General features: G+C 45.5%; 1 protein-coding gene across 4 annotated transcripts; it reads left to right on the forward strand.

Moving 5' to 3' along the window:
* The first annotated feature begins 66,767 nt into the window (after window positions 1-66,767).
* On the forward strand, window positions 66,768-190,156 carry UBE2H (ubiquitin conjugating enzyme E2 H). Of its 4 annotated transcripts, XM_033193632.1 has the most exons (7): window positions 66,770-67,262; window positions 137,996-138,072; window positions 139,315-139,389; window positions 160,318-160,357; window positions 161,721-161,773; window positions 181,521-181,649; window positions 185,822-190,156. In XM_033193632.1, exons 1-7 carry the CDS (start codon window positions 67,210-67,212, stop codon window positions 185,944-185,946), a joined length of 552 nt encoding a protein of 183 aa, XP_033049523.1. In that variant the 5' UTR covers window positions 66,770-67,209; the 3' UTR covers window positions 185,947-190,156. The 4 variants fall into 4 exon arrangements, with proteins under 4 accessions (XP_033049524.1, XP_033049523.1, XP_033049525.1 ...); XM_033193634.1 differs by lacking the exon at window positions 137,996-138,072 and having other exon boundaries at window positions 66,801-66,869; XM_033193633.1 differs by lacking the exons at window positions 160,318-160,357; window positions 161,721-161,773 and having other exon boundaries at window positions 66,768-67,262.
* Window positions 190,157-239,864: the final 49,708 nt, after the last annotated feature.

Genomic DNA, 239,864 nt, shown 5'->3' on the forward strand with positions numbered 1-239,864 from the left:
GATCACGAGGTCAGGAGATCGAGACCATCCTGGCTAACACGGTGAAACCCCGTCTCTACTAAAAATACAAAAAAACTAGCCGGGCGAGGTGAGGCTGAGGCAGGAGAATGGCATAAACCCGGGAGGCATAGCTTGCAGTGAGCTGAGATCCGGCCACTGCACTCTAGCCCGGGCAACAGAGCAAGACTCCGTCTCAAAAAAAAAAAAAAAAAAAAAGTTCAGGTATGAGGCCAGGCGTGGTGGCTTACGCCTGTAATCCCAGCACTTTAGAGGCCAGTGCAGGCAGATCATTTGAGCCCAGGAGTTCAAGACCAGAGTAGATAACATAGGGAAACCCCGTCTCTACCAAAAAAAAAAAATTAGCCAGGTGTGGTGTTGTCCCAGCTACTCAGGAGGCTGAGGTGGGAGGATCACTTAAGCCTGGGAAGTCAAGGCTGCAGTGAGCTGTGATCACACCAGTGCTCTCCAGCCTGGGCGACAGAGCAAGACCCTGTCTCAGGAAAAAAAAAAAAAAGTTCAAGAATGTGACCTCAGTGCCAGGCAGGAATGCTAGCAGTATCCATCAGGACCACTAGATGGCCCCCGTGTTCCACATCTGGCTTACCTCGATGGACTTGCCAACACAAGACATCATCATTCTTACTTTGTCCTTATTTTGTTACAGGGTCTCTCCGCTAACCCCACTTAAGCTCTACCAAGTGCAGTGATGGAAACAGAAAGAGACTGAAAGCATTGAGACAGTCAGCAGAGAGAGAGAGAAATGAGAATGGGTATTTATTGAGGAGACAGACAAGGAAAAAGTCCTCTAAATTTAAGGTCAGAGTTGAGGCCTTGCATCCAGGAATAGTGGCTCGAGTAACAAGAATAAGAATCAGATTGAACGGGAAGTCAACCGAAAGGGAAATCCAGGGGACTGTGAGCCATTGGCAGCCACACTGGGACACACGCAGCCCTCCCCAGGTGTCATCCTTTGGCTGATCTCAGCACCCGCACTCAGGGCTGGGCCACCCCAGGGCCAACCTGCACAGTTAGGCAAGCCACTAATGAAGCATGATGATGCACTCACAGGGGCATGAGCGATGTCTCATCACAGCCAGGGCGCCGCCCAGACACACCAGATGACCCTTTTCTTGCGAGGATTCCCAAGTCTGTGACTAACGCTAATTAACCCTGACTCACCGTAGCACTGAGCACACAGAGGTCATTATCTCCACTGGAAGGAGTGGGGAAACTGAGGTGTGGAGTGGGGAAGCAGCTTTGCTCCATCAGTGTCACCAGGTCAGGAGTTGATCCCTGCCCTTCTCAAAAGCCCGTGAGGCTGTCCTTGGTAATCAGGAGTAGATACTTCCGGTGGGGCTAAGGGTGGAGGGGATAGGGCCTTTCCCCACTGCTGTTTCCACGTGAGTCAGAGTCACAGAACTGGAAGCAGAGGTGCAGACTACTTAGTCTAATCCCTGAGGAATCTGAAAGCCAGAGTGGGGAGTGAAGGCTAAGATCACACAGCAGGTTGTGGCTGCGCCATGCCTAGAATCCTGAGGCTTCTTGCTGAGTCCCCTTGCACTACAGTCATGACAACAGAGCAGGAGAGAGGGAGTACCCTGTGAGAGTCAGGAGCACCAGCTCACTAGCCAGGAGTGGTGGCACGTGCCTATAGTCCCATTATACTAGGGAGGCTGAAGTGGGAGGATCGCTTGAGCCCAGGAGTTCCAGACTGCAGTGAGCTATGATTGCACCACTGCACTCCAGTCTGGGTGACAGAGCAAGACACCTTGTTTATAAAAAAGAAAATTAAAGGGGGAAAAAAAAAAGCACCAGCTCTAGGTCAGATAGCTTGGCAGGTGGATCTAGCAGGCTCTAGGTTCGATAGCCTGAGTTCAGATCCTGGATTCACTGGTCACCAGCTGTGTGTTTCTGAGCCTGTGACACCCTCAGCTTCCTCATCTGTGAAATAGGGATAATACTAGTAGCTGTGTCACAGGAATGTTTTGAGAATTCATTGACATATGTGAAGTGCTTAGAGCGGTGCCTGGCACATGAGAAGTGCTCAGGAAACATTAGCTGTCTGTTTAAGCTGGCTGTTTGTTAAGCCCAGTCACCTCTCTGGCCGAGTGTCTCCAGTTTAGCTGGTCTTTTGGAACTCCTGAAGGAAGGGAGCACCAAAACTATAGGTGTTGGGATCACGAGAAAGACACATACCAGTATCTCCTCACCAGATTGTCTGTGGTCTCAGTAGGGCTCTTTCAGCCCAGCGGCCTCCATGCCGCCATCAGACAGCACAGATGCTGGTGGATCAGCTCCAAGCCCAGCTTTAGAGGCATCGGGAAGCACCTAGGCAACAAGACATAAACCAAGATAACCACATTCCTGCCAGTCTCCACGGGCCCTGACTCTGGGCCTGGCGAGGTCACCCTCAGGAAGTGGTGGTACAATGATGACAGGAAAACTAATGACAGGCATCACCGTGCTGGGCTGAGAATGCTGGCTTGTTTGTCCAGCACAGCTTACCTGAGTCACCCATTGTGGAGCCTGCAGCCACCTGGGCCTGGAGTTGGCCAGCAGGCTGCTTGGAGTCTGGAACACCTTCTGCAGGCTGAATCTGGCTAGGGCCGGCACTTTCTGCCTGTCCCCTCCTCAGAAAGCAGGTCGAGGCAGTTTAGCTCCATAGATCTGGCTCCAAACAGTGAAGAGCCTGGCGGGGGCTGACAACAGTCCAGAGACATAGAGCCCCCTCCGTGGGGAACAGGATGTGAACTGAGGCCTTAGAGTGTTTGGAAAATCAGCTCCATGAATCAGAGATGGACTGGGCAGCAGCTTCCCCTTCTCCTCCATCCCACGCCACACCCGTAGCCACTCTCTGTACCCCACTGGTCCTCAGGGCGCCCTGCGCCCTCAAGTCCCAGCACTGCCCAGGCCCATGCAGCCAGTCAACAGTGACTGGGCTCAACTCCCACTAACTCAACTGGGGGTTTTCCAAAGTGAAATGAGGAACAAAATAGGTGCTATGTTTCACAGTACCAAGTTTTAAAATACTAATAAAATTAGAAAATACTTTTTCAGGCTGGGTGCAGTGGCTCATGCCTGTAATCCTAGCACTTTGGGAGGCCGGGGTGAGTGGATCACATGAGTTCAAGAGTTTGAGACCAGTCTGGCCAACATAGTAAAACCCTGTTTCTACTAAAAATACAAAAATTAGCCGGGCGTGGTGGCGGGCGCCTGTAATCCCAGCTACTTGGGAGGCTGAGGCAGGAGAATAGCTTGAACCCAGGAGGCAGAGGTTGTAGTGAGCTGAGATTGCACCACTGCACTCTGTCCTGGGTGACAAGGTGAGACTCCATCTCATAAAAAACACAAAAGAAAATACTTTTTCGGCCGGGTGCAGTGGCTCAAGCCTGTAATCCCAGCACTTTGGGAGGCCGAGACGGGCGGATCACAAGGTCAGGAGATCGAGACCATCCTGGCGAACACAGTGAAACCCCGTCTCTACTAAAAATACAAAAAACTAGCCGGGCGAGGTGGCGGGCGCCTGTAGTCCCAGCTACTCGGGAGGCTGAGGCAGGAGAATGGCGGGAACCCGGGAGGCGGAGCTTGCAGTGAGCTGAGATCCGGCCACTGCACTCCAGCCTGGGCGACAGAGCAAGACTCCGCCTCAAAAAAAAAAAAAAAGAAAATACTTTTTCAAAAGGTATAAAAAATGAGAATGAAAGTCCCCTGCCCCTTCTGGCCCTTGAGGGGCTTTCTACTGGAGGGACCGTTTGTGGCATAGTTGGCAAGGACACCCTAGAAGGCCAGAAGGGGATGCCTGTGGGTAGGGACAGGAGGCACAGGAAGCAGTGTTTTAAGGTAGTGATCCCACAGGCCTAAGAAGGTGGCTGTGTTCCTCCAAGAAGGAGTACTAAAGAGCCGTCATAAAACAGTACTGACCAGGTGCGGTGGCTCACACCTGTAATCCTGGGAGGCCAAGGCAGGTGGATCACTTGAGGTTAGGAGTTTGAGACCAGCCTGGCCAACACAGTGAAACCCCGTCTCTACTAAAATTTAAAAAATTAGCCAGGCATGGTGGCATGCACCTGTAATCCTAGCTGCTTGGGAGGCTGAGGCAGGAGAATCGCCTGAACCTGGGAGGCGAAGGTTGCAGTGAGGTGAAATCGCACCGCTGCACTCCAGCCTAAGCAACAGAGTGAGATTCCGTCTCAAAGAAAAAAAAAAAAAAAAAGAAGAAGAAGACTGTCCTAGGGACTTGAGATATGCAAGCTATGTGTGCTTTGTGCTCAGTGCTTAACACAAGGTGGTGAACCTGGCGTTGGGGAGCCCAAGCTGGAATAGGGAGCCTGGCTATCTGGGTGCCCCACCCTGGTAACTGACCTTGGGCAAGTCAGTTTCCATTTCAGTCCCTTTATCTTTATATTTGTTTTTTTTTTTTTTTGTAGAGACAAGGTCTCACCACGTTGTCCAGGCTGGTCTCAAACTCCTGTGCTCAATGATCCGCCCACCTCACCCTCCCAAAGTGCTGGGATTACAGGCACGAGTCACTGCACCCAGCCTTCAGTCTCTTTATCTGTCCAGTGGGTTAGTAACAAGTATCTAATGTTCGGAACAACATTAAGACGTTCAGAACATGTCAAAGAAGCTTTGGAAGACATTTGAAACTCTCTCACACACCTCCCACATGAGGTGTAACTTGGTTTGGGCATGGGGGGTGCTCCCCCAGGTGGGAACAGCGGCTGGCACCTGAGTTGAGAACAGGGTAAGAGCAGAAGACAGAGGTAGCATGGAGAGCCGAGGACCACAGAAGAATGCTGTGAGAATCAGGCTGCCAGGCACCTGGGCTGTGGGTTGGAAGCAAGAGGGTCATCGGCTGGCGACAGGCAGAGGAAGTCCTTTCTCTCAGCTGCTGCCATCTTGCCTTCTGCAATCCTGTGGGCCCACCTGGCCTGCCACCCGAGGAGCAGGAGGTTTAGGCTCTGGCTGTGCCCCATGGCTGAGCCAGAAGTGAGCAGCAGAGCCTGCAAACTGTGCAGGACGGGTCACTGAATCCTAGGCAAGGGAGACAAGGCTTTGAGAAAGAAGCCTGACGCTTGCCCCCTTGACTGCCAGAGAGGGAATTTAGTGCCATCCAGGGTCCCCAGATCTTCACCTGTGTCCAAAAGCCAGTCTGTCGTGGACAGTCACCATGGTCACCTTATATCAGATTCTCTGTCTCTGGCTTTGGCTCCTACTAGCTGACCTCACCTACCTCAAAGTCACTTGAGAGAGCCAAAGCTGCTATGTATCTGGGTGCCCCAAGAAGCTGAGTTCCCTGTCTATGTGGGGATGATAACCCCCCCAATTCAGTGCCCAACCTCATCTGTGCACCCCAAAGCTGCAGTGCACTGTCCAAGTCTCCAAACCAGTTGTGAATAGTCAGGTTAGCTTCCGACCCTCACCCCCAAGCCCCGGGGACTGAATGGAGACGGAGGATCTACAGGGGAGGGGACACTTTCCTGGTCAGCCATCCTTCCCTCCACCAAGGCTGTCCCTCTGCCCTTTCCCTTGGCTCCTTAAGGCAGTTTTAGCTCCTTGGAGCCAGGACATATCCAACATCCCCATTTCAGAAGAAGCTGTTTCTTTTTGTTTGCTCATCTGCAATATCGATTTCATTGTGTTTTCCTGAAATGAGGGAACTGGGTATCCTAAAGGTATACATGGAAGCTTTACATGGGGACAGAATTCTGGTGAGAAGTTGGATTTGATGTTCCCTTTGGTCTCATCAAAAATCTTAGGACTCGGCCAGGCGCGGTGGCTCACGCTTGTAATCCCAGCACTTTGGGAGGCCGAGGCTGGCAGATCACGAGGTCAAGAGATCGAGACTATCCTGGGTAACAAGGTGAAACCCCGTCTCTACTAAAAATACAAAAAATTAGCTGGCGGGGTGGCGAGTGCCTGTAGTCCCAGCTACTCGGGAGGCTGAGGCAGGAGAATGGAGTGAACCTGGAAGGCGGAGCTTGCAGTGAGCAGAGACTGCGCCACTGCACTCCAGCCTGGGCGACAGAGTGAGACTCCGTCTCAAAAAAAAAAAAAAACTTAGGACTGAGTTTCTACATATCACATTACGTAAGAGTAGGAGAAATAAGACACCCGGCCGGACGTGGTGGCTCACACCTGTAATCCCAGCACTTTGGGAGGCCAAGGGGGACAGATCACAAGGTCAGGAGATTAAGACCATCCTGGCCAACATGGTGAAACCCCGTTTCTACTAAAAATACAAAAAAATGTAGCTGGGCATTGTGGTATATGCCTGTAGTCCCAGCTACTTGGGAGGCTGAGACAGGAGAATCACTTGAACCCAGGAGGTGGAGGTTGCAGTGAGCCAAGATCACACCACTGCACTCCAGCCTGGCAACAGAGCGAGACTCTATCTCAAAACCTATCGGAACTTCTCAACCACTCCTCTCCCCTCCACCATATGACTTTCCCATGATGGCAGCCCTGGCATTCAGCAGGTGCCTGGCACTCAGCAGGTGCCTGGCACAGAGAAGGTGCTCAGGAAATATTTGTTACCTAAATGAACAAATACATGTTTATCACCAATGTAGGAGTTTGGAGGCGGAGCTAACTTTGCCTTGAAACCTTGGCCTGGGGACGAGGACTTCCATTCTGGTCCCTTGAAGAACCTACTTTGACAGGGGTCTGGAAGACATGACTGGTCTCCTCTTGATAACAAGAAGGCAGACCAGCGTAGGCAGTGGAAGGGGAAAGCAGCTGGAGATTGAAAAGAGGAAATTTAGGGCTATGTTTAGGCTAAGAAACGAAGAGCAGGACTGTGTGCCCCAGCAAGCATGTGGCCTGATGATAGCATTAGGAAAATTTTGGGCCAGGTGTGGTGGCTCACACTGGTAATCCCAACACTTTGGGAGGCCAAGGCAGGAGGATCACTTGAGTGTAGTTCAAGACCAACCTGAGCAACATAGTGAGACCCCATCTCTATAAAAAATTTAAAAATTAGCCACTGCACTCCAGTCTGGGTGACAAGAGACCATGTCTCAAAAAAAAAAAAAAAAAACCAACACATTTTCATATAACATACCCTTCTATAGCTCCTCTCCATCTCATCTGATGTTCTCAACATGGGAGAGCAAAAGAGAGAACTTACGTGGAAACCCTTGGGGTTTTTTTTATATCTTGTTTGAGACAGAGTTTCAAAAAAATATAAAAGCCTTGTCCAAAGACTACAAACTTGTCACCCAGGCTGGGGTGCAGTGGCGTGATCCTGGCTCACTGCACAACCTCCACCTTCCAAGTTCAAGTGATTCTCCTGCCTCAGCCTCCCGAGTAGCTGGGATTACAGGTGCACACCACCATGCCTTGATAATTTTGCTTTTTTGTTTGTTTTTTGAGACAGAGTTTCACTTGTTGCCCAGGCTGGAGTGCAATGGCATGATCTCGGCTCACCACAACCTCCGCCTCCCAGGTTCAAGTGATTCTCCTGCCTCAGCCTCCCCAATAGCTGGGATTACAGGCATATGCCACCACGCGTGGCTAATTTTTTGTATTTTTAGTAGAGATGGGGTTTCTCCACATTGGTCAGACTGGTCTCGAACTCCCAACCTCAAGTGATTTGCCCGCCTCAGTCTCCCAAAGTGGTGGAATTATAGGCGTGAGACACCACACCCAGCCTAATTTTGTATTTTTAGTAGAGATGGGATTTCACCATGTTGGTCAGGTCTCGAACTCCTGACCTCAGGTGATCTGCACGCCTCAGCCTCCCAGAGTGCTCGGATTACAGGTATGAGTCACCGCACCCAGCCCCCTTGGGTTTTTTTAATTATTAAAATAAGGATAGCTAACCTTGTTTGAAGCCTTATAATTCACAAAACCTATATACAAGCATTGTCTCATTTGATCCTATGATACCTCTACAGAATTAGGTCAACAGACATTATTCTCAACTTTCTTTTGCAGATGAGAAAATTTTGAACTGCAGAGTCAGTAAACCAAGTAAGGTCTCTAACCCAGGTGTATCCAACTCAGGGCTCTGTATTCTTTCTGCTATAGTTTACCTTTTATTGATTGCATTAACACTATTACAACTCTACAACCAGTAATTAAATAAAAAGGTACAGGGTTTTTTGTTTGTTTGTTTGTTTTGGAGGGCTTTGTTTTTCTGGAGACAGGGTCTTACTCTGGTGCTCAAGCTGGACTGCACTGGTGCAATCATAGCTCACTGCAGCCTCAAACTCCTGGGCTCAAGTGATCCTCCTGCTTCAGCCTCCCGGGTAGCTGGGACTATAGGACCACAAGCACATACCACCACGCCTGGCAGAAAAAGATAGTTTGAAAAGTATCTTGTAAAACATAAGGCTTTGGTCAGGCACGGAGGCTCACACCTGTAATCCCAGCACTTTGGGAGGCTGAGGCGGGTGATCACCTGAGGTCAGGAGTTTGAGACCAGCCTAGCCAACATGGTGAAACCCCCACCTCTACTAAAAATGCAAAAATTGGCCGGGCGCAGTGGCTCAAGCCTGTAATCCCAGCACTTTGGGAGGCCGAGACGGGTGGATCACGAGGTCAGGAGATCGAGACCATCCTGGCCTACACGGTGAAACCCCGTCTCTACTAAAAAATACAAAAAACTAGCCGGGCGAGATGGCGGGCGCCTGTAGTCCCAGCTACTCGGGAGGCTGAGGCAGGAGAATGGCATAAACCCGGGAGGCGGAGCTTGCAGTGAGCCGAGATTGCGCCAGTGCACTCCAGCCTGGGCGACAGAGCGAGACTCCGTCTCAAAAAAAAAATTAAAAAATTAAAAATAAAAAAAAATAAAAATAAAAAATAAAAATGCAAAAATTAGCTGGGTGTGGTGGCATGCACCTTTAACCCCAGCTACTCAGGAGGCTGAGGCAGGAGAATCACTTGAACCTGGGAGGCAGAGGTTGCAGTGAGCAGAGATCATGCCATTACACTAGCCAGAGTGACAGAGAAAGACTCCATCTCAAAAAAATAAAGAAATAAAAATAAATAAATAAATAAATAAATAAATAAATAAAAATACTAGCGAGGTGTGGTGACAGGTGTCTGTAGTCGCAGCTACTTGGGAGGCTGAGGCAGGAGGACCGCTTGACCCCTGAGATTGAGACTGCAGTGAGCTATGATTGTGCCCCTGCACTCCAACCTGGGTGACAGCAAAAAAAATTGTTTAAATTGAGATACAGCATACAGCCAAAGCTACTTCTGGTCCATATGGAATCTGTCTAGCAGAGCAGGGACTGTTTGTATGGTGAGCAACCTGCCCAACTGTACGCACGTGGTGAATTATTGGGGGTGAGGTGGGAAGGCAGCATAAGATTTGAAATCACAGAATCTGAAGCTTAGCTCCAGTTCTGCCTCTATTATTAGCTTTGTTGCGTTAAGCAAGTCATTTTGCCTCCCGGCATCTGTTTCCATGTCTATGTATCTCAGACGTTAATTATACTGTTCCCTTCATCAGAGTATTTTGAGACTTAAGTGAGGTAAGATGCTGGATGAATGCTGTTGTTTTACAGATGAGGAAAGACTTGCCCAAAGTCACGCAGCCAGTGAATGACAGAGCTAGGACTCACATCCAGCTCTCCTGGCTGTAGGTCAGCTCTCTTTCTACCACGTTTGCATTTCATACATCTAGTTGGTGGTCTACAAACTAAATTTTTGGGGAAGCGTATTATTCTTTTTTTTTTCTTTCTTTTTTTGAGATGCAGTCTTGCTGTTGTCGCCCAGGCTGACATACAGTGGCGTGATCTTGGCTCACTGCAACCTTCGCCGGGGAGGCCTATTATTATTATTATTATTTTTTTTTTTTGAGACAGAGTCTTGCTCTGTCACCCAGGCTGCAGCGCAATAGCACTATCTCAGCGCACTGCAACATCTGCCTCACAGGTTCAAGAGATTCTCCTGTCTCAGCCTCCTGAATAGCTGAGATTACAGGCAAGCACCACCACACTTGGCTCATTTTTATATTTCTAGTAGAGACGGGGTGTTTACCATGTTGGCCAGGCTGGTCTCGAACTCTTGACCTAAGGAGTTCCGCCAACCTTGGCCTCCCAAAGTGCTGGGATTACAGGCATGAGCCACCGCGCTCAGCCTATTATTCTTAATTGTTTTGTTTTGTTTTTGGTGGGGATGGATATGAGTTGTGGGTAAGTACTTCAGAGAAGGAGTTACTGGTGATCAGGCATTTCCCTTAGATTTCTAGTACAGCTCATCATCTGTCCAACACCCGTGCTCCTTTATTCCTTCCCAAAATGACTGGGATAGGCTTGTTTTTGTTGTTTTTGAGATAGAGTCTCGCTCTGTCACACAGGCTGGAGTGCAATGGCACGATCTTGGCTCACTGCAACCTCTGCCTCATGGGTTCAGGCGATTCTCCCGTCTCAGCCTCCCAAGTAGCTGGAATTACAGGCACATGCCGCCACACCTGGCTAATTTTTTGTATTTTAGTAGAGACGGCGTTTCACCTTGTTGCCCAGGCTGGTCTCGAACTCCTGAGCTCAAGTAATCCACCTGTCTCAGCCTCCCAAAGTGCTAGGATTACAGGCCTGAGCCACTGCACCTGGCCAGCGGTTGGCTTGTTTACACACTCCCCTGCATTGGCAGGTAAGGGACATTCAGCATCATATCTATTGATATGATACGCATATCTACTGTATTTACCCTATGGGCAGAGGTAAATGTGCAGCCCTCACCTGGCTTCAGGGCTGGAATTTTGCAGAGTGGATATCAAAGGACCTGCATGGTCCTCTTCATTCACCCTTGTTCACCAAAGGGTGACTGGGCGCCAGTTCACAGAGAGGAGGAAGATATGAGAAAGAGCATACCTGAGGAAGAGTCAAGTGTTTCAAATGAGGGCCGGGTGTGGTGGCTCAGGCCTGTAATCCCAGCATTTTGGGAGGCCAAGCTGGGTGGATCACTTGAGGTCAGGAGTTCGAGACCAGCCTGGCCAACATGGTGAAACCCCATCTCTACTAAAAATACAAAAATTAGCCAGGCATAGTGGTACATACCTGTAATCCCAGCTACTCAGGAGGCTGAAGCAGGATAATTGCTTGAACCCAGGAGGCAGAGGCTGCTCAGTGAACAGAGATCACACCACTGCACTCCAGCCTGGGCAACAGAAAGAGACTCTGTCTCAAAAAAAAAGTTTCAATTGGATCATAGTTAACTCTGAGATATTCATTAGAAATTCATGGCTGGGCACAGTGGCTCATGCTTTAATGCTAGCACTTTGGGAGGCCGAGGCGGGTAGATCACCTGAGGATCAGAGTTTGAGACCAGCCTGGCCAACATGGTGAAACCCTGTCTCTACTAAAAATACAAAAATTAGCTGGGCGTGGTGGAGGGTGCCTGTAATCCCAGCTACTCGGGAGGCTGAGGCAGGAGAATCACTTGAATCTGGGAGGCAGAAGTTGCAGGGAGCCAAGATCGCGCCACTGCACTTCAGCCTGACTTTGGCAAGACTCCGTCTCAAACAAACAAAAAAGAAATTCAAGGCAAGATATTAAGAAAGCACTCAATGCCATGGGGTTCATCATTCTGTTATCTTTACTTTTGCATATATTTAAATGTTTCCATAATACAAATTAAAATTTTAAAAAGAAAGCAGTTCAGCATATGAGTGTGCGGCTTTAGGAAGAAGATGCATTAGAGATGGAAACTTGGAGATCTCTGAGTACACTTGTTATTAAAGTCATGGCCTGAGGATGTCACCTACAAGAATTAAGGGACCAAGCCCAGGGACTCCTGACATTACAGATTCAAAAGATAGACCAGGTAGCCGGGCGCGGTGGCTCACCCCTGTAATCCCAGTGCTTTGGGAGGCCGAGGCAAGCGATCACTTGAGGTCAGAAGTTCAATACCAGCCAGGCCAAGATGGCAAAACCCCATATTTAAAAATAAAATAAAATAAAATAAGTACAAAAGTTAGCCGGGCGTGGTGGTGGGTGGTGCCTGCAGTCCCAGCTGCTCAGGAGGCTGAGGCAGAAGAATCGCTTGAACACAGGAAGCAGAGGTTGCAGTGAGACAAAATCGCTCCATTGTGCTCTAGCCTGGGCAACAGAGTGAAATCCTGTTTAAAAAAAAAAAAAGAGGAAGTAGCCCGTGGATAGTTTTTTGGGGTTTTTTGGGGTTTTTTTCTTTTCCAGACACAGTCTCGCTCTTGTCCCCCAGGCTGGAATGCAGTGGCGTGATCTCAGTTCACTGCAACCTCCGCCTTCCGAGTTCAAGCGATTCTCCTACCTCAGCTTCCCGAGTAGCTGGGACTACAGGTGCACACCACCATGCCTGGTTAATTTTTTGTATTTTAGTAGAGACGGGCTTCACCATGTTGGCCAGGCTGGTCTCAAACTCCTGACCTCGTGATCCATCCAGCTCAGTCTCCCAAAGTGTTGGGATTATAGGCGTGAGCCACTGCACCCGGTCAATAGTTTTGAGACTACAGAAATATCCCATCCCTCATCAAACCTCCCTCCCTGATTTAGCTTTCACTGACCATTCTTCCTTCAGTCATTTTTTAGTATGATGGGCTTTTTTTTTCTTACTTGTAGCCCAAAGCATAACCAACATATCTGATTAAATGTTTAGAATAAGGCTGGCTGTGGTGGCTCACACCTGTAATCCCAGTACTTTGGATCACGTGAGGTCAGGAGTTCGAGACCAGACTGACCAACATGGTGAAACCCTGCCTCTACTAAAAATACAAAATTAGCCAGGGCCAGGTGCAGTGGCTCATGCCTGTAATCTCAGCACTTTGGGAGGCTGAGGCAGGCAGATCACAAGGTCAGGAGTTTGAGACCAACCTGACCAACATGGAGAAACTCCATCTCTACCAAAAATACAAAATTAGCCGGGCATGGTGACACGTGCCTGTAATCCCAGCTACTTGGGAGGCTGAGGCAGGAGAATCGCTTGAACCTGGGAGGCAGAGGTTGTGGTGAGCCAATATCGCGCCACTGCACTCCAGCCTGAGCAACAAGAGTGAAACTCCGTCTCAAAAAAAAAGAAAAAAGAAAAAAGAAGAGCCAGGTGTGGTGGCACATGCCTATAATCCCAGCAACTTGGGAGGCTGAGACAGGAGAACTGTTTAAACCCAGGAGGAGGAGGTTGCAGTGAGCTGAGATTGCGCCACTGTACTCCAGCCTGGGTGACAGAGTGAGACTGTCTCAAGAAAAAAAAAAATAAGTTAGCCAGGTATGGTGTTGAACACCCATATACCAGCCACTTGGAGGCCGAGGATAGAGGATTGCTTGAGCCCAGGAGAGCAAGGCTCCAGTGAGCCATGATTGTACCACTACACTTCAGCCTAGGTGACAGACTGAGACCCAGCTCAAAAAAACAAAAAAAAAGTACAGCCTGGTCCTTTCAAGCTAAAAGGAAATGCATTCTAAATGGGACTAGGGAGGAGTCAGCCTTCCATCAGGGTGGCAGAATAAGAGTGTCAGTTTCTGTCTAGCTGAAGGCCTAGGACCTTCTGGCAGGTAAGGCCTGAGAGCTTTGGAGGTACAAGTGGGGACTCAGGGTGCTACCCTCTGAGCTCTTTTCTTTATAAGATTTCTTCTCATTTTTCTTTGTCTCTCATCTCCACACCTACGTTTCTAACCACCTCCTAGATGTTTCCATCTGGATGCCCTGTTGTCACCTCGAGCTCAATATGACCAGAAGCTACCTCCTGTTCCTGTCAGTGTTTTTTTTTTTTTTTTTTGAGGCGGAGTCTCGCTCTGTTGCCCGGACTGGAGTGCAGTGGCCAGATCTCAGCTCACTGCAAGCTCCGCCTCCCGGGTTTCCGCCATTCTCCTGCCTCAGCCTCCCGAGTAGCTGGGACTACAGGCGCCCGCCACCACGCCCGGCTAGTTTTTGTATTTTTAGTAGAGACGGGGTTTCACCGTATTAGCCAGGATGGTCTCGATGTCCTGACCTCGTGATCCGCCCGTCTCGGCCTCCCAAAGTGCTGGGATTACAGGCTTGAGCCACCGCGCCCGGCCCTGTTTTTGTTTTGAGACGGAGTCACTCTGTCACCCAGGCTGGATGGAGTACAGTGATGTGATCTCAGCTCACTGCAATCTCCACCTTCCTGGTTTCAAGCAATTCTCCTGCCTCAGCCTCGCAAGTAGCTGGGATTACAGGTGCCCACAACCACACCTGGCTAATTTTTGTTATTTTTAGTAGAGATGGAGTCTCAACATGTTGGCCAGGCTGGTTTCGAACTCCTGACCTCAAGTGATCTGCCTGCCTCAGTCTCCTAAAATGCTGGGATTATAGGCATGAACCACTGCCCCCATCTAGTGTTTTGTCTTTTTTTTTTTTTTTTTTGAGACAGAGTCTCACTCTGTTGTCCAGGCTGGAGTGCAGTGGAGCCATCACAGTTCACTGCAGCATTGGTTCACTGCAGCCTCCAAGTTCGTGTGATCCTCCCACCTCAGCCTCCTGAGTAGCTGGGACCACAGGCGTACACCACCACGCCCAGCTAATTTTTGTATCTTTTGTAGGGACAGGGTCTCACTATATTGCCCAGGCTTGTCTCAAACACCTGGGCTCAAGTGATCCTCCCACATCAGCCTCCCAAAGTGCTGGAATTATAGGCGTGAACCACCGCTCCCAGCCAGGTGTTGTTATAATTATACCAATCACTCAAGCCGGAAATCTCAGAGTCATCTTTGATATTTGATGTCTCCCTCTCCCTCACCTCCAGCCATCAGTCTCCAAACTGGTCGCGTCATCCCTCCTGCATCCCTTCCATCCTCAAGTGTCTCCTTCCCATTTGTCTTGCTCTCCCCGAGACCAGGTCCTCACGGCATCGTGTCTAGACTGCTCTCTGGGACAGATCTGCCTCCAGGCTTTACCCTGTCTAACCCATCTTGCACACAGTCCTGCCAGATGAATTGCTTCAAAACGCCGCTTTTACCAAGCCAATGACATTCGCAAAAGACATTCGCAAAATCCTTCAACGACTCCTCATTCCTAGGGAATTGGGGCTTTTCCAGTCTGATTTCAACAACCTGCCTGGCGTGGTGGCTCATGCCTGAAATTCCCGCACTTTGGGAGGCCAAGGCGGGCAGATCACCTGAGGTCAGCAGTTTGGGACCAGCCTGGGCAACACAGCAAAACCCTGTCTCTACTAAAAAAATACAAAAATTAGCCGGGTCTGGTGGCACACGCCTGTAATCCCAGCTACTCAGGAGGCTGAGACACGAGAATCACTTGAACCCCGGAGGCAGAAGTTGCAGTGAGCTGAGATCGAGCCACTGCACTCCAGCCTGGGCAATAAAGTGAGACTCTGTCTCAAAAAATAAAATAAAAAATAAAAATAAAAACAACCGGCAGGGCGCGGTGGCTTACGCCTGTAATCCCAGCACTTTGGGAGGCTGAGGTGTGCAGATCAGGAGGTCAGAAGATCGACACCATTCTGGCCAACATGGTGAAACCACGTCTCTACTAAAAATACAAAAATTAGCTGGTCGTGGAGGCCCGTGCCTGTAGTCCCAGCTACTCAGGAGGCTGAGGCAGGAGAATCACTTGAACCCGGGAGGCGGAGGTTGCAATGAGCAGAGATAGCACCCCCGCACTCCAGCTTGGCGACAAAGCTTGACTCTGTCTCAAAAAAATAAAAATAAATAATAAATAATAAAAAACAACCTTTGCCAACTTTAATTCTGTGAGAAGAGTCTTTCTCTAGGCAGCTGGTGTACGTATATACTTCCTGAACAAACTGCTTAGCGTGCTCACCGTTCCCACGCGTTTCTCCCAGACTTTCAATGCCTTTCCTTGTGTCTCTCTCCCTATCTCAACTGTATTTACCCTTCAAGACTCTGCGCTAACCCCATCTTCACACCAGCTCACAGTTCATTGCTCAGAACTATAGAATTGTCTGTAACATACACATTTATTTCATATATGTGTGTGTGTGTGTATGTGTGTGTATACGCATACATATATGTATGTTTTGGGGTTTTTTTCTAGAGATGGGGTCTCGCTATGTTGCCCAGGTTGGTCTCAAACTCCTGGCCTTGCACAAGGCCTCCCGAGTATCCCAGTGTGCTGGAATTACAGCCATGAACTGCTGCACCTGACCTTTTTTTTTTCTTTCTTTCTTTTTGGAGGCAGGGTCTCACTCTGTCGCCCAGGCTAAGTGCAGTGGCACAATCATGGCTCACCGCAGCCTCAACCTCCTGGGCTCAAGTGATCCTACCACCTAAACCTCCTGAGTAGCTGGGACTACAGGCACACACCACCATGTCCAGCCAATTTTTTAATTTTTGTAAACGTGGGGCCTCACTATGCTCACTATGTTGCCCAGGCTGGTCTTGAATTCCTGGACCCCAGCCTTGGCCTCCCAAAGAGCTGGGATTACAGGTGTGAGCCACAATACCTAGCCTGTTTCTTTTCTATTTTTCTTGCAAACACCAACTCAAATTAGTACACATATATTTCTTGCTCACATATCATCTTACAACATTTCTGTTTTTTTTTTTTTTTAGACGGAGTCTTGCTCTGTCCCCCAGGCTGGAGTGCAGTGGCGCAATCTCAGCTTACTACAACCTCCACCTCCAGGGTTCAAGCAATTCTCCTGCCTCAGCCTCTCGAGTAGCTGGGATTACCGGCATGCACACCAGGCCCAGCTAATTTTTGTATTTTTGTAGAGACAGGGTTTCACCATGTTGGCCAGGCTAGTCTTGAACTCCTGACCTCAGGTGATCCGCCTGCCTTGGCATCCCAAAGTGCTAGGATTAGAGGTGTGAGCCACCACGCCCAGCCATCTCTGCTTTACCATAGTGATAAGAATGCAGGCACTGGAGAATAAAAAGGGAAAAAAGAAGGTGAACTCTGGAATCAGATTCCCTGAGGTCAAATCCCAGCTTTGCCACTTATTCACTGCGTGACCTTGAGTAAGTCACCTAATTTCTCTATGCCTCATCCATAAGATGAGGATACTCATATTATTTACCTTATAGAGTTTAATGTGATGATTAAATGATTTAATACACAAAGTACTTATAAACATACAATTACCATGTGATCCAGGAATTCTGCTTCTATGTATGTACCCAAAAGAAATGAAAGCAGGCTGGGCGCGGTGGCTCATGCCTGTAATCCCAACACTTTGGAAGGCAGAGGTGGGTGGATCACTTGAGGTCAGGAGTTCGAGACCAGCCTGGCCAACATGGTGAGACCCCCATCTCTACTAAAAATACAAAAAAAATTAGCTGGGCCTGGTGGCACACACCTGTAATCCCAGCTACTAGGAGGCTAAGGCAGGAGAATCACTTGAACCTGGGAGGTGGAGGTTGCAGTGAGCCCAGATTGTGCCACTGCACTCCAGCCTGGTCGACAAAGAGAGACACCATCTCAAAAAAAAAAAAAAAAAAGGAAAAAAGGAAAAAAAATAACTGAAAGCAAAAATTCAAACAGATGTGAATATACTAATAATCACAGCAGCATTATTCACAAAAACCAAAGGTGGGAACAACCCAAATGTCTATCAGCTGATGAATGGATGAACAGAATGAGGTGTGTACTTACAATAGAATACTATTTAGCCTTGAAAAGGAATGAAATTCTGATGCATGCTATCACACATAAGAAACCTGAACACAGGGCCGGGCGCCGTGGCTTACGCCTATAATCCCAGTACTTTGGGAGGCCGAGGCGGACGGATCACGAGGTCAGGAGATCGAGACCATCCTGGCTAACACAGTGAAACCCCGTCTCTGCTAAAAATACAAAAACTTAGCTGGGTGTAGTGGCGGGCGCGTGTAGTCCCAGCTACTCGGGAGGCTGAGACAGGAGAATGGCGTGAACCCGGGAGGGGGAGCTTGCAGTGAGCCGAGATCACGCCACTGCACTCCAGCCTGGGTGATGAGCAAGACTCCATCTCAAAAAAAAAAAAAAAAAAGAAACTTGAACACAGTATGCTACATGAAATAAGTCAGATGCAAAGTACAAGTATTGTTTGATTCCACTTACATGAGGTACCTAGAATAGGTAAATTCATAGAAACAGAAAGTAGAATAGAGGCAACCAGGGGGTGGGGGAAAGTGGAAATGAGGAATTACGGTTTTAATGGGTATAGAATTTCTGTCTGGAATGGTGAAAAAGTTCTGGATAGTGGTGATGGTTATACAGCATTACAAATGTACTTAGTGCCACCGAATTATACACTTAAAATGGTTAACTGACATATTTTATGTTACGTATATTTCACCAAAGTTTAATAACACCCCCAAAGATGCTCAGAACAATACCTGGCATATGGTAGGTGTTGTTAACTATTTTTTATCATCTCTCACATTACCGTTGTTGGCAAAGCTTAACAGATGTCAAAAGGAGAAGGTACCAGTATTCTGGGAGTCATGTTGATCTGAGGCCGTGTCCACACAGATCCAGAAGCATGACATTGTCAGTGGATTTAGAGTTGATCAGCCTCAGAAGGCTCAACTCAAATCAAATTCCCTGGAAACTGATCAACTAGATCTCGAAATGCACATGCTCTGTTGTCCAAAGGTTCCTTAGAGATGGTCAGAAAGGTGATTAAAGTTAAATACCACACACACACACAACACACACACACACATATATATATATATATATATATATATATATATATATATATCCCTTAAAGAGTATCAGAGACCAGGGTCAGGGAATTTTAACCCCTGGTGGCATAAGGGACTGATAGCTTAGGGTTTCCTTACCCTCTGCAGACATAGCTTTTGCTGCCAGGCATACGCTCAGGGCTCCCTCTCCCTGTGGATCTGCCACTGGGAATACTGACTAGTTTTTGCTCTTCAGTTTCCTTTTTTCCACATTGTAAGGAGATTCCCCCACTTTCACATCCTGACAGTACATTCTTTCTTTAGCTGAGTTACAAACCCAGTAATTCACTACAAGCCCTCTTAGTTCTAGATCTGACTGCACACCTTTCAGTGATCTTGAGCATTTCCCCAGGCTTTATCAGCAACAAACTGACAAACCTATTTCAAGGGGGAATAGCTTTGCATCTGGCTGAATGTGTTCATTTTCATCTCCCTGGGGAGGTGACCATCCGAGTTCTGAGATATGCCACAGGTATCCTCTGTCTATAGTCTTTCTTTTGAGACAGAGTCTCTCTCTGTTGCCCAGGCTGGAATGCAATGGCACAATCTCGTCTCACTGCAACTTCTGCCTCCCGAGTTCAAGCGATTCTCCTGCCTCAGCTGCCCTCGTGAGTAGCTGGGATTACAGGCATGCACCACCATGCCCAGCTAATTTTGTATTTTTAGTAGAGACAGGGTTTCCCCATGTTGGTCAGGTTGGTCTTGGTCTCGATCTCCTGACCTCGGGTGATCCACCTCCCTCGCTCAGCCTCCCAAAGTGCTAGGATTATAGGCTTGAGCTACTGCACCTGGCTACAATCTTTTTTTTTTTTTTTTGGAGATGGCATGTCAGTCTGTCACCCACCCAGGCTGGAGTGCAGTGGCGTAATCTCAGCTCATTGCAACCTCCACCTCCCAGGTTGAAGCAATTCTCCTGCCTCAGCCTCCAGACTACAGGCGCGCACCACCACACCCAGCTAATTTTTGTATTTTTAGTGGAGATGGGGTTTCACCATGTTGGTCAGGCTGGTCCCAAACTCCTGACCTCAGGTGATCCATTTGCCTCAGACTCCCAAATTGCTGGGATTACAGACGTGAGCCACGGCATCCAGCCTACAGTCTTTCATTACTTGTTTTAGTATTATTACTTAGTGTTATCATATTATCCATTCATTCAACAAGTTTTTGGGGTTTTTTCCTGAGACATGGTCTCTCTTTGTCACCCAGGCTGGAATGCAGTGATGCCATCATGGCTCACTATAGCCTCAACCTCCTGGCTCAAGTGATCCTCCAGTCTTAGCCTCCCAAGTAGCTGGGACTACAGGTGTATGCCACCATGCCCACCTAATTTTTTAAATTTTTAAAAATAGAAATAGGGTTTACTATGTCGCCCAGATAGGTCTCAAACTCCTGGGTTCAAGCAATCCTCCTCCCTCAGCTTCCCAAAATGTTGGGATTACAGGTATGAGCCACTGTGCCTGGCCCATAGAAACGGAGTCTTGCTCTGTGGCCCAGGCTGGAGTGCAGTGGCCGGATCTCAGCTCACTGCAAGCTCCGCCTCCTGGGTTTACGCCATTCTCCTGCCTCAACCTCCCGAGTAGCTGGGACTACAGGTGCCCGCCACCTCGCCCGGCTAGTTTTTTGTATTTTTCAGTAGAGACAGGGTTTCACCGTGTTAGCCAGGATGGTCTCTATCTCCTGACCTTGTGATCCGCCCGTCTCGGCCTCCCAAAGTGCTGGGATTACAGGCTTGAGCCACCACGCCCGGCTGCCTGGCCCATTTCTTAAGTATCTACTCTGGGTCAGCCATTGTGATAGGTGCTGGGGATTCAACAGTGGGGAAAATGGATACCAGCCTACCTGGTATACATAGAAAGCATACAACCTAGTGTATAGAAGATGACCATAGGCTGAGGACAGTGGGTCCTGCCTATAATCCCAGCTACTCAAGAGGATGAGGCCAGAGGATCATTTGAACCCAGGAGTTTGAGGCTACACTGAGCTATGATCATGTCATTGTTCTCCAGCCTGGGTGACAGAGCAAAAAACCCTGTCTCTTAAAGAAGACCATAAGGCAGAGAAATTCATTTTTCTTTTTTTTTCTTTTTTTTGAGACGGAGTCTCGCTCTGTCGCCCAGGCTGGAGTGTGGTGGCGCGATCTCCACTCACTGCAAGCTCCGCCTCCCGGGTTCACGCCATTCTCCTGCCTCAGCCTCCCATGTAGCTGGGACTACAGGTGCCCACCACCACGCCCGGCTAATTTTTTTTGTACTTTTAGTAGAGACGGGGTTTCACCGTGTTAGTCAGGATGGTCTCGATCTCCTGACCTCATGATCCGCCTGTCTCGGCCTCCCAAAGTGCTGGGATTACAGGCGTGAGCCACCGCGCCCGGCCTTTTTTTTTTTTTTTTCAGACGGAGTCTCGCTCTGTTGCCCAGGCTGGAGTACAGTGGCCCGTGTCGGCTCACGGCAACCTCCATCTCCTGGGTTCAAACAATTCTCCTGCCTCAGCCTCCCGAGTAGCTGGGATTACAGGCGCCCACCACCGTGCCCAGCTAGTTTTTATATTTTCAGTAGAGACGGGGTTTCACCATATTGGCTAGGCTGGTCTCAAACTCCTGACCTCAGGTGATCCACCTGCCTCGGCCTCCCAAAGGGCTGGGATTACAGGAGTGAGCCAGCATGCCTAGCCGAGAAATTCATTTTTCTTTCTTTTCTTTTCTTTCTTTTTTTTTTTTTTTGAGACAGAGTTTTGCTCTTTTTGCCCAGGCTGGAGTGCAATGGCACAATCTCAGCTCACTGCAACCTCCGCCTCCCGGGTTCAAGCAATTCTCTTGCCTCAGCCTCCCAAGTAGCTGGGATTACAGGCAGGCACCACCACACCCGGCTAATTTTTTGTATTTTTAGTAGAGACAAGGTTTCACCATGTTGGCCAGGATGGTCTCGATCTCTTGACCTCATGATCCGCCTGCCTCGACCTCCCAATGCGCTCACAGGCATGAGCCACCAAGCCCAGCTGAGAAATTCATTTTTCTTTTTTTTTTTTTTTGAGACGGAGTCTCGCACTGTCGCCCAGGCTGAAGTGCAGTGGCCGGATCTCAGCTCACTGCAAGCTCCGCCTCCCGGGTTTACACCGTTCTCCTGGCTCAGTCTCCTGAGTAGCTGGGACTACAGGCGCCTGCCACCTCGCCCAGCTAGTTTTTTGTATTTTTTAGTAGAGACGGGGTTTCACCGTGTTAGCCAGGATGGTCTCGATCTCCTGACCTCGTGATCCGCCCATCTCGGCCTCCCAAAGTGCTGGGATTACAGGCTTGAGCTATCGCGCCCGGCCAAGAAACTCATTTTTCTTTTTTTTTTTTTTTTTTTTTTTTTTGAGACGGAGTCTTGCTCTGCCACCCAGGCTGGAGTGCAGTGGCCGGCTCTCAGCTCACTGCAAGCTCCGCCTCCCGGGTTCACGCCATTCTCCTGTCTCAGCCTCCCGAGTAGCTGGGACTACAGGCGCCTGCCACCTCGCCCGGCTCGTTTTTTGTATTTTTAGTAGAGACGGGGTTTCACCGTGTTAGCCAGGAGGGTCTCGATCTCCTGACCTTGTGATCCGCCCATCTCGGCCTCCCAAAGTGCTGGGATTACAGGCTTGAGCCACCGCGCCCGGCCAGAAACTCATTTTTCTAACAAACACGCAGGATCGAACTATCCAAAGAGATATTCTCCTCCCAAAGTTGTGACTTTGAGAGGGTGATACCCCGTACACACACTTCTAACAAGGGTTTTGCTTGTGCTTGTTTTGTTTTGTAGCTTTTCTCATGCAATAGCTTTGAGAGCCTCTGGCACATTCTTTTAAATAACCTCAGTGATGGCAAGGCCTTAAGTTGTTTACAGCAGCTCTGACTTTCAGAAATAGCTAAAAGGCATTCAGAGTTAAGTCTGGCAAATAATTCTCCTGATAAAGCTAGGTAATAACACTGCAGTTAAATAAATATATAAATAAGACTCTCAGGAGACTGATTCTTGTCTTGCTCAAGAAATGTCTCTGGAAGCAATTCCAAAACTGGAGAGCCAAGAACGCTGGAGGCACAGCAGCATCACTGTTGAGGTTCTGAGGGTGAAAAGGGCAGCAATTATCTGCCTGTGACTGGGAAACTCCATCTCTACTAAAATACAAAAATTAGCCCAGTGTGGTGGCGGGCACTTGTAATCTCACTTACTTGGGAGGCTGAGGCAGGAGAATTGCTTGAACCAGGAAGGTGGAGATTTCAATAAGCCAACATTGCACCACTGCACTCCAGCCTCGTCGACACAGCGAGACTCCCTCTTGAAAAAAAAAATTATTCCGGAATAAAGCCCACATCCTCCAACATCCCCAGGAGCTCTGTATCCTGGTACTCACGTCTGCTTAGACACCAGCTCCTTGCCTTCCTCTTGGGAACTTTTACTGTGATCATGTCTCCCCTTGTGCTTTGGTTCCCCACGGTACAAGACTCAGAGGCAGTTCCCTTTCTGGCAGGCAGGCAGCAGCAGGATGTGAGAAGTCAGCTGAGCAAGAGGCAGGGTGGGCACAGGAAACACAGGGCCCTCCGTCTTAAGTTCTCACTTCAGCTGTTTCATGGGGACCATATTCTCATGATTTAAAATAGAGCCCTCCTGGTGGCCAGGGCAAGCTCGCAAGGCACACCGCGGCCTGGCTGGTTCCATGTGGCAGTGGGACTGACTTTCACAGCCTGCCTGCCTGCCTGGTTGGCTGCTCTGAAGAGGAGTGGCTTTGTTTTGGGGTCAGGTGCTGGCTGCTGGACACTGCAGGAGCTGCGAGGAGCAGTGCTGGAGAGAAGGCTGTGGTTCCCTGGAGCACCAACTCCTCAGAGGCCTCTCCATCACTGGGGAGACCTCAGGATCCCCAGCCAGCTGGCTTCTCGCTGGCTTGGTTCTAGTTTTAGACACTGTGGTAGGTTGGATGATCTCCAGTCCTGAACATGCTCCCAAGGCACCAGCAGAATTTTCAGCAACTCAGGGATATGTTTGTCTCTTCCCCAGACCTGACCAAAGAGCAGAAAACCAAAAGGTTACAGTAACGGGCAGAAGGTCAATGTTCAACTGCCTCTCACAAGGGCAGGTCTTGGCCAGAGGTGAATGCTGGCTTTTCATGGATGATCTGGTCCAAACCCAGCCTGCTGTGCCTAAAAAGAGATGTGATCACAGTCCTCCCAAGCCTTCTGCCCCTCCAGGGCCCAGTTCAAGGCCTCTCATAGTCTCACAGCCCTTGGATTATTATTTTTTATTATTATTATTTTGTATTTATTTTATTTTTTTAGACGGAGTCTCACTCTGTCACTCAGGCTGGAATGCAGTGGTGTGATCTTGGCTCACTGCAACCTCCGCCTCCCGGGTTCAAGCAATTCTCCTGCCTCAGCCTCCTGAGTAGCTGGGATTACAGGCACGTGCCACCATGCCTGGCTAATTTTTTGTATTTTTAGTGGACATGGGGTTTCACCACGCTAGCCAGGCTGGTCTTGAACTCTTGACCTCGTGATCTACCCGCCTCGGCCTCCCAAAATGCTGGGATTACAGGCATGAGCCACTGCACCTGGCTGGATTTTTTTCTTTTTTTTTTTTAAGAGATGGAGGTAGGGGTAGGCCTGGCGCAGTTGCTTACGCCTGTAATCCCAGCACTTTGGGAGGCCGAGGCGGGTGGATGACGAGGTCAGGAGATTGAGACCATCCTGGCTAACACAGTGAAACCCCGTCTCTACTAAAAATACAAAAAATTAGCCGGGTGCGGTGGTGGGTGCCTGTAGTCCCAGCTACTCAGGAGGCTGAGGCAGGAGAATGGAGTGAACCTGGGAGGTGGAGCTTGCGGTGAGCCGAGATCACGCCACTGTACTCTGCAACCTGAGCAACAAAGCAAAACTCTGACTCAAAAAAAATAAATAAATAAAGAGATGGAGGTGGGGAGTGTAGGGGCACTTGTCTCAATCTCCTGGGCTCAAGTGATCCTCCAGCCTGTCTCCCAAGTAGCTGGGACTATAGATGTACGCCAACATGCCCAGAGTCTTAGGATTCATCACAGCTGAATGTTTCCCTTTCCAGCCTTCCTCAGACTCCTGCAGCAGGTCCTCAACACGCAAGTGGGCATCAATGTCACCTGCGTGGCTTGTTACAAACAGATGCCTGGGCCCCACTATAAACTCGTTAAATCAGAGTCCGTAGGGTGGAGCCAGGAGTCTGAATCCTTTAACAAGGCTCAGGGTGATTCTGATTCACACCAAGCTCTGAGAGTCAAAGCCCTAATCAGTCATGTTCTCTTTGATCTTCACTTCCTTGATTGAGACTAGAAACCCCTGAGGCTCGGATCAAAGCCAACATCATTGCTGCCTCTCTAAAAAATAGTTTCTGTTGAAATTATGCAGATACCAGATCTCCAAAATGAAGGAGTTTCTATTTGCCTGGGGATTGGCATTTCCCATACATCAGATTCTGCTTTTTAAATATAAAATGTGGGCCGGGCACTGTGGCTCATGCCTGTAACCTAGTACTTTGGGAGGCCGAGGCAGGCGGATCACTTGAGGTCAAGAGTTCGAGACCAGCCTGGCCAACATGGTGAAACCCCGTCTCTACTAAAAATACAAAAAATTAGCTGGGTGTGGTGGCACGCGCCTGTAGCCCTAGCTACTAGGGAGGCTGAAGCATGAGAATCACTTGAATCCAGGAGGCTGAGGGCAGTGAACTGAGATTGCGCCACTGCACTCCAGCCTGGGCAACACAGTCAGACTCTGTCACACACAAAAAATATACATATATATACATATATTTTTATATATATGGAATGAAGGGTCACTGGCCAGGTGCAATGGATCATGCCTGTAGTCCCAGCACTTTGGGAGGCTGAGGCAGGTAGATTGCTTGAGCTCAGGGGTTCAAGACCAGCCTGGGCAACATGGTAAAACTCTATCTCTACAAAAAAATACGAAAACCTGCTGGGTGTGGTGGTAGGTGCCTGTAGTCCTAGCTACTTGGGGGGCTGAGATGGGAGGATCACTTGAGCCTGGGGTTTGAGATTGCACCACTGCACCACTGCACTCCAGCCTCGACATCAGAGTGAGGCCCTGTCTCTAAAAAAAAAAAAGGCCAGGTGTGTTGGCTAATGACTGTAATCCTAGCACTTGGGAAGGCCGAGGTGAGAGGATTGCTTAAGCACAGGAGTTCGAGACCAGCCTGGGCACTATAGCAAGACCCCCATCTCTAATTTTTTTAAATTTATTATTATTTTTTGAGATGGAATCTCACTCTGTCGCCCAGGCTGGAGTGCAATGGCGCAATCTCTGCTCACTGCAACCTCCACCTCAGGGGTTCAAGCGATTCTCCCCCGTCAGCCTCCTGAGTAGCTGGGATTATAGACACCCGCCACCACGCCCGGCTAATTTTTGTATTTTTGTAGGGACAAGCTTTCACCATGTTGGCCAGGCTGGTCTCGAGCTCCCAACCTCAGGTGATCCGCCCACCTCAGCCTCCCAAAGTGCTGGGATTACAGGCATGAGCCACCACGCCCGGCCTTTTTTTAGTTTTAAAATAAGAAAGAGTAGATTAAGACACAGATGAAGAGGGAAGACCACGTGAAGACACACAGAGAAGATGCCATCTCCAAGCCAAGAAGAGAGGCCTCAGAAGAAGCCAACCCCTTGATCTCAGACTTCTAGCCTCCAGAATCGTGAAAAAATAAATATATGTTGTTTAAGCCATCCAGTCTGTGGTACTCTGTCACGGTAGCAAAACCCATACAATCACCAATAAGAACCCCTGAAGCAGACAGCTCTGGCTTGATTAATTCGGGGACTCAATGGCTTCATTACAGACCCTGCCCTTCACTCTTCTGCTCTGTTGTCTGCCAGCGCCCCACGTGGTGGTTGTAGCTGGCTCTTAAAGGCACCACATTCAGACAGGATGACACTCCCTGGAAACCAAGGGGGTCTGATTCATGCCATGCATCCCCCCCCCCTTTTTTTTTTTTTGAGACGGAGTCTTGCTCTGTCGCCCAGGCTGGAGTGCAGTGGCGCGATCTCGGCTCACTGCAAGCTCCGCCTCCCGGGTTCACGCCATTCTCCTGCCTCAGCCTCTCTGAGTAGCTGTGACTACAGGCGCCCGAAAACACGCCCGGCTAATTTTTTAAAAATTTTTTAATTTTTAGTAGAGACGGGGTTTCACCGTGTTGGCCAGGATGGTCTCGATCTCCTGACCTCGTGATCCGCCCGCCTCGGCCTCCCAAAGTGCTGGGATTACAGGCGTGAGCCACCGTGCCCGGCCTATGCATCCCCTTTTCACAAAAATAAAAGTATTTCCAGAAGCCCCCAGTAGAGTCAAAATATTGGCCCTAATGTCCTCCCACGCCCAATCCCAAACCAAGCACTGGCAAAGCGGTTGGAAGCATCATAATTGGCTGAGGCTAATTAGGATTTACTCCCGAGGTGAGTGGGGCTAGGAAGAGTCACCCGAACAAAATCAGAGTTCTCCCCGCGAGGAGGAAGGCCAACGGCTGCTGGGAAGGCCGCCAACAGCATCTGCTCTGAGGTGCTGCAGGAGTAAGACAGGCGGATGTGAGAAAGAGGGGTAGGTTGAAGGACAGTGAATGGGGGTGGGGGAAGGCCTCTCTGAGAATGTGACGTTTCAGCTGATGCCTGATTCAAGGGAAGAAGCCAGCAAGCAAAAATTGAGGATCAAAGCATTCCAGGCAGTAGAACTGCAAAGGTTGGAGCAAGCTTGTGGCATGCCAGCATCAGAAAGAAGTGGAGCTGGCAGGGCATGGTGGCTCACGCCATGGTAATCCCACCACTTTGGGAGGCTGAGCTGGGTGGATCACCTGAGGTCAGGAGTTCAAGACCAGCCTGTTCAACATGGGGAAACTGCATCTCTACTAAAAATACAAAAATTAGTTGGGTGTGGTGGCAGGTGCCTGTAATCAAAGGTACTCAGAGGCTGAGGCAGAATTGCTTGAACCCTGGAGGCAGAGATTGCAGTGAGCAGAGATCGTGTCACTGCATTCCAGGCTGGGTGACAGAGCGAGACTCTGTCTCAAAAAAAAAAAAAAAGAAAAGAAAATCCTATATAAACTGCATGATTTTTATTTATTTTTTTTCAACAGAGTTTCGCTCTTGTTGCCCAGACTGGAATATAGTGATGCAATCTCGGCTCACTGCAACTTCTGCCTCCTGGGTTCAGGTGATTCTCCTGCCTCAGCCTCCCGAGCTGGAACTACAGGCATGCACCACCGCGCCCAGCTCATTTTGTATTTTTAGTAGAGACAGAATTTCACCATGTTGGTCAGGCTGGTCTCAAACTCCTGACCTGAAGTGATCCACCTACCTTGGCTTCGCAAAGTGCTGGGATTATAGGTGTGAGCCACTGCGCCCAGCCATAAACTGCACGCTTTTTGCAAGTGGTTCTTCTGTCCAGCCCTTTGACCCTGAACTCTCTTCCATGTATGTAGCCCCCAGTAAAACCCCATGTCTCCTTTGGCCTCTTGAACCTGGTGCCTTTCCCATGGGAGTCAATAGGGGTTTGACAGAACACCATCACCTCAAACATTTACCATTTCTTCATTTTGGGTATGTTCAAAATCTACGCTTCTAGTTGTTTAAAAATATGCAATAGGTATGGCGGGGCGCGGTGGCTCACATCTGTAATCCCAGCACTTTGGGAGGCCAAGGCAGGTGGATCACAAGGTCAGGAGATCCAGACCATCCCGGCTAACATGGTGAAACCCTGTCTCTACTAAAAATACAAAAAAAAAAAAAAATTAGCCGGGCTAATTTTTTGTGGTGGTGGGTGCCTGTAGCCCCAGCTACTCGGGAGGCTGAGGCAAGAGAATGGAGTGAACCCGGGAGGCGGAGCTTGCAGTGAGCCAAGATGGTACCACTGCACTCCAACTTGGGCAAGAGTGTTAGACTCCATCTCAAACAAAAAAAAAAAAAAAAAAAGAAAATATACAATAGGTTAGGCATGATGGTTCTTGCCTGTAATACCAGAACATTGGTAGGCCAAAGCGGGAAGATCACTTGAGCCCAGGAAATGAAGGCTGCAGTGAGCCATGATGGCGTTACTATACTGCAGCCTGGGCAACAGAGCAAGACCCCGTCTCAGAAAAAAAAAAAAAAGAAAACATACAATAAATTGGTGTTAGGCCAGGCGCAGTGACTCACACCTGTAATCTCAGCACTTTGGGTGGCCGAGGCGGGTGGATCACCTGAACTCAGGAGTTCGAGACCAGCCTGGCCAACATGGTGAAACCCCATCTCTACTAAGAATACAAAAATTAGCTGGGCATTGTGGTAGGCACCCATCATCCCAACTACTTGGGAGGCTGAGGCAGGAGAATTGTTTGAACCTGGGAGGTGAAGGGTGCAGTGGGCCAAGATTGTGCCATTGCACTACAGCCTGGGCAACAAGAGCAAAACTCCGTCTCAAAAAATAAAAAAAAATTGGTGTTAAATACAGTCACCCAACAGTGCTATAGAACACTAGAAGTTCTTCCTCCTAACTAACGGTGCTTTCGTATCTGTTAACAAACCCTGGGCTAACCCTCCTCCCAAACTATTCTACTCTGTACTTCTAGAGAGAATCAACTTTTTTAGTTCCCACAAGTGAGAACATGCAAGATTTATCTTTTTGTGCCTGACTTATTTCACTTAACATCATGTCCTCCAAGCTCATTCATGTTGCCACAAATGGCAGAATTCTTTTTTTTTTTTTTTGAGACGGAGTCTCACTCTCTCGCCCAGACTGGAGTGCAGTGGTGCAATCTCGGCTCACTGAAAGCTCTGCCTCCCGGGTTCATGCCATTCTCTTGCCTCAGCCTCCCGATCAGCTGGGACTACAGGCACCCATCACCACACCTCGCTAATTTTTTGTATTTTTAGTAGAGATGGGGTTTCACCGTGTTAGCCAGGATGGTCTTGATCTCCTAACCTCGTGATCCACCCATTTCGGCCTCCCAAAGTGCTGGGATTATAGGCGTGAGCCACCGCGCCCGGCCAAATTGTTTTCTTTTTAATTGCTAAATAGCATTCCATCATGTGTATACATAGGCCATATTTTCTTTATCCACTGATGGACACTAAGGCTGATTTTATATCTTGGCTATTATGAACAGTACTACAGTAAATGTGGGGATTCAGATATCTCTTTGACATGCTGATTTCCTTTAGTTTGGATATATAACTGGTAGTGGGATTGCTAGATCATATGGTAGTTCTATTTTGAGAAATCTCCATACTGTTTTCTAGTATGGATGTACTGATTTACATTCCTACCAATAATATATAAGAGTTCCCCTTTCTCTGCATCCTCACCAGCATTTGTTATTTTTTTTGCCTTTTTGATAATGGCCATTCTAACTAGGACAAAATGGTATCTCAGCCAGGCGCAGTGGCTCACACCTGTAATCCCAACACTTTGGGAGGCTGAAGCGGGTGGATCACCTGAGGTCAGGAGTTTGAGACCAGCCTGGCCAACATGGCAAAAATTCATCTCTACTAAAAATACAAAAATTAGCCAGGCGTAGTGGCAGGAGCCTGTAATCCCAGCTACTCCAGAGGCTGAAGCAGGAGAATTTCTTGAACCCGGGAGGTGGAGGTTGCAGGGAGCCGAGATTGTGCCACTGTACTCCAGCCTGGGTGACACAGAAAGACTCCATCTCAAAAAAAAAAAAAAAAAAGGCTGGGCGCGGTGGCTCAAGCCTGTAATCCCAGCACTTTGGGAGGCCGAGACGGGCGGATCACGAGGTCAGGAGATCGAGACCATCCTGGCTAACACGGTGAAACCCCGTCTCTACTAAAAATACAAAAAGTAGCCGGGCGAGGTGGCGGGCGCCTGTAGTCCCAGCTACTCGGGAGGCTGAGGCAAGAAGGAGAATGGCGTAAACCCGGGAGGCGGAGCTTGCAGTGAGCTGAGATCTGGCCACTGCACTCCAGTCCGGGCCACAGAGCGAGACACTGCCTCAAAAAAAAAAAAAAAAAAAAAAAGATACCTCATCGTGATTTTGATTCACATTTCCCTGAATATTAATGATCATGATTTTTTCAAATACCTGTTGGCCATTTGTGTGTCTTCTTTTGAGAGATGTCTATTTAGCTAATTTTCCATTTTCTTTTCTTTTTTAAAAATAGAGACAGGAAGGCTGGGTGCAGTGGCTCACGCATATAATCCCAACACTTTGGGAGGCCAAGGTAGGTGGATCACCTGAGGTCAGGAGTTCAAGACCAGCCTGACCAACATGGTGAAACCCCCATCTCTACTGAAAATACAAAATTAGCCAGGTGCGGTGGTGCATGCCTGTAATCCCAACTACTCAGGAGGCTGAGGCAGGAAAATCTCTTGAACCCAGGAGGCAGAGGTTGCAGTGAGCCGAGATCGCGCCACTGCACTCCAGCCTGAGCAACAAGAGCAAAACTCCGTCTCAAAACAAACAAACAAACAAACAAACAAACAAAAAATAGAGAGGAAAGGATCTTGCCACATTGCCCAGGCTGGTCTCAAGCTCCTGGGCTCATGTGATCCTCCTGCCTTGGTCTCCTAATGTCCTGAGATTACAGGTGTGAATCACCATGCTCAGCCCTATTCTGGATGTTAATCCATTGTTGGATGAGTAGTTTACAAATATTTTCTCTCATTCTGCAGGTTGTCTCTTTACTCTGTTATTTCCTTTGCTATACAGAAGTTTTTTGTTTTGATATAATCTGTCTATTAAATATATGCATTTATATTTTCATTTTGAAAGTAGTAAAAAAAAATAGGGCAAAAAAGGTAAATTTCACTGGTAAACAGGTATAATCACTTCTAAAAAATAACTTTACCTAGTCAACTTGAACATGTTTATATCCTGGAATCCAGCAATTCCAGTCCTAGGTATACATCCAGAGAAACTAATATACACTCGCACCAGATGATGTATATAGGAACAGTCATGATCACATTGTTCCTAGGAGCAAAAAATTGGCAATGATCCAAATTCCATCCAAAACAATACTGGCCAGGCATGGTGACTCACACCTGTAATCCCAGCACTTTGGGAGGCCGAGGTGGACGGATCACCTGAGGTCAGGAGTTCGAAATCAGTTTGACCAACATGGTGAAACCCCATCTCTACTAAAAATAAAAAAATTAGCTGGGCATGTTGGTGCATGCCTGTAGTCCCAGCTACTCAGGAGGCTGAGGTGGAAGAATCGCTTAAACCCAGGAGGTGGAGGTTGCAGTGATCCGAGATTGTGCCACTGCACTTCAGTCTGGGAGACAAAAGCAAAACTTCGTCTCAAAAAAAAAAAAGAAAGAAAAAGAAAAATCTCCAAACACAATATGCTCAGCACCTCATCCCACATTTTCCGTTCAAGGCTGCTCCTTCTCCACTGTGTCCCCTGTTCGTGTTCACAGCATCTCACCCTCCCACTCACCCAGGTTGGAAGCCTCTTCCCTCTGCCTCACCCCAATCAATTATCAAGTACCACAGATTCCACCTGGAGAATGTCTTGCAAGACTCTCTCCTGCCAGCGTGATTCAGATTGTCTTTACCTCTTGCCTGAATCTCATCTGTGACAGCAGCTAACTGACACTTTTTCCTCCAAGCTCCCCTCTGATCTAAACTTTACCCTACTACCAAGCTTGTGATCTTTCTAGATATGGGGTTTGGAGATTTCTAACAGACAGTTTGAAATGCGGACCTAGAGCTCAAGAGAGAAGTCTTTTCCTTCATCCTCTGCTCTACTTTAGTCTCTCAAACATGTTCAGTAAAGACGCTATAACTTTTACTGTTTTCTTAGACGGGGTCTCACTCTGTCACCCAGGCTGGAGTGCAGTGGCACCGTCTCAGCTGACAGCAACCTCTACCTCCTAAGCTCAAGTAATCCTCCCACTCAGCCTCCCAAGTAGCTGGGACTATAGGTGCATGCCACCACACCAAGCTAATTTTTGTACTTTTTTTAGAGACAGGGTTTTGCCATGTTGGTCACACTGGTCTCGAACCCCTGGATCAAGTGATCCACCTGCCTTAGCCTCCCAAAGTGTTGGGATTACAGACGTGAGCCACCGTGCCCAGCCAAGATGCTGTAACCCAATTACCCTCTCAGTGTAACCAGGACTGGCTGCCTTGATGCCTTCTGGTGTTGTACCCCACTTTAGGCTGATATCTGGACCTAGAACTGTGGTCTCTGCCCAGGTGGGATCATGATCCGGTATCCTTTTTTTTTTTTTTCAATATCTACCCCAATATGGCCGGGCACAGTGCCTCATGCCTGTAATCCCAGCATGTTGGGATGCCCCGAGGCAAGTGGATCACCTGAGGTCGGGAGTTCAAGACCAGCCTGACCAACCTGGTGAAATCCCATCTCTACTAAAAATACAAAAATTAGCTGGGGATGGTGGCACATGCCTGTGATCCCAGCTACTTGGGAGGCTGAGGCAGGAGAATCACTTGAACCAGGAAGGCGGAAGTTGCAGTGAACAGCAACTCCGTCTCAAAAAAAAAAAAAAAAAATTAGCAGGTATGGTAACTTACCTGTAGTTCTACCTACTCGGAGGCTGAGGCAAGAGTATCACTTGAGCCCAGGAGTTTGAAGCTGCAGTGAGCCACTGCACTCCAGCCTAGGCAACGAGCAATACCCTGAATCAAAAAATAATAAAAATAAAAATGAATGGCTGGGCATAGTGGCTCAAGCCTATAATTCCAGCACTTTGGGAGGCCGAGGCGGGTGGATCACAAGGTCAGGAGTTCGAGACCAGCCTGACTAACATGGTGAAACTCCGTCTCTACTAAAAATACAAAAATTATCTGGGCATGGTGGCACATGCCTGTGATCCCAACTACTCGGGAGGCTGAGGCAGAAGAATTGCTTGAACCTGGGAGGCAGAGGTTGCAGTGAGCCAAGATGGCACCATCGCACTTCAGCCTGGGTGACAAGGGTGAAACTCCGTCTCAAAAAAAAAAAAAAAAAAAAAAAAAAGCCAGGTATGATGATGTGCACCTGTAGTCCCAGCTGCTCAGGAGGCTGAGGCAGAAGAAGAGCTTGAACCCGGGAGGCGGAGGTTATAGTGAACGGAGATGGTGCCATTGCACTCCAGCCTGGGCAACAAGAGCAAGACTCCATTTCAAAAAAAAAAATCTCTCCCCATCTTTGAGTCTTCTCTGCTCAATCAATTTGTGGTACTTACTCATATCATCCCAAATTACCTGAGTGACTCGTCTTTCTGTGACCATTTCATTTCCGTCAGTAAGATTCCTCAACCCAAAGTAAGGAGCTCTTCCTTTTGCCCAGTAAATCTCTCTCAGCCCTCCAGAGAAAGGAAAATAAAGGAGCAGGTGTAGAAGATAGATGTGGGGGTGGCTGGGACTCTAATTTACACTTCCCCCAGCTGCTCTTGAAACGTGCAGGTGGCTCCTTCTTGCCTCTCTGAAATCCGCCATGAAGATGTCTCTCCTTGGGCAGAAGTTCCACCGTGACAGACTTTATTCTCCCACCTCCTCTGCCCCGTGGAATCCTCGCTCTCTCACACACACACCTGGACCTGAAAGGAGGCTCTAGCAGCTTTTAAATCAGGTTCTCCAGACAAGCTGGGAGACAGAAAGGAGCATTGCTCCACCCTCATGCCAAGCCAGCTGTTTAGTCCTAGGGCATCTGCTGCTCCCACCTTCGTGCCTCCCTGTGGAAGAGGTATCCTCCTGATCTCCCTCTCCTCCCCTCTGATGTCTTCTCTGAGCTCCTTCCAGGCCAGGTGTGGTGACTCACACCTGTAATCCCAAAACTTTGGGAGGCCAAGGTGGTAGGATCACTTGGGGCCAGGAGTTCAAGACCAGCCTGGGTAACATAGCAGGACCTTGTCTCTACAAAAAAAAAAATTAAAAATTAGCCAGGTGTGGTCCAGGCATGGTGACTCATACCTGTAATCCCAGCACTTTGGGAGGCCGAGGTGGGTGGATCACCTGAGCTCAGGAGTTCAAGAGCAGCCTGGCCAACATGGTGAAACCTCATCTCTACTAAAAATATAAAAATTATCCAGGTGTGGTGGCACATGCCTGTGATCCCAACTACTCGGGAGGTTGAGGCAGGAGAACTGCATGAACCTTGGAGGTGGAGGTTGCAGTGAGCAAAGATCGCACCATTGCACTTCAGCCTGGGTGACAAGAGTGAAACTCCGTCTCAAAAAAAAAAAAAAAATTAGCCAGGTGTGATGATGTGCACCTGTAGTCTCAGCTGCTCAGGAGGCTAAGCTGGAAAGATTGCTTAAAGCTGGCTGCAGTGAGCCGTGATCACACCACCGTACTTCAGCCTGGGCAATAGAGGGAGACCCTGTCTCAAAACTTAAAATCAAATAAAGAAATAAAGCTCCTTCCATCCTTACAGTTCCATCTTTCTTTCTTTTTTTTTTTTTTCTTTTTTTCAAGACAGAGTCTTGCTCTGTCACCCAGGCTGGAGTATAGTGGCACGATCTTGGCTTACGGCAACCTTCACCTCCCGGGTTCAAGTGATTCTCCTACCTCAGCCTCCGGAGTAGCTGGGATTACAGGTGCATGTCTACCACTCCCAGCTAATTTTTGTATTTTCAGTAGAGACAGGGTTTTACCACGTTGGCCAGGCTGGTCTCAAAGTCCTGACCTCAAGTGATCAGCCTACCTCGGCCTCCCAGAGTGCTGGGATTACAGGCATGAGCCACCACGCCCAGCCACAGCTCCATCTCACACAACTGATTCTAAGACTCAAGCTCTTAGATTGAGCATGGGAGGAGAACAAGGTTGCAAGTATTTCCACTTTAATATTTTTGATCCTGTCACATTCCATTTCAGAGTTTTATGTTATATCTGTGTATGTTTCTTTTTTTTGTTTTTTTTTGTTTTTTTTTTTTCTTTTTTTGAGACGGAGTCTCGCTCTGTCGCCCAGGCTGGAGTACAGTGGCTGGATCTCAGCTCACTGCAAGCTCCGCCTCCCGGGTTTACGCCATTCTCCTGCCTCAGCCTCCCGAGTAGCTGGGACTACAGGCGCCCGCCACCTCGCCCGGCTAGTTTTTTGTAGTTTTTAGTAGAGACGGGGTTTCACCGTGTTAGCCAGGATGGTCTCGATCTCCTGACCTCGTGATCCGCCCATCTCGGCCTCCCAAAGTGCTGGGATTACAGGCGTGAGCCACCGCGCCCGGCCCTGTGTATGTTTCTAAAACCATATATTGACCTGCTTTTGTTTTTCCATTACTTGACTAAAAACTCCTTGAGCACAGGTAATGTTTCTAAATTAAATTAAATTTAAAAATACATTTCTTTTTTTCTTTTTCTTTTTTTTGAGACGGTGTCTTGCACTGTTGCCCAGGCTGGAATGCAGTGGCACTATCTCGGCTCACTGCAAGCTCTGCCTCCCAGGTTCACGCCATTCTCCTGCCTCAGCCTCCCGAGTAGCTGGGACTACAGGCACCTGCCACCACGCCCGGCTATTTTTTGTATTGTTAGTAGAGACGGGGTTTCACCGTGTTAGCCAGGATGGTCTCGATTTCCTGACCTCGTGATCTGCCCGCCTTGGCCTCCCAAAGTGCTGGGATTACAGGCGTGAGCCACCGCGCCCGGCCAAAAAATACATTTCAAGAGCTGAGTACATAGTTATTTTAACGGGAATCTTGGCATCAGTCGAATGGAGGCCTGGATCATGACCTTGTTCACCCTTGCTGTGTTAGGGGTGGCTTGATGGGGGCAGCCTGAAGTGAAAAGATGTAAGCTCAGTCCCTAATTGACTGTGTCAGTCACAGTATGTGGTGGGCAATTCACTTTCTCTCTCATCTAAAATATTACAATTGGTAACACCTGTTCTGCCTTTTCCACAGGATTCCTATGAAAATTAAATATGGAAACCTTTGTAAAAGTCCCTTGTAGGCCAGGCACGGTGGCTCATGCCTATAATCCCAGCTACTCGGGAGGCTGAGGCAGGAGAATCACTTGAACCCAGGAGGCAGAGGTTGCGGTGAGCTGAGCTGAGATTGCGCCACTGCTCACCAGCCTGGGTGACGAGTGAAACTCTGTCTCAAAAGACAAAACAAAAAAAGCCCTTTGCAAAGTGTGTAAAATCCTGTACAAAGGTGAAATACTATGATCATCATCTAGGGCGCCAGCACTGGGAGATGGGGCTTCTACTGTTTCATATTTGTGTAGGATACCATGGCCCTATGTGACTTAGCTGCCTGACTAGGACCAGAGAGTGTCTCCTTGCCACCACGCCCAGCTAATTTTTGTGTTTTTAGTAGAGACGGGGGTGTTACTATGTTTTGTTCTTGTTGCCCAGGCTTGTTGGCCAGACTGGTCTCAAACTCAAGTGACCTCAAGTGATCTGCCTGCCTCAGCCACACACAGCCATCGTTGCCTATTTTCTCAGCTTGCTAATGACCCGAAGTAGTACCAGCTTGGCTGGTGTTTGACGAGAGAGAGAGAGAGAATGAATAGAGATAAATAAATACGCAGACTTTGGTTTTAGGATTGGGATTTTGCAGGGTGGGTGTCAGAGGACTTGTATGACTGTCAGGGGTTTGGTCTGAGCCCATGGAGAAAGGAGAGAAGGAAGATGAGAGAGGAGCATATTTGAGGGGGTGTCTACAGTTTTAATTTGACCACAGTTAAGTTTGAAATACTCATTGCAGCCGGGTGCGGTGGCTTATACCTGTAATCCCAGCACTTTGGGAGGCCGAGGCGGGTGGATCACGAGGTCAGGAGATTGAGACCATCCTGGCTAACATGGTGAAACCCTGTCTCTACTAAAAATACAAAAAATTGGCCGGGTGTGGTGGCGGGCTCCTGTAGTCCCAGCTACTCGGGAGGCCAAGACAGGAGAGTGGCGTGAACCCAGGAGATGGAGCTTGCAGTGAGCCAAGATGGCGCCACTGCACTCCAGCCTGGGCGACAGAGCGAGACTGTCTCAAAAAAAAAAAAAAATACTCATTAGAAATGCATGGGAAAGGCCGGGCGCGGTGGCTCAAGCCCGTAATCCCAGCACTTTGGGAGGCCGAGACAGGCAGATCACGAGGTCAGGAGATCGAGACCATCCTGGCTAATACGGTGAAACCCCGTCTCTACTAAAAAAATACAAAAAACTAGCCGGGCGAGGTGGCAGGCGCCTGTAGTCCCAGCTACTGGGGAGGCTGAGGCAGGAGAATGGCGTGAACCCGGGAGGCAGAGCTTGCAGTGAGCTGAGATCCGGCCACTGCACTCCAGCCCGGGCAACAGAGCGAGACTCCGTCTCAAAAAAAAAAAAAAAAAGAGTCAGGGCCAGGTGCAGTGGCTCACTTCTGTAATCCCAGCACTTTGGGAGGCTGAGGTGGGCAGATCACTTGAGGTCAGGAGTTTGAGACCAGCCTGACCAACATGGAGAAACCCTGTCTCTACTAAAAATACAAAAAATTAGCCGGGCGTGGTGGCACATGCCTGTGATCCCAGCTACTCTGGAGGCTGAGGCAGGAGAATTTCCTGAACCCAGGAGGCAGAGGTTGCAGTGAGCCGAGATCGTACTATTGCACTCCAGCCTGGGCAACAAGAGCAAAACTCTGTCTCAAAAAACAAACAAAACAAAGTTTAAAAAAAAAAAGAAAGTCAGGAAGAGTTGGGCATGGTGGCCCACACCTGTAATCCCAGCACTCTGGGAGGCCAAGGCGGGCGGATCACTTGAGGTCAGGAGTTGGAGACCAGCCTGGCCAACATGGTGAAACCCCATCTCTGCTAAAAATACAAAAATCAGTAGGGTACGGTGGTGGGCACCTGTAATCCTAGCTCTTCAGGAGGCTGAGGCAGGAGAATCGCTTGAACCCAGGAGGTGAAGGTTGCAGTGAGCCAAGATCAGACCACTGCAGTCCAGCCTGGGCAACAGAGCAAGACTCCGTCTCAAAAAAAAAAAAAAAAAGTCCCCTGTGCACCACCTATGTATCTTTCCCTTTCCCAACCCTAGACAGTCACTGATCTTAAAAATTAAAATTAAAAAAAAAAAAGAATATAGAGTGGAAGGTCTCAGAGGTCATGAACTTCCTTACTCTGGGGGAGAGACAGAAGGACTCTCGGCCATCCTCACCGTCAGTTGAGCTGAGGGAAACTCCTCCCTCCGCTGGTTTCTTTCCCAAGTGGCCCCTATGGTGGTTGACCTAGTTCTAGAGTCACATGCAGACTCAAAAACATTTCGAAGAGCAAGAGGCACTATTTCTTTCAATGCGTCTATTTTCTTGTGTTTTTTGTTTGTTTGCTTGTTTTGTTTTGTTTTGTTTTAAGACATAGTCTCGCTCTGTTGCCCAAGTTGGAGTGCAGTGGTGTAAGTGCAGCGCTCACTGCAGCCTCCACCTCCTGGGCTCAAGCAATCCTCTGGCCTCAGTCTCCGCAGTAGCAGGGACTACAGGTATGCACCACCACGCCCAGCTAATTTTTATTTCTATTTATTTATTTATTTTTATTCTTTTGAGATGGAGTCTTGCTGTGTTGCCTAGGCTGGAGTGCCGTGGCACAATCTCGGCTCACTGCAACCTCCTCCCTGGTTCAAGCGATTCTCGTGCCTCAGCCTCTTGAATAGCTGGGATTACAGGTATACGCCACCATGCCCAGCTACCTTTTGTATTTTAGTAGAGACAGCGTTTCACCATGTTGGCCAGGCTAGTCTTGAACTCCCGACCTCAAGTGATCTGCCCGCCTCAGCCTCCAAAAGTGCTGGGATTACAGGCTTGAGCCACTGCATCCAGCCCTAGCTAATTTTATATTTTTAACAGAGATAGGGTCTCGCCATGTTGGCCAAGCTGGTCTCAAACTCCTCAGCTCAGGCAATCTGCCCAAAGTGCTGGGAATACTGATGTGAGCCAGTATTCCCTCACCAGTGTCTGTTTTTAAGAGTAGAGAAATCGGCCAGGCGCAGTGGCTCATGCCTGTAATCCCAGCGCTTTGGGAGTCTGAGGCAGGTGGATCACGAGGTCAGGAGATGGAGACCATCCTGGCTAACACGGTGAAACCCCGTCTCTACTGAAAATTCAAAAATTAGCCGGGTGTGGCAGCATGCGCCTGTAGTCCCAGCTGCTGGGGAGGCTGAGACAGGAAAATAGCATGAACCCAGGAGGCAGAGCTTGCAGTGAGCCATCTCAGAATAATAATAATAATAATAACAACAATAATGTTCTTGGCTGTAATTAGAACCACCTCAAGCCTACTCACCTGGATTGGAGGGAGGCCCAATATCAACTATTCCAAGGATGGGTTCCACTCCCTTGGATCATCACTAACCCTGGGCGCCTAGACAGGATCCCATGGACTCCCAGTCTTTCAGCACTTAGAGGCCCTGGTTGGCTCTCCTGTGGCTGTTCTGCCAACCAGAGCTGCTGCTTCAAATGCTGGTCCCCACCATCTCTCTGGCCATGGATGTTCCAGAGGATCCTGCAGCCTCCTAGCCCAGCTCCCTGCTCAGAGCGTAAGGATTTCTTCCACTTCAGTGTCTCCACCCCTCCCCTAGGCCCCAAGGCCTTTACCAACCTAGTTCTTCTTCCCCGTCCTTGAGACGCTCCTAGGGTCTGGCTGCTTTCTCATTTCCAACCCCTGAACATCCTACAGCTGTCTGAGACGATAAAAGCTAATCTTGCTGGTAGATTATACAAATGACTCCTCACCTCCTATGATCACCTTCTAGAGGAAAAGGTTTCCCAGAAATCAGAATAAAGCCCTGTGTACCACACTGGGAGGGGAAAAATACCTTTCATTCCTCCTAAGGCATCCACAGCAGCAAAAACAAACACGAGCTGATTCTCAGTAGATTATTCTGCTACATATATCATGTATGCATTTACATCTCATCCTAACAAACAAAAAAGAAATGAAAGAGAGGTTTCACCTGTGCTGTAATTATGCATGTTTCAGTCTTCCTGATAGCCTTAGAAATAATTTAAGGGGCCAGGTGCGGTGGCTCATGCCTGTAATCCCAGCACTTTGGGAGGTTGAGGCAGGCAGATCACCTGAAGTCAGGAGTTCAAGACCAGCCTGGCTAACATGGTGAAACCCTGTCTCTACTGAAATACAAAAATTAGCTGGGCGTGGTGGGGGGCGCCTATAATTCCAGCTACTCAGGAGGCTGAAGGAGGCGAATTGCTTGAACCTGGGAGGCAGAGGTTGCAGTGAGCCAAGATCACACCACTGCACTCCAACCTGGACGACAGAGTGAGACTCCCTCTAAAAAAAAAAAAAAAAGAAAGAATTTAAGGACAGGTACTCCATATTACCAATCTTTGTATTCTCAAGGTGGGTACTTAATAAATATTGGATGAATGAATGAATTGCCTGTCTAATTTAGAACCCTCAGTACAATAGTGTATTTACTGGCCACTTTAGGAGGCTTAACTGCCAATGACTGGTGTTCTATTACCAACAGAGAACTGCTGATTGTCAGAGCATGATAGCAGCTCATCCTCCTAGACATAGGGCAAGTTTGCATCAGGTGAATGTTTGTACTGGAATTTTCTATCGTATGCGTCCAAATCTCTACTACTTGTAAAGATCAGTTCCATGATTAGTCAATAGACTTGACGTTCCTGATTCCAGAAAGTTAATAGCCACAGTGTCAATTATTTAGCAAATGCAGACTTAGCTGAGAATTTTTTTTTTTTTAATAGGGTCTTACTCTGTTGCCCAGGCTGGAGCACAGTGGCATGATCACAGCTCACTGCAGCCTCAACCTCCCAGGCTCAAGCAATCCTCCCACCTCAGCCTCCTGAGTAGCACCACCATGTCCAGCTAATTTTTGTATTTTTTGTAAAGATAGGGTTTCACCATGTTGCCCAGGTTGGTCTCAAACCCCTAGGCTCAAGCAGTGCTGTGATCTCGGCTCACTGCAACGTCTGCCTCTTGGGTTCAAGCAATTCTCCTGCCTCAGCCTCCTGAGTAGCTGGGATTACAGGTGCCCGCTACAATGCTCAGCTAATTTTTGTATTTTTAGTAGAGACAGGGTTTCACCATGTTGGCCAGGCTGGTCTCGAACTCCTGACCTCAGGTGATCCGCCCACCTCGGCCTCCCACAGTGCTAGGATTCCAGGCATGAGCCACTGCACTACAGAGGGTAGGTTTTTTGTTTGTTCATTTACTTGTTTGTGTGTGTTGGGGTAGAGGGATTGTTTTTGTTTTGCTTTGTTTTGTGGTTTGCTCCATCAAAACCCTGGCTTCAGGATGTTAAAATCGACCAAATAATAAGCAGCTGAATCAACACTGATCTTGAGACAGAGGTGCCATGAGATGAAATGTTTCCACCTGTGCTGAAAATAAACATTGTTAGCACAACTGAGCACACTGCAACTGGGGTTATTCCATTCCAGGGCACAGGGCCAAGGAGGTCTCCTTAGCACAATCTTCTTAGCCCTTGTGACTCAAGATCTCCTCTTTATCCAGAAAGAGAAGTAGCTTGGAAACATGCTCAGTTATCTCAGTAACAAACAAATTGCTATCCCTCAGTGAGAAAATTTAATTCCAGTGATTTGTGTGTGAGCTCAAGAGACACCAATCAAAACCCCGAAGGGTTTAAGAAAAAGATCTAACAACCAACACTCATTTCTAGAAAACAAGGTGTACCACACAAATTTATAGATTTTTTTTCTCTATTTAATTACTGATCTTGTAAGTAGCTGGAATGCAGTGGGAAGCAAACCCTTGGACTATAATAAAAAATATTCCGGGCCGGGCACGGTGGCTCAAGCCTGTAATCCCAGCACTTTGGGAGGCCGAGACGGGTGGATCACGAGGTCAGGAGATCGAGACCATCCTGGCTAACACGGTGAAACCCCGTCTCTACTAAAAAAAATACAAAAAACTAGCCAGGCGAGGTGGCGGGCGCCTGTAGTCCCAGCTACTCCGGAGGCTGAGGCAGGAGAATGGCGTAAACCCGGGAGGCGGAGCTTGCAGTGAGCTGAGATCCGGCCACTGCGCTCCAGCCTGGGCCACAGAGTGAGACTCCGTCTCAAAAAAAAAAAAAAAAAAAAATTCCGGCCAGGCATGGTGGCTCATGCTGTAATTCCAGCACTTTGGAAGCTGAAGCAGGTGGATCACGAGGTCAGGAGATGGAGACCATCCTGGCTAACACTGTGAAACCCTGTCTCTACTAAAAATACAAAAAATTAGCTGGACATGGTGGCAGGCGCCTGTAGTCCCAGCTATTTGGGAGACTCAGGCAGGAGAATCGCTTGAACCTGGGAGGTGGAGGTTATAGTGAGCCGAGATTGCATCACTGCACTCCAGCCTGGGGTACAGAGTGTGACTCTGTCTCAAAAGCAAAAATGAAACAATAGAAAAGCAGGTGAGGCACCCTATCTAAGTACTGATTACATCTTTACTGAGCACTTGACTGTACACTCCAGTAACTCTGCTGGGCCTTAGGAATACATCGTAAGAGAGATCTGGTTTTCACACTTGTGGAGCTCCCAGTACCATCAGAGACATTAATCAACTAATTACACAAAGATAACAGTGAACTTTAACACTCGTTTTTTTTTTTTTTTTTTTTTTTCAAGAGACAGGGTCGCGGCTGGGAGTGGTGGCAGTGAGCCTGAGATAGTGCCGCTGCACTCCGGCCTGGCAACAGAGTGAGACTCCGTCTCAAAAAAAAAAGAGACAGGGTCTCACTCTGTCACTCACGCTGGGTGGCAGTGGTGTGACCATAGCTCACTGCAGCCTCAAACTCCTAAGCTCAAGCCATCCTCCGACCTCAGCCTCCCAAGTATCTGAAACTACAGGTGTGCACCACCACGCCCCACTAATTTTTCATTTTTTATAAGACAGGGTTTCGCTATGTTGCCCATGCTGGTCTTGAACTCCTGGGCTCAAGCCATCCTCCCACCTTGGTCTACCAAAGTGCTGGGATTACAGGCATGAGCCACCATGCCCAGCCTAACATTCCACAAATATTCTAGTCTCCTGGCTTTGGCCAGCGCTTTGCCTTGGCCACACTCTGATTGTGCTCTAGCTGCAGCCAAAGATAGATTTTGCCCTAACACAACATTATGGACACATCAGGAGATTTTTCCTTTCCTCTCTTAATAGCCCAGTAAGACAATCTTTTGCTAATGAACAAAATTAAGCTAATTTTTTTTTAGGTGTGGGTGGGTCAATTATCTATTTCAAAATGTCTTCGGAGGCAGGGCGCGGTGGCTCACGCCTATAATCCCAGCACTTGGGAGGCCGACATGGGCAGATCACCTGAGGTCAGGAGTTCGAAACCAGCCTGGCCAACATGGTGAAACTCCATCTCTACTAAAAATACAAAAATTAGGCAGGCATGGTGGCATGTACCTGTAGCCCCAGCTTCTTGGGAGACTGAGGCAGGAGGATTGCTTGAACCCGGGAGGTGAAGGTTGCAATGAGCTGAGATCACACCACTGCACTCCAGCCTGGGTGACAGAGTAAGACTCCATCTCAAAAAAAAAAAAAAAAAAGAAAGAAAGAGAGAAAGAAAGAAAGAAAAGAGATGCAAAAAGTTTCCATCAATTGACCAACAATTAAATACATCATGGTACCTCCATATGATGGAATACTTTGCAACAGCTAAAACAATGATGGGGTAGGGGCAGGTGCTAATGATATAGTAAGTGAAAAAAGGTGATACAAACATATATATGCAACATAATTCAACTCTGCTAAAATATGTGAACATAAAAATAAACATATGCCAAATATTAGGGAAGTTTTCTCTGGGAGGTGGGATTATGATTTTTTTTTCTTTTATTTTTCTTTCTTTTGTCCTTTTTTTTTTGAGACAGAGTTGTTTCTGTTGCCCAGGCTGGAGTGCAATGGTGCAATCTTGGCTTACTGCAACCTCCACCACGCAGATTCAAGTGATCCTCATGCCTCGGACTCCTGGGTACCTGGGATTACAGGCGTGTGCCACCACACCTGGCTAATTTTTGTATTTTTAGTGGAGGCAGGGTTTTGTCATGTTGGCCAAGCTGGTCTCAAACTCCTGACCTCGTGATCTGCCCACCTCGGCCTCCCAAAGTGCTGAGATTAGAGGTGTGAGCCACCATGCCCAACCTTTTTTTCTTTCATTTTTAAGAAACAGGATCTTGCTCTCCTAGGCTGGAGTGTCATGAGGTACAATCATAGGTCACTGCAGCCTCGACGTCCTGGACTCAAGTCATTCTTCTGCCTCAGCCTCCTAGTAGCTGGGACCACAGACTTGCACCACCACACCCAGTTAATTGGGAGGTGGGATTACAGATAGCTGTTATTTTATTTTCTTTTTCCTTTTTTTTTTTTTTCTTAACTTGTCACTGATGAAGCTCCAAGACTGTTCTTTTCTTTTTCTTTTTGAGATGGAGTCTCGCTCTGTCGCCCAGGCTGGAGTGGAGTGGCGCGATCTAGGCTCACTGCAAGCTCTGCCTCCTGGGTTCACCCCGTTCTCCTGCCTCAACCTCCCGAGTAGCTGGGACTACAGGCACCCTGCCACCATGACCGGCTAATTTATTATATTTTTAGTGGAGTAGAGGTTTCACCGTGTTAGCCAGGATGGTCTCCATCTCCTGACCTAGTGATCCACCCGCCTCAGCCTCCCAAAGTGTCGGGATTATAGGTGTGAGCCACCCGCGCCCGGCCTCAAGACCATTATTTTCTTTACATGTTCCAAGTTTTCTCCACTAGGAACATATTACTTTTTTTTTTTTTTTTTTGAGATGGAGTCTTGTTCTGTTGCCTAGGCTGGAGCACAGTGGCATGATCTCGGGTCACTGTAACCTCTGCCTCCCGGGTTCAAGCAATTCTCCTGCCTCAGCCTCCCAAATAACTGGGATGACAGGAGTGCACCACCATGCCCAGCTAATTTTTGTAGTTTTAGTAGAGAGGGGGTTTCACCATGTGGCCCAGGCTGGTCTCGAACTCCTGACCTCAAGTGATCCACCCACCTTGGCCTCCCAAAGTGCTGGGAGCCAGGAACAAATTAGTTTTCAAATCAGAAAGGAGGCTGGGCGCGGGAGCTCACGCCTGTAATCCCAGCACTTTGGGTGGATCACCTGAGGTCAGCAGTTCAGGACCAGCCTGACCAACATGGTGAAACCCCGTCTCTACCAAAAATATAAAAATTAACTGGTTGTGGTGGTGGGCACCTGTAATCCCAGCTGCTCAGGAGGCTGAGGTAGGAGAATCACTTGAACTCAGGAGGCGGAGGTTGCAGTGAGCCGAGATAGCGCCACTGTACTCTAGCGTGGGCAACAGAGTGACACTTTGTTTCAAAAACAAAATTTTTTAAAAATTAAATCAGGAAGGATACTAAAAGTGAAAAATACTTTCAGGTCTACAAGCCGCTGTGGTTATTCTATTTGAATTCTAAATGTTCCCTCAGTTTTCCTGCCCGTCTTACTCTTTGTTTCCTTTTGAGGAACTAATGGCTTGTAAGGTAGGGGTGAGCAGTTGGATTTGTAAGTGTGGAGAAGCATCCTGGCACCTCTCTGAGAGTTTCCTCCCAAACCTCCCCAGCCTTGGCTGCCCTTCGAGGGAGTGGCCTGCATGCAGGTGAACTTCACACTCCGCAGTGTCCGGGCAGAGGGCCTTCCATTCCATTGGCTTCTGGAGGAAGCCAGCAGCTCTGAGCCCAGTTGCCAGTGGGGGAGGGAAACCGAGACAGGGAACTCACTGCAGAGAGGACTCCAGGGACTCTCTTACACCTTCCCTGCCCTAAAGACAAGCATTTCCCAAAGCTACTGCACCCCTTCTTCTCCCCTTCAGGGTTGGGGAGAGAGATTTGAGAATTGAGGGTAACCCTGGCCAGGCATGGTGGCTCATGCCTGTAATCCCAGCACTTTGGGAGGTCGAGGTGGGAGGATCATGAGGTCAGGAAATCGAGACCATCCTGGCTAATACGGTGAAACTCCATCTCTACTAAAAATACAAAAATTAGCTTTTTTTTTTTGTGAGGAAAAGACAGGAAGCCCATTTTGATGAAGACACCAACCAAAATTTTTTTTTTTTGAGACGGAGTTTCGCTCTTGTCACACAGGCTGGAGTGCAGTGGTGCGATCTCGGTTCACTGCAACCTCTGCCTCCCAGGTTCAAGTCATTCTCCTGCCTCAGCCTCCCGAGTAGGTGGGATTACAGGCACCCGCCACCACGCCCAGCATGGCGTGAATCCAGGAGGTGGAGCTTGCAGTGAGCCAAGATCGCGCCACTGCACTCCAGCCTGGGCGGCAGAGTGAAACTCCATTTCAAAAAAAAAAAAAAAAAGATTGAGGATAACCCAGAAGTCAGGAGTTTAACAAGAGAAAATACCAGGCATGACAGACAAGTCCTGGCTAGGTCTTGGCTGAATGGAAGCAGGGAAGCTAGCTGGTTATTGCTGGTGGCCGGGACCAGCCTTGTGAGTAACCAAGAGGCCAGGCCAGTGGTTCTGATACCCTGAGTGTGCTTCAGAAGCTCTCAGATAAAGAATGTGGGAGGTTTACCCCTTCTTTGTGCACTGGTTAAAAATCCCAGGCAAGGAGGTAGCTTAGATAATGTAGCATACACTGAAATTCTTCTGTGCTGAGACACTTATTTCCTGTCTTTATTCAATGCCAGTGAATACCAGAAAGTTTCCTTTTCGGGAGTTCAAACTTCAGGCATCAGAGAGGTGAACAGAGCCGCAAACAAAGACACACACACGCGTGTGAATCACACAAGCACTAAAAGCCACCATGGAGGGGAGGAGGGGAAGGTGAGGCCTGGGTGGGGCCTTCTGCAAGAAAACAAGGAATAGCTGTTTAGGGGTGGGGGTGGGGAGAGAAGGAAAATAGCCTCAGGGGACCAGAAAGTCATAACACTGACTTTAGGAAAAGCAGTGTCTGCACAAACGTTCCTTCTGAGGCAAGAAGATACAGGTAATGGCCAAGCTCCGTGGCTCACATCTGTAATCCCAGCACTTTGAGAGGCCGAGGCGGGCAGATCACCTAAGGTCAGGAGTTCGAGACCAGCCTGACCAACATGGAGAAACCCCGTCTCTACTAAAAATACAAAAATTAGCTGGGCGTGGTGGTGGGTGCCTGTAATCGCAGCTATTGGGAGGCTGAGGCAGGAGAATGACTTGAACCCGGGAGGCAGAGGTTGCAGTGAGCTGAGATCGCATCACTGCACTCCAGCCTGTGTGACAAGAGTGAAACTCTGTCTGAAAAAAAAAAAAAAATTGTTTGGTGTCTACATCAAAATGGGCTTCCTATCTTTCCCTCACAGAATTCAACTTACTTTCCCCCAACCCCAGTCTTAGACAACACTACTGGCTACATGCAGGACAGTCACCCCCTTTCTTCCTGCCAAGGGCTGGTGCTCACCCCTTGGAGTACTGGAGGTTGGAAGAAGGGATAGAGTTATTTTTCTAGTACCATTCTCTCCCAGAGAGGAGAGAAGTTTCTACTCAAGGGTGCAAAGTAGAAAAGCAGGAGGGTTTGTAAAGCTCCTGCCCTCAAGTAAATGCATAGTTTGCCTGTCCTGACGTGACTTCCTAGAAAACAGAGTTGGAGGCAAAGCCCGAAGGTTAATGTTTTTTTTGTTTTGTTTTGTTTTGTTTTTTGAGACGGAGTCTCGCTCTGTCGCCCAGGCTGGAGTGCAGTGGCCGGATCTCAGCTCACTGCAAGCTCCGCCTCCCGGGTTCACACCATTCTCCTGCCTCAGCCTCCCAAGTAGCTGGGACTACAGGCGCCCACCACCTCGCCCGGCTAGTTTTTTTGTATTTTTTAGTAGAGACGGGTTTTCACCGTGTTAGCCAGGATGGTCTCGATCTCCTGACCTCGTGATCCACCCGTCTCGGCCTCCCAAAGTGCTGGGATTACAGGCTTGAGCCACCGCGCCCGGCCCGGAAGGTTAATGTTTCACTGGGGAGGGCTGCAAGCCCAGGGCAGCGAGAGTGAGGAAGAGGGGAAGCTAGGCAGTGGAGGAAGGAATGTGTTCTCGTTATGGATGAGAGGTCGTCGTGTTTTCATTCATTGGGGGCCTCCAAGTGTTGGAAGAATCACATGCGGACAAAGCAGCAGCAGAATGAGCCACTGCGGGCTCCTTCCAGCCTCCTCTTTCTTTTCGGTCAAAGTCCACCCCAAGGTGTTAACTCCCCTTCATGTGCGGATTGTGTTACTGGGCCCCTCTCAGCAACTACTGGGGAGCCAGAAGGTCCTGGACTCCAGTTCAGTGCTGGAGCTGCTGCACCTTGGCCCTCACTCCTAGGGGAGGTTGAGGCAGTGGCTGCGTGAGGAAAGAGGCCATGGCAGTGACAGCTGTGCCTGGAGGGCCACAGAAGGATGCAGCAGGCACTGCTCCTGCTACACCGGAAGCACAGCAAGACTGAGAGACCCAGGCAGGACCAAGGCCTGGGAAGGAGTGGGGCTTAGCAAATCTAAGGAGGTATATAAACTGGGTCCAGAACATTGACTTAGGGAAAAACTGTTTGGATTCTAAATTTGATGTTCTGAGCAGCCAGATGTATTGTGACTGCAACTTCTGTAAGCACTGGTTTTCATTTAAAAAGCATGTGAATTGAAAGATTTCTTGTGCTCTCTCCTCATGACAAAATGATGCAACTATTTTGTCCTGGCGTGGTGGCTCACACCTGTAATCCCAGCACTTTGGGAGGACGAGGCAGATGGATCACTTGAGGTCAGGAGTTTGCGACCAGCCTGGCCAACATGGTAAAACCCATCTCTACTAAAAACACAAAAATTAGCTGGGTGTGGTGGTGCATGCCTGTAGTCCCAGCTACTTGGGAGGCTGAGGCAGGAGAATGACTTGAACCCAGGAGGCAGAGGTTGCAGTGAGCCAAGATCGCACCATTACACTCCAGCCTGGGCGACAGAGCGAGACTTCGTCTTAAAAGAAAACAACGAAAAACAACAACAACAAAAAAAACGAAGTAAGTGTCTGCAAGGCCTAGAGACCTTCCAAATTTGCGCTGGGCTTGAAACTATGCAGAAGGCCTAGATCACTGGCCCAACCACTGTCCAGGTAACCAAAAATATGGTATTGGAACAGCTTCATTTACTATTATTATTATTTTTTTGAGACAGAGTTTCACTCTTATTGCCCAGGCTAGAGTGCAATGGTGCAATCTCAGCTCACTGCAACCTCTGCCTCCCAGGTTCAAGCGATTCTCCTGCCTCAGCCTCCCGATAGCTGGGATTACAGGCACGCACCACCACACCCAGCTAATTGCTAATTTTGTATTTTTCACAGAGATGGGGTTTCTCCATGTTGGTCAGCCTGGTCTCAAACTCCTGACCTCAGGTGATCCACCTACCTCGGCCTCCCAAAGTGCCGGGATTGCAGGCATGAGCCAATGTGCCCGGCCTGGAACAGCATCTGTTTTTTTTTTGAGACAGAGTCTCACCCTGTCGCCAGGCTGGAGTGCAAAGGCATGATCTCGGTTCACTGCAACCTCTGCCTCCCGAGTTCAAGCGATTCTCCTGCCTCAGCCTCCCAAGTAGCTGGTACTATAGGCACACACCACCACGCCCAGCTAATTTTTGCATTTTTAGTAGAGACAGGGTTTCACCATATTGGCCAGGCTGGTCTCGAACTCCTGACCTCATGATCCACTCGCCTTGGTCTCACAAAGTGCTGGGATTATAGGCGTGAGCCACCGTGCCCGGCCTAGAACAGCTTCATTTTTAGCCAAACAGAATGTGATAGGAATCAAGCCAAACATCATACAGTTTGGTAAAAATTATCCTTCACCCCTTCCCCTGCTTGACGATACAGAGCTGTCAGCTGAAGGCATGATGGATCCTTTGCCGTGTGACCTCTGGAGGAAGGCCAAAGGCATTTACAGGCCAAGCAACCAGAGCACCCTGGAGAAACTAAAGAGGCTTTAGAAACAGCAGGAGAGGCCGGGCGCGGTGGCTCAAGCCTGTAATCCCAGCACTTTGGGAGGCCGAGACGGGCGGATCACAAGATCAGGAGATCGAGACCATCCTGGCTAACACGGTGAAACCCCGTCTCTACTAAAAATACAAAAACTAGCCGGGCGAGATGGCGGGCGCCTGTAGTCCCAGCTACTTGGGAGGCTGAGGCAGGAGAATGGCGTAAACCCGGGAGGCGGAGCTTGCAGTGAGCTGAGATCTGGCCACTGCACTCCAGTCCCGGCGACAGAGCGAGACTCCGCCTCAAAAAAAAAAAATAAAAGAAAAAGAAACAGCAGGAGAAAGTAAGAATGAGAGAAACTGAGGGAGGGAAAGAAATCAGAGTCCTACTTTCCCACTTTAGCTTTCTTTTCCTTTAGTCAACTAAGCAAATTTATCTTTTTTTTTTTTTTTTTTGCGACGGAGTCTCACTCTGTCGCCCAAACTAGAGTGCAGTGGCTGGATCTCAGCTCACTGCAAGCTCTGCCTTTCGGATTCACGCCATTCTCCTGCCTCAGCCTCCCAAGTAGCTGGGACTATAGGCGCCTGCCACCTCACCCGGCTAGTTTTTTGTATTTTTTAGTAGAGATGGGGTTTCACCGGGTTAGCCAGGATGGTCTCGATCTCCTGACCTTGTGATCCGCCCGTCTCGGCCTCCCAAAGTGCTGGGATTACAGGCTTGAGCCACTGCGCCCGGCCCAACCTAAGCAAATTTATACATCTCACTTTCCTCTAATGCAACCTCACTTCTCCAGCAAAATTAGCAGAGGAGTCCTGGCTTGCATTGTTGGGAATAAGAAAACTTTGGAGGCAGGGTGCGGTGGCTCACTCCTGTAATCCCAGCACTCTGGGAGGCCAAGGTGGGCAGATCACCAGAGGCCAGGAGTTCAAGACCAGCCCGGCCAACATGGTGAAACCCCATCTCTACCAAAAATACAAAAATTAGCCAGGTGTGGTGGCACACGCCTGTAGTCCCAGCTACTAAGGAGGCTGAGGCAGGAGAAACGCTTGAACCCAGGAGGTAGAAGTTGAAGTGAGCTGAGATCACACGAAACAAAACAAAACAAAACAAAACAAATTTGGTTAAGTTTTGCCAGACTTAACTTTTTCTTTTTTTTTGAGACAGGGTCTCACTCTGTCACCCAGGCTAGAATATAGTGGCGTGAACATAGCTCACTGAAGCCTCAACCAGCCATGCTCAAGCGATCCTCCCACCTCAGCCTCCTGAGTAGCTGGCACCACAGGCACATGCTACCGTGTTCAGCTAATTTAAAGATTCTTTTTGTAGAAATGGGGTCTCCTTGTTGCCCAGGCTGCTCTTGAACTCCTGGGCTTAAGTCATGCTTTCACCCTGGCTTCCCAAAGTGCTAGGACTACAGGCATGAGCTACCATGCCAGGCCATACTTAACCTTTTTTTTTTTTTTTTGGAGACAGAATCTTGCTCTGTCGCCCATGCCTTAGTGCTGTGCCATAATCTCAGCTCACTGCAATGTTTGCCTCCCAGGTTTAAGCGACTCTCCTGCCTCAGCCTCCTGAGTAGCTAGGATTACAGGCGCCACCACCATGCCCGGCTAATTTTTGTATTTTAGCAGAGACAGGGTTTCACCTTGTTGGCCAGGCTGGTCTCGAACTCCTGACCTCAAGTGATCCACCTGCCTCGGCCTCCCAAAGTGCTGGGATTACAGGTGCCCACCACCATGCCTGGCTAATATTTGTATTTTTAGTAGAGACAGTGTTTAAACATCTCTGTCTCATAACAAAAAATGATGAACATGTGAGGTGATGAGTATGTTAAGTAGCTAGATTTAACCGTTTCATCATGTATACATATGTCAAATATTATGTTATAATATTATACCATACAATACACAATTTTGGCCTGGCGCGGTGGCTCACACCTGTAATCTCAACACTTTGGGAGGCTGAGGCGGGAGGCTGACAGAGCGAGACCCCGTCTCAAAAAAAAAAAAACAGCACACACACACAATTTTTTTTTTTTTTTTTTGAGACGGAGTCTCGCTCTGTCACCCAGGCTGGAGTGCTGTGGCCAGATCTCAGCTCACTGCAAGCTCCGCCTCCCGGGTTCACACCATTCTCCTGCCTCAGCCTCCCGGGTGGCTGGGACTACAGGCACCGCCACGTCACCCGGCTAGTTTTTTGTAGTTTTTGGTAGAGACGGGGTTTCACCGTGTTAGCCAGGATGGCCTCCATCTCCTGACCTCGTGATCTGCCCGTCTCCGCCTCCCAAAGTGCTGGGATTACAGGCTTGAGCCACCGCGCCCGGCCCACACACAATTTTTATTTGTCAATTATACCTTAATAAAAAGAAATAGCTAATAGCAGAACCATATATATTATTACCGTGTGTACATACATGTATATGCATATACATACACATAGATACATATAAATACTGAAATTTACTTGTGTTTTAAATAAATACATATTCAAACTTAAAACATCTTAGGCCAGGCACGGTGGCTCATGCCTGTAATCTCAGCACTTTGGGAGGCTGAGGCCAGTGGATCACCTGAGGTCTGGAGTTCGAGACCAGCCTGACCAACATGGAGAAACCCTGTCTCTACTAAAAACACAACATTAGCCGGGCATGGTAGCACATGCCTGTAATCCCAGCTACTCTGGAGGCTGAGGCAGGAGAATCGCTTGAACCCGGGGCACAGATGTTGCAGTGAGCCGAGATCACGCCACTGCACTCCAGCCTGGCAGCCAGGGCAACAAGAGCAAAACTCTGTCTCAAAAATAAATAGATAGATAGATAGATAGATAGAGATAGATAAAAAGGCCGGGTGTGGTGGCTCACGCCTATAATCCCAGCACTTCGGGAGGCCAAGACAGGTGGATTACCTGAGGTCAGGAGCTCAAGGCCAGCTTGGCCAACATGGTGAAACCCTGTCTCTACCAAAAAAACAAAAATTAGATGGGCATGGTGCCAAGCATCTGTAATCCCAGCTATTGGGAGGCTGAGGCAGGAGAATTGCTTGAACCTGGGAGGCGGAGGTTTCGGTGAGCTGAGATCGCATCACTGCACTCCAGTCTGGACAACAACAGTGAAACTCTGTCTCAAAAAAAAAAAGAAAAGAAAAGAAAAGAAAAAGAAACGTCTCGGTGGCTCCTGGGTGAGGAATAGACTGTAGGGTGAGGGGAGAAGTCACTATAGGTAAACAGCAGGAGCAGAGAGGCCAGTTAGAATGGATCGCACAGAGGATGGTGTCTCACTTTAGGTGTGGGACACAGGGAGAAGGGCTCAGGTTTGGCAAATATGTTCGGGGGGGGATCTTGTGGAATTTGCTGATAGACTGGGTATGGGGATGATAAAGAAAAAAACAGTAGGCCGGGTGCGGTGGCTCACACCTGTAATCCCAGCACTTTGGGAAGCCGAGGCAGGTGAATCACGAGGTCAGGAGTTCAAGACCAGCCTGGCTAACATGGTGAAACCATGTCTCTACTAAAAATACAAAAATTAGCCAGGCACAGTGGCAGGCACCTGTAATCCCAGCTACTCGGGAGGCTGAGGCAGGAGAATCGCTTGAGCCCGGGGTGGGGGGCAGAGGTTGCAGTGAGCCAAGATCATGCCTCTGCACTCCAGCCTGGGTGACAGAGCAAGACTCTGTCTAAAAAAAGAAAAAAGAAAAAAAAAAGAAAACAGTCAAGGGAGACTCCAAGGGCTTAGTCTGGGCAGCTGATTGAATGATGGTGTCATTTGCAGGCTGGAGTGCAGTGGCCGGATCTCAGCTCACTGCAAGCTCCGCCTCCCAGGTTCACGCCATTCTCCTGCCTCAGCCTCCGGAGTAGCTGGGACTACAGGCGCCCGCCACCTCGCCCGGCTAGTTTTTTTGTATTTTTTAGTAGAGACGGGGTTTCACCATGTTAGCCAGGATGGTCTCGATCTCCTGACCTCGTGATCCGCCCGTCTCGGCCTCCCAAAGTGCTGGGATTACAGGCTTGAGCCACCGCGCCCGGCCAGACCATTTCTTTTCAGAGGAACATTAATGTGGTTTAGAATGGCCTAGATCCTGAGCAATGAAATTATCTGTATACTACACCCTCTGTGACATGCAGTTTGCCTATATAACAAACCTATACCTGTATCTCTGCAACTAAAATAAAAGTTAAAAAAAAAAAAAATGAGTGGCCTAGTTGACTTCTGGTCATGAAGGAAGTAAAATTAAGTTTCCCAACACCTACAAATTACACTGACTGAATTAACAAGGGGCACGGCAGATTGCAAGTGGCATGTGCTTTGACACTGGGGACTTGGATTTGAATCCTGATGCTTCCATTTACTGACTCTGTGACCTTGGGCAGCTTACATGACTTCTTTGAACCGAAGGTTCTTCAGCTGTGCAATGAGCAGAATAACACCTGTCCTGCCAGGTTGTTTGGTTGTAAGTAATGCACCTTGCTACAGTTCCTGGTTCAGAGTAGGTGCTCAGGATGTGAGGTTTCCTGCCACTCTATACAGACCGTTAGGAAGAATTAACTTTGTGAGCTTCTAAGGAGCTGCTTTCAGCTGTTAATTCTGTGTTACCTTTTCAGCTGGTCTTCCTTCTTCATTTCATTCATTCACTATTTGAACACTTACTATGTACCACATACTACTCTAGACATTGGATATATAACAGTGAATTAGACAAAGGTCCCTCTCTTCATGCAGCTTACATCCTGAATTAAATACATTATTTGAGTAAAATACAGTATATGAGATGGTAGTAAGGAAAAACAAAAGAAAAAGGAAGAGGATGTACTGGGATAGAATTGGTACTGCAATTTAAACTGGGCGCAGTGGTTTGTGCCTATTATTCCAGATACTCAGGAGGGTGAGACGGGAGGATCGCTTGAGCTCAGGAATCTGAGGCCAGCCTGGGCAAAATAGTGAGAACCTGTCTCTAAAAAATAAATAAATGGCTGGGCGTGGTGGCTCACGGCTGCAATCCTAGCACTTTGGGAGGCCAAGGTAGGCGGCCTGAGGTCAGTAGTTCAATACCAGCCTGGCCAATATGGTGAAACCCCGCCTCTACTAAAAACTACAAAAATTAGCCGGGCGTGGTGGCATGAGCCTGTAGTCCCAGCTACTCGGGAAGCTAAGGCAGAAGAATCACTTGAACCCGGGAGGTGGGGGTTGCAGTGAGCGGCAATCACGTCACTACACTTCAGCCTGGGCAACAGGGCGAGACTCCATCTCAAAAAAAAATAATAATAATAAAATTAATAAGTAAATAGGCTGGTCGAAGTGGCTCGCGCCTGTAATCCCAGCACTTTGGGAGGCCAAGGCGAATGGATCACCTGAGGTCAGGAGTTCATAGACCAGCCTGGCCAACATGATAAAACCCCGTCTCTACTGAAAATACAAAAATTAGCCAGGCATGGTGGCAGGTGCCTGTAATCCCAGCTATTCAGAAGGGTGAGACATGAGAATCACTTGAACCTGGGAGACTGAGGTTGCAGTGAGTCAAGATTGTGCCACTGCACTCCATCCTGGTTGACAATGTGAGACTCTGTCTCAAAAATAAGTAAATAAATAAGTTGGGTGCAACGGCTCATGTCTATAATTCCAGCACTTTGGGAGTCTGAGGTAGGAGGATCACCTGAGCCAAGGAGTTCAAGACCAGCCTGGGCAATATAGCGAGACCCTATGTCTACCAAAAAAAAAAAAAAAAAGTCAGCCAGGTATGGTGGCACACATCTGTAGTCCCAGCTACTTGGGGGCCTGAGGTGGGACGATCACTTGAGCCTGGGAGGTTGAGACTGGCTGAGGCATAATCACACCATAGCACTCCAGCCTGGACGACAGAGCAAGGCTCTATCTCTAAATAATTAAAAACTAAGGTGCTCAGGGAAGGCTCTACTGAGAAGGTGACATTTCAGCAAAGACCCAAAGGACATTAGGGAGTAGGCCATATGCTCATCTGGGGGAAGAATATTTTAGGCTGAGAAAGTAGAAAAGTGCAAAGGCCCTGAGGCCGGGGCATGCTTGGTGTATCTGAGGAACAGCAAGAAACCCAGTGTGGGCTGGTCTGAGTGCAGTGTTTACCACTATTGATTATAGATTTCTCTGTTGCTTCTCCACCCCCACTGCTTCACTTGACTAGTCTTAAAATACATATACATGTGAAGGCTGGGCACAGTGGCTCACACCTGTAATCCTGGCACTCTGGGAGGCCGAGGTAGGTGGATCACGAGGTCAGGAGATCGAGACCATCCTGGCTAACACAGTGAAACCCCATCTCCACTAAAAAATACAAAAAAATTAGCCAGGTGTGGTGGTGGGCACCTGTAGTCCCAGCTACTTAGGAGGCTGAGGCAGGAGAATGGCATGAACCCAGAAGGCGGAACTCGCAGTGAGCCGAGACTGCACCACTGCACTCCAATCTGGGCGACAGAGCGAGACTCCATCTCAAAAATAATAATAATAGGCCGGGCGCGGTGGCTCAAGCCTGTAATCCCAGCACTTTGGGAGGCCGAGATGGGTGGATCATGAGGTCAGGAGATCGAGACCATCCTGGCTAACACAGTGAAACCCCTTCTCTACTAAAAAATACAAAAAATCAGCTGGGCGAGGTGGCTGGCGCCTGTAGTCCCAGCTACTCGGGAGGCTGAGGCAGGAGAATGGCGAAAGCCCAGGAGGCGGAGCTTGCAGTGAGCTGAGATCTGGTCCCTGCACTCCAGCCTGGGCGACAGAGCCAGACTCCGTCTCAAAAAAAAAAAAATAAATATAATAATAATAATAAATAAAATAAATAAATATACATACATGTGAAGAAAGAGAAAAAGAAAAAGACCAGTGTGGGTAGAAAGGAGTGAGAGTGACAGAATCGTACAGAATCGGACAGGACCCTCCTGTAGGGCCTTGAATCCTGTGATGGCTTTGGCTTTTACGTCATGTGAACTGGGAAGCACTTGGAGGGTTTTGAACAGTAGGGAGACAAGATTTGCTTTATAGTCAGGCTCACTGGCTTCTGAGTTGAGTACAGGGGTTGATGAAGTGAGGCCAACTGGGAAGTGATTATAGCAATCTGTGTAAGAGATGATAGTTTGATAGAGAAGGCGAGGAAAAGATTCTGGATATATTTTGATGGTAGGGCCAACAGGATTTCCTGATAACTGGATGAAGGGGCTAGAGAATGAGAAGGGTTGGGGACTATAATTCAAGGTCCTTGGCCTGAGCAGCTAGAAGAATGTATTAGGTTGAACCAAATGAAATTACCAATATTTGATAGTTCTTAACCTTAAAAAGCAATTTCATATATTTCAACTTGATAGTTTTCATTGACTGAGATGGGGAAAAGTAAGTGAGGAAGAGGTGAGGAGGTGGTATCAGAAATTTATTTTTGGACATGAGATGTCGCACAGGCAGCTATGTATATGCCTCTGAGTTCAGGGGTGTCTTAGTCTTTTTTCTGTTGCTATAACAGAATAACACAGAGCACTCACAACCTAATCACCTCTTAAAAAAGAAAAGAGAGCTGGGTGCGGTGGCTCACGTCTGTAATCCCACCACTCTGGGAGGCTGAGGCAGGTGGATCACCTCAGGTGGGGAGTTTGAGACCAGTCTGACCAACATGGAGAAACCCTGCCTCTACTAAAAATACAGAATTAGCTGGGCATGGTGGCGTATGCCTGTCATCTCAGCTATTCGGGAGGCTGAGGCAGGAGAATTGCTTGAACTCAGGAGGCAGAGGTTTCTGTGATCTGAGATTGAGATCGTGTCACTGCATTCCAGCCTGGGCAATAAAAGCAAAATTCTGTCCCAATAAATAAATAAATAGTTGCCGGGTGTGGTGGTTCACGCCTGTAATCCCAGCAGTTTGGGAGGCTGAGGCAGGTGGATCCCCTGAGGTCGGGAGTTCGAGACCAGCCTGACCAACATGGAAAAAACCCATCTCTACTAAAAATACAAAATTAGCCGGGTGTGGTGGCACATTCCTATAATCCCAGCTACTCGGGAGGCTGAGGCAGGAGAATCGCTTGAACCTGGGAAGCAGAGGTTGCGGTGAGCCGAGATTGCACCATTGCACTCTAGCCTGGGCAACAAAAGTGAAAATCTGTCTCAAAAAGAAAGGAAGGAAGGAAGGAAGGAAGGAAGGAAGGAAGGAAGGAAGGAAGGAAGGAAAGAAAGAAAGAAAGAAAGAAAGAAAGAAAGAAAGAAAGAAGAAAGAAAGAAAGAAAGAAAGAAAGAAGAAGGAAGGAAGGAAGGAAAGAAAGAAAAGAAAGAAAGAAAGAAAGAAAGAAAGAAAGAAAGAAAGAAAGAAAGAAAGAAGAAAGAAAGAAAAGAAAAGAAAGAAAGAAAGAAAGAAAGAAAGAAAGAAAGAAAGAAAGAAAGAAAGAAAGAAAGGAAGGAAGGAGGGAGGGAGGGAAGCCAGGCACGGTGGTTCACGCCTGCAATCCCAGCACTTTAGGAGGCCAAGGTGGGTGCATCACCTGAGGTCAGGAGTTTCAGACCAGCCTGGCCAACATGGTAAAACCTCGTCTCTACTAAAAATACACACAAAAAAATTAGCCAGATATGGTGGCGAGTGTCTGTAATCCTAGCTACTCGGGAGGTTGAGGCAGGAGAATCACTTTAATCTGGGAGGTGGAGGTTGCAGTGAGCCGAGATGGCGCCATTGCACTCCAGCTTGGGCAACAAGAGCTAAACTCCCTCTCAAAAAAAAAAAAAAAAGAATAAAAGAGGTGAAACCTTTAAGATTCCGGATGTCACTCTGTCACCCAGGCTAGAGTGCAGTGACTCGCTCGATCATAGCTCGCTGCAGCCTCCAATTCCTGGGCTCAGGTGATCCTCCCACCTCAGCCTACCGAATAGCTGAGACTACTGGCATGCACCACCATGCCTGGCAAATTTTTAAAACATTTTTATAGAGACAAGAGTCTCACTATGTTGCCCAGTCTGGACTCAAACGATCCTTCTGCTTGGCCTCTCAAAGCATTGGGATTACACGCATGAGCCACTTCACCCAGCCAATGTTCCACCTCTAAATATCATCACATTGGCAAATTTCAACATGAGTTTTGGAGGGGACATTCAAACAATAATATGGGGCAAAGGCCCAAATCAGGAATATACATTAGGGAATCAAAGTATGGATGGCATTTAAAGCTTTGAAGTTGGGTAAAGTCACTTAGAGTATTACCTGTAGATAAAGAAGAGTAGATAGAGACCTGAGAATTGAGTCTGGGGCTTCCACCATTTCCAGATCAATGAGACGAGAAAGCAGTGAAGGAAAGACAGGAGGCTGCAACTGACAACATATGGGCTCTGAACAGAGGAGCTGGCCCAAATGAGAGCTCTTTCAATGTAGGTATGAATAATTTTCAGCCTTGCTTCCTCCTTGAAGCTTGGCATTGGGGAGTGTGTGTATGTGTACAGGGGACCGGATAATACTTCATAGATGACTAGCACATCAGAGGTTGCATCATCTCCTATTTGATCCTATTTGACCTAGGCAAAGGAAGTACAGTTGCTATCATCCTGTTTTGTTTTTTTTTTTTTTTTTTGAGACGGAGTCTCGCTCTGTCGCCCAAGCTGGAGTGCAGTGGCCGGATCTCAGCTCACTGCAAGCTCCGCCTTCCAGGTTCACGCCATTCTCCTGCCTCAACCTCCCAAGTAGCTGGGACTACAGGCGCCCGCAACCTCGCCCGGCTAGTTTTTTTTGTATTTTTTAGTAGAGACGGGGTTTCACTGTGTTAGCCAGGATGGTCTCGATCTCCTGACCTCGTGATCCGCCCGTCTTGGCCTCCCAAAGTGCTGGGATTACAGGCTTGAGCCACCGTGCCCAGCCTCATCCTGTTTTATAGATGAGGAAACTGAGTTATAAAGGTTCAGTTACTTGCCTAAGTTATATATCAGTAACAGGTAAATCCTAAGCTGGAAGGGGTCTTCTGTCTCTAAGTTCCGTGGGCTAACTGAATCGTGCTGCATGCTCCTGAACTCTTGACTACTTCTCTGGGGACAAACTGTTACAAACTTACATGCAGATAACTTGAAATGGGTTTTAAGCTTTCATTTCCACAGCAGCAAAGAAACTACTGACCCGATTACCTTCTAGAAGGGCCTGGACCTATGATCCCAAACGCCAAGAATGCCAGCTCAAAATGAACGACTTTCCCACTGAGAAGCAGTGAAATGGAACTGGGGCGCTTTCTACAGGGATTTTCACACTTGGTGGGGACAGGGATCAATTCACTTTGGTTCCAGAGCTGTTGGAGTTAACAGGTAACTTCAGAGACAGAGCAGCTTCTGGCCTGGGCTCTGCTACTCATTCCACCAAATAACCGGTTTCATCTTACTCTGTCTGAGTGTCTTGCTGAAAGCATTAGATTCTCTCCAAACTTGTTTTCTTGCCCTGGAGAAGCTGCTCCTGAGATCGGAGGCTTCGTGGCTCAAGCTTGGCCCTGCCCTGGGCAGAGATAAACAGGCCCTGAATACATTTCCCAGATTGCAACACTGGTGAGTCAGCCAGGGTCGGACAGCTGTTCCTCACAGGCACCCCCTGGCTGTACCTGATAAGGAAGACCGTCGCTCATTCCAGCACAGGGTGGCTGTGTGTGCACCACATATAAACAGACACTCCCAGCCGCAGTGTTGTCTTAGAGGAAACGACAGACATTCTGAATGGCAGAAAATATTGGTGAGCTTAGCAAACTCATCTCTGCTCAAGGAGGGCTCCAGTTTCATAAGCCAAAATAAGTAAAACCAGGGCTATCATTTGGCTCTGCTTTGGGACTGCTTTTTGAACCTACCTGGTCAAGGGTGGGCTCAGCTCTGGAAAGGAAAAGGAAGGATTAAAGTGGAGGGATGAGGAGGAGGTCAGAAGAGGGGAGGTGGGTTTATGAAGGAACAAATGGCAAAATGCCCAGAGAGAAAGAGTGTCTCATAAAAACGTGAACATACCAAAGAGAGGGAGGGAATCAGTGCCATGGCCTCTTCAAAAACAGGAAAAATGGCCAGCACAGTGGCTCATGCCAATAATCCCAACATTTTGGGAGGCAGAGGTGGGAGGATCACTTGCTTAAGCCCAGGAATTTAAGAGCAGTCTGGGCAACACAGTGAGACTCTGTCTCTACAAAAAATTAAAAATAAAAAAGCAGCCAGGTGTGGTGGCATAGCACATGTAGTACCAGCTATGTATAGAGGCTGGAACAGGAGGATCACTTGAGTCTGGGAGGTTGAGGCTGCAGCGAGCTATGATTGCACTACTGCATTCCAGCCTGGGCAACAGAGTGAGACCTTGTCTCAAAAGAAAAAAAAAAAAAAAAGAAGACGAGAGAGGCCGGGTGCGGTGGCTCACGCCTGTAATCCCAGCACTTTGGGAGGCTGAGGCAGGCGGATCACCTGATGTCAGGAGTTTGAGAGCAGCCTGGCCAACATGGTGAAACCCTGTCTCTACTAAAAATACAAAAATTAGCCAGGCGTGGTGGTGGCGTGCCTGTAATCCCAGCTACTTGGGAGGCTGAGGCTGGAGAATCGCTTGAATCCAGGAGGCGGAGATTGCAGTGAGCCGAGATCATGCCATTGCACTCCAGCCTGGGCAACAACAGCGAACCTTCATCTCAAAAAAAGAAAAAAGAAAAAAAAAATCCCCCCCAAAATGAACAGACAGATCTTGAGACCAAAAAAAAAACAAGAGTGGCTACTCCTTAAATAATTTACATGAGTAAAAAATGGGGCAAATGGAAGATTGATATTAATAATTAATGGTAATACCACCATCGCATTATACCTTGTAATCAACACTTCACATTACCTTTATGAAAGCCATTTATAGTTTACAAGGGGTTTTTACATTCATCTTTTCCATTTACTGCATCAACACATTTGAGTGGGTAAGATATTGTGAGCTACATTTTACAGATGAGAAAATTGAGGCTCAAGGAGGATACATGAAATTAACTGAGATTTAAAAGCTGGGAAGGGGCAGGTTTGTCTTAAGTAACCCAGACCTAGATACTTACTAAAGACACAATAACTTGGCTGGGCATGGTGGCTTATGCCTGTAATCCCAGCACTTTGGGAGGCTGAGGCAGCAGGATTATTTGGGGTGAGGAGTTTGAGATCAGCCTGGTCAACATGGTGAAACCCTATTTCTACTAAAAATACAAAAATTAGCCAGGTGTGGTGGTGTGTGCCTGTAGTCCCAGCTACTAGGGAAGCTGAGGCAGGAGAAGCGCTTGAACCCAGGAGGTGAAGGTTGCAGTGAGCCGAGATCGTGCCACTGCACTCCAGCCTGAGTGACAGAGTGAGACTCTGTCTCAAAAATAAACAAATAAATAAAACAAAGACACAATTTTTTTTTTTTTTTTTAGACAGATTCTTGCTCTATCATCCAGGGTGGAGTGCTGATCTGCAACCTGCACCTCCCAGGTTCAAGCAATTCTCCCCCCTCAGCCTCCAGAGTAGCTGGATTATAGGAGTACATCACCATGCCCAGCTAATTTTTGTATTTTTAGTAGAGACAGGGTTTCACCATGTTGGCCATGCTGGTCTCGAACTCCTGACCTCAGCTGATATACCCACCTCGGCCTCCCAAAGTGCTGAGATTACAGGCATGAGCCACCATATCCGGCCAAAAATAACCCTTCTTTTTTTTTTTTTTTTGAGACAGAGTCTTGCTCTGTCACCCAGGCTAGAGTGCAGTGGGGCAATCTCAGCTCACTGCAAGCTCCGCCTCCCGGGTTCACGCCATTCTCCTGCCTCAGCCTCCGGAGTAGCTGGGACTACAGGTGCTCGCCATCATGCCCAGCTAATTTTTGTTTTGTATTTTTAGTAGAGATGGGGTTTCACCGTGTTAGGCAGGATGGTCTCGATCTCCTGACCTCATGATCTGCTTGCCTTGGCCTTCCAAAGTGCTGGGATTACAGGCGTGAGCCACCGTGCCTGGCCTAAAAAAAAACCCATCTTTAGGATGATTCCTTTATTAAAAAAAATTTTTTTTGTAGTGGTAGGGATCTTGCTATGTTGCCCAGGCTGGTCTCAAACTCCTGGCTTACAAGAGATCCTCCCATCTTGGCCTCCCAAAGCGCTGGGATTACAGACATGAGCAAGATGCCCAGCCAGATTCTTTTTCAGTGACTGCTCAGAGGGCTAAATCTCCATTGCATTTTTAAGTAGAGCAGCCCACCTTCTCCAGTATCATCTGCAACTAATTTCTCTGAACACCTCTTTGATTATTTTTTGCCTGGTAAGCATTGTTGAAGAGTAAAGCACCAGGAAAAATTTCTAGGCTCTACTCCATGTCCTTGTTTCTGAAGTGTCCCTTCCTTAACCTGTTCTGTCATAACCTAACCTGTTTCTGGACTACACACTCTGGATTCCAGAAACAACATCTTTGGGTCCTCTAAGCTTACCACTGTTGCTCTCAGGTTGGGGGAAACTGTGGGGGGCACTCAGACCTTCCCTTATTTGCATAGCACATTATGGGAGCAGTTAACTCACCTGGAGTAGTCAAACATGTATTTCGAAAGTGGTGATGCCTGCTGGAATCTTAAGGGCAGTGGTTCTCAAACTTTGGCCTGATCAGAATCATCTGGGGAGCTTGTTAATGACTTGGATGTCCAAGCCCCACCCCAGACCTTCTGAGTCAGAATTCCCAGGGGTGGGGCCTGGACATTTGTGAGCTTAACAAGCTCCCCAGGTGACTCTGATGAACACCAAAGCTTGAGACCCAGTGTTAGCATTGTCTTAATCAGGTGAAAGACAGTGGGGAGTCATTTTAGGAGAGAAGGTAGCAGCAACAGAAGTGCAGAGAGCCCAAGAGGAGATAGAGTCAGGAAGATAAATCTCTGCTGTCTTTATCTCTCTTGAACAAAGTGGTCAAATAAAGGAGGTTATAGGAAATCTCTTCGTTCAGGCCGCGTGTGGTGGCTCACGCCTGTAATCCTAGCACTTTGGGATGCCAACGAGGGTGGCTCACCTGAGGTCAGGAGTTTGAGACCAGCCTGGCCAACATGGTGAAACCCCGTCTCTACTTAAAATACAAAAATTAGCTGAGTGTGGTGGGGGACGCCTGTAATCCCAGCTACTTGGGAGGCTGAGACAGGAGAATTGCTTGAACCTGGGAGGTGGAGGTTGCAGAGAATTGAGACCAGGCCATTGCATTCTAGCCTGGGGGACAAGAGTGAGACTTCGTCTGAAAAAAGAAAAAGAAATCTCTTCGTTCAGACGTGTCCTCCTTCTCTGTGTGGTTTTCTATGTGCAATGTATTTATTTATTTATTTTGAGATGGAGTCTCACTCTGTCATCCAGGCTAGAGTGCAATGTTGTGGTCTTGGCTTACTGCTGCCTCCGCCCCCTGAGTTCAAATGATTCTTCCGCCTCAGCCTCCTGAGTAGCTGAGACTGCAGGTGCGTGCCACCACAGCTGGCTAATTTTTGTATTTTTAGTAGAGATGGTGTTTCACTATGCTGGCCAGGCTGGTCTCAAACTCCTGACCTCGTGATCCGCCCCGCCTCAGCCTCCCAAAGGCCTGGGATTACAGGTGTAAGCCACTGCACCCGGCCGTGCAATTTATTTTTATTTTTTTTAAGGCTAGTCAAGTGAAGCAGTGGGCGTGTAGAAGGAACAAAGAAATCTGTAACTGGTTGTGATCAATTAGTTTTAAACACCACTGCACCCGGACCAGCAGCAATGTACAATTTGAAAGAACAATGCACTCCTTTCAGAAACAGCTAAAATAGCCCATCTTTTTCAGAACATAAAGAGGTTATCAAGGGCTGGGGGGAAGGGGTTATTGCTTAATGTTTGGGATGGTGAACACGTTCTGGAAATGGGTAGTACGATGGTTGCATGACATTGTGAATGTATTTAATCCTATTGAATTATACCTTTAAATATGGTTAAAATGTTAAATTTTATGTTACGTATGTTTTACAATTTAAAAAAGCCTAGGTTTTTTGAGGCATGAAATGATAGCTGCAAAAGATGTTCAATCTTAGCGCATTGCTGCTGCCCCAGGTGTGTGTGCATAGGAGATTATGTAAGGGAGGCTCAACTCACAACACATGATCTGACAAAGTACAAGTGTATATTCATGGGAACAAGGGAAAAGATAAAACTTTTGAAATTGTAGTGAAAATCTGACATAAATATAGGCGATGCCTGGAACACTCTTCACTGGCCCTTTTGCCTGGTTGACTCCTGGGTTCCATAACACTTCTTTTGGAGGACCTTATGGGGCAGCATCTTTCAAACTTCACTGTGCGTAAGAATCACCTGGGGACCTTGTTAAAACTGCAAATTCTCATTCAGTAGATCTGAAGTGAAGCTCTAGCGACATTTCTAACAAGTTCCCAGGTGATGCTGACACTATAGACAACAGACTATACTGGCGGGTTGTGTAAATTTAGTCTTCCTTTTCCTTTTTTTTTTTTTTTTGGAGACAGAGTCTTACTCTGTGGCCCAGGCTGGAGTGCAGTGGCACGATCTCGGCTCACTGTAACCTCTGCCTCCTGGGTTCAAGAGATTCTCCTGCCTCAGCCTCTCTAGTAGTTGGGACTACAGGTGCCCGCCACTACACCCGGCTAATTTTTATATTTTTAGTAGAAATAGGGTTTCACCATGTTGGCCAGGCTGGTCTTGAACTCCCGATCTCAGGTGATCCTCCTGCCTCAGCAACCCAAAGTGCTGGGATTACAGGCATGAGTCACTGCGCCCAGCTAAATTTAGTCTTTCTTAGTTCACCATTATATCCTCACGTCCAGCAAGGTGATTAGCACATAGGAGGTGCTTAAGAAATATTTATTGAATGAATGAAGTATTTAAGGTTGGTGTAGGAGGTTCACACACTTTGCGAAGTTGCCTCATGCTCTGTAGAATAAGGATATTAGTACTAAATTATTTCTGATCTTACCACCTTGCTGTGTAAACTCTAATCTTTGAAATAGTGGCCGTAGACACGTGGATTGTGATGAACCCTGTTATGCAAGCCTGAGGAAGCCTTGCTGTGGTCTACAACCCTTGGAAACAAATTCTCTCCAGCCAAGGAGGGAGTGGAGTGCAAGTAACCTGCTGGTGTGGGAATTTCCAGATTTTGGTGCCTGAGTAATTGCTATCTTAGCCTCCTCCAAATCAAAGAAATTAACAGCTTGTTAAACAGAGTGTGTGTGGAGGTTCATTACCCTAAAATCCACGCATTTAATAATATTGCCATTATTTACTATTATCGTTTAAGATGATGATAACGACATTGGCAGTTGAGCGATGAAGTAGGTGGGGAAGCTGGGGGAGGGGACAGAGGGTGTGAGACAGCCGGAGAAAGAGGAACTACAACTCCCAGAATCCACCGGGAAAGCCCACGGCGCAGCGGCGCCCCACCCCTCTCGGCGTCCAGGCCCGCCCCCTCCGATGACGTCACCTCTGTGACGTCACGGCGCCCAGAGCGAGGCTGGGGTAGGGAGGCCGATTGAGCAGGAGTCGTCCGCTTGTAGTGGAGGCTGCTAGGAGCCGGTCAGAGGGTGAGTGGGGAACAGGCGAGCGAGCCAGAGCAGGCAGGAGGGAGCGTCGCGCGGCGCAGAGGAGCGCCGGGGCCGGGCCGCGGCGGAACCACAGCCAGAGAGGGGCTGCCGGAGCCGGGCGCTGCGGGGTCCCCACCCCCACCCAGCCGGACAGTGCCCGGTGTTCCCCCGTGCGGGGGGCGGCGGCGGCGGCTGACGGGACCGACGGGACCGTGGGGGTGTTGCCACCTCCACCGAGGAGCCGGCGCGGCCGCGGGCTCCTCAGAGCCGGGGCCCGGGGCCCGTGACAGACGGGCCGAGGAAGGGAGAGAGGCGGCGGCGGGGAGTCGGCGGCGACACCATGTCATCTCCCAGTCCGGGCAAGAGGCGGATGGACACGGACGTGGTCAAGCTGTATCCTTCGTGGAGGGGAATTCGGGATGTGTGTGGGGGGCGGTGTGGGGATGCCCAGGGCACCCCCGAAACCACCGCAAAGGCCCTGGGGCACTCCAGGCCACTGTCCGAGACTCCCCTCCTCCCCCAGTGCCTACGGCGGCTCCTTGGCACCTCCCAGGGGCCGAGAGCCTTTTCAGCTCGCCTTTTTCCCGCAGCACCCCGAAATACGCGTTGCTACTCGCTCTTCCTGTATCCCCACAGCCCGTGACTTTCCTTCGCGACGTTTGGACTCCCAGACGACCTTATTTCTTTTTGCAGGACCAGTCGCCTCACTACCACCGAGCCCATCTTCAGGGTTTCTCTCTCCTGTTTGCTCGCTCTGGATTTAGGGACTCAAGGCAGAAATTCCCGAGAGGGAAGCCTTTCTCCCTTTCTTGAGATGCCCCCATTTCCTCCAACCACAATGCTGCTTGAACTGGGGTCATTCAAGCGACCTCTTTTATCCCTAATTCCTTTCTATATTAGGAAGAGAGTCGCCTGCTCATGGCCCCCTCTTCTAAGAAAGAGCTCTGTGTGTTTTCAATCAGTCCCTCCTGTTAAGCTTTCTGGTCCCCGGGAGAACCCTACTGTTTTCCTTTCCACTGACAAAGCCTGTCCCACCCATAGTTGTATGTGATGAAGACCCCTAGGCCCTCCAGCAAGCCACCCTCCATGTTGTGGGTATGACAGCCGGGGAAAGAGGAGCTCCTGGACAAAATAGTCCCTGGACTGGCCACTTGGGCAAAACTTCCTCTGTGAGGGTCAGGTTCTTGGGGGAATACTTGCCCTGATGTCGCCAAGTGACACCCTTTATTTTCTGCCCCCTCCCCCCAACTTTATGCACTCTGGAGGCTGCAGTGGGAAAGCCGTAACTGATAAGAGCCCTTCAGGCAGTGGTTTTGGTTGAAGTCCAGACTGATTATTTAAGGACCAGCTAGAGAAATTCGCGAAGGTTCCTGTGACAAATCAAGAATTTGTTTTTTGAAGGGTAATTTAGAGGGTGTGGGGAGGCCAGAGTTCTGAACAGCTAGTCCTTGGGGAGGGGGGAAAGTGGGGGCTTAGGGGGTGGTAGTGTGGAACACAGTTTAAAAGTCCTGTCTCCTGTTTCTCTCCCTTCTCCCCATCCCCCCATCGTTTCCCCCTGTTGCAGGGTTTTGTTTATATAACTCAAGTTGTTTGGCTAAATTCTTCAGGTGAATTCCTTTTTTCTTCCTTTTATTTGTTGCTGTTTTTGATTGTTTTACCTCTTTGTAGAGGTCAGTGATTATTGTCAAAAAATTCCGTTAGGGAATTTGCTGAAGTTTTAAAAAAGTAGTTTTTGCATATGGTTTGGCAATGGGGGATGGGAGGGAAGTTGTCTGGGCAAGATATTTTTTTTAAAAAATCTTTTCAGAAATAAGGTGTTTTTCTCCTTGCTCAGGGAAAACTTGGCTAGAAATTAGGAGCAGTAGATAGACTTCTAAGTTTGTGGTTTGGAGTTTAGAATTTTTTGGGGGTGGGAGATTAGAGCGGAGCAACTAATGTAGTGTACCTAATATATATTCAGGCACAAGTGAAATCAACTCTTTATGAGCTGTTTGTGGCTGTGATTGTTTTGTAAATGTGTGAATGATACCAGTAATGTTGGCTTTTCATAAGGCTGCAGGAAAACTTGTAACTGACTGTGTGTACATTTTAGACAAAGCAGTTTCAGGTTTTATTTTTGTTTAGAAACTAGGAAATGACATGGTGGCAGAATCTGATTTATTTTTATCTTGAATTGAGAGTTACTGTCACACCTAATGCGAATTTCTACCTAATGTTTAATTGGGATGGAGTGGGGAGATAGAATTCCAGCTGTTTGTGATCGTTGTCAGAGTCTCAAATTATGTACATAGACATATTTTTAAAAGATTGAGGATAAAGAGGGGGGCCTAACTTGACCTGATGCCTTTTCCATACAGTGCCTTTTGTTCATTTAGTAGTTGTGGCATCTAGAATGATTACCGCATTTAGGAGTCGGGGTGTGGGGGGTGGAGAGGGAGAGGAAAACAGACAAAGAACAGCAGGGTGTCTTTTTTTTTCTCCCCCTAAGTGGCTTATTTCATAGCTTATTTTTAGTAGAAGATGAAGAAAGGCAAAGATGCATTGGCCTTCTGTTCTTTCCCCACCTTCCTTCCTTTCTGACAAAAGAAAGCAGAGGCGCTTTAAAATTGTACATCTGAGATAGGAGGATAACAGTTTCAAGATTTAAAAGCCAGAGGTTATCTTTGTTTCGTGTTTATTTTCTGGTATAACGAAGTTTGGAAGTTAAAATGTTTCGGATTTCCTTTTGTGTGTGTTGTGTAGGTGAGAGATTTTGTGTCCTCCTTTCTCTGTTGAATTCACAGATCAGTAGGCCCAAATGGAGCCAACAATTTTTGAGTAAGGTATATTTAGCAGAAAATTTAAGGAAAAATTCCCCAACCCTCTCTACTAAAATGAGTACAATTGTGTGAAAAGGCTGGGGGTTGAGAAAGATGGTGGAGAGGAAGTAGGAAGAAAAGGTCTGAAGGAATGCACTTCTTGCCCCCCAGTGCCCCTTGATGATTTCTTTGGTGTGGGGAGTGATAGCTGGTTTCCTTGCAGTCTCCTGTTTCAGCCCATTTTTGGATGTCTCCTAGCGTAATTATACCACCACAATTTACAGCCTGGCAGGGAACCTATATAGTAGGAAAGTAGCAGTGTGGGGGTAGGGAGAGAAGAGGATGTGTAACTAATTGGCCGCTGCCTTCCACCACCTCGCTTGGTTCTTTTGGAGACACAGTCTCTGGTTGTTGTTTGGAGTCAGTGATATTTCTTTTGTGACGGGTTGGTAGGAGGAGAGCTGACTCCCAAGTTATGCAGGGAGTGAGTGTTTTGCACCAATGCACTTAATAATCTGCTGGGTGATTATGTTCTGAAACTCTGACTCATTCATTGTTTCTCTTCTGATCCTTTGCTCAGGGTTGTGCAAACCTCCCCAGGAGCCTAGAAACTGATTTACATGACTTTTGGATCCTTTAGGAATGTGTCCCAATGAAAAAACCGTGCAGTTACCCCAGATCCTATGGAATGGTCTCGAATAGTGCAGCCATTTGTTTGCAAAGTCAGGTAGATTGGTGATCTGTGCTGCCCAGAGCCTGGCAACCTTTGAGGTTTCCACCTCCAACCAGCTGATTATTTAGATTGTCTGAGAGCTGGGGCTCTGGTGACCTTAAAGTGTGATTTGCCCTAAAGGAATATCGGTTTAAGTTCTCCCTGGTGGAAGAACAAACAGCTCAGATTACACGGGTTTCCTTGTTGGTGGGGGTTACTCGTCTCACCCTGTTGCACAGCCCTAGTGATCCTTTCATCTGTGAACCAGTGGCCCCTGCTGAAGGCTAGAACTGCTTGTTTTGGAAAAGCGTATGCAGGCAAAAGGCCGCAGGCACCGCTCCTCAGCGCTCATTGGCTGCCCTGTTACTACCCGGAAAAGGAGGAGGGGAGGAGCTACCAAACAGCTGATGGAGTGTGACAAGAGAGTGTGTTTATATACAAAAGAGGTGGGGGCTGGGGAGGCCCTCTGAGTGGTGTTACAGGAACAAGACAAGTGTGTTTTCGAGGGGTAAAAAGAGGAGAGGAAAACCTGACCTGTTAGAGTACAAGAAACGTTTAGAAAAATTAAGGCTAAATCAGAAAAGTAGATAATAATGGGGACCAGCATACACCATATGTACAATTTTGTAACACCCCCAAGAGTTTTCAATGATTCTTCTTTTCAGAGGGAGTGCAGTAATAAAGTAGGAAACACCCCTTTATTTATTTTTAATTTTGTAGAGACTGAGGTCTGACTAGGTTGCCAGGCTGGCCTCCCAACTCCTGGCCTCAAATCTTCCTCCTGCCTTGGCCTCCCAGAGTGCTGGAATTACAGGTGTGAGCCCAGTGCACCTGGCCCAGGGCATGCCACTTTAAATGCACTTAACTGACTCATTTACAGGGATTCCAAAGTATGGCAGAAATGTCAGCTTCCCTTAAAGCATCAAGAGTGATAGAAAGGGACAGTGTCTTACACTAAATCCATTAGCAGCCTGAGTTAATTTTACAGAATCGCTGGTGTCTGCTTTAGGGTTTCAGAGGCTTTCTGTAACAAATTCAAAACCTCAGATGTTGCCGAGTGTGATGGCTCACACCTGTAATCCCAGCATTTTGGGAGGCTGAGGCAGGAGGATCACCTAAGTGTAGGAGTTTGAGGGTCCAGTGAGCTAAGATCATGCCACTGCACTCATGCCTGGGCAACAGAGCAAGACTCTCTCAATTAAAAAAAAAAAGCTGGCACGGTGGCTCATGCCTGTAATCACAGCACTTTGGGAGGCCAAGGCAGGTAGATCAGCTAAGGTCAGGAGTTCAAGACAAGCCTGGCCAACACAGCGAAACCCTGTATGTACTTGTACCAAAAATATAAAAAATCAGCCAGGTGTGATGGTGCCGGCTTGTAGTCCCAGCTACTTGGGAGGCTGAGTCACGAGACTCACTTGAACCCAGGAGGCGGAGGTTGTGGTGAGCCGAAATTGCACCACTGCACTCCAGCCTGGACGACAGAACAAGACTCTTATCTCACAAAAAAAAAAAAAAAAAAAAATCCTCATATGTTTGGGTACCTACTTTGTGCCAGTATGGTGCTGGGAGTTTAGTAGTGAAAAATTCAGCATGGGTGATCATGGTCCTTATGCAATTAGTTAAAACTTTTTTTAGTTAGAAAGGACAGGCTGTGGTTAGGTCATTGGTGTGTGTAGTGCCTTTCTGAGTTAACTTGCATTTACTCTTAGAGTGGACTTTTCAAGGAATAGAAAGATCAAAAAGTGAATTTTGTGTGCTAGGATGTATATGGGGATCTGTACACCTGTTTAAAAAAATTACAAAACTAAAATACTAAAATATGTAGCCATTTGTCTTTGACTTAACTTTGGCATTTTGCTGTTAATCAGTAGTTATTCTATCCCTAAGTTAGTAGTCTTTGTTACTCTTTAATTTGTGTTCAGAGTGTAGACAATTCCGTAATCTTTTAACTAGTTCCAGTGTCAATTGGGAACCTGTGGTTTGCCTCTTTATTTCCTGTGGCCTCTGTTTTAGTGAGATGATGAGATGTAAGTTGGCACAGCTTTATGGTCTTCAAGCTAAAAGTTAAAGATTTGGCAACTCTCAGTGTTCTGAATTTGTCTTCCCTGCCTAGATTTTGGTGACAAATATAACATATTGGTACTTATTTTGGTTAGGCAGGAACCTACATGAGTAAGCATTCACAGCTTCAGAACCTGATTCCTGCAGTGCAGTTCTAGTAAATTACACGCAAGCATAAAAATTCAGCTTTTTGGAAAAAAAAAATATTCTGCAGATGTGACCCATAAAAGTCCCTCCTGTATTTGTGTATGTGTGTTAGAACAACCTAGATTTGTTGGGTTTTTTAGTGTTGCAATTTTCTTAGCCCTTTGACCTGCATTTTATAGATATATTTAAAATTTGGTATTCTTTTCAGCCTTAACAGATTTGATGGTTCCAAGAATCATTGGATTTTTGGGCATGTAATCCAGACCTATACATTATGTTATAATGTTTGCAGTGTAACAACTTTTTACCTGTAGACCTACGGAGTGTACCTGTTAGTAAAATACTTAAAAGAACTTAGTTGGATTTCAAAAGTAAGAAGATAATTGAGGAAAACATAGGGTTACAAGAAGGAAAACTAGTCACCTGTAATCCTACCCTTTAAACAGTAGTTCTCAAACTTTAATAATCACCTGGAGAGTTTGTTAAAACGGGTTACTGCATCCCATTCCTGGAGTTTTCTAATTCATTGGGTCTAGGGTGGGGTCTAAGAAGTTCCCAGATGATGCTCCTGGTCCAGGACCACTGTTTAAGAACTATTAGCCTTAAATGTTAACCTTATGACTTTTTTCCTATGTCTTTTATTCTCCCCGGGATATATTGTTTTCAACCTGTTGATCATACTGTATGCGTATGCCCTGTTTTTGCTTAATATTTTTGCAGTTGTTTTTTCCAGTTAAAAATGACTAGGGGCCGAGTGTGGTGGCTTATGCCTGTAATCCCAGCACTTTGAGAGGCTGAGGCAGGCAGATCACAAGGTCAGGAGATCGAGACCATCCTGGCTAAAATAGTGAAACCCCATCTCTATTAAAAAATGCAAAAAAAAAAAAAAATTAGCCCAGCATGGTATGGTAGGCACCTGTAGTCCCAGATACTCAGGAGGCTGAGGCAGGAGAATGGAGTGAACGCGGGAGGTGGAGCTTGCAGTGAGCCTAGATCACGCCACTGCACTCCAGCCTGGGCCACAGAGCCAGACTCAGTCTCAAAAAAAAAAAATAATGACTAGGCTGGGCACGGTAGCTCATGCCTGTACTTCCAGCACTTTGGGAGGCCCAGGCAGGCAGATCACCTGAGGTCGGGAATTTGAGACTAGCCTAACATGGAGAAACCCCGTCTCTACTAAAAAATACAAAATTAGTCGGGCGTGGTGGCACATGCCTCTAATCCCAGCTACTCGGGAGGTTGAGGCAGGAGAATCAATTCGTTTGAACCTGGAAGGCGGAGGCTGCGGTGAGATGAGATCATGCCATTGCACTCCAGCCTGGGCAACAAGAGCAAAACTCCATCTCAAAAAAAAAAAGAATAGCTCATGTAATATGCCATCCCATGACTGTGCCATCGATATAATTCTTGCCATTTTTCTCTGATGAATAAGATTGAAATTAACATCTTTGTACATAGGCTTTTCTTTGGGTTATTTCTGTTTTCACGAAATGGAATTCTAGATCAAAGAAGGTAAACATTTGAATTAAAATATTTAATTAAAAATCTCGGCCGGGTGCGGTGGCTCAAGCCTGTAATCCCAGCACTTTGGGAGGCCGAGACGGGCGGATCACGAGGTCAGGAGATCGAGACCATCCTGGCTAACACGGTGAAACCCCGTCTCTACTAAAAAATACAAAAAACTAGCCGGGCGAGGTGGCGGGCGCCTGTAGTCCCAGCTACTCGGGAGGCTGAGGCAGGAGAATGGCGTAAACCTGGGAGGCGGAGCTTGCAGTGAGCTGAGATCTGGCCACTGCACTCCAGCCTGGGCCACAGAGCAAGACTCCGTCTCAAAAAAAAAAAAAAAAAATCAGAGCCCTACACTCAGCGGGCTCTTGTTTTGTTTTGTTGTGTTTTAGTTGGTATCGTTTTGGCACCGAAATAGCCTGGCATAGTGAGTAAAGATGAATTCTAATTTCCTCTTTGTTTAAACTTTGATGTTTTTTCTAATAATGGTGATCCTCAATTTAGGCATACTTTTGTATTCTCAGAGTGCATACTGCAAGTCGATAGGTTAAATATATTTGTGAGCAGATACATCTGACTAACAGGAGCTGTAGAATTAGTTTTGGCATCTTGGATTCTTTTTCCTTTTGTTTATTGAGGTATAATTGACATACAGTTAATTGTACATATTTAAAGTGATATGTTTGATAAGTTTTAATGTTATGTATCACCCATGAAGCTTATCCTTATCAAGATAGGAGACATATTTATCTTCCCCCAAAGTTTCTTGTGCCCCTTTGTAATCTTTCTCTCCCTCCCCTCCAACCATTGATCTCATTTCTGTCACTGTAGATTATTTTACATTTTCTAGAATTGCATATATAAGTGGAATCATTTAGTATGGACTCTTTTTGTGTGAGTTCTTTCACTTATTCTGAGATTCACCCATGTTATTTAGTTCATTTTTTTTTTAAATTGCTGAGTAGTATTCTATTGTATGGATATACCACAATTTGTTTATGCATTCACCTCTTATGCTCGGTGGCATTTGGGTTATTTCCAGTTTTGGGCTATTGCAAGTAAAGTTGCTATGAACATTGTGTGGACATGAGCTTTTTTTTCTCTTGGCTAAGCTAGATAGATCTTGTGGCAGGGTTTGCATGTGTGTGCGTGCGCGTGTGCATGTGTGTTTTGAGATAGGATTTCACTTTATTGCCCAGGATTTCATGGTGTGATCTCAGCTCACTGCAGCCTTGGCCACTTGCCTGGCTAGTTTATTTTTTTTTGTAGAGAGGAGGTCTTACTGTTGGCCAGGCTGGTCTCAAATTCCTGGGCTTAAGTGATCCTCTGGCCTCAGCCTCCCAAAGTGCTGGGATTACAGATGTAAGTTGCTGTGCCCAGCCATGTTTAACAGGTAGTTTGAGTTGAATGTTTACTGATGATGATCCATATTTCAACCCCAATAAAATTGTGACAACTGTTGTTTCATTTGAGTGTTTTTTGGTTTTTTTTTTTGTGATGGAGTCTTGTTTTGTTGCCCAGACTGGAGTGCAGTGGCGCGATCTCAACTCACTGCAAGCTCCGCCTCCTGGGTTCACGCCATTCTCTTGCCTCAGCCTCACGAGTAGCTGGGACTACAGGCACCTGCCACCAAGCCCGGCTAATTTTTTGTATTTTTTTAGTAGCTACGGAGTTTCATCATGTTAGCCAGGATGGTCTCCATCTTCTGACCTCGTGATCCACCCGCCTTGGCCTCCCAAACTTATGGGATTACAGGCGTGAGCCACAGCGCCTGGCCTCACTTGTGTATTTTTAAGGAATCATGTTAAATTACATGCTCTTAAAGCACCGATTTTTTAAAAAATTATTAACCTTATTTTATAGTATATGAATTTTGTTATTTTTTTAATCAATAAAACGGATTTTATCTTACCACAATGATTGTGATACCTTTCGCTTGAATAATGATTTAAACACTTTATCTTCCGTTTTTTATTTTTAAAGACAGAGTCAGTCTCGCTTTATTGCCCAGACTAGAGTGCAGTGGCACGATCTTGGCTCTCTGCAACCTCTGCCTCCTGAGTTCCAGCAATTCTCCTGCCTCAGCCTCCTGAGTAGCTGGGATTACAGGGGCCTGCCACCACACCTGGCTAATTTTTATATTTTTCATTAGAGACAGGGTTTTGCCATGTTGGCCAGGTTGGTCTTGAACTCTTGACCTCAGGTAATCCACCTGTCTCTGCCTCCCAAGTGCTGGGATTACAGGTGTGAACCACGACACCTGGCCAATCTGTTTTTTTTTTTTTTTTTTTTAATGGAGTCTGGCTCTGTTGCCCAGGCTAGAGTAGAGTGCAGTGGTGTGATTTCAACTCACTGCAACTTCTGCCTCCCGACACCTGGCCTAAAGCATTGATTTCTAGCTGAATTTGGTCACGGCTGCTCTTCTCTCACCACCCCCATTTGAAATTAGTGAATTAAATTTTTACTGTGAAATATTTCTGTTAGCCTGAGCAACATGGCAAAAGCCTATTTCTACCAAAAAAGATAAAAAATTAACCAGGTATGGTGGTATGCACCTGTAATCCCAGCTACTCTGGGGGCTGAGGCAGAAAGATCGCTTGAGCCCAGGAGGCAGAGGTTGTGGTGAGTTGAGATCATGCCACTACACTGCAGCCTGGGTGACAGGACAAGGCCCTGTCTCAAAAAAAAATGTTTTGTGGCCCTTTGTAATTACACTTTAGGAATCTGACCCAGCATGGTGGCTCAGGCCTGTAATCCTTGCACCTTGGGAGGCTGAGGTGGGCAGATCACCTGTCAAGAGTTCAAGACCAACCTGGCCAATATGGCGAAACCCCATCTCTACTAAAAATACAAAAACTAGCTGGGTGTGGTGGTGCACGCCTGTAATCCCAGATACTCGGGAGGCTGAGGCAGGACAGTTGCTTGAACCTGGGAGGCAGAGGTTGCAGTGACCCAAGATTGTGCAACTGCACTCCACCCTGGGGGACAGAGCAAGACTCCATCTCAAAAAAACAAAAACCATATTACACTTTAGGATCATAGTCACAAACAACTATTTTATTTTTATATTTGCTTGTAGGACTCTAGCACACTTTTTGTTGATGATATTCTCTTTGTAAAGTATTGATAAGATTTTTTTAAAACATTTCTTTAGCATTTCTAGTGAAATTTATAGCAGTTGATAAATATTTCTGGAGCACTCTGTTAAAGTCTGAATAATACCTTCAATTTTCACATGGAATAAACTTACGTGAAATGAACTAATAGCAGCAACTCAGTGACAGAAGGGGAAACAGACTGTAAGAGTTAGGGTATCCTTTGATATCATGCTTTCCTGGAATTTTTTTGTGTGTGTGTGAGACGGAGTTTCACTCTTTTTACCCAGGCTGGAGTGCAATGGCATGATCTCAACTCACTGCAACCTCTGCCTCCCAGGTTCAAGTGATTCTCCTGCCTCAGCCTCCTGAGTAGCTGGGATTGCATGCATGTGCCACCACGCCTGGCTAATTTTTTATTTTTAATAGAGAGGTGATCCCCCTGCCTCAGCCTCCCAAAGTGTTGGGATTACAGGCGTGAGCCACCGCGCCCAACCTGGAGTTTTTTGAAGATTTATTTTTTTTTTTGAAACAGGGTGTCACACTGTCACCTATGCTGGAGTGCAGTGGTGTGATCACAGCTCACTGCGGCCTCGAACTTTCAGATTCTGAACTCAATCCTCCTGCTTCAACCTCCCAAGTAGCTGGGACTATAGGCGTGTGTCACCACACCTGGCTTATTTTTGTATTTTTCGTAGAGATGGGGTCGTGCCATGTTGCCCAGGCTAGTCTCCAACTCCTGGGCTCAAGTGATCTGGCTGCCTTGGGCCTCCCAAAGTGCAAGGATTACAGGTGTGAGCCACTGCGCCTGGCCTTAAGTTAATTTTTAATGAAATGATGCTTAAAGTTTTTTGTGGCATCTTAAGAGTTATTTGATAGGTTATTGGACACTACCATAGTAAAATTAGACGTTGATTTGTAATAGTTGTTATTACATTCTTTCTGATAAATTATAAACAATTTATCTTATGGATGTTTACATGTGTGTTGCTAAAAAAAAAAAAAAAAAAAATTAAATGTGGGTTCAGTGGCCCATGCCTGTAATCTCACCACTTTAGGAGGAGTGCTTGAGCTCAGGAGATTGAGGGTGCAGCGGGCCATGATTATGCCACTGCACTCCAGCCTGGACAACAGTGAGATCCTGTCTCAAAAAAATTAATATTACTGACAGCTGGAACTTTTAGTTTGGCTAACAAAAAGGTCATCTGGCTTGTACCTGTTTTTAGTTTGGAGCAATGATAGTGTGTTTGGTGAGTAGACTGTTTTGGTATTCAGACACAGGGATGGTGCCCCGAGCATATAAATTCCAGTGTGTTGGCTAGGCGCAGTGGCTCATGCCTGTAATCCTAGCACTTTGGGAGGCTGAGGCGGGCTGATTGCTTGAGCTCAGGAGTTCGAGACCAGCCTGGGCAATGTGAAACCCTGTCTCTACTAAAATACAAAAAATTAGCTGGGCGTGGTGGTGGGCACCTGTAGTCCCAGCTGCTCAGGAGACTGAGGCAGGAGAATTGCTTGAACCTGGGAGGCAGAGGTTGCAGTGAACTGAGATCGTGCCGTTGTACTTCAGCCTGGGCAACAGAGTGTGACTCCGTCTCAAAAAAAAAGATTCCAGTTTGTTATTTTCTAATTGCCGAAGTGTAATTCAAGTGCATTGTAGAAACTTTTGAAAACACAGTAGTCTGTTGAGGCTGTTGTTGCATTGGTGGTTCTCAATTGGGTATCACATTTGAGAAGAATTAAGTTTTTGGGGGCCCAGGTACTATGGTTATTGTAATTTCTTCTGTGTACCTCACCAGATGCTTGGGGAAGGTGTCTGGTTGTTTATAGGCTGGTGCTCGTGGGGGTATCTGCCCATGCCCAGCAGAACCCAAATCCTCAAGGGCCCAGGGAAGCCCCACATGGCAGCCATATGCTTATGAGGGAAGAAGGATCCTTTTTGCCTCTCCCTGCTTTGTAGGTATCTAGGACGTTAGGTAGGCAGTGTGAATAGTTGCTGCTGATCTTCTGACCTGTTCCTGCAGAGAAGTCAGGGAGGACTAGGTAGCCCTTGTGGAGAGAGAGGTTTGGCTGGACTTTGTCATTCTCTGGAAGACAGGCATGGTTGGCGGGTCTGTCAGTGGTAGCACTTGGAGGATCCATATTTAGCATATCAATTAATTGGGAATGGAATCTTTGTCTTTGGTTCAATCTCCTGGTTTCTAACTTTTAAACCATTTTTAGGGAAGCATTATGTGTGAAGGTGGGAGATACTCCCTGCATACAAAATCATGTTGCTAATGTTGTGAATTATGCATTTTCTTTTTAATATTAGGCACATTTTTTTCATATATCAAGTTTTTATCATGTACACTTTTCAAGGTTTTTTGGATTATGAAATCTTGGTTGATATAATATAAATAGAAAACTAGATACAGAATACATGCCTGGTTCGTGTTACCTCAGAAGCAGTTAGGCTGCCACTTAGCCTAGCAAAAAGTAAATTTAGTTGTTTTATCCAAAGGGTGCCAGTATAACTTTGGTGATCTAGATTTTGCTTTTCTTTCTTTCTTTTTTTTTTTGTTTTTTTTGAGGCAGAGTCTTACATTGTCACCCAGGCTGGAATGCAGTGGCTTGATTTCAGCTCACTGCAGTCTCCGCCTCCTGGGTTCAAGCGATTCTCCTGCCTCAGCCTCCCGAGTAGCTGGGATTGCAGGCACACGCCACCATACCTGGCTAATTTTTTTGTGTCTTTAGTAGAGACGGGGTTTCACCGTGTCGGCGAGACTGGTCTCACACTCCTGACCTCGTGATCCACCTGCCTTGGCCTCCCAAAGTGCTGGGATTAGAGGCCTGAGCCACCGTGCCTGGCCTGGATTTTGCTTTTCAATTTGATGATTATATTGTATAGACAGTTTCTGGAAAGTTGATTAATTTAAAAATTCAAAATTTGGTTGGGCATTTCCATCGCAGCATTTGTATGTAGAAGGTTGATTGGTTAGAGTCATATCAATAAGAGATCACCCAAGTGTAATATAGTTGGATATAATGTTTTCATGGTCTTACTGCTGGATGTTTACTACCCTTTTGCTATTCTTTGAATCTAAACCTGTAAATAAATTAGTGATTCTCCTTGGCAGCAAAGCTTGGAACTACATAACTCTTTTAATTTTATCCCAAAAGAAACTGGGTAACAAATGCTCACTTTCACTGGTTGCAGTGGCTCACTCCTGTAGTCCCAGCTACTGGGATGGCTAAAGCAGGAGGATTGCTTGAGTCCAAGGCTGTAGTGTACAATGATTGCACCTCTGAATAGCCACTGCATTCTCCCACCTGAGCACTATAGTGACACCCTGTCTCTAAAAATAAAAAAATAAAAACAGTCACTTTTATATGGCCTTTCGTTCTCACAGCTGTGAATTGTACTTGATCAGATCATTAATTCAAACTAGAGGCCGGGCACGGTGGCTCACGCCTGTAATTGCAGCTCTTTGGGAAGCCAAGGCAGATGGATCACCTGAGGTCAGGAGTTTGAGACCAGCCTGGCCAACATGGTGACGCCCCATCTCTACTAAAAATACAAAAATTAGTTGGGTGTGGTGGCAGGTGCCCGTAATCAAAGCTACTCAGGAGGCTGAGACAGGAGAATTGCTTGAACCCAGGAGGTGGAGGTTACAGGGAGCCGAGATCGCATCACTGTGCTTCAACCTGGTGATAGACTGAGACTCTGTCTCAAAAAAAAAAAAAAATTCAAACTAGGAGAGCCTACAAGTACATAATCCTGTGAGGGGAATCTGGGACAGTTTGAGGTGGCTTTTTTTTTTTTTTGAGATGGAGTTTCGCTCCTGTTGCCCAGGCTGGAGTGCAATGGCATAATCTTCGCTCACCACAACCTCCGCCTCCTGGGTTCAAGCAATTCTCCTGCCTCAGCCTACCGAGTAGCTGGGATTACAGGCATGCGCCACCATGCCCTGCTAATTTTGTATTTTTAATAGAAACAGAGTTTCTCCATATTGGTCAGGCTGGTCTGAAACTCCCAACCTCAGGTGATCTGCCCACCTCGGCCTCCCAAAGTGCTGTGATTACAGGCTGAGCCACCGCGCCCGGTCAACTTTTTTTTTTTGCTTTTTTTTTTTTTTGAGACAAAGTTTCGCTTTTGGTGCCCAGGCTGGAGTGCAATGGTATAATCTCGGCTCACCGCAACCTCTGCCCAGGTTCAAGCGATTCTCCTGCCTCAGCCTCTCCGGTAGCTGGGATTACAGGCATGTGCCACCATGCCCAGCTAATTTTGTATTTTTAGTAGAGACTGGTTTCTCCATGTTGGTCAGGGTGGTCTTGAACTCCTGGCCTCAGGTAATCCGCCGGCCTTGGCCTTTTAAAGTGCTGGGATTGTAGGTGTGAGCCACCGCACCCAGCCTTTTTTTTTTTTTTTGATGAGACAGTCTCTCTTTTGCCCACACTGGAGCGCAGTGGTACCATCATGGTTCACTGAAGCCTTGACCTCCTGGGTGCAAAGCAGTCCTCCTGCCTCATCCCCCTGAGTAGCTGGAACTATAGTCACACGCCACCATGCCCTGCTAATTTTTCTATATTTTTGTAGAGACAGGATTTTGCCATGTTGCCCAGGCTGATCTTGAACTCCTGAGTTCAAGTGATCCTCTTGCCTTGGCCTTCCAAAGTGTTGGGATTACAGGTGTGAACCATTGTACCTGGCCATGGATTTTTATTACAAATTATATTCAAATAGATGAAAACAGGAGGGAAAAGAATTTTCAGTATGTGTAGTAGTTTTGACAGGAGTTTTAGCCCTTTATCCTGGTGACTGATATTAATGTTGCTCTTAAGTGTACTTAAGCACACTAAAACATTGAACACAAGATGTGTTTAATAACACAATTATCAAGGGAACTGAGGATAAAAGCACTCATCTTTGTATCGCAATATGACATTATTAGCATCTATTAACTTTACAAACCTGACTCATTTAATTTTCGGCAGCCACCATCGTGATAATGAATAAAGAGAAAACAAATCGTGTATTTTGTCACTCTATTCATTTTTATCTATAAAGATTTAAAATACCTTTCTTTTGAGTTAGGTTGGTTTTATGGTTGGAAGAAGGAAAGGAGGTAGACCTTTGAATGTCTTGATTGCTGCTCATTTCTTTAGGCAGTGAAGAAAGGTAGCTAAAGTGCTTTCTCTGATTATCAAATGCCATATATGTGAATATACCTGTGTTGTCTGTCGTGCCGTTGTGAATACTCGCTTGCTTTCATCTTTTTTATCCACGAGCTCTTGCATTAGAGTAGTTAGTAACCAGTTCTTTCTCTTGGAGTAATTAATGTGACTTTTCCCTTGTTTGAGATTTAGCTACGAGTTTTATATGTAACATATAAACCATGATATATCAGAAAGACTGTATTTGTGGTTCATAAAGACTGTAATTTCATTTCATTTTCATAAATTGTATGTTTTCAAATCTATATGTTTGGTTTTTTTTTTGTTGTTTGTTTGTTTTTTTGATATGGAGCCTTGCACTTGTAGCCTAGGCTGGAGTGCAGTGGCACAATCTCGGCTCAATGCAACCTCCGCCTCCCCAGTTCAAGCAATTCTCCTGCCTCAGCCTCCCCAGTAGCTGGGATTACAGGCACCTGCCAACACGCCTGGCTAACTTTTTTTTTTTTTTGTATTTTTCAGTAGAGATGGGGTTTCACCACGTTGGCCAGGCTCTAGGTTGGTCTCGAACTCCTGACATCAGGTGACCCACCCGCCTCGGCCTCCCAAAGTGCTGGGATTACAGGCGTCAGCCACTTCGCCTGGCCTGAACTGGATTATTTTAATGGACATATGTATCTTTTTATTTGCTTCATGAGAATTTGGGATTCTATTTTTAATAGAATCAGAAATTAGTTTGTGGCTTGTGTGCTTTTAAATTAGGCATATTACTCACTTGAATGAATTGGATAAAACATGATGGTTTTAGTCTGCCATTTCTGGCAGTTTTATTTCTTAAATGTCGTTCTTAAAGTGTTTTGTCAGCTCTGATGAAGTTCTGATGGCATCTTATTATTTAAATTTAAATTTTGGCCGGGCGCGGTGGCTCAAGCCTGTAATCCCAGCACTTTGGGAGGCCGAGACGGGCGGGTCACGAGGTCAGGAGATCGAGACCCTCCTAGCTAACACGGTGAAACCCCGTCTCTACTAAAATTACAAAAAACTAGCCGGGCGAGGTGGCGGGCGCCTGTAGTCCCAGCTACTCAGGAGGCTGAGGCAGGAGAATGGTGTAAACCCGGGAGGCGGAGCTTGCAGTGAGCTGAAATCCGGCCACTGCACTCCAGCCTGGGTGACAGAGCGAGACTCCATCTCAAAAAAAAAAAAAAAAAAATTTTAATAGGTATTAGAGTCATAGATTTTAGCATGTTTTTATACTTGGAGAAAACCTGGACTGCAAATACTGGTATTAAAAAGCAATGGTGGCTTTCTGAATATAAGAGCTCTTAGTGTGGAAATTAATAATCATATTCTCTCTAGGCAATAGCATTTGTGGCCTTAAGTAGTAGCTTAAGAAGTATTAATGCTTGACTGTAATGCTTCAGATTAGGAAAGGAAACTCTGGTAACTTTGTTATTATTGATAGAAAAAAATAGAGGTGAAGGTTGAGAGGATACTACTTTTCAACTGTGATTAACACCAGTTTTACTAGTAGTCATATTTGTTGTGTGAAAAATAGAATTAAAACAACAGCCTAGTAATGTCTGTTAATCCTGCTTATGAATATAAGATCTCGTAAAGAAAAATAAAAATGACCTAGTAGGTTTTAATTAGTGTCCTGGTACCTCTGGCACTGCATCTTTTCTTAAGGTGTCAGAATTGTATTTACCCTGTTAATTTATTTTTTATTTTTATTTTTTTTTTGAGACAGAGTCTCGCTCTGTCGCCCGGGCTGGAGTGCAGTGGCCAGATCTCAGCTCACTGCGAGCTCCGCCTCCCAGGTTCACGCCATTCTCCTGGCTCAGCCTCCTGAGTAGCTGGGACTACAGGCGCCCACCACTACGCCCGGCTAATTCTTTTTGTATTTTTTAGTAGAGACGGGGTTTCACCATGTTAGCCAGGATGGTCTCGATCTCCTGACCTCGTGATCCACCCGTCTCGGCCTCCCAAAGTGCTGGGATTACAGGCTTGAGCCACCGCGCCCGGCGTTACCCTGTTAATTTAAAGAATAACGTAAATCCTGTAAAAGTGCCTGATTTATGGAAGCTTTTGTCAGGATAAAATGGCAGCATGCTGTTTCCTTTCAAAGTTTTATGTATTTAATTACCTGAATTATATTTTCTTTCTTTTTTCTTTTCCGTTTTTTTTTTTTTTTGACCGAGTAACTTGCTCTGTCGCCCAGGCTGGAGTGCAATGGCACGCTGTTGGCTGACTATAACCACCCCTTGGATTCAAGCGATTCTCCTACCTCAGCCTCCTGAGTAGCTGGGATTCAGGCACGCACTACCACACCCAGCAAATTTTTGTATTTTTAGTAGATACAGGGTTTCAGCATGTTGGTCTCGAACTCCTGACCTCGTGGTCTGCCCACCTCAGCCTCCCGAAATGCTAGCATTACAGACGTGAACCACCATGCCCAGCCTTAAATTTATTTATTTATTTATTTATTTATTTATTTTTTGAGACGGAGTCTCGCTCTGTCACCCAGGCTGGAGTGCAGTGGCCAGATCTCAGCTCACTGCAAGCTCCGCCTCCCGGGTTCACGCCATTCTCCTGCCTCAGCCTCCCAAGTAGGTGGGACTACAGGCACCGCCACCTCGCCCGGCTAGTTTTTTATATTTTTAGTAGAGACGGGGTTTCACCGTGTTAGCCAGGATGGTCTCGATCTCCTGACCTCGTGATCCGCCCGTCTCGGCCTCCCAAAGTGCTGGGATTACAGGCTTGAGCCACCGCGCCCGGCCTTAAATTTATTTTTAGAAGTTATATATGCATTTATATATGTTTATGCTTTTATGTATACCTCTATATATATGTTTATTTTTACCTTTCACCTCTATTCTGTGGCACGTATATATATATACACACACACACACATATATATTTTTTGTAGAAATGGGGTCTTGTCCTGTCCTTGAACTCCTGGCCTCAAGTGATCTGGCTACCTTGGCCTCCCAAAGTGCTGGGATTACAGGGTGAGCCACCACGCCTGTTTTTTAAAATTTTTATTTTATGTTTTTTATTTTTTTTTTCTTTTGAGACGGAGTCTCGCTGTGTTGCCCAGGCTGGAGTGCAGTGGCGCGATCTCGGCTCACTGCAAGCTCCGCCCCCCGGGTTCATGCCATTCTCCTGCCTCAGCTTCCCGAGTGGCTGGGACCACAGGCGCCCGCCACCACACCTGGCTAATTTTTTGTATTTTTAGTAGAGATGGGGTTTCACTGTGTTGGCCAGGATGGTCTCAATCTCCTGACCTCGTGATCTGCCGCCTGCCTCGGCCTCCCAAAGTGCTGGGATTACAGGTGTGAGCCACCGTGCCCAGCTGGTGTATGTATTTTTATTTCAGCTCTTTTTTCTTTTTTTTTGAGACAAACTCTTACTGTTTCCCAGGCTAGAGTGCAGTGGCATGATCTTGGCTCATTGCAGCCTCCGCCTCCCGGGTTCAAGCGATTCTCCTGCCTCAGCCTCCTGAGTAGCTGGGATTACAGGTGCCCACCACCATGGCCAACTAATTTTTGCAGTTTTAGTAGAGATGGGGTTTCACCATATTGGCTAGGGTGGTCTTGAACTCCTGACCTCGGGTGATCCACCTGCCTTGGCCTCCCAAAGTGCTGGGATTATAGTTGTGAGCCACCACTCCTGGCCTCAGCTCATGTTTTTGTTGTTCTTTTTTGTTTTTAAAGCAAGGTCTGTCTCTGTTGCCTAGGCTGGAGTGCAGTGGTGCTTTTTCGGCTCACTGCAACCTCCACCTCCCAGGCTCAAGTGGTCCTCCTGCCTCAGCCTCCTGAGTAGCTAGGGCTACAGTCGTGTGCTACATTTTAATGCCCAGCTAATTTTTGTAATTTTAGTAGAGATGGAATTTCGCCATGTTGCCCAGGGTGGTCTCAAACTCCTGAGCTCAAGTGATCTGCCCACCTTGACCTCACAAAGTGCTGGGATTACACGCATGAGTGACTGTGCTCGGCCTGTCATTGCTCAGTAATGTACTTTTCATTCTAATACATTTCACGTTTATCAAAACTTGCAGCGTTTTTGCTTTGAGATGTTAATGGCCCACTTTTTGTGGATTGAAAATCTGGACCACACAGGTCAGTTGAAGGTTGAAGGTGCTGAGATCAGAGTCAGTCCTTACCACAATGGATCTGGGGCTGACTATGGTTTCGTAAGCTTTTGTCCCTTATAGTTTTGCCTGTGTAGTAGATGCTCAGCAAACCCCTGTTAAATGGATTAGAATGAATTATATACTACTGGGTTTTCACCAAGTCCTTAGGTCATTTTTAGACTAAACTTTGGCACCTGCAATTGAAGCGATATGGAAATCTTGCAGGAAAGTGTGGAATCTTCTTCCAGTGATGGGGACTTCAGTTCTTTTCTGCGTGGATGTCATTTGCCTTTTTATGTAGTGTTCATTTTCCCACATGTAACGTGCATTTGTTTTCTGAAATGGTCCTAAATGCTAATACCTTATAGGTTATTCAATGCCATTTTCAGATGGTTAAGATTGTTTGATTCCTGGTGTTTAAGATAAAAAGAAATTAAGGTTGTGCGTTGGGGAAAGAAACAGCTGAAACTTTACTTCATTTGTAAAATAGAATACCTTAAACCCATCCAAATTGTGGAGCTTTTTACTACTGTGTTTTATACGTTGCAAAGTGTGTCAAGTTCCTCCTTACAAATTTAGAAGTTCTAAAAGGGGCTTTCCTTAATATTTGATACTGTCACTTCTTAGTTTGCTCAGGACTTCATTAAGGACCTTATTTTGTGTTTACCTTTCATCTGTATTCTGTGACAGAAGAGGACTTAAGAACTACTTCAGCAGCTCACACCTTCCATAAAAATAATGTGGCCTTTTCTTAGTTATTCAGAATAATAGGAAAAATACTTAAACCAGACTTTTAAAAATCTCATTTTACAGATGCAAAACCTGAAGTTTAGTGTTATATTTAAATGTGTATACACGTAAGTATAGCTTTTGTTTTTCTTTGTGTGTGGGCATGTGCTTGGTGAAAGAGGAACAGAATTTTACTCTTTAAGTTTTTGGTAAGTACCGGAGGTTCCAGCACAGGTGATGTCTAGAGCCCCCTAGGGATCCCCAAGATACTTTCAAGGGGACTGTGAAGTCAGAACTTGTTTCATAGTAATGTTCATTCATTATGTGCCTTTTTTGTCTGGCCAACAGTCTTCTGATACAGACATTTCTGACAGGATTTTTGATGTATGATGAAATGATGTCAACATTTGGAAGATCTGTGGAAGTCAGTGAAAACTATTTTCCAAATGGCCAGTGCATGACAGAAAAATTATGCCTGGTTAAAAGATCCATTAAAAATGCAAAGTAGACCGGGTGTGGTGCCTCACGCCTGTAATCCCAGCACTTTGGGAGGCCAAGGCGGGTGGATCACAAGGTCAGGAGATTGAGACCATCCTGGCGAACACAGTGAAACCCCGTGTCTACTAAAAATACAAAAAATTAGCAGGGCGTGGTGGCGGGCACCTGTAGTCCCAGCTACTCGCTACTCGGGAGACTGAGGCAGGGGAATGGTGTGAACCCAGGAGGCAGAGCTTGCAGTGAGCCAAGATCATGCCACTGCACTCCAGCATGGGCGGAGACTCCGTCTCCAAAAAAAAAAAAGCAAAGTGGGCTGGGTGCAGTGGCTCACACTTGTAATCCCAGCACTTTGGGAGGCCGAGGCAGGCAGATCACGTGGTCAAGAGTTCACAGTGAAACTCCGTCTCTACTAAAAGTACAAAAATTAGCTGGGTGTGGTGTTTGGCGCCTGTAATCCCTGTTACTGTGGAGGCTGAGGCAGTGGAATCGCTTAAACCTGGGAGGCGGAGGTTGCAGTGAGCTGAGATTGTGCCACTGTACTCCAGCCTGGGTGACAGAGCTAGACTCCGTCTCAAAAAAAAAGTAAAGTAGAACAGTGGATTTTAATATAAGAATATGAAAAGTTCATTGGTACAAATTAAGATTCCACATTGCAGTTACCCTTTAGGAGACAACCGCTTGTCTGTCAATTTTGGCATAGTATCAACAAAAAATGTCCAGAATTACCCGAAAAGTCTATTAAAGGACTCTTTTCTAATTACATTCAAAACGTACCAGATTCAATACAGAAGCACATATGAAAATCCAGCTTTCTTTTCTTAAGCTGCACATTAAAGAGAGTTGCAAAATCATTAAAAGCCGTTATTATATTATTCTTTGTTTTGGAAATTAATTTTTTCATGAATGATGTATACATGCATAAGATTTACTTTTAAAGGAATTAATATTTTGTGTCTCTAAAATGGTAAGTAACACACATAGAAAAGCTCTTTGAGGTCTTCAGTTTTTTTTTTTTTTTTCTTTCGCCAAGACAGAGTCTACTCTGTTGCCCAGGCTGGAGTGCCATGGCGTGATCTCTGCTCACTGCAACCTTCGCCTCCCGGGTTCAGGCAATTCTCCTGCCTCAGCCTCCCCAGTAGCTGGGATTATAGGCACACACCACCACGCCTGGCTAATTTTTTTTTTTTTTGAGACAGGTTTTTGCTCTTGTTGCCCAGGCTGGAGTGCAGTGGCACAATCTCAGCTCACTGCAACCTCTGCCTCCTGGGTTCAGGCGATTCTCCTGCCTCAGCCTCCCAAGTAGCTGGGACTACTGGCATGCACCACCACCCCCAGCTAATATTTTGTATTTAGTAGAGATGGGGTTTCACCATGTTGGTCAGGCTGGTCTTGAACTCCTGACCCCAGGTGATCCACCTGCCTCAGCCTTCCAAAATGCTGGGATTACAGGTGTGAGCCACCGTGCCCTGCGTTTTTTTTTTTAATTAAATTTAATTTTTTTTTGAGATGGAGTCTCACGCTCTCACCCAGGCTGGAGTGCAGTGGGGCAATCTCAGCTCACTGCAACCCCTGACTCCTGGCTTTATGCAATTTTCCTACCTCAGCCTCCTGAGTAGCTGGGACTATAGGCGCATGCCACCATGCCCGGCTAATTTTTTGTATTTTTAGTAGAGATGGGGTTTTACTGTGTTAGCCTAGATGGTCTCGATCTCCTGACCTCGTGATCCGCCCGCCTTGGCCTCCCGAAGTGCTGGGATTACAGGTGTGAGTCACTGCACCCAGCTGTTAATTTTTTAATTTTTAGTAGAGATGGGGTTTCACCATGTTGGCCAAGCTGGTCTCGAATCCTGACCTCGTGATCCACCCACCTTGGCCTCCCAACGTACTGGGATTACAGGCGTAAGCCACCACATCCAGCCGAGGTCTTTAATTTTTAAGAGTGTAGGCCAGGTGCGGTGGCTTACGCCTGTAATGCTAACATTTTGGGAGGCCAAGGTGGGCAGGTTACCTGAGGTCATCGGGACTTTGAAACAGCTTGAGCAACATGGAGAATCTCATCTCTACTGAAAATACAAAATTAGCTGGTCATGGTGGTGCATGTCTGTAATCCCAGCTACTCCGGAGGATGAGGCAGGAGAATTACTTGAACCCGGGAGGCAGGGGAGGCAGAGGCTGTGGTGAGCCGAGATCACGCCATTACACTGCAGCGTGGTCAACAAGAGTGAAACACCATCTTGAAAAAAAAAAAAATATGAGGAGTGTAAAGTGTGCTGAGACCACAGTGTTTGAGAGCTACTACTCTAGCAAATATATGTCGGAAGAGAAGTCATATTATGATAAAGTCTAGGATGTGCTTTAATTGTAACCTAGCACAGTTTCTGGTATATCAGGTTTTTTTTTTTTTGAGACGGAGTCACTGTTGCCCAGCCTGTAGTACAGTGGTGCAATCTCGGCTCGCTGTAACCTCCACCTCCTGGGTTCAAGTGATTCTTCTGCCTCAGCCTCTCAAGTAGCTGGGATTACAAGGGGCCTGCCACCACACCTGGCTAATTTTGTTGTTTTAGTAGAGACAGAGTTTCCCCATGTTGGCCAGGCTGGTTTCGAATGCCTGACCTCAAGTGATCTGCCCACCTTTGCCTCCCAAAGTGCTGTGATTACAGGTGTCAGCCACTGTGCCTGGCAATGTGTTAATATGAAATTTGAACCAGACTGGATTGAATTTTTTTTTTATTTTTTTATTTTTTTATTTTATTTTTATTTTTTTTTTGAGACGGAGTCTCGCTCTGTCGCCCAGGCTGGAGTGCAGTGGCACAATCTCAGCTCACTGCAAGCTCCGCCTCCTGGGTTCACGCCATTCTCCTGCCTCAGCCTCCCGAGTAGCTGGGACTACAGGCGCCCGCCACCTCGCCCGGCTAGTTTTTTCTATTTTTTTTTTAGTAGAGACGGGGTTTCACTGTGTTAGCCAGGATGGTCTCGATCTCCTGACCTCGTGATCCGCCCGTCTCGGCCTCCCAAAGTGCTAGGATTACAGGCTTGAGCCACCGCGCCCGGCCTGGATTGAATTATTAAGTAAACCATGTCAATACACATGTAGCCAAGAAGGAAAATTGGTGGTGTGTGAAGATGGTGTTTTTATGTTAGTAAACAGTGTCTGGTTTATCTTGTATTTTATGGATTCTAAGACCTTTTTTTCCGTATCTTAACATCTTTGAAATTGAGATGTCTTAAAATGGTGATAAGTCATAGTCTAATGGGCAGCTTTTTTCTTTCTTGGTGTGTCATAAAATAATGGTGTGTCATAGATGTGATGAAATGTGCTAGTGTCTCTTTTTGTGTGGAGAGGAGAAGGAAACATACTGGATAGCACTTCAATTCTTTTTTTTTTTTTTTTTTTTTTGAGGCGGAGTCTCGCTCTGTCGCCCGGGCTGGAGTGCAGTGGCCGGATCTCAGCTCACTGCAAGCTCCACCTCCCGGGTTTACGCCATTCTCCTGCCTCAGCCTCCCGAGTAGCTGGGACTACAGGCGCCCGCCACCTCGCCTGGCTAGTTTTTTTGTATTTTTTTAGTAGAGACGAGGTTTCACCGTGTCAGCCAGGATGGTCTCGATCTCCTGACCTCGTGATCCGCCCGTCTCGGCCTCCCAAAGTGCTGGGATTACAGGCTTGAGCCACCGCGCCCGGCCAGCACTTCAATTCTTGAGCTGCAGGATATGGTGCATTAAATATTACTCTCTTTTTTTTTTTTTTTTTTTTTGAGACGGAGTTTTGCTCTTGTTGCCCAGGCTGGAGTGCAGTGGCCGGATCTCAGCTCACTGCAAGCTCCGCCTCCCGGGTTTTACGCCATTCTCCTGCCTCAGCCTCCCGAGTAGCTGGGACTACAGGTGCCCGCCACCTCGCCCTGCTAGTTTTTTGTATTTTTTAGTAGAGACGGGGTTTCACCATGTTAGCCAGGATGGGTCTCGATCTCCTGACCTCGTGATCCGCCCGTCTCGGCCTCCCAAAGTGCTGGGATTACAGGCTTGAGCCACCGCGACCAGCCAATTTTTGTATTTTTAATAGAGACGGAGTTTCTCCATGTTGGTCAGGCTGGTCTCAAACTCCCGACCTCAGGTGATCCGCCTGCCCTTGGCCTCCCAAAGTGCTGGGATTACAGGCGTGAGTCACCACACCCGGCCCCTGAGTGTTACTCTTATCAGGCACTTAATTGACTCTGGGCTCATTGTATGTATTCTATTCATAAAGCAATTATCTTTATTTCAAGCCAGAAAACTAGATTTCAATGCTAGAATTCAAGTCTTTAAAATAAAATATAAAACTCATATTTGTGTATCTTTTTTAATATGCAGAGCCTTTTTTCTGTGTAACCATATTGTTGATTTTTCTCATCTTTATATATATATATATATTTGTTCGTTTTTAATTGACATATTTATGGCATACAGTGGTACTTCTATAGATGTATACAATGTGTAGTGATCAAATTAGGCATATCTGTCACCTTATGTAGCACTGCTTTGTGTTGGGAACATCCCAAATCCGCTCTTCTAGTTATTTGAAAAGACAAAATAATTTTTATTTATTTATTTTTGAGACGGAGTCTCACTTTGTCACCCAGGCTGGAGTGCATTGGTGCGATCTCGGCTCACTGCAACCTCTGCCTCCCGAGTTCAAGCAATTCTCCTGCCTCACGCTCCTGAGTAGCTGGGATTACAGGCATGTACCACCACGCCCGGCTAATTTTTGTATTTTTAGTAGAGACGGGGTTTCACCATGTTGGCCAGGCTGGTCTTGAACTCCTGACCTCAAATGATCCACCCGCCTTGGCCTCCCAAAGTGCTGGGATTACAGGCATGAGCCACGGCACCCAGCCATAAATCGTGGTTTTTTTTTTTTTTTTTTTTTTCCGAGACAGACTCTCGCTCTGTTGCCAGGCTGGAGTTCAAGCAATTCTGCCTCAACCTCCCGAGTGGACTACAGGTGTGCACCACCATGCCCGGCTCTTTTTTGTATTTTTAGTAGAGACGGGGTTTTACCATGTTGGCCAGGATGGTCTTGAACCCCAGACCTCACGATCCACCTGTCTCAGCCTCCCAAAGTACTGGGATTAAAGGCGTGAGCCCCTGTGCCTGGCCAAATTTTATTTTATTTATTTTTTTAAATTTTGAGATGGTATCTCGCCATGTTGCCCAGGCTGGTTTTAAACTCCTGGGCTCAACTGATCCACCTGCCTTTGGCCTCCCAGAGTGCTGGGATTACAGGTGTGAGCCACTGCGCTCAGCTACAATAAATTGTTAATTACAGTCACCTTCCAGTGCACACTAAGACTTATTTCTCTTATCTACCTGTAATTTTGTATTTGTTAATCAATCTCTGGCTACCTCCCCACCAGACTCTAGTAACCACTATTCTGCTCCATTTCTATGAAATTAACTTTTTTAGCTCACACATATGAGTGAGAATATGCGGTACATGTCTTTGTGTGCCTGCTTTATTTTACTTAACATAATGTCCCCTAAACTCAGTCATGATGCTGCGAGTAAGATGGGGCTTTTTATTTTTTTTTATGGCTGAATAGTACTCATATATAGTATATTACATACCACATTTTCTTTATCCATTTATTTGTTGCCCACTTTTTTTTTTTTTTTTTGAGACAAGAGTCTCGCTCTGTCACCCAGGCTGGAGTGCAGTGATGCAATCTTGTCTCCCTGCAACCTCTGCCTCCCGGGTTCAAGCAATTCTCTGCCTCAGCCTCCCGAGTAGCTGGGATTACAGGCATGTGCCACCATGCCAGGCTAAGTTTTGTATTTTTAGTAGAGACCGGGTTTCATGATCTTGGCCAGGCTGGTCTCGACTCCAGACCTCAGGTGATCCACCTGCCTCGGCCTCCCAAAGTGCTGGGATTACAGGCGTGAGCCGCTGTGCCAGGCCGAGGCCAAGAGTTTCATTACAGCCTAGGCAACAGAGCGAGACCCTTTATCTTAAAAAGAAAAAATCATAGACTTTTTCAGATGTGTGACATTTGAAGAAATAAAATACAGTGGAATAACTATAGGCTTCAGCCACAGATTGGATTTGTATCTCTTTGCCTTGGTTTCCTCAACCGAAAAAGGAAGGAAATACTTGTAACTTGTTTTGAGGTTATTTTATATGAAATGTATGTGAATGTATTTAGCATGTAATTGCTTACTGGACAGATCAGTTAGGAATTGTAGTTGGCTGCTAGTAACAGTTCTGGAATAATGTAGTTGTGACGGTAAGTTAGGTAGGCAGATAAGGGCGGGCTTCATGTCATCAGGGAATCCAGATTGCTGCAGTGTGTATTCCCAGCCCTCTTCAGTGCATTACTTAATCTTAAAGGAATCGCTTCTGCAGTCACCTCAGTTTCATGCAGTGGGAGGAAGAAAGGGGTGAGTTGGCAGAAGGCTAAGAGCTGGCTAAAACTATTCCCCTTCTCCAACAACCAAAGGAACTTTTCTGAGTGTCCCTCCCTACACGTTGCCCTGATCATCCTGGGCGATAAGTGTCTCGTTGCAAGAAAGGCTGGGAAACAAGGCTGTTTGACCTCCTGGAATAAAGTCGGGGTTTTGATAGTAAGAAGGAGATAATAGGTATCGGGTTGGATGACGTACAGTGTCTTTCACAGCAAATGTTGTTTCACTTTTTTCTTTCATTTATGTATTTGGGAGTATTATTGTATAGGCCTAGCTCCTATGAACTGTCTCACACTGTGGATTTTATTTTTTTCTTGTTTTTTTCCACCTGGAGAACACCGTGAATTTTTGTTTATGAATATCTTTTTTTCTTTCTTTCTTTCTTTTTTTTTTTTGAGCCTGAGTCTCGCTCTGTCTCCCAGGCTGGAGTGCAGTGCGTGATCTTGGATCAGTGCAACCTCTGCTTCAGCCTCCCGAGTAGCTGGGATTACAGGTGCCCGCCACCACGCCTGGCTAATTTTTTATTTTTAGTAGAGACGGGGTTTCACCATCTTGGCCAGGCTGGTCTTGGAACTCCTGACCTCGCGATCCACCCTCCTCGGCCTCCCAAAGTGCTGGGATTATAGGCGTAAACCACTGTGCCCAGCCGTTTATGATTATTTACATCTTTCGGGTTCTGCTTTGCTGGGGGACTGGGTTTATGTGATAAAATTACTTACTTGACCGTTAAAGGAAAACAAAAAGTTAAACTTTTTTTTTTTTTTCATTCATAGTTTAGCTTACCCTCAACCTTTAACTCAGAGGACCTGATTTGGTAGTTTGGCGGTGGTTGAAGGTTGGTAGAGGAGAGGCAGAGTGTTACTAGGAAAGGAGACTGCCTGGAGGACCGTTCAGGGCTTTTGTCCTTGGCTCTGTGCTACTCGGAGGCCTTGGGGCTTTCGGTTCCTTCTTGGGTTATCTGTGTCCTTATCTATCAAATAAGTAGTTGGTTTAGATGATTTTAAGTCTTTCCAACTTGAATATTCTGATGTTATATGTAGACATTATATATGCAACTCTTATTTTGTGTGTGTGTGTGTGTGTGTGTGTGTGAATGTAAAAGGCCTTCACAGCCATATGTATACCTGGTATTGCCTTCTAGGGAATACAGAATTGAAGATAGAGTTATGACATAAAGTTAAAATCTCATTTTGAATCTTAGTCTCTTTGCAGATAAATATGCACAGTAAAAACTAGGTAAATTCTGCAATTTATTACCTTCTTGGTATGAATTTTTACTAGGGCTTTTTTAGAAGTTCAAAGTAGAAAACCTTTAACATCTTCATTTTGGATTTTAAAATGTGGCAGTGAAATATTTCACGTTTAGAAACCTGTGTTAATGTTGACTAGGAAAAGTCTCAGTCTTATGCCATTAGTCATGATGTGTTTGTTATCCTTTCGTTTCTAGAAATGGATCCCTGGAATTAGATGGAGTATTATGAAAGTATAATATTAAAAAAAAATGTTTTTGTAGAGACAGAGTCTCACTGTATTGCCCAGGCTGGTCTCGAACTCCCAGGTTCAAGTGAACCTATCACTTTGACCTTCTGAAGTGCTAGGATTACAAGTGTGAACCACCATGCCCATCCTGAAGGTGTAATTATTAAAATGCTACCTGATGTTCATAATCTGCTTACCCAAGAATTCAAATGCTTTGTTTGCCCTGCTTAGGTCAGACTTTGGCCTACTCTGTGAGTGAATCAGTTTTTGCTTTTGTTACAGATGGTAGAATTGAGTCAAGATGTTAATGGCCCTTGTCCAATATGGGGAGCTAGTTAATGTCTTCTGATTCTATCCTGTGGAGTGAGAGTATCTATTTGTTCACTTGATGGAAACTTACAGTTCCCTTGTGTCTTGTTTCAGTTTTGTTTTTCATGTGGAATACATCTAGAGAGACAGTATGGTTTAGTGGATGGGACAGGCCCTTGTGAGAATTATTTCAAATGATTTTGTAATTTCAACCCAGTAAATTTCTCCATCAGCGTTCCTGATCCCTGGCGTTATGAACAGTAGGTTTTAGAAAGCTTGCATGTTTTAGAACCTCTCCTACCTAACAGTAATCACCTCAGATGTTTGTAATTTGTAATTGGAATATTTAATTATTAGGTAAGAGCAAGGTATTACCGATTCTTTGGAGTGCAATGGCTCGATCTCAGCTCACTGCAGTCTCCACCTCCCAGGTTCAAGTGATTCTCCTGCCTCAGCCTCCCGAGTAGCTGGGATTACAGGCACCCGCCACCACACCCAGCTAATTTTTGTATTTTTCGTAGAGACTGGGTTTCACCATATTAGCCAGGATGTTCTCGATCTCTTGACCTTGTGATTCGCCCGCCTTGGCCTCCCAACGTGCTGAGATTACAGGTGTGAGCCACCACATCCAGCCAAGGTGTTATAGATTCTTTAACCTAAAATTGGCTTGTTACTTGGAAATGTTATTGAGGAAATTGGTAATTAGTTTTATGATTTTCTAAATTACTATATAACTTCTAGTCACACAAAAAGTGTCTAAGTCCAGTAGGAAGAGAGGGCTGCTTCAAATTGCGATTAATGATACTGCAGAACAAATTCTGGGTTGGTAGTAATATTTATTGGTTAAAATATAGTAGTAGACCTTTAACATGGATATGACTGTATGTCCTTATTTTCACCTGCCACATATTTGTGAATAAAACCAAACTTAGAAAAAGCAGGTAAAACTTTATTTTGGAAGTTAAAGTTGACAAGGGTAATTCAGATTGAATTGCATAATAATGGCAATATTAAGTTTCTTGTTTAACAGATATGGACTGGAAAGTTTTCTTTCAGCACTTTGGGAGGCCGAGGCGGGTGGATCACAAGGTCAGGAGATTGAGACCTTCCTGGCTAACACGGTGGAACCCTGTCTCTACTAAGAACACAAAAAATTAGCCAGGCATGGTGGCAGGCGCCTGTAATCCCAGCTACTTGGGAGGCTGAGGCAGGAGAATGGCATGAACCCAGCAGGCGGAGCTTGCAGTGAGCCAAGATCGCGCCACTGTACTCCAGCCTGGGCGACAGAGCAAGACTTCTTCTCAAAAAAAAAAAAGAAAAATCTCAGATACAAGCCAGGCACTGTGTGTGCACTTGTAGTCCCAGCTACTTGGGAGGCTGAGGCTGGAGGATTGTTTAAGCCCAGGAATTCAAGTCAGTCTGGGCAATATAGCAAGATCCCCATCTCTAAAACAGAACAACTCAGATACATATAATTAGAATAGTATAAATAAATACCTATATGCCATCCTACTATATGGACTCAATATTTTGCTATATTTGCTATCATATTTTTGGTTGAGCCATTTATAATTTGCAAATACCATGAGACTTCAGCATAAATACTTTAACATGCATCTTCAAAGAATAAGGACTTTTCTTCTGGGCACGGTAGGTCATGCCTATAACCTCAGGACTTTGAGAAGCCAAGGTGGGTAGATCACTTGAGGTCAGGAGTTCGAGACCAGCATGGCCAACATGTTGAAATCCCGTCTCTACAAAAATTAGCCAGGCGTGATGACGTGTGCCTGTAATCCCAGCTACTCAGAAGGTTGAGGCTGGAGAATCACTTGAGCCTGGGAGGCAGAGGTTGCAGTGAGCCGAGATCATGCCATTGCATTCCAGCCTGGGTGCCAGAGCAAGACTCCGTCTCAAAATAAAAATTAAAAGGACAAGCACAGTGGCTCACTCCTGTAATCCTAGCACTCTGAGAGGCTGAGGTGGGTGGATCACCTGAGGTCAGGAGTTCAAGACCAGCTTGGCCAACATGGTGAAAACCTGTCTCTACTAAAAATACAAAAATTAGCCGGGCATGGTGGCTGGCGCACACCTGTAATCTCAGCTACTTAGGAGGCTGAGGCAGGAGAATTGCTCCAACCCAGGAGGCAGAGGTTGCAGTGAGCCAAGATCGCGCCACTGCACTCCAGCCTGGGTGACAGAATGAGACTCTGTCTCAGAAAAAAATTTAAAAAGTATAAGGATTTTTCTTACATAAACACAGTACCATTATCACACTAGAGGATATTAATAGTAACTTCAATTATATCATGTAATAGCCATACAGGAAATATTGAAATGGTGAGATGTTTCATCTAGCCACTTTCAAAGAAAGAAAGCCTGTATTTTTACATTTTAAACAACATTAATCAAACAAAATTAGTGCCAAAAAGATTGCTCTGAAACCCATGCAATGTTACTGGGCAAAATGTTCTCATGCATTCTAATAATTTATGAAGTCAGCTTTTAAATTAGTGTCTAAGTTTGCTTTTGTAGCTGCATATTTTTAAAAGTTTGCTTGAGCCCAACAGGTTGATGTTGCAGTGAGCTATGGTTGCGCCAATGCACTCCAGCCTAGGCGACAGAGTGAGACCCTCTCTCTGGAAAAAACAAAAACTTTCTAAAATAGAAGAGTCAGTTTTTCTGCCCTTAGAAAATGTAGAATGGTGAATACAATTGGACCCTCAAGAGTAAAGACCAGACAGTGACACAGTCTAGTAGAAAATAATAGTACCTGCTGCAAAGGGTCATTGTTACCAAGTACGTGAAATTGTGTAGTAGTGGTTAGCACAGTATCTAACACATAAGTACTCCAGTGTTAGCTTTAAAAAAAAAAAATCACATGTGGAATATGTATTGATTTGGAACTATAAACACCAGGACTTTTTTTTGTTGTTTTTTTTAAGAGGCAGAGAGTCTTGATAGTTGTCCAGGCTGTTCTCAAACTCCTGGGCCTCAAGTGATCCTCCCACCTTGACCTCCTAAACAGTGAGTCACTTCTCCCGACCAACACCAGGACATTTTAAAGGTTGCTTTTTTTTTTTTTGACATCTTCTAGTCGTTTGTTCACTACATTTTTTTTCAATGACAAAATATTGTAAGCACCACAACAAATATGTGGAATAAAATAATGAACAACATCCATTTCCCAGTTGTCAGATTTTAACATTGTCTTCAGAATTTTTTTTAAGGAAATAACACCTGAAGTCACACCAAAGCCTCCTGTGATGTCTTTCCTGATTCCGCTTCCCTCCCTGTCTTCATGAATTATCATCTTTCCATTCATGTTTTTTTATTTTCTCATATATGTATGTATGTAGTATTTTGCATGTTTATATAAATATACTCATACATTTTGATTCAATATTACTATTAAGATTTATTGATATTATTAGAAGTATTCTAGTAGCTCTACTTCATTTGTTTCCAGTTCATTTATATTGAGTTATATGTGTGTACCATATTTTTTCCATTTTGTTAATGTACATTTAGGTTATTTCCAGTTTTTTACCATTATATACAGTGTCATAATTAACATTTATGAGTGTCTTTTTGAGCACATATGTGTTTTTCTGGGATAGTGTTTTTCAAGCCTTTTTGTTCACTAGAAACAGTAAGAAATGTACTTTACATTGAGACCCAACATATGTATGTATGTGTATATTTGCATAATGCTTCTATATATGCATAAATACGTGTAATGGAAATTTATAGTTTCATAAAATATTTACCCTGAAAAAATATTTACCCTTATAATGTTAGAGATGCATCCTTGAGATATGAATAAATATCCCTTCATTATAAATATGCTGATCAGGGCAATATTTCACAAATAATAGTCTAATGTATGTAACCTGAAGCAGAATTGCTGATCTTGATGGTGCTCATTTTCAGCTTGGCGAGAGATGAAAAAAATCTCTCTTCAAAGTGGTTTTACCAAACTCACATTCCCATCAGGAACATGTGAGAGTTCCTGTTTATTTAACATTTGTCCAGCTTTCTAATATTTTGCCTATGTGATGGATGTGAAATGGTATCCCAATGTTTTCTCAGTCTGTTTTCTAGTCACGTATTTTTAGTGCCTTCTTTCTGTCTGATTTTTTTTTAAAGCTAACACTGAAGTACTTATGTGTTAGATACTGTGCTAACCGCTACTACACAGTTTCACTTACTTGGTAACAATGACCCTTTGCAGCAGGTACTATTATTTTCTACTAGACTGTGTCACTGTTTCTGGTCTTTGCGAAGCAGTAAAGATGCTAACAAGAGAGGTGAGACATGGCTTTCCTATTCTAGGGAGCTTGCATTCTAGGAGAGAGATGAACTTTGTCTCCCAGTGAGTGACAAAGGGACACACAACGGGGTGCAATGTGCAGCCTGCCTGGGGAAATGGGGCTGTTACAAGAGATGAAATTTGACCTTGGTCTTGAAAGATGAGTGGGCGTTTTCAGAGAGCTGTGGAGTTGAGGGGCATTCCAGGTGGGGGGAGGCAAAGGCATAGAGCCGTAAGACCACATTATTCAAGGAACTTAATGAGTGCTCATGACTGTGTAGAGTCAGGATTGATGAGGCCAAGGGATAAGCAGAGGAGCGCCTGCAGACATGGAGGCAGGTGGAGTTGTATGCTGCCTGCACCCAGACTCATTGAAGGTTTTAAGTAGGGTGTTAACAGGAGTTTTGTTTAGTTTTGTTTTTACAAGTCTAGGAATGGATTCTGGTATTAAAACAAACTTGATGGTCAATCAAGTTTTTGTCTTAATTTCAGTTTCAGACTCATTAGCTTGGCTGTTTACTATTGTCTTTTTGAAACAGGTAGATAATAGAAATTATTATACTTCCTTTGAACTAGAGTTAGTCATTTTGTGTTCTTTCCTAGCATATGACACATTTCCTTTCATCCATGTGCCTTGCTTTTGGTGGGGTTTTTTTTTTTCTTTGTTTTCGTTTTTGAGACAAGGTCTTGCTCAGTCACCCAGGCTTGAGTGCAGTGACACAATCATAGCTCACTGCAGCTTCGACCTCTCAGGCTCAAGTGGTCCTTCTACCCCAGCCTCCCCGGTAGCTGGGACTATAGGCGTGTACCTCCACACCTGGCTAAATTTTGTATTTTTTTGTAGAGATGGGTTTTTTTTTTGTTTTGTTTTTTGTTTTTGAGACGGAGTCTTGCTCTGTCACCCAGGCTGGAGTGCAGTGGCCGGATCTCAGCTCACTGCAAGCTCAAGCTCCGCCTCCCGGGTTCCCACCATTCTCCTGCCTCAGCCTCCAAGTAGCTGGGACTACAGGCGCCCGCCACCTCGCCCGGCTGGTTTTTTGTATTTTTTTTAGTAGAGACAGGGTTTCACTGTGTTAGCCAGGATGGTCTCGATCTCCTGACCTCGTGATCCGCCCGTCTCGGCCTCCCAAAGTGCTGGGATTACAGGCTTGAGCCACCGCGCCCGGCCTAGAGATGGGGTTACACCATGTTGCCCAGGTTGTTTTTGAACTCCTGGGCTCAAGTGATCTACCTGCCTCAGCCTCCCAAAGTGCTGGGATTACAGGCAAGAACCACAGTGCACAGCCCTCTTTCTTTTCTTTCTTACATGTTAAACATATACATAGAGAAAGGGTCTACATTGCCCAGGCTGGTTGTGAGCTCCTGGCCTCAAGCGTCCAGCCCATGCTCCTTAGTTTTAAGTGGGACAACAAATGGCCTTCACAGGTTTTTTTTATTCTCAAATATGAATAGGTATGGCTTTGTACAGGTTGGTAATTTTAAGAATTTGGAATTTGGGACTGGGCACTTGAGCCTGGCCAACATGGCAAAACCCTGTCCCTGTATTAATAAAAATACAAAAATTAGCTGGGTGTGGTGGCACATGCCTGTAATCCTAGCTACTTGGGAGGCTGAGCATGAGAATCATTTGAACCCAGGAGGCAGAGGTTGCAGTGAGTCTTGATTATGCTACTGCACTCCATCCTGGGTGACAGAGCAAGATTATCTCAAAAAAAAAAAGAATTTGGATTTTTTGGACAATGTCTTTCCTGAGGATACTTTCAGTCTTTATCTCTTACTCTTGCTACATTCTATGTAGCAAGTATGGATACAGTTAAAAGAACTTCCTTTAGAAAGCTGGAGTGCCTCCTGTTAATAAACTGTATGTGCGTGTATGTATATATAGAGGTGATGATATGAGAGATTGCTTTGGGCTTCTTGCAGCTTTTGGCATTCCTGGGCTGCCAGTCCTTTTTTAATAGGAGCATTTGTCTTGCTTTAAGACATGAAAGTGGCCGGGCGCGGTGGCTCAAGCCTGTAATCCCAGCACTCTGGGAGGCCGAGACGGGCGGATCACTAGGTCAGGAGATCGAGACCATCCTGGCTAACATGGTGAAACCCCGTCTCTACTAAAAATACAAAAACTAGCCGGCGCAGTGGCAGGCGCCTGTAGTCCCAGCTACTCGGGAGCTGAGGCAGGAGAATGGCGGGAACCCGGGAGGCGGAGCTTGCAGTGAGCTGAGATCCGGCCACTGCGCTCCAGCTTGGGCGACAGAGCGAGACTCCGTCTCAAAAAAAAAAAAAAAAAAAAAAGACATGAAAGTTTGAGGCCTGCCAGTGTCTAATTTAATAGAAGCAGTTTTCGGAGAGCAAATTATAGAGTCGTGTTTTGAAATTCTCAGTGCCTTAAAATAATAAATGTGAACCAAAGCATGGAATAGTAAGCACTTATTCTCGTGTGCATACTTGATACTAGCTTTTGGTGAGAAGTCTCACACTTGTGCTAGTATTAAGGAGTGTATTCAAAGGTGTGTTGGTATGTTCATTGAGATGCAGGGGCAACACGGAGCATTGCATAGATCCTATTTTGAATTTAGGAGAATCCTATGCAGGTAGGTTAACTTTTTTAAACTTTACAGTTCAAAGTTGTTTTTTTTACCCCTCCTTTTCACCTCCTAGTTCAGTTTTAATTGTGTTTCCTAGCTACTTGATATTTAACAATTACATACTTCCCTGCTATCTCTAAAATAAAGTCTGTTTATTAGTTCAGGATTTAGTCCAGGGAGAGCTTTTACTGTGTGAACCATGCTTGAGATGAAAAGAACTAGATAGAAGCATGTGTTGCCCAGTGTCCCTGCCTGTGCCCTTTCTTCTCAGAAAACCCTGGCTAGTTGATTGTCTCAGCCTCATGGTCTCCTGTTACCACCAACCTCCCTGCACCCCAGACTCCAGCAGGCACACACACACGTGGGCATACACACATGTGCACACACACACAGTTTAGCTGGCGGTATGTCCTCAGGGTAGGGGCTGGGACTATTTCATTTTCTTTCTGTCTTCAGCAAATGTAATACATATTAACACCTTGGCAGTAAAAGTGGGCTGGATCAATTGGATACAAGGTGACTGTTCTAAAATAAACAAAATGAAACAGCATAATCTCGAATTTGTAGGCAACATGTGAGACCCAGCAAATGGAACTTTTTGTTGTTTGTTTGTTTGTGACGGAGTCTCGCTCTATCGCCAGGCCGGAGTGCAGTGGCATGATCTTGGCTCACTGCAACCTCCACCTCCCGGGTTCAAGCAATTCTGGGACTACAGGTGCCCACCACCATGCCCAGCTAATTTTTTTTTTTGTTTTTCAGACGGAGTCTTGCTCTGTCGCCCAGGCTGGAGTGCAGTGGCACAATTTTGGCTCACTGTAAGCTCCACCTCCCGGGTTTATGCCATTCTGCCGCCTCAGCCTCCGGAGTAGCAGGGACTACAGGCGTCCGCCACCATGCCCGGCTAATTTTTTGTATTTTTAGTAGAGAGAGGGTTTCACCGTGTTAGCCAGGATGGTCTCGATCTCTTGACTTCGTGATCCCCCTTCTCGGCCTCCCAGAGTGCTGGGGTTACGGGTGTGAGCCACCACTTCCAGCTGCAAATGGAAGTTTTGCAGGTGGTTTGGCCATTAGCCGTGTGCATGCTCAGAGTGTGTTTAGGCTTGGACAGGATGCTCTGTGTGTACTGTGTAACCTTGAGGCTTTGCATCTATTTCCATTTCCCTAGAAATGAAATCTAAAACAGATAGGCTGCTTTCCTTCCTCCTAGCTTTCCAAACAAAAGTAAGGCTTGTAGATGTGAACTAGACTGTTGCAAAGTGCTGGAGAGGATGGCTGTAGTTTGGGATTTGATTTTTTTTTGGTGAGGCTTTTTTTTTTTTTTGAGTTGTTAGGACTCGAGTGTGATAAATGACTTTTTTTTTTTTTTTGAAAGTGGGAAGAAAATACAAGATCATTAACCACTTGTGCATATTCTATTTCAAATGGCTTAGAAATTTAAAGCATATTTGTTAAAGTTTATAGAAGCTGAGTGTGTTGATTTCTGTGGTGGATAAAAGCCGATGCTGTATCTGGAAACTGTTTTCCTATTTTTCTTAGATACCCCTTGAATCGTATCTGTTTAATGGAAGAGGATTTCTCTATTAAGCTGGTTATAATGCCCGTTAAACTTTGTGTTTAAGATATTAGAGTCCTGGAATGAATATAATTACCTGCCTATATTAAAAAGCTGAAGTCATTTGACGAAAAATTAACAAGTGCAGGCATATGAGCCATTTGAAAATAAAATGCATCTGAGAGAGCTTTCTGAGATTCACAGGGTTTTATGGATTTTTTTCTGTCTTTTAAATAATTGAACTTGATATGAAATGTACATTTTAGCTGGATGGACTTACAAGGCTGATAGAGGTAAAGAATTTTTAAATTATAGATTGTCTTTGCATTACCTTTGGTCTGTTTCTGTATTCCGAACTGATGATTGAAAGAACGACCTGTGGAACTCAACATTTTTACGAATTTTGAGATACAAAGGGAGCTCAAAGGTAACTGCATGCTGGGGATAGTAGGAGTTCTCTTGAAAGACAGGCAAGGTCTGGGCCACTTAGCCTGTTTGCTTTTCTTTGGTCACAGGTACAGGCGTGCTGTTTTACAAAGAGTTAAAGTTCTGCTTCTAAACAGATGCCTTTCTGTTTCAATGTTTCTTCCTGGTGCTCTGAAAACCATATGTGGGGAAAGTAGTCTGTTCTGTTTAGAGGTTAAGGGTGTTGCCTGCCTGAAAGCACCAGTATTTAGTATAAAGTGTGAAGAAGCAGATGAAGAAACCTTCCTACCATTTAACAAAAGGGAGCCAAGCCCGCGGTTTTTGTCTCAGGAAATATGCTTCTACCACTCCTTTAAAGCTATGAAAGTTAATTTCACAGCCTGGGGGAAATACGTCCTTTCCCCTAAAGATCAGTTCTTAAAGTTGGAAGTTGTCATTTGGTCTAGAACTTAACGCTAATGAAAAGCCTCTTGGAGTGCTTACTGTGTGCCAGACACATTAATCACAGTAGTAACAGCTGACATTTGAGCGCATCCTGGGCCGGGCACTGTGCTTTTTAGCACTTGAAATAACTTGTTTTTTTTTTTTTTTTTTTTTTTTTGAGACAGAGTCTCGCTCTGTCGCCCAGGCTAGAGTGCAGTGGCGCAATCTCAGTTCACTGCAACCTCCGCCTCCTGGATTCAAGCAATTTTCTGCCTCAGCCTCCCGAGTAGCTGGGATTACAGGCACCCGCCACAATGCCCGATTACTTTTTGTATTTTTAGTAGGGACAGGATTTCACCATCTTGGCCAGGCTGTTCTTGAACTCCTGACCTCATGATCCACCTGCCTCGGCCTCCCAAAGTGCCAGGATTATAGGCGTGAGCCACTGCGCCCAGCCAGCACTTTAAATATCTTCCTCAGTCCTCAGAATAACTCCAAGAGGTGGGTACTATTTTTTTTTTTTTTCTGTTTTGAAGATGAAACCTTAGGCCTTAATCTCTTGACAAGTAAGTTGCAGAGCTGAGAGATAAACTCAGTCTGTCTAACTCTGGAGCTTTGACTCTGAATCACTAAATTCTGTATTACGGTACTGATAATTCCCTGGACTGTCTGGCAGAAAGGGTGGTCTTATTTCATCAAGGGAGTGGGCTCAAAGAAGATAAGTAATTTACTGTCATAAGCCTTGTGTTGAAACCAGAACTCAAACCTGGGTCAGTTTGAAGTGAAAGCTTATGTTCTTGCCACTGAGTATATCATATGACCTCTTAGAGTACATTACTGTAATATCTGATTTACAAAGATCTTTTTATTTCTTGTGTCGGCTGCCCTCTGTTTCTGGAGGGAAGCTGTTTAAAAAGTTTATTTTTGGTCAGGCATGGTGGCTCATGCCTGTAATCCCAGCACTTTGGGAGGCCGAGGGGGGGGGATCACTTGAGGTCAGGAGTTCGAGACCACCCTGGCCAACATGGCAAAACCCCATCTTTACTAAAAATACAAAAGTTAGCTGGGCATGGTGAGGCGTTCCTGTAGTCCCAGCCACTGGGGAGGCTAAGGCAGGAGAATCGCTTGAACCTGGGAGGCGGAGGTTACAGTGAGCCGAAATTGCACCTCTGCACTCCAGCCTGGGCAACAGAGTAAGACTCTGTCCCAAAAAAAAAAAAATTGATTTTTGAGGTGGCTGTTGGGAACTTGATATGTTGTCTGCTGGCAGCTATGTTGCACCTGGTTGTGGTTCCGAGACTGGCCAGAGCCCATTGGTACATCAATACGTGTTACCTCCTTAAGCTGCTGACACCAACCTGGCTTCCAAGATTTGCATTGAGTTTCAAGTAGTTATCTCCCTCCATGTCGGTCACAAACTACAGAGTATGGGGTCGTGATTAAAGCCTCTGAGGTCAGACTTGGTTCTCTCACCCACTCCCTACTAGGTGACTTGAGGCAAGGCTCTTTTTTTTTTTTTTTTTGAGACGGAGTCTCGCTCTGTCGCCCGGGCTGGAGTGCAGTGGCCGGATCTCAGCTCACTGCAAGCTCCGCCTCCCGGGTTTACCACCATTCTCCTGCCTCAGCCTCCCGAGTAGCTGGGACTACAGGCGCCCGCCATCTCGCCCGGCTAGTTTTTTGTATTTTTTAGTAGAGACGAGGTTTCACAGTGTTAGCCAGGATGGTCTAGATCTCCTGACCTCGTGATCCGCCCGCCTTGGCCTCCCAAAGTGCTGGGATTACAGGCTTGAGCCACCGCGCCCGGCCGAGGCAAGGCTCTTAACCATTTTTTCCCCTTGAGAGACAGGGTCTGGCTCTTGCTCAGGCTGGAGTGCAGTGGCGTAATCGTAGCTCACGGCAGCCTCCAATTTCAAGGCTCAAATAATCCTTGTGCCTCAGCCTCTGGAGTAACTGGGACTACAGATGCATGCCACTGCACCCGGTTAAAGGCTCTTAACCTTTCTAAGGCTCAGTTTCCTCATCTGTAAAATGGATGTCCTCATGGGTGATTGAGGGGCTCGAATGAAACAAACAGGCCTTAGATGCTTGGAATGGCATCTAGACACGGTGGGTGTTCACAAAATGATGGCAGTGGTGGTGGAGATAGCAACAACTTCTCTGCTGTGTGGCCCTTCTCATCTGTTACAAAAGACCAGGACCTTTTGTAACAGGTCAAGGTGAATGCTTTCTGGAGTAGACTGTTGTGTTAATGCTCTGAATTGGATATAAAGTAAAATTGGGGATTCCCTTTATTTTGTAGGCACATGTAAGTCAATAAATTGCCTTGTAATTTAAATATTATATTGTCAAATTCTATGCTGTACTTTTTTTCTTTTTTTTTGAGACAGAGTTTCACTCTTGTTGCCCAGGTTGGCATGCAGTGGGCTCATGCCTCTCGGCTCACTGCAGCCTCTGCCTCCTGGGTTCAAGCCATTCTCCTGCCTCAGCCTCCTGAGTAGCTGGGATTACAGGTGCCTGCCACCACGCCCAGCCAATTTTTTGTATTTTTAGTAGAGACGAGGTTTCACTATGTTGGCCAGGCTGGTCTCGAACTCCTGACCTCAGGCGACCCACTTGCCTTGGCCTCCGAAGTGCTGGGATAACAGGCGTGAGCCACCATGCCCGGCCCAATGTTGTACATTTTTATATATTGTTTAAAACCTTGACTTTTATTGGAAATGCACTTGGTTGTGTTGAACAAAATATTTGAGAAAAATTTTTAATGATTAACTTTGATAGTTAAAAATGAGCCTTTTAAGTTCTTGTTGAACTTGAACATAATGTACGTTTCATTTCTCAAATGGAGAAACTGAGGTGGTAAGTAGGGATAGGCTTCGCCTAAAGGCTATTGAGTAAAGCACGAGTGAGCAGGCTTTATAAGGGCCAAAAACAGGTTGTGCATCCCTCATCTGAAAATCCAAAATCTAAAATGCTCCAAAATTCAAAACTTTTTGAGCACCTACCTAACACAAGTGGAAAATTCCTCACGTAAGTACTTAACACAAACTTTGTTTCATGTACAGAATTATTTAAAATACTGTATAAAATTAACTTCAGACTATGTGTATATGTATATGAAACATAAATAAGCCCAGTGCAGTGGCTCATGATGTAATCCCAGCACTTTGGGAGGCTGAGGTGGGAGGATTGCCAAGCCCAGGAGTTCAAGGCCAGCCTGGGCAACATTATGAGACCCCATCTCTTTAAAAAAGAAAGAAATATAAATAAATTTCTTTTTTTTTTTTTTTTTTGAGACTGGGTCTCGCTCTGCCGCCCAGGCTGAAGTGCAGTGGCCGGATCTCAGCTCACTGCAAGCTCCACCTCCTGGGTTTACGCCATTTTTCTGCCTCAGCCTCCCCAGTAGCTGGGGCTACAGGTGCCCGCCACGTCGCCCGGTTAGTTTTTTGTATTTTTTTAGTAGAGACAGGGTTTCACCGTGTTAGCCAGGATGGTCTCGATCTCCTGACCTCGTGATCCGCCCGTCTCGGCCTCCCAAAGTGCTGGGATTACAGGCTTGAGCCACCGCGCCCAGCCAATGAATTGCATGTTTAAACTTGGGTCTCATCCCCAAGATATCTCATTATGTATATGCAAATATTCCCAAACCAAAATCCAAGCATTTCTGGTCCCAGGCATTTCAGATAAAGACTGCTCAACCTGTAGTAAATATTTCAGGCTTTGTGGGCTGTATGGTCTTTTTTGCAACTATTGAACTCTGCTGTTGCAGCACAGAAGCAGCCATTGATCATACATAAATGGATGGGCATGGCGTGTTCCAGTAAAACTTTATTTACAAAAACAGGTGGTGGGCCCTAGTTTGCGGACCCCTAAACTGAGGGAACATTTTAAATTCTATCTCATAATAAAGGCCTACCTTGGTCCTGCATCTGTCTGTGTACATGTATGAAAGGTTGTTTTTCCCATAGGCTTCATTCTCAGTCTTTTCACGTAACACATCCTTTGCTATAAAATGATTCATAGACCAGGTATGGCAGCTCGTGTCTGTAATCCCAGCACTTTGGGAAGCCGAGGCAGAAGAACTGATTGAGGCCAGGAGTTTGAGACTAGCCTGGGCAACATAGACGTCATCCCTACAAAGAAAAATTTAAGAATTAACCAGGCATGTTGGCACACACCTATAGTCCCACAGCTACTCTGGAGGCTGAGGCAAGAGGATCGCTTGAATCCAGGAGTTCAAGGTTACAGTGAGCTATGATGATGCGACTGCCTTCCAGCCTGGGCAACAGAGTGAGATCCTGTCTCTGAAAAATAATAATTTTAAAAAACCATATATGTGCATTTTTAGTTGTTGTTTCCTAAACTCTAGGTTAGTGTGGGTTCCTGCCTTCTAAATATCTTTTCAAGACGATCTCAGCAGGCCCCTAAAACTTTGCATGTCCAATACTGATTTCAGTACTATTTCCTCCAAACTCTCACTGCAGTCTTTGTTTACTGATCTATTGCCCAAGTAACAACCTCCCTCATCCTGTTTGTTCTTTTTTTTTTTTTTTTTGAGACGGAGTCTCGCTCTGTCACCCATGCTGGAGTGGTGCAGTGGTGCGATCTCAGCTCACTGGAACCTCCACCTCCCGGGTTCGAGCAGTTCTCCTGCCTCAGCCTCCTGAGTAGCTGGGACTACAAGTGCCTGCCAGCATGCCCGCTAATTTTTTTTTTTTTTTTTTTTTTTGTATTTTTAGTAGAGATGGGGTGTCACCGTGTTAGCCAGGATGGTTTCAGTCTCCTGACCTCGTGATCCGCCTGCCTTGGCCTCCCAGAGTGCTGGGATTACAGGCATGAGTCACCACGCCTGGCCTGTTCTGTCCTCTTTATTCTCTCCCCCCACCCTGCCCTCCATCACAACCACCACTATTGGATTCAGGGCCTCAGGACTTCACCTGGACTGTTGGAGATAATCTCACAACTTCAGGGCTCCCTGCATCTAGTCTATCTCCTTCCAGTCTGCCTTTCATCTTGGCTGCCAGAGTGATCCTGTTTTCTTTGTTTGTTTGTTTTTGTTTTTTTTTTTGAGACAGAATCTTACTCTGTCACCCAGGCTGGAGGACGGTGGCGCGATCTCTGCTCAATGCAACCTCCGCTTCCTGGGTTCAAATGATTCTCCTGCCTCAGCCTTCCGAGTAGCTGGGATTACAGGTGCTCACCACCACACCTGGCTAATTTTTGTATTTTTAGTAGAGACGGGGTTTCACCGTGTCATCCAGACTGGTCTTGAACTCCAGACCTCAGGCAATCAGCCCTCTTTGGCCTCCCAAAGTGCTGGGATTACAGGTGTGATCCTGTTTTTAGTATATCTGATTATACTACTTCCTGCCTAAAACTCCTTGGTTGCTCTTTAGTGCCCATGGTTTAAAGCCTAACCTTGGTATAAAAATCAGTTTGATGGAGAGGCTGATAGAGAGGTCAGTCTTGGTATAAAAGTCAGTGTGATAGAGAGGTAGTGCCTTCCTACCATTGGTCTAAGATACAGTGTTGTGCTGTATGCCTCTCCCCTCCCCTAGTCTTCTTAAGGGACACTTCCTAACTCTTCAACAGAGTCCCTTTCTCTTTTGGCTTTTTTTTTTGAAATAGAGTCTTGCTCTGTCGTCCAGGCTGGAGTGCAGTGGCGCAATGTCAGTTCACTGCAGCTTCCACCTCCCGGGTTCAAGTGACTCTCCTGCCTCAGCCTCTTGAGTAGCTGGGATTACAGGTGCCTGCCACCACACCTGGTTAATTTTTGTATGTTTAGTAGAGATGGGGTTTCGCCATGTTGGCCAGGCTGGTCTCGGAAACTCCCAACCTCAGGTGATCTGCCCGCTTCGGCCTCCCAAAGTGCTAGGATTATAGGCGTGAGCCACCGTGCCCGGCAACTTTATTCAGTATTCACTTCAAGCCTTGCATCTTCCTCAAAGCCTTCCTTGAACCGCCCCCGGCCCCCATATTTGTCTTAGACCCTTTTCCTGTCTTCTGTATGCTTTAATTGAACCCTTTGTTTTCCCCTCAGATAAACAGTTAACCACTTTATATAATCAGCTGTTTGCTTGTGGCTCCAACTCCCACCTCTTTCAAGCTGCTCCTTAGAGGATAGATTCTGTGTCTTATCTCTTTGTGCCTAGATCCTAGAACTGTTTGTATTGCATCTGGGCTTAAGCTTTGTGAAGAATGGGTGAAAAATGGTAAATATTTATTACTAAAGATGTGGGGCCACATGTACATTTATATATTTTTTAATATAGACAGGGTCTCACTATGTTGCCCAGGCAGGTCTTGAACTCCTAGGGTCAGGTGATCCTCCCACCTCAGCCTCCCAAAGTGCTGAGATTACAGGCATGAGCCACCACTCCTGGCCCATTTTTCTGTTTTTGAAGGGTTTTTATTTCTACTCTTCCAGGGCAATTAGAATCAAAAGGAAAAGACCCTTGGACTGGAGTTTGGTGGAAAGAATGCTCAGTGAGCAGACCTGGGCCTCTGAACTGTCCCCTTGTATGTTTTTCACAGCCTTGCAGCTGACTCCTTGGAGCAGTGGTTCTTTGAGGTGTAGGTCAGAAATTCATGGGGTGCTTCATCAAAGTGTACATGTCTGATGAATACCTACCCCCTGCTGTCCCTCTCTAGGTATCAGTGGGGTGGGGAATGTCACTCTCCTGGTGATTCTTGTACATGTTTCTTCTTCCCATTTCCAGTCATTTTTCCCACCTGACATTTTCTCCCTGCTCCTTATATTACATAGTTCTTTATGGTCTTTCTCCTGTGTTTTGTATTCCTTCTCTGAGAGAGGGGACTCCAGTTGCAGTGAGGTTCAAATGATGGTTTTAGTGTCTCAATTAAAGCTCTGAATGCACTTTTTTAGTAAAAGCATTGGTATAGATGATGGCTACTATTCCAGAGTTAGTGTACTTCAGATGCAATTGAGTTTAATTGGCTTTTGTATCTAGGAAGTTACATTCCGAGCTCTAAGGAACGGACTTAAGAACTTTTGAAACAAAACTTAAAGCTGTTAAGGACTCATGGAGTCAGATCTGCAGTAGAGAACATCATTCTATACCTCCTGCTGTATCCCCCTCTTGTGACCCCCCATTTCTTCCCTTCACTGGTAAGAAACCCAGGAGCAGGCAGTCTTTCTTGGGGATAACTGTAGATTGGCCCCTGGAAAGTGGGTTGGAAAATTTGAAGGTAGTGCTCCTTTGTGTTTAAACAATTATTTGCTATCATATTTAGTAGTATGCTTTGCTGGTTTTTAGGTTGAGCCTATGCAGATAGTTAGCTGGAGCTGTAAAGAACCTTTTTATTCTTGAGTGACTGACTGCTTAGTAATCTACATAACAAATGAACCATTTTGCTTCAGAGATGTGAAATAGGCATCTATAAATGAATAGTTTTTGAAACTAAAGTTGTTAAGACAAAGTTCATCTTTTCACATTAGGGTTTCTCAGAAAACCCTCTTTACTCTATTGAAATGCAGCTAGTTGAACTAGGAAAGCATATTCCAGTAATAGGCCCATGCAATTAGCCTTTAGTATAATGGAATGAATGCTAGAATTTTTTGTGCATTGTCATCAATTGATGTTAGTCCCAAACTACATAATAGCTAGAAACCTTGATTGAGAGACACAAACAAAGGTTTCTTATTCATGGGCATGCTTTAATTCTTGAAATTAGTAAAATGTTAGACTTTTAAATCTTACGCTTTTTTGATAACCATCTACTGGTAAGATTAAGACATGGTGCGTCGGAATTATATCATTATTTTGAGTTAGAAGAAACGCCGAGAAACTCTTCATTTAGCATCATACCCAAGCCAAACCTTGTATAGAAATGACACGGTGTGCTGGTGAATATTAAACCACCACCCTGGGGAGGAGGATAAAGCCCTGATTTGTAATGTTTGCTGATTTCTGAGGTATAAATACTCTTATCATGGCTGGTTTCAGGCTACTAGTGTGAAGTTGCTGAAGTTGGGAAAAATGCGTATAATCAGCTGGCTTGAATTAATCTCAGCTATCAAATGTTCAGGATTTTACAGCCTGATTTTTTTTCCAGCCGGTATTTTAATAATCAGCTTATTCTTGTCTTTACCTTTGTCCTTTGTTTTTAAAAAATTGGTCTTACTGAGGTATAATTTATACGCAGTAAGATTCAGCAGTTTTAAGTGTATACATTTGATGAGTTTTTATACATGTATACCTCACCACAATCATGATATTCCATTACCCTTTCTATACACAGTTGCCAGATTAATTTTCCTAAAATCGTGCTTTGCATCTGTCATCTACCTAGGCATAAAACCTTCCCTGGCTATGTAGTGTTCATAGGATAAAGTACAAAATTCTGTGGTCTGGCTCTCTTACCATCTTGCTTTTTGTCTACTTATCTGCCTTTGTCTACCACAACCTGGCTACATGGACCTCTTATTCCAATAAAACTGATCAGCTGGTTCTAGGCACAGTTCCTGCATCTGTGCCTTTGCTCTCAGCTGTACCCTGCCTATGATATTCCTTGGACCTCATATTCCTTCTTGACTGCTTGGCCTTAAAGTCTGGCTCAAGCCCCATTTTCTTATACGATCCAGGCTTTACTGATTACTCCTGCATTCCAACTGCTATTATACCATTTGTTTTGGCACTTAACTATCACAACTTGTGTTGAAATTCCAGATATGTTTTTTGGAGTCATTTGATCTTACCCAACAAAGTTGTAAACTATAATGGGGTAGGAAACGTACAATGGAGTTTTTAGCACCTTGCTCAAGAGAAAAAAAAAACAACCCTAATAAATGCCTTTTGATGATGATAAACCTGTAAGCAGCTCTTCCAACTCAGTGAGTCACAAATTTAGTAACACTGCTGGGGAGAATAGTACTCTGCTATACCATTGACATAGAGACTGAAGGTTTGGTCTGTCTCAGAGCATAAATGTATAGTAATGTCTCTCAAAACTAGTATTAGTCATTAAAATGCACATTGGAGATTTTATCTCTGCCTTGAAAATTCATCCAAAGGTAGTTAGCATCATGGACTTTGGACTTTTGGCAAGGATTAAGTGTTTAAAGTAGGTCTCAAAAGAAACTTCTTTGTTTCTCTCAACCAGCTTTATTGCACTTTCTGAAGTACTGGTAAGAGGTCAGGGGGGTGTATCTCATTGGTTTCTTTACTGTCCCAGGAAGCCATATTATGGTATTCTGAAAGAACTTTTGTCTTTTTCAGTAACTTTACTATAAGCGAATTGTTTTTTTCTTTCTTTTTAAAACTTGTGTTTTTTCTGTAAGACATTGCATACTTGTTGAAAGCAGACATTAAATGATAACCTAACAAATACTTGTAGGTTCCTTTTATTCTCTTAAAATTGGCTTTACTCAGGGCTGGGCCCATGGCTCACACCTGTAATCCCAGCACTTTGGGAGGCTGTTTTGGGTGGATCACATGAGGCCAGGAGTTCGAGACCAGCCTGGCCAACATGGTGAAACCCTGTCTATACTAAAAATACAGAAATTAGCCGCATGTGGTGGTACACACCTGTAATCCCAGCTACTCAGGAGGCTGAGGCACAAGAATCACTTGAACCGGGAGGCGGAGGTTGCAGTGAGCCAAGATGGCACCATTGCACTGTAGCCTGGGTGACACAGCAAGACTCCGTCTTAAAAAAAAAAAATTGGCTTTACTCGGGGTTTCACAGTTCATCCTTATCTCTTCGTAGGTAGTACCCCATTCTTGAGTGATTTAGTCTATTATTGCCTGAATGTGTTTTTAGAATAAAAATTGCGTATCTCTTGAGCTCTGGTCTCAGATGGCCAAATGCCTACTGGACATCTTCTCTTTGCTGCTTTTCAGAGACTCCAGATTCAGCATGCCCTAAATGGAACATCTCTATATCTTTTTTTTTTTTTTTTTTTTTTGGAGATAGTGTCTTGCTTAGTGGCCCCAGCTGGAATACAGTGGCACTATCGTAACTCATTGTAACCTTTAACATCTGGGCTCAAACCATCCTCCTGCTTTGGCTTTCTGAGTAGCTGGGACTACAGGCATGAGCCACTGTGCCTGGCCTCTCTGTAAGTCTTAGGCCCCCTCTTATTCCTCGATTGCTGAATTGTATTACCATCAGCAATCCAAGTTAACTCAAGATAACTCAACTTGAGATAACTCAAGCCAGAAACCTTGAAATCATCCTTGGTTTGTCCCTCTTCCTTCTCTTTCTGTATCTGTCAGGTCCACCTCAAACGTTTCTTTTTTTTTTTTGAGACGGAGTCTCGCTCTGTCGCCCAGGCCGGAGTGCAGTGGCCGGATCTCAGCTCACTGCAAGCTCCGCCTCCCGGGTTTACGCCATTCTCCTGCCTCAGCCTCCTGAGTAGCTGGGACTACAGGAACCCGCCACCTCGCCCGGCTAGTTTTTTTGTATTTTTTAGTAGAGATGGGGTTTCACCGTGTTCGCCAGGATGGTCTCGATCTCTTGACCTCGTGATCCGCCCGTCTCGGCCTCCCAAAGTGCTGGGATTACAGGCTTGAGCCACCGCGCCCGGCCAACATTTCTTTTTTTTTTTCGTTGAGACGGAGTCTTGCTCTGTCGCCCGGGCTGAAGTGCAGTGGCCGGATCTCAGCTCACTGCAAGCTCCGCCTCCTGGGTTCACGCCATTCTCCTGCCTCAGCCTCCGGAGTAGCTGGGACTACAGGCGTCCGCCACCTCGCCTGGCTAGTTTTTTGTATTTTTAGTAGAGACGGGGTTTCACCGTGTTAGCCAGGATGGTCTCGATCTCCTGACCTCGTGATCCGCCCGTCTCAGCCTCCCAAAGTGCTGGGATTACAGGCTTGAGCCACCGCGCCCGGCTTCAACATTTCTTAAAAAAATTCTTTTCCTCCTCTGTTTTGAGTTCTGGCCAACCTTATCCTTTGTTGGGAAGGGGACTCCCCTGCCTTCAAAGCATCTAATTTGTGAACTACGAGCAGATCTACTTCCGTGGCATCAGATAAACCAAGCTCGTAAGTCTGAAAGGTACAACTGGAAAACCAGCATATAATTTTCATTGTGTACCAGTGTCTCTCTGCTCCCTGTAGGAAAACATAGTTGGAATCCCATACTATCACTGGAAAGAAGGTTATTTGAGAAGGAATTAGAACAAAAACAATGAGATAAATCAAATTTATAATGGTCTGACACAATCTGATGATGCCACCATCTCATCGTAGATCTTTTGTGACCAGAAAACTCATGTCTATGAACAAAGACTACTTTTTCTCCCCTATCCAGTTGTCTCAGTGGCCCCTGCCAGTCTTTCTCTTTTTCTTTTTCTTTTTTTTTTTTTTTGAGATGGAGTCTTGCTCTGTTGCCCAGGCTGGAGTGCAGTGGCACAGTCTTGGCTCACTGCAAGCTCCGCCTCCCAGGTTCACGCCATTCTCCTGAATCAGCCTCCCAAATAGCTGAGACTACAGGTGCCCACCACCACGCCCGGCTAATTTTTTGTATTTTTAGTAGAGATGGGGTTTCACCGTGTTAGCCAGGATGGTCTCAATCTCCTGACCTCGTGATCCACCTGCCTCGGCCTCCCAAAGTGCTGGGATTACAGGCGTGAGCCACTGCGCCCGGCCATCTTTCTCTTTTTCATTCTTCTTCTGTGCTTGCAGGGGTGACCCTTTTATGAGATACCTGGATTGTTTGCATGTCTGAATACATTGATTCTGGCTGTACTTGAATCTTGCTATGTGGGAAACCAGATTTTCTCTTTCATTTTTTTTTTTTTTTTTTTTGAGGCGGAGTCTCGCTCTGTCGCCCGGACTGGAGTGCAGTGGCCGGATCTCAGCTCACTGCAAGCTCCGCCTCCCGGGTTTACGCCATTCTCCTGCCTCAGCCTCCCGAGTAGCTGGGACTACAGGCGCCCGCCACCTCGCCCGGCTAGTTTTTGTATTTTTAGTAGAGACGGGGTTTCACTGTGTTAGCCAGGATGGTCTCGATCTCCTGACCTCGTGATCCGCCCGTCTCGGCCTCCCAAAGTGCTGGGATTACAGGCTTGAGCCACCGCGCCCGGCCCAGATTTTCTCTTTCAAATGGCTTGTACTCCCCTAAGTCATCGTGTGTTGATCTCCAGTTGAACTCTGAGGGGCCATCTTACTTCATGTCCTTGGAAAACACTTCACTGTAGCTGCCATGTAAGAGCAAAATGCTGATCTTCCATTGCATTTAGCCAGCATCACCACTCTTGAAAACACCTTTGGCTTCCCCACCTCTTGGATTCGGACAGGAGCACCTTCCGTGTACCTCCTCAGCACTGCTGGGTAACCCTCATATCACTCTCATCTTCCTTTTTGGTAATTTATTGATTGTTCATTTCCCCACTAAACTTGGAGCTTTCAGAGGGCAGATGCCCTCTTATTTCCAGATCCTACTGTCTAGCATAGTGCCTGGAACGTACTCACACTATTCATTTAACCAGTTTCTGTTGAGCATCCACTGACACTTAGCTGAGGCTAGGCACTCAGCTAAATGTCAGGAATAAAGGCAAATAAGGTTCTTGCCCTCTTGGAACTCAAATTTCGTTTAAGGTGAGGGAGGATGTAAGAAGACAAAATAGTACTGATGATAAAACCTACAAGGAAATAGACAGTAGAGTGAGGTAGAGAATAATTGGAATGGTCCGTTGGGCATGTACTTCAGGTGACGGGAAGGTCTCTAAGAAAGTGCCGTTTAGACACACCATAAAGGCCTGGTGCAGTGGCTTACACTGTTAATTCCAGCACTTTGGAAAGCCAAGGCCGGAGGATCCCTTAAGGTCAGGAGTTTGAGAACAGCCTGGCCAACATAGCGAGATCCCCGTCTCTATTAAAAAAAAAAAAAAAGACACACCATAAAGTATAAGAATCAGCAAGCTATCTGTCGAAACAGGGAAATAAGGGCTGGGCAGAAGAAACAGCCATTGCAAAGGCCCTGTCGAGGAAGAGAGCTTATTGTGTTTGAGGAAATGAAAGAAGACCAGTGTGTCTAGAAAGGTAGAGAGAAGAACGTGGCAGACTGAGACCGTTTCAGGCGTATTGTGGGCTTGGATGAGTGAAATTAGACAGCTGTCGATACAGTGAGTGATTCACATACTTTAGATTCATTTGGACCTAGCACTATTATAACTTGGGATTCTAAATGTTAATTTTGCACATTCTTTTCTGGACTGTTAATACTCAAAAATAATGATTGAAAGATAACTTATAATTTATTATTTTTTAAGAGACAGAGTGTCACTCTGTTGCCGAGGCTGGAGTAGAGATGCCAGCATAGCTACCTGTAGCCTTGAACTCCTGGGCTCAAGGGATCCTCCCATTTCAATCTCCTCAGTAGCTTGGATAACAGGTGTGTAACACTGTGCTCAGCTAGTTTTGTTTTGTTTTTTAAATAATAGAGATGGGGTCTTGCTTTGTTGTCTAGGCTAGTCTCGAATTCCTGGGCTCAAGCAATCCTCCTGCCTTGGCCTCCCAAAGTGCTGGGATTACAGACGTGAGCCACCACACGCAGCCATAGTTTTAAAATTTTTGTAGGTATGGCATCTTGCTGTGTTGCCCAGGCTGGTCTCAAACTCCTGGCCTCAAGTGGTCCCCGGACCTGGGTCTCCTAAAGTGTTGGGATTACAGGCAGAAGCCACTATGCCTGGCTGAGAATTTCAGTCTTTATGTGAAATATATCCTACAGTTAGAGACACTCTTAAGATGGTCCTTTTCTTGTCTGAATTTTTATCCCTCAGGAGCCTGGAATAAAGCTATATTGAGAGTTTTCTGTGTCATATTGGGAATTTTCACGTGGTCTTATTAACAGTTGTTGCATTCTGCTGGTTGATCTATTTTAATTTTAGCACAACTGTTGAAATAAATACTATTCATTTAATGCCACATCCTTATCTGAAAATCAGTTCAAGGATAAGCACAGCTGAGTCATTTAAGCTTGTATGAGTACAGTTTTTGAACTTCGTGGATAGTGCTTTAAACTAGTGTTTAGATTCTCTGTAGGTGCGAGGCTTCTTTCCTCCCCTGCTCTCACACATTCTGTCCCCTTGGCTGCACTGGGTTGCATATGCATTATTGAGGTTAATGGGAAGCCAAATGCAGAGCAGGGAGCCACAGTGAGTAGCAGCTCTACGACTCAATAGCAGTCTGACCTTGGACAGGGTTGTAGCCCGACAATGTATTCATTTTTTATAATGGAAACAATACTTGCATGATAGGATTGTTGAGAGGATTAGATGATATAACATATGTAAGACACTAACACCTCTTGATAGAGGCTTGGTAAGTGTTTGGCACCTGTTAATCCTCAGTTTCCCCATAGGGTGAATATGTTTATCCCCACTTTTGTAAATGGTAGCAGGAGGCAAGGCTTAGAGAACATTTCACTTGCCTTAGGCTGGTGCTTCTCAGTCACTGGGGACTCTTGTTAAAATGCAGATTTTGATTCGGTTAGTCTGAAACTGGGGTGCAGTGTATTAATTTCTAACAAGCTCCTCCACCTTAAGTAGGTAGGCCCTAGGCTACTTAACCTAGGAAATGGGGCAGATGGGCCTCAAACCCAGGTTTGCTCTACTCCAAAGCCTTCCCCCGTCCCATGGAGCCTCCCTTATTCTCACTTGTGCAATGGGCTTTTTGTTTGAGATGGAGTCTCACTCTGTTGCCCAGGCTGGAGTGCAATGGCACGATCTCGGCTCACTGAAACCTCCGCCTCCCAGGTCCAAGCAATTCTCCTGCCTCAGCCTCCCAAGTAGCTAGGATTGCAGGTACCTGCCACCGTGCCCAGCTAATTTTTTGTATTTTTAGTAGAGACGGGGTTTTGCCATGTTAGCCAGGCTGGTCTTGAACTTGTGACCTCAGGTGATCTGCCTGCCTTGGCCTCCCAAAGTGCTGAGATTACAGCTGTGAGCCACTGTGCCCGGCCATGTAATGGGTTTTGTTAAGAGGCTTGTATTTAATCACTCCTGAGACTACTAAGATCTGAAGTTACATTTTTTTATTCATTTGCTCAGCCTTTACTTAGAACTCTTTGTATGCTGAGTTCCCTTTTTAAAGATTTACTTTGAAAGAAGTAGGACTAGGTGAAAACGGGTTAATACTTCTTAATGTTGTCTGTTGGACAATTACTTGTTGTCTCATTGTGTTAAATATGCCACATTTTTCTTCTCTGCCCCACACCCCACCCACCACCACCAAACTTGCTCCTGCTACTTCTGCCCATCTTTTGTTTTTGTTAGAGCAGTGTCATTGGTCGGGTGCGGTGACTCACCTGTAACGCCGGCTCTTTGGGAGGCTGAGGTGGGTGGATTACTTGAGGTCAAGAGTTTGAGACCAGCCTGGCCAACATGGTGAAACCTCATCTCAACTAAAAATACAAAAAATTAGCTAGATGTGGTGACGGGCACCTGTAATCCCAGCTATTCAGGAGGCCGAGGCAGGAGAATCGCTTGAACTTGGGAGGCAGAGGTTGCAGTGAGCTGAGATCGCACACTGCACTCCAGCCTGGGCAACAAGAGCGAAAGTCCGTCTCAAAAAAAAAAAAAAAACAGTATCATCATCTACTAGATTGGAAATATCAGATGATATTGAGTCTTTCTTCTCCCTCATATACAATTAGTCATCCAGTTCTTTTAGTTCTTCAAAATCTTGTTGAAATGTGGCTTCCCCTCCAGCCAGTCTGCTGCCTGTCAGAGCTTACCTGTCTGTGCATTAGCCCCCACCGACATCTCTCCTACCAGCGTCTCCCCATGGCGCTGTGCAGTCTCACTGTTGATCACCTTCCTAATCAGAACAAACCTGAGTGTGCCACACTCCTCTCCAGAAACCCTGTGGTCTTGATAGAGGCAAATCAGGTGGTTCAAAGAACAGACTTGAACTAAACTGCCTGGGCTCCTGTCCTCCCTCCACAACTCACCAGCCACAAATAGTGAGAAAGGTACATTTGCTGGGGAAAACATTTAAATACAAATACTCATCTTGATGTGTTTAAACATGTTGAGACAGTTCTGTCTGAGTTGAGGAACAAATTAAGGATAGATACATTGGTTTCTTATTAATCTCGTGTTTAAGACAGTGCTTATTGCCTTGAGGAAAAATACTATAAAGAAAAAGAAAACGCCGGCTCATGCCTGTAATCCCAACACTTTGGGAGGCCAAGGTGGGCAGATCACGAGGTCAGGAGATCGAGACCATCCTGGCTAACATGATGAAACCCCGTCTCTACTAAAAATACAAAAAATTAGCTGGGTGTGGTGGCGGGCACCTGTAGTCCCAGCTACTCAAGAGATTGAGGCAGGAGAATGGCGTGAGACCAGGAGGCAGAGCTTGCAGTGAGTGGAGATCGCGCTACTGCTCTCCAGCCTGGGTGTCAGAGCGAGACTCTGTCTCAAAAAAAAGGAAAAGAAAAGAAAACTTAATCATATAATACTATGTGGCTCAGAAGTGAATATTTACACGGTCATAATATAATCTCTAAATATTGATTTGACCAACAATGGTGATGTGATTGTATTCCATGGAGAGGGAGAAGAAACATGGAGTTGAGTTGAAAATCCTGATACTCCAATGTGAGAAAGTTTGAAACTGTAATTTGATAATATTTGAAACTATAAAATCAAATAGTATATACAAAGTTATATAGATATAGAGAATTATCTTCCATGTGTTTGAATTATCTTCTATGGGATCTCACATTTAAGTAGTCAAGGGTAAACTCTATGACTTTTAGCAAATTGGAGAGTAACATGTGTGTTACATTAATGTTGAATATTGAGGTCATTAAATCCATGTCATTATTTTGTGAGAACACATTATTTTGTGTGCTGTAATAGCACAGTAGTTTGGAATAAGGAGCTATTTGACATATCAGTTCCACCTAAGAAATTAAAAATATAACTTCATATCCTATTTTGGGCATAGATTTATTTTATTATTTTAATTTTTTAAATTAAAATTTTTTTTTTTTTTTTTTTTTTTTTTGTATTTTTTTAGTAGAGACGGGGTTTCACCCTGTTAGCCAGGATGGTCTCGATCTCCTGACCTCGTGATCCGCCCGTCTCGGCCTCCCAAAGTGCTGGGATTACAGGCTTGAGCCACCGCGCCCGGCCAAAATTAAAAGTGATTTAAATCTAAAATCACTTTGTCGCCCAGCCTGGAGTGCAGTGATGTGATCTCGGGTCACTGCAGTCTCCACTTCCCATTTTCAAGCGATTCTCCTGCCTCAGCCTCCCAAGTAGCTGGGATTACAGTTGTGTGCCACCACACCTGGCTAGTTTTTGTATTTTTAGTAGAGATGGGGTTTTGCCATGTTGGCTAGGCTGGTCTCGTACTCCTCACCTCAAGTAATCCACCTGCCTTGGCCTCCCAAAGTGTTGGAATTACAGGCGTGAGCCATGGCATCCAGCCCTATTGGGGCATAGATTTAGAAGTACAAATACTTTTTAAGTGTTTGAGGTGTAGGTAAAATACTACTCCTTGTTATTTGATTAAGAGATGCTGTATCAGAGTAAACTCTGTCCTTATTTTTAGTATTTTTCTGATCACGTTCTGGAGTTAACCTGTCTCACAGGTTAAGTGAGATTTAATTGATGAGCCTTCTCTTTGAGACAGTTGATGAAAGGTGCTTCATATCTTAGTAAGTTTTTGTTTGTGAATCCTGAGCACATGCACGTGTTGTGTTAGAGAAGCAAGAAGGGAGGTCAGTAGAGTGAATCCTTGTGAAAAGCATGCTTTTCCCGGTGGGTCACCTAGCCAGGGCTCTGTTGGATTGGTGAACAGCCTGAGAGAAAAAAAGCACTGGGCAGTTTGAGCTGCATTTGGCAATTGAGGTGGCGTTTAAAGGTGAACTTTGTTTTACTATAAAAGCTTTAATACCAGTATTGGTGAGAGCATGGGGGAAACAGGTCTGCTCATGTGATGGTAGTTAGAAAGTAACTGGGTGCAACCTTTCTGAAGGATGTTTAGGCATTATGTATCAAAATTAGGGATACAGCCCTTTGAATAGAAGTTCCACTTCTAGAAATTGCAAACAGATACTTGAAAAAATATACCAACAGACAATTACTGGGATGTTTATTGTAACTAATAGCAAAAAACAACAACAAAAAAAAACAGACAACAGCTTTCCTATTCACTAATGGATATGAAATTATGGATAGGTAAATTATGGTATATGGACATTATGCAAGCACTAAAAGAAGGAGTTTAAATCTGTATGTCATCAAACATATCCTCCATGGATGCATGGGCAGAGGTATTTGCAGAACAGTTTGTACCTACATGTCTTTGTGTATGTGATGACATGGATGTGTGTGTATATAAACATTTCTATGGAAAGTGCATAGGCAGTGGTAGTATCTAGGCAGTGGGACTAGAAGTTGCAGGGTGGAAAGGCTATTTTAAGCCCCAGTCATGTTTTTAAAAGACAAGAAGAAAAACGGGCCTGAGCTGAAAGACAAGAAGAAAAACGGGCCTGATCTGAAAGACAAGAAGAAAAACAGGCCGGGCGTGGTGGCTCAAGCCTGTAATCCCAGCACTTTGGGAGGCCGAGACGGGCGGATCACAAGGTCAGGAGATCGAGACCATCCTGGCGAACACAGTGAAACCCCGTCTCTACTAAATATACAAAAAACTAGCCGGGCGAGGTGGCGGGCGCCTGTAGTCCCAGCTACTTGGGAGGCTGAGGCAGGAGAATGGCGGGAACCCGGGAGACGGAGCTTGCAGTGAGCTGAGATCCGGCCACTGCACTCCAGCCTGGGCGACAGAGCAAGACTCCACCTCAAAAAAAAAAAAAAAGAAAAACAGGCCTGACCTAAAAGACAAGAAGAAAAACGGGCCAACACTTGATCTGATGAGGTTATTTGGTTGTATTGAAGGTGCTCTCATGTCTTTCAGGAGGGACTCTCCTCTGCACTGTGCCTTCTGATTGCAGCACTAGCACATCTCACATGGTGGCACCTGAGCCTATCAGTTCTACTTGTCTCCGTGGTGCAAACACGAGAGGAGGAAACTCAATAGTTTTGTCACCTTTTCAATGTCAAGTTTTCTTACTGTACATACATCCACTGTTGTGTATGTGTCTAGGTTTGTTTTCTGTTGTTTTGCTAAATAGCTTGATTTTTTTCATATTATTCAATTATTTAGGAAGTACTACTTCTTGTGAGAAACTTGATTTTTAATTTCCTTCTCATACTTCGTAACAATACAGCCTTTATTCTTATTGTTGATGCATATTTAAATCTCAGACTTCTACTTAAGTGATTAGGTTGGTTTCCATACTGTTTATTTATCACTTCCATATGTCCTAATTGTACCTGACAGATCATTTCTTAACTGTGTGTTAATCATTTCTGTTGGTCTTGAGCTAGCAGTTTTGCTAACATGGCAGGGTGGCTTTTTCTCTGAGATCACCTGTTAGCAGTATGATGCTGAAACTCTACCACTCTTGTAACATTGCACACCTAGATACAGTCTACTTTCACCTCCCTTGACTTTCCAGGGTTTTCTTGCTTATTTACTCATATTGATGTGATTTTCTTATAGTAGGGTGTTTCTTTAAAGCAGTTTTTTTCCGTAAAATAATTCATTTCTTTTGCTTTTCACTATGGACTTTTTAAAAAAGCAGCATTCCGGTTTCTGTTGAAAGTTTTTAATCCCATTTCTTCCATCCTAAATGTTAATAAAGATAATAAATACAGACAGCTTATAATAGCTATTTGAACATATTATCAAATAAGGCATTTTTCTATTAACTACACTTCTGTATAGTTTTTAAGCAGAATTTCAATCAAGAAGACACTGCTATTTTTCCATATCTCTTTAGATTACTTTTTGATTTTTTAAAACACTGTTTATACAAGTTTTTATCAAACTTCCAACAGATAATGGGTACTGCCTCTCATAAATCTTCCAGAGGGACAATGGAAGCTGGGCCCAGTTGAATAAAGGCATATTCATTTGTTTTGGAACGCAGAGTTCTCAGCGTGTAGATTGCATTTAGCATTCTGTCTAGTGTATCCATATGTAGTTTTGCTTTTTTCAGAATAAAACCTTGACGGTAATTTTGAACCTGTTACTTTCTTTTTGCATGTATTGCTTTAAAAAGTCCGAACTCTAGGCCGGGCGCAGTGGCTCAAGCCTGTAATCCCAGCACTTTGGGAGGCTGAGATGGGCGGATCATGAGGTCGGGAGATCAAGACCATCCTGGCTAACATGGTGAAACCCTGTCTCTACTAAAAAAGTCCAAACTCTAATGTTCTCTTCCCCTTTTTAAGTTTTATGAAATCAAGGTTAAATTGATATTAGTGCCACTTAATATTTGACGCCTGTTATGCCTAATGAACTTGAAGTAGTAAAGGGAGCAGCAGGGGTCAGCCACTCATGTTATGCAAGATAACTAGAGATCGAGCGGGCTATGATTAGAGCTTTAGACTAGGGGGTTCTAACCTGTTTATAAGAGCAAACTTATTGTTTATATATGCATATGTGTTACCTTTTCCTTTTTCCTATGGATTCATAGGTATTTATATTTGAATTTTAATAATTTTCTTGATATTATATTATAGAAGTCATTAAGATAGGGAATCAATCTCTAGAGACATTAACTGGTAATTAGCCAGTGTAGGGAAGGAAAGGAAGATGAGGCATGGTCTGGTTTGTGGACTGGGTCTTCGAGTAAGTGGCTCCATAACTTTGGAGTGTGCTGAATACAATGTAAGAAGAAGAGGGTGATGGCATGTCTAGCATCTCTTCCTGCTTATTTTTTATGATCCATTATTCACACTTTGATCATCTTTATCTGCTGAATGGGTACCACAGCTTGGTATTTATTAATTATCACCTACCACTCTACAAGGTAACTATTTGTTACTATGAAGAATGCCAAAAAAAATTTCCTCGTAAAATTTAACTGCTTACTGTGAATGATTCATTTATGCCTGAATAAAATGTCTGTGAGTAGAGATTTTTATGCATGGACTTAGCTAAATGCTATCTTCATTGAGTAGCATTGCAGTCTATATGTCAAGTTAGAGTAAAAACTATATTTAAAATGGAAAAAAAAAAGGGCCAGCCAAGGTGACTCACACCTATAATCCCAGCACTTTGGGAGCCTGAGGTAGAAGGATCACTTGAGACCAGTAGTTTGAGACTAGTCTGGGCAACATAAGGAGACCTCATCTATACAAAAACTAAAAAATGAGCTGGGTGCGCTGATGTGTGCCTGTAATCCCAGCTACTGGGGTGGCTGAGGTGAGAGGATCATTTGAACCTGGGAGGGTCGAGGCTGCAGTGAGCTGAATCAAGATCTCACCACTGGACTCCAGCTTGGGCAACAGAGTGAGACGCTGTTTCAGTCAATCAGTAAATAAATAAATACAATGAAAATAAAATGAAAAATGGAAGCAGTGTTCTTAAAGTGGTTTTTTTTTTTTTTTTTTTGAGACGGAGTCTCACTCTGTCACCCAGCCTGGAGTGCAGTAGTGTGATCTCGGCTCACTGCAACGTCTGCCTCTTAGATTCGAGTGATTCTCCTGCCTCAGCCTCCGGAGTAGCCGGGATTACAGGTGCCCCGCCACCACATCCAGCTAATTTTTTGTATTTTTTAGTAGAGACAGGGTTTTGCCACGTTGGAGGCTGGTCTTGAACTCCTAACCTCAGGTGATCCACCTGCCTCGACTCCCAGAGTGCTGGAATTACAGGCATGAGCCACAACGCCCGGCCAAGATTTTTCAAGGAACACTGGGAACTTGAATACCAAAGGCACTACATAGATACTCCATAAAGTCATATTAAATTTAGCTTTTTATTGAGAAGTTGCTTTGTGTTGAGCACTCTGGGTGGTATAGCAAAGACACATACAGCCCAAAAGGGGAAGTAGGATTTTTTTGTTGTTGTTTTTGAGACAGAGTCTCGCTTTGTCGCCCAGGCTGGAGTGCAGTGGTGCGATCTCGCCTCACTGCAAGCTCCACCTCCCAGGTTCACGCCATTCTCCTGGCTCAGCCTCCTGAGTAGCTGGGACTACAGGCGCCCAGCTAATTTTTTTGTATTTTTAGTAGAGATGGAGTTTCACCGTGTTAGCCAGGATGGTCTCGATCTCCTGACCTCATGATCCACCTGCCTCGGCCTCCCAAAGTGCTGGGATTACAGGCGTGAGCCACTGTGTCCGGCCTAGTAGGATGTTTTTAAATAGATATTTTGGGGAGGGGGAATTGGGGGGAAGATAAATAGATGTTTTCATTAGGATTTTGCAGAGGGCCACCTGATGATTTGTATGTCTTTGTATCATTTATGGGGAAATTATATGTTGCCTATGACTTGGAAGTTTTCAAAGTGAGTTGCTCTTGTCATTTTTAAGCTTGTGATTTGTTTTCCTTGTCTTGCCAGCCTCCTGTGATTAGGTAGGTTCTGCCTTTGGAATGACAAAGTTCTTCCTGCATGTTTTTCTCATGTGCACAATGGTTTTGTTTCCCCTTCACCCTTAGAATTTGCAGGTCTAGGTCTTCCACCTGTGCTTCTCTTCATGTCATAGCCCCCATGTGACAGGTGCTAGAGACTGTGACAGCCATAACTAAATGCCACTTGGGACTTCTGCACAGCATGTCAGATGCACAGCTCATTGTTTGCCTCCAGGCCTACAGTTAACCAGGAAAGATTTTTGTTGTCTAATTATTTTATAATTTCCTGAGAGCAGAAAAAGTGGATTTTGATTAAGTACCAGATGTCTTTTAAGGTCCTACCTTCTAAAAGTTTTCCAAAAAATCTTCAAAACTGGCCGGGCGCGGTGGCTCAAGCCTGTAATCCCAGCACTTTGGGAGGCCGAGACGGGTGGATCACGAGGTCCGGAGATCGAGACCATCCTGGCTAACACGGTGAAACCCCGTCTCTACTAAAAAAATACAAAAAACTAGCCGGGCGACGTGGCAGGCGCCTATAGTCCCAGCTACTCGGGAGGCTGAGGCAGGAGAACGGCGTAAACCTGGGAGTCGGAGCTTATAGTGAGCTGAGATCCGGCCACTGCACTCCAGCCTGGGAGAGAGAGCTTGACTCAGTCTCAAAAAAAAAAAAAAAAAGTCTTCAAAACAATTTTTCTAGATTTGGAATTTCATTGTGGACCTGTTAATGTCTCTGAAGCGTCTCATGTCTTGAGAACCTTGTAGGACTTTATTCTCTGCAGTTCAATCCAAGTTTGCAGATTTTAAACTGAATGCTTGACTAACTGATAGTTATTTGACAGTGAGTGTCAATCTTTCCATAGAAGTAGGATGTGCTTTGAGAAAAGAAGTTAAAAAAATGATGGGGATGGGCCAGGCACGGTGGCTCAGGCCTGTAATCCCAGCACTTTGGAAGGCTGAGGTCGGTGGATCACCTGAGCTCAGGAGTTCAAGACCAGCCTATCCAACATGGTGAAACCCCATCTCTACTAAAAATACAAAAAAATTAGCTGGGCATGGTGGTGTGTGCCTGTAATCCCAGCTACTCAGGAGGCTGAGGCAGGAGAATCACTTGAACCTGAGAGGTGGAGGTTGTGTAATTGCAGTATTTTGGAAGGCCGAGGCGGGCGGATCACCTGAGGTCAGGAGTTCAAGACCAGCCTGGCCAACATGATGAAATACAAAAATACAAAAATTAGCCATGTGTGGTGGCAGGTGCCTGTAATCCCTGCTACTTGGGAGGCTGAGGCAGGAGAATCGCTTGAACCTGGGAGATGGAGGTTGCAGTGAGCCGAGACTACACCATTGCACTCTAGCCTGGGCAACAAGAACGAAACTCCGTCTTTAAAAAATATATATATATATATAATATATATATATATAATCATCTGTCTGAGAGGGTAAAATTGTATTAAGGTCTCAGACTGACAACTTCATTCATGTGTTCATCTTATTTTTAAATTTATTTATTTTTAAGCGACAGAGTCTATCTTTGTCACCCAGGCTGGAGTTCAGTAGTGTCATCATCTACGGCCTCAAACTCTTGGGCTCCAGCAATCCTCCTGCCTCAGCCTCCAGAGTAGCTGGGACTACAGGCTTGTACCACCCTGCCCAGCTAATTTTTTGGTATTTTTTGTAGAGATGGGGGTCTCACTATGTTGCCCACGCTGGTCTCTAACTTGACTCCTGGGCTCATGTGGTCCTCCCCTGTCAGCCTCCCGACTAGCTAGGGCTATAAGCACGTACCACCGTGCCTGGCTAATGTTTAAAAATTTTATTTTTGTAGAGACTGGGTTTTGTTATTGTTGCCCAGGCTGGTCTCAGACTCCTGGCCTCAAGCGATCTTTCTTCCCTTGCTTCCCAAAGTGCTGGGATTATAGGTGTGAGCCACTACACCTGGTCTCATGTTCATTTATAGTCTACTATTTGCTGGGTACTCTTCTGTGAACAAAATAAACAATTCCTGCTCTTATGGAGCTTGTACTGTAGTAGGAGATATAAGTGAAATATATAGTATATTGCATGGTGGGAATGTTAGGAGTATGTGGTTGTAAATAGGATATCCCAGAAGGCCTCATTGAGAGGGAGACATTGGAGCACATATGCTTTGTTTACACTTAGAAATTTAGAGCTTGATTTAGAAATTAGAAGATTGATTTGGAGATCCAAGTTTTTGATTTCTCGTGAAAATTAGACACTGTAGCAACGTTGGAGCTTTCTACTGGCTCTGCCAGGTCTATTCAGCTGTGAAGGCCTGTGAGGGCTCTGTTTAATGTCCCATAATTCCTGTGGCTGCTACCTTAGTTGAGGCCTTGAATATTTCTTTTCTACTCTTTTGCTTTAACTTTGTTTATTCCCACCTTCAGCCACACCTACACACCACAGTTGGGTTATCTTTGTAAAGCATAGGTAGATGCACTGTGCATGGAATACTGTTTCCCTGTTTGCCAGATAAAATACACACTTCGGAGCCCTCCGTAATCTGGTCTTGGCCTACTTTCTAGTATTCCCTGGGGTCCAGTCATCAAAATAAAAATGTATTGTTCTCATTTTCCCGAATCAGTCCTATACTAAATCTTTGCATTAAATTCCTTCTCCCACCTCGACGTGTCCAAATCACACTCTGTTTAGGACATTTTGTAAATCCTTGCCTTCCAAAGCAGACCATCCCTATCCCTCCCTCCAGGCTGGAAGAAATCTCTCCTACTCTAAGCTATAGTAGTACTTTATGCAAACTCTTTCTGTACTTGTTAATGAACAGATCTCATGTTCGCTTGCTAGACTTCAAACTTCCGGAAGGCAGTCTCTGTGTAAGAGTAGTTTTTGTGGCTGGGCATGGTGGCTCAAGCCTATAATCCTAGCACTTTGGGAGGCTGACGTGAGTGGATCATTTGAGGTCAGGAGTTCAAGACCAGCCTGGCCAGTGTGGTGAAACTCCATCTCTACTAAAAATACAAAAATTAGCCAAGCATGGTGGCACGCTGCTGTAATCCCAGCTACTCGGGAGGCTGAGGCAGGAGAATGGCTTGAACCTGGGAGGCGGAGGTTGCAGTGAGCCAAGATCTGGCCACTGTACTCCAGCCTGGGTGACAGAGCCAGACTCCGTCTTATAAAAAAAAAAAAAAAAAAAAAAAAGACAGGGTCTTGCTGTGTTGCCCAGGCTGGTCTCTAACTCCTGGGCTCAAACGATCCTCCCACAAACAATCCCTCCTAAAGTGCGAGGATGGCAGGTGTGAGCCAATGCAATGGTCCCTAATTCTTTATACCTATGGATTTCATCATTGATAGAAGCCACTTCCCATTGTCTTTTCTCTATGCTACTTTTTTTTTCTCTTTACTTAGCAAACCTTTCCCAAGATGTGCTCATTTTCTGAATAGCTTTTATTTCTGCCAATTTCTCTTTTGAATAAAAGGCTTCCCCCTCTTCATTTGAAGAACATTAAAAACACTTAAAATTTTTTCAGCTTCTTATTTCAGTCAGGAGCCTTTCTATTGGACATGACCATTTTTCCTTGTAGTTTAAGAGCATATCTTTGGTTAGGATGTTGCCCAGAGGCTGTTTGTCATGGATATACAGACACATGCTTGTCTTTCTTCTATGTGATTGAATTTTTCATAGACATCCTTATGAAGCCACTTGAACTTGTTTCCTTCAGAATGTTAGCTGTTGATTTACTGTCTTGGCAGAGGATGCTTCTCTTTCAATGTAAAGTCTTTGTTTTTTTGGTTTTTGGTTTTGTTTGTTTTTTGAGATGGAGTTTCACTCTTGTTGCCCAGGCTGGAATGCAATGGCGTGGTCTCGACTCACCATAACCTCCGCCTCCCGAGTAGCTGGGGTTACAGGCATGTGCCACAATGCCTGGCTAATTTTGTATTTTTAGTAGAGACGAGGTTTCTCCGTGCTAGTCAGGCTGGTCTCAAACTCCCGACCTCAGGTGATCCACCAGCTTCGGCCTCCCAGAGTGCTGGGATTACAGGCGTGAGCCACCATGCCCAGCCAGTCTTTGCTTTCTTAAATACTGGATCACTTGCTATTTTTTGTCTTCTTCAGACTGTTACATTTCAGGAAAACTTAGATTCTTTCATAAATGTTCAAGAGAGGCCGGGCACGGGCTTCATTAATAGTATCACCTTTGGCTGGGCGTGGTGGCTCATGCCTGTAATCCCAACACTTTGGGAGGCCGAGGCAGGTGGATCACGAGGTCAGGAGTTCAAGACCAGCCTGACCAACATGGTGAAACCCTGTCTGTACTAAAAATACAAAAATTAGCCAGGCATGATGGTGCGCACCTGTAATCCCAGCTACGCGGGAGACTGAAGCAGGAGAATCACTTGAACCTGCGAGGCAGAGATTATGGTGAGCTGAGATCGCGCCACTGCTCTCCAGCCTGGGTGACAGAGCAAGACTCCGTCTCAAAAAAAAAAAAAAGTTCAAGAGAGCTCTAGTAGCTAAATTCTAGTTCTAGTTCTTGTTCTTAGCTCTAGTAGCTAAGCTTTATGTCTCTACAAAGCTAAACTTTTGATGATAACTATGTTATTAGGTTTTTAAAGAACTTTTACTGTATTATGGAAAACTTAAAAATAGCAAGAACAGTGTAACAGATTACCATGTGCCACTGGGACTCGATCATTAACGTGGGATTCGATCATTAACACTGCCAGCCCACTACTGTTTTTCTATACCTCTCCTACTCACACTAGCAAATCCTAGATACATTTTTATTAGTAAATATTTCCATTTATGTCTCTAAAAGAGAAGGATTCCTTGTAAACATTTCCCCCAAAGCACTATTTTTGTGATACTTACATATTAATGGATTAACAGACATATCTTTTTTTTACCAAAAAAAAGGAAAAAGGAAAAAAAAACCAAACCAGGTAGTGAAAGTTGCCAAGTTTCTTCAGCTTTCCTGTGATTCTTCTCTAGGAGAGTGGGAAACAGGTAGGTCTGAACACAGAAATCCACATGGCTTGCTTCTACCCTCTGCACAGAAGCAGTTCTTTATGCCAGGGCCTCGTTCCCTTCCACACAGATCAGGGAGGGCACCCTTTTATTTTATTTTATGTTTTATCAGTAAGTTTAGGTCTCTGAATGGTCCCTGAATCCTTGGTCCTTGACCTGTTATTGTTAATCCTAAGGCCCAGACTTCGCCTTTGGCTTCCTTTGTGGAAAGTTTCAGAACTGTATAAAAATAACTTGTAAAACTCTGATAGACATATTTTGCCAAGAATGTCATTTATCTCTTGACAGTTTGGCATTTGCCTTTAAATATTAGATTGTGTAATCATAATGGCATTCAGGGAAAATAATGTGAGTGGTGGCACTTCAAAAAGTGAAATGGACTTGGGTTCTTGGGAATGTTAATCATTATTCTACACAAAATGTTGATACACCTTAATAGTTAAATGCTAAGTGGGTATAAAGCAGTATTTGTGAATAAGATCAAAAAAGGTGAGTATAAAATGTGATTTATGGGTTTATTTAATGAGTTTTTACCAGAATAGTGTATGAAGGATATTTTATATTTTTAAACTGTGAAACAGAGAAAGTAATGAGGCATCTTCTAGTTGAGTCCCACCAGTCTCCCAGCCTGACCAGCACGTCCAGAAATAGATCATTATTTTTGTCATTTTAACCTGCCTTCTTACTGCCTTCCTTGCCCTTGACTTTGCAGCAGAGAGGAGAAAGAAACTCGTGGTCTCTCCCATAAATACACGTGGTAACAACAGAGAAGTAATTATTATATTTTTTGTGGCAAGTCATTCATTCAGTGGTGATGGAATGGCTTATTTTTAATGCAGTGTTTTTCTTTAGACTAAACCTAAATTCTTTTTTCTATCTCATTTAGTGTCTGTACCATTCCAAGGCAGCATAAAGTTAGCATAGCTTCTCATTTTACCAGTTTGGTAAAAGTTTTAAAGATTTAGTTCAGTTTGCTTTTGGGTTTTCATGTGAGGTAGACTATGAGAACTCTTTATGATGTGATATATAAAAACAATCCCATTGTATCTGGCATGTGGGCTGTACTGGGGATCATGGGAAAGAGAAGGCTTAGAGAATCTTCTTTATAAAATAGATGTAAGTTTGGACTAAATTCCAAACAAACCACAAAATGGAAGGAACCTCGTTTTATCACATCCAGGTAAAGGATAGAAAAGGTATCTTCAGTTTTCCCAGAAGTGACATCCATGAGGACAATTCGTGATTTTAAATGATTAAAAGTAATTGCTGTAGATCAGTGTCATTCATAGCAAATTAGTTCTTATCGATGGAGAATGCTGCATCTGTGGGTTTTTATGTTATAAAATTAGTTTAAGACTTCTTTTGTTAAAGTCGTTTAATCTTCTGCACTACTCTGTTCTTTCATTATCCTTGTCAGTTTTAAGGGCTGGAATATCTTTGTACAACTAAATTCAGTTGACTTCTTCTGGATACCCAAGTTGAACAGACACCACATACATTAGTGGAGCTCTGGTTGGAAAGGGCCCTAGTAGACATTACTAGTAGCCTACTGCATATAGTTTGTGTTTTTTGGCTTTTTTTTTTTTTAAGAGAAGTTCTCACTCTGTCTTTCAGGCTGGAGTAGAGTGGTACAATCATAACTTATTGCAGCCTCAAACTCCTAGGCTCAAACAATCCTCCTGCCTTAGGCCTTCCAAAGTGCTGGAATTATAGGTATGAGCCAGTGCAGCCAGCCATCTATTGTGTAAATGGCTTATAAGTCATTTCACCTGGCTAGGCATGGTGGCTCATGCCTATAATCCCAACACTCTGGGAAGCCGAGGTGGGAGGATCACTTGAGCCCAGGAGTTCAAGACCAGCGTGGGCAAAGAGAGAGACCCTGTCTCTACAAAAAACTAAAAAAAATTAGCTTGGTGTGATGGTGCCCGCTGTAGTCCCAGCTAGGGGGAAGTAGAGGTGGGAGGATCACTGGGAGGTAGAGACTGCAGTGAGCCATGATCATGCTACTGCACTCCAACTTGAATGACAGAGTGAGACTCTAGCTCAAAAAAAAAAAAAAAAGTAACTAATTCATTGAACCAGTTTCTTATTAATAAATGTTTAGACTGTTTCCATTTTTAAACTTCAAATATTCCAGTAAACATATACGCAGATTTATCAGAAACATGTATTTCTGTAAACTTTTTATTAAAGAATAACATATATACAAAAAGTACAGAAATTTTTATTCTTTTTTTTAATTTATTTTTTCAAGACAAAGTCACACTCTGTCACCCAGGCTGGACTGCAGTGGTGCAATTTCGGCTCACTGCAACCTCTGCCTCCTGGGTTCAAGCGATTCTCCTGCTTCAGCCTCCCGAGTTGCTGGGATTATAGGTGCACACCACCACACCTGGCTAATTTTTGTAGAGAAATTATTTCTGTAATTCATTGATGAAATCTGTAAAACCCATACATTTATGTGTATCAAATTCATTCTTTTTTCTTTTTTTTTTTTTTTAGTTACTTTTTTTGAGACGGAGTCTCACTGTATTGCCCAGGCTGGAGTACAGTGGTGGAATCTCAGCTCACTGCAACTTCTGCCTTCCGGATTCCAGTGATTCTCCTGTTTCAGCCTCCTGAATAGCTGGGACTACAGGCACCCGCCACCATGCCCAGCTAATTTTTATATTTTTGGTAGAGACAAGGTTTCACCAGTGTTGGCCAGGCTGGTCTCAAACTCCTGATCTCAAGTGATCCGCCTGCCTTGGCCCCGCAAACTGCTGGGAGTACAGGTGTGAGCCACTGTGCCCAGTCTATTTTTCTTTTTTAATGCTTTGTAATTTTCTTTTGGGTGACATACTACAGCTTATTCTTTTTGCCATTGATGAACATTTGGATTGTCTCCAATTTTTGGATGTTACAAATAGTCCTGTGAACATTCTTAAACATGGGTTTCGGTGAATGTAACTATCCATATGTATTGGGCGTATCTCCAGGAGTAGCACTGACAGGCATAGGGTATGCATATGTGCAGGTTTAGTACTGCCAACAGTTTTTCAAAGTGGGTGAAACCACATCACACTCCCACCAGCAGTGTCTGACTATTTTCAAAAAATAACTTCATATAAATGAAATTTGAACAGAAGAGTAAATTCATTTTAAGTTTTGGAATATAGTGCTGGATTTGTCCTCAGAAGTACTAATTCATAGTCCACTGAACACTGGATTTTATTCAGCTCTTCTGTTGTTTTCATTGTTTATAATGAAAAAGTATCTTTTTAAACTTCTTTAATGAGTTGGACTTTTTTATACTTCAGTTTTACCCATTTCAGTTTTCTTGACTTGGATGTTCTGGCCTTTTCTTTGTTGGGGTATTTGTATTTTTTTCTTACTGCTTTGTAGTAACTTATTTTAAAAATCCACGTTTTTGTCTTCCTAGTTTGTCCTTTGTCTTTTACAGTATAGAAGTGTTTTCCATGTCTGTTTTCTTTAAGGACTGTATTATTGATATTTAATTTTATTTTAACTGGATTTGCTTTTTTTTTTTTTAACCTGACACAAGGATGCTTTTTAAAAAAACTTTAAAAATTTTAAACATGTTGTACTTTTACTTATTACATTAACTTTAACTTTGGAATATTTTGCAGGATGTCACAGGGTGACTGGTCAGAGTAGGCATGCATGTGTCATTTGACCAAGCAAGAAATAAGCCAATTTTCCTATATGGACAGTATTGAATCCTTTCAGTGTGCATGTTTCAAAGGTAGTTAGTTATCATTTAGAAAAGAATTAGATCAAATTAGCCTAGACTGAACTATCTTATTTACATACCTCTTGTGGATACTATTCAGGGCTCTTGAGCAAGGACTTTACCAGAATTACACCTGGCCTCTTGCAGTCAGTTCTGTGTCCCATTGGACACAGTCTTGGAGTGCCAAATATTTAATTTCGGATCTTTAAAAATATTTATGAGATTATTAAAACTTTTTAAATGTTTCTATTTTGTGTAACAGTATATAATTCGCACTGCTGATGGAAAAATATGAGACCGGTCTATCATGTTTTCCTTTTTAATGTTACAGTGGGATTTGAGAGCTTCCCAAAGCCTCTGTCACCTAAAATTCCTACTGAGAGAATCATTTTTGGATTTTACCACAAAGCAGATACATAGAACAGATTTTAAACCAGTAGTCCTCTCTTCTAATATGGATTAATTTGGTTTCTAGAATTGAATCTTAGCACCTTAAAGGGGCAAGGATCTCAGGGGTAGGTAAGTTTTAGAGGAAGGGAGTACAGCCATGTTACCCCTCTGTGATTAGAGCCCTGAAGCATACCAAACCTTGAGGCAAGTCTGAAGAAGGTGGAGTTTGGGGGGCGGTGAAAACAAATGCTCTGGATGAGATCTGAAAAAAATTTTTTTTGTTTTGTTGGTCTTTTGCATTTGGCAGTACTGCTTGTGGCAAGGTTGTATCATTAACTGTGTTGATTATTCCATAAGCCAAGGAGACAATTGTAGGATCTCTCTTTAGTAAATCCCTTGTTTTAGGAGCATAGCATTTCCAGTGTAGGGGAATTTGTATTTTGGTGAACATTTGAATTTGACTGAAGGGAATACTGGGTTTATATGACAGACTCATTAGGGATAGATTGAGGAGGAGAGGGTAAGAAATTTTAGCTTTTAGAGAAAAGCTAAAATTAAGCACGTATTTTTCTTGTATATTTTTTATTTTATTTTTGAGACTGAGTCTTACCCTATCACCCAGGCTGTAGTGCAGTGGTGCGATCTTGGCTCACTGCAACCTCCGCCTCCCAAGTTCAAGCAGTCCTCCTGCCACAGCTTCCCGAGTAGCTGGGACTACAGGCACGCACCACCATGCCTGGATAATTTTTGTATTTTTTAGTAGAGATGGGGTTTCGCCATATTGGCCAGGATCGTCTCGAACTCCTGATCTCAGGTGATCCACCTGCCTCTGCCTCCTAAAGTGTTGAGATTACAGGCATGAGCTGCTGCGTCTGGCCAGTTTTTTATGTATGTAGGCAAAATGCAGTCTTAAACATTTTACATGTTTAACCTGTCTAATCCTCACAGAAATCCTATGAAATGCTGTTTTCCCAATTTGCAAAGAGAAAACAAAGACTCGGGGAATAAATTGACATTATTTTGGCTAGGCTCAAAAACTCAGTAAATGGCAGTCCTGGGATTTGAACAGCTGTCTCTGAATCCAAAGCTCATGTGTATTCTTCTCACAAGAGTATATAGCCTCCTAAACTACCAGAATTATTATGTATATTTTATCAATGTCCTGCCAAATTTTGGTAACACTTTAAGTGGCATATCCTGGGAGTGTTATTGGTAATTCTGCCAGGTACTGTAAAGCCTGTGTAATTTCCTTTACCATCCACCTTAGCATTGAGAGTAAACATGAGGTTACAATCCTGGGAGGACTCAATGAATTTGTAGTGAAGTTTTATGGACCACAAGGAAGTAAGTACATGTGTTGGTATGTGTTCTTCTATTACAGTCTTTTACTCTATTTCTTAATAGAATATCAGAGACAGATGGTAGCATGCATAGTTTCTGAAAAGCAAGTTTAGTTGGACTCTGGAACCAGTGAGGAAATATTTCTCTTATCACAATTACTTTATATATAGTCGTCCCTTGATATCTGCAGGGGATTGGTTCCAGGACCACCTCATACCAAAATTCACAGATGCTCAAGTTCCTATATAAGATGACATAGAATTTGCATGTAACCTACACACATCCTCCCATGTCCTTTAAATTATCTCTAGATTACTTGTAATACCTAACACAATACAAATGTTACGTAAATAGTTGTTATACTATATTTTATTTATTTTTTAAGTGAAGGAGTCGTACTCTGTCACTGAGACTGGAGTGCAGTGGCACGATCGTGGCTCACTACAACCTCCACTTCCTGGGTTCAAGCAGTTCTCCTGCCTCAGCCTCCCAAGTAGCTGGTACTACAGGTGCCCAGCTCATTTTTGTATTTTAGTACAGACAGGGTTTCACCATGTTGGCCAGGCTGGTCTTGAACTCCTAACCTCAGGTGATCCACCCACCTCGGCCTCCCAAAGTGCTGGGATTAAGGTGTGAGCCAGCACACTTGGCCTTTTTTGTATTTTTTTTGTGTGTGTGTGTTATTTTTAATTGTATTGTTTTTTATTATTGTTTGGATTTTTCTCTTGAATATTTTTTATCTGTGATCGGTTGAATCCAGGAGTGTGGAACCTGCAGATATAGAGGGCCGACTGTAGTTTTCTCTTTATCTCTGTGTGACAGTACTAGACATGAGTTGTAAATTCTGGGTTTTGTTATGGATGGCCACGTGGATGGTTTCCAGGAAATGTTTTTTGTTTTCTTCTTTTTGTCCTTGGAGGGGGGATGAATATGGGGTTTATTGAGATACGAGGGAAAGTAACATGGCTATTACTTACCAAATAATTGAATAGTGTTTAGTACTTTTGAAGAATCAAGTAAACTGCAGGAGAGAATGAATCTGTTTATTTTTTAACTCTGGATCTTCCCAAGAAAAGTATCTTAATCTGAACATGATGCACCTACTGATTGTAATAGATCCCTGACTCTTGAAGGAATTAATTTGGAAGGTTTTCAGAAGATTAGGGGGTAATGTTTAATTTACACTCAGATTTATTTTCTAATTTGGAGACGCAGTTCTGATGAACATTTTTACTTTTATTTCAGCACCATATGAAGGCGGAGTATGGAAAGTTAGAGTGGACCTACCTGATAAATACCCTTTCAAATCTCCATCTATAGGTATGTGACTACTTGGTTTTTCTCCTTAGAGAGTTTTGAAATCTAAGGGGAAAAAAATCCTGCATTTCAGGGGAGATAATTCCAGAAATGGCTATCTAATTGAATTTTTCCTTTTTTGGCTTTGGTTAATTAATCAGTGACTTCTGGAGGGAACTTCTATAGTGTGTTAGAAGACATTTAAATATACCCTTTGCATAATTATAATGATCATTACTTTAGATTTTTGTCTTTCAATGTCAGATTAAACCAGCTTTCAGGCCCCACTGTCCTTTAAGCTGTTAGCAGGAAAATAATAAACATATCCTAAGTCTAATTTTGAATGCCAGATTGCAAGAATGAATGTTATATAGTATGTGTTTTAATCCTATCATTTTCAGAAATCCTCCCTAGATCCTACTTTGCTTTTTTGTTCAGTCCAACTCTGGGTACCTTACAATTAAATGACCCTTTGTAGTCTTCCCACCTCCAGTGTTTTCAGCCCCCTAAACAGCAGAAGAAAGAATAGAAACCTCAGTGGAGTTGTACAAAGAGGTACTTTCTCCTCACCTTCATCTCCCTTTACCTTAATGGGTGATGTTATTTACCTGTCACCCCCATTGAGGCATTCAGTGACAGATCTATCTGATTGAAGGTTGACACCTTTAAATATTTGGAGACTGTAGAATGGTAGTGATTTAGTTAATTTAAACCAACTTTTCTTTTTTTGCTTTACTTTATACATGTCTTTAAAGTATTATAAAATATTGACCGATTTTAAGTAAGAACAATAAAATTGTAATATATTGAGCATTCTCTGACAGACTAAGCCTCATGTTCAGAATTGCCAGAGTTCAAACATTTTGCTACTGCTGTAGGCTGTCTTTTTTTTTTCTTTTTTTTTTTTTTTTGAGACAGTCTTGCTCTGTCGCCCGGGCTGGAGTGAGTGGCACGACCTCAGCTCACTGCAAGTTCTGCCTCCCGGGTTCACACCATTCTCCTGCTTCAGCCTCCCGAGTAGCTGGGACTACAGGTACCCCCCACCACACCCAGCTAATTTTTTGTATTTTTAGTAGAGACGGGGTTTCACCGTGTTAGCCAGCATGGTCTTGATCTCCTGACCTCGTGATCCGCCCACCTCAGCCTCCCAAAGTGCAGGGATTACAGGTGTGAGCCACTGCGCCCAGCTGCTGTGGGCTGTCTTAAGAAGTAATGCCCGATCTCTGGGAGTCTAGACCACCCCCCCACTACACCCCTACTCCTAACCAATTGAATCAGAAATTTATTTCTTGCTACAGGGGCCTCTAAGTTTCAGCATTGTGAATGGTAAAGTGGGACTGGAGCTGTGAGGTGTTGAGCCTTTGAGAAAACCCCCGAGCACATCTGACTTAGCACCTGTATAGGTGTAGAAATGTATACGCCTTTACACCCTCTCCTTTTGAGAGGACTTTTCTGTTGTGTTGGTGGTTCCCTGTCCCCAGTTTATTCATCTTCTAACTTTAGGGTGTTTCTGTCTATTCAGCCATTTAAAACTCTTATGCTGTTTAGTGATATGAATTTAAAGCCTTTATAGAAGTCCAAACCATGCAAGTTCATTCAGATATATTTCATAAATACCTACTTACCTAAAGGCTAAAAACTGGCATGCTAAGTCTGGTTTTGTTAACCGCACATTCCTAGTCAGAAAGGAAACAGTAGAGCTTGTTGAAACTAACAGTGAACTTATAGAGATGCAATTTCACATCCTGTAGAAATGTAGTTATTTCTCAGACCTATCTTAATGTATTTTTCTAGGTAATATGATTATCTCATCATAACTTTCTAGTTAATAATGTCTAAACTTTAGGTGTTGCTTATTTATTAACTAATGACACAAAAAGCCTGCATGCTTTCTTAAATTAATGATGCAATATGAAATTTGGTTTGGACAAATGACTCAGCTAATTTAACTTCTTCATAATTTTTTCTTTTGCCTTTCTGTGTGCTTTCAAGACTTGATAATGCCTATAAATGTGTATCGTCTTCTCTTAGGGAAGTAGATTTAGCTGAAATATTTGTACAAGCTGTTCTTGTTTCCTCCAGAGGAAGGTTGCATAAGAGAGTTTCAGTCAGTTGTGAGGGTGACCCATTTTCAGGTCATCAACAATGTAATTACTGTTGAGATGTGCTTTAAGCATTCGGAAAGATTGTGGCTCACTTAGAAAAGGCAAGGATTCCTTTTTGAGTTGCATAGATAGGTGTAAAATTATACAGAAGGGCGAGGAGGTAAGATAAACCCAATCTCAACATTCTTTTTAAATCTTGCACCTGTTGTATCTGGGTAGGTGTACTGTTCTTCCTGAGCCAAATTTTGAACTTTTAAACAATCAACTGTGCAAATTTAGATCAAACATCTTTAATGCTTGGATCTTGGAATTTTGCAGTGTCTGTGTACTTTGTTCTATTTTGTGTGTTTGCGTATGGATGTATATTTTAATTGTGTAAATGACCCATATCCATTAGAGTAATGTAAGAAAATCTGTAAGCCAAAGTAAAGAAAAATCAAAATGTCTCATAATCTTATCCCTTAAAGTTTAAGGTGTCATTATTTACATTCTGGCATATGCTCTTTAAGACATTTCTCTCTGAATATTTAAATATACATTCAGTATAATGTGATATGCTTATCTTTGGGACACTCTCCAAATATAGTTTTAGAAGGCTCTCAGTAGTTCCATGATTGCATGAGATGTCCCTTTAAAACAATTTGCATCTGCAAATGAGTTGGGTATTCTAAATAAATAGTGGCATAGCTACTTTTTGGAAAGAAAAGGGATATAAATAGACACCTTAGGAGGTTATGAACTTACTCTTACAATGCCATTATTGTTTCAAACACTTTGAACTCTTTTTTTGGAATTTTACTTCTGTTTGAATATCATAAATGATGGCAAATATTGATGCTTTGAAGCTGGATATGAATTTTTGAAATGACTAACAGTCATTTAAGCCCAAAGAATAAGGTGAATGGAAAAACGAGTAATACCAATTGGGGTATAAAACTGGCCCTCTAGGCACTTTGAAAGAGTAATTATAAAACTCCTTTAATCAACTATAACATCGCTGAATATTTGCATAGTTTTCCAGAGAGACTGCTTTGAAATGAATCATATTTTAATCTTTTTCTGATTTACTTGAAAATTCAGACTTTTATATTTTTCATTCAGAAACATTAGTTCTTAGAGTGCTTAGCAATGCTGCTGGGTGTTACTGTATAGGAGTTAGGAGAGTGTGATTGGTCAGTGGACTGGTTATCAGGACAGAAGTTCTGGCCCTGGTTCTCCTTGACCATGAGAGAGATATTCAGCTGAACCATTGTTTTCTCTTCTAGAAAATGAGATACTAGAATTAAATGGATTCTGCATGTTTGATATGACCAGTATATTAAAACTCGGAGTACCTGGCATCCTGCTGGACATGAGGAAGGCTGTAGAAGATCTTTACTGGTTAGGAGAGAAGAGGAACATAAATAAAATACTACGTGTACTTTAATGGCATGGTTCCATTGTTTTTTAGGAGAGGTGTGAGTCAGTACCTCAATTTAGAAGATAGAGTGTAAGGAAGAAATAAATTTCTACAAGAAAGATTGTCTTCACAAAAGCTTCAGAGTTGTTGAGGTGTGCATGAGGACTTTAGAGATACTCATTCAGAACCCCAAGTAATCCCCAGTTCATGAAGATTTTGTTTTATGCAAAGAAGTTGCTGCAGAGACTGCCATAGCTCACATTTCTCCAGGTTCACAGTTTTTAGCCTTTGATACTTGCGCTCAGCTATTAAGTGAAGTGAAATGAAGATGAATGATCTCATAGAAGAGGGTAATATAGTGTAATTTTTAATAAAATAAGCAGAGGATACAAAATGGTTTTATGTCTAATCCAAAAGAATGCAAATTAAAACGATAGTACAGTATATGATTTGTCAAACTGGCAGATAAAACAGTATTGGCAAAGATATTATGATATAACCAGTCTACCACTATGTATTGCTTGGTAAATATTTTATATCCTTCAAATATTTTTATTTAAAAAATTTAAAATTATCTTTAAAAAATGTAGAAATGTGCACTGTCAAAAGAATACGGGAATTTTAGTGTTATAATACCTAAAAGTCAGAAGCAACCTAAATGACCCAGTCTGTGATAAAGTAGCTAAGTGATAGTACATCTTAGTGAATAAAATGTTTTATGGCCATTACTCATGTTTTAACACCCTCTTCAAAGGGATGCACAGGAAAATTTTTTTTATATAGTACAACTCTAATATTTTCCCATGCATTTCACATTTGAATGCCAAACTATTGATGTTATCCATAGCTGTTCAGTTAAAGGAAACTAAAAACATACTATTCTGTAATTTCCAAATAGTCTACAATGTTTGCTTTTATTATAAAAGTATTTTTAAATATATTGCAAATGTCTTTTGACTGTCCTGTCTGCATCATTGTCTGAGTCTACACTTTGCTGTCTTTTGCTTTAGAAAGCCATCAGGCTCAGCCAGAATTCCCCCCGGTAGCTTGCTTAGGACCTGCCTGACCCACGTGTTTCCCAGCAGCCTCCCTTCTTTTTTCGTTTAAATTTTAATTATGTGTATGTGTGTAAGTGCACACACAGTTTTCCTTCCTTTGTTTTCTGCTTAAAGTTTAGAGTTTAGTCCATCTCAGATACTGTCTTTACACACAACTTTCTTCACTTCTTTCCCCTTTTCCTCTTCTCTTGGGTGGTTACCTCAAGTACTTCTCACCTTTTTCTTTCCTGCCTGACTCTTCCACTTCCCCCTTCCCTCGTTCCATTTATCTCTTCATATAAACCGAAATAGGCCCCTCTTTAGAACGTATAAATCATAATGGGGATACTTTTGACAAGCCTAAGCGAAGGAGAAAAAATATAAAAGTCTTCTAATAAAAGATACAGGGCCGGGTGTGGTGGCTCACGCCTGTAATCCCAACACTTTGGGAGGCCAAGGCGGGTGGATCATGATGTCAGGAGATTGAGACCATCCTAGCTAACACAGTGAAACCCCGTCTCTACTAAAAATTCAAAAAATTAGCCAGGTGTGGTGGCGGTTTGCCTGTAGTCCCAGCTGCTCAGGAGGCTGAGGCAGGAGAATGGCGTGAACCCGGGAGGCGAAGCCTGCAGTGAACCAAGATCACGCTACTGCACTCCAGCCTGGGCAACAGAGCGAGACTCTGTCTCAAAAAAAAAAAAAAAAAATGTGTGTGTGTGTGTGTGTATATATATACATACATATACACACACACATATATATACACGTATATGTACACTATGTGTATATATGTGTGTGTATGTATAAATTGTATGTGTGTGTATATATATATAATTAAATTCAGGGCTTCTAGCTGCTAAACATCTTGCAACATCCAGAAGTTCTCTTCTGGATCTATTATATTCTCCTTCATATCATACCTACTTTACTTAAACACTAGCATTCCAGATAAAATTAAGACGTTGTCATTTTATCTTACATTTAAATGATTATTGGCTACTATTAACAGAATTGTATCCTAATTTCAGCTAGAACTATAGAATATTTTAGAATCCTTTGTAAATAACTTTAAGAGCAGCCTAGGAACCCTGTCATCATTTATACTTCTTAAAAAATAGAAAACTGTGTTATAAGATCCAGGTAACAAGTTTAGAAACCAATTTGTGAAATGCTACCAATCTGTATCTACGTATTTTCAGTGAGGAGGACCCTCTACTAGGAGCAGGCTGTATGCATTGCATCTGGGTTGCAATTTGATGATACCAAGGTTGGGAAGGTAAGAGAAATGAGTTGAGAACAGGATTCTGGAGGAACTGCTGAATGGTTTGCTGAGCGTTGGTAGAATGGCCAGGTACAAAAGCAGCAAGCTCGTGCTGCCGTAGAACTTGATGTGAGGCCAGGCACAGTGGTTCATGCTGTAATCCCAGCACTTTGGGGAGGCTGAAGCGGGCACATCACTGGAGCCAAGGGGCTCGAGACCAGCCTGAGCAATATGGAGAAACCCCATCTCTAAAAAAAGATTAAAAAATTAGCCGGGCATGGTGGTATATACCTTTCGTTCCAGCTACTTGGGAGGCTGAGGTGGAAGAATCACTTGAACCCAGGAGGCAGAGGTTGCAGTGAGTTGAGATAGCATCATTGCACTCCAGCCTGGACGACAGTGAAACTGGTCTCAAGAAATAAAAAAAATTAAAAAAAAAAAAAGAGTATTTGATGTCAGTGGCATGAAGCAAGAACTTGCTAAACCCATTTGAGTAAATAAATGGAGACAAAATGAAAAAGTCACGGCAATACAATAGTTAAAATACTCTGAGCTGGCCGGGCGCGGTGGCTCAAGCCTGTAATCCCAGCAGTTTGGGAGGCCGAGGTGGGCAGATCATGAGGGCAGGAGATCAAGACCATCCTGACTAATACGGTGAAACCCCGTCTCTACTAAAAAATACGAAATATTAGCCGGGCGTGGTGGCGGGCGCCTGTAGTCCCAGCTACTCAGGAGGCTGAGGCAGGAGAATGATGTGAACCCGGGAGGTGGAGCTTGCAGTGAGCCAAGATCGCGCCACTGCACTCCAGCCCAGGCAACAGAGCGAGACTGTGTCTCGAAAAAAAAAAAAAAGAAAATACTCCAAGCTATACTAATGGCCTTTAAAATTGGGTCAAACTATCAGGATGGTTCAGGTTGCCCTGTTCCACTAGACTAGACAGCCTGTTAGAGTTCCTCTTGAATTTCCCAGTCTGCCATAGGTTCTTAGTTGAAAGATACTCTGATAATCAGAGTGCCATAATTTTTTTTTTTTTGAGATAGAGTCTTGCTCTGTCACCCAGGCCAGAGTGCAATGGTACCATTGCAGCTAACTACAACCTCCGCCTCCCGGATTCAAGTAATTCTCCTGCCTCAGCCTCCTGAGTAGGTGGGATTACAGACATGTGCCACCATGCCCTGCTAATTTTTCTGTTTTTTAGTAGATACGGGGTTTCACCATGTTGGCCAGGCTGGTCTTAAATGCCTGGTCTTAGGTGATCCACCCACCTTGGCCTCCCACAATGCTGAGATTACAGGCGTGAGCCACCGCACCCAGCTGATAATTTTTTTTTTTTTTTAACTCATGCAAGTGATAAAGGGAACTGCGTTAATCTTTTTCATTGTCAGAATAATAGACTGTTCTGGCATTATACATTTTTTATTTCACTCTGGCCAGAAATGACCTCACACTATTTTTGGAGTGGAGGTTTATAATATGGCATGACTAAACTAACTATAGAACTTAGACTACCATTTTATTTTATATCTTCCTAGATGGAATCATTCTATAATTACTCCCTCAAGAACTAGCATGAGTAACTTCACTGAGCAGTATTTAAGCAGGGGTGGTCCAGTATTTGGAGTAGAGAAGAGTGTGTCATTCACAAGAGGTTTCAGGTTAGTCATTTAACAAAGGCCTACTTGTACCACTGTCTTTTTGCAAATAAAATGAATTCTGGGACTGGGCACGGTGACTAACGCCTGTAATACTAGCACATTGGGAGGCCGAGGCAGGAGGATCACTTGAGGCCAGGAGTTCGAGACGAGCCTCACCAACATAGTGAAACCTCGTCTCTGCTAAAAAATACATATATATATAAGTAAGCTGGGCATGGTGGCATGTGCCTGTAATCCCGGCTACTTGAGAGACTGAGGCAGAAGAATTGCTTGACCCTGGGAGGCAGAGGTTGCAGTGAGCTGAGATGGCGCCACTACACTCCAGCCTGAGTGACAAGAGTGAGACTCCGTCTCAAATAAAATGAATTTTGGGGCTGGGGAGGCAAAATTCCATTAAGATCACCTATGTACTTCTCTAATAACCGTGGTTATGAATTTTGACCTGTCCCAAACAGTTACATAATTGCTACTCTGTAGTGATCTGTGTCTTTTTTTTTCTGATATGGAGTCTTGCTCTGTCGCCCAGGCTGGAGTGCAGTGGCATAATCTCAGTTTACCATAACCTCTGCCCCTGGGTTCAAGTGATTCTCCTGCCTCAGTCTCCCGAGTAGCTGGGATTACAGGCATGCACCACCAAGCCCAGCTAATTTTTGTATTGTAGGAGAGATGGGGTTTTATAGTGTTGCCCAGGCTGATGTGGAACTCCTGACCTCAGGTGATCTGCCTGCTTGCCTTGGCCTCCCAAAGTGCTGGGATTATAGGCGTGAGCCAATGTACCCAGCCAATGATAAGTATCTTTCGAATTCCAGTAGAGAGAAACAAGTTTCTAGTAAGGAAGGTTTTTTAAAAAAATAAATAGAATGCTATGAGAATATAAGCCACTGTTAAAAGTTCTTTTACTGGTGTTCTGAAAATGACATTTTTCAGGACACATTTTAAAAAAAATTATGTCTGTCAGCTGAGGCTTTGCCTATGGCCTACATCATTTCTTCTAATCAGTTTCACAAATTTAGTGGATACCTACTGCGAGCTGGGTGTTATTCTGGGTGCTGTGGATGCAGAAGTGAACAAATTGCTCTCTTAATACTCTATGAAATTTAGTGGATACCTACTGCGAGCTGGGTGTTATTCTGGGTGCTGTGGATGCAGAAGTGAACAAATTGCTCTCTTAATACTCTATGTTCTTGGCCGGGCGCGGTGGCTCAAGCCTGTAATCCCAGCACTTTGGGAGGCCGAGACGGGCGGATCACGAGGTCAGGAGATCGAGACCATCCTGGCTAACACGGTGAAACCCCGTCTCTACTAAAAACTACAAAAAACTAGCCGGGCGACGTGGCGGCGCCTGTAGTCCCAGCTACCCGGGAGGCTGAGACAGGAGAATGGCGTGAACCCAGGAGGCGGAGCTTGCAGTGAGCTGAGATCTGGCCACAGCACTCCAGCCTGGGTGACAGAGCGAGACTCCGTCTCAAAAAAAAATAGGAAAAAAAAAAAAATACTCTATGTTCTTTTGGAGTGAGAAGATAAAGCAAAATTTAAAACTTCTGATAGCAGCCGGGCATGGTGGCTCACGCCTGTAATCCCAGCACTTTGGGAGGCTGAGGCGGGCGGATCACGAGGTCAGGAGATCGAGACCATCCTGGCTAACACGGTGAAACCCCGTCTCTCCTAAAAATACAAAAAATTAGCCGGGCATGGTGGTGGGCGCCTGTAGTCCCAGCTTCTCGGGAGGCTGAGGCAAGAAAATGGCGTGAACCTGGGAGGCGGAGCTTGCAGTGAGCTGAGATCGCGCCACTGCACTCCAGCCTGGGTGACAGAGCAAGACTCTGTCTCAAAAAAAAAAACAAAAAACAAAACTTTTGATAGCTTTATGCAGATAATTAATGGATAGAATAGGTACCTTGGATCAGATATTCAGGAAGGGTCTGACAAAGTAAATTTAAGCTGAGACTTAAAAAGATTTAAAAAAAAAAATTAAGCCAGCCATGATCCTCCAAAATCAGGGGTAAGAGCTTTCCAGGCAGAAGAAATTTTGACTACAAAGGCCCGAGCACGGAAAACTGTGTAAAATGTGAGGTGTGTGACACGGGCCAAGCGGCAGGCAGGGTCGAGTTCACAGACCGCTTTGTAGGCCAGGTTAAAGACTCAACTTTCATTTTAAATGTAATAGAAAGATTACATAGTCTTCAGCAGGGGAGGGAAAGGTCTGATTTTGTGTTTTAATGATCATTCTACTGCTGTGGGGCAAGAAACAGTGACAGGATAGAAGCACAGTTATAAAAGCTTTTGTAGCCAGAGAAGCTGGTGGCTTGGACAAGGCTGCCAAGGTCAAGAAACTTTGTTCTAGACATACGCTGCTCTGAAGAAATGTGGCTCCATTAAGGAAATCATCCAAATGGGAGTGGAAGATAAAGGGATGGTCTGTTGTTTGTTTTTTAAGGCAGGGTCTCATTCTGTTGTCCAGGCTGACCTGCAATGGCGTAATCTGGGCTCACTGCAGCCTGGACCTCTGGACTCCAGGCGTAGGCCACCAGGTCTGGCTAATTTTTTTGCATTTTTTGTAGACATGGGTTTCACCATGTTGCTCAGCCTGGTCTTGAACTGCTGGACTCAAGCGATTTGCCCGCCTTGGCCTCCCAATGTGCTGGGACAGCAGGTGTGAGCCACCGTGCCTGGCCTGTTTTTAATTTTTAAATGGAAGATTCTGAAGGATTTTAAAGTGCTTATTGTAGAGAGATGTTAGAAAAGGGAGAGCTTGGTGATGCTGGAGTTGGGAAGAGAATTGCAGGAGCACCACCATTGAGAAGGAAGGAGAGAGCAGGATGGGAACTCAGAGGCCTGGTGTTTCAGAGGAGGGGAACATTTGTGCAAGCTGTTGAGGCAGGGAGAAAGAGTGTGTGTGCAGGGAGGAGTTCAGAAATTTTTATGGAAAATGAGGGATCCTGCCAACTGACTTTGATCTTCTCAAAGAAAAGGGACGTGGCTATTTAGTGAAAGAACTGGTGGAGAGGGTTAGGGGAACAAAGGGAGAGAAAGAAAGTAGATTTGCAGGGTCGTGGTAAAATGTAACAGTCATGGGAGACTGGGGGAGCAAGCCACTAGAGAAAGGAGAAGGGAAGATTTAGGTGATTTTGATTCCATGAAAGGCTGTTGAGCATGTTTAGATAAATTAGTATATATTTGTTTACTTATGTCTCTTCTCCCTGCCAGCTCAGTAGATGTGAACTCCATGAAGACAGTCCCTGGGTCTGTTTTACTACCACCACCTCTGTCCTCCCAAATACTCACTACTCAGGGCCTGATACATTGCCCGTTCTGCAGAAGAATATTTGTGTGAGTGAATGAATGCCTACCTAGTGGTACCCTCAAGTCCAAGTTGAACAAATGTGAATGATGCTTCCGGTGGCAGATTTGCATTTTGGCATTTTGGAGGTGAGAGGACAGGAGATTTGCAGAGGATTGCTTGAGAGTGAGGATGGTGATGGCTCTTAAATCTTAAGCTGAGTAAGAAGCCAGTGAAGATAAGAGGGCTGGTAGGTGGGAAGAAAATGGGAGGATCTGTGGATTACATTTAACAGATGAAAAGAATTAGTGATTCCTGGGGTGGGAAGCTTTTGGCAAGGATAGGAGATTGATTGGTAGGATAGGAGATGTCTGAATTTGTGATTGGGAATGTTTTGTAGCCAGAGATGCTGGCTACAGAATAACAAAGGTCAGGGTATGTCCTTGGGAGCATGAAGTGGAATGGAATAGAAGAAAGGTCATTGAGAAGCTTAAGAAACAGGTCAGGCACAGTGGCTCACGTCTGTAATCCCAGCACTTTGGGAGGCCGAGGCAGACAGGATCACCTGAGGTTGGGAGTTCAAGACCAGCCTGACCAACATGGAGAAACCCCGTCTGTACTAAAAATACAAAATTAGCTGGGCATGGTGGCACATGCCTGTAATCCCAGCTACTCGGGAGACTGAGGCAGGAGAATCGCTTGAACCCGGGAGGCAGAGGTTGCAGTGAGCCGAGATCACGCCATTGCACTCCAGCCTGGGCAACAAGAGCAAAACTCTGTCTCCCCCCAACCCCCCAAAAAAAGAGAGATCTAGGTGTCAGGAGTATGGTCTGTATTGTCACCAAAAATGACAGGAGTTGGGGCAGAGAGCAACTTGGGGATCAAGCCAGGTGCTGAAGTTCTCAGTGAGAGAAGCCAGTGGTCAAATGGGCCCTTTTAATGTGAAACCTGCTGTGAGCAGGCTGTAATGTCTAAATTCATTTACCTGCATCTTGCTATTAGCCAGAGTAAAAATAGTACAGTAGCTTTCCCACTCCCTTCCCCCCCAGGCTGCCCCCTCTAAGGATAACCCTGCTTTTGCATGTGCTTGTTACTATCAGAGGACTTGTCCATTTCTTTCTTGAAGTTGACTTATGCCGGTTTTAATTCTGCCTTTGATGGCTCATTATTATGTAATCTTTTCATTTGCTATTTAACACTTCCATCAAACTTGCTGCCTAGGTTAGTTCCTACTCTGTATTGGATGACCTCTAGCTTTTGAGCTGGTTATTCTGCCATCTTTTTGGCATTAAATCTATTTCTTTCCCTTTAGGATTTGGTGTCATAATGAAAACAAGTATTTTTGGCTTCCTTTTTCTTTAAACTGAAATTCTTTTGGAAACAACAAAAGCAATGTCTTAGTTCTTTCTAAAAACCTGTTCACAGTTTGAGATTTGCTTATATTCCTGGTGTTGGTGAAAACTGTGTTGTTAAGTGGAAGTTTAGAGATTATGACATCCAATTTGCCTGATTTTAAGGATGGAAAAGAATGAGGCTGAGATGTGTGACTACTAACTAGTTGCAGAGTCCGTCTTCTGACTTCCAGGTTAGTGTGTGTGTGTGCTCGTTTTTTAACTATACCAAATGCAGTCAGGATTTTTTTTTTTTAATCTAATTTTTGCTTGCACATCAAGAAAGGATGGTCTTTTTAATAAATATGGGGCACATGTTCTCAGGACCTCCTGGGGCTGTGTCATAGAAATAATAAATATTAAAAATAAAAATTATAATTGTATTTTCCATTTCCAGGGTGACAGAGTTACGGGAAACATATCTCTAAATCATAATACCCTCTCATGTTCTTGACACTTGTAAGAGCATTAAGAGATGGACACATAGGGTAAATATTAATCAGTTTTAGGATGAGGACAGCAAGATGAAATTACTTGTTCATTAAACTTATTAAGCTAATTCTTTTTTTTTTTTTGAGACGGAGTCTCGCTCTGTCGCCCAGGCTGGAGTGCAGTGGCCGGATCTCAGCTCACTGCAAGCTCCGCCTCCCGGGTTCACGCCATTCTCCTGCCTCAGCCTCCCGAGCAGCTGGGACTACAGGCGCCCACCACCACGCCCGGCTAGTTTTTTGTATTTTTTAGTAGAGACAGGGTTTCACTGTGTTAGCCAGGATGGTCTCGATCTCCTGACCTCGTGATCCGCCCGTCTCGGCCTCCCAAAGTGCTGGGATTACAGGCTTGAGCCACCGCGCCCGGCCTATTAAGCTAATTCTAACATTACTGCATGGTTACTGTATGCCAGTTACTGTTCAGATGCTTTACATATATTAACTCATTTAATCTTCACAATTAATGATGTGTGGATGCCATTATTTAACCTAGTTTTAGGAATAAGGGAACAGAAAGGCAAAGAGATGAAGTAGATTGCTCCAGAGGCTCACACAGTGGCATGTAGGCATTCTGACTGGAGCCTGGTCCTTTTAAAAAATGTATTGTTATATCAGTTACACACATTTTTGGGGTACATGTGCTATCTTGGAACATGTATGCAATACATAACGATCAAATCAGGGTAATTGGGATATCTGTCACCTCAAACATTTATCTTCAGCTCTAAAAGAGTGGTAGAGAATTGTAGTTGCGTCTTGTGAGTTCAAGTCCAATGTGTTCTGTACTGTATTGTCTCTGACCATGAAAATAAATACTGCCTGATCCCAACAGTGTGGTTATATGAACAACCAAGTGATCGAAAGATAAACTATGGAAACAAGGCAGAAGTTAGTCTCCCAAAAATGAAACCACAGGAAAATAGGCCAAAGGTTTTTGTAATCCACTAGGTTGGTAGAAAGGTTATGCTATTGAAGGATAATAACACTGTACGTTTTCTTAGCTGTAAATGAACTTTTCTTATCCATCTAGCCCATTCCTCAGACTCCATATTATCAGAGAGAAAGGAAGAAACAGAAAAGTGGACCCCTTTTTGAGTTTAGATCTCCTGAACACACACAGGATGAGTTCAGAAGTTCCCATGACACAGGGCATTGAGAGTGAGCTCCTTGCCTGGTTCCTCACCCAAGAAGAGACCGGCTCAGGTCCATCTCTCCTGAGTAGGAAAGGCTCAGCTTTCTGAAGAGATTTCTACCTGGGCACAGGCTGCCTTGGGCAGGGCCTGGCTGTCTGAGGTAAGATGAAAATCTATCAGATTGTGCAGTCTTGCACACAGCTGACCAATGGCTGTCACTAGGGGAGCTGGCAGCACCCCCCCCTTACTCAATTGGAACACCCCAACTCTGGTCATCCTGTGTGCTAGGAGCAGAGATCCAAGTTATTACCCTTAAATAATTTGTAGTCTGAGATACTGCAAGGGAAGATGAGATTCAATCTTTAATAATAATATTTTAAACAATTATGCTTACTCAAAAAATAGAATTAATCACTTTGGTTGTGAATATTCTACTTTATGTGGGCAGTTGTTGTGAAGATAGACAATCAGAATAACTTAATGTATTCACTTAACTGTTTTCTCGCAGGAATTCATAAACTTATAATTAAATTGCATCAGCCGCAGCTGTCTGAGCCACCTTAGTCTAGGCTCATTTTATCCCTGGGATGTAGCTGCTGTTTTGGCCTTTGGTACTCTTCACCTGTTTATCATAGGGTGGATTTACCTTGATTCACAAGTCATTTGTCTAACCTCTCATTTTGTCAAGATAATTCCAGGTGAAATTTCTGGTGATTGGCCCAAAGTATTTCATCTACCCACAAATTTGATCATTATCCTCTCAAATAAAGGGAACAAAGATGGAAAATAGGTGAAGCTTGGCCTCATTTATTTACATATTGACCCCAATGTCAGAAGTTACTCAGAAGTGTGTATAACTCTGTATAGACCCCTTCCTGGAACTGGACACAGAGGCTGAAATAAAAACCAGTTTTCAGCATGACTTAGCACAGTGTTACTTATGTTCGCTGCCTGTTAGCCTATGGGTCATGAGATTTGTTATTCTAGAGCAGTTGAGTATTGGAGTGGAACAAGCAAAAGCAAAGCATGTTTTTCTGTTGTAATCTGTGTTTTTTATTTTTTAAGGTATATGATAATAGTTTTACATCAACTAAGTGTGATCTGGATTCGTTCTCCAGAATTATAAATTACCTAATTCCCTTCTGCTAAAAGATGCAGGACAGAGAGGGTAATCTTTTTAGCTGGACATTTATTCCTGTTGTACAATCCTCCTCACCCCCTTTAACGAGTGCTAGAACTACGCCAGAGAATAACTGTCCAAAAAACTTAAAGGAGTTCTGATTTTTATCTGGTCAAATCACTGAAATATGTCATTAGAAAAGGTCTGGTAGTGGCCGGGCACGGTGGCTCACGCTTGTAATCCCAGCACTTTGGGAGGCTGAGGTGGGTGGATCACGAGGTCAGGAGATCGAGACAATCCTGGCTAACACGGTGAAACTCCATCTCTACTAAAAATACAAAAAAATTAGCTGGGTGTGGTGGCGGGCGCCTATAGTCCCAGCTACTTGGGAGGCTGAGGCAGGAGAATCGCTTGAACCCATGAGGTGAAGGCTGCAGTGAGCCCAGATCGCACCACTGCACTCCAGCCTGAGTGACAGAGTGAGATTCTATCTCAAAAAAAAAAAAAGGAAAAGAAAATGCCTGGTAGTGAATAAAATCTTAAATCATGTAGATTAAAAATAACCTGCTACTTCTACTTATGTTGCCATAAAAGCAGTTTTCAAAATATGTTCTCTTAAAATATCTTGAAAATAGTTCCTGGTCTAATGGAAACAAGTGTTGGGAAAATTCTCCTGTTGCAGACATATTCATTAGTGTGATGATAGCATTGCCAAAAGGAAGGAGAACATGCCAGGGCCAACACACACAGTCCTGAGAACATTCCTTCTCTAAATTTCTGGCCCGTTCTTTCTCTGTCTCCCTTCTCCTTGTCCAGGAGCTCCATTGTTGGCATCATTATCCAGAATGTAAATGGCTTTGCCAGAAACACTGCCCACAGCTTGTCTAAGAACAAATGTCAAGGAGATATGCTCTTTTCCATGTATTTGCTTTGGATATTTTTCTAACAATTAAAAAAGCCCAAGGGCCAGGTGCAGTGGCTCACACTTGTAATTCCCCACACTTTTGGAGGCTGAGGTGGGTGGATCACTTAAGGTCAGGAGTTCAAGACCAGCGTGGCCAACATGGTGAAAACCCCATCTCTACCAAGAAATACAAAAATTAGCTGGTTGTGGTAATCCCAGCTACTTGGGAGGCTGAGGCAGGAGAATCTCTTGAACCTGGGAGGCGGAGGTTGCAGTGAGCTGATAGTGCACCACTGCACTCCTGCCTGGGTGACAAAGTGACCTTGTCTCAAAAAACAAAAAAACAAACAAAACACCTGGTATTGGAAGAGATCATTTTAGTTTAGAAAGTAGAAAGTTTCTTGATTGAGTTGGTCTGGTTGTGTTCATTCCTCAAAGGCAAGATTATAAACTGTTTCTGCCTACTTTGGAAGAGTCAAAGGGTTTGTTTTGTGGCTCTTTATGGTATTTTATCATGGTGGTGGTTTTGTATTCTCTAGAAAATTCCTGTACTTAAAAATGCTGCCTTACAGAATTAATTTCCTTTAAGGACTTAACTCTTGGATATTTCCCCTTAATTCCTCTGTTCTCAGAGTGCTTGCCGTTGTTATTAAATGCTAGATTTTTAGAGCTGATAGGACCTTTAGAAACAGTAAGAGTGGAGAGTTTGGAGATCATGTAGTTCAGCTGTTTGTCTTCGTAGGTAAGGAAACAGACCCCACAAGGTGCAGTGCCCAGGGCCTGCAGTTGATGAGTTGGGGCTAGAACCCATGTCCCTGTTGAGTACTTTGCTCTTCGTGGTGTGATTCTGCCCTCTGTCCTAGTGCTCAGATGGTGTTCTATACTTAGCAGGGGCACTGGAGGCTGCGCTCCAAACCATTTATTACTAAAGCATATGTTTACCAAGTCCTTTTTGGTTCTGTTATTTATTCCTGTACTCAACTAAGCCAAATCTAGATTTAATTGAAAACTGTATAGACAGTGTTAATTCCAGGTGTGCTCTTCAGGCCATGTCCAATGAGGGAGGCACCTTAGTCTTTCAGAGACCATTTTGATAAACATTTAAAGCTTACCATAGTTATTTTTTTGACTTAACACCTTTAAATGCCCCGTGGCATCCGATTGTTGAAGCGTAATGCCCTGTAGGATTCCCATTTCATTTAGATTGAGATCTGCCATTCCCCAGCACTCAGGTGAGCTGATTGAGCTGTTCTCCAACTAACCTATTTTAGGACACAAGCTGTTTGTTAAACAAGCCAAGTATGTGAATATGTCACTGTTCAGGCACTAGTCTCAGTGGCCCCCCATCTCCCTCAATAACAGCCAACGTCCCTAAAAGGGCCCCGAATACTGATCACCTCTGTGACATCACTTCTCATTTTCTGCCCCTTTCTCAAATCCCTTCAGTTTCAGGAAAAAACTTCAGAGCATCAGGCAAGCTCCTAATGTACTTTGCACTTGGCTGTTCCTGCTATAGAGACCTTCTCCTCTCCTCTTGGTACCAGGTGGCTCCTCTTTCACCTCCTTCAAAGCAACTCACCTTCTCAGCAAGTCCCTTACTGGCCTTATTTAAAACTGCCACCCCGCCCCAACCTTTCCATTTCTGTTCCCCTCCTTTGCTGTGTTTTTCTCCATAATGCTGGTGACCTTCTAATGTAGGACTTATTTTTTCTAAAGACCTCTCCTTACAGGTATTTCCCCTTAAGTCCTATGTTCTCAGAGTTCTTTGAGTATTGGTTTTAGTTTATTTAAATGAAAACTTCCCAGTGCTTCTCATCTGTAGCCAGCATTGGGAACTTTTGCCATAGACGTTGCTTCATTAGGTGTTAGTTTTGAGAGTTCTCACAGAGGCAGAATTTAAGTATCAAGAACATATTTTTAATTCTTAATAGTAGCTTCAAGCAATGTTTTTCATATAGTAGGACCATTCTCTTGCCTTAAACCACATAGTGGCTCAGCATTGTTCCCTACTCATCAGAAAGCTTCCCTGCAGTAGTGATAGCAGCATGTTCCTATATATATAACTGATCCTGAGGACCATGCACCTTATAACCTGAGGTTCCTCTGGTCTTAGAGGGAGGATAATGAATTTGTATTATTTGAACAAGAGTGTTAAGATACGAGATTTCAAATAAAATGGTTGGTTTTACTGACTTTTTCTTAAAATAGTTCAGCACTAGTTAATGTTTGTATAATTAAGTCTATTTTAGAATATTTGATTCTATGTATAACCTTTTTTTTGGAAATGGAGTCTAGCTCTGGCTTCCAGGCTGGAGTGCAGTGGCATGATCTGCAGAGGCTCACTGCAGCCTCCACCTGCCAGGTTCAAACAATTCTCCTGCCTCAGCCTCCTGAGTAGCTGGGACTATAGGTGTGCCACTGCATGTCCGGCTAATTTTTGTATTTTCCATACAGATGGGGTTTCACCATGTTGGCCAGGCTGGTCTCAAACTCCTGACGTCAAGTAATCCACCTGTTTTAGGATTCCAAAGTGTTGGGATTTCAGGCGAGAGCCACTGTGCCCAGCTGATACTATGTATAACCTTTTATTTGAAAGTTTTTTTACTCTCAACTATTAAAATTACACATTGTAGAAGTGTCAGAGAGCCAAAAGTGCAAGTAGAAATAATGGGAGAATCTCTCAAATATGACAGCCATTGACACCTGTTTTCTAGCCTTTTCCCATTGCTGTGGTCCTAGTTCTGTTCAGGTGTGATGAGATTTGAACAGTGCAGTGGAGAAAATCCTACCACCACTAAGAATTCTGCACTGTTAACTTTTGTGCTTATTTTCAGTTTCTTATTTATGTGCATATGTTTTAAACAGAGCAAATAATATACAAGCACATTGTCCCTTTTTAAAAGGAATATATTAATAGTGTAAAAAAATATATACAAGCACATTGTCCCTTTTTAAAAGGAATATATTAATAGTGTTACATAAAGTCTTTTTTTTTTTTTTTTTTTTTTAAGACAGCCTCACTCTGTCGCCCAGGCTGGAATGCAGTGGCACCATCTCGGCTCGCTGAAACCTCCGCCTCCTGGGTTCAAGTGATTCTCCTGCCTCAGCCTCCTGAGTAGCTGGGACTACAGGCACATGCCACCACCCCCGGCTAATTTTTGTTTTCTTTTTACTAGAGATGGGGTTTCACCGTGTTGGCTAAGCCGATTTTGAACTCCTGACCTCAGGTGATCCACCCACCTTGGCCTCCCAAAGTGCTGGGATTACATGCCTGAGCCACCGTGCCCGGCCAGATGAAGTCATTTTTAACCACTCTTTCCTGTTCTGTTCCCTATTCCCATCATGACCCCAGCCCTGGTGCCCTAACTGAAACAATTACTTTTGCAAATTTGGTACATGTTGGTTCAGTACAGTTTTCCTATACTTGTTACCATGGAGAATAGGTAGTATTGCTTTGTTTTAGTTTATTAAATAACCTCAGGCTGTAAATATAACATCCTGCAACTTAAAAACACAAATAAACCAACCAACCTTAGCTTTAGATGTATACAAGTTGATACACATTGCTCTACTTCGTTACCCTTGGCTATGTAGGACTCAAGTAGATGGATGTACTCCCCTTTATCCAACCCTATCCATTGACAGGGTTGAATTTGGCTCTTGGCTTTTATAAATAATATTGCAACAAATACTCTCATGGGTCATCTGGGACATGTGTATTAGTATTTTTCTAAAGTTATATAGAATTTTTTTACCCTAATTTTTCTCCTCTTAATACCAAGACATGAACATTTCCCATTATTAAAATGTCTTCTTAAACCACATGCTTCTTACATCTAGACTTTGAAACGCCTTAATGAAAAATTAATATTGGACACAGCTTTTTTTTCATCAGAGTAACTTAAACATCACATGGGCCCTCTTGATTGTGGCAGATAGAACATTATGCTGTTTCAACACAGCATTTAAAAACAAAACCTTAAAAGTATGAGTGACTAGAGTGGTCTAAGACTGGACTACTTGGACTTAGTATTCTTATCTCCTGTTTTCTAACTCAGGGGAAGTTTCTCAGGTTTTTGGAGACAATCTCTGTAGCACCTCACTTGAGGCTCCTCCAGTGCCATTTCTCTGCATCTTTCCTGACTTCCTATTTTACTCCCCCTGCTGTGTCAACACTTTATTCAGATTGCAGTTACTTATTGGTGTCTCTCGTGCCACTGCCACAGTGACCTCCTCAAGAATAGTGAACTGTCTTATTTTTGTACCCTATCCAAGCACAATGCCTGCTTCAGATATTGAAAGTGTGGAACAGAATGAGAGTCCTAAAAGGAAATGAAGTGATAAGGATGACAAAATGACACCTTTGACAATGGATCTCTGCTTTAGAATGTTGCCATTTGCATATATACTGACTGATTGAATCACTGGTTTTATTAATTTCTCCTTGAAGTTTAAATGGCCGTATAACTATTAAAGTGTGTACTTGGTTTGCTAGGAAAAGTTTTAAAAACTTAAACCTCCAACAGATATAGCCAACTTAGAGGTGTTTTGTTTTTTTAAACTCGTTGCTTCATTTCTTGGTTGCCCCAATTTTAATCAACACTGGGTTTCCCTGAATGAGTAGACTAATGTTAAAGGAAATATTTTGGTCACTGTTCTTATGAAATCCTTTGTGGTTTGAAGTGGTATTCCTTTAGCATTTCAACAGTTTCATTCATGTTCTGTGCATAGTGTAGCCAAGTGATACCAGTAAGTGAGCTTCAGAAGGAGAAGTTCAAATGCAGAACCTCCAGATTTAGAGCTTGAACAATAAAACTTCTGGGAGGGAGAGTCAGACTTTTATCATGACACTGGTTATGAACCATTAGTAGTAGAATTTATCTTTGGGCAGTATCTTCATAGCTCAGAAAACAGTTGCTTTAATGATTATTTTGTATAAGAAGCTGCATTTCTCCCAGTTTGCTCTTTTGTTAATAGAACGCTGATGTATTCTAAGTAATTGGAACTGTCAGGAGAATATAATGTTTATCAGTAACCAAAGATCTACGGTTGAAAGTAGTGATTTATAAGTATTATCACCTTTTCCCAATACTGAAATTGTTTCCAGTACTGAAATACTTTAAAAAACGAATTGTTCTCTGGATACTTTTTGCTGCTAATTAACATCTCTTTTTACAGGATTCATGAATAAAATTTTCCATCCCAACATTGATGAAGCGTAAGTAACTATTTTAAAATGTTTAAATTTTAGCAGCAACTGCTCTTGATTAGCGTTTCTCTCTCTGTTATAAAAAGCCTCAGTTATCGTTTTGGACCTTATCAGGAGTTAGGACTGTATGAATGGTCATGTAAATGATAGAATCCAAAGGATATGAGGTTCTCAATCACTTAGTTCACATTCTGCTATTGTACCACTTAGTTTTTTCCATTGTCGTGACTGGGTCCTTCATTTTTCTTGTTATCCAGCAAACAGTAGTAATATTCCACATCTCTCTTCTCTTTGTGTAGACACAATTCAGATATGTGTTTTCAGTCTACAGATTGACTGTTTTCAGACCTTATAGTATTTTCTCGATTCTTGAGAGTAAGGCAAAATGACTATAGATTCAGTTAATGAATCTTATTTATCCCTTTCTTTCATTCTAATATTTTATTAATGATACTTTAAAATATTCCAGCATATCCTGTTTCATACTTCTAGTGCTGTTTAGAATATATTATTATTTGGGACGCGGTTTTAATTTGTAATGGCACTAAGTTTTGCTGTTTCTCACAAGCATACCTAACAGGTTTTTCTGAACTCTGTGTGGGTAGGTTGTATATATATATATATATATATATATATATATATACACACACACATCATGCCCCTTAGTCCTTTAATATTAATACTTTGTTGTATCAGTTATCCTAACAAGGATATTCTCTTATCTGTCCACAGTATATGGTTGTCAGATTCAGGAATTTAACATTAATGCAATACTTTTTATTTAATCTACTGCTATATTCCAGTAACTTACTTTTTAGCACTTTTTTCTTTCAGTAAAGGATCCAGTCTAGAATCACACATTACATTTAGTTGTCAGGTTTCTTTAAACTACTTTAATCAGGATTAGTTCCTCAGCCTGCCTTTTTCTTTTATAAAATTCACATTTTAAAATAATATAGACCCATTATTTTATAGATTGTTCCTCAATTTGGTTTTGTCTGATGTTTCCTGTTCATTAGATTCACAGCATGAACACACTTAAGGCCAGAAAACTACAAAGTAAGATTGTATCTTTCTTGGGGTATCACATTCAGAGACATACAAGGTCTGTCTGCCCCTTGTGTTCTCAGCACCTGGTTCAGGTGTTGTCTGGTTTCTCCATTGTATAGTTACTATTTTCCCCTTTCAGTCTGTAAGGTGACACTTTAAGACTTTGTACTACTCTGTTTCTCATCATAGTTTTCCCCAATTGGGATTCTTTTTTTCACAGATCTATTAAAAGTATTTTTCTTGATAAGTAAAATTAGTTGCCAGATACATGCAACTAACTTTCTAATTTTTAAAAACATGCCATTCTTTCCATCTGTTTCAGGTCAGGAACTGTGTGTCTAGATGTAATTAATCAAACTTGGACAGCTCTCTATGGTGAGTTTGGCCATGGAATATTTTTTGGAGATGTTGAGACATTGCCTAAAAAAATGTTATTTGGCTTTTCTTTTCTGGTTTAAGATGCTTTGTTGGTAATGGGAAGGGATTTTTGAGGGACCAACTGGGAAAGTTTCATCAGTGGAAAAAATATTTTCTCATAAGTACAACTATATCAGTTTAGCTGTGGAAATTTAAAATGATTTTGTGAGATTCCAAACTTAAGGTATAGTGATACAGGTGCACACACACGAATACATGTGCAAACATATGTATGTATTAGAAGCACGTAATATATATATATTTTAGTTTTAGAAAAAACTAAAACTACTTAGGAATGTCCCTCTGAAATGAGAGAGAAATGATATAGTAAGAGGTTTTAGGGGATCATCTTTTCAAAGGCCAAAACTTCCTTATGAAGGAAGAGTAATTTAGCCTTACCTTCAGTGCTGAAATTGACACCCCATCTCTTACAGGGAAACAACAAATGAATTGCCCAGCTCTGCAAAGTACTATGCTGAATATCACAGAGAGTTATAAAGAGCATCAGGCCTTTCTTCCTTATCACCTGGTTGGGGAGCTGAAAATATTTTAAAATACAGTCATCCCTTGGTATCTGCAGGGGATCAGTTCCCAGACCACCAGCAGATACCAAAATTCGTGCCTACTCAAGTCCCACAGTCATCCCTGCAAAACCCGCTGACATGGAGGGCTAGCTGTATTTATTGAAAACCATATGTGAGTGGACCCATGCAGTTCAAACTGTGCATGGACCCATGTTGTTCAAGGGTCAGTTGTATATTTGAAGTTAATTAGGGATACAACAAATAAATCTATTTTTCCCTCCACTTGTCCAAATCTCAGGCTTTGTAGAGTCTCCCTACTCCAGTGCTCCTACCCCATATACTTCTGCTGATTCTCCAGCTGGAAGTAATCTCTGGATACCATTACATTTTATAGCTCCTTTTTTTATGGCCCACTTTCACTTTCTACTGTGTATTTGTTGTTTATGCTTATTTTTTTGTGCTACTAGATTATTTCCTATCTTAAGGGCTATCAGGTGTATGTCTGATTCATCTGGAAGGCCCAGGATTCTTATCACAGTGCCCTTCACCAATATGGGTTGAAAGAATGAATGGTACAGGTAACAGTTGCTGAGAGGCACAAGAAAAGAAGGGAAAGCTCAGTTGAGGCTGAGCTTAACCAGGGATGGCTGCTTCTTGTTGAAGACTTGTGTGACCTTTTAATAGTCTGAGGTAGATAAGACTTCTTAGTCCAGCCACAATTTGCAAGTTACCTTTGCCAGATATCCTTGAACTAGGTTGGTAAATGAGAATCACAGAGAAAGGTTGGTCAGCAGCAGAACACAGTTAATCCCTGCCTCCACCTGATTGTGCCATTCAAAAATTATTTTCTCTACCTGGAATGTTCTCCCCTGATCTTTGTGTGGTTGGCACTTTCTTCACTCATCTCACATATCACTTCCTCAGAGCAGTTTCCTTTCCCAGCCACTCCATCTGAAATGACACCCCTCCATAGCACAGCACCCTGTTGTGTATATTTTTTTAATTTTAAAATTGTTTTTTAATGCATAGAAACAGAGTTGCACTCTGTTGCCCAGGCTGGAATGCAGTGGTGTGATAATAGCTCACTGCAGCCTTGAGCTCCTGGGCTCGAGTGATCCTCCCACCTCAGCCTCCCCAGTAGCTGGGACTATAGGAGCATACTACCAGGCCTGGCTAGTGCCCCATTTTCAGTAAGCTTCTGAAACTGGTATTTGTTTATTATTTATCTTATCCCCTTGGATTGTAAGCACGATGAGTAGGGACTTTGTCTTGTTCTTGTCTTTCTCTCTCTCTCTGTCTCCACCCACATGCGACTATAACAGTGCTTGGTGCACAATAAGGATTCGACTATTTGTTGTCTTAATGAGTGAATTAATCATGTCCAGTACTGTTTAACAAGAGAGTTTTAGGAGATGGTGGCATCTAGTTGAGGCAACAAGAAAGAACATACACTCTGAGCTTGACTAAATGGATTCATTTTAAGATGGTTTTTTTGGTAAAAATGTCTCATGGCAGGCTGCCTGGAATATCTGATGTAATGATGTGTTTTCTTAAACTACATTCACATTTTAGAAATGTACATATCAAAATACTGCAAGCTGGTTCCAATTACAATGAGATAAATTGATGTTTAGTTTTGCTAAAGCTTTTAGCATTGACCAGAAAAGCTTTGTGGAAGATGTTTGCTGACTGTCAAGTGCCTCATGTCTCAGAACAGATTTAAAAAAAAAAAAAAAACAGTTTCACTGAATTCATAGACATGCAACTCACCCATTTAAAGTGTGTAATTCAGTAGTTTTTAATATATTCAATTATATGCAGCCATCACCACAGTCAATTTTAGAACATTTTCATCACCTAAAAATAAACGTGTACCCTTTAACTATTCCCTACCTACCCCTCAGCCCTAGGCGACCACAAATCTGCTTTTTGTTTCTGTGGATTTGCCTGTTCTGGACACTTCTTAGAAATGTAATTATAGCCGGGCGCGGTGGCTCAGCCTGTAATCCCAGCACTTTGGGAGGCTGAGGCGGGCGGATCACAAGGTCAGGAGATCGAGACCATGGTGAAACCCCGTCTCTACTAAAAATACAAAAAACTAGCCGGGCGCGGTGGTGGGCGCCTGTAGTCCCAGCTACTCAGGAGGCTGAGGCAGGAGAATGGCGTGAACACGGGAGGCGGAGCTTGCAGTGAGCCGAGATCGCGCCACTGCACTCCAGCCTGGGCGACACAGCAAGACTCCCTCTCAAAAAAAAAAAAAAAAAAAAAAAGAATGTAATTATATAATATGTGGTCTTTTGTGACTGGTTTTTTTCACTTTGCATAATGTTTTCAAGGATGATCCGTGTTGCATGTATCAGAATTTCTTAAGGCTGAATAATATTTCATTGTGTAGATAAACCACATTATTTGTCAGATAATAGACATTTGGGTTGTTTCTGTCTTTTGGCTATTACGAGTATTATAAATATTTGTGGACAAGTTTTTATGTAGATATGTTTGCATTTCTCTTGGGTATATAGGAGTGAAATTGCTGGATAATATGTGTAACTATTTGAGGACTGATAGACTACTTTCTAAAGTGGCCAACATGAGTAAGACTTCATCACATTTATAAAATGTTAGCGTATGTTCTTATATTAACTTGCAAAGCATTTAATAAGCAGCAAGAGTTAAACCACGTTGGTCCAAGTGAACTGAAAGCAGACTTCTGTGTTACATGTGTGTGAGTTATTGAAAATGTTCCATAATACAGGAGTGTGGGCACACTAACAGGTAAGTACAGGAAAACAAGAAGAAATATTTTCAGAGTATAGTCAAAAGTATACTGAGCATGGGAGAATTGTTTTGACATTTTGCTCAAAACTATTTCTCAAGAAAATTCAATATTTTTTTCATGGAAAGTTTTAGGAACAGGTAAATACAATTATATAAAGTACCGGTAGAATATGTTCGTTCGGATGACCTTGAAGTATTTTTTCAGACTTATCTGATCTTGAGATCTGAACTGAATTTTTATTAGAAACTGTTAAAGCCTCTGGCATTGAAGGTTAGTTCATAATTGGTGAGTTCTGAATCACTTCATTTCCTGCAGTGGTTCCTGAGAGAATCTGAGTTCAAAGGACCGCCCCCACCAACCCCCGCCCCGCCAAAAAAAAAATCTAACACTACATAACTAATAGGAGAAAGTTGGCATGTCAACAGAAATATTCAACTGAAAAGCGAAAGGCTGAGCCTGGCACCTAAAACTTGTTTCAACACTTTCCTCTGCTGTAGATTCGATGAGGGAGCAGGGAGTGGATTGTGAAATTTCCTGCCCTTTACCTTGCCCCAGGGCATGTACTGTGCTGTGGGTTATACATATTTGTAGCATAACAGCAATTCACAGTTGAAATTTCAGGTTTATGTTAATCATAGCCTGATATTAAACAGCATTCATGTTAGCAGTAAATGTAGTCCTCTGTCCCCTCACACCCCTCCCCGTCGTTGATTTCTGGTAAGCCAGTTGACTCATTGCTTCTGTTCTTACCCTGTTTTCTCTTTGCCAAGTGTATGTGCAATTTGTTTATTCAGAGTTCAAAATTGGTATAATTGTGGTTTACTCACCCAGTAATTTTTAATTTTATATTATTTAACCTTACAAGAGAGCTAATTATAGTGAGGAATCGGATTAATTTTGTAAAGATGCTTGCCATCAGTATGAAGTTATCAAGTCTGAAGTTATCTATTGTTATTCTTATGACATTAAACAGAAAGTAGCAGATGACCAAATTGATTGATTTTGGCTTCCTGCAGGATAGCATCTTTTTTTTGCATCCCTTCCTGCTCTTCCAGACAGCAGTGACAGAAGCTCTGAGAAACATAAAATGTAGCCAAGGGGATCTGGATTTCCATTTCAAAACAAATTAATTTTAAGGACTGACAGGAGAGTTCATTAAGCCACAGGTAGCTTTTTAAGCACTCTTCTACTTTCCAGTTTTCCTTTTTTTCTTCAAAATATATTTTATCCGTAGTTGGCTTATCACCCTGCACTCCTGGGGGCTCAGGTGCCTTCACTGCAATACAGCTTTAATCTCTCTCTCATCCCACCCTTCTGGATGAGGCATGCTTGATCCCTGCAAATGTGTTTCTCTCTCCAACTTTCGTTTTATTCGTTCTTTTACTTGGTAAATTATGTATATGATGGATTAAGTTGTAGGCTGGGCACAGGGGCTCACACCTGTAATCCCAGCACTTTGGGAGGCCAAGGCGGGCGGATCACCTTAGGTTGGGAGTTAGAGACCAGCTATGACCAACATGGAGAAACCCCATCTCTACTAAAAATACAAAATTAGCCGGGCTTGGTGGTGCATGCCTGTAGTCCCAGCTAGTCGGGAGGCTGAGGCAGGAGAATCAGTTGAACCTGTGAGGCGGAGGTTGCTGTGAGCCCAGATTGCACCATTTCACTCCAGCCTGGGCAATACGAGCGAAACTCCATCTCAAAAATACAAAAAAAAAAGTTGTGGAGAAGTGAGGTGGAAGACAGTTGTCTTATGAAATTGGGCAGTTTACATTTTCACTGTTAGGGTTTCACCCTTAGGGTTGCTAGCCAGTGGACTGGATACTTGTACTCTTATTTTGCCAGGCAGAAAAATCAACATTTGGGAGAAGTCTTCCCCTAGAGTTATCTGGGGAGTTAGTAACAGGCAAATTAAATTGACTATAACAGAAGGGAATACTTCAAGGACGTTGAGATTAGGCAAGAGATATAAAATTTCTTTCTTTCTTTTTTCTTACTTTTCTTTTTTTTTTTTTTAAGACGGAGTCGCACTCTGTTGTCCAGGCTGGAGTGTAATGGCGCGATCTCAGCTCACTGTGAGCTCCGCCTCCTGGGTTCACGCCGTTCTCCTGCCTCAGCCTCCCGAATAGCTGGGACTACAGGCGCCTAAAATTTCTTTTACCGGGCATTTAGAAATTTAAAATACAAATTTAACACTTATCCCATCCCCTTTTCAGTCAGATAGTCTGTGAATCTTCCCAAATAATTCAGATTTTGGAAGAAGGTGTATCTTAAAATAATGCTTTATGCTGGATTAGTGCATGCTGTTTCTAAACATTTTAGTGTAATTACACAGGTAAGAAATACATGTGTGTGCATGGATGATTGGCCAATTACTATTTGAACAGCTTGAGAACTTCGGTATTGGTCTGTCCATGTTGAATCACAAACATCATCCTGCCTTTGGAACAGCTGGATGTCATTATTTCTAGATAGAGGCCAAGTAGAGCAATTCTGTCCAGTACTATTGGGATAATGTCACCTGTTATACATAATAAAGAAATATGCTCAGTTGTGGATTTACGCTTCAACAGTACTTAGCTAGCTCTGTGACCAACCTTCTTTATCTGTCTGCTTGGAAATCTTCAGATGTGGTGTATGTGGCTCAGGAGTCTAACTAGTTATATACATAAAAATGGAGTCTTGCTTGCTTTGAACAACTTAGTGGAAATTCATTAAAAATATCACACGCGGCCGGGCGCGGTGGCTCAAGCCTGTAATCCCAGCACTTTGAGAGACCGAGACGGACGGATCACGAGGTCAGGAGATTGAGACCATCCTGGCTAACACAGTGAAACCCCGTCTCTACTAAAAAATACAAAAAACTAGCCGGGCAAGGTGGCGGGCGCCTGTAGTCCCAACTACTCGGGAGGCTGAGGCAAGAGAGTGGTGTAAACCCGGGAGGCGGAGCTGAGATCCGGCCACTGCACTCCAGCCTGGGCTACAGAGCGAGACTCCGCCTCAAAAAAAAAAAAAAAAAAAAAAATCACACTCACTGGTGGTCAGCTTTAAAACCATGGAGTGGTCCGGGCTTTTTGGATCGTGGGACATGAGCCAGCCAGGGTATGGCTCTGAAAGACAGCCACAGCTATATTCTGCTTTCGTAGGGGCTCTGATTTCAGGGCTTGTTTCATTCTTGATTATATGTAAATGCAACCTTGATTTGTTTTATCTTCATTCACTTGTGATTACTGAGTTAATAAAGTCTTCCCAGTGTATGGACACTTGGCTTGTAATTGCAGGAAGTTATCTCTCGTTATTCTTTTCTGATATTAACAACAACTAAATTATCGTCTAGTAATTACAAGCTTGAATAGCGAGTTTTAGTATGCCAGCAAGACTAGCCAGCTAGCTAATTACACATTAACTGCCCTCATTTCTGGAAGGCTAATAACAAATCCCATTACCATGTTTTAGCTTACAAGCTCTTAAAGTAAGCAGGGTCATAACAGGTTTGAACTAGGATGAATGACCTCTAAAAAACACCCAAGTAAGATGAGAATTGTTTTGAGATTAACAATGCAGCAAGAGCAGTGTTTTTGATGAACAAGAGCTTGTTTTCTTCATTGTGATCTATGCAGTAGCATTTATTTTCTTCTGCAGCTCTCTGAAGTTTAAATATGTTGGGGGGAAAGGGGCTACAATTAGGCAATGAATGGGAAATTACCTTTTAAGCAGGTTTGGAATGCTTTAAAACCAGTCCATGTCCTGTAACTACACACCTCAGATTGGTGACCTGGTAGCCTGGCCCTGAGCAGAATGTGGCTGGTTTTCCCGGTTTCAGCACCCTGTATTCATCTATCCATCTATCCTTTTCTTTTCTTTTCTTTTCTTTTTTCTCTTCTCTTTTCTTTCTTTCTCTCTCTTTCTATTTATCTTTCTCTCTCTCTCTCTCTCCCCACCCCACCTCTTTCTCTTTCTTTCTTTCTTTCTTTTTTGAGACAGAGTCTCACTTTGTCGCCCAAGCTGGAGTGCAGTAGTGCAATCTTGGCTCACTGCAACCTCTGCCACCCAGGTTCAAGCAATTCTCCTGCCTCAGCCTCCCAAATAGCTGGGATTATAGGCACCTGCCACTGCACCTGGCTAATTTTTATAGTTTTAGTAGAGATGGCATTTCACCACCTTGGCCAGGCTGGTCTTGAACTCCTGACCTCATGATCCACCTGCCTCAGCCTCTCAAAGTACTGGGATTACAGGCGTGCGCCACCGTGCCAGGCCGGTGCCCTGCGTCTTTCATATTTCCCTTTCCCACACAGCACAGGAACACCTGTTTCTAGCTTAGAATACTTAAAAACCAAAATGTTACTACTAAGTGAGATTTAATTTTTTTTTTTTTTTTTTTTTTTTTTGAGACAGAGTCTCACTCTGTCGCCCAGGCTGGAGTGCAGTGGCCGGATCTCAGCTCACTGCAAGCTCCGCCTCCCGGGTTTACACCGTTCTCCTGCCTCAGCCTCCCAAGTAGCTGGGACTACAGGCGTCAGCCACCTCGCCCGGCTAGTTTTTTTTTTATTTTATTTTTTAATAGAGACGGGGTTTCACTGTGTTAGCCAGGATGGTCTCGATCTCCTGACCTCGTGACCCATCCGTCTCGGCCTCCCAAAGTGCTGGGATTACAGGCTTGAGCCACCACGCCCGGCTGAGATTTAAATGTTTTTACCATGTATGTTGCAAATATTCTTTGATTGTTTGAATTCCTACTAATTGTTCTTTTTTTCTTTTTTTCTTTTTTTTTTTTTTTTTTTTTTTGAGACAAGGTCTTGCCCTGTCACCCAGGCTGGAGTGCAGTGTGGCTCACTGCAGCCTCAACCTCCTGGGCTCAAGTGATCCTCCTGTCTCAGCCTCTCAAATAGCAGAGACTACAGGCATGCACCACCACACCAAGCTAATTTTTCGTTTATACTACAGATGGGGGTGTCACTATGTTGTCCAGGCTGGTCTTGAACCCCTGGGCTCAAGTGATCTGCCCACCTTGGCCTCCCAAAGTGCTAGGATTACTTAAAGTCATGGGCCACTGCACCCAGCCACCATTTTTGAGAGGTAGGAGGGAGGTGTTTGGTGTGTTTTTTAAAGCATCCCACTTCTTTTCGGATAAGGGAGGTGTTTTCGTCTGTTTTTGTTTTTTATTTTGTTTTGTTTTGTTGCCTGCATGGCCCTCTTCATTAAGACTTTATCTTTAAAAGATCCCTATGGACTAATATGAGAAGATATGGGAATCTGCTGAGCTTAGACTTTTTATATATTTTATCCACACATGAGACCCTCTCAGTTAAGTAATTGTATGAATTCTTTAATATACCTTTTAGTATTTGGCAGCGGGTTATATTATCTTATTTGCAGCTAGTTAGCCTTCAGTAAACTAAGTGCAGCATGGTGAGCCCTGTAGCCAGCTGGGCCTGAGCCACAACACTGCAGGAAGTCTGGTGGGTTGCTTCAGCTCACCACCTGTGTACCCTCAAAGCAGCTGGAGAAATGGGCTTTTTGTCACTGAGGCTGAGTTCAAATTAATTATTTTATTATTTTATTTTATTTTGTTTTATTTGAGATGGAGTCTTGCTCTGTCGCTCAGGCTGGAGTGCAGTGGTGCAGTCTTGGCTCACTGCAACCTCTGCCTCCTGGATTCAAGCAATTTTCCTGCCTCAACCTCCCAAGTATCTGGGATTATACAGGCGCCCACCACCAAGCCCAACTAATTTTTGTATGTTTAGTAGAGACAGGATTTCACCATGTTGACCAGGTTGGTCTTGAACTCCTGACTTCAAGTGATCCACCTGCTTCAGCCTTCCACAGTGCTGGGATTACAGGTGGGAGCCACTGCGCCCGGCTCAAATTAGTTATTTTAGAGAATATTACTTTTAATCTCAAAACTGTTTCTTTGAAATCTGCCTGCCTATCTGATTGGTTTTATTGAAGTTTTCCTTGAGGGGCTGTCTGTCTTTTAGGGCCCTCTGTTTGCAAGTTTTTTTCAAAGATAACAACTGCTTGGTTGTGTGCAGTGTAGGACTCTTTATAGGTTTTTGACTACTCTTCCTTTCTTGTAGAATTTCACTGTCTTTTTTTTTTTTTTTTTTTTTTGAGACAGAGTCTCGCTCTATCGCTGGGGCTAGAGTGCAGTGGCCGGATCTCAGCTCACTGCAAGCTCTGCCTCCCGGGTTCCCGCCATTCTCCTGCCTCAGCCTCCGGAGTAGCTGGGACTACAGGCGCCCGCCACCTTGCCCGGCTAGATTTTTGTATTTTTTTAGTAGAGACAGGGTTTCACCGTGTTAGCTAGGGTGGTCTCGATCTCCTGACCTCGTGATCCGCCCGTCTCGGCCTCCCGAAGTGCTGGGATTACAGGCTTGAGCCACCGCGCCCGGCCAATTTCACTGTCTTTTAATGTTTACAGACTGTAAGCAGGATAAAATTTTAAAATTCAACCATTATTAATATTGCTGCTTCGTAGGAGCTGGTAAAGGAGTGGAAGGTAAAGATCTATTAGTTATGGTGTCTAATACACCGTTGAGGAAAATCTGTTAACCCCAAATTATTAAGTACCTAAAGAAATCTGGAGATCTTAATTTATTTGCCCTATTTCAGGCCTTAACAACAACAACAAAAAAACTACCTAGTTTTTGTACATAATAGTAGATACCCACCACCACCACCAAAAATAGTTGTTGAATGAACATGATGAAATTTTATGGTTGGCTTTATTTTGAGCACATATTGTAAAATTCATGACTTGTGTGGCAGTTCATGACGAATTCAATACAGTTCCTAAAGTCAACCGATGGGATTTTGAAAGGTCAACAGCTGCTTTTCTCTAGTAGTCAAGGACGTGAATAACATGATCGAAATTCCCAGGAGTTTCAACTGTAATGACCAAAAGTGCAGGGAAGGAGATCTGTGTAAGTCACAGAGAGAATCATCAGTTCTAGACAATAATCAACTTATGATTTTTGTCCATCTTTTCCTCTAGGTGTGAACAGGATTTTTCTTCCTTTCCTTTCAGCCCTGTTCCTTAAAGAATTACAGAACAGATAAATACCTTAGACAATAGTGACTATCCCTGTGATTTTCAGCTTGGAAAGCCAGGAGTCCTCCCCCAGAGGGGAGAGGGATGGTGAAAGAAGTTTGGATAGCATGCTTCTGGAGAGTGCAGAATTTTGATTGACAAATAATCATTGTACATATTCATGGGGTGTATAGTGATATGTTTTTTGTTTTTGTTTGTTTGTGTTTTGTTTTTGTTTTTGTTTGAGACAGAGTCTCGCTCTGTCGCCCAGGCTGGGGTGTAGCAGCGTGATCTTGGCTCACCGCAGCCTCCACCTCCCGGGTTCAAGCAGCTCTCCAGGATGCAGAATTTTGATCGAGGGCAAGAGGAACTTATTGTTTGTGGGAAATGACCTACATGATTGTTTTAAGGAAACTTTCTCTGATTACAAAGGCGAGAGTACAGAACCTTGAAGGCCATTTAGTAGATGACTGCCCTGATCCAGGGCTGGAATGATATATTGGGCTTGACATAGTTACATGCCAGGGGAAATAGAAGAAAAAGTAGAGACATTCCTGGGAAACTGAACACACGGAAGAAATGAAGAACATCTAGCCAGATTCCTTCCAGAGGCTTGGAGCCTGAGAGCAAGGGCGTTAGAGTCAACCTACTCCCTTCATAAGGTGAAGGGAATGGGTTTTCAGGAAAATAATCTTAGACATGTAAAGTTTGATAAGACTATAAGACTTATGAAGGACCAGTTTTATGGATTTGGTAGTTACCAACATAGACTTCTTATTTTTCTTTCTTTCTTCTTTATTTAAAGAGACTGGGCCTCAACTGGGCATGGTAGCTCACACGTGTAATCCCAGCACTGGGAGGCCAAGGCTAAGAGGATCACTTGAGCCTCAGAGTTTGGGACTAGCTTGGGCAACATAGAACTTGTCTCTGCGAAAAAATAAAAAAAGAGAGAGAGGGAGACTGGGTCTTACTGTGTCATCCAGGCTGGAGTGCAGTGGTTGTGATCATAGCTCACTATAACTTCAAACTCCTGGGCTCTAGTGATCCTCCCTCCTTAGCCTTCTGAGTAACTGGGATTACAGCTGCAAGCCACCACACCCAGTAGACTTACTTCTTTAAAATTGTAGGATTGCCGGGCACAGTGGCTCACGCCTGTAATCCTAGCACTTTGGGAGTCTGAGGCGGATGGATCACCCTGAGATCAGGAGTTCGAGACCAGCCTAGCCAACATGGCAAAACCCTGTCTTTACTAAAAATACAAAAAGTTAGCCGGACGTGGTGGCATGCACCTGTAATCCCAGCTACTCGGGAGGCTGAGGCGGGAGAATTGCTTGAACCCAAAAGGCAGAGGTTCCAGTGAACTTAGATTGCACCACTACACTCCAGCCTGGGGCAATAGAGAGAGACTCGTCTCAAAAAAAAAAAAAAATTATAGGATGATGGGCTTCCCGGGGTAAGAGTGTACAAGGCTAATTCTTAAAATGCAAATACCACAGAATTTGAGCTGCTGTGCAGGATGCTGATGTCTTTCCAGATAAGTTTTTTATTATGTGTTTTTAACAAACAGGATATTGGGCTTCTGGGGGACAGATAGTAGAAGTAGAAAGGGGATGGGGTAGGTCGGTTTGAGAACAGAAGAATGGCTTTGATGGTTCTTGGCACGTGGCACCACTTGGTGATTTTTGAGTTACAGCATTTATTTTTCAGTATTGAGTCCTAAAAACAAATGAAGAATATTTAGGTAAAAGTCTCCAAAATGACTGCCTGTGTGCTAATTGTGGTTCCCAGTGAGGCAGAACATGTCAAGGTTTGGGTGTCCACAGGATTTTAACCTGAAGAAAGCAGTGTATGCTACAATTTTTTGGGGGGTGTTGGGTGTAGAGAGAGGGTCTTGTTTTGTCACCCAGGCTGGTATGCAGTGGCATCACAAAATACTGCAGCCTCGACCCACCCACCCGCCACTGACTTGAGCAATCCTCTCACCTCAGCAACTACTGAGCACCTACTCTCCTGAGTAGTTGGAACCACAGGCACATGCCACCATGCCCAATTATTGTTACTATTTATTTTATTTTATTTTTTGTAGAAACTGGATATCCCTATGTTGCCCAGGCTATTCTTGAACTCCTGGGCTCAGGCAGTCTTCCTGCCTTGGCCTTCAAAAGTGCTAGGATTACAGACATGAACCACCATGCCCAGCTTGAAATTTTCCATTTATTTCAAAGGAAATAGAGGAAAAAGAAATAACTTGTGGTCACTGGTTCATAAATAGCCAATAATAAAACATGAGATGTGTGATTCATCCCCTCTTGTGTTTTCTCCTTCAAGCCCTGCACCATCTCATTGTGAGTCACCTGGAGTAGGGCGATTTTACTTTAAGAGTTGGTACGTTTTTTCAGTGTAACTCTTTTTAATTAATACATATTCTTTAAGGGATATAGGTAGCTGAAATGTCTACCCTTTGAGGATGTCATATTTGTATTAATAGTTTACTTCTCTGTTGCAATTTGAAGTATATCTTATAGTCGCTTTTAGTAATGTATGTTACTTCCCTGTAAGGAATAGCAATGTTATACTTCTCCTTTTGCAGTGAAGAAGTTGAGATGTAGAAAGGAAGAGACCTGCCCAAGGTCTAAGAGCAAGTCAGTGGAAAGCCTGAAATTAGACTTGTGGTCTTTTAGATTTTTCATCTGTTGTTCACCACTGAGGAGCCAGCTTTCTATTTGCTGGAGACAGTTCAGCCTAATGAAATTTGCTCTGCCGGATGTCCACAGTATGTTAGGTGATGATTCTAACCATCCCCTAACACCCATTCTCCTCCAAAGTGGCCCTTTAGTCCCCCTCCAGAACAGATCTGCTTTTGACTGCCTGTGGTTTGGCACACCTCTGCCTAGAGGTAACAGTGGTAACAGCAGTGTGCAGAAAAGAGGGAAGGGTCAGGGAAGATCACTAAACCAGAGTCGAGCTGTTAAATGCGAACATTTTCTTGCACAAAAGAACCTACAAGCAAATGGCCCTTTCCTTCCCATCTATTTGGGGATAGGGGATCATGGGCCAGGTTGTATTTCCTGACTGTGCATTTGCACACAGATGTCTGTATCACACGCGTACAGATCCCATCCAATCCTAAACCAGAAGCCCTGGGGTAGGTGTGAAGCTGCAACCCTAGGATGCTAAGCAAGTTTTTGGAAAAACTCCACAGGTAATTGTGATAGACAAGCAGGACCTAGACTTAGCCCAGAACCACTGCTCTAGAGTAAGTGATGCTGCTTTTGATGATAAGTTGTTATGATTTGAGAGTCTTATTCCATTGCCCAGGCTGGAGTGCAGTGGTGTAATCTCAGCTCACTACAACCTCTGCCTCCCAGGTTCAAGTGATTCTCCTGCCTCAGCCTCCCGAGTAGCTGGGATTACAGGTGCCCACCACCACATTTGGCTAATTTTTTGTATTTTTAGTAGAGACAGGGTTTCACCATGTTGGCCAGGCTGGTCTCAAACTCCTGAGCTCAGGCAGTCCACCTGCCTCGGCCTCCCAAAGTGCTAGGATTACAGGCTTGAGCCACTGTGCCAAGCCTGTTTTTAAATATTAAATATGAATATAAATTATATGCCTAAACTGAGATATGAGTGTTATAATTTTAACATTAATATAAGATCAGACTGAAGAGTCAGTGCTAATGAGCCACATTTTGGTTCTAATTGAGTTTAAGGCAAAAGTAAGGGCTGTTTGCTCATCATAAACCGTTTACTCAGGGATCTTGGGACTTGCTTTAGAAGTTAAGATAGCCGGAAATGGGGTCAGCTGACTGTACTCTACAGGTTTAGGTCAACTGTACTGGGCTCTCTTCCTTTTTAAAGGAAGTTGAAGGTTAATGTTTTTAGATAAAGACCTTTGAACTGACACATTTTTATTATCACTATTATCGACACATTTTTATCGTTTTATCTAACAAAAATCTAGGGAGAAAATGTTCTTTATTTTTCTACAGATGAGTATCTTTATTTTATTATTGATTTATAGTTTTAGTCTTCTCTGCCAGTGTATTTATCTTGAAAGAAGACTATCTGCACATTTGAGAGATGCTCCTTTCAGAAGCACCCTCAGGAGTAATCACTGTACTAGCCACTAGCAGGAAAGCCTCATTGCTTTAAGATGGCCAGAGCCAGCCGGGCGCGGTGGCTCAAGCCTGTAATCCCAGCACTTTGGGAGGCCGAGACGGGCGGATCACGAGGTCAGGAGATCGAGACCATCCTGGCTAATACGGTGAAACCCCGTCTCTACTAAAAAATACAAAAAACTAGCCGGGCGACAAGGCGGGCGCCTGTAGTCCCAGCTACTCGGGAGGCTGAGACAGGAGAATGGCGTGAACCCGGGAGGCGGAGCTTGCAGTGAGCTGAGAGCCGGCCACTGCACTCCAGCCTGGGCGGCAGAGCAAGACTCCGTCTCATAAAAAAAAAAAAAAAAAAAAAAAAAAAAAAAAAAAGATGGCCAGAGCCATCACATCCTGGCCTCCTGAAGTTGTCATCCTCACCCAAAACTAGGCCTCACGTGTTTCCTTTTCTGCTCTTCTGTTTTACAGGTGTGACTCAGCACATCTGTAAAATGGATCAAAAATGTTTTAACGCAGGAAGACGGTAGATACAAGAAGGAAGAACCAATAATTAAGGGTTCTTTTATTTGTTTGGAACAAATTCATAGGCAAAGCCTTTTACTGGTAGCTTGAGGAAACTTAAAAGTAGTAGGAAAGGGTATAAAATCTCTTTCTGGGACACGCGAAGCTCCTAGTTTTGTAACATGTTATCTGTAATATTTCTCTAGCCCTGAAGCACTTCTGAACATTACTTCAGAACATAAAACCTATGCTTTGTTTTTAAAGGTTTTTGTTGTTATGTAATAGCATCCAGCTGCTAATCCTTTTGAGCAGCACGTGTAATAATAATATGGCAGGAGGAGCCTTCTGTTCACGGTGTCACGGTGTGCGGGTGTCTGCGGGTTGCCTCCTGCGGTGAAGCAGTGTGGAAACAAGCGCACCGCTTCTGTGAATAGCCACAGAAACACCTGAACGTCCTTTGCTTAGCATCCTTCTTTGCACTTGTGAGGGATTCTTTGGGGAGGATGTGATCATCTCTGATCCATGGATTTAGCTTCCCTGCCAACGATGGTGTGCAATTTTTGACCCAGAGACACGGGGAGCTTGTGCCTTCGTAAAAGTTGGGGCAGTGTGTGTTTTATCCATTAGCAGAGGCAGCATAATGGATAAGCTCAGGTTTGAGTTCCAGATCCATACTTAAGCTCTGTGTGCCTCAGTTTCTCCATCTGTAAAATGGTACCTACCTCATTGACTGTAGTGAAATTAAGAGTGTATATGCAGAGCTTGGAAGAGTGCCTTGCTTGTAGTAAGCACTATGTAAGCATTAACCTGCCATTACTGTTCATGGGCCGGGCGCGGTGGCTCACGCCTGTAATTCCAGCACTTTGAGAGGCCGAGGTGGGCAGATCACGAGGTCAGGAGATTGAGACCATCCTGGCTAACATGATGAAACCCCATGTCTACTAAAAATACAAAAAAATTAGCCGGGTGTGGCGACGTGCGCCTGTAGTCCTAGCTGCTGGGAAGATTGAGGCAGGAGAATGGCGTGAACCCGGGAGGCGGGGCTTCCAATGAGTGGAGATCTCACCACTGCACTCCAGCCTGGGTGACAGCAAGACTCCGTCTCAAAAAAAAAAAAAAAAATTACTTTTCATATAACTATTGTTTGACTCTTCCCTGTTCTGGGATCACATTCAATTGTAAAGCTACTGCTTTTTGTTTTTGTGTTTGTTTTTTTGAGATGGAGTTTTGCTCTTGTTGCCCAGGCTGGAGTGCAGTGGCACATATCTCGGCTCACTGGGTTCAAGAAATTCTCCTGGCTCAGCCTCCCAAGTAGCTGGGATTACAGGCACCCGCCACCACACCCAGCTAATTTTTGTATTTTTAGTAGAAACGAGATTTCACCATGTTGACCAGGCTGGTCTCAAACTCCTGACCTCAGGTGATCCACCCATCTCAGCTTCCCAAAGTGTCGGGATTACAGTTGTGAGCCACTGTGTCTGGCCTATAAAACTTAATTTGCTTACCTTTTGGCATTTTCTACCACTGCCTTAATAACTCACCCACCCAAGGATAAAGATAAGAAAATAAAAACATATTCAGACTTTTCATGTTTCATTGGATATTTCAAACATACACCAAAATAGAAAGGACATATTTACAGGAAAATGTTATTTTTATTTTATTTATTTATTTGAGACAGGGTTTCACTCACTCACCCAGGCTGGAGTACTGTGGTGCAATCTCGGCTCACTGCAACCTCCACCTCCCCAGGTTCAAGCAGTTCTTCTGCCTCAGCCTCCCAAGTAGCTGGGACTACAGGCGCGCGCCATCACGCCCAGCTAATTTTTGTGTTTTTTGGTAGGTACGGGGTTTTACCATGTTGGCCAGGCTGGTCTCGAACTCCTGGCCTTATGTGATCCACCCACCTTGGCCTCCCAAAGTTCTGGGATTGCAGGCGTGAGCCAAAAATGTTGATTTTTAAAGGCAAAAGAAATGTCATTTGAAATGTGAAAAGTAGAAGTTACACACCTATTGCCTTGACATAGCTTTTTAAAATGTTCGTCTTATGCATACACACTGTACATAGTTGTAATTCTAGAAAACATACCATTTTATGGCCTTTCTCTACCCAGCATTCAAGTATAAGCATTTTTTTCCATTTAAAACAAGTAGTTTTCAATGGTTTTGTACCATAATAATTGTTTCCCTTTTTAAAAAAAAAGAAAAGAAAACATCGGTGAAAATCTTACTGCAGATAGTTTGGGGGTTATCTGGGAAGGTGATTTTTGTTTTGCTTTTTTGATTAAGAGTGTCAGCATTTCTTTCGTGGTACGTGAGAACCTTACTATAAAGTGGCTCTTAAGACTGTTCTGAAGTCAGCCTTATAAAGGTGAAATAAACCCTGATGAAATCACCCCAAGTCTGTGGCTTTTGTTATAAGGCAGAGCTGCTCTGTGTCAATACCTGGTGTGTGAGAACAGGACGTGGTAGCTGTCATGGGGCCCTCTAGCCCATCATTCTCTAGACCTGCACTGTCCAATACGGATCTACTAGCCATGTGTGGTTATTTAAATTTAATTAGAATTAAATAAACTGAAAATTAATTTCCTTATTCACACTGGCCATATTTTGAGTGCTCAGTAGCCACTTGTGGCTAGTGGCTATTGATTTAGATGGGGCACATATAAAACGTTTTTATCACTGCGGAAAGTTCGGTTGAGTAACACAGCTCTAGATTATTCTCTAACTGCTCAGCTTCTTAACCTTACGGTGATAAGAGCCATCTCTTATAGGTAAGATTTTCTAGAGCAAAGTTGGGCAGACCTTGGGTACTTGTTTTTGTATATGTAGTTTTATAGGAATACAGCTACACTGATTTGTTGACCTATACTCTGGCAGCTTTTGTGTTAACAGTGGCAGAGCTGAGTTTTGAATAGATACGACAGAGACCATATGTGGCCTGCAAAGCCCTAAAAGTATTTGACCCTTTACAAAAAGGTTTGCCTACCCCTTTTATCTAGATCTCAGAACTGATGACATTTTGGTCTAGATAATCGTTTGTTGTGGGACTGTCCTGTGCATTGTAGGTGTTTAGCAGCTTCCCTGGCCTTCACCCACCAGATGCCAGTAGCACCCCTTAGATATGACAACCAAAAATGTCTCTAGACATTGCCAAATTCCATGGGGAGCAAAATCACCCCTGCCTGAGAACCACAGATCTCAAGCAGTGTGGCTTGGCGAAGCATTCTGTAATACTGCAGAGGAGCGCCCATTGTTAAAAGAAAAATTCGTTGAAAGAGTTGACTAAATTAACTAATAGTTTTTTTATGCTACTTAGTATACTTCAGCATTGTCTCCAGAAACAGGAATGTTTGATATAAAACATGACAAAGTCGCTGGAGTGGGGCAGAGTCATGGAAGCATTCTCATCTCGTTCTATTTCTCAGGGGTGCCACAGTTCACTGAGGAGCAGAGAGTGGAAGTTACAGCATCTCTGAGCTGTGGGGCACGTGGGTTGTGTTATATCCAGGTTCTCAGGGCCTGCTTTTCTAAAACGCTGGGTAACTGCGGGTGTTTGTCGTTTGCTAACTGTGTATAGATATCATCTGTGTATGCCTGACAAGAAAGGAATTAATAAATGTCACGTCTGTAATCCCAGCACTTGGGGAGGCTAAGATGGAAGGATCACTTGAGTCCAGGAGTTCAAGAGCAACCTGGGCAGCATAGGGAGACCCTGTCTCTATTAAGAAAAAAAAAAAATTTTTAGCTGGGCATGGTGGCACATGCCTATAGTCCAATTTCCTTGGAAGACTGAGGCTGGGAGGTTGGCTTGAGCCCAAGAGTTTGAAGTTGCAGTGAGGTATGATCACACCTGTGCATTCCAACATGGGCAACAGAGTGAGATCCTCTCTCAAAAGAAACTTTTTAAAATAAATAAATGTAGTAGATTGGTGCTTATCTGTCTTATGAATATTTGTGGTTTTATGTGGTCCATATAATTCCTATCCTCATTACCCAGAATAGTTGAAAAATTGGTTGTATTTACCTCCGTTAGAAGTTGCAAGAATTGAATTAAATGTCAAGTCCTATAAAATTGTGTTCAAGGCTGAGCACAGTGGCTCACACCTGTAATCCCAGCACTTTGGAAGGCCGAGGCTGGCAGATCACTTGAGGTCAGTCAGGAGTTTGAGACCATCCTGGCCAACATGGTGAAACCCCATCTCTAATAAAAATACAAAAATTAGCCAGGCATGGTGGCAGGCGCCTGTAGTGCCAGCTACTTGGAAGGCTGAGGCAGGAGAATCGCTTGAACCTGGAGGCAGAGGTTGTAGTGAGCTGGGATTGCACCACTGCACTCTAGCCTGGGCAACAGAGCGGAAAAACCAAACCAAACCAAACAAAAAAAACTATCTTCAATTCTTTTAAGACCCAGCATTTGAATACCTTTCACAGTGGGGAGTTTTGTAAGCTGTAGAAAATGGCTGTGTGAAATAGCCATAGAAACAGAGTGAAATAGAATTGGGAAAATTGTCTTTCAAAGTGAGTATCAGGTATATCTTTATCTCATTCTTCAAATTAAAATTAAAATTAAAAATTTTAATTGGTATTGAAATGAATGTGTAATATTAGGTCACATGTACTAGAGCACACTTGTATGGAGAATCATCCCCATGTAGTTAAATATCTAAGAAGGTAAGCAGCTTGACTACTGAATGCAGGTGAACTTTAGGTGAACTTGTATTTCCTGTGCATGACATGTTTCTGTTTGGTTTTTCAGATCTTACCAATATATTTGAGTCCTTCCTGCCCCAGTTGTTGGCCTATCCTAACCCCATAGATCCTCTCAATGGTGATGCTGCAGCCATGTACCTCCACCGACCAGAAGAATACAAGCAGAAAATTAAAGGTAAGAGGGTGCGTAGTTTACCTGGAGACAGAAGAACTTAAATCTATTGGGCTTCAGTCATTAAAAGTCCTTCTTAAATTACTTAGTTCCTAATACTTTTTCTCAGGCCTAAAAAGAGACAGCTGTGGGCTGAAGTAGCACTCACCAACCTCGGGTGGTAGTAGCACCAGTTTGCTCATCCTTTAGGATTTAGAATCCTATTTTCCCATTCTTGAAACAGTTTACATGCTGATGGGATGTGAGTTTGATTTAAATGAAGATAAGTTTGCGAAAGAACATCCAGCTGGCCATGGTGGCTCACGCCTGTAATCCCAGCACTTTGGGAGGCCGAGGCGGGCAGATCACAAGGTCAGGAGGCCGAGACCAGCCTGGCCAACATGGTGAAACCCCATCTCTACTAAAAGTATGAAAATTAGCCGGGCGAGGTGGTGGGTGCCTGTAGTCCCAGCTACTCGGGAGGCTGAGGCAGGAGAATTGCTTGAACCGGAAGGCAGAGGTTGCAGTGAGCCTAGACTGTACCATTGTACTCCAGCCTGGGTGACAGCAAGATTCTGTCTTTAAAAAAGAAAAAAAAAAATCTAAAGCTCCACCTGAGTTCACTGGATTGTCCATTTTACCTCTGTTACTTTTCATAGTGAAAAGTCTAGATACATGAAGCTCCACCAAGAAGCAAAGGAATTCAAAGTGTGTAATATACCTGCTGTTTTTAACCAATGGCAGGCATTAGTATCTAACCCGTTTTTCACATGATGGGCCCGTCTGCATAGCAGTCCAGAATGTTGGCTTCCTCAAAATGTGTGGCCTATCTGAGGTACATTTGCAAGAGGTGGCAGTAGAAGTAATTTACCAGAGCTTGAATGTGCAGGTCTTCACTCTGAAATGTGCAGGTATGAGGCAAACAGGGACTATTCATGAAACAGTAGCTTTTCTTCTGTTTGTTTTCTAATTCTTCTTCCAAGGTCTTTATAGGGTATTGTTTGGAGCTTTTGTTGAGATAAAGCAGAAATAAATTTACTATAATTAAGTAGATCTCAAGTGCTTTGCAAATTAATATTTATGTAGCAAAATATATAGCTGAGCAAACATGTATTTGAAGAAAAAGGCAGTTTCAGCCAGATAAAGTGCTGTTATGAGACTATATTAAAACTTTGAAATAGGAATCACTTAGCAATGTCTGCAAACCACAGATATCTTGGAGCAGAGTATATTTCTCTAGTTCACATATGCGTTCCGTCTCAACAATTTAGCAGTAGCCCTGTTTCAGTACATATCTGCTATAGTCTCATTTACAAAAAGAACCGAGCCTGCATTTATCTTAGAATGGCTCACTCCAGTGTACGGACCCCCAGCCTTAGGAAATGTTCACGTTGGCTATCATTTTGTCTTTCTTAGAAATCTGAGAAAATCATGGCCATCAGACTTGAGCTCACCCCCAGTTCCTGCTGTACCTTGATGTCTTCTCCCCTCCCCCCTACATCTTTTCTTTGTTCCTGTGGGAAATAAGAGACACCCTTCCTCATTTCTCAAACTCACTCCGACCACCAACCTGTGATCTTGTTTTCCCAACCCCCCGCCCCTCCCAATGCAGTCTTCCTCCTGCACCCGCCAGAGGTCTCCCTGTTTCAGAAGCAGTGATCTGCTCCTGTGGGCTCCCTTAGGAGTCGTGCTGTTTATTCCCTTCCATTTTCAAACTTGCATCCTCACCATAAACTCTCATTTTTTTCCCCTCCTCTGCTTAATCTGTGCCCTCATTTCTTCCCAATCCTTTGGATTCTTCTCAGGTTCCATTTTGCTGGACCTCTCTGCAAGTGTTATATTTTACCCTCACCTTTCTGGAAAATTCTCATTCCGTTTCCTAAATGTAGTCATTCACTTAGGACTTGGTCCCTGGGCTCCATCTCTTCCTCTCACCCCTGGGGAGCTGCTTCACCTCTCACAGCTTCAGTCAGTCCCCTCCAGGGAGATGATTTCTCAATGTGTGTGTCTAGGCCTGGCCTCTCTCCCAAGCTGCTGCTGGACATTTCCATTTGTGTGGCAGTCACCACCAACTCAACACACCTAACACAGTCAGCGTTCATATTTAGTTGGCACTGTCTTATAGTGCATGTTTGTAAACGTGTTTAAATATTGGATAGCGCATAGCACTGGGCACCATTGGAACTGTCTAAAGCTGTCACTTCCCTGCTCAGAACCCTTTGCTGGGTGACATCTTTGCCTGTCATTCAGGGCTCTCTGATACTGATACTGAGTGGAATCTACCTCTTTGCCTTTACTCCTTTTTTTTTTTTTTTTTTTTTGAGACAAGGTCTCAAATATAGTTCTCTCTCTCTCTCTCTTTTTTTTTTTTTTCCGAGATGGAGTCTTGCCCTGTTGCCTAGGCTGGAGTGCAATGGTGCGATCTCAGCCCACTGTAGCCTCTGCCTCCCAGGTTCAAGTGATTCTCCGTTAGCCTCCCCAGTAGCTGGGATTACAGGCGTGTGCCACCACGTCTGGCTAGTTTTTTGTATTTTTGTAGAGATGGGTTTCACCATGTTGGCCAGGCTAGTCTCGAACTCCTAACCTCAGGTGATATACCCACCTTGGCCTCCCAAAGTGCTGGGTTTACAGGCTTGAGCCGCTGCGCCTGGCCATAGTTCTCTCTTAAGGTTGTGTTTAAGCATCCCAGCCACTTACTTTCAACAAAGCAAAGCATTTCCCTGGAGTGACCTCTCCTATGTCATAGCTGGCAGGACTTGGGGGTCAGTGTGGCTGGGACTGCCTCAGCCGTTTTTCTTCTGTAACTGCTTCCCTCTGGTGACACTCAGCAGCTCCTTCCTTTTATCTTCCTCTGTTTCCTCCTCCTCATTGGTGACCTTGCTCTTCCTTTCCCTATCCCAAAGGCCTTGTCCTAAGTACTTAATACACATTTGTTTCCTTGAATACATTAAAGAGGGCTGATAGTATCAAATTCTAGTGTCAAAAAAACAATGTCAATGTGTAGCTTCTACAAAGGAAGATGCAAAATAGCCAACCCATTAGAGGTTAAAAATAAAATTGTTAAAGTTTGAATAAACATTTATTTCACTCTAAAATGTAAATTAAGGTAAATTCCTACCTAATCATGGGCTACTTTAATATCATCAAAATCATTAGCATAAAGTTTTGTTATAATGAATTTGAAGGGCTCTAAGTCTCAAGTCTGCAAACCTTTTCTGTAAAGGACCACATTGACCAGATGTGGCCTTTATCACACATTCTGTTTATGTTTTTAAGACAATCTTTAAAATATAAAAACATTCTTAGCTAGGCCCTGTGCTAGTTATTTAAATCCGGTAGGCCCATTTGGCCACTCAGCTTATCTTCCTATTGCAGTGAGTCCCTGCAACTCTATAGGAGGAAAAACAAAGCCACAAGGGTGTGTTTTTGTGTGGCTTGCATTTTGAATAGGTTTCTGTCTTGTCTTTTCCTATTATGTGTAGGCTATTCACTTGAAAACAGAGTTTTTAGGAACAAGTTTGTTTATTCAGCAGTTCTTAAAAGCAGTTTCAGCAGTCTTATTCAGCCTAGGGTTCCACCAAGGCCGTAGCAGTGGAAATCTACCTTCAGGTAAATTATACATGGAAAAGCCACCCAGAGCCAAGTGATGTCTCCATATAGCAGCTTAGTCCTGAGCAGATTGAGCGATGGTTTTGCCAGCTGCTTCAAAAACCTGACAGGCAGGATCTGTTTAGACTAAAATCGATTCCTAAAATAATAGACCTGGGCTGACTGTAATGATGTAACTGCAGGACTAAAAATGATGGGGGATTTCCTTATAAAATTACTATGGAATCATGACTAGTCCTGTCTGTACTATCTGGGAGGTGAAAGTAAAAAGAAAGCATGGGGCTCCCATTTCCCCCGTCCCTGAAGAGTTATTGGGGTGCTGCAGCGCACATATTCCCCTGCAAGCTGAGCCTGCTGTGTTGCTCTTCCCAATACCCCTTCCCTCAGGGGGCAAAATGCAGAAACCCTGTCCCAGAGAAGTCTCCCTGTGGGATTCCCCTTAGCTGTAGTGACCATGATGACTGTCGTCTTTGTCCCCCCTGGTATTTAAGGTAAGTTTGAACCTCCCCAGCCTTGCCAGCTTTTTGGGGTCGCCAAGCGCATGCCTGCCCACTCACTGCCCTTGTTGTCTCTCCCACCTGGTGCAGAGTACATCCAGAAATACGCCACGGAGGAGGCGCTGAAAGAACAGGAAGAGGGCACCGGGGACAGCTCGTCGGAGAGCTCGATGTCTGACTTTTCCGAAGATGAGGCCCAGGATATGGAGTTGTAGTAGAAAAAGCACCTGCTTTTCAGAAAGACTATTATTTCCTAACCATGAGAAGCAGACTATAATATTCATATTTAAACAAAGCAATTTTTTTTATTACTAAACAAGGTTTTTATGAATAATAGCATTGATATATATATATTATATATCACCCTTTAGATCTTGATTTCTTGGTCATTTCTCAACCTGAGGTGCATAGCATATTCCCACATTCCATTTGGTAGCAATATGCGGTCCGAATGCATGCATTCATGAGTCCATGTGGCCAAGTCAGCCTGTGTGCTACTGAACTGTCAAAGGAAATAGCCGCTCTGATAGGTAGACATGAGTAAAAAGAACAGGAAAAAATCGCTTCTTTTATTGATGGTTCCAAAGAAACAAACCAAACCAACCAGCTCTTGGATGTGAAGATAAAATAGTGCTTTTTCAAAATGGAAAGGAAAAACTTGGGGAGGAAGAGGCCTGCTGTGGGGGCATTAGAGCCAGCCACATAAGAATCAGAGCCGCTCCTTCCTGTGAATCCTAGGTGGCCCTATGTCCTCTGTGGAGTTACAGTATAAACCAGGGAGCTAATTAGAGTATTAAAACGTAAAACCATTTTTTTGACTCTGATTTTAAGTACATTTTCATATGTCAGTTCCTGCCCTTCACACTACCAGGTCCTGCAGCCACAGTGTTCTGTTGGAGAAACTTGGAGAAGTATTTTCTGAACCGGTTCTTTTTCTTGGGGTAGAACTTGTAATCCAGACTGTTTTTGAAAGGATAGCACAGGAGGAGAAAAGTGACTGGGACGATGCTTCCTCTCATCCAAAACACATGCAGAGTCACGTCCTCGTCCTAGTGTTTGGCAGTTTGAGACCGCTACCCTGAACTTACGAGCTTTAAATAAGAGAGTTGTGTTTTCGGGGGGTTATTTTTTTCTGGTGTGTGTGTGTGTATTGTGCTTAGAAAGGTTGCAGATTTCATCTTCACCTACCAAGAGGCAGCTGCCTCCTTGGACAAGCCGGTCATGGACCATTAGACTTGAGGAGAAGACCCATGTGGTAATGCAAAGCCCTGGGTACTTGGGTGTTTTGGTTTGGTTTTCCCTTTTTCTGCTGCTCTTGGCAGCAGCCCGGTCATCATCTGCTTGTGGGAGTGGGAAATGGGTATTTTAGACCCAACACAGGTTCTAAATTTAAAATGAATAATAATTGGAATAAATAAAGGTTTTTGTACCCAGAGTGATTCTACATGTGAAAAACAAACCAACTTTTTTCAGAGAGTGACCGAATAGGAAGAAGGGATTCAGAAATACGATGTAGTAGAACATGCCCTGCAGGAAGAAAATGTTTTCTCTCCTGTGTATGTTAAGAGGAAATCAGTTTAAAATGCCTGCTAATCAAATGTCGACTCAGCTAACCATATGTCCAGGTTGCTGCAGAGTTTCTTTCAGATCTCAGTGTTGCCTGCTGAACTTGGAGGGGAGTTTGGAGAAATTTTAGACAGCAGCTCTGTATTTTTTTGCCGCAGCCAATAAGATAATAGCAGAATTAGCCAATCCTAAAACCTTCTAAAGACGATTTTTGAGCATCCCACTGGGATTATTTGATTTTTCTTTTTGACGTGTGTTTTTAGTTTAGAAGTGCTGTATTCCACAAGGTTTAAGTCAGTAAGGTTGGAAGATACCCTCTCTTTTTTTATTCAAAAAGCACAATCAATCTTTTCTTTGAAAATCTATATAAAGTACAACTTGCTTTTAGCATGATTATTTTCCTAAATAAAAAGACAAAGAATTTACTTTATGTTAATTACGGGCATGAAGCAAAAGGTTTTCTTTAAAAAAAAAAAAAAAAACAGTGCAGTGATGTAGGGCTGTGGTTAGTTAACCGTACTGAGTTATCCATCTAGCATCTGTGGCTTGCTGGAAGGGTAGTATTAACTATTTAACATGTAATGATGTACTTCACTCTTACCTAGCACGCTGTCTTCTCATTGCTTTGGGGGAGGGAGGGTCTCTGCTGGCACTGTCTAACTTGCTTACCTGCTGACTTTGCAGTTTGCTTGTGCTATGACATTTATTGTAGGTGCTATTTAGGGTAGGCTTAAAGTGCTGGGTGGTGATTTGAGTTCAAACAATAAAAAATTGTATTTTTTCAATATTGTATAAACAATAGTGTTCTAATTACCTTAAAAAAAAAAAAGACCAGTTAAGAATTGCTTTTGATCTTGTCAAAAAACCGAGTAGACCCCAGTTTCGAGAAGGTGTGTGAGCAGTGTCATAGCTCTGCCCCTTACCTAATCCCACATCTCTCTAATGATAAGACATTGGCTCGCCTCTGACCAGAGCCCCAGCACCAGAGAGCGGAAGGTGCAGAATTGTCCAGTGACCTGCTGGGGGAGGTTGTAGGAGTTAAGCAGATTTGAGTGTGGCTGCAGAGTGTGTGTGTGTGTGTGTGTGTGTGTGTGTGCACACGTGCGAAGAGTGTGAGCGAGAGACTATGTTTCCATCTAAGTCTGTATGATGAAGGTGGGATAAGGCTCCTCTGTTAGCGCTGGAAGCTCCTGTAATTGCCGCATAGATCCCACTATGCCCTCTTGCTCTGTGCAAGTCTGTCCTGTCTGGGCACTAACCTTGGTCCCGTGCATGTTTACATTCTGGGTGGGGCTTCGCCTGTCCGCTGGATAACTGACTTTTGCTGGGTTGAACAGAGTCTCTTCCTATGCTTTTTGTCCCTTCCCTGCGCCTGGGAGAGGTGTGAGTAGGAACCCAAAACATACAATACAGGTACAGAAAGATCTGGAAGAAGGCCTGGCAGTGAATCTGAGGACTCTGGGCCCCCTACAATAGATGGTAGCGTAAGTCTGGAGCAGGGGTGTTTCACCACCAGATGCCTTTCCAGGCTGCCCTTCCAACACTCAGAAAAGCATCCAGATCCCTGGGCAGAGGCTGTACATTCTTGGCTTTAGAGGTGGTGGCAGTGGCAGCAGGTCAGAGCCACTTCTGGTGGTTTCCCTCCCCTTTTTAGTGCTTTAGTGCCCATAGTTTTTGGATCCTCATGTTTTACCAGCGCAAGCCATTCTTTGCCCCTGTTCGCATAACTAAGCTCAAGCTCTTGCCAAACACCAACAAGCAAGATGGTTGCAACCTGGCAACATTGAATCCACCCCCCTTAGGCTCCCTCTGGAAGCCCCAGCACCGGGGGCTTATGGGCACAGGGTCAGTGGTAGCCATCCTGGACACTGGCATTTGGCTTTGTCTTCAATCTCATCACCCTCCTTGAGGTTACTGTGCAGTTTCAACCAGCATTTTATACTTAGTGAGGTCATTATCAGGAGTTGCCATATCATCTCTCCAGTACCTAACATTTCTCATCCTCTTTAAAAGCTGTTCTGACTGCCAGCTGGCTGATCTGAGCTCCTGAGGAATGTCTCCTCTCAAAGGAATTTTTCCCTCCAAAGGCCCCCTGAAGTCCTAGTTGGCATTGGCCTGGCACGTGCTTTATATTAGGCCTCCCGTTGGGATGGCTGAGAATCATGAAAGACAGATCCTCCACTAGCCTCAGTGGGTCAAGTTTCTAGACACCAAGTCTCTGGGAACTAGTGTTTGATTTTAAATGGCATGTGGCCCTTCCTTGTTTCAGTGACTTAGAAAAGTAAAAGCCACTTACAAAAGTTGGCAAGATTTTTTATCGACTTCCCACCTGGGCTCCCAGCCTTGTTGAATGAAATCAAATATTTCTGATTGGGAGCAACGAACTGCATTTCTTTGGACTTCTGAATCCATGTTTGTGCTTTCTCTGGCCCCTTAACACCTCGGCGATTCCGTTAGGGATGGGTAAGTGGGAGGAAGCCCTTTGAGAAGGGGGAATCGGCCCTCTGGTGCGCAGGTTTTCCACTCATCTGAGGAAGGGCCAGGGCTCTGAACTTAGCCAAACACTCATCTTGGCTGTGGGCTTGGGAAGAAATGGCCATTATTTATGGATTGTATTTGGTACATATTGTGTGATACTTGAAAAGATAAAAGGGACTGCCAGCCCGTAACTGAAATCTGAAGCTTTTTATCGCTTATTTTTCCTTGCCCTGTCTCCTCCCTTCCACCTTTCTTCTTGCATTGTGATGATCTAGTAGGCACGTCTGTCAACAGGACACATGCCTCCTCTGACTATAACCTCTTAATAGTTGTGTATAATGAAAACTGTAAACTTTTTTAAATAAACGTGTATATACCTTGGCAAATGGCTGGACCTTGATCAATAAGATAATAGCCCTCATGATTACTCTCAGCTGGTTTTCTAAAACACCCTCTCTGTTCTGGCTCCTTTGAGCAGCAGACGCTGGCTTCTGGCTGAGCAGCTCTTGGAATGCAGATGACTAAATTAGTTTGGGAAGGGAGTGGCACCCTTAGGCAGTGATAACCTAGAGGCTCTGCCCAGAGGCCTGTCCTTGAACCTGGAACTCAGATGCAAGACTGCTGGCTATGAACGGGCCTGTGAGGCTCCTCCACTAGAGCCTTGTAAAGCCCGAAGGTCCCAATCTACCCCCATGCCTAAACCTTCTAAGCCCTGTCAACACACACCCAGTGAGGATACTCCGAGGCCTGGAGTTCACGGACAGTGCAGCTTCCTGCCGGGGCCGATCTGCCTAAACAGGTGGTCCTCTGCCAAGTGCTAAGCCTCCTGGGAGATGAGGAACGGTGGATTTTGCATGGGAAAACGCTAGCTGGATTAGACCAGCATTTCGATTGCTTTCTAAAGCGTTTGCTCTCGGTTACCACCAGATGGCGATACTGCTCAGTCTAATGGAGACGGTTTTGTTAGCAGGACCTTAAGACAAAGGAAATAGTTTTGCTTTGTTCGTGTGTTCTCATTCCATCTCTTTTCCACTGTTTTCTCCTTGTTCATTCCCCTAAACTCCTTTTTCTCCTTCCCTACATCCTGATGCATTTTCCCCAGTTGGCCCGGCTTCATACCTACCTGCCAGATTGAATGAGGTGGGACTGCTGAGGAATGGTGTGCCAGTGCCTGCTCCCTCCCCACTGGCAGGGAACCCCCCCAGCTACCCTGGATGCCTCCAGAGCCCAGAAGCAAAATGTTTAAGACACTCTTTGTGGGTGGCACTCATGGACCCTTTAGCCAACAGACTGAACCACAGAGCTATAAGTTCGAGTCCCAGCCCTTCCATTAGCCAGCTGTGCAACTTCAGGCCCCTCACTGGGCTTTCATGGACCTTGGGTACTGAGCTGTAAAGCGACATCCCTAGACTAATAGGTTCTGACTCTGCCACCCTGTGACTCAACTCCACCCAGGCCGCGAAACAGTTCCCTGTCACAGGAGAGAGTAACAGAGAGGATGCTAGATACTAACCACGAAACACCAAGGTTTGAACACAGGTTTAGAGTTTTTAGGCCAAAGAGCTTTGGGGGTGTAGAGCACTTTCCAGCCTAAAGGGGACTTAAGAGGTACCTAGGCCACGTGAACAGTCATTGCATTGATCTCACATAAGGCAGCTGCTTTTAACACCCCCCCGCCCCCCACCAAGGAGAAGTCTCAGTGCAGTCGCTGGCACTTGGGTCTCCCAACCGCCCCCCTCCACCAACCCTGGTAATCTCACCCAGCACCACTCACCCTCTCAGCCTCAGTCTAGCTGCTTCCCAAGTGGAAGATGGCTTGTCACTACCTGCCTGAGTCGTTCCTTTCCTGGGAAGGGGACCGGGGTTTCTGAGGCACATTGTCCTGGAAAAGAAAGCTGGTGGGCTCTGAGCCTCAAAACTTTCTTGCTGGCTCTGAAGGCTGCTCTGTCCCCCTGGGAATGAGTGGCTGTGACACTGGATCTGGGGGTGTCCTGCTCCCCACCCAGAACCAAGACAAAGGATTTTTCTGACTCCCACAATCCCTGGAGCTGCAGAGGCCTTGCAGCCTCCTGGCAGGCTGAAGCAGCCCTATTTGTAAGTGGCATCTCAGGGACTCACACCCCGCTGAGCCCTGGACAGTGCAGCTTGGGCCCAAGCCTGCTGTCTTGGGCCTCAGGCTGTACTGTGTGTGTGCCCCCAACTTCTTGGAACTGAAGAGTTATCCCGACCAGGGATTTAATGTTAGAAGATAAAAGATAGGAGCATTTCCCTCTGTGTGTGTGGCACGCGTGTGCCTGTGCGCGTGTGTGTGCATCTACATAGTGAAGGGTGTTTATTTTCGGAAAGGGCACTTCTGTAGACCTGAGCTCCTCAGAGCTCTTTGGGGCTCAGGACTTGACTCCCAGGACCTGGTGTCAAGGGGTCAGAGGTGGCAACAATGGACTTGGACTCCCTAAGAGAAAACTGCACCCTTCTGGCTGTGCCTGTAGTTGACAGTGCACCTAGAATGGGGTGCTGGACGCCAGGTGCAGCTGGCATTCAGGCCTCCCTCAGCTTCCTCTCCTGGGGTCCTGGCCACCAAGGCTGGCCAGCGCGCAGCAAGACGCTCCTTGGAGAAGCTTCAGCCTCCTTGTGGGCAGCCTCGCCTCCGCTTTCCTCAGTTCTATAAGCAGCGCTTCAGGACCTGCACTCCACTCGTGTGTGTTCACACGCACAGGACAGGGCTTTTAAAGATGCGTTTTTTTCTTTTTATTATTATTTTTTTTGGAAACACGATCCCACTCTGTTGCCCCAGCTGGAGTGCAGTGGCATAATCATGGTTCACTGCAGCCTCAACTGATCCTCCCGCTTCAGCCTCCTGAGTAGCTGGGACTACAGTCACATGCCTCCATGTCCGGCTAATGTTTGTATTTTTTATACAGATGGGGTTGTGCCATGTTGCCCGTGGCTAGTCTTGAACTTCTAGGCTCAAGCGATCTGCCCACCTTGGCCTCCCAAAGTACTGGGATTAAATTTTAAAACGAGTGTAAATTGTTCTGAAAAACAACTTTTTTTGTAGGACTACGTGTCACTTTAAGTGTTGAAAATGTAGCGTCCAAATTGAGATGTGCTTTGTGAAATACCCCCTGGATTTCAGGGTTAGCACAAAAGTAAGAATGCTGTAATGAGCCACTGCACCTGTCTAAACGATGCATTTCTGCCAATTTGAAAATTATGTGCTGGTAACAAATCAGGATTCCAGAAACATGCCTTCCTCCAGAGGGGACCACCATGGGCAGGGCTGAAGACGGCTTCCCCTCGCGAGCCTCACTCACTGCAGTGAGCCCTTCGGTAAGTAGATCAGGACATTAACTGCTTATGCTGTGCCAGGTGGCTTAGTCACATAGGCAGTGGCATAACCGGGCTAGAACCTGGGTCCTCAGGCCATCCATATGTGTTCCCTCCAAGAATCATGCTGTGCCAAGCTGAGTGCCTGCCCCCAATGCCCGCTGGGGCTGTGGGCACCTGTGTCTGTGTGACCCTCATGCCACCTGGGCCCTGTGAGATGCTCCCTGGCTGACCTCCTGCCCAGGGCTCACTCTATGGTCATGGTCTCTGAGGATCAGGGCCTTTCCCTGTACACATCCCCATTTTCACTGACAATGGTGTCCCCAGCCTCCGGTGCCTGCAGTAGGGCCAGAAAATAAAACTCCAGATTACCTCAAACCCACTTCCTAGTGCAGAAATAGAGAAATAGAATGTGATCTACATTTATCATTAAAAACATTCTAGTAAATGTTTTTAGTTCTAGTAAATCTAGTTTTTAGATTCTAGTAAATCTAGTAAAAACATTCAAACCTTTTTTAAAAAAGGTTAAATGTTTCATTGAACTCAATATATCAAAAATATTTCAGCATGAGGTCGGGCGCTGTGGCTCACGCCTGTAATCCCAGCACTTCAGGAGGTCGAGGCAAGCGGATCACCTGAGGTCAGGAGATCGAGACCATCCTGGCCAACATGGTGAAACCCTGGCTCTACTAAAAATACAAAAATTAGCCGGGCATGGTGGCAGGCACCTGTAATTCCAGTTACTTGGGGGGCTGAGGCAGGAGAACCAGTTGAACCTGGGAGGCAGAAGTTGCAGTGAGCCGAGATGACGCCACTGTACTCCAGCCTGGGCAACAGAGTGAGACTCTGTCTCAAAAAACAACAAAAATTCAGCATGTAATTCACAGTAAAAGAATGAGATAGTTTGGATTCTTATTTTTGTGCTAACTCTGAAATCCAGGGGGTATTTCACAAAGCACATCTCAATTTGGACGCTACACTTTCAACATTTAAAGTGACACGTGGTCCTACAAAACAAAGTTGTTTTGCAGAACAATTTACACTCGTTTTAAAATTAAAAATTAATTAAAATTATATACCACGAAAAATGTGATAATAGCCACAGCTGGCTACCTATCCAGAAGTGGGGGCCTAGCAGCCTCTCCGTGCAGCAGAGATCTTTAGAGAAGCAGGCCTGGCGCAGTGGCTCACGCCTGTAATCACAGCACTTTGAGAGGCCGAGGTGGGTGGATCACTTGAGGTCAGGAGTTAGAGACCAGCCTGGCCAACATGGTGAAACCCCTTCTCTACTAAAAATACAAAAATTAGCCGGGCGTGGTTGCACACATCTGTAATCCCAGCTACTCGGGAGGCTGAGTCAGGAGAATCGACTGAACCTTGGGAGGTGGAGGTTGCAGTGAGCCGACATCGTGCCACTGCACTCCAGGTTGGGCAACAAAGCGAGACTCCGTCTCAAAACAAAACAAACTACAAAGCAGGCGAGTCACAAGAGCAAAGGAGCAACTTTGCTTGGGAATCTAGGGCAGAACCCAGAACCTCCCAATCCGCAGATAATGTTCCAGGGACTGGAATGGTGGACGGCGCACCCAGTCCGGTCCCTGGGGGTGGACTGGGTAGCAGGGCCGGAGCTGGCAGTCAGGGGCGTCTGGGCAGCGCCTCGGTCCCCTAAGGGCCGTGACTTCCAGGACGTGAGAACGCCGCCAGCCCTGCCTCATGGGCCGGAGTCTAGCAGCCCCCGGTAAGGGAATCACTCTGTGGGTTACACCTGTCCTCCGGGGAATTCGAGCTGTCCCGGGCTCGAGGCGTGGACAGCGCAGCCCAGCAGGTGAGCAGGGCGGGGCGAGGAGGCGGATTGGGTGGGTGGGATTGGGCGGGGCAGGCGGGGTGGGGCGAGGCTGCGGAGCCCACGCGGCCGTCCCCGCCTCGGCCACCAGGGGGCGTACGTGCCTCGTGCTTCGGCACCGGCTCGCGAGCGGATGTCTGGGTGGGGCGGGGTCGGGCGGGGCGGTCCAAGGAGCCCGCGGGCGTGGACCCCGGAGGCCTCTGGCATCTGCCCCACCTGAGAGGTGGGAACCGGGCAGGGAGGGAGGTAGATTCCTCATCGACGTGACCATTGTAGGGAAAGAGCCCCCAAAACAGAGAGTTCGGTAGAGGCGTCAGAGCTGACATGGACACTGCCGCAGTGCCAGCCACGGCCACCAAACCCTCCCAGCAGGGCGGGGCGTTCAAGGCAGGGGTGACGACGAGAGGGGCGGTTCAGCCCACCTCCCCCGCCGATCTGTCGGGAAAGGAGGAGGAAGGATCATGAAAGCCTCACACATCGCTAGGAGGGGGCATCCTGGAGCAGGGGGCTGGATCAGGACCCGGCAAGATGGGAAGGAGCTGGTTAAAGGGAGGGCACCCGGGTAGGGCGTGGCCCGTGCTGTGCGGAGAGCGGGGAGTGGACTTGGGGAGGGGTCAGCGTTCTGGCTGGCCCGGGGGAACGTGACCGGGGGGCACGGTGGGAAAGGGGTGGGATGGTGGAGTATTGGCTTGGGGCCAGGTCAGGCATCAGAGGCACAAAGCAAAGGATACAGAAAGAGAGAAAGGGAGAGGCAGAGACCTGAAGCGGGAGGGCGGGAGGCGAGGACAGTGGGTGGGGCTCGGGCTGCAGGGCTGGAGCCTGGGGGACCTGGAGCACAGGGGCAGGTGGAAGGGACGGGAAGGATACCTGGGCCTGCAGGGCGTTCCCTGCGGAGATTGAGTGAAGACTGCGGCGTCCACCTTCAGGGCTCTCTCTAGCTCCCTCTTTCTGTCTCCTGTCATTGCTCTGGGGGAAGGCAGCGGATTGTTTTGAGCTGCCCTCTCCTTTGGAGTGCCCCACCTGGCTGGGAACCGAAGCCCTAAACCAACAGCCAGCAAGAGTTGAGGCCTGGCGACAACCAGCGCGTAAGCCGACTGTGGATGCCCGGACCCGGTGCAGCTAGGAATGGCTGCAGCAGGCCGCATCAGCGATCCTGAGCCGCAGCAGCCTGGGAGCAGCTTCCCGGACTCCTGACCCTCGGAAACTGGGAAAAAGATGGGAATGCGGGTTTGCTGCTTTAAGCTTCTAAGTTTTGGGTGTAATCCATTATGCAGCAATAGATACCTAATAGTCTGTGGTTTTTCGGAACCACTGTATTTTCCCCATACTGCTTATCTCTTAACTAGGTTTATGTGAGATAGATAAATAGGCCAGGCACGGTGGCTCACACCTGTAATCCCAACAATTTAGGAGGCCAAGGCAGGAGGATCACTTGAGCCCAGGAGTTCCACACCAGCCTGAGCAACATAGGGAGACCCATCTCTACAAAAAATTAAAAAATTAGCCCAGCGTGATGGCACACGCCTGTGGTCCCAACCACAAGGGAGGCTAAGGTGTGAGGATCACTTGAGCCCAGGAGGTTGAGGCTGCGGTGAGCCAAGATCGTGATATTACACTCCAGCCTGGGCTGCAGAACATGACCCTGTCTCAAAAAAAGAATAATAATTTGTAGCATATTTAAGGCACTGCTATAAATTTTTTAGTTTTCTACTTATTACAACTAAACCTAATCTTAAATGATTCTATAATAAAGACTGGAAATAAAGAATGGGAAATTCATTTCCTGTTCTTTCTGTCTGTCATTCTAGCTTTGACTTCCATTTGCAAAGCCACCTCCTGGTTCAATATAGCTGCTGGGGCTCCAGAGAAAAAGTGCTCTTCTCAGCTGACAGTTCCTTTTTTTTTTTTTTTTTTTTTTTTTTGAGACAGGGTCTCACTCTGTCATCCAGGCTGGAGTGCAGTGGTGCAATCCCGGTTCACTGTAACCTTCACCTCCCAGGTTCGTGCGATTCTCCAGCCTCAGCCTCCCGACTAGCTGGGATTATAGGCACCCACCACCACACTCAGTTAATTTTTGCATTTTTAGTAGAGACGGGGTTTCACCATGTTGACCAGGCTGGTCTTGAATTCCTGATCTCAAGTGATCCACCCACCTCCACCTCCCAAAGTGCTGGGATTACAGGGATGAGCCATGGCACCTGGCCTGACAGCTCCTTTTAAGGAGTCTTGGAAGCCTCGCTCACGCTTCCACTTAAACCTCTTGGGCCAAACTGAGCCACAGGCCCACACCCTGCTTCGGGAATGTTGGGAAATATACTTCTTCACCTGGGCACATCGCCCCCTTGAATAAAATTGGGGTTCTAGTGTAATGTGGACCTTGCATCTTTGGAACCTATTGGAACAAGTCAGCTTTTTAAAAAATTGTGAGACAATTGGGGAAATTTAAACAGCAAGTAGTATGTTATGATATGAATAAATTATTATTATTTTTAGAAAGGATCTCACTCCGTTGCCCAGGCTGGAGTCCAGTGGCACAATCATAGCTCACCGTAGCCTCGATCTCCGGGGCTCAAGGGATCCTCCCACGTCAGCCTCCCAAGTAACTGGGGCCACAGGTGCACGCCACCATCCTCAGGTAATTATTTGGGATTTTTTTTAGATGTGAGATCTCACTCTGTTGCCCAAGCTGGTCTCAAACTCCTGAGCTCAAGCCATTCTCCTGCCCCGGCCTCCCAAATAGCTGGGATTACAGGCTCCCACCACCACATCCAGCTAGTTTTTGTATTTTTAGTTTCACCATGTTGGCCAGGCTGGTCTTGAACTCCTGACCTCAAGTGATCTACCCGCCTCAGCTTCCCAAAGTGCTGAGATTATAGGCATGAGCCACTGCACCCAGCCTTTAGTCTGTTTTTAAGTAAAAGTCTTAAGGTCTATATTTGAAATTTTACAATTCTAAAAAATCAGGATTCTATTAATGTTACTAAGGAATAGGAAAGGTTGGCTTTGCCAACATATAGAACAGGCTCTGTCACAGTGACTAGCAGTGGACCCCAGTCCTTAACTGGCAGAAATGGGCCAAATGCCCCTTGATCTGATGTCCTCCCTCCAGGCTTTGCCACCAGCTAGACCCCTCGATTGCCTGGGACTTATTGGATCCTGTGTGTGGCCAGATTTGCATTCCAGGCCTTGGAGAAAGGGGTTTAGCTGGAGGCATATGAGACCCTGGCCCCAGTCCCAAGCAGTTTATAATTTATTTGAGCAACCATCACAAAGCAACAACACCCACACTCCAAGTAATCACTCCAAGATAGCAGCTAAGTACGTGGCAAAGTACATGTGTGCTCTTTCAATGAGAAGGGTGAGGCCAAGGTGTGACACCTGGAGGAGCAGGCAGGGATGAACTGGAGAGTGATAAGGAGAGGAGACCCATCGGAAAGAAGAGCATGGGATCAGGAGGCTTTGCTGAGCCTCGCTGCCAACTGCATGGCCAGGGGGCTGAGGGAAACAGGCTCTGTGCCTGTTTCTGGCCCTAGCAAAGGAATGTGTTGTTCGGCCGGGCGCGGTGGCTCAAGCCTGTAATCCCAGCACTTTGGGAGGCCGAGACGGGCGGATCACGAGGTCAGGAGATCGAGACCATCCTGGCTAATACGGTGAAACCCCGTCTCTACTAAAAATACAAAAAAAAAAAAAAAAAAAAAGGAATGTGTTGTTCAAGATAAAAAGGCGAGCCACAACGTCTCCCTGTTGACAGTGACAGTCGTAACAACAGCAACAGCAACTAGTGTTTTTAATGTTTCAGGCACCCAGCTAAGGGTTTAACTTACAGCAAGGCCATGAGGCTGGTATGATCGCCCTGCAGTGGACACCTGTTATTTCTGCCTACCCAGCATCTGTTCCGCCTTCTTCTGGTATCAGTACTGCAATGCTATTTGAGGGAACAACCCTGCCTCCCTCACCTCGTCCTCTGACCCAGCCAGCCAGTCAGACCCCCTACTCAGTTCAGAGAGGAGCACGGGACTGGGGCTTCTGTTGAAACCACTGGGAAAGAGAAGAGCCTTTTCCCTCTGGGGCTGCAAAGCTCTGAGCTGCTGAGACTAGAGCCAGGTTGTGGAGGGCCTGCCTGAGAACCTCCCTAGACTTCTCCTTTAGGGGAAAACATCAAGCTCCTTCCTGTCATTTGCAATCAATAATCCTGAGTAATACACATCTTTGGTATTCAGGTGCAGTTACAAGCCCAAGGTTATCATGTCCTCTTAGAGTCTGCAATAGCCAAAATGGGAAAGGCCGTATCTTGAGCCTTAGGAAGAGAGTTCCAAAAGTATAGATAAAAGAATTAATCTAGGCCGGGCGCGGTGGCTCACGCCTGTAATCCCAGCACTTTGGGAGGCCAAGGTGGGTGGATCACGAAGTCAGGAGATCGAGACCATCCTGGCTAACACGGTGAAACCCCATCTCTACTAAAAATACAAAAAATTAGCCGGGTGCAGTGGTGGGCACCTGTAGTCCCAGCTACTCAGGAGCCTGAGGCAGGAGAATGGCGTGAACCCAGGAGGTGGAGCTTGCAGTGAGCCGAGATCGTGCCACTGCACTCCAGCCTGGGCGACAGAGCAAGACTCCGTCTCCAAAAAAAAAAAAAAAAAAAAAAAGGAATTAATCTGAACCAAAGCTTTAAATAGAAGAAGGTGGAACTACTTCAATTAAAGATGGTCAGGTATGGTGGCTTATGCCTGTAATCCCAGCACTTTGGAAGGCCAGGAGAAGCAGATCACTTGAGGCCAGGAGTTTGAGACCAGTCTGGCCAACATGGCAAAACCCTGTCTCTACTAATAATACACAAATTAGCCGGGCATGGTGGCATTCACCTGTAATCCCAGCTACTCAGGAGGCTGAGACAGGAGAATCACTTGAACCCAGGAGGTGAGGCCGCAGTGAGTCAAGATCATGCCTCTACACTCCAGCCTGGTGACAGAGTAAAACTGTGTCTCAAAAAAAAAAAGATGGCCAATTGACCATACAGGTTAATCTCACTCCTCCGACACCAAAACTCCATTAAAATGACAGTAGAGGGTTACAAAAGCAGGCAAGGCACATAACCCACAGACACACAAAGTAAGGAAGAGTAGACATCGGCAAACCAACAAAACACAACAACAAAAAGATTCTTGTTGTTTGAGCCGAGGAGTTCCAGGTCACCGTGAGCTATGATTGCGCCACTGCACTCCAGCCTAGCGGACAGTGAGACCTTGTCTCTAAAACAAACAAACAAATTGAAAACTGGAAAACAGGTGTACTTGTAGTAACTAACTTAATAGATTAAAAGCAAAACGCTGCAAACCCCCACCCCAAAGATGAGTGGTTCCAGGTTCCTCTGATCAGTGAGGGGTAAATGAAGGACTGTAACAGGTCGGGTTGAAAGCTTAAGACAGTGGGTGCGGTGGCTCATGACTGTCGTCCTAGTACTTTAGGAGGCTGAGATGGGCAGATCACTTGAGGCTAGGAGTTGGAGACCAGCCTGGGCAACATGGCAAAACCCTGTCTCTACAAAAAAATTAGCCAGGTGTGGTGGCGTAAGGCCTGTAGTCCTAGCTCCTTGGGAGCCTGAGTTGGGAGAATCACCTGAGCCCGGGGAGGTCAAGGCTGCAGTGAGCTGTGATGAAGCCACTGCATACCAGCCTGGGTGACAGAGTGAGACCCAGCCTCAAAAAAAAAAAGAAAAGAAAAGAAAGAAAGCTTAAGACATTTTGGGGATCTAGAGCTCCTCCCCACCGCTGTATACCCAGGCTACTGACCCGTTCCCAGCTGAGCAGAAGACTAGAGGATTCTGCTAGGAGGGGATATGAATACAACTGAGGGGAAATTACCATACCAAAAATCTAGGTTTCAAGTGAAAGTTAACGTGAGGAATGGTATCACAGTCTCCCTCCCTGACTCAGCTCCCACAAGCCTGGCAGCCAGGCTTATTCCATTCAGGCGGGAAATGGAAGGGCTCCTCTGTAAGTACTCATGGAAGGGCTCCTCTGTAAGTACTCAGACCAACTCAAGAGGAAGGACCCAAAGGTACTAACATTAGGAGTTTCCCAGTGAAATGGCCCAATCAGATTACAACTGGTGAAGGTCATCGGTTGACAAGCTCACCCGTGCATGCAGCTTCTAATCAGCTTTATTTTTATTTTATTGATTGATTTTATTTATTATTATTATATTTTGAGACAGAGTCTCGCTCTGTTGTCCAGGCTGGAGTGCAGTGGTACAATCTCGGCTCACTGCAAGCTCTGCCTCCTGGGTTCACACCACTCTCCTGCCTCAGCCTCCCAAGTAGCTGGGACTATAGGCACCCGCCACCACGCCCGGCTAATTTTTTGTATTTTTAGTAGAGACAGGGTTTCACCGTGTTAGCCAGGGTGGTTTCAATCTCCTGACCTTGTGATCCACCCACCTCGGCCTCCTAAAGTGCTGGGATTACAGGTGTGAGCCACCATGCCTGGCCTTATTTTTTTACTTACTTAATTTTTTTTGAGACAGAGTTTTGATCTTGTTGCCCAGCCTGGAGTGCAGTGGCATGATCTCAGCTCACTGCAACCTCTGTCTCCCAGGTTCAAGAGATTCTCCTGCCTCAGCCACCCGAGTAGCTGAGATTACAGGCTGCACACCACCACGCCCGGCTAACTTTTGTATTTTTAGTAGAGACGGGGTTTTACCTTGTTGGCCAGACTGGTCTCGAATTCCTCAGGTGATCCACCTGCCTCGGCCTCCCAAAGTGCTGGGATTACAGGTGTAAGCAATCACACCCAGCCTTAATCAGCTTTAAAAAAATATTAATAAAGCAAGATTCAATTATATGCTATTTATAGGAGACATATTTTAGATTTAAGCATACAAATAGGTTGGAAAATTTTTAATGGAAAATGATACACACAGTAACCATAAGAAAGCTGCAGTGACTATACTAATATCAGACAAAATAGACTTTAAAACAAAATATGGCTGGGCGCAGTGGCTCATGCCTGTAATCCCAACACTTTGGGAGACCAAGGCTGGCAGATCACTTGAGGCCAGGAGTTTGAGACCAGCCTGGCCAACATGATGAAACCCCGTCTCTACTAAAAATATAAAAATTAGCCAGGCATGGTGGCAGGCGCCTGTAATCCCAGCTACTCAGGAGACTGAGGAAGGAGAATCACTTGAACCTGGGAGGCAGGGTTTCAGTGAGCCGAGATTCCACCACTGCACTGCAGCCCGAGTGACGAGCAAGACTCCATCTCAAAACAAAGAAAATATGTCACTAGAAGTAATCAGGGACATTGTATAATGATAAAAAGGTCAATCCATCAGAAAAATATGACAATTAAAAACATGTACCTAAAAACAGAGCCACAGAATATATAAAGCAGAAAACAGATGGAATTCAAGGGAAAAATAGACAATTCACAATATAGTCGGAGACTTTAATATCCCACTTTTAATAATAGATAGAGCTAAACAGGTAGATAGGCAGAAGATCCATATGGAAGCAGAAGCCTTGAACAACACTATAAACCAACTAGAGCTAACTGACATCTGTAGAACACTCCGCCCAACAACAAGAGAATACACATTCTTCTCAAATGCACATGGAACATTCTCTAGGACAGATTATGCGCTAGGCCACAAAACAAGCATCAATATGTTGACAAGGAATGAAGTTGCACCAAGGATGTTTTCTGTTCATAGTGGAGTGAAGTTTGAAATTAATAACACAAAGAAATTAGGAAAATTCAAAAATATGTGGAAATTAAACATATACTCATAAGTAATCAATGGGTCAAAAAATAGACCACAAGAGAAATTAGAAAATACTTTGAGATGGATGAACATAAAAACTCAACATGCCAAAATGTATGGGATGCAACTAAAACAGTATTTGTAGGGAAAATTATAGTTGTACCTGTCTATATTTAAAAGGAAGAACAACCACAAATCAATACTCTTAAGTTTCTGCCTTAAGACACTGGAAAAAGAAGAAGAAACTAAGCCCCCAGCAAACAAAAGAAAGGAAATAATAAGGATTAGAGCATAAATTAATGAAATAGAGAATTAAAAAAAATAGAGGAAATTAACCACACCAAAAGCTGATTATTTGAAAAGATCAACAAACTTGACAAACCTTTAGCTAGACTGACCAAGCAAAATACAAACAACTAACTAAAGGGGGGGAAAAAGAGAAAAGAAAAAAATTATGAAAATCAGGAATGAGAAGGGGGACATTACAACCTCACAGTAATAAAAAGGATGACCTATAAAGAACTCAATCAAATTTACAAGAAAAAAACAAACAACTCCATCAAAAAGTGGGCAAAGGATGTAAACAGACACTTCTCAAAAGAAGACATTCATACAGCCAACAGACACATGAAAAAATGCTCATCATCACTCTCCATCAGACAACTGCAAATCAAAACCACAATAAGATACCATCTCACACCAGTTAGAATGGCAATCATTAAAAAAATCAGGAAACAACAGGTGCTGGAGAGGATGTGGAGAAATAGGAACACTTACACTGTTGGTGGGACTGTAAACTAGTTCAATCATTGTGGAAAACAGTGTGGCGATTCCTCAAGGATCTAGAACTAGAAATACCATTTGACCCAGCCATCCCATTACTGGGGATATACCCAAAGGATTATAAGTCATGCTGCTATAAAGACACATGCACACGTATGTTTATTGCGGCACTATTCACAATAGCAAAGACTTGGAATCAACCCAAATGTCCATCAGTGACAGACTGGATTAAGAAAATGTGGCACATATACACCATGGAATACTATGCAGCCATAAAAAAGGATGAGTTCGTGTCCTTTGTAGGGACATGGATGCAGCTGGAAACCATCATGCTCAGCAAACTATCGCAAGAACAGGAAACCAAATACCACATATTCTCACTCATAGGTGGGAATTGAACAATGAGATCACTTGGACACAGGAAGGGGAGCATCACACACCGGGTCCTATTGTGGGGAGGGGGGAAGGGGGAGGGATAGCATTAGGAGATATACCTAATGTAAATGACGAGTTGATGGGTGCAGCACACCAACATGGCACATGTATACATATGTAACAAACCTGCACGTTGTGCACACGTACCCTAGAACTTAAAGTATAATTAAAAAAAAAAAAAAAAAAGGATGGAGCTCAGTGCAGTGGCACATGCCTGTAACCCAGCTACTCAGGAGGCTGAGGCAGGAGGATAGCTTGAGGCCAGGAGTCTGAGACTAGCCTGGGCAACACAGTGACACGCTGTCTCTAAAATAAAAAGAAAAAATGAAAAGGGAATACTATGAACAACTGTATGACAACAAATTAGACAACTTAGATGAACTTGAGAATTTACTGGAAAGGCACAAACTAACAACTCAAGAAGAAATAAAATATCTGGATAGACCTATAACAAAAAGCTTGACTTAGTAGTTTGAAAACTGTCTACAAAGAAAAGCTTAGGCCAAACCAGTTTCACTGGTGAACTCTACCCAAAATTTACAAAGGAAATAATACCAAGTTTTGACACTCTTACCAAAAAGTAGAAGAGAAAGGAGCACTTTTCAATTCATTTTATGAGGCTAATAGTATTGTAATACCAAAATCAGACAAAGATATCATAGGAAAAGAGAACCACAGACCAATATCTCCTATGAATACAGATTGAAGAATCCTCAGTGAGATACTGGCAAACCAAAACCACTAGCATATGAAATGTATTATACACCATGACCAAGCAGGATTTATCCCAGGTATGCAAGGTTGGCTTAACATGGGAAAATCAATTAATTTAATACATGTATTACTAGAATAAAGGACAAAACCCACATAATCATCTCAATAGATGCAGCAAAAGCGTTTGACAAAATTCAACACCCTTTAATGATAAAAACACCTGACAAACTAGGACTAGAAGGGAAATTTCTCAACCTGTAAAGAGCATCTACAAAGACCATCTTTTGTAGATGTAGTTTTTTTTTTTGTAGCAGAAAAAAAAACAGAAAAAAAATTCTGTTAGAATGAATGAAGAAGTTTAGCAAAGTTGCAGGATACAACTAGCATCATGCTTACTGGTGAAAGACTGCAATCTCTCCCCTACATCAGGAACAAGACAAGGATGTCTGCTCTTACCGCTTCCTTTTTTATTTTATTTTATTGAGATGGAGTTTTGCTCTTATTGCCCAGGATGGTGTACAATGGTGTGATCTCGGCTCACTGCAACCTCTGCCTCCTGGGTTCAAGTGATTCTCCTGCCTCAGCCTCCCTAGTAGCTGGAATCACAGGTGCTCACCACCACACCCGGCTAATTTTTTGTATTTTTAGCAGAGATGAGTTTTCACCATGTTGGCCAGGCTGGTCTCGAACTCCTGACCTCAGGTGATCCACCCGCCTCGGCCTCCCAAATGAGCCACCACGCCTAGCTGCTCTTATCACTTCTATCTAACATTGTGCTAGAGGTTCTAGCCAGGGAGGTTAAGCAAGATAATTAAATAAAAAGCATTCAAATTGGAAAGGAATAAATAAAATTGTCTGTATTTGCAGATCACAGTTTTGTATACAAAAAGTCCTAAGGAATAGATTGATTAAATATCTATGAGAATGGGCTGGCAGAGTGGTTCACACCTGTAATCCCAGCACTTTGGGAGGCCAAGGCAGGTGGATCATCTGAGGTCAGGAGTTCGAGACCAGTCTGGCCAGCATGGTGAAACCCTACCTCTACTAAAAATACAAAACGTTAGCCAGGTGTGGTGGCAGATGCCTGTAATCCCAGTTACTTGGGAGGCTGAAACAGGAAAATTGCTTGAATCCCAGAGGCCGAGGTTGCAGTGAGCCAAAATCTTGCCATTGCACTCCAGCCTGGGCAACAAGAGTGAAGCTCCGTCTAAAAAAAAAAAAAAAAAAAAAAAAAGAGGCCGGGCGCAGTGGCTCAAGCCTGTAATCCCAGCACTTTGGGAGGCCGAGACGGGCGGATCACGAGGTCAGGAGATCGAGACCATCCTGGCTAACACGGTGAAACCCCGTCTCTACTAAAAAATACAAAAAAACTAGCCAGGCGATGTGGCGGGCGCCTGTAGTCCCGGCTACTCGGGAGGCTGAGGCAGGAGAATGGCGTAAACCCGGGAGGCGGAGCTTGCAGTGAGCTGAGATCCGGCCACTGCACTCCAGCCTGGGTGACAGAGCGAGACTCCGTCTCAAAAAAAAAAAAAAAAAAGATTCACTAGAATGGCTATAATAAAAAAGATGGACAATAGCAAGTGTTGATAGAGATGTGAAGAAACTGGAATCCTCATACACTGCTGGTGGGAATGTACAATGTTGCAGTCACCTTGGCAAACAGCAGTCTGGCAATTTCTCAGAAGGTTGAACAGAGTTACCATGAGGCCCAGAAACTTCACTCCTATGTATATGCCCAGGTGAACTGAAAACATGCGTCCACACACAAGCTTGTAGATGAGTGTTCGTAGCAGTAGTACTCATAATAGCTCATTAAAAAACCCAAATGTCAACTGGTGAATGGATAAATAAAATAAAATTTGTCCATACGATGAAATATTATTCAGCCATTAAAGGGAATAAGAAATAGTGCTACATGCTACAACATGGGTGGACCTTGAAAACATTATGCTAAGTGAAAGATTCAGACACAGAAGCCCACATGTTCGTATGATTTCATTTATATGAAGTGTCCAGAACAGGCAAATCCATAGAGAGAAAGTAGATGAGTGGTTGCCAGGAACTGGGCCGAGGGGAGAATGAGAAATGATGGCCAATGGGTAACAGGTTTCTTTTTGAGGTGATGAAAATATTCTAATATTAGATAGTGGTCACAGTTGTATGACTTTGTGAGTACAGTATACGAAAAATCACTAAATTGTTTGCTTCAAAAGAGTGGATGTTGTGGAATGTGAATTATAACTCAATAAATCTGTTATAAAATGTTATTAGAAATGTTTCTGTGCCAGGCATGGTGGCTCACACCTGTAATCCCAGCACTTTGGGAGGCCGAGGTGTGCGGATCATTTGAGGTTAGGAGTTTGAGACCCACGTGGCCAACATGGAGAAACCCCATCTCTACTAAAATACAAAAAATTAGCCAGGTGTAGTGGCACGTGCCTGTAGTCCCAGCTACTTAGGAGGCTGAGGTGGGAGGATTGCTTGAGCCAGGAGGCAGAGGTTGTAGCAAGCCGAGATCATGCCACTGCACTCCAGCCTGGGACAGAGAGTGAGACCCTGTCTCAAAAAAACAAAAACAAAAACAGAAACGTCTCTCTTAATGAAAGGATTGGGGTGTTCGTTTTGTTTGTTTGCTTGTTTGTTTTATTATTAGTTTTTATATCCATGGTTTAATAGGACAAAATTCAGGAATAATTTTAATCTTATTTATTATTTATTTATTGTTTGTTTGTTTGTTTTTTTGAGAAGGAGTCTTGCTCAGTCACCCAGGCTGGAGTGCAGTGGCGTGATCTCGGCTCATTGCAATCTCTGCCTCCCGGGTTCCAGCGATTCTCCAGCCTCAGCCTCCCAAGTAGCTGGGACTACAGGCACCTGTCACCATGCCCGGCTAATTTTTTGTATTTTTGTAGAGACAGGGTTTCACCGTGTTAGCCAGGATAGTCTCAATCTCCTCACCTCGTGATCTGCCTCCCTCAGCCTCCCAAAGGACTGGGATTACAGGCATGAGCTGCCGCGCCTGGCCTATTTTTTTAGTTTTAAAAATGTGTGCATTGAGAAACTTTGTTCACATAAATAAGGAGATGGGAATGGAAAGCACTTGAATACAGCAATTTCATTCAATTCCCTGAATTTTTTCTGAATTATAGCCAAAATCATAGCATAATCTATCAGCACAAACTATTTTTAATGATCTACCTGCTGACAAATCTATTCAGTTCTCTTCTAATTTGCTGAAAGCTAAGAAGTAGAACTCACCTGACTTGCAAAACCATTTTTTTTTTTTTTTTTTTTTTTTTTACTCAATCACTAAAGTTAATTCCCTTCATCAATTTCTGGCAAGTATACCAAGAAAGCTTAACTAAGACTTATCAAGTAGCTGTAAATTATACATGTTATTTTTTCACTTACAGGAATCTTGCTTAACCTAGAATATTCCAAAGGGTTAGGAAACTAAGGTATGCGAGGTGACTCACACCTGTAATCCCAGCACTTTGGAAGGCTGAGGCAGGTGGATCACTTGAAGTCAGGAGTTTGAGGCCAGCCTGGCCAACATGGTGAAACCTCGTCTCTACTAAAAATACAAAAATTAGCCGGGTGTGGTGGTGCTCACCTGTAGTCTCAGCTACTCGGGAGCCTGAGACAGGAGAATTGCTTGAGCCTGGGAGGCGGAGGTTGCAGTGAGTGGAGATCGTGCCACTGTACTCCAGCCTGAGTGCAGTGAGACTCCATTTCAAACACACACACACACACACGCACACACACACACACACACACACAAACACAACTGTAATCTTTGAGGTTACCTTCTCTACACAACAGAAATAATTTGCATCTCTCCTGAGCAAACATATGCAAGTTCACAAGTACCTTCACAGAGTGTGGTCCTTAAGCAACAGTCAAGCAGTCAAACACAGATACCTTCTCCTAGAGAACTGAGTAATCCCACGGCGGACACAGTGGCTCACACCTGCAATCCCAGCACTTTGGGAGGCTGAGGTGGGAGGATTGCTTGAGCCCAGGAGTTTCAGACCAGTCTGGGCAATAAAGTGGGATCCCATTTCTATTGAAAATTTTGTTTCAAGGTGGCAGGGGTGAAAAGACACACAGCCATGCTATTGCCTTATTTCCATGTTTTGGATAATTTGTCCTTACACTCATTATTTATTGTGTATCCCTGTAATTTAATGTGTTACTAAGATGATAAATAATTCATGACTTGAAGGTTATGGGAAGAAGGTATAAAATTCCTTCAATAAATGTGTGCTCCGGTGTGTTTCATACTCCAGCATTTCCCTTTGGGGAATAATTAACAAGAATCTTGTATTAGAAAATCAGGGGGCCAGGCTGGTGGCTCACACCTGTAATCCCAACAGTTTGGGAGGCTGAGGCAGGAGGATCACTTCAGCCCATGAGTTTGAGACTACTGTGGGCAACCTAGTAAGACTCCCAACTCTACAAAAAATTAAAAATTAGCTAGGTGTGGTGCACCTGTGGTCAAGGGGCTGCGGAGGGAGGATAGCTTGAGCCAGGGAGGTCGAGGCTGCAGTGAGCCGTGATTGTGCCACTGCACTCCAGCCTGGGAGCATGAGCCTATCTCAAAAAACAAGACCAGGTTTGGTGGCTCATGCCTGTAATCCCAGAACTTTGGGAGGCCGAGATGGGAGGATCACTAGATTCCAAGAGTTCGAGACAGGCCAGCCTGGGCAATGTGGTGAAACTCCATCTCTACTAAAAATACAAAAAAAAATTAGACGGGCATGGTGGTGCACTTCTGTAGTCCCAGCGACTTGGGAGGCTGAGGTGGGAGAATTGCTTGAACCCAGGAGGCAGAGGTTGCAGTGAGCTGAGATCACGCCACTGCACTCCAGCCTGGGCAACAGAGCAAGACCCTGTCTCAAAAAAAAAAAAAAAAAGAAAAAGAAAGTCAGAAATAATGCCATTAATTTTGTTAGACATCATGATCTAACTTTTACAATAACTTTAATAAAAAGGAAAAGCATAAGAACTAATAGTCAACTGGCAGATAATTTTATTTTTCCTGATGGGAGAAAATATTAAACACTTTATTAGACAAAATAAAATGAAGGTTAAGTATAATTGGAACAGTATTTTCAAGTCATATTTTATGACATGAGAAGACAGGTTTTAAAATATGTCACTTATCAAAGCACATGTTCATTTAAAAAAGAAAACCCAGCTGGACACGGTGGCTCACGCCTGTAATCCCAGCACTTCAGGAGGCCCAGGCGGGCAGATTATGAGGTCAGGAGTTCAAGACCAGCCTGACCGACATGGTGAAACCCCGTCTCAACTAAAAATACAAAAATTAGCTGGGCATGGTGGTGGGCACCTGTAATCCCAGCTACACAGGAGGCTGAGGTAGGAGAATCGCTTGAACCCAGAAGGTGGAGGTTGCAGTGAGCTGAGATTATGCCACTGCACTCCAGCCTGGGTAACAGAGTGAGATTCCATTTCAAAAAAGAAAAAAAAAAAAAGAAGGAAAGAAAACCCAATCATACAGAATTTACAAAACTGGGTTTTGGCCAATCTATCTTGAAAAAATGTGCTCGTCTCCCAAAACATTGCAATTACATTTAGAAAAATAAGTGTCTCTAACGTATATTGTTCCAATTATTTTAGGAAAATTTTCTTCTCAGGCAATGGTCTATGTTAAGAATGGATACTGAGACGAGCCTAAAAAGAATTTCTTACATTTAAACATGGCTGGGCAGTGGGGTGGGGTGGTGTGGAGGGGAAGCTGTTTTTAATATTCAGTCTTTGTTACTGATGCCAGCTTTGCCCTGGCCCTACAGGACTTTTGCTTTTTTTGTTTTGTTTTGTTTTGTTTTGTTTTGTTTTGTTTTGTTTTGAGATGGGGTCTCACTCTGTCACCAGGCTGGAATGCAGTGGCGTGATCTCAGCTCACTGCAACCTCCACCTCCTGGGTTCAAGCAATTCTCCTGCCTCAACCTCCTGAGTAGCTGGGACTACAGGCGCCCACCACCATGCCCAGGTAATTTTTGTATTTTTAGTAGAGACGGGGTTTCACTTATTTTGGCCAGGACCTCGTAATCTGCCCGCCTCAGCCTCCCAAAGTGTTGGGATTACAGGCATGAGCCACTGCGCCCAGCCGGACTTTTTTTCAAAAGCAGTAACACTAGAGTATGAAAGAGGCGAAATGTCATCATCCCCACACCTCCCACCCCCATTCTACAACGTACCTGAATTCTGAAACCCCAACAAGGACCAAAGAGCAGGTTCTTTTTTAGAGACGGGGTCTTGCTATGTTGCTCAGCCTGGTCTCAAACTCCTGGGCTCAAGCCATCCTTCCCTCTCAGCCTCTCAAAGTGTTAGGATTACAGGCGTGAGCCACAAACTACAGGTTTTTGATGGTGTTGTTTTTTGTTTTTGAGACAGTCTCACTCTGTTGCTCAGGCTGGAGTACAGTAGCATTATCTTGGCTCACTGCAGCCCCCGCCTCCCGGGTTCAAGCGATTCTTGTGCCTCAGCCCCCCAGGTAGCTGGGATTACAGGCACCGCCACCATGCCTGGCTGATTTTTGTATTTTTAGTTGAGACGGGGTTTCATCATGTTGGCCAGGCTGGTCTTGAACTCCTGACCTCAAGTGATCCTCCTGCCTTGGCCTCCCAAAGTGCTGGGATTACAGGCGTGAGCCAGTGCGCCCTGCCAAAAGTATAGTTTTTAACCCCTGCTTCACCCTTAACAGATACACAGAAATGACAAGGAAAGGCCCAGAACCCAGAGACTTATTTGGCCTGATTAAGCTTTTGGGAGGCATCCCCAAAGCAGATTTTCAAATTATGAGTTTGTCTGCATCTCTGAAGGTTTTTGTACCCAGAGGCAATGAACCTCCAGAATGCCATAGATGGGAGCGGGGTTCCGCAGGGAGGCAGGCCAGGTGAAAGTGGATGTGAAAATATTTTATTTTATTTTTAAAATTTATTTTGAGACAGTGTCTCGCTCTGTCATCCAGGCTGGAGTGCAGTGGTGTGATCATGGCTCACTGCAGCCTCAACCTCCTGGGCCCAAGCAATCCTCCTACCTCAGCCTCCCTGATAGCTGGAACTACAGGCACGCACCACTGCAGCTGGCTAGTTTGTTTGTTTTAATAGAGACAGGATCTCTCTATGTTGTCCAGGCTGCTCTTGAATGTCTGGGCTCAAGGGATCCTCCCGCCTTGGCTTCCCAAAGTGCTGGGATTACAGGCATGAGGTACCTTGCCTGACTGAAAATATTTTAATGTTATCTCCAGCTGCCATATGGAATATGTATTGGCTGGGTGCGGTGGCTCATGCTTGTAATCCCAGCACTTTGGGAGGCCGAGACAGGTGAATCACCTGAGGTCAGGAGTTCGAGATCAGCCTGGCCAACATGGCAAAACCCCATCTCTACTAAAAATACAAAAATTAGCCAGGTGTGGTGGCATGGGCCTGTAATCCCAGCTACTTGGGAGGCTGAGGCAGGAGAATCGCTTGAAAATGGGAAGTGGAGACTGCAGTGACCCTATAAGGGGAGGGGAGGGGAGGGGAGGGGGAGGGAGGGGAAGGGGAGGGAGGGAGGGAGGGGAGAGGAGAGGAGAGGAGAGGAGAGAGGAGAGGAGAGGAGAGGAGAGGAGAGGAGGAGAGGATTGAGGGCATGCATGGAAGCCAGAGAGCGGTGTCACAATCCAGGCTGGAGAGGTGGTGGCCTGGCCAAGGGTGGGCCAACGGAGGGGGCCGGCTTGCTTTGGAGTGGATGCGCTGGGGAGAGAAAGAAGAATTGATGATGAAGCCTGGACTTCTGTTTGAGTAACCAGGTGGTGAGAATTCCACCAACTGAGATGAGAAAGGAGGCAGAGGAGGAATTTGGGGAGGGAAGGATATGGAGAGTTTAAGAGGATCACTCAGCAGGTGAAAATGTCAGGCAGGAAATTAGAGAAATGAGTCCTGTGTTCAGGGCAAGGCCTTATGGATATATCCAGTTTGGGAGTCACTCGCACACAGATAATGCTGAAAGCCTCTGCAATTGAATGAGGTTACCGAGGGACCTAGGGAGAGAGATGGATAGAGATTCACTTTTCCTACCTCCCTGCTTTCAAACGTGCTTTCTCTCACATCAAATATTTATGTTCATTAGCTCTACTTCCAAACTCTGCATTTTGTTTCAATTATTGAAGCTTTTATTTTGCTGGGCACCATATTGTTTAAAATACTGCTATGGTTTGAATGTGTCCCTCAATGATCATGTGTCAGAAACTTAATCCCCAGTGCAGCAATGTTGAGAGTGGGACCTTTTGCGAGGGCTCTGACTTTGTGTGTGGATTAATGTCCTTATCAGCGGAGTGGGTTTATTATGAAAGCAAGTTTGGTACTCTCTTGCATTCTCTCTCTCTCTCTCTCGTGCTTTTTTGCCCTTCCACCTCTTGTTATGGGATGACAGACACAGCAAGAAGCCCAGATGCAGGCCTCTCAGCCTTGGATTTTCCAGCCTCCAGAAATGTAAGAAATGAATCTCTGTTCCTAGCTGGGCGTGGTGGCTCACACCTGTAATCCTAGCACTTTGGGAGGCCAAGGCGGGTGGGAGGGGAGGGGAGGGGAGGGGAGGAGAGGATCGAGGGCATACATGGAAGCCAGAGGGCAGTGTCACAATCCAGGCTGGAGAAGTGGTGGCCTGGGAAAGAGTGGGCCAGTGGAGGGGGCCGGCCCACCTGAGGTTAGGAGTTCGATACTAGCCTGGCCAACATGGTGAAACCCCATCTCTGCTAAAAATACAAAACATTAGCTGGGTGTGGTGGCGGGCACCTGTGATCCCAGCTACTTGGGAGGCTGAGGCAGGAGAATTGCTTAAACCTGGGAAGCAGAGGTTGCAATGAGCTGAGATTGTGCCACTGCACTCCAGCCTGGGCGACAGAGTGAGACTCTGTCTCAAAAAAAAAAAAAAAAAAAAAAAAAAGAAAAAAAAAAAGAAAGAAAGAAAGATATGACTCTCTGTTCTTTATAAATTACCTGGTCTCAGGTATTCTCTTACAATATAGACTAAGATGAATACTGTTGCTTTCTCATACATCCTGATGGTACATCCTGATGGTGTGTGCCTAGATACCATTTTGTCATGATATCTGAAATGACTGCCTGGTTAGATTTCTTTTGTTGTTGTTGTGTTGTTGTTGTTGTTGTTGTTGTTGAGACAGGGCCTCACTCTGTCGCCCAGGCTGGAGTACACTGGCAGGATCTCAGCTCACTGCAGCCTCGACCTCCTGGGCTCAAGCAATCCTCCTACCTCAGCCTCCTGAGTAGCTGGGACCTCAAGCATGTGCCACCGTGCCCTGCTAGTTTTTACATTTTTTGAAAAGATTAGTCTAGTTTTGTTACCCAGGCTGTTCTTGAACTCCTGGGCTCAAGTGATTCTTCCACCTTGGCATCCCAAAGCACTTGGATCACAGGCATGAGCCACCCCACCCAGCCATTATTTGTAAATACTATTTTTAAATAGGTAATACATAAACACAGTACAAAATTTCACAGCGAGGTCAGGCTCAGTGGCTTGTGCCTATAATCTCAGCACTTTGGGAGGCTGAGGTGGGTGGATTGCTTAGCCCAGGAGTTCAAGACCAGCATGGGCAACATAGGGAGACCCCAACTCTAGAAAACAAATACTACAACAACAACAACAACAACAACAACAAAAATCAGCTGGCCAGTTTCGGTGGCTCACACCTGTAATCTCAGCACTTTGGGAGGCTGAGGTGGGAGAATCACTTGAGGCCGGGAGTTCAAGACCAGCCTGGCTAATATGACGAAACCCCGTTTCTACTAAAAATACAAAAATTAGCTGGGTGTGGTGGCACGCACCTGTAATCCCAGCTACTCGGGAGGCTGAGACAGGTGAATCACTTGAGCCTGGGAGGGCGAGGTTGCAGTGAGCTGAGACGGTGCCACTGCACTCCAGCCTGGGTGACAGAGCAAGACTCTGTCTCAAAAAAAAAAAAAAAAAAAAAATTAGCTGGGCGTGATGGTGCGCGCCTGTTATCCCAGCTACTTGGAAGGCTGAGGCAGGAGAATTGCTTGAACCCAGGAGGTGGAGGTTGCCGTGAAATGAGATCATGACACTGCACCCCAGCCTGGGTAACAGAGCAAGACCCTTAAAAAAAAATGTACTTTTTTCAAAAAGTTGCAAAACATTCTACAGTGAAAAGCAAATCTCCCTGTCCCCACTACTCCTTCATGCTCAAATTCCTTTCCTAGAGGCAGCTAGTATTTTTGGCTTCATAGATATCCTCCTACAGATGAGCCTTGTGTATACAAGCATATAGTAACAGATTTTTTTTTTTTTTTTTGAGACAGAATCTCGCTCTGTCACCCAGGCTGGAGTGCAATGGTGCAATCTCGGCTCACTGCAACCTCCGCCTCCCAGGTTCAAGCGATTCTCCTGCCTCAACTTCCCAAGTAGCTGGGATTACAGGTGCCTATCATCATGTCCTGGTAATTTTTGTATTTTTAGTAGAGATGGCATTTCATGATGCTGGCCAGGCTGGTCTTGAATTCCTGACTTAAGGCGATCTGCCCACCTCAGCCTCCCAAAGTGCTGGGATTACAGGTGTGAACCACTGCACCCAGCCAGTAACAGATTCTTTATGTGCAAATGAAAACAAATCACACATACTGCGTTGCATCTTGCTTTGTTTTACATAGTAATACTTTTATATCAGCACATGTAGAGCTGCCTTGTTCTTTTTAACAGCTGTATAATTTCCATTGTGTTAGGTATATTTAACTAACTCTTTACTGTCTTGATGCACCATATTAAGACTAACCAATCTTCTGTGGACTCAAATATTGTACGCCAATTTACATAGCAGCCTTATTCACAAGAGCCAAAAGGTAGAAACGACCGAAGTGTCCATCAACAGATGAATGGATAAACAGAATATATATATACATGCAATGTGATAAATATACATACACAGTTAATATTTAACCTTAAAAAAGGATGAGGCTGGGCACAGTGGCTTACACCTATAATCCCAGTACTTTGGGAGGCTGAGGCAGGCGGATCACCTGAGGTCAGGAGTTTGAGATCAGCCTAGCCAACATGGTGAAACCCCATCTCTACCAAAAATTTAATAATTAGCTGGGCGTGGTGGCACATGCTTGTAATCCCAGCTACTGGGGAGGCTGAGGCAAGAGAATCGCTTGAACCTGGGAGGTGGAGGTTGCAGTGAGCCGAGATCGCCCCACTGCACTCCAGCCAAAAAAAAAAGGAATGGGGCCCAGCACGGTAGCTCACACCTGTAATCCCATCTCTTTGGGAGGCCAAGGTGGGTGGATCACCTGAGGTCAGGAGTTCGAGACAAGCCTGGACAACATGGTGAAACCCCGTCTCTACTAAAAATCCAAAAATTAGCTGGGCCTGGTGGCAGGCACTTGTAATCCCAGGTACTCAGGAGACTGAGGCAGGAGAATCGCTTGACCCCGGAGGTGGAGGTTGCAGTGAGCCGAGATAGTGCCACTGCACTCCAGCCTGGCGACAGAGAGAGACTCTGTCTCAAAAAAAAAAAAGAAAAGAAAAGGAATAAAATTCTGATACCTGCTGCAACATGGATGAGCCTTGAAATCATTATGCAAAGTGAAACAGCCGTACACAAAAAGACGAATATGGCCTGATTCCACTTATATGAGGTACTTAGATAGGCAAATTCATAGGGACAGAAAGTAGAATAGTCGTTACCAGGGGCTGAGGGAGGGAGAATGGGGAGTTATGGGTAAAGCTAATGGGTAAAGCATTTCTGTGTGGGATGATAAACTCTGGAAATGGATGTGGTGATGGTTGCGAATAGAGCAAATGTACTTTATGCCAATGAATTGTACACTTAAAAATCATGAAAATGGTTTATTTTTTGTTATGTGTATTTTACCAAAAAAATTATAAACGTAAAAAAAGGTAGAACATCTGATAAACTCAATATAAGAATAAGTTTGAAAAGTTAAAAAATAAAATAAAATAAAAAGCACATACCCTGGTGGGCAAGACAGATACCGGACATTTATAAACACCAGTGGGCTAGGGAAGGGCTGGAATAGAGTTGTGAGTAGGGCAGGGGGAGCGCTGGCGCCCCGGGAGGGCTCCTTGAAGGAGGGAGACCTTAACTGAGAAGCAGCAGTTGGGCAGGCAGAGAGCAAGGGTTGGGGGAGTGGCAGGCGAATTATCCCAGGAGATCCAGGGAACAGGGAGTTGTTCCCAGCTCCTGCGGTGGGAGGCAGTAAAAGGAGGTGGAGGGGCCAGGTATGGTGGCTCACACTTGTAATCCCAGCACTTTGGGAGGCCAAGATGAGTGGATCACCTGAGGTTAGGAGTTTGAGACCAGCCTGGTCAACGTGGCAAAACCCCATCTCAACTAAAAATACAAAAATTAGCCAGGCATGGTGGTGCACACCTGCAGTCCCAGCTACTCAGGAGGCTGAGGCATGACAATTGCTTGAACCCAGGAGGCAGAGGTTGCAGTAAACCAAGATCACACCACTGCATTCCAGCCTGGGAAACAGAGCAAGAGTCCACCTCAAAAAATAATAATAAATTAATTATTTAAATTAAAAAAAAAAAGGTGGTGAAGGACAGGCAGGGCCAGGTGCCAGGTAGGGGCTGCAGAGCCAGGGTGGGAAGTGAGGAATGAATCCTGAGGTCTGGGAGCCAGGAATGGGCCTGAGGCAGGAAGGAGATGGCCAGACCAGGTCCTAAGTCATCATGTGCAGAGCAGATGGTGGGCGACTCTGCAGGCAGGGAGTCCAGCTGGGGCTGTCTTACGGTCCAGGAGAGGAGATTTTAGGCTTGGACCAAGGTATAGGCCAGGATGGAGAGGTGTAGAGGATCAAAGGGTATATTGGTGGAACTAGAAAGGCCTAGCAGTCAGGAGCGGGAGAGGCAGACGACAATGGTGGCAGCGTCTTAACTGCAGGGAATGCAGAGGTCGGGGGAGCAGATTTGGACGTGGTCCGAGGTGGAGCCTGTGGGGTATGACAACTTGGGGGAGGCTGGAGATCTACCTCACTGCCCAGGTGGAGGCTACAGGCTGCCAGTGGGCCTCCCACGAGAAGTGAAACGACTCAGCCCTTCTGAATTATCCAGCCACTGCCTCTCAGCCGTGACTGCCATTGGGCAGGTGCTGGGGAGTTGAGCTGCTCTTGCTGGCTGCCAGGGATGCAGAAGACAGGGGGCCCCAAGCCTCCATGGAGAGTCACCTGTGGCCTCCCGCAGGGCCTCCGAGCTAGGCTGAGATGCACCATGCCCTCCTCAACACCCTCCCCTCATGCCCACTTCCAAAGCTCTGAGGGCAGGTTGTGCCCTCACTCTGGTCCAGGGCTCAGCTCCCACCCTCCATCTGCCCATCTGAGTCCCAGTCCTGCCACCACTGTCCCAAGGGTCAGATGTGATGCTAGGCAACTCCAGGGACTTGACAGGGTGGGGCACTGGGGGCAAGGCTGCCAGGTGCAGCAGGTCACACCTGGGGACCTGGCATCAGGCAGTCCATCAAAACTCAAGGCCCTTGTGAAAACTTCAGCCGGAGAAGACCATTCGGGTCCCCCTGCCCCTCAGACACTGGCTCTGCCTCCTGGCCACCACCCGTCACTGTCCTCCTACAAACTCCACGCCCACAGGGGGAGGCAGCCCTGTTCAGAGTCATCTTGGGCCACACTCAGGTCACAGGTGGGTGAGCAGGAAGTGGCTTGTGCTGTCCCCCCTCCCGGGGATCGTGGCCTCTCTGAGGTCACACAGCAGGCCACCCCCACAGCCTGGGCTGGTCCCACCCTCCCATGAAGACTTGGTCTTCCCCACTTTCTCAGTGCCCTCGGCTGCCCCACACCCCCACTTCCTCCAACTGAGAGGCTGCCCTTCCTACACAGGCCTGCCCATCCCCTGGCTGGTGGCCTAATTCCTGGAGGCGCTTTCTCTGCAAGTGTGATATGAGTTCATGTAACCATGTCTTATCTCTCCGGGGAGAATTACAGGCTCTTAGGAAAAACATCTGGGGCCAGCCAGGACCTTCCCACCCAAGGGCAGCTGCCGGAGACAGGATACAGGCCCAGGACAGAGCCTGGGTCCCTCGAGGGAAACCCCAGAGCTGCTGGGAGTGAAAGACCTGTCAGGTGGGTGCAGGGGGAGAGGCAGGGCTGAAGGTCCTTCCCAGGAAAGGAAGAATAACTGCCTCCAGTCCCAGGCCAGACAAATGTCCCAGGGCTCCCTGCATCCCACAGGCCTGCCCCCTGAGCTGAGGCCCCCGCAACTTGCCAGTTCTCTCTACATCCAGCCATCCTCCATGCCTGCTTCATCCTGAATGCCCCCACCCCCAGGAGCCTCTGCCACTGGGCCGTGTTGCTGTCACCACACATGGTCTAGCTTGCTATGGTCTGACCAGGTCCCCTCCAACAGGATGACCCCCTGCATTAGGGCAAGAACATCAGAGCCCCTGAACATCAGTGCCAGTGATGGCCTCAGAACAGACCTGACCACGCCCAGTGAGGAAACTGAGGCCCAGCCAAGGATGGCCTCACATCTGTGCAAGGTGTTCTCAGAGGCCTCCCTGCATCTTTCCTAACGCTTCCCATCCAGAAACCTCTCTATGAAGTGACAGTGGGAACAGCTAGTGCCCAGGACGTTGAGGAGACATCACTGGTTTGTGTTTCTCTTCATTTCGATGCAGAGCTGAGAACAAGGAAAAGTAGAGGTGTTCAATGGCCCCAGCAACACAGGGTGGAGCCTGGGGGGCAGTGGGCACCCAGGCTCAGATTACCGCCCCACTCTGGAAACAGGGCGCAGGGCCAGCAGGATCGGTGGCCATTACTAATGCATATGCTGGCTGGGGCCGAGCGGCCATCTCAGCCTCCCCAGCTGGGCCGCCGGGAGGGGCCTGGAGGCCTTAGGGCCTGGGGTCAGCCCAGGACCCCCTTTATGCCAGCCCTGGCCCTGGGGCAATACTGAAAATGACCTGGTGGGGAGGACAGTCAGTCCCTGAAGCCTGAGGGCTCAGAGTCACAGGAGGGAGGGGTCAGGCCAAATTCTGGTCTGGTGCTCTCATGTGATGTGATCTGCTGCCCCCAGATCCTCCCAAGACACATCTGTGCCCAGCTGCCTCCCCTGGCACTGATGCCACCTCAGATTTGAATTTCATCTTTGCAAGGGAAATGTCCTGTGTTCCTGGCAGGGCCTCCACCTGGGATGTCTCCTTGCTCTTCCCAGGCTGCTCTACGCAGACCCTAGATGAGTAGCTTGCTTTTCCATAGAGGCAGGATGGAGACAATCCCCAGATCCTTGGGCACAGGGCTTTCCCGGGCTGGGCCTCAGTTTCCCACCAGGATTCCTGATGCCTTCAGTTTTATTGATAGGTCTGTCTATGCCCTGCCTTGCTGTGGAAAGGACTTCAGGCATTTTGTACCTTGCAACCCACTCAGTCTCGTGAGGTACAGAGGCCGATCTCTGGCCTGTTTTCCATGTGAGGTCACGTGCTTCGGCACAGAGAGCTTAAGCGACTTGCTCAAAGCCAAACAGAACTCACCCAAGGTCACAGGCCGATCTCCTTATCGCCAGCCCAGGGTTCTTTCCACCAGACTTGTATACCTTCCCATGAATTATTTGCACCTGGCTGGCAGGGCAGTCATCGACCACACCCCTCTTCTCACTTTTCTGGAACATCGACACCAGCCTCTCTGCACTCCTTCTAGCTGCTCTCTAACCTCTCCTGTGAGCTGGAGGACCTGAGTGTTTAAAATTCTTAGCCAAATCCTTACCCTCCGGAAAGAAGACAGCCAAATAATGTCTCTGTCCTTCTCCAGGGAGGTCTCATCCCTCGAAAGCTGCCTGTGTCATCGTCATTAGAGTCTCATTCTAAAGTCATTCATTCAGGTCCGGCTTAAATGCAAATATGAGACATTCACACACCCACACACACACACACACACATTCACATTGCAAGAGCAGCTACAGTAAAACATCTTTAATTCATAATTTGACATTTGTGATAACAAAAGCAGGAGGAAATGTACCTTTGCACCCACTATGCAAAAAAAAAAAAAAAAAAAGCTGGGTGCAGTGGCTCACACCTGAAATCCCAGCACTTTGCAAGCCTGAGGCAGGCAGATCCTCACCTGAAGTCAGGAGTTCGAGACCAGCCTGGCCAAGAGGGTGAAACCCCGTCTCTACTAAAAATACAAAAAATTATGTGAGCAAGGTGGCAGAGGCCTGTAATCCCAGCTACTCGGGAGGCTGAGGCATGATAATTGCTTGAAACGGGAGGCGGAGGTTGCAGTAAACCAAGATTGCACCACTGCCCTTCAGCCTGGGCTGCAGAACGATACTCCATCTAAAAAAAAGAAAAAAAAAGTGTTGAGTAAATAAATAGCATGACTGAGAAGCTACGTATTTAATATCCTACAAGAATCATATCCACTGGGTTCAAGGTTGCATTCCAGAGTTGTGGCACGGAGACCCAAGGACAGGAATCTGTCTCCTCAGCTGAATCCTGGCCTCTGAGACTCTTTGTGTGGAACAGACCTGAGCATGATTTGGGCTCCTGCAGAGCACTTATGAGCTTCCTCTGTGTATGCTAACAGAGTCACACTTCCTAAATCCCAGGCTCAGACTGCCTCATGTGTCACCTTCCAAGATCAAGAGCCCTAATTAGGCAGCAGGACTCCAAACCTCCTCAAAGGCTGTGGGCCTCCCTGAAGTGCAGTTTGTGGTTGAATGTCTGGCTCAAGCATCAGTTCTTGGTGCCCCCACAGGATGGTGGGGGAATTTCTCTGAAATCGGGGCATGTTCTGAAAGAGACACCCAGGAGGCTTGCACAGAACAAGCCTGCAGGTACCGAACCTCTCTAAAATGCCAGAATTCACTGTTTCCAGGTGCTTCAGAAATAGACCTGACAACCCGAATGTCCACCAAAAGGGAGTAGTCACAGGGATACTCCTTGAGAAGTGCATGCTTAGGTGATTTTGTCATTGTGTGAACATCATAGGGTATCCTTACACAAACCTAGATGGTGGAGCCTACTACACACCTAGGCTGCTACAATCCTGCACAGCACGGCACCAAATACCGTAGACAAGTATAACATCATGGTAAGTAGTTGTGTATCTAAACATAGAAAAAGTACAATAAAATATGGTGTTATTAATACAATCTTATGGGACCACCATCACATACGCAGTCCATCATTGACTAAAACATTGTTTTGCAGTACGTGAATGTATTTACATAATGCAATACTATGCCAGCTGGTTTTAGGAAATGGAATGAGGAGGCCGGGCGCGGTGGCTCACACCTGTAATCCCAGCACTTTGGGAGGCCGAGGTGGGCGGATCACGAGGTCAGGACATCAAGACCATCCTGGCTAACACGGTGAAACCCCATCTGGACTAAAAATATAAACAATTAGCTGGGTGTGGTGGTGGCCTGTAGTCCCAGCTACTCGGGAGGCTGAGGCAGGAGAATGGCGTGAATCCGGGAGGTGGAGCTTGCAGTGAGCCGAGATCACACCACTGCACTCCAGCCTGGGCGACAGAGCGAGACTCTGTCTCAAAAAAAAAAAGAAAGAAAGAAAAAGAAGAAGAAAATGGAAAGAGGAATCAGGCTATTTACTTCTAAGGAGTGACTTCCCAGATACACTAAATAAAGCTAATCAATAGGTAGAGCACTTTATTTTCTCTTCTTTCTCATCCCTTCCCTTTCTGAACAGTTCATTCCATAAGCCATGAAGTAGGCTGAACAAGGCAGCTATCCATGCTGTGGCGAAGATGGGGGCCTGAGCCAGGTAAGAAGGCAGTGGTGAAGGAGGGTTGACCTGGGGTTCAGAGTTGGAGCAGGTAAGGAAGGCATCACTAGCCAGTCCTGCCACCCACTACAGGTGCCAGAGTCCAAACAGGATGAGAAGGGCATCCCTAAGCGAGGCCCACTCAGCATGTAGTGTCAGAGGACAGAGTGAGGAAGGTGCCCACATAGGAGGGAAGAATCAAATGGATTCTGAAACCCAGTAGAAGTGAAGAGGCCGGGCAAGGTGGCTCATGCCTGTAATCCCAGCACTTTGGGAGGCTGAGGTGGGAGGATCACTTGAGATCAGGAATTCGAGACCAGCCTGGCCAACATGGTGAAATCCCATTGGTACTAAAAATACAAAAATTAGCTGGGCGCGGTGGTACATGCCGGTAGTCCCAGTTACTCGGGGGGTGGAGGCAGGAGAATCGCTTGAACCCAGGAAGTGGGGGTTGCAGAGAGCCTAGATCACACCACTGTACTCCAGCCTGGGCAACAGAGTGAGACTCTCTCTTTCTCAAAAAAAAAAAGGTAAAATATTTATAATAGTAAACTATATGAAACAACCAAAACGACTGTCAGCAATGAACTGGTTAAATAACTTACACATTTGTAGAACGATTACTATGGGGCTGGGCTCAGTGGCTCACACTTGTAATCTCAGCACTTTGGGGTGCCAAGGCAGGTGGATCACTTGAATCCAGGAGTTTGAGACCAACCTGGACAACATGGCAAAACCCCATTTCTGCAAAAAATATATATATTAATTAGCCTGAGAGGTGAAGGTTGCAGTGAGGCAAGATCGTGCCACTGCACTCCAGCCTGGACAGAACAAGACACCATCTCAGAAAAAAAAAAAAAAGAAAGAAAAAATATTATGAAGCTATAAGAAAGAATGAGGATTTTTTTAGAAATGACAAAGAAAAAGAAAACACTGACAACATCAATTGCTGGTGAGGATGTGGAGCTACAGGAACTCTCTCATGCATTGCTGGTGGGAATGCTAAACGGCACAGCTGCTTTGGAAGACAGTTTGGAAGTTTCTCACATGACTGAACTTACTCCTACCATATGATCCAGCAGTCATGCTCCTTGGTATCTATCCAAAGAAACTGAAATGTTACGTCCACACAAAAAACTGGCACATGGGTGTTTATAGCAGCTTTATTCATAATTGCCAAAACTTGAAAGCATGCAAGATGTCCTTCAGTAGGTGAGTGGATAAATAACCTTTGATAATCCAGACAATGCAATATTATTCAGTGCTAAAAAGAAATGAGCTATCAAGCATGAAAAGGCATGGAAGAACTTTAAATGAATAGTACTAAGTGAAAGAAGCTAATTTGAAAAGGCTACATACTGGATGATTCCAATATATGACATTCTGGAAAAGGTGGGCCAGGTGCGGTGGCTCATGCCTGTGATCCTGGTACTTTGGGAGGCCAAGGCGGGCAGATCACCTGAGGTCAGGAGTTCGAGACCAGCCTGGCCAACATGGTGAAACCCCGTCTTTACTAAAAATACAAAAAAATTAGCTGGGTGTGGTGGCGTGTGCCTGTAATCCCAGCTGCTCGGGAGGCTGAGGTAGGAGAATCAATTGAACGGGGGAGGCAGAGGTTGCAGTGAGCCGATATCATGCCACTGCACTTCAGGCTGGGTGACAGAGCAAGACTTTGTCTCAAAAAAAAAAAAAAAAAAAGAATCCAGACATTACATTAATGGCTCACTCCTGTAATCCCAACACTTCGGAAAGCTGAGGTAGGCAGATCACCTGAGGTCAGGAGTTCAAGACCAACCTGGTCAACATGGTGAAACCCCATCTCTACTAAAAACACAAAAATTAGCTGGGCATGGTGGAGCGCAACTGTAATTCCAGCTTCTCCAGAGGCTGAAGCAGGAGAACCGTTTGAGTCTGGGAGGTGGAGGTTGCAGTGAGCCGAGTTCATGCCACTGCACTCCAGCCTATGTGACAGAGCAAAACTTCATCTCAAAAACAAAAAAAAAGAATCCAGACATTAAAGAGACCTGCAAAAGTATAAGACAATGTCACTCTTCTTGTTAAATAAAAATCTTTGTTTTTAAAAATAGTTATTTTCATAAAGTGTTATTTTTGTTAACATGTAATGGTTTTACTATTGTTATTTTTCTTTTCTTTTTTTTTTTTTTTTAAGACACACAGTCTCTCTCTGTTGCGCATGCTAGAGTACAGTGGTGCAACCTTGGCACGCTACAACCTTGAAGCCCTGGATTCAGGCCATCCTCCTAAGTCAGCCTCCCATGTAGCTGGGACTACAGGCACACACCACCACACTCCGCTATTTTTTTTAACTTTTTTGTTTGTTTGTTTTTGAGAAAGGAACTCGCTCGTCACCCAGGCTGTAGTGAAGTGTGATCTTGGCTCACTGCAACCTTCGCCTCCCAGATTCAAGGGATCCTCCCACCTCAGCCTCCCAAGTAGCTGGGACTACAGGCATGTACCACCATGCCCAACTAATTTTTGTATTTGTTTGGTAAGGACAGGGTTTCACCACATTAACCAGGCTGGTCTCAAACTCCTGACCTCAAGTGACCCACCTGCCTCAGTCTCCCAAAGTGCTGGGATTACAGACGTGAGCCGCCGTGCCTGGCCAATAGGGGCACGTTCTGAAACCAGGGCATCTTCTGAAAGAGACACCCAGTAGGCTTGCACAGAACAAGGCTGCAGATACAGAACCTCTCTAAAATGCCAGAATTGACTGTTTCCAGGTGCTTCAGAAATAGACCTGACAACCCGAATATCATTAACATGATGTTCATGTAATGACGAGAAATGCGTCGTTAGGTGATTTCATCGTTGTGTGAACATCACAGGGTGTCCTTACGCAAACCTAGATGGTGGAGCCTACTCTAATTCATAATGAGGTCTGGCTGTTTTGTCCAGGCTGGTCTCGAACACCTGGGCTCAATCCACTTGAGGTAGGAGGCAGGACTCCACTCAGGAAGTGAAACTTGATTCCAGAGGCCAGGCTGGGACACCACATGGAATTGACTTGATGACTCTAGCTACAATAGAAATGGGGCGAAAGCACCTCCTCATATGACACACCCACAGATGCCATGGCAGTTTACTGTTGCCATGGTAACAGCCGGAAGTTACCACCCCTTTCATGGCGAGATCCCCGTTACTACCCCTTCCCATGGCAATGACCTGATGACCTGGAAGTTACCACCGCTTTTCTGAAAATGTCTGCATAATCTGCCCCTTAATTTGCATATACTTAAAGGGAGCATCCATAGGAGTGCTGCCTCTGACCATAAGTCACCTCAGTAGCATAAACTCAAGTCGTATGGAAAGGGCTTTTTATCAATAACAAAAGAGGCTTCCATCACTCAGAAAATTCCAAGGGTTTGGGAACTCTGTGCCAGGACCCAGGGACAAAGATCAGATATTTTCCATATTATACCACACTGCCCACGGGGTGACTGGGAATAGAGAACTGAAATGTGGATGGACACCATCCTGGAGGGACACCATCCTGGAGGGACAGACTTGCCATCAACAGTTTATGGCGGTCGTGGATGTTGGGGGTGTGGGTGACATCCCAGAACACCAGTACATTTGTTTCCCAAGGCTACTATGACATGTGACCACACTGAGGGGCTTCAAACAACAGAAATTCGTTCTCACAGTTCTGGAGGCCAGAAGTTCAAAATCGAGGCATGGGCAGGGCCTCCCCCACCCACTGAGAGCATCTGTTCCAGGGGTCTCTCCTGGTTGGTAGGAGCTGTGGCACTCCCTGGCGCTCCTGGCAGACGCGTCACTCCAGGCTCTACCTGCACCATCACTTGCCTCCTGCTCTACTGTGTCCACCTCCCCACATGTCTCTTCTAAGGACACTTGTCATTGCACTTAGGGGCCACCTGATAATCCAGGGTGACCTTCTCATCTCAAAATCCTTAATTTAATTACATCTGCAAAAGGCCCTTTTTCCAAATAAGGTCCCATTCACAGATTCTGGGGATCCAGATGTGGATGTGTCTTTTGGGGGACACCATTCTCTCCACTACACCAACGTTGAAGAAGAAGAACCCAGGCAAAGTCCCTGGCTTCCCAGTAGGGAAAGACTGTGCAGGGACAGGGACACTGTGGCCTGGTGTGATGAAGGCAAGGGTGTGGGAGACAGAGCTGGGAGGCATTGGGATAATGATCTGCCTCTCTGAGGTCGCTCGACCTGGGGAAATGGAAGTCTGGGTGCTGAAAGCAGAGAAGCCCCTTGATGGAGGAACATCTGAGTGGGTTCCCCTACTCAGGTCATTGGAGGGCGTGCAGATGAGCACATGCCTGGGGCAGGAAGGCCCCCTTGTCCAGTTCTGATTCCCCAGGCCTGACACTGCTTTCCCAGTGAACTGTCAGGAAGAGAGTGCACACCCCGCCTCATGCTGCAGATGCCAGTCATCAGGAACTCCTGCTTAGCATCTCTGCTCATGCCCTCATGCTGCAGCCCTGGCAGATGGCCCTGTGTTGGGCTGGGAGACATAGGCAGAAGGTCTTTTGTTTTATTATTTTGGGGACAGGGTCTTGCTCTGTCACCCAGGCTGTAGTGCAATGGTGCAATCTCAGCTCACTGCAGCCTCGACCTTGGCTCAAGCGATCCTCCCACCTCAGTCTCCCGAGTAGCTGGGACCACAGATGTATGTCACCATGCCTGGCTAATTTTTTATTTTCTGTGGAGATGGGGGGCCTCCCTGTGTTGCCCAGGCTGGCCTTGAATTCCTGGGTTCGAATGATCCTCCTGCCTCGACCTCCCAAAGTGCTGGGATTATAGGTGTGAGCCACTGCACCTGGGCAGCAGAGGGTCTTTTGGAAAAAAACGCACGTCAGGATTGGCGGCTGCTGCCCAGCTCCCTGGTGACAACTACATGTCTTTGGCTTTGGGGGACAGGTGGGTGGGGAGGGACCCAGCTGCCGCCTGGAAGAGACGGGCCAGTCGGTCTTGGAGCTTCATTCCCAGCCTCTGTGAACTTCAAAAGCAATTTCCTTTATTGCTGGCGCCATGGGCTGCAACTCTGGATAAGCGAATCAATGGCAAGAGCAGGTGGGCACAGTTAATACCTGTGTTCAGCTTTGTGTTTTCTCAGCGGTAAACAAAGATAACCTGAACTCTAAACAGTCAGTTCCAGGCAGCCCGCAGAGCTCGCCACCCACACTCCCTTCTCCCTCATTAGATGATGGGCTCATTTGAGCAAAAGGCCTCAGAGCCTTTCCTGGACGCCAGGACTAGGTCTGGGTGGGAGTGCAGGGTTCCAGGATGAGGATCCTGCCACCCCGGCTGGTGGGACAAGCAGCTCTGCCTGCGGAACCTTCCTGCTACCCTCCCAGCCCCCTACCTGCTTCAGCATCTCAGTGTCCCACAAGCAGGGAGTCCTGTGCCACTGCAATTGTTGCAACTGTCTTGTAACTCCTGGGGCCTCCAGGCCTGGCTGACAGAAGGGCACAGGGACACCTGGGCACCCCTACCACTTGCCCCCCATCCACTAGGCAGGGGCTGCTTCTGCATCCTGCTGAACCCAGGGCTGGAAGCTGGGGGCAGCTGTCAGCTGGGTGGGCACCTGGGCCTGTGTTCAGTCTCCTGAGGCTGCTAGAGGCGGGGTCCCTCCCCTCCCAGCCTCCTCTCCACCCATGTCTCTGAGGGCAGGACATCATCGTAACTCGGCAGGCCCTCCCTGGCTGACAGTGCACAGCCCCTCAGAAGGCGCCCCTGCAACATCCCAGATGTCAACCCCAGGCTGACCACGAGGACCCCGCAGCAGTTCCCATGGGTGTAAGCCCCCTAATTACCAGGCTTTTGAACTCTTAACCCAAATGTGCTGAATGCTTTCCATACCTGGGCCTGCAAGGCGGGCACGTTAGCCTCATCTACTCCAGGTAAGGAAATAGACTCAGACACTGGTGGGGCGAGCCCAGGACACTGAGGGGTTCCCTGAATTTTCCACCCATCGCGTTTGACCCCATGCAGCCCCTTGAGGTGGGTACGCTTGTTATGCCCTGTGCGTAGGTCAGGAAATGCGGTGCCTTGCACAAGGTCAGCCAGCCAGGGCATGGCAGCCACCACGGTGCCCCGCTGCATGGACCTGAAGGAGGTTGATTTGAACCCCACATCTCCAGCTAGGGACACCTGGACACTGGGCTTCTGATGCTTCTCTCAGCCCTGACCCCACAGTCAGCAAAACAGTCAATTCCGGAAGCCGCCTCTAGGAAGCCCCACACACTCTCTCTCCCGTGCTCACACCCAGCATCCTCTCTGGGACTCCCGTGCTCACACCCAGCATCCTCTCTGGGACTCCCGTGCTCACACCCAGCATCCTCTCTGGGACTCCCGTGCTCACACCCAGCATCCTCTCTGGGACTCCCGTGCTCACACCCAGCATCCTCTCTGGGATTCCCAGCTCTCTCCTCCCCTCCTGCCCTCGGCTTCTGTCCATTCTCACTGCCTGTCACTGCCGTCCCCCACCGCCTACAGGATCACGTGGAAAGTTCTTACCCTCCAAGATCCACCTTAATGTGACTTCCTGGGCCTCCTGCCCAGAGAAGGAAGGGGCTCACCAACCCAGGCCGCTCCTCTCCCACTTCAAGCCCCCGGCCCATCCCCCAGGAGGGAGGGGTCTCCCCCATCCTCAGTGGGGGGTCTGTCCCAGGTACTGCAGGAGGGAAGAAGCACTTCTAGCTGAGGGTCAGGGAAGTTTTCAGTGAGAAGCAGCTTTTCAGATGGGCCTGAAGGTGGGCTGGGGGTGGGTCGGGTGGGTCCGGGCAAAGCTGAGGTAGGAAGGCTGGCTCTCTTCTGCCACCCAGCCCAGTTGGCCCCAGGTCCCTAGATATCAATATTGAATCGTCCATGTTTCTGTGGGTGCGGGAGCCCTGCAGCCTGAGGTGGGGGGACGGCCAACCTCAAACCTGAGGACAGACAAGCAGGACAGATCCCACCTCTCCTCCCCATGAAGAATCTTCTAGGCTCCCTAGGCAGCAGGCCCAGACCAGCCTAGCCCGTCAGCCCTCCTCGAGTCTCCGCCTGCATCCATGGCCCAGCGCCTGCTGGAATTATGACCCAGTGTGTTGTGTGTGTGTGTGTGTGTGCACACACACACGTGGCTTCTGTAATAGGAACCAATAAATGTTTTCAATTCGCACACCTTTGACCCGAAGACACCACTCATCAGAATGTATCCTAAAGAAATTCTCTCTTTTGCAACAGCCAGAAATTGGAAACTGCTCAGCTGTCCTTAGGACGGGCTTTGAATCAATCAGCCAAAGCCAGAAGATGAAACACTGTGCAGCTGGTCGTTGTCATAGAATAGAATTTTCCCAAATGGGAAAAGGTTACGCAGTGAGAAAAGGAAGACACAAAAACAGTGTATACAAAATGGTCTCATTTTTATTCAAACGTAGTGCACGTTGGAAAAAAGATGCAGGAACCTGCAGCCAACGGCAGCTAGTGCTTTTCTGGGGCTTGTGTTGTCTGCCATGGGCTTCTCTGCGATAGGCAGGACTTCTGTGATGGAGGCCAAACATACATTTCCAAAGGAAATTAGAGAAAAAAGAAAAATAAAGTCCCAAAGCATCCAACAAATTCTGCTGGGTCACACACCCAAGGCACACAGGCATGCATGGCCTGGCACCACCCCCAACACCCTCCCACCCTGCCCCCAGCTTGTTCTCGAGCTTCCCTCACTCAGGTAATGTGATCCCCCCGGGGAAGGTCTCCTTCCCCAGACTCCTCTCCGTAAGGCCAGCCTGTTTCCTGGGCTCAGGCCCAGAAAGGGAAAGGCCTCCTCAGGCCTCGTCTGAGAGCAAAATTGTCTCTGCTTCCCACACACGGTACTTCCAAGAGTTATAGTGGGTCTGCAGGACCCTCTGAGATTGGGTGGGGGGCGCTCCCTGCCTCCCCACTGGTTAATTATTGTGTAATAAGATACGGAGTTGGCTCCTGGCCAGCAGAGACAAAGAGAAGAAATATGCCTCAAGGGTGTCCCATTTCTGTGCACTGTGCTAAGAGCTTGACCTAGGTGATTGAATTGAAGCCCAACATTCTCATGAGGTAGGTATGTTTCTAGCCCCATCTTGCAGGTGAGGAAACTGAGGCTCACAGAGCTTTGGTAACTTGTTTAAAGTCACATGAAGGCCGGGCGCGGTGGCTCAAGCCTGTAATCCCAGCACTTTGGGAGGCCGAGACGGGCGGATCACGAGGTCAGGAGATCGAGACCATCCTGGCGAACACTGTGAAACCCCGTCTCTACTAAAAATACAAAAACTAGCCGGGCGACGTGGCGGGCGCCTGTAGTCCCAGCTACTCGGGAGGCTGAGGCAGGAGAATGGCGTAAACCCGGGAGGTGGAGCTTGCAGTGAGCTGAGATCCGGCCACTGCACTCCAGCCTGGGCGACAGAGCGAGACTCCGCCTCAAAAAAAAAAAAAAAAAAAAAAAAAAAAAAAAAAAAAAAAAATAAAGTCACACGAGGCCAGGCATAGTGGCTCATGCCTGTAATCCCAGCACTTTGGGAGGCTGAGGCCCGCAAATCGCCTGAAGTCAGGAGTTCAAGACCAGCCTGGCCAACATGGTGAAACCCCATCTGTACTAAAAATCCAAAAAACTAGCTGGGCACGGTGGCACGCACCTGTAATCCCAGCTACTGTGGAGGCTGAGGCAGGAGAATCCCTTGAATCCGGGAGGCAGAGGTTGCAGTGAGCCGAGATCACACCACTGCACTCTAGCCTGGGTCACAGAGCAAGACTCCATCTCAAAAAAATAATAATAAAATAAAATAAAATAAAAATAAAGCCACACGAGCCAGGAAGCCAGCACAGTGCTGGTCTCCCAGGTTTGTTTCAAGTGGTGCCAGGTCCTAGCCCCTTTCCTGGGTCATCAGGGAAGAGGGACGTCACTTCTGTTGCTTAGCTGAGGGCCATGGGTGGGACAGGTCTGGTGAAGCCCTCTGTTCCCAGCCCTCGTCAGCCCTGCCATAGGCGGGTGGGATCTGGGAGCCCACCTATGGACGGGCTGTTCCTGTTGCCTGCCCTTCTCCCAGGACAGAAGAGACAGGGCTTACCCCTTTAGGGCACGTGCCTGATTGCCCTGTGGATGAAAGAACCTGTTCCCAGGTGAACCGGGCTCTCCCAAGAGGCTGGAGTGGGAGGGGCTGGAGCTTGGAATCCTGGGTTTTCCCCATATCCAGGGGAGCAGGGACCAATCCCCCACACTCCTCTCACCCCCAGGGGACCCTCTTTGGCTGTGCAGGCTGGCCCGTTCGGGGGTCTGAGTCCTCAGCACCAGGTGTGCTAGTCACGCTGCTCAGCGTCACCTTGCAAGACAGCAGGGAACACAGCGGGAGGCTGAGGAGGGACTGTCTGAGGTAGACAGTAGGGGACAGGAGGGCGAGACTCAAGCAGACAGAAGTGAGAGAAACAGATCCCGCACAGAGATTCACAGAGACACTCAAAGCTTGGGAGGGCGCCCACTGGGCACCAGCAGCCTCTGTGGGACATTTTAGCAGCAGGGACTGAGGGGTGAGCCAGGGGGTAGGACCAAGGTAGAGTCACCAGACTTGGAAATAAAAATGCAAGGCCAGATGCCACGGCTCATGCCTGTAATCCCAGCACTCTGGGAGGTTGAGGTGGGCAGGTCTCTTGAGGTCAGGAGTTCAAGGCCGACCTGGCCATCATGGCGAAACCCCATCTCTACTAAAAATACAAAAATTAGCCGAGCATGGTGGTGCGTGCCTGTAATCCTGGACACTTGAGAGGCTGAGGCAGGAGACTCGCTTGAACCCGGGAGGTGGAGGTTGCAGTGAGCCGAGATCGCACCACTGTACTCCCAGTGTGGGCAACAGAGAGAGACTCCGTCTCAAAAACAAACCAAGAAAAAGAAATAAAAGTGCAAGATTCCCAGTCAAATCTGAACTTCAGACAAACAACCAATACTTCCAGTATAAGTATATTCTGTGCGGCCGGGCGCGGTGGCTCAAGCCTGTAATCCCAGCACATTGGGAGGCCGAGACGGGCGGATCACAAGGTCAGGAGATCGAGACCCATCCTGGCTAACACGGTGAAACCCCGTTTCTACTAAAAAATGCAAAAAAATTAGCCGGGCGAGGTGGCGGGCGCCTGTAGTCCCAGCTGCTCGGGAGGCTGAGGCAGGAGAATGGCGTGAACCTGGGAGGCGGAGCCTGCAGTGAGCTGAGATCCGGCCACTGCACTCCAGCCTGGGCGACAGAGCGAGACTCCGTCTCAAAAAAAAAAAAAAAAAAAAAGTATATTCTGTGCAACATTTGGGACATACTTATACTAAAAAGTTATTCATTGTTTATCTGAAGTGCCAATCTGAATGGTGTCCTGTGTTGAACTCGGCACCCAAGACCCAGAGCCTTTTTCTTCAGCTGCAGAGGGCACTTGGAGGGCGTCTCATTGCTCCTTTGGGCCAGGGACATCCATCTCCATGTGGCTGGGAAGAGGCCTCCAGTCCTGTGCACGCACAGTGGAGGCCAGGCCTTGCCCCAGTGTGGGGAAATGCTGAGCCCCATTTCCTCCACCAGGACTCCGCCCTCAAGTGCCAGCTCAGACCTAGAAGCCACTCTACACGACCTGTGCCGCACTGTCCTATGGTCCTGGAAATGTGTCAAGGAGTTTGGATGTGCTGAGGGACTACGCCTGTGGGTTCCTCAAGGGGTGGGAGAAGTGCTCAGAGGAGACGCAGCCTCTGCTAAGGGTGTCCAGGGGCCCAGGCCCGTTGAGGAGCGATCAGGGAAATACCACCACCCTACCACCCATAGGCGGCCTGGAACAGCACAGAGTGCCCGGCTGGAAGGGAATTCCGGCTCTGTGCTTTCATAGATGAGCATCCGAAGGCCTCCAGAGGCCGCTTAGGGTCTAGAGTCCAGGCCCTGGGGCCCTAGGGGCAGTGCTCTCTGCTTGTGGTGTGGTGGGCTCCCTTACCTCGGTGGCCTCTGGCCATGACGTGACTGCCCCTCGTGGGGGTCTAGCATTTTCTTTCTTTTTTTGAGACGGAGTCTTGCTCTGTCGCCCAGGCTGGAGTGCAGTGCCATGATCTCGGCTCACTGCAACCTCTGCCTCCAGGGTTCGAGCAGTTCTCTGCCTCAGCCTCCTGAGTAACTGGGATTACAGGCACCCACCACTACACCTGGCTAATTTTTGTATTTTTAGTAGAGACGGGGTTTCACCATCTTGGCCAGGTTGGTGTTGAACTCCTGACCTCGTGATCCACCTGCCTCGGCTTCCCAAAGTGCTGGGATTACAGGGTGTGAGCCACCGCACCTGGCCAGATCTAGCATTTTCTACTTAGCAAAGTTCTCTCCCCTCCTCTGTCCCATTTGAGGTGCATAGCCACTCCAGACAACAGATGAACCGGCCAGCACTGCCGTGATGTACAGCTGGAAAGCGAGGCACACACATCTAGCCCAAAGTTGTACAGAGAGATGGTGGAAGAGCTCCAACCAGAAGCAGAACCCCTCTTGGCTGGGGGCAGAAGGAGGAACCCAGGGCGACGTGTTGCTCATTCTTCAGCCAGTCAAGGGTGGCCTGGGAGCCCAGAGCTCAGAATTTCCCAGTGCCTGCTGAGCTGAAATGGATTAATTCTGAACCTCTCCCTCACCTCAGTTTTCCCACCTGTGAAGTGGGTGGAACCACGCTGTCATCTCAGGCTTGTAGGGGCCCAGAGAGATGCCCTGTTTGATTACAAAATGGATTAAAAGTATTGGTGTCCTTGATACAAGTCATTCTATCCTGCACACAGATAGTTTTGTTGAAAAGCAGGCTCGGGTGGCCTTTCACCGGCTTCCCTGCCCCCTGCTCAAGCCCCTACGGAATGGGCTGTGAGGGAAAGAGACAGAAAGGCGATAAGCTCCTCCTGGAGCCCCGGAAGTGTCGCTGCGGCTACGCATTCCTACTGAGGCTTTCCAGCTGGGCAAGGGCTTCCAGGCTGGGCCCTGATCATGCCCTGCTCCTGCCCACTCTGGGAGCTGGTCTCTGTGGGAAGGGCCATGGTGGCCCTGGCAAAAGGGCTGCAGGTCAGAGGACAGGGTGCCTGTAGGACACAGGGAAATGCTTGGGTACCAACTATCTGGCCAGTGCTCCCAAATTCCACTTACCCTGGGCATCGTTGCCAGAGCCTGTGTCTCTCCATGCGAGAGAATCCTGAGTGAAACGTGCTCAGATCTGGCATCTGGCCAAGACCTAGTCCCCTCATGTCCCCTGAACTAACAGTGGAGGAAAAGTGTGAGTCAACCCAGGGGAAGCAGCCACGCTGCTACAAAGGCCACCTGAAGACTATTCCTTGCCACGTGTATTGCAGGGGCTGCTGGGTCAGCACCTGTGTAGGTGAGCATTTAATCACCACCATTCGCTTGAGGTTCCGTGTAACTCTGTCCCCTCCTTCTATGGGCTTTTGCTATTCTTTTTCCATGAACAATTGTTTTTTCTTTTTTTTGAGACCCAGTTTCTTCATCATTTTTTTTTTGAGATGGAATCTTGCTCTGTCACCCAGGCTGGAGTGTGCAACGGCACGATCTTGGCCTACTACAACCTCTGCCTCCCAGGTTCAAGCGATTCTCCTGCCTCGGCCTCCCAAGTAGCTGGGATTACAGGTGCCTGCCACCATGCCTGGCTAATTTTTTTTTGTATTTGTTTTTTGTTTGTTTGTTTTTGAGACGGAGTCTCACTCTGTTGCCCAGGCTAGAATACAGTGGTGCAATGTCTGCTTACTGCAAGCTCCACCTCCCGGGTTCAAGTGATTCGTATTCTTTTTGTGTTTTTAGTAGAGGCTGGTTTTCACCATGTTGGCCAGGCTGGTCTCAAACTCCCGACCACAGGTGATCTACCCGCCTGGCCTCCCAAAGTGCTGGGATTACAGGCGTGAGCTGCTGCGCCTGGCCCATGAACAGCAATGCTGCCGGTGGTCTTTCATCGTCTGCTCCTCAGAGCCCTTCTGGAAGCAGGCCTGAGATAAACAAGTACAGAAACGAAATGTGTCCTGGTGGTTTTCAGGAAGTTGGACATTCATGGAGCAGCATTGTCATCTCCACAATGACCCCCTCTCCTCCTCCCTGGGGGTGGCTGGGAACCATCGTGCTGGTATCTGGGCCTCTGGTGACCTTGGCCAGGAGCAACCACAGGCTGCAAATGGCTGCTGAGTGTGGCCTGAGACAGGCACAGGCTGGGATGGCAGGGGCTGGACTGCTGATTTCAAAATGGTTGGAAAGTCCCCTGGACTAGAGACTGCTACTTTGGAGCAGAGCGGCTTTCTCTGTTGTTCGACTGATGCTGGATTGGAACATAGCTCTAGAGTGAAGTTTGAAATTCATAGTTTGTGACCAGAATCTGTGACTGACATAGCCCAACAAGGCCAAGGTGTCTCTAGAGCCCAGGATCTCAGGCTGGTTCCCTGTCCACTGGAAGCCACTGGGCTTATCCAGGGACACCCAGACTTTCTCTCCTCACATACAGTGGACAGAGGGTCAGTGTGGCATTCAAATCCTGGCTCCACCCCATCCTAGCTGATTAACCAAATTATTGAACCACCTCAAGCTTCCATTTTCTTTCTTTTTTTTTTTTTTTGAGATGGAGTCTTGCTTTCTCACCCAGGCTGGAGTGCAGTGATGTGATAGCTCACTGCAACCTCCGCCTCCTGGGTTCAAGCGATTCTCCTGCCTCAGCCTCCCAAGTAGCTGGGATTACAGGTGTGTGCCACCACATCTGGCTAATTTTTTTGTATTTTAGTAGAGACAGGGTTTTGCCATGTTGGCCTGGCTGGTCTTGAACTCCTGAGCTCAGGTAATTTGCCTGCCTCAACTTCCCAAAGTGCTGGGATTACAGGCGTGAGCCACCATACCCAGCCTTAGCTTCCATTTTCTCATGCATAAAATGGCATAATAATGCTAACCTCATACGGCAGAGGTGAGGAGTGGAAAGACCTACCCAATAAGACCACTTCCATCCTCTTGGGTTTTAAAATTAATCACAGTTCAGGATAAGGAAGCTGTGTTTGTTAACAAATTCCATCATTCATTCATTCAACAAACATTTAATGAATGCCTACTATGTGTCAGACAGGTACTGTCAACTCATGGGCTTTGTAAACAGCAAAGTGGCACTGTGGAGGCCAGGAGCGAGAACGCTTGGGTCTGAGCCTTCATCTGCCAAGTGCCCTCTGAGTGAACTTGGAAAATGCATACTCCCAGGAAGCCTTAGATCTTCCCGCCCTTCAGAGATTGAGGGGAAAAATAAAAAAGTGTTTGGGGCCAGACACAGTGGCTCATGCCTGTAATCCTAGCACTTTAGGAGGCTGAGGTGGGCAGAGCACTTGAGCTCAGGAGTTCAAGACCAGCCTGGCCAACATGGTGAAACTCTGTCTCTACCAAAATACAAAAATTAGCCCAGGCAGTGGCAGGTGCCTGTAATCCCAGCTACTCAGGAGGCTGAGATAGCAGAATCGCTTGAACTCAGGAGGCGGAGGTTGCGGTGAGCTGAGATCAACCCCCTGCACTCCAGCCTGGGCAACAAACATCTCAAAAAAAAAAAAAAAAAAGTGTTCAGGGAAGAATTTTGTGAACTGTGACCCATCTGGCCTCAGTCGAGGTTGCTTGCTTCCTTGGCCCGCTCTTGGTCCACCTGTGCCCAGTTTCCATAGTGGCTCCAACATGCCTGGAGCCCTTCATTGTGGCGCCTCACTCTGCAACATTCCCCTAACACTCCAGAGCCAGGCCTTTCTTCTGTCTCCCTCACCCTCAGTCACACAGGCACGTAAGCCCATGAGAAGATGCTCACATTATTTGTCATCAAGGACATGCAAATTAAAACCATGATGAGATTACTACACTCGCACTGGAATGCCCAAACTAAGACATGCTAACATGTATGTGATACCAGTGAATTCACATGGTGCACGCCCCAGTTTCAATCCAGGATGTACACCATAGCAGTGAATTTGCATGGTGCACACCCCAGTACCAATCCAGGATGTACACCATAGCAGTGAATTTGCATGGTGCACACCCCAGTTCCAATCCAGGATGTACACCATAGCAGTGAATTTGCATGGTGCACACCCCAGTACCAATCCAGGATGTACACCATAGCAGTGAATTTGCATAGTGCACACCCCAGTTCCAATCTTAGAGAAAAATCAACCCAACGGTTGTCTCTATAGGCTAGGCAATGGGGGGAAGCTATTTTGAAGCAAGAAGTTACAGTTACTCCAAGACAGGCCAGGGCCAGCTGGTGTCAGGGATGGCAAGAGTGGGCAGAGGCTACTGCCCACCTCAGAGAGCACCCTCTCCACTTGCTACCCTCCCTTGAAGAAGTTGGCACCCTATCGATGCTGACTGACTAAAGCCTTGTCATTTCCCCCAAAGGCTGCTGGGACAGAGATAACTAGGGTCATTGACGCCTAGAGGAAAGATGATGGGCGAGGGGGCTCTGAGTGCAGGAGGGACCAAGAGCACGCTGCCATTCACCATGTGTGCTTGGAGCGGGAGCATATGGCTAACAATGACCAGCTGTTCTCTGTCAATTCCAGATGGAATCAGGGAAAAACGGGCTTCCCCAGTAGCAAGAAACATTTAGGTGGGCCATAATGATGAACTTTCTGAGATGGTATTTGAGAACAGTGGATGTGTATGTGCACGTCCATGCAGGTGCACGTGTGTGTTGGGGGGGTGGTGTGTGCTATCACTGGAGCAAGGGAAGATGGCACTCAGTGTAATTCTCCAGAGCACTTTAGGAATTGGAAAGACAAACCTCAAAGTGACATGAGCCTGGGTCCCTCTGAGCTGGGGACAGAGAGATGGACTTGGGCCCTTTCTTTAGGTACCTCTGAGGGCAATTAGCTAGCTGGTCCATCAGTAAGACCCCCAAACCAGAAATCTGTGGAGCCAGATGGGTACTTACTTTCATGGCCTGACCCCTCCCAGACGGCCTGTTCATTCTCCTCCCCATTAGGGCAGAAGAGTCCATCCATCACCATTGCAGCTGTGATGTCACCACTGCAGGCCTCCACTGCACAGGAAGACGGTTCCAACTCCTCTGAGGCGCTAAATCATTCATGGGCCAGAGAGCCTGGGTGGCAGGAGATTTACTGCCGAAGAAACACTTTAGGGACTTGTGGAAATCAATTCCTTAAAGAGACCCCATCAACTGGCAGGTGGCCTAAGGCTGAGGCTTGGGTTTGTGTTGGGGACCCAGTGAAGTAGGGTTGGAGGGGGGCAGCTCCCTAACTCCAAAACCAAGGATGGAAGGGAGCCCAAGGCTAGGCCCAAGGTTAGGATAGATTCCTGACACCCCAGCTTGGGGAGGTGGGAGGAAGAGGAAGAGCAGTGTTCCCAGAATCCAGCCCTGGCCCAGCTGCTTCTCCCATCACCTGATGGCTGGACTTATACCTATGGGGGCTCTGCTGGTGAATAAGACCGAATGAGGAGGATTGTCAGCATGTGTTTGCTGAGTCTGTAGGCTCCTCAATCTCGGACCACCCCACTCAGTCTCTGCTGGCAGGGGAGCAGGCCAGCTTTGGTTTCTCTGCAGCGGAGGCTGGAAGCATTATCCAGCATGCTTCCTTTTCATCTCAAGGAGAATGTGAGCTCCTCAAAGGCCCACATGGTGTTTGCTTTAAGATCCAGACTAGCCGGGTGCAGTGACTCAGGCCTGTAATCCCAGCACTTTGGGAGGCTGAGGCGGGCAGCTCACTTGAGGCCAGGAGTTCAAGACTAGCCTGGCCAACGTGGCAAAACCCTGTCTCTACTAAAAATATAAAAACTAGCTGGGGTGTGATCACATGTGCCTGTAATCCCAGCTACTTTGGAGGCTGAGGCATGAAAATCACTTGAACGGAGGTTGCAGTGAGCCGAGATCATGCCATTGTACTCCAGCTTGGGTGACACAGAGAAGACTGTCTAAAAAAAAAAGGCTGGATGTGGTGGCTCACACCTGTAATCCCAGCACTTTGGGAGGCCAAGGCGGGCGGATCACGAGGTCAGGAGATCGAGACCATCCTGGCTAACACGGTGAAACCCTGTCTCTACTAAAAATACAAAAAAATTAGCCGGGCGTTGTGGCAGGCACCTGTGGTCCCACCTAGTCAGTAGGCTGAGGCAGGAGAATGGCGTGAACCCAGGAGGCGGAGTTTGCAGTGAGCTGAGATCCCACCACTGCACTCCAGCCTGGGCGACAGAGTAAGACCCCTTCTCCAAAAAAAAAAAAAAAATCCAGACCTGTGGGACTTGATGATTCAGTTCTTGGCATAGCATATACTAGTTTAACCAGTTAGAAGAGCACATGACATCCAGAAGCAGCCTGGGACGTTTGTTGTCCAGTGCATATCTAGCAGTGGGCTCCGCTGGTCCAAGAGCTTGTCTGCCTCTGTTTCTGCCTCAACGTGTCTTAGAAAAGAAAA

This window comes from Trachypithecus francoisi, unplaced genomic scaffold, assembly GCF_009764315.1.
Source record: "Trachypithecus francoisi isolate TF-2019V2 unplaced genomic scaffold, Tfra_2.0 Lachesis_group4, whole genome shotgun sequence".
NCBI classification, from domain to species: Eukaryota; Metazoa; Chordata; class Mammalia; order Primates; family Cercopithecidae; genus Trachypithecus; species Trachypithecus francoisi.

What these genes read in the sequence shown, in the direction of transcription:
- UBE2H (XM_033193632.1), top strand. Translation starts at nt 67,210, where the DNA reads ATGTCATCTCCCAGTCCGGGCAAGAGGCGGATGGACACGGACGTGGTC. An exon ending in GTTTTATGGACCACAAGGAA is followed by an intron (nt 138,073 to 139,314) that starts GTAAGTACATGT and finishes CTTTTATTTCAG; the next exon opens with CACCATATGAAGGCGGAGTA. An exon ending in CATCCCAACATTGATGAAGC is followed by an intron (nt 160,358 to 161,720) that starts GTAAGTAACTAT and finishes CATCTGTTTCAG; the next exon opens with GTCAGGAACTGTGTGTCTAG.